This window comes from Onychostoma macrolepis, chromosome 14 (assembly GCF_012432095.1).
Source record: "Onychostoma macrolepis isolate SWU-2019 chromosome 14, ASM1243209v1, whole genome shotgun sequence".
Taxonomy (NCBI): Eukaryota; Metazoa; Chordata; class Actinopteri; order Cypriniformes; family Cyprinidae; genus Onychostoma; species Onychostoma macrolepis.
The window spans coordinates 25194097-25482454 of NC_081168.1; the positions used below are offsets into that span (position 1 = coordinate 25194097).

Here is a 288358-nt window from a genome sequence, read left to right on the forward strand (position 1 = left end):
AGCATAGGGAGTTTGCAGTGCATGTGCATGTATAGATTTTGGCGTTTGCATATGTGTTTGCCCGCATGTGTGGGTTTGTGTGTGAACAGGGAAGGTTGTCTACTTTCAATATAGGCAGCTACTTTCCAAGAAGGCATCCAAACTGTCAAGTGACTGATCTGGAATGCTGTATAAAAGCAGCAACTCTATGCATAACACAAACAGCATAATGCTTAGAAGACTCACAAGTGATAATGTTGCTAAATACAAAAATTCAGACAGTTGGTGCAGGATCACATTAATTATTTTTATAATAGTAGTTTTATTTTCTAGCAGTAGGATATACTACAATCATTCCTGAAGGTCGATGAATACAGGAATTTGAATGCAGCCTTAAACCTTAAACCTTTATTCCAGTACCATTCTCCATGTGGCCTTGTCCTCCATCACAAGTTCAAGAATCTAAGCAGCTAAACAGACACCTTTCAAAAGCGTGCACATCAGCGCTTTAAATGTGCACTCTATCTATAAATTCATCCCCTGCCAATTAGCTTCACAATATAATTTTAATTACAAATTTGAATAAGCACAAACAGTGAGAGCCAGCGAGTAAGAACTAGCATCGCTTGCAAGATCTTAATTAAGAGCATGTTTTGATGAATCTATTTTGACGAAAGCATTGATCAGATACCCAGAACGAAAGGACAAGCTCGATACTGAGATATGAATGATGATTATTTGTCATTATTTATGCTTCAAAGGTTTTAAATGCAGTTGTTTTAGGGTTTTTTCTTCTTTCTGAGGGTATGACTGACAAGTTACTAAGGAAAGCATCAATATTATTATTGCTCATTCTTAAAGTAATGGTTCACTGCTAAATTTAAAATTGCTGAAAATGTACTCACCCTTAGGCCATCCAAGATGTAAATGAGTTTGTTTCTTCATCGTAACAGATTAGGAGAAATTTAGGTCACACTTTATATTAGGTGGCCTTAACTACTATGTACTTACATCAAAAAATAAGTACAATGTACTTATTGTATTCATACTGTATTGCAAAACACTTTTGCTGCTGTTGAGGTGGGATACGGGTAGGTTAGGGACAGGTTTGGTTTAAGGGTGGGTTAAGGTGTAAGGGATGGGTCAACAGTGTAATTATAAATGTAATTACAGAAATTAATTACAGATGTAATTACATTAAGGTATTATTAACAATATAAGTACAATGTAAGAACATGTATGTACACAATAAGTGCATTGTACCAAATGATTAATTTAAATGTAAGTACATAGTAGTTAAGGCCGCCTAATATAAAGTGGGACCGAAATTTAGCATTACGTCACTTGCTCACCAATGAATCCTCTGCAGTGAATGGGTGCTGTCAGAATGAGAGTCCAAACAGCTGATAAAAACATTATAATAATCCACAAAACTCCAGTCCATCAATTATAATCTTGCGAAGTGAAAAGCTGCATGTTTGTAAGAAACAAATCTAAACAGCATCCATTTTAACATCACTTCTGGTCAAAATACTAGTCCATAGTCGATCTGTACATATTTCTCTCCTGATGTAGATGAGACAATGTTTTTTATCAGCTGTTTGAACTCTCATTCTGACGGCACCCATTCACTGCAGAGGATCCATTGTTGATGTAATGTTACATTCCTCCAAATCTGTTCCCATGAAGAAACTAACTCATCTACATTTTGGATGACCTGGGGGTGAATATATTTTTTTTTAGCAAATTTTCACTTATGGGTGAAATATTCCTAGATACTATAAGGTAGTATTAAGTATTAACCCTAATTGTATCAATATATCTTGCTACACCTTTTATGCCATTATGTCAGCTGTAACTGAGGCATTTATTTTTTTTTTTGAACATTGGGAATAAAACTACTGGTAAAGTCATTCATAATAATGTAATTTTCAGGTTCATAAAGAATAATGGCAATAGGAATATGAAATCATTGCAAAATGGTATCACATTGTGATAATAACATTATCATAGTAATATTACTGCTATTATATTATCAGTAAATTATTATCAGAGTCATGCCTGTATACAATCAAATTTATATAAACTAGAACACGTATAATATCACAACAATGGAGAGACTCGCAATCAGCCACAGGATTTAATCAGGCGAGATAATTGAGCGATCTATTTTTGATTGCTATAGTTATCCCTTCACAGTAAGAGGTTAGCATTACGAGAAAATTCCCCTACGTCACAGTATTCCCTAGTCATCCACAGAGACCCAGAAATAGAGCGGGGGTTAAGTGTACCATCTGGGAGTAATTAATACTTAATTAGTGTGTGAGGTGTTGAATACTCGTTAGGGGGGACATTTGGGAGCACCTTCCATCTCCTAAAAATATCCTGTGTTCTGCCAAAACTGACTATGCGCAAACAGCCTCGAAGCCTCTCGCTGACATTTAAAAACGTGAAGTGTCCACAAGAAAACTGAATCATTCTTTTCAGCACCTCAGATGGTATTCAGTTTCATCAAACAAACATTATTACAGAGCGTTTTTTTTTTTTTTTTCAATTTCATAAATTAAAGTATCTCTAGATTTAGTATTCATTACCTACACTCCTCGGTGCCCATTTTTACACGTGCAAAGCATCCGATGAGACAAATTAAATGTTCAAAACAGAAATCACAAATGAGTCATGGCATATTTGGAAAATGTTAGAGAACTGGAATAATACATTAATTAGTAGGGTTTTTGTAATGATATAAACTCAATAGTTCTGCTTCTAGAGAACATTCCATATTAAAATGTCTATTTTGTAGATTTTATTCACCAATTAAAAAAGTATGAGTAATTTCACTTGTTGCTGGTGTCAACATAAAAACAAAAGTGTGTTGGAGCAGTGGCACAGAGCAGAGCATTTTACTCATATCATGTAAGGAGCTGTTGTTCTCAGAAGGAAACCAGTTTCAAGTCTGATCAGGTGTGTGTGTGTGTGTGTCAACATTTTCTTGTCAGCTGTCCATAATAAAGTCAAAAAGCCATTAAAAAATAGACAATGTGTTAAAACCGATTTTATTTTCTAATATAATAGGCTTATGAAATCATTGATAATCAGTTCATTATAAATGATATAATCAGCATAACAATTTGAGTGAAAAGCTCCATTTAAAAAATGTACAGAATTCGAGAATGTTTTTGTCACAACACACAGGAAGCACGGGAACCAGGAACGAGGAGACGAGGTATACACGTAATGAGTCTTTTAATGATCCAACGGGAAACACAGAGAACAGGCAGGGTAGACACTCAAAGACCGACAAATACTAACTGAAAGGACTGGGGCTTATAAAGACAGGACAATCACGGAACTAAGGAGACACACCTAGATCTAGGTCACAGGGCACACATGGGGAGCAAAACACACAAGACAGTCCAGGGGCGTGACATTACTCCCTCCTCCCGGAAGGTGCGTCCTCGCACCGTGGAACAACGGGGGACCATGGCGGAGGCTCAGGAGGGGACAGACAACCGGGAGGGGGCCGGCAGACAGAGACCAGGGAGGCGACGAAGGAGGGAGGAGCCAGGGAGGAGACAGGAGGGACCCGGAGCAGGAGGAGTCTGGCAGGACCCAGGCCACAGCCATGATGATGGCCCACGGTGGAGCCGACGGAGGGAGGAGCCATGGAGGAGGGATGGCCGCCGACTCCAGGGGGCCGACCAACGACGGCGGAGCAGGTGGTGGAGGAGCCCGAGGTGGAGACGGAGAGGAGACGAGCCAGGGGGATGCCGAGGATCCGGGGGGCCAAGGTGGAGCCGAGTGCTCTGGCGACCGAGGCGAAGGCGGAGATCCGGAGATCCGCGGCGAAGCCGGAGCGACTGAGGACCAAGGTGGAGCTGGCTCAGCATATTAGAGTGATTCTTTAATGTTCTTTCTTTTACATATTAGACATTCTTTTAAATTGTAATAATATTTCATAATATTACTGTTTATACAACCTTGTGGTAATTATTTCAAACTCTTGACCAGTAGTGTGTATATATATATATATATATATATGAATAGATGAATGGAGTATATTACTATATATACATATATGACAGGCATATGTATGACATGTAAAGTTACAAAACATACATGAACAAAAATTTAATTACAGGAAGCTGAGAAGTCTGTGCAGTGGATGGGAATGAATATTTTGTGCAATCAAATCCCTTTGATTACATTTTCCAGTTACATTTAAAGTTCCTGCTTTTGAAACCACAATAACTCAGCACACTGAAAGACAGGTCACATGAGAGGCTGCAAACACCATCAACCTCACCACATGCGAACGGAGCTCAAATCGCTTCATCGCGAAAGCAAAGGCGTTCTACGCTCCCATCAGTTTCCCGGGCCTTTGCATAAGCCCCTCAGATCATCTCTCAGTTCAAAGAGGAAAAAAGCACACGGCTCAAGACAGCTTTTAGCCTCTCTGTTTCAACAGCTGTGTGCCTCTGCATCTGTTAGGATGCACGTTTCGGGTTTTCTTGCCGCTCTTTTGGTTTTCCTTTCTTTCCCTGCCAAGAGTCAAAATCCCTTTCATAAGAGCCGCAGGCGAGCAACTACCTCCGCTGGTGAGAGACACTTAGTAAAACAATACAAGACAACCTTTTATTATCGCGGTACCTCATTACTTTTTAACGAGTATAATCCTAACATGCTACTACTCATGAATAATTTAAGGAGGAGAGCTCACCCTGGAGTGACAGGAGAACAGGAGGGAAAGTTACAAAGAGGGAGTTTATGACTTCAGCTGCGGCACTTATAATTAAGATCGCTTCATGAAAAGTACCTTTTAATTGCACCATCATTGATCCACGGGAAAGGTGAAGCAAAAGCCTTTGATAACTAGTTAATAACACAGTGACATGAACACGGGTATTGTCAGCCACGGCTCGTGCCCTTTATAGTGCTCTTTGAATCGGCGGTGAAATGGAAACCGCACTGATAACTCTCTCTTTTAGTCGTCTGTCATAAGAGATGGTTACAGCGTACAGAGGTGTCTGGGTTCACCTCACACTCATTAAAATCCAATACAAAACAATTACTGTTTCACTGACTAGATTTAGCTGTAAATTACATTGTAAATGGATGAGATTATGAAGGTAAAGGTCTAGAGGGGAAAATGTTTGTTTATCGACTGCGTTGCCATCATCTCAGAAGGAATGTGATTTTGTGATGATTTTGGAGAGCCGCATGACACCTTTGCAACCCCGAATACAAAAGATGTTGTTTTCATAAATGACTTAAAGGCCCGATGGCTCTGAAACCAATGAGTCATCAGGTGAGCTGAGATATTGGGGTGAATGTGTTATGTGAGGACACAAGGATGAAAGGAAATGTGGAAAGCCTCGGGCTGGATGCTGTGTTTCGAAGAACTGCTTCACGCTGCTGGTTTGGACACATTAACTAGCATCCCAGCCACATAATGAGAACGCTTGCTTTCTTTCCAAAGCTGTTTTCATACTGCAAAGGTGGCACAGAAGCTGCATCTGAATGGGCAAATACTATAAAAAGTGTTTAATGTTTAATGTTACATGAACGCCTGATAGTGGACTAGGAATATCTTTGGTCGGGGCAGCCCTAAATGGGTCACAGAACTGTTGTAAACTCACAACTGCAGGAAACAAACTTCATGTGGTTGAAAAGACGCTCTGATTCATTGGCAAAGTTAGCAAAACAGCAGTCACATTTGATTTTGAAACTCTTAGCGCACAAGTCTTATAGAAGTCAAACGTCTATGAGAAGGTAAAGACAACCACTTCTCCAAAAAGCTGGAGAAGAAGAAAGGTGAAATCATGTCTACTTTCAAACAGAACCAATTTGCAAAAGTGAAGCATGTTAGTTATTTGGAACAAATCCATCCTCTCACACCCTCATTAACCTCTCTCTGAGGAACACAGACCAAACACAAGGCAATTTCCTTCTGGATTCATCAGCATTCCTAATTTAGTTTAGCTTTTTATTATGCAATTATTTAATCATTTAATAAAGGGTCAGGATCGCTGGACAAATTATTCTTTTAATTTAAGCATTATTACAATTTGTAACTTCACACCATAAAGTCTAATAATGACAAATGAATTACTGAAACCCAAAGTACACTACATTGAAAAATTTGACATCTATAACTTTCAATGAGAGTAACTATGAAATAAAACAAATGAAAGGTGGGAATCATCCTGGGATGATTTTTAAACAGTGTTTAAGGTGATCAGTGTTATTTTATTATAATTAAAAGCAATTATAGTTTTTATTAGTCATTTGAATTTGTTTTTATTTGAATATTTTCTGATTTCATTTGAATTAATATTGAAGTAATTTTATGTGGTTTTGTCATTTTGATAAATTTTATTTGAGTTTTTTTTTAACTAAATGAAAATGAGAATGCATTAACAGTTTATTTTTCACTTTCAGTTACCATTTATTTTATCTGAAGTAACAAAAATGTTTTTATGGTTTAGTTTAGTTAACTATAACCACCGATGTATGATGGAAACTTGAAAGAATTTCCATCATCACTATCTGCTCCATTTCACTTATTTAAAAATTATATGTATATATATATATATATATATACAGTATATAAATAAAAAAGGTTTTGTAGGACATTCATATAGGCATAATTTATGTTTGTCTACAAAGCAAATTATAAGTGAAAGCCTTTCTGCGATCATGAAAAACATAAATTCATACAACATAAGAAGTTTCCACCCCTTTGGCACTTGACTTATAAGACGCCACAATGCAGCTTTACAAGATGACAAAGTGTTTTCATGCCAATATATTAAATTAACTTAAATGTGTTATTATAAGACACTTTGGGAAGGGGTACAATAAGGCAACGTCCACAGAGAGCCACTCATCACCATCTAGCACACGACTATCTTTGGCCTGATAAAACATTTGAGCGACTCATTGGAGCATGACTTTCCCTCAAGGCACCAAGAGTCCCCAGTGTGGAATGAGATCATTAAAATAATCAAATTACGGCCACTACGAAAAAAATCACCAATGCCTAAAGTTGTTTAAGAGTATTATAAATAATGGCACTAATGCTGCAGAGAAGGAGAGTCATTTAGAGAGCTTAAACAGACCTTGAGCGCTCCACACTTCACAATAATAGACACGATTCAATCACTCCCATACTAACGTAAGCGTATCATCATGAAAGATTTCGGCACACTGCAAAGACAAATGTACGGAATCACATTACGAAGGTCAGTTCGATGCTGATTGCAAGGTTCAAAACAATTAAAGCATGTCTTTCTGGCCGTCTAAATAAATATCAAGCAAATTACAAAGGCAAAGTTTTGTTTATGCAAAATAAACATCTTAACTTTAATTACGAATCGTTTAATTTCCCTTTCCTTCGGCACCTATAAAAATATCTCCTTTGAGGCAGTCTGTTATGAAAATGCCGTTTAATTTAAAGGAGAATTAAAACAGCAGTAATTACTTTATCCCCTCATCTGATGATCTTTATTGTTGGCTAAAAAACAATATTTCATTTCCCAAGGGAGTCTGAAAATAAGACTGCATTTCCCCTGCCTCCTCATCAACTTTGCGCCAGCTTCGTGAAGACGAGCAGAAATTGTTCTCATTTGAAGCAATAATCTCCTTGTCAATGCCACTTATCAAAAAGCTTCCAAATTAATTACGGCAAATGTAAGTTTTTTTTTTTTTTTTTGCATTGGATCTGTGAAACTGCAAGCGTGCCATCAGTTAGGAACGGCTCTGCAGCGATTACAGTTGATTTTATTTTCTTTAATGAATCTAATGTTGCCTTTTTTCTTCCCTACTTTTGGTTAATTGGATTATAATGTCTGTCTGCTTTAATGTTTGGGAAGAATGAAAAGCGAAAGAAGTCTTTGCGCTCATATCTATAATGAAAGTTTTCTCTTGGTCCCCGAAGATTAAACCAACTTCTTTATTTGTTCAAAATCTCTCTCTTGACACAGAATGATAGGAAATGAAAGGGTGACAAGTGATTACTGAAGCATACATTCTTTTGTTCTGCTTTGATAGTGCAAAGTCTGCAGAAATAATGAGGACAGGGGTGGGGGAACAAAAAATAAAGACAGAAAAAAATAAATAAAGACTCAGTTTGCAATGACTCATTTTGAGATGTTGTCCAAAATGATCGGTCTGCCCTAAATATAGAGGAATGTGAGAACAAGGCAACAGTATGGAAGACACTGGCAGAAATGGCGAGAACATGCTACATTCTCCACACATCTGCACCAGCCAGTCAGTGTCATCGCTGTACAGTATGCTGTTTTGGTGGACAGCTGAACATCTGTGCATTGAACATTTGTTAACGTTGTTTTTATTAACTTAAGACTAAACATTGTTGAAGACATTCAAGTACTGGCTGTAGGACAGTATGAGTTTGACTCCCAGCTCATGGTCCTTTCCCAATCCTGATTCCTTCTCTCTTCATCTTTTGCTCTTGGCTAAGCTGTCAAATAAAGGTAAAAATAAATAAATAAATAAAGCATCCTTCTCAATACAGGACATGCCAGTTACAACCATTTTTACCAGTCCACTCAAAAACATAATTCTCAGGCTGTTTGTGAAAAGAAAACGATCGCTGAATCTGGCTAATTTGGCATGGCAAACATTTGTTTGTGCCATAGACATTCCTATATGTCAAAAGAGCTTTTTACGTTTGTATGACATTAAACGTATGTAAATATATGGGTAATATAATATCAGGGTACTGCACATGTGCTCAAGGTATTTATGAATCAGATTGAGAAAATAGATTCAAGTGTTTACAGTACATGCAAATTTTTTCCTGTTGGTCTGATTATTTCAGGTCTATACCAACATTTCTAATCAGATCAAAAATTATTTCAGATAGAGCTCAAGCGGATTGATTGTAGTGTTTACATGAAGCCTTTTCAGTCTGATTGAGCCAACAATCTGATTCTAAACAAATGATTTGGGCGCATATCTACTGTGTTTCAGTTAAAATAGAAAATGTTTGAATATAGTTATATTCTCATCAAATAAAATGTCAAATTAATGTCATTTTAGAGTATGGCTGTCAAAACATCAGATTTTCACTACATAATTATAATGGCTGATAGATAGATAGATAGATAAAACACTGTTTATTTATCCATTTATTTATTTCATTTTATTTTAGATACTGCTAGAATAGTGAAAATTATTTTCGCCATTATAATCAAATTCATCTTTAACTTACTTTATAATTTGGTCATTTGGATAAACACATTATTGGATAATCCACTTTAGACATTCAACTAACTACAGTGCATGCCAATTACCAGTCATTTATTTGCAACTACTTGTCAACAAACTCTATTAGTAAACTGTTAGGTTAGGGTTAGTAGACATGCACTTGCAAAGTTACTTATATAGTCAGTAGTTTGCTTTTGGGGGTCCATCAAATAAAGTGTAAGCAGATATTAAGCAGATATTCTACTAACACTCTACTTACTGCTAGTTGAAATGTAGTTACAAAGTTAGTAGAATGTCTAAAGTGGACTTTTATAATGAAGTGTTATTATACCGTTTATTTATTTATTTGTTTGTTTGTTTTCTCTCTTTTTAATAATGAATCACACTCAAAATACAAGTGTAGGGATGTTGAGGAAAAGCTTACAAAAAAACATATTTTTAGATGTCATGATTATAGAGCGCAACAATCAAATTACAGATGCAAAAACTCGATTAATTTTCTCCACAGGGAAATAGATTTTTAACAATAACTGACAAACCTTTAAATATAAACCTGTTGTGAGCCCAGAGATTATTAATCGATTATGCTTTTGTTGAAGTCATCTGTTAGCTCCAATTTAACTTATTTTTTAAAATAACTTTAATAGCCAAATTCTTGGTCAAAAATATACTACCCATGATGCTGTCCAGAAAAGTCCAGAGCAAAGCGTGCCAAACAAGCTCTTTAGCTCCGCCCATTATTCCCAAGAAACACCTTAAATGCTGTAAACAAGTTGGTCTCCCTACGCTCTCAAAATACTTAAAAATTTGTGTGCATAATACGCCATACAATTAAAATGTACTGTTTCTGTAGATACAATTAACAACTTTAAATGAATAGTTTTATATTTCTCCATCATTTTTATTTTGATTGTCATTCGCAGTGCTTCATATGGGACTGTAGTTCTTCCTTTGTTTTGTTTTTTGTATAATTTTTTTGTATACATTTTTGCTTTAAATGAAACGGTGTAATGTTGTGATTCTCTTCATAGCTGGTTGGTTTGGTTCTGGGCCTAAGGTGTTTTAAAAATGTGAGATATAAATGGGGGTGAAAGAACACACAGAACCAGAGCTGAAAAAGTAGGCACTTATGCATTCGATAGTCAATATTCTAGCATATTACCTTATTTTAAAGTAAAACTGACACAAATTGATGACTATGATGAACAATTGGAAGCATTTTCATATCATTTAATCAGAAAACTACACTAAATGAGCCCTGCTAATCACTGTGTCACAGAGTCCACTGCATCTTCTACGACCTAGCAAAACAGGCACTATACAAACAAAACTTGTCTCAACCTGACCTGAACGTGGACCAGACTTCGTGCCGATAGTGAAGTCCGACTGTTTGGCACTACTTAGCGGTTATCATCATTGAAGTGATTCCTCTTTGTCAACATCCTTAAGTGAGGAAGTGAGTTCTTCTAGTTATTCAAAAGTACTTCACGTCAGATGTGCTGGAAGTGTCTACCTGATGAAAGCAAAGAAAAGAAAGGAGATGCACGCAGTCTAAAACATGTTTCCTGTCTGAGACAACCCAAAGACAAGAAAGAGAGGAAGTTTGCATTTAGTCTAACTTGACAACGGCAGTGAGAGACAAACCTCTTCCATTTTTCACTGTCAAAAAGACCTGATTCAGGCCGTATAGACAAAAGCGAAAACAGCGCTGTAAGGATCTAACAGTGTATTGTGTTAAACCGAGGGAATCAGAGAAGTGACACTGTGTGTGCGAGAATGTATGAAGCTGGTTTGAAGCACCAGGAGGTATTTCATAATGAGCAGGGCGGCTGAGCGAACCGCTGCGTCCTGTGAAGGAATTAGGTGCGCGAGGCATCGGAGCGGCGCAGTACTGTCATTAACGCACTTCCAAAATCACCATTTTCGCTGTATTAGTACCCTTTAGTTACACACACATATTTTCGCTTTCTTCCGACAATACGAATACAAGAGCAAGAAGCGAACGACTTGTCAGTGCCGCGGCAATTTCAGAACCATTTCAAGAGAAATTATGCTAATAGGGTGTAGCCGCTAGCAAACGTATAACTATTCCATCCGAACCCGGTATGAAATAAATGACATCCTTACAAAGGGCCTACTGAGGAACGAAACACCAGGGTCTGAAAATCAAGGCGGAATCGGCCTGGTTTGAAATAACGAAGGCCATTTGTGTTTCATCTTGCAGTCCCCTGCTGCTTCCCACCAGGCAAATTTGATAATTTGGTTGGAAATAACATTAGTATTTATTTCTTATTTCCTTGCTGACCACTTGTTAACATAGACGTGTACTGCTGCTGCTGACTGCATGCTCACACACATAAAACACCTGTTTATAAATTGTGCTTTTAGCTCCTGCGTCTTTAAAGGTGCACAGAGGTACGTCCGTGTGCACACACACACATACACCGCTGAGATGACTGTGGGAAAAGGGTGGGAGTCCTTGTGCTCCACTAAGTGGAAAACTCGATCTTCTTACCTCAGCAGCTTCATACAGGGGAGAGCAGAGGACATATGTGCCAGAGAGAGGTCTTATGTTGTTGATTAGCAGTTTGCATGGGAAAAACTATAGCAGACTTCTCTTAATAAAACATCAAGCTCTCACCGAAACTGGTGCACGGCCAGCATTCACTGGGAATGTTTAGATGGTCAGTGAATCCACTATGAATCACACTTTTGTCCAGCTGTATGTCATTACAAAGACTTTGGTTTTTATTTATTCTGCAGCTTCAGCTTTGAGGATGTTAAAATGATTCTACTTGATAGTGCATTCAAAAGTAATGGATTTAAAAGCAGCTTATTAAATAAAAAATGAAAATGAAAGATTAAATTAATAATTTATTTGCCCTGATGCTGTTTCGAATCCACAATACAAACTTTAGACGTTTGGCAGATGATTTGATCCAAAGCAACTTCAAGGTACATATACATCAGCTCATACATTGGGAATCAAACCTACGGCCTTGGAGTTGCTTGCACTATGCGCTACTGTCTGTGTGACAGGAATTTTGGTAACACATTAGAATATTGAACATATATATTTACAATTAAAACTAGTTAATAGTGAGAATTGGTTCCATAAAATAAAGTGTTACTGGAATTTCCTCTATGGAATTACTCAAAAGGAGGAGTTTTTCTTTTCCATTCAATGAAAGTGAATGGGAGCTAGGGTTATTAATCTCCAGTGATGGCAAAAAAGCACCATACATATAGTCAACTGGTGACTATATTCCAAGTCTTCCAATTTCTTGTGAGGACAAGGACAAAATTTAAACTGTTATTCGCTAAAAACCATCCCCTCTATTATAGCTCTCAGTTCTAATTTGCATTCAGGATCTAAAATGTTTCGTCCGGTTAGATGTAAAGAATGCCACTGCAATAATGCCACCAGAGCTAAAGTAAAGACTTTAGACATACAAAGGCTAGACAGTCATATTACTTATGAATGGGAGAAAGTGCAAGGTGCAATATAGTGGAATTCTCAATAAAAGAGCCAATCGCCAATAAGTAAAGTCATCATGTCACTGCAGCCATTTATATGACATACAATGTCATATAAATGGCTGCACATGTGCAAAAGGAATGTTTAAATCTTAAAGAAAATATTCAGCTTCAAGTTTTTACAAGTTTTTGTTTATTTTATCAGATTATTTTCAGGTCTACACTGACCCTTTGCATTCAAATTTCATTCAGATCGAGCTCAACCAGAATGATTGAAGTGTTTATTTATGGCTTTTGAGCCATAAATCTGGTTATAAACAGATTACCTGGGCACTATAAACGTATCTACTAACATCAAACCTGATTTGATATTTTTGGAGCTCAGCTTTACCAGTCCCCATTCCACCACTGTGTGGAAAAGAACAGCCAGAAAGTTCAGCAAAATATCTCCTTTTGTGTTTCAGAAAGAAAACCATACGGGTTCGGGATGGCATGCATGTGAGTAAATAATGACAGAGTAACAGTCATGGTGATTTTTGTCTTGGCTGTGTTCCATCAACACCATTACCACCTTCTCTAAAAGTCAAGACCAGTCATCATAGACAACACTCTCTTCTGTCCTCTCAATCTGACCTTTCTGCACCTCTCTAAGTCCATTTTTTCCCTCTTTGTTCCTTTCCACCCTGTCTTTGTCTGACCAATTTAAGTTTAGTAGTCTAGGAATCCCTCATAATGATGTCAACTGGCAGTCTTCCTCATGCACATCCACTTTTCTCTCCGTCTCAGCGTTTGTGTGTGTGACTCATTCAGGGAGTCCGGACGCAGGTATGAAAATGTTTATGCAGCACAATAACTTTCCTCTTAATTGCATTGAGTGTTCTCCAACACCTGAGATCCATAAACCTCCATCGTCATCACTCATTACCCATCACTCTCACACATTCTTAAAGCTGAAGTGTGGATTTTTTTATGATGTTAAAATACCTTCTCCCATCCCAGTTTAATATGCAGAGAGGACTATAAATGAACCATTCATAAGGCCTATTCGGATGGGACAAGTTTTCTAAACTACAGTAATGCGATTTATTACCGTACATTTGTGGTTTTGTGTACCAATTCAGATGGGACTAACATCTTTGTGTTTATTACACAGATGGGAGTGTGTTTCTAGATGTGGCCATTACAGAAAGTCATGTGCTGTGGTTGGATGTATCACATATGATGAATTATTTTTATTTAATTTCAATTTTAATTAAACTTCACATAAATTCATAAAAGTGGCAGCTTATTATTAACCTTTGTAAATGTATCATACTTGATGCTGATATTAAAATATAGTCAGTCAGAAGTTTTTGTGATTTGGCTTTCGTCAGAAGAAGTAATATGACTTTCAATATTTCAATATGGACTTTTAAAAAACATGATGAGAACCGATGGAATAATAAAATATCAGCAAGCACAGACAACATTCACATTCGGAGGCGATCAGATTTTTCAGAGGACCAATGAGTTTGCCGAAAAACAGTAATTTGCTCTGGAATTTTTGTATGAGAAGAACACAGAGTTGGCAGATTTGGACGAGATTCAAATCACAAAGTATGTCTGTGAAACACAAGTCCCTTCTGAATAAGGCAAGGCAAGGCAAGGCAAGTTTATTTACAGTATATAGCACATTTCATACACAGTGCTAATTCAAAGTGCTTTACATAAAAGGAAGTGAAAAAGTCATTAAAAAAAGTCACAACAATAAAAACAAGGAATTAAAAAATAATAATAAAAACAAGATATAAAAATTGATTTAAAAAGAATTTAAAACAGTTAAGAATAGAAAATGATTATACATAGTGCAATCAGTTCGGACGTAACACAGTGCTCATTTAACAAATGCACAGCTAAACAGATGAGTTTTGAGTCTGGATTTAAATGTGGCTAATGTTTTAGCAAATCTGATCTCATCTGGAAGCTGGTTCCAACTGTGGGCGGCATAATAGCTAAAAGCGGACTCCCCTTGTTTTGTGTGAACCCTTGGTATTTCTAACTGACTCGATCCTAATGATCTGAGTGGTCTGTTAGGTTTATATTCAGTGAGCATATCTGCAATGTATTTTAGGTCCTAGGCCATTGAGTGATTTGTAAATGAGTAAAAGTACTTTAAAATCAATCCTAAATGTAACTGGAAGCCAGTGTAAGGACCTGAGGACTGGTGTGATATGCTCAAATTTTCTGGTTCTAGTCAGAATCCTGGCAGCAGCGTTCTGGATGAGCTGCAGCTGTCTAATGGTCTTCTTTGGAGACCATTACAATAGTCCACCCTGCTGGTGATAAAGGCATGAACAAGTTTCTCCAAGTCTTGACTGGAAACAAAACATCTAATTCTTGCAATGTTTTTGAGATGATAGTATGCTGATTTAGTTACTGCTTTGACGTGACTACTAAAACTAAGGTCTGTCTCCAGAATCACCAAGATTTTTGACTTGGTTTTTAGTTGATTGACCCCTAGAGTCAAGGTATGCATTCACCTTGAGAACTTCATCTTTGTTTCCAAATGCAATGACTTCAGTTTTCTCCTTGTTTGATGTTAATTTCATCAATGCATTGGCAGAGGGAGTCAATGGGGCTATAGTCATTTGGAGATAAGGCTAGGTAAATCTGGGTATCATCAGCATAGCTGTGATAGGCAATTTGGTACTTTCTCATTATTTGACTAAGTGGAAGCATATACAGGCTAAACAAGAGTGGTGCAAGAATTGAGCCTTGTGGGACTCTGCATGTCATGGACGTCCACTTAGACTTATGCTCTAGTATACTCACATAATAACCTCTCCTTTCTAAGTATGACCTGAACCATTTGAGTACCATCCCAGAAAGAACGACCCAGTTTTCCAGTCTCTCCAGAATAAGACTATAGACTAATTTCCAGAAAACTGTAAATGCTGTGGTGCTTTCAAAAAATTCTCTGTTAGTTTAAGTGGCCTTAAAAGCCAACTTCTATAAAACAGGTGAAAGTATCTCATTGACATCATGCAGGATTCCTGTAGCTCAAACTGTGAAACTGGTGCTGGCAATGCAAAGGTTATGGGTTCAATTCCCAGGGATTGAGTGAACTGAGGATTTTTTGGTAACACTTTACTTAAAGCCTTTATGTATAATGCATTATAAAAGTAGTTTTAATGCATTAATTATGCCTTGTAATGCACCTTATAATGCATTGTACAGTCTCATGAATATTTGTAACCACAGTTAATACATTATAACACTTATCAATTCTTTGTTATACCATGCATTTTAAATTTATATGAATAATTACAATGCATTTTACCATTTAATAACCCTTTATAATGCATTATACATAAAGTTTTTAAATAAAGTATTACCATTTTTTTTTTTTTTTTAGCCTGAATGCAATGTAAGATGATTTGGATAAAACACAAATATAAATGTAAATTAGTATCTATCTAGATATCTAGGTACCAGGTAACAGAATCTATCTGGATACCAGATACCAGATATCTAGATACCAAGACTTTGCCTTTACTGATAACTTTTGTGGCACTTGAAGCTAATGAAGGAATTACCAAAAACTCACTGCGCCTACAAATAAGTCCAAAAGTCTATGTCCATAAGCCATGATTCAAGTCTTTTAATGATGATCCAAAAAGGTGAAAGGCCCACACACTACGAGGGTGCAAAAAAGCTAATGTGAGGTAAAGCAAATGCAAGATAAAAACCACAGCTTTACTGAGGTGTTTGCTTTTTGTTGTCAGTTTTTAAACACTTAATGTGCAGCAGTATTGGGGAAAGTTACTTTTAAATGTAATGCATTACAATATTGCATTACTCCCTAAAAAGTAACTAATTAGTAATGTGTTTCGTTACTTTTGGGTTATTTTCTAAATCTGGACTGGGCTTGCTATATTGTTTTTAATATAAAAAGTTCTGTTTTTGGCGAAATGTAAAAGACCTCTCATACCAAATGTGAAATGAATATGCCTCAGACAGAAGGAAATGCAAATTCACATATTTACAGTAGAGGGAACAGGTCAAACAACTTTTAAGCTGTGCTGCCATTCTGGATTGTATGAAGATTAGGATGCAGGAGAAGAAAGTTCACCACTCTTCAGCAATAATAACAAATGTAACACGAACATTATGTTTATTTAAAGTCATTTTTTGCTTATTCTTATGGTTGAATTGGATTATCAAAGGTCAGCAGCAAAGACATTGGTTAATAAAATGGAATTAAATACATAAAGGATATTTGTATTATTTAACATACTTAATTATTGCAGGCTTGCATCATATTCCGAGTTTGCATTTGCAAGTGAGACTCCTGATTTCTCTCAACATGGTGACAGGAGAGCTGTCAGTCAATAAATGGGAAAATAAAGTAACTTATGGTATTTGAAAAAGTAACTAAACATTTTCTTGTAAATTAAAAAGTAATCTGTTTCTTTATTAGTTACTTGAAAAAAGTAATCGGAATCTGATTTACTTACTTGTAATGTGTTACCATAGATGGGTCAGGTAAGGGAGACACATCCAAAATGTGTATTTTTGGTGTGCCTCAAGGAACAGGATTGGGAAACACTTGTGCATCCTATTAGTTAAAGATCTGGGCTGGTTACTGAAAGGTTGCAGGTTCAAGTCTTTTAATAATGATCAATCAACAATGTGAAAGTGGCAAGGCAATTAACCCCAGGATGCCCTTGTAATAAGTCTACTGTAACACATTTGGGATACAAGTGTCAAGTAAATGTAGACTATCTACCACACAAGAGGATTGATGCTGTGCTTCACAACAATGTTAAGTCAGTCATCAGCCTTCAACTTCTTATGTCAAGTTCATGACCATGACTAATTAACATTTTCTAGGACTTATTAAGGCTCTTCAAATAAAGTGTTGCCTTGGAAACAATGACATCACAGGCCTGTCATGCCTTTATACTAGCTGAGACTATGTGATTATGAGTGTCAGGCTCCTCTATACAATGGGTGGATCAGTGCCACACTCCGACAATCAGAATTATTACAGCAGAATGACAAGCCACAGTACTGCCATTCAGCACTGTCGAAAGTAGTTATTTCGCCTTGAACCCCTTGTGAGCAAGTTTATATATAGTACAGCACATATGCGACATGTTACAGAAGGGGAACGGTAATTAGTGAACAATGAAGTGAGTGACTGTCTTGTTCACTGGTCAGATGACAAGCGTTGCTTAGCGAGACAGACCGAGGTTTGTACGGACGCTTGAGGAGTGATGGGGATGGGACTTAAGTGTCACGTAGAGAAGATGAAATTCATGGGAGCTGACACAATCTCAGAAAAAATGTGCAAAAATTGTACCTTTAGGGGTACAACAGCTTGTCACTGGGGAAGTACCCTCGAAAGGACACCTTTGTACCTTATTTACCCCTAAAGTGTTCGGAATAGCACCATAAGAATACATATTGCTACTCCAAGGGTAAGGAAGGTACAAAAGTGTCCCTTTGAAAGTTCTGCCCCAGTGACAAGCTGTTGTACCCCCAAAGGTACATTTTTTGCACATTTTTTGTTAGCACAAACACATCTTCTTTCCTGTAAATTACGCTTTGAATAGCCTTTTTTTTTTTTTTTTTTGCAAAACTTTTGCAATTAAAGGGACAGTTCACGCAAAAAAGAAAGAGAGAACTCTATCATAATTTGCTCACCCTCAAGTTGTTCCAGCCCTGTATGAATTTCTTTCTTTTGTCGAATACAAACAAAGGTATTCTAAAGAATCTTGGTAACCAAACAGATTCTCGTCTCCATCGACTTTCATAGTATTTTTTCTTTATTATTATTTTTTTTCATACTGTGGAAGTCATTAGTAAGTGCTTGGTTACCCACATTCATCAAAATATTTTATTTTTATCTACTCAAAATATATTTTCTTTTTCTTCTCAAGGAAAATCAAAGAACGGACTGGCCAAAACGAAGTTTCTGGACTTGCTATAGTGAACTATCCTGAAAAATTAGCTCCGGATGATAAACATCTTCAAACTACTATTGGTCCATGGTGAATATGTAATAGGTAGGTTTAATTTGGGGCTCTGTCTTTTTTGACAATGAAATCTTCTTCAGACTGATAAATGGCCGATATGAAAATTTTAATTTTGTCAAAATTAATGAAAATACTAAAACTAAAAACTAATATCGGCCTGATATGGCTCATATATAGTATTGATATATATTGTGCACTTCTAAATTAAAAATAATTTTGTAAATGTTGTATTCACCATAAAAAATGTTTTTAAATGTAACACTGTAAAAATACTGTAAACATTATGTATTATCTAAATATGTATTATCTGTTTTATAGTCATATACAGTGAACTCATTCATCATGTGACTTTCTTTTGTGCAAACTGTATTATCATTGTGGTTATCAATGCTTTTTTTTTTTTTTTTTTTGGTATAAAGCAGTTTTTGGCACTTCCAATAGATTGGTATTAAGATTATACATACAACTTTTGGTTGTTGATTGTAAAATATATAGGCACCAACATGCCACCCTGTAATACTTGAAAATGTATGTGGCAACCACAGCTACAGCCTATATGTATATATATATATATATATATATATATATATATTTAATAGGATAGACCTATTTTACAGTGCTGACAATGGTAGGGTCAAATGATGATCAAATAAAAGAAAGTAGAAAGTACCTACAAAAAACATAACTATCAGACACAGTTCATTCGTTACAGTGATTTTTTTAATGTGTGTGTTTCCGGACACATGCAAGGAATCCATGGCTCATTATCACTTGCTCATTGTAGTGTGAGTGTGTGTGCCGGGAAGATAATTTGAGAGTGCATGGAGTGTTTGAGGACTGCGTCTGTGATTTGTTTCTCTAAACTGAGTTTACTACTTTCTAATCGATACCACTGTGCCGGAGCTCTCTGCATAACAATACAGCCCCCTTCCCTAATCACGAAACACTTATACATCTCCTCCCTCTAGTGTAAAAATATGAGCATTCATCACGCTCAAGATGTTTGCCATTTCGCCGTGCGCTCGCAGTTCCTGCAAATTCCGCGTTCAACCTCCCCAACAGCGCGCGAGCCCCCAATCACCAGCCCCGCACTTCTATTCAAACCACACCTGCATAATTGCCACATCTGACCTTTTCCAACCTGTCTCAGGCAAGCGCGAACGCACAATTGAGCCACGGTATAAATAGCAGCTCATTTCATGCTGCTGAGGCATAAAACAAAGCTTGATTTTCATACGCACTTCATCTCACCAACTCCGAACTGAGCCACCAGGGCCTGTTTCCTGTAATGATACCGACCCAAACCAACGGCGCAGCCAGTGAAGAGTCACGGGATGTTAAAAGACGGTGTAAATACGACCTTGTTGTCGTTATGTTGTCAAACTGCTTGGATTGCGGAATCAATTCAACGGCATAATTCGATTCTCGCCAACCCTTGTGAATTGGTAATGGCTCTCTGGATGACTAACTTCGATTACTGACAGCCGTTCTCTAAGTAGGGCAGGAAAAAAAAAAGTTTTGATATTGAAAGCGGCTCATAGGCTTAATCCATAATTATCCTTAAAGCTCTCCTCTGTCTAGGAGCTGCTGTGCCCCTGTATTGATTCGCCGGAGATTTCTTTAGCGTGTGAGCGAGCATTAGAACACAGATTTGCAAACAATGCACACATGCATAACAACATGCAAAGCACGCGAGTCACATCTTCTTAACCAGCTCGTCGCATACATTGCGGCTAAACGGCATCTCAGCGCATTCAAAAAATCATGACCCCAATGTGTTGCGGATTATGCTTTTGTGTTCTTGAGGCACGATTACAGAAGCTTGCGCTTTTGATCTCATTACAACAGATTTACAGGATGTTTTATAAGCTTAATAATTCATCGGATCAGATTTGATCATTCTGAGGAAGATCATTCCTTTGAGAAAGGCTTTCCACATGTGTGACTTCTTGATATAAATCTGCTTGGCGTCTGCTGTGACGGGAAACCTAGAAACAAAGGACAGAGATGGTGCTGGCCTAACACAAGAGGATCGCTTTTAACGCTCCACAGACAACTGCGATAAAATGACATGGAAAGAGGGTCTTTTCATGTGAAGTAGAATACGCGACAAAACGAATCTTACACAATCACTGAACACAGAAAACCAGAGTAAGAGTATTCTTGAAACTCGGTAGTGAAGTAGAAGAGTGTGGGTGTGGGTGGACGGGGGTGGGTGTTAATAGGGAATTAATGAGAGAAGAGCACACTGGATGAAGGGATGAACATGGAGCTACGAAGGAAAGATGCAGGATTAGCTGAGAGTGGGGGTGTTTTATGTGGGAGGGATTCTCCTGTTAGAAAAGTAATGGAATAGGGATCCCCCTGGAAACTAGAGCCCACACACAGATAGCCACACACAATGTGCAGTTCTGCTGTGGACAAGCAGGAGCGCTAGAGCTGTTGTGTACGGTGGCCGAGAGAGCTCAACGCGCTGCAACTTCAGAAAACACATGCAAGTAGAAAAAGCACCACCAAATCAAGAAAATATCTTCATCGGTTTAAAAGCAGGTGGTGCAATTGCTCACAACGCAAATAAATAAAGAAACGCGGGTTTTTTTTGCAGCGCACCAAAACAATATATCGCCAAAACTTGCAGCGCGGTTTTTTTTTGTTTGGTTGTGCTGTGAGTATTTGCAGTGTGTTTCTTTATTTGGTTGTGTTGTGAGCATTTGTAGCGCATGTGTTGTCAAATTGATGAAGTTGTTTTCTTAATTTGCAGGTGTTTTCTTCTATTTGCAGTGCGTTTCTTTATTTGGTTGTGTTGTCAGCATTTGCAGCGCGTGTGCTGTCAAATTGATGAAGTTTTTTTCTTAATTTGCAGGTGTTTTTTTGTTTTTTTCTATTTGCAGCGCGTTGAGCTCTCTCGGCCACCGTAGTTGTGCTTATGTTTAGGGTGAAAACTTTGTTGAAGAAATGTTAAACTAAACCGTCTTACACTACAGACATGAATGGTAGTCTAATTTGACATGAATGAGGAGAGGTTTGCTATTACTTTTCTAAAGGAACTAGATTTGCTGAAACATAAAATAATTGAGTTAAAGGATCAGAGCCAAAATATTTTAGAGACTTACAGGTGGGCTCATTAACCAACTTCCAAGAAGAACACCTTAAAAACTGTCCAGAATACCCAGCAACAGTAATTGTAACTTTTAGCATGTAACAGCTGCATAGAACACCTTAGCATCTGACCAGACCACCTGAGCAACTGCTCAGAACACACTAACTTACTGCACAGAACACCCTAACAACTGCCCAGAACACACTAACTACTGCACAGAACACCCTAACAACTGCACAGAACACCACAACAAGTGCACAAAAAACCCTTACAACTGCTCAGAACACACTAACAACTGCTCAGAACACCCTAGCAACTGCACAGAGCACCCTAACAACTGCAAAACCCACCCTAACAACTGCTCAGAACACACTAACTACTGCTCAGAACACCCTAACAACTGCCCAGAACACCCTAACAACTGCTCAGAACACACTAACTACTGCTCAGAACACCCTAACAACTACTCAGAACACCCTAACAACTGCTTAGAACACACTAACTACTGCTCAGAATACCCTAGCAACTGCACAGAACACCACAAGTGCAGAGAAAACCCTAACAACTGCTCAGAACATACTAACTACTGCTCAGAACACCCTAACAACTGCTCAGAGCACACTAACTACTGCTCAACAGACTAACAACTGCTCAACACACCCTAACAACTGCTCAGAACACCCTAACAACTGCTCAGAACACAGTAACTACTGCTCAGAACACCCTAACAACTGCTCAGAACACCCTAGCAACTGCACAGAGCACCCTAACAACTGCAAAACCCACCCTAACAACTGCTCAGAACACACTAACTACTGCACAGAACACCCTAGCAACTGCACAGAGCACCCTAACAACTGCAAAACCCACCCTAACAACTGCTCAGAACACACTAACTACTGCTCAGAAAACCCTAGCAACTGCTCAGAATACCCTAACAACTGCTCAGAAAACGCTAACTTCTGCTCAGAACACCCTAACAACTGTTCAGAACACCCTAACAACTGCTCAGAATACACTAACTAATGCACAGAACACCCTAGCAACTGCACAGAGCACCCTAACAACTGCAAAACCCACCCTAACAACTGCTCAGAACACACTAACTACTGCTCAGAACACCCTAGCAACTGCTCAGAAAACACTAACTTACTGCACAGAACACCCTAACAACTGCTCAGAACACACCAACAACTGCTCAGAACACACTAACTACTGCTCAACACACTAACAACTGCACAGAGCACACTAACAACTGCACAGTACACCCTAGCAACTGCACAGAACACCACAACAAGTGCAGAGAAAACCCTAAAAACTGCTCAGAACACCCTAACAACTACTCAGAACATACTAACTACTGCTCAGAACACCCTAACAACTGCTCAGAACACACTAACAACTGCTCAGAACACACTAACAACTGCTCAGAACACACTAACTACTGCTCAACACACTAACAACTGCACAGAGCACACTAACAACTGCACAGTACACCCTAGAAACTGTCCACTCCAGAACACCCAGCAACTACTATATATAGCAACTGCACAGAACATCCTAACAACTCCCCGGACACCTAGTAACCATCCAGAACACCCTAACACCTGCACAGCAACACTGTAGTAGCAGGTTGTGCATGGTCAAGCACCACTCACAGTTTTTTTTTTAAATTAAAAAATCTAATTTTATTTTTAATTGAATATTTAAGTGATATTAGGAGTATGCATAAGCCTTAGAGCAATATACATACATTTATCAACCTACAGTATATTACCCTGTATGAGCAGCAGGAACTGAATAAATGTAAATGCATTTTTAAACATTTTTATTTTTTCATTTTAAACCCTGGGAAGTACACTGAGAATTTATATCAGCCACTAAAGTGTTGCATAATGCAGATGCTGATGAAATGCCCATGGAACAGAGCTTTATATCAAATAAGAAAGGCAATGTGTTTATTCGCCTTATGCTTCCATCTTTCATTTGTTTCAAACGTCAAAACATCTGATTAACATTCATGTGAATGGGTGCATGTGGATAGGTTAAATCATGGGAAAGATCTACACTACCAGTCAAAAGTCTGGAATAATTATGATTTTATGATGTTTTTGAAATAAGTCTTTTATGCTCAACAAAGGCTACATTTATTTGATCAAAAGTACAGTAAAACGTTATTATTTTGAAATAATTACAATTAAAAATATTCTTTTGTATTTGAATATATTTTAAAATGATGCGTGATGCATTGAGCGTTGCCAGTGTCGCCAGACATTTGAACTCTATCACCTCTGTGAGGTGAAGTGTGTAATAATGGCTGTTTTCATATAGGTTTCCCTCCAAACTGATAGTCCCGGCTCAAACTTGTACCATTAGCTGAGTCATACAGAGATGTGTTTACATATTTTCATATTATTTTATGGCCTTTAGACAGTACAGTGGAGAGTAATTCTTTTCTATTTATTTTATTTAAATAATATGTACCAAATTAAGGTTATTAGTTAGTTTGAATGTTAAAACTGTGTAATCCACATGGATGGAAATTTGAGTTGCAATTCAAATAGACAAGTCTTCAATTTAGGCCTAATGGCTCTAGCAGCATTTACAGTTTTTATGTGAATCAACCTGTAAAAGGTGTACTTATTTTTTAATTAATCTGGGATAGAAGCATTTAAACACTGACAATGTTGCATTCTTCTCATATGAATAATACAACAGCATGTGTACTTGAGTATACAGCAAGTTTCTGGTGTTTGTAAAATAAAGTTGCACAGCCGACAATCTGAGGAAGCGACTCAGCGCTCATCACAGCAACAAGTCCTCAAGTCTCCCACTCAGGAGCTAAGCGTGCCGCACTTCTCCAGGTGTCTCCTCTGGGCAGATGGGCTGCGCGACTGCCATTTATAGAACGGCAATTACTCAACATCTGCCACAGTGATGGAACCTCAAATTATACCGTGGAACCCAGCAGGGGGCTGTAGGTAGGAGCTGTGGGTTTTCAGCATGGGAGGGCGGACAGGGACCAACCTACCAGGTGTTCCCCACACTGAATGTCTCAAGGGGGCGATGGAGAAAAAGTTGGGGAGGTATTCAGTTTAGCTCATTTAGCCTCAACAAAACATTAACTGCACGGCACCCAGCCTGGGCAGCACAGTTTGAAACGCTAAGTTATGCGTTTGCATCATAAATGAATACATAAATGATAAATAGGACCACATATTGGCGAGATTCAGCTTTTAAATTCCTAAATATAGACTAGTCATATAGCTCCTGTGGTCTGCCTCTCATCCATATTCATGCTTTTCCATATTGGAAAGGTCTATGCATCTCAAGCTAAGCTGTGAAAAGCACTCCTGCTGCAATTACTGATTAATTACAGGGAATTAAAGCAATTAAGGCTTTTGAAATATACAATTAACCATCACATTTCCTGTTACAGGCCTGAGATTATAATGCATTCATATCTCGTACCACTGTAGCGTTAGTTTCAGATGCTGCCGCCTTGAGCCGGTCAAAAAACTTTCAACAACTATATGGATTTGTGCAGTGCGTGAGATGACACATGCATTCACATGCTCATTATTTAAATATAAAGTGCTTTGGCACGCAGAATAATGCTTGTCAAATGTTCTTCGACATCGGATCCACCCAAAACTAGGCGGGTTACCAAAAAAAGAAAATGAAATAAACAAAAAAACCTGAAAAGACAACAGAAATGCGAATATGCAAACGCTCGCTCCTTTCACAAGTAAACAAATAAACATAACAATAGTTTGTGTTGTCAAATCACGATTCAGCTTTCCTCAAACCTCAAGGAAAGAGCGATACTTTTTGACAGATGAGGCACAAAGGTACAATAGAAGGTAGGAACGTGGCTCCTCTCCCAGGTACGGCGATGATGGTGTGACTGATTGAAAAACAAAGAAAGGAATTTGAAGATTTGAGAAAGTGAGAGAAGGTCTTGCGGGGCGCCGTCTCGGCACCACTCTCCTGCATTACGCCAAACGGGGCATGTTGCCTGCAGTCTTGCCTACGGACATCAGCATGGGCACGCACACACTTTCTCCTGTTTTTTGCTTTTTTTCAGTCTGTTTTATTTACTAGCAGCATGGCGCGCATTTGCATGACAACAACAACAAGATGTCTCAAAAGATTTCTATTAAACTTTTCAATGTGTCATCCGTCTCCACACGTTTCTCTGCACTTAACTTTAGGTGCCAAGTCATTTCGAACTGAATTCTTAATATCAGGAGCGGAGGAACAATTTGAAAAGTGCGTTTGGGGACGGGAAGGCACACAAAGCATGAATATTAGTAATCCTTGAACGAGATAAAGGTGGCTTGGCTTGCAGTCTGAGATTCAACTGTTTGAATTCTACCTTGAGTCGCTTAATTAATAAACTGACACACACTTTTGTGTGGCAGCAGGGATTGCAGTGTCCTGCAGTATGACATATTACCTAAAACATATCTAAAATTATTTAACAACTATTTAATTACAATTTTCAATATAACATTGTTGTAATTTTTTTATAATTATTATACCTGCAGTGACCTCAAATTAATTGACTATTTAAGTGACATACTAAATGAAAGGATGAAAGGTTATGAAAGGTTATTAAAAATGTAAAGAGAAACTCTGATCATTCTAAAAGCATATATGAAGAGTTCAGATGCAAAAGCCTCTAAATACGTCTGACGTTCTTCTTTAAAATTAGCATTTCTTTCTGGATACTATGAATAGGTTTCTATGTAAGTACTGGTACTTCTGAATGGGTTGAGGCTGTGATTTAGCGCATTTGAAGTAAACGTACTTGATGAACATATACAATGTATGGAGAGCATCTCATTTTTGACCAAGATGGCTTTTAGAGGCTTTTGCATTGGAACTCTTCATATATATATACATACTGTATGTACAGTATATATATATATATATATATATATACAGTGGGTACGGAAAGTATTCAGACCCCCTTAAATGTTTCACTCTTTGTTATATTGCAGCCATTTGCTAAAATCATTTAAGTTTATTTTTTTCCTCATTAATGTACACACAGCACCCCATATTGACAGAAAAACACAGAATTGTTGACATTTTTGCAGATTTATTAAAAAAGAAAAACTGAAATATCACATGGTCCTAAGTATTCAGACCCTTTGCTGTGACACTCATATATTTAACTCAGGTGCTGTCCATTTCTTCTGATCATCCTTGAGATGGTTCTACACCTTCATTTGAGTCCAGCTGTGTTTGATTATACTGATTGGACTTGATTAGGAAAGCCACACACCTGTCTATATAAGACCTTACAGTTCACAGTGCATGTCAGAGCAAATGAGAATCATGAGGTCAAAGGAACTGCCTGAAGAGCTCAGAGACAGAATTGTGGCAAGGCACAGATCTGGCCAAGGTTACAAAAAAATTTCTGCTGCACTTAAGGTTCCTAAGAGCACAGTCCATAATCCTTAAATGGAAGACGTTTGGGATGACCAGAACCCTTCCTAGAGCTGGCCGTCCGGCCAAACTGAGCTATCAGGGGAGAAGAGCCTTGGTGAGAGAGGTAAAGAAGAACCCAAAGATCACTGTGGCTGAGCTCCAGAGATGCAGTCGGGAGATGGGAGAAAATTGTAGAAAGTCAACCATCACTGCAGCCCTCCACCAGTCGGGGCTTTATGGCAGAGTGGCCCGACGGAAGCCTCTCCTCAGTGCAAGACACATGAAAGCCCGCATGGAGTTTGCTAAAAAAAACACCTTAATTCTAAGCGGTATGTGTGGAGAAAACCAGGGACTACTCATCACCTGTCCAATACAGTCCCAACAGTGAAGCATGGTGGTGGCAGTATCATGCTGTGGGGGTGTTTTTCAGCTGCAGGGACAGGACGACTGGTTGCAATCGAGGGAAAGATGAATGCGGCCAAGTACAGGGATATCCTGGACGAAAACCTTCTCCAGAGTGCTCAGGACCTCAGACTGGGCCGAAGGTTTACCTTCCAACAAGACAATGACCCTAAGCACACAGCTAAAATAACGAAGCAGTGGCTTCACAACAACTCCGTGACTGTTCTTGAATGGCCCAGCCAGAGCCCTGACTTAAACCCAATTGAGCATCTCTGGAGAGACCTAAAAATGGCTGTCCACTAACGTTTACCATCCAACCTGACAGAACTGGAGAGGATCTGCAAGGAGGAATGGCAGAGGATCCCCAAATCCAGGTGTGAAAAACTTGTTGCATCTTTTCCAAAAAGACTCATGGCTGTATTAGATCAAAAGGGTGCTTCTACTAAATACTGAGCAAAGGGTCTGAATACTTAGGACCATGTGATATTTCAGTTTTTCTGCAAAAATGTCAACAATTCTGTGTTTTTCTGTCAATATGGGGTGCTGTGTGTACATTAATGAGGAAAAAAAATGAACTTAAATGATTTTAGCAAATGGCTGCAATATAACAAAGAGTGAAAAATTTAAGGGGGTCTGAATACTTTCCGTACCCACTGTATATACAGTATATATATATATATATATATATATATATATATATAGTAATAAAGGATTTTTATTTCAAATCGATTTCTCTATTCCTATCTCTCTATATATTCTATATTCTCTTAATATATTACCATATCATTTTAAATATGAAGAGTTCATTTGCAAAAACAGATAACTCCTTTTTAAAAATGTTCAAAAATCCTGTATTACAATTAATATCAAACTACAGTTGTTTTGATTAAATAATAATAACTAAAAAAAAATACAGCTAACTAACACAATAAAATACAATAAAAATATGATAACACAATAAAATCATGATTTATGAAAATTTATAAAATGGAGTTTTTGCAAATCAACTTAAAATTTCTGAATTTTCAACATCATTACTCCAGTCTTTAGTGTGACATGAACTTTCAGAAGTCATTCTAATGTGCTGACTTATTGCTGAATTTTTAATAATGGTTATTATTATATATTATATGTTGAAAACAGTTTTGTCGAAACATTTTTTATTTCAAGATTCTTTAATCAATAGAAAATGCAAGAAATATTTTGTTACAATATAACTGTAACAATATAATCTTTACTATCACATTTGAAAAAACTAATGCATCATTTAATGCATAATTAATACTTAATATAGTAACATGAATATTAAGAAATATAAAATGTGTGTTTGTGTATAGTATCTCACAGAAGTGAGTACACCCCTCACATTTTTGTAAATATTTTATTATATCTTTTCATGCGACAACACTGAAGAAATTACACTTTGCTACAATGTAAAGTAGTGAGTGTACAGCTTGTATAACAGTGTAAATTTGCTGTCACCTCAAAATAACTCAACACAGCCATTAATGTCTAAACCGCTGGCCACAAAAGTGAGTACACCCCTAACTGAAAATGTCCAAATTGGGCCCAAAGTGCCAATATTTTGTGTGGCCACCATTATTTTCCAGAACTGCCTTAACCCTCTTGGGCATGGAGTTCACCAGAGCTTCACAGGTTGCCACTGGAGTCCTCTTCCACTCCTCCATGACGACATCACGGAGCTGGTGGATGTTAGAGACCTTGCGGTCCTCCACCTTCCGTTTGAGGATGCCCCACAGATGCTCAATAGGGTTTAGGTCTGGAGACATGCTTGGCCAGTCCATCACCTTTACCCTCAGCTTCTTTAGCAAGGCAGTGGTTGTCTTGGAGGTGTGTTTGGGGTCATTATCATGTTGGAATACTGCCCAGCGGCCCAGTCTCCGAAGGGAGGGGATCATGCTCTGCTTCAGTATGTCACAGTACATGTTGGCTTTCATGGTTCCCTCAGTGAACTGTAGCTCCCCAGTACCGGCAGCACTCATGCAGCCCCAGACCACGACACTCCCACCACCGTGCTTGACTGTAGGCAAGACACACTTGTCTTTGTACTCCTCACCTGGTTGCCGCCACACACGCTTGACACCATCTTGAACCAAATAAGTTTATCTTGGTCTCATCAGACCGCAGGACATGGTTCCAATAATCCATGTCCTTAGTCTGCTTGTCTTCAGCAAACTGTTTGCGGGCTTTCTTGTGCATCATCTTTAGAAGAGGCTTCCTTCTGGGACGACAGCCATGCAGACCAATTTGATGCAGTGTGCGGCGTATGGTCTGAGCACTGACAGGCTGACCCCCCACCCCTTCAACCTCTGCAGAAATGCTGGCAGCACTCATACGTCTATTTCCCAAACACAACCTCTGGATATGACGCTGAGCATGTGCACTCAACTTCTTTGGTCAACCATGGCGAGGCCTGTTCTGAGTGGAACCTGTCCTGTTAAACCACTGTATGGTCTTGGCCACTGTGCTGCAGCTCAGTTTCAGGGTCTTGGCAATCTTCTTATAGCCTACGCCATCTTTATGTAGAGCAACAATTCTTTTTTTCAGATCCTCAGAGAGTTCTTTGCCATGAGGTGCCATGTTGAACTTCCAGTGACCAGTATGAGAGAGTGAGAGCGATAACACCAAATTTAACACACCTGTTCCCCATTCACACCTGAGACCATGTAACACTAACGAGTCACATGACACCGGGGAGAGAAAATGGCTAATTGGGCCCAATTTGGACATTTTCACTTAGGGGTGTACTCGCTTTTGTGGCCAGCGGTTTAGACATTAATGGCTGTGTTGAGTTATTTTGAGGGGACAGCAAATTTACACTGTTATACAAGCTATACACTCACTACTTTACATTGTAGCAAAGTATCATTTCTTCAGTGTTGTCACATGAAAAGATATAATAAAATATTTACAAAAATGTGAGGGGTGTACTCATTTCTGTGAGATACTGTATATATAATTTTAGATTCAAGATTGCAGTACAGTTGTGTACAAATGTATAGAAATGTCTAAACAGACAAAGTACAAGTAAAAATAGCTGAAATAATTCCATTATTGTAAATATAAGGCACATATTGGAACTTGTGCAATGTGTTACTTTTTTCCAGCAGTGCAGTTCTGCTTGTGCTGGTGTTGTAGAACAAATTCTGCCTATTCCTGCTGCTGGAGCCTCGGGACTAAAGGCCTGAAAGAGGAGCTTACGCTGTGTTACCCGGTGTCATGAATCTTTCATAAAACTGTCACAGGAAAGATGGAGCGCTCGATGTAGCCATAATTCCCAGTGCCGACACAGTCCCAGTAGAAAGTGTGTTATTGAGGCAGGTGGATGCTTCGAGTCTGTTGTGTTAATTGAGATTGGCTGTAATAACATTTTACATCAAGTCACTATAAGAGCGTTATGACAATTTCAGTGTCAAGTTAATATTGAAAAACGACTTTCTATATCCCTTCTTTGCTCTTAGTTCTTCGCTCTGCTCCCATTCTAAGTCTTTCTCTGTATTTTCTTAAATGTGATGAATTATCCATTCCTCTCTTCAGGAAACTCTGTCTGCCTCACTAAAATAAGAGAGATTGCCTTCTTTTCCATGCTTAGATAAATGATCAAATATTCATATCCATACATAGTTAGCTTGTGCTTTTTTGTTCTATTTTCTTACTCTGGAACATTTCTCTGCACTTCATTGTTTTTCTTATTCATGAAGAGCACAGCAAGTGTCCTTATATCAGCATTATGAGTCATTTAAAGGCTCTGCTTGGGAATTAACTCCACAAACCTTAACATTTTCACTCCCATACATGCATACACGCACATCCTCACACGACTATGCTCTAAAACCATTGCTACGACAACCCAAAGACCTTTGCAAACATAGCACATATCAAAACTACTCAGTGATGGATGTTAAATGAATCCATTTAAGGCCCACGATCACATTTGTGGCCAAAATTTAGTTCTGAAAATGTCTGAATGTGAACATTTTCACATGGCTGATTCAAAAAGTCACATGACAGTTTAATTACAGCTGAATATTTGAGACATAGGGAAATTTAAATCTTCTGTTAATAATGCATCAATGACATTTCTCTGTCTTTCCTCATATAAATCAAGATCATAATGTAAGGAAATATGTCAGTGGTCACATTTTTATCCACCATACTGAATATGTTTGCTATGCAATATAAAACTGTACATTTCAGAGTAGTGAAATGACCTTTCATTTGCTTCTTTTTCTCACAGTTAGGTTTTACTGACCATTTGGCCATTTCACTTGTTTATGACCAAGCAATTATAGATTCCACAAAGATAAAGTGACTAAGATTAAAGATTACATTTATATATCTTAAAAATAAATGTTCATGTGAATTATTGGCTTTATGGAGAACATGTAGATCCATGTTACATTTCCATTTTATGAAAGGTTTTTTTTTTTTTTATAATGGAAAAAGGTTCTTCAGATTATATAAAAAAAAAAAAAACAAAGGAAAAAAAAAAAAACATTCTTTACACAAAGTTTCCTTTACAAACTGTTCAGTGAAAGGTTCTCTGGGGAACCAGAAAATGAATATTAGTATTAAGCTCTCAATATCAGAGCTTAAAAGCAATATAGTTTTATCTTTATCATTAATTAATAATCATCTTGTTTACAAAGACTCATTAACATACTTTGATTGAAAAAAAATCAGCCGATTCCAGAATTATTTGTGCGTTTCCTTCACTTTCCACTTCCCTGTGGAACACTTCAGCAGATAATGACGAAATGCTGTCTGCTCCAGCTCTAGTAATGACATCTAATGTGTTGAGCTGGGATAATGTGCATTACAAGTTGCATTTGCGTTGAGTTTGGAATATGCCTCCACGCTTTAATACCGCGCTGCAGTGAGAATCCATTATGGTAATGCAGCACCTGAGGGAAGCAATGGGAGAGATCAGTCTTCAAGTGCTTATTACCAAAGATGACTGTGTTTAATGAAAGCCTCCCTGTGTGAGAAGGTAAGCCTTTCCCTTTCTCTTTCTTTCTATCTCTCCCCCTCTCTTATTTTTCCATTTGTCCTTTCAAACTCAGCTTCCAAAGTGGATTCTCTCTGCCACCCATCCAGCGTTGTGAAAGCTGCTTTAAAGCTGTAGCTTGTCAAGCTACAAGCTACTCATAATTTGAAGTAGTTGAACTGCAGTCAAGCTACTCTTTTTAAAAATTAGCTACACTACAAGCTTCTACAAACTAGACTGAAATAAACAATATTTTGTTAAACACATTGGTAAAGTGTTTGGTCAACATATAATTTAATCAGATCCATATTCTTGTACAAAAATAATGATGTTTTTTTCGATTAAATAAATCTTAATTGGTGTCAGGGAAAACTTGAACATACAGTAATTGTACATTAAAGGGGTGGTTGATTGTGATTTAATTTTTTTTAACTTTAGTCAGTGTGTAATGTTGCTGTTTGAGCATAAACAATATCTGCAAATTTAAGATGCTAAAATTTCAATGCAAATGGAGATATTGTCTTTTAAAATTATTGCAATTTAATGCCTACACTGTAAAAAATAAAAATAAAAAGTTGAGCCAACTTAAAATTTTAAGGCAACCAGCTTCAGCAGATTTTTGAGTTTGAGAGTTTGAAGTTGAGAAAACTCAAAAATCTGCTGAAGCTGGTTGCCTTAAAATTTCAAGTTGGCTCAACTTTTTTTTTTTTTTACAGAGTACAGTTATGGCTCGTAAGGACTACAACGAGCTACTTCCCATGTTGGTGACATCACAAACCCATAGATTTACAAAAACCCCGCCCCCGGGAAAATGCAACAAAGGGGGCGAGGCCGTGTTGTGTTGCTTTAGAGAAGAGGAAGAGTTGTTGCCATGCCATCAAAACTAGGGGTGCACGAAAAAATCTATTCATATATGAATCGCGATTCCATCTTCTAACGATTCAAATGGATTCACAAGTTTCAAAATCAATGTTCTGATCCTGTTCGTCGCCTTTAATACCTAATGAAAAAGGCCTAAAATGTCATGCAGGGATAAGGTAAGTGTGTTTGATTCATTTCACTTATCTTTACCTTTCTTCTAGACAATAGAGCATATAGCACTAGCAACACCAAGGCCATGGGTTCAATTCCCAAGGAAGCCATGAACTGAGGTGAAGTGTAGATTGAATGCAAGTTACTGATGTACTTGGCACTAAAGCTGCATACATAATACAAAGCGAAATTAATAATGGCAAAGTAGTAATTGTTTGAAGTATACTGCTATTAACAGGAAACACTATTCGAAAAACAGTTGAATGTACAGCAAAGTCGTTTTAATGCAAATCTATTTGATACTGATAATACTTCCAGGCATCTATTTTCAGGAAACACACAGAATCACCAAAACTGCTGGCAAAAATTACATTCAAATAACATCACACAAAAATATGCAAAAAACAGGCTCATTGGAAAAATGTGCCTCTGCCTACATTATTGCAAAAATGTAGCTAAACATACAATTCACTAGCGTTTAGAAATGAAATGAATACTAGCGGCAGTAAAACAACTTTTATTCCTTTTCACATAAATTATAAAAACTAGGGCAGATTATTGATTAATAAAGACATATTTTCATGTGATTCCTTGCACAACACATTGTTATGACCTCAACACATTTTTACCACAGTGCATGATTTGTCAGCCAATAAATTTTGACATTTGCTTCACATAACCAGCTCCATATGTATGGCTTTTCTGGTGTAGTAAACTTGCTCAGTAGCGCACCTGATACAGCATTGCGGTTGCAATGTGGAGCATCTGGGTATGAGCCCTGTGAAATGTGAGTCATGATAAAAGACCTCAGAAACTAACATGGCATGATTGCCATGTTTTTATCTCACGTTCGCTTTTGTTAACGGGGTCATGAACTGAGAAACCAAAATCCAAAAGAGGTCACTGTACTATAAAAACATCCTGTAGGTTTCAGAACTCAAAACTTTCTCAGTCTAAAAAAAGCTTATATTGAAGCCAGTTTGCCAAAACGACATGTGGAATGTACCACTTTATGACTTTATTATCTACAGAAGGAGATCAACAATTTGATATGAGTATTTATGTGGTTTTACCCTAAATCACAGAAGCGTCCATCTGTGAAGGATTCAAAGTGTCATGAAATGTGCAAGAAGTAACATAATATAATTTTGTAGAACTGCTGCCCCACAGGTAGATTTTTTAAAGGAGCAGTTGCAAAAAACAAACAAACAAAAAAAACGTATTTTTCAGGATGGTTCAGTTAATGAGTATTCATTTTCTAGAGTAAACAAACAGGCAGTCGGCTCTTTTAATTCTAAAGCATAACCAATTTGTAGAGTCAACCATATTAAGTGTTATTATTTCTCCCATTCATATGTGTACAATTGGTCTCCTACAAGTGGCTTTTAGCATTATTCCCCTTATAATATCTCAGACCACACCATTGAAGTATGTAGTTGGTATACTTTGAGAGTTTATGCACTGCAGCCATCACCATTCAGCAGCTTCCTTTGCTCTTCCTTGTCCTCCTCTCATGTCTCACCATCTTTCTCTTTACCTCCCCTCTCTCATTTGTCTACACCAAGCAGTGACAGCTTATGTAACAGCTCCAAACTTAGCTTCCTATTTGAACGGCACGTTACGCTTCTGTTTTTTTCTTCCATTACATGACTCATTTTAGTTATTACCCTTTGACAAAGAGAACAAGATGAGGGGAGGGCTGATATGGTAGAAGCAAGAAAGAACGATCGAGAATAAGATGAGAAATAGAGAAGTGGAAGAGAAAATAAGGATTTAATTATTTAGTCTCTACAGAGTGAGTCTGACCCAGATGAGGGTTTTGGCGCTATTCATAGGCCAGAGGTGCATGTTGCTTCATGGGGGCTGCCCTGGGACAGGGAAATGACAGCACACAAAACCAACATTTTGAGCGGGTAACATGAAGGAGGAAATCGTGAGCGAGAGAATGAGGGATGTGAAAAACAAGTCACTTGTCTGCCTTGTAAATATCCTGATATTCCATGAGACTGATTCCATGATCAGTCACACGCATTTCATTACTTATACTTTAAATTCCCAGTTTTGACTGAGTAAACACTGACAAATACTGGTTTAACGGAAAGAACTTTCAGCTTACACATTACAGTGCCTATAGACAGTCTTCATACCCCTTCATTTTTGTCACATTTTGTTATTTTGTGTTATGTTAAACTGCTTTAAATTACTTTTTTTCCCACATAAATCTACACCCCACTCACCATAATGACAAAGCAAAAAACGGATTTATCACAACTTTGCAAATTTATTAAAAAGGAAACACTGAAAAAATTACATTGTACAAGTCTTCATACCCTTAACTCAAAACTTAGTTAAAGCACTTTGGCAACAATTACTGCCTCAGGTCTTTTTGGGTAAGATGCAACAAGTTTTGCACATCTGCATTTGGGTTTTTTGAAATTATTCTCTTTAGATCATCTCAAGCTCTGTCAGGTTGGCTGGGGGACCATCAGTGGACAGCCATTTATAGGTTTCTCCAAAGATGTCTGATTGCTTCCAAGTCCCAGCTCTGGCTAGGCCTCTCGAGGACATTCATAGAGTCGTCCCTAAGTCACTCCTGCATTGTCTTGGCTGTGTGTGTAGGGTGATAGTCATGTTGGAAGGTGAACTTTCAGCCCAGTCTGAGGTTCTGAGCGCTCTGAACTAGGTTTTCATTAAGGATATCTCTGTATTTAGCTGCATTCAGCTTTCCGTCTTCTCTGATCACTTCCCCAGTCCCTGCCCGCTGAAAAACACCCCCACTGCATGATGCTGCCGCCACCGTGCTTCACCGTTGGGATGGCATTATGCAGGTGATAAGCGGTGCTTGGTTTCCCTCAGACATGAATAAGGAATTGAGGTTCATCAGACCAGAGAATCTTTTTTTTTCATAGTCTGAGAGTTATTTGGGTGTATTTTTGTAAATTCCAATCATGGTTTCATGTATCTTTACTGAGGAGAAGCTTGAGTTTGGTCACTTTGCCATCATTGGTGGAGTGTCGCAGTGATGTTTGTCCTTCTGTAAGTTTCTCCCATCTCCATATAAGATCATGGAGCTCAACCAGAGTGACCATCAGTGTCTTGATCACCTCTCTAACCAAGAGCCTTCTCCTTCGATAGCTCAGTTTGGCCAGGAGGCTAGATCTAGGAAGAGTCCTGATTGTTTCAAACTTCATCCATTAAGGATCATGGAGGCCAAATGCTCCTGTGAACCTTCAACACAGCAGAATTTTTTTTGTAGTCTTCCCCAGATCTGTCTCAACACAATCCTGTCTTTCAGGTCTGCAGGACATTTCTTGGACCTTATGGCTTAGTTTTTGCTCTGACATCCATTTCAGCTGTTAAACTTCCAAATCATGTCCAATCAACTGAATTTGCCACAGGTTAACTCCAGTCAGAGTATAGAAACATCTCGAAGACGGTCCAGTGAAACTGGAATGCTCCTGATCTAAATTCCAGGTGTCAAAGCAAAGGATATGAAGACTTGTGCAATGCCATTTTATCAGTGTTTCCTTTTTAATACCTTTGCAAAGTTGTGATAAATCCGGTTTTTGCTTTGTCATTATGGTGAGTGGGGTGTAGATTTATGTGGGGAAAAAAAGTAATTTATGACAGTTTAACATAATAATGCAACATAGCAAAATGTGAAAAAAAATTAAGGGGTATGAAGACTTTCTATAGGCACTGTATAAGTTCTCACCAACCAATCATTTATTTATTTATTTACTTACTTAGTTATTTAGTTAATGATGAATTTGGGTGGGTGGGGGGTTAGTAGTGCTGTCAAATTGATTAATCACATCCAAAATAAAAGTTTGTGTTTACATAATATATGTGTGTGTACTGTGTATATTTATATGTATATATAAATACACACGCATATACATGTACATATTTAAGAAATATATATTTCTTAAATATATACATGTATTTGTGTGTTCTTACATATACATATAAATATACACAGTACGCACACATATGTAATGTAAACCCAAACATTTATTTTGGATGTGATTAATCACAATTAATTGATTTGTTAGCACAAGAAAAAATACATTATGTTCTGCTAAGAAATCAATGTTTATTATTAAAAACATATTGTTGCATTTATTTAATCAAAAATACAGTAAAATAAAATAAAAAAACTGTGAAAATATAAATACAATTTGAAATAAAAGTTTTGTATTTCAATATAATTTAAAATAAATTTATTCTTGTGATGCAAAGCTGATTTTTAAGCATCATTTCTCCAGTCTTCACGTGATCCTTCAGAAATCATTCTAATATGCTGATTTGCTGCTGAAGAAACATTTCTGATTATTATTAATGTTGAAAACAGTTGTGCTGCTTTTTGTGAAAACCATGATACATTTATCTTAGGATTTTTTGATGAGCAGAAAGTTAAAGTAACAGCATTTATTTGAAATAGAAATTTAAACAATTTAAGTGTCTTTACTCTCATGCTTTTTTTTCTTTTTTTTTTAGCAATTTAATGCATCCTTGCTGAATAAAAGTATGAATTTTGTTCCAATCAATCAATCAATCAATCAATCAATCAAACTGACCCCAAACTTTTAAATGGTATGTCTTTGAAATATTATAAATTTAAAATAAAATATTTTGAAAAGAAATGCAGATGCATTATGCACACTCATATAAACAAATGCATAGCACTTATTGGTATATATCTTACGTCCATATATGTAGATTTTTTTTCTGCTCAAATCTTCTCAACCCAACAAATTCAGTTAAGTGAACTTCTACACACTGTTTAGTGTGTGAGGAGCAGTGTACACTGCGTAGGGACCATGTGAATTGGACAGTGTTACATTAAGGGAAATTGGAGGGCATTTCCATATACAGTGAAATTCCCCATAGAGTTCCATTACTTTCATCTTTCATTTCCTTGGGGCAGACAACAAACTTGAGAGAACAAGAGAAAAAATGAAGTAGGACAAAAGAGAATGTGCAAGAAAGCTTTTATCCCCTTGACTTTATTCTTTCATTGTTATATTACATATAAATAAATCTAGGAATTTCTCAAAGTGATTAAGTAGGTCAGACTTCCACGCTATTCTCTGCATCCTTTACATATGAGTGTAAACAGTGTTGATATTGGCTTTCTAATAAATGCTTAGAGACAGGAATTTCTCAATCCAACTCAACTAAAAATACAACTACAGTTTTTCCGGAATATCAGAGGAAATGCTTTTGTTGCTGTCTGACTGAACCGCCAGGAACAAACATTAGAGGAAAAATACTACAACTTTGTCCTCTTCCTCTCCTAATTGCCCTTTTTTTAATACCGTGCACTGCGCTTCGCTCATCTCCTCATTCCAGTTATTCCTCCAACAGATTCCGTCTGCTCCAGCGCACGGGTGAATCAGCGCTCCGCACGGCCACAGCCACTAAACTTCCGATAAAATCAATGTTTAATTCACATCGCTCGAGGCCATTGACAGAAAGTGGAAGCCTTTCATCTACAAAGGGATACATGGAGGCTCCTAGCACGAAAGGAATCTTGCAGAATTAGTGCAATCGTCACGAGTTGTCCCATTTATTTCACTGAGCGTGTGCTCTCGCTGACACTGAGAAGATCTGAGATGTGTCCCGCTCACCCAATGAACTGCTGGAGTGAATGTGGACAGGGTGCAAAATGCACCTTTTAGTACTTCAAACGACAGACCTTTATGCATAATATTGATTTGTAGTGGACATTATTTAATCCTGGTCTTGGGGACCCTCCGCTCTGCACGTTTGGCATGTTTCTCTTATTTAACACACTTGATTCAGATCATCTCCATGAACTGAACTGAGTGTCCCCAGGACCAGGATTGAGAACCACTGTGCAAGGCCACTGTCAGGCAGGATAAACTGGGAATGTTGTCCCAGGCCCTGTGATGAGGGGGCCCTGTTGTACGTTTTTACGCTGATGACAGTATGAGGGCTGGGGCCCCTAAGTGTCATTTTGTCACAAACCCCATGAATTCAAGTAATGACTTTGCATGAGTATTTATGAGTAGCCTATTCATAAGTATGAGACATGCTGTCAAAATCTGGTGATTACACTTGATATTTTAATATTATATATACTTTATAACCAAAATGTTTATTAATTAACATAAAATGGTTTGACGCAGATACTGTATTTATTTATTTGTTCATTTTGTTTAGTACAAGTTCTAACAAGAGTGAATTTTAAAAAGTTAGTCATTAAAAATAGCTTTATTATTTATTTATCTATTTATTTAAATTACAAAAAGTGGTACTTCCAAGTTCAAATGTTGAAAATTTATTACAAGTTATTTACATTCAAATTTTTCTTATTGTTGTGGTTTTAATAAAGGTAAAACAAATAAAACTGTACTAAAATATATATAGGTATTCTTTGAAGTACCATCTTTAATATCAAGAACCAAACTAACAGGTTACATTCTTGGAACATTATGAAAGATTCTATTAACATCCATTCAGTAACATTCATCAAAGTTATCTAGTCTTGTTCTCAAAATACTATAGCACAAAAACATTATTTATGCATTGTTTATTGAACATTTTTGTGATGAAATGGTTTAGTTTTTAATGTCACTACTGATTTCAGAATGTTTAGGGAACATCCAAAAACAACATTCTCATAATGTTTGAAAAATGATCAAATGAAACATTCCATTGACATTCCCATAACCAAGAACAAATATATTTAAAACTTAAAAAAAAAAAAAAAAAAAAAAAAACCTGGACATTTTGAACGTTCAGAACATTTTTTGAAATATAATTTTTATAACTTTAGCATATAACATATTTCTATTTGCTGGTAATATGGTAAGCATTCATTATTGTTTATTCAGGCTAAGCTGCACAAATTATTCTGAGTGTTCACCTCTTGACCTGAAACAAATACCATTTGATAAGCATTCATGAACATCAGAAGCATAATTGAATATTTTCTGCTATGCTATGTTATATCTCTCACGGTCAGCTAGCTGGAGGCCAAAGGCATTATCACAAACCTCCATCCACCGTAATGCCACCCGAAAGCTCCTCGCCTGAAATTCATTACTTCAAATGGGCCACCTACAAAGCCCTGTCCACGCTGCAAGCTGCAACGCCTCACTCGCTCTGCCAAACACTAATTCTAATTCGTCAACCTTTTGGAAATAGCTCATTTATGTAATCCCCCCACCCCCTTCCACCATCCAAAAAAAAAAAAAAGATAAAAAATATGCTTGCTTTCGAAAAAGCATAAATAATTAGCATTTTGTTAGTGCAGAGATAGCTTATTAAACAAAGCGGGAGCTTAGCGATGGAACGGCGTTTGAAGTGCTCGTGAATAATCCAGCTGAATATGTACTTGCCCTGCAGCACTGAAGACATGGCCAGAACCGTTACACCGTACAGAGACACTGACACGTGACTCACTGCTAAAGCTTATTGAGACATGATCTTCTGCAGCAACACATGTAAAATCTGCCATGTGCTAAACCCATTCCTCAATAGTTTCTAAAGATGTTTGTACCAACAGTCAGATGCCCATAGGCGATGACCTATCAGTTCCTGCGCTGGATGGCACTTTCCATGAATAAACTACACTTTGATCTTCCACAAGTCTTTTTTAAGCATTAGAGGCACAAATATTATGTTTACTTTTTGTTGTTGTTGTTGCTGAGAGAACTATTTTAGTTAGCTATGATGCAACATGAAATTAATCAAAAATCCAACAATAAAAAATATATATATATATATATATATATATATATATATATATATATATATATATATTTAATAAAATGTATTTTAGAAAAAAAAAAAACTATATTATTATCTGATATAAATTTAATTGTGTTATATATATATATATATATATATATATATATATATATATCAAAATCAAAATCAAATTATATAAAAACATAGAATTGTATGGTCAACATATATATTTGGTTCCAGCTATCTAGACCCCACTTAGCAACCCAGTTATCCATTCTGATGTAGTTTTAATTTAATTTAATTTAATAAAAAAAAAATATTTTAATTTTTTTATTTTATTTTATTTTTTTTTTATGTATAATGCTGGAAAATGGTGAAAGTACACAAATCAGGGTTTTAAACTGAATTTAATTTTGGACAGCTAAGTTGCAAACTAAAACAGCTCATAAAATATTCAATTTGACCTCCAGAGATTGACAATAATTATTTTCTGAAAGTTAAGAACCTTTTTTTTTTTTTATCATTTCTTGAAAAAGAAAAAAAGAAAACTTACTCTTATTATTATATAAAAAGTACTCCATTATTCATGGAGAATGCAGGTCTTTCATTTAAAACAATATAATGCAGTATCGACTACAAGTAACTTAAATGTAGAGTTTGAAATGAAAACTGGGATTATGGAGAGTCAAGCTGAACAATACAATCAAAAATAACCTCCACCTGATTTTAAGAGGTGTGCTACAAACTGACAAGCGTCTTTAAAGGATCTCTTGAACTTTTCTGGGCTGATGGCATGTGACTCATTTGAGTCACAACATAGTGAAACTCATTTGCTGATAGTGATGGACAGAGAGAAATGTCAGACCTCTGACCTTTCGATGTGATCCTCAGGCAATGGTTGTGCCTTTCACTGACCCCTGCAATCTTTCTGGAGAAAGCATACAATCATGAGTGGTAAATATCTATCTAACTCTCACTTATTTCTCCTCAAGCTGTTTCACTACTCTGGGGGAAAAAAAGCCAGAGAGACACTAAAGCATACAGTATAAACATGAACAAAATCGTATTCCATGACTTGATGCAAAATGCCATACCTTAAGAGGTTACCATAACTTTAAAAGGAATAACGAAGGATTTAGTATTTAAAAAGCCACTTAAGTTGTGTATACAACAGTTGTTTGTCTTTGACACCAACAGTCAGTGTATAAAGTCCTCAAACTGCTGTTTGTGTGTTAAACAGAAGCAATCAACCCACACTCTTCAAAAGAGGCTAAAATCATTTTTCTGTATGCATTCACTTCATACGTTTACACAAGAGTTTGCAGTTATGACCTGGTAGGTTCCAAGAGCTCTTAGAAATAGTTTCCAAACAAGTGATTCTGACTCACTGACACCTTTAGCTTAGTTTTGTGGTCATGTTTGTGCATCAAACATCACCTTGATAGCTCCTCAAAGGTGACTGTCATGCTCCAGAGCGAACAGCAGAGATGTGGGTGTTGACCTTTGCACTGCTGACCTTAACTGACCACTGCTGCTCTGAACACAGTATGCTGGATTGAGAGAGAAAGTTCAGGGATGGATGCTCACCAAACATTTCCTTTTAGCCGCAGAGATGGAAGAGTTTTGCTTATAAATAAAGCAACTAATTCTGACTGTTTAGAGACAACTATTACAAGGCTTATTTTTGGGAAATGTTGCCATTAATGTCTAAATGAATTACTGCTGATATAATTAACAGTAAAAAAATCAGATAATGAAAATTACTTGAGAAATATAACGCTATATATAGTGCAATAAAAAGTAAAACATTTTAATTATAAATAAATAAATTACAATAAAAAATATTTTAAAAGCAAAAGCTATAATAATTTTATTTTATTATTTGAGAAATAAGGCCCATTGTTGGGAACTGGTGCTATTTGTGTCTTGATGATTTAATGCTGATACAATTAACAGGAAAAATCACAGATACTTAACAATCTTTAAGAGATATAACCCTGTATATAGTGCAATAAAAAATAAAACATGTTTTAATATTATTACAAACAAATTAATTATAATAAAAAAGTCTAACATAATAAAAATGATTATTGCACATTCTTACCTCACAGAACACATACTGTATACAAATTGCACTAGAGGTAAAATAATAATTTGCACTGTGCATTCATTATATTTTATTTTTATTATGTGTGTGTGTGTCTGAATTTGTTGTTGGTTCTGTTTGTTGTTTCACTGTTAGATGAGGAACTGAAAAAAATCACTAACTTACATCAAATGTATATAATATGCACACTCCATGCAAAAAACCTGTAACATCCATAGAAACGTTTTATTGCATTAAAGGTTCTTTCCTGTGGAAAAAGAAAATAATAGTTATTTTAAGAACTGTTTACTGAAAGCTTCTTCGGGGAACCAAAAAATTTGGCAAAAAAAAGTATTTGTTTATATCAGAACATCAGCTAATGTGTATGTCTTTTAACTCTTTGATGTCCGTGAAGCTTCATCTACACACCTGTCCTGAAGCCACCTCCACCCCCTGCAGTCGTGTCAGGATCTTGTTTCAATGATAGGCTCAACGGAGCGCATAATCCAAGAGACAGACTCATCCACCTGCCTGAAGGACTCATTAACCCACAACACTTCTGAAACACAATGACATTCTCGACCAGGGGTCAGACTTGATGCTAAGCAGGGTTCACATCTCCAGCCGTGACTCTCACGCTGCATGCGTGAATAGACGCAGCCTTCCATGCAGGACAACATACTGATTTGGACAGGAGCGACTTAACCTGAGCTCACCTACCAGTCTGGGTTACAAAACATTGCACTGGGGAGAAGGGATAGGATGGCAGAGAAATAGACCTGCTATGAAAGTGTTCCTGGGAAAAAAACACAGTACACTGCCCCCGCCTTGTTTAGTCATCGACATTCATGTAGACCAATATGTTTCAAGACCAGAAAAGATCATCACACCATTGTAGATCAAGACAACAACTTTCACAAAAAGTATTTTTTACTGTAATTTTCTTCTTCTTCTATATTCTACCTCTCTTGATGGTCATTTGCACATTTCCCTACTTGAGTTGTAGCAGCAAGAAAACTCCAAAAAGCCTGTCCCATATTATTATGGTATCTTCAGATGTCCTAAGGACGATGGATTCTTCTGATAGAAAATGGTGGTTGTTTATGTTCCATTAGTAGGTTTCGCTATAATTTCCAAGAAACCAGCAGTTTATTATTTTTAAAATCTATTTTTGGAGCACTTGACTTTTCTAATGTCATTGGAAAATTAGAGTCCTGCATTGACAATGATAAGACCATCTGTTGTTTCTTCAGTTTTATGGAAAAAAATAATGGAGAAAAAAATATTCCAAGTAATATAATAAAATATAATATAATTGAATTGTAAAACTGAATTGTAAGAAATATCTATGAAATTTTTTGGTTAGTAAAGGAAAACATATTTAAAAATAATTTGAGTGGCACTAAAATATTAACACTCTGTTGTGTTATAAATAACATACTGTACATAACATAACACCGACCTAAACCTCAAGTGGATGTGAGATAAAAATGCATTTGCTGAAGCTACATCAGAAGAGCCATACATACAGAGCTAATTATGTGATGCAAATGTCAAAATATATTAGTTTACAAATCATGCACTATGGTAAAAGCATTCTGAGGTCATAACAAATAAGCACACAAAAGGTCTTTATTAATTGGATAATATGCCCCCATAAATATAATTTCTTACATCAACTGATACAGTAGTTCAACTATCTGTAACATATTCTGGCAAGGTACTGTATGCCAGTTGAACCTCAAAGTTTAGATATTTGCTGGCACCCCAGGAACTTCTCAAAGTCTGTGCCCACTAGACAGGTCAGGTCACTCTCAGACTTCGACAAATCTGCCCCATCTCCTTGTTTACCTCCTCTGACCTGATTTTAGTCTGGCCCTTCCCTGAAATAGCAGAAGCAACTCTAATCCTTCCTCAAGACCTTTTCCAAATCTCACCGAGCAGGAACAACCCCAGCCATCTGTGTGTCTCTCTATTGATCTGGCTTCCCTAAGAAGATTCTGGAAGGCTGGAAAATCCTCCCCACCGCCACCAGACTGCACCGCTCAGCGGCCACCATTCATCAGATTGGCACGTGCTGTTCTGTGGCCTTACTGAACATAAAGGCACGTCTGGACGTCCATCTCCCATTAGACTCATGGACGTTATGTCTCTTTGGAGATCCGTGACAGGAAGTTGTTGGCTCAGTAGGGTCTCTCGTTTCATGTGACCATGTCTGTGTTTATGGAAGACCTTTCACAAATGCACTTTTTCTTTAAGGTGACCGCACTATTTTTTTCTATATTGCACTGAGCAATATGAAATCCATCTCAGACTTATACTGACACCAAGGGCCAGATTTACTAAACTGGGCAAATTAGCACGAGAGCACAATCCCATAAAAATGCCGTTGGGAGTGAGAAGTTCTGTGGGTAATCTACTGACAATACGCAAATTAATGAACACAGATGCATTGCAGCCAGATCATTTCCATAATGACCAACGCAATCTAATTAGAGGAGGGTCACAAACAAACAGAGTCTAAGGCCTAACATGGGTTAAAAGACATTTTTGGGCGTTAAATAATGGAAAAAATACTAGTACACTGACTCCCGAAAACTTTAGTGAATCATGTTGCGTGACTCATTTAAATACTCTCCTCTTATAAATTTTGCATCTGAAAGGGAAATTCCTACAAACACATATGCAATAAGGTGAGCCGCATATTTAACTGTGTCCATGTCTTTATTGCTACAGTTTCACACATGTCTTTAGTTAATCCCGGCAGGAGTTTTTTAAATGCCAAAAAGAGGGTTTGTGCTGGTGCAAATAGTTAGTAAATCTGACCCCTAGTGGTATGGATATAGCATCATTCAAAATAAATAGTATTTGGTAACCAGTTCCAACCCGATCTCACAGGAATGTAACTATACTGTACTTTGCGAGATGCCAGGTTTGCACGAATTCATACAATCTGTACGGAAACATGATTTTTAGAAAAAAAGGAAGAGTAAATAAAAAGCAGGTATAAATGAGATCATATAAATTCATACAAATTATCCACCAATTTGCAAAACTGTCACTTACTGGAGGTTACAGAGATAAAACTGATAAGTATTCAACTCAGGGTTGCCAGGTCTGCATATTAAAACCAGCCAACCAATTGCTACTCAATTATAGCCCAATCACATCTAAATCCAGCCCAGTTGCATTCCAGAACAAATTGGCTATTAATATCGCTCCAAAATCACATTTGGTGGGGAAGGGTCAAAAACGCCTTCCGGGGACAAGGGGTTTTGCTTCAACCCGCAGACTAAAAAAACAACCCGTGGGAAAACCGCGGACTTGGCAACACTGCTTCAAGTGGTCATGTGATTCCAGAATGGCGGTTCCAATGAAATGTTAAAATAAAATGGCTTTTCTTAAGCTACATCTAATAGGATACATATAAGACTGCAGTCTTGTATATTAGTGTATGACCTTAATCATATATTTTTACCAACTATTCACTTCTGTATGAATTTAAAAACATACATTTTATATCAGCTTATGGCAGTGAAATTAATTTTTTTAGTCTGTTTATGGGCATGTTTACACATTTGCAGAGACAAGTGAGGCACGGGACTGGCTGAGGCATCCCTGACTGCTCGGACAGTTCGACCTTCTGTGGCGGAGGGGGGCCGAGGGGGGAGTCCCCGTTCCCTGCCCTGCCCTACAGAGAGGGCCATCTGTGCTAGGGAACCTCACGCCGAGGACCTGGCCATGTATGCCATGCCTTGTGACTCTAACACACACACACACACACACACACACACACACATAACATACACTTCGGCTATCAGCCTTTTCACTGAGAGCTTCTGTCAGCCCTCATGCCACTCTCCATCTAACCGTGCCGAAATGATCACAGGAAAATGATACGCAACTCTTTTTTGATGTACGGGTCACCACCGCTCTCACCTACCAAATTAACATCACATATATTTCTGATGTACAAAAGCAGTTCTGTCATGGCTAGGATGTCAAACATCACCTGAGGGGAATCATTAGGAACTCATATATGTGTTGCGTGCTGCAAAATGTGATAACAGAATAAGTGGCAGCACTTTGTTCTGGTCTCATCCGGGGAGCCGGTGAGCTTGTGGCAGTACTTAAACCTCCAAAACATTTGTGTGAGGGGCACAGGACGGGACGAGCCAGGAATATTCAGAGAATATGTGATGTGGAAAAGCATTTTCAGGTCAGTAAAATCAGAAAAGACAAATAGAACGAGAGAGAGGATGCAGTGCTGAATGTAAAGTCATGCACATCGAATTCAGCCTAATATGATTTTGTGTTCTGTGTCTATTCAAGTCAGCCTTGATTTGGTTTCCAACACTAATCGCATCATCCAAGAGATTTGCATGGGCTTTTTTTCATCTCTGCTTTTTTTCCCTCTCCTCTCCTGCCTTATTGAAACTCTCATCAGCCATTGTCACATAAATCCCCCCGATAAATTAAAAATGATTGATTCAGAGGAGGAAACAGCACCATAGGGGTTGGGGGGAGGAATCTATTGGCAACGGAGGACAAAAAGGGAAACATAATTGAGTCCACATTCATTTGAGCGTGAGAGTCAGGCCCTGTAATCACCTCAGGAGTGAGTATACCGCAATCAGTCCGCCCCTCGCTTTAACCTGCCCTGCTTTTTTGAGCGCTTTGTCAATTAGAATCAGCTTGATGCAAAAACCTTATTTTGTATTGAATTTCAGCATGTGATAAAATAGGCCTGGTCACTCTTTGTGCTAATGGGCCAATCTCTGTACACGCTGGTTTTTCCGTCTCAAAGGAAAGGGATCCTGTAATACATTTAAAACATGAGTCTGAATTGCTCTCAGGAGGATTATGTTCATACTCGAGATGTACATTTCTGCAAAATAATACGTGCATTTGAACATAATTTAACATAGTTTTAATTTAATCACTTTCCTGCCAGAATTGTCTGTGTGTGTCCTGGTGCTATTTGTCACCTAAATGAGATTCTGTCATAATCTAATAAAATATTACCTTAAAATTTGACAATGTTTTCTGCCTGTTCTCTGTTAGTACATACTAATGACAGTTTTTACTAATTATTTCAACCATCTATAAAATCCTTAATTTGAAATATTAAGAAATATTATTTCTGAGAAATTAAACTAAGACAAATTAAGTCTCAATACTGATATTTTTGATGTTTTATCATCATATGGTCCCACTAGTACACAACGTATTTGACAAAATTTAATTTTGAACGTTGAAAGTTGAATTTGCATAGGGCCTAAACATTTTTGCACACTAAAAACAAACATATTAATTGAATCCAATACAATAATCCACTTAATAGCAGGAATTTCAGTGCCTGAATCAGATATAAGTGGTATTTATTTAATATATATGCAGTATATAAATAACTACAATAATACCTGTTGTTACTTTGCTGGACACCTGTGTGAACTTCATATAGCCATTAAAATTAACATTTGAGATTAGTCTAATAGCTAAATAAAATTAATTTTGAAAAAGCTCCAGCATCATTTACAGTATTTGCAGATGCCACATGGTTTTAAAGTTGTTACATAATAAAATTAAATTCATACATGCAACTTAAATGTCTAAACAGATTCTGTCATTACATTAATAATCAGTCTGTGTTTTACTGTTTTTATGTCGGCCATTATTTAGTAAAATATTCGACTACTAAAATAGCTTCAAGTATGTGTTTTTAAAGAAATATACTATAAATTTATGCTGCTTACCATTCAACCATTGTTGTTTTCTGTACAATAAACATCCAATGACATAAAATCAGACACGTCCTGAGGTCAAAAAGGCGCCGCGCACAAAAAATGATCCGGATGGTGTTGTTGTTGCTTTACACTGACTTCTAGCATAATAAAACTCTTTCTTTTTTTAATTAAAGTAATTTGCTGCTCTGTCCAGTTATGAAATATAAAAGTGTTTTCTGCACACACACAGGATGAATATACAATTAGCTTATATTTAAAGTCCTGTTTTGATCATTAATGCATTAAGTTGATGACAGTTGCACTTGCACAGTAATTTAAAATCAACAGCCCTACCACAACAATTTCCTCAAATGCATGCAAATAAAGCAGGGAAAGTGTGAATGAAAGAGAGAGAGAGAGAGAGAGAAAGAAAGAGTTTGGGTGTAGTGAACAATGTCAACCTTAGACGCAGCGACGTGCGTCTACAAATAAGCCTTGGTCCCAGTCACACTCAAGAGTGTATTATCATTGTTATTAACATGTTTCACACAAAGCGGATCTTATTTCTGCCCAGGTTTCCCTGCACACACCGCGCACACATACACACTGCTCCAATTAGGAGGGAGTGTTGTGTAGCGTCAGTGTCGAGGGATTCAGCTTTCTTCTGCGCTGTCAGGTCCCATCAGAAAGGCGGCTCATTAGTGTCAGGTTCAGCACTGCCACCGACTTTCCCTTCTCTCTTGCTCTCTGTCACTCTCACTCTCTCTCTCTCTCCTCCTTTTTCCTTTTCGCACAAACATTTCAAATGAGCCTGCCGTACGCTTTCATATCTACATCATCAGAGCACAGTCTTGTATTTCAGACCCCCTAAATGATCGCTTGCCCACCGGTCCAACAGGAAGAAGTGAAACTCATCCAGAGTGTGAAGAACGGTTACAAACGATCACGTGATGGCTTTACTTTTATTGGTGAATCTCACAAAACCTGTCAGAAACATGTCCCAGTTATATTGCACCCCAAAATCAAACACGTCTGTCTGGAATTCTCAATTCTGATTGGTCAATCACAGCATTCCACAGTCAAATAGTTCTTAAGAATGATGCGGCAACATATAATGGACCGTTGTCCCTGGCAACCAATCTCTAACACTGTTTCGCTCTGTGTTACACTTGCATCACTCTATGGTTTCCTTATTCTCGCAATATAAAATAATTTTTCTAAAAATCAAATTAATGCCCATTTATTTAATTTGCCAAATAGCTACACAATAAGCAGGATAACATCCCAATCACCCTCTAATAGCATATTTTTTTCAATAATAATAAATTATTATTATTTGTTGTTGTTTTATTCATATTTTAACGTTCATTTTAGTAAGTTTGTCATTTTTATTAGTTTATTTTTTAAGATATTTTTAAATATGTCTGTATAGTGTTTATTTATTATTATTATTATTATTATTATTATTAGTAGTAGTAGTAGTAGTACAAGTTATACTAAATGATAATGAGAAATGTTACCTTGACAACTAGCTGTCATAAAATTAGTTTTTTATATTTATTTTATTTTATTTAACATTTATTTTATTTCAAATATGATTTTAGTTTTAGTTAAGTTTAATAACCACGATAATAATAATAATAACCAACTGCATTCTCCTCTACATATTTTTCTTAAGGAAAATCAGGCCTGTTTTTAGGACCATTTGGAATCGTGACATTAATTCTCTTTAAAGTAAATCTAATATTTGTCATAAAATATATTAATTATTCAATTATAAAGAGTAAGGGTGGAATTTGTTGAATTGCCTTTTATTTATGGTCTAAATAATTAAAAATAATTTTATTACAGTAGTGTTTCAATTGAATTATTGTATTATTTTGTTATTATTAAAGGTAGATTCATTGTTGTAATGAGAAAATGCAAAAATAAAAATCTTAATGTCCTTCAAAATGGACTTTTAAAATAGACATTTTCTTTATGCAGAATATATTCTTTAGTGAGATTCATGCTCATATTTTCATAACTAACGTTACACAGCCTTACAGATGGGCGAACCGTGGGTTTTAAAACAGAAAGCGCTGGCATTAGGCATTACGGAGTATTTTTACTCTCGTCAGCAGGAGAGGTGGCAGAGGCAGACTGGCAGTGAGAGTAGAAGGAAAACAGCACTAATGGTCTCAATGTGTCAACAGGTTTTCGCCAAGGACTCCATCTGCAGCCACACACACACACACACACACACACACACACACACACACACACGTAACTCCACACACATAGCTCTACCCAAAGAAATCTTCAGGATGAATTTACACTCCACACACTAGATAATTAATCCTAATCTGTTTATTTTTGAATCTGTGTTATGCCTACAGTGGTTTAAATGAGTCTGTTATTGCTGTATACACATCACTGCACGCTTGTCAATCTTGTGTATAGTATAAACCAGGTAAGAGTCGTACTCAGAACTTGTATTCCTAATTTCAAAAGTAATGCTGTTTAGGTATGTTTTTGTTTTTTTCCCTCCAGAGAGCCGTTAAAAGGTGGCGATATGAGAGAGATTATTGTGGTGTTACACTTAAAGCAAAGCTACTTATCTTAATACCGCTGCCATCTGAAGCAGCACCAAAATATCATTTCAATCACATGCCAAAAATACGTGGCGGACTTGAAAATGTAGCACAAATGAACACAGCAAATATTCCAAAACTTATCTGAGCAAGGCATAGATAAAAAAAAAAAGAACTTTTGTTTATCTCAAGTCTCATCTTCCCCATCGTCTATCCCCCATAATCCTCTCTCTCTCTCTCGTTTTCTCTTCAGGCAGCCCAACCCCATTCCTATTAAACCCTTTAATTAAGAAAACAAGCTTTGAATTCGACTGTGCAACCCCTTCTCCGGATGCCATGTTGGGGAACATTCAAAACTCCATCTCTTTCCCATTCCATACGTTTTTTTTAACCGCTTTCTTTCTCTCATGCCCTGAGCCCCCTTCACTCTCTTTCATTCTCTCGCTCCGTCTGCACACTTCCACTATCAAAGACATGATAATTAGTCACAGAGGTTCATCTGGAATCTATTATACTCCTTTTCTTTAATTAATCGTGCATTATAATTATAGAGGCGCTCGGCGTCGCGCTCGGTAGCATGTACGCATGCACACTCCCAACTTTGAACCGTACTCTGGAAATGCCACACAGATAAAAGCCGGCAAGTGTCAAAAAGCAAGCAAACTTTTTCTTCCCTCCTCTCTCCTCCACTTTCCCTCTCCTCTTCCCTTCTCTGCGGCGTGCGCCTTTTCATGCCATTTGTAGCGACCTAATGAGGACATTTCTGTCAAAAAAATCAATCAAAGGCTCGGCTGGGAGCGTGTTATAAGTCACAGGTATCTGAGGTGCCTCTTTTCTGGCGGATGAATAATAATAAAAATAAAATAAAATAAATAAATAAGGAGTGTGTTTAATTCTGTGACACGGGGGGCTGCTGGCGAGGAGGGGGGAGTTGAAAGAGGACATGCTGGGGAACAGACGCTGGTTGGATTCCCTAATCTCTGAGATGGCATAAAGTGAACATGCCAAACACCTTCGAATTGTAAAGAGAAAAGTGTGACTCATTTTTTCCCTTCCTGTTTTTTTTTTCCCAATGCCGTTTCTGTTTTAGCTCCATTAAAAGGCTTTAAGACGAAGCGTGTGCATGAGCATGTAAATAAATATAAGGAAGAGATGCACAGCAATGGGCAGACCTCCAGCGCACCCAGAATGCCACACATTTTAACTTATCTCCAGCAAACAAAGATGGATGTTTCTCAGCGCTTATTAAACCATGCTTTTTAAGCTCCCGCATGCCTTGTTTTGAAAAGCAAATCTCTTTATGCTACAGATTGACAGAGCAAACGCAGGGAAAAAAATACATGTAAGGGAGAAGAAAAATTCTCATTTGACTTAAGCATCGTGCGCATGATTACTTGTTTTAATGTGGACGCTTTGAGCTCGAACGGGATCCTGGGTTGCCTCTCATGTAGGGCTTAGCACTGTATTCTCTCAAAGGGGTGCTGATCTCTTAATTATTTAGCAGACTCGTTCCTCTCTGATCAAACAATGGCATGATCGAATGTTTCCACGCGAGCTGAAAGTGGTTTATAATCTCGCTTGTTCCGAACCGGAGCGAAAAAGGGATGAAATCCGGCCCTGACAGGTGGCCGATTGTTAGCGCTCAGAATGTGGAAAACAGTTTGGCTCCAGCACATCCGCATTATGAAAATGATGCAGAGGAAATTGAAAAGACACTTCACGATGAGAAGTCCCTGAGGACACTGCTAACATAATATCAACATAATGTTGATATTTAATTTATTAAATTAAGGCAATGGAATAGCGGATATTGTATGAAGTACAAGATTGCACAGTGCAATCTCAGTTTCCAAATTAAGAATGCTTAATTATTTATCATAAAGGGCAATTGAGAATATTGAGGTCTAAATGTGCTGCACTGAATAGTTTGAGCAAATTATTCTATAATTACACTAAATTATAGTTTAGTACATAAGGGTTTATGAAAAAATATGTTGAATTATCCGTATCACTGTTAAACATACTGTGAAGTAGCATTCTGGAAAAAAAAGGCATATTTGTAGCATATGCTGTGAAAAATAAGTGCTGTATTATTTTTGCAAGACTAATTAAATTACTCTTTTGCAGCTAATTAGTTTGAAACTTTTAGGTAAAATTTTCTGATATATTCTGGAAAGAGTTATTCATTTTAAATTAAAATAATTACAATAATTATAAGAAGTTTTAGATTTTTTTTTTTTTTTTTCATATTTCACAATGTTCTTTGCTACAGTATGTGGTTGTTAGGGTGTTGTGTGTGCTGTTCTTCTTAAAGTTTTTTTTTTTTTCATGTTGCTATAGGCAAGTTTGTTTTATCATCAGTTATGTGAAAATCTTAAGTCTAACTGCTTCCACAAGACATTGAATCAGTAACACAAACGAAGCAGGGCAAATTATGCTGCTAAATGTAATATTTCATCTGTAAACATATACAGTACACTGTAAAATTATTTTTTCAAGTTGTAAATAAAACAAAGATTATATCTTTTTACTTTAAAACGTCCCATAAAGTTACAGGCTCTTTTTTTAATATATATATATATATAATTTATGAAATTTACTATTGATTTCTGAGTGAAAATAGTTTCCTAGCTTTTTTCAGGTAAATATTTTTCAGTGTAGGAAACAGTAACAGTGAAATGATGTAAAGCTGTCACATTTACTTAAGTTCTCACACAATTATGTCAAAATGATGATTGTGTGGAGGAATTCATATAAACACAGTCTGTTATGTCTTTAATGAATGCAATTGGGTAAAAACCGGCCATGTGTCAGTATATTATATCCATGCATTAGGTCTTAAAGTGACAGCAGCCTAATAAACGTGGAGCGATATGTGGAGGAGCTCCTGAGTGTTTTACATCTGGTGAGCTGGAGCAATCACACTGTTAATGCTTGCTTCCGAATGGGACTTACAATGATAATTTGCTTCGATTCCTGTCTCCTATCGATTGTTATAGACCTGCAGCAGACTTTATTAATTACATCCTCGATTTAAATGGCTCTGAGTTCTTTGTTGATGTGGAGGATAGTTGTCCTGTTCCCATCCGGAAGCATGTGGGTGCTTCAGCTCCCTCCACATACTGTTCCAATAAGCCCGCTCCCTCCATTCCACCTGCGCTTCCCTGAGTTCTCCCAAGTTCCTCTCCAGTCCTTAGCCCAGAAACAGCGGCTGCTCCACTCTCAGGCCCGCCGGCCGCGCCACTCTCAAGCCCGCCAGCTGTTTCACTCTCAAATCCTACGATAACAGCAGCATCCTCTCTAACCTCAGCCCAAAAGAGGAGGATGAGGAAGAAGAGACAATTCACAGAGGCTCTAGACCCTGACCAGAGTCGAGAGGTGGTTCTAGCCCCTAACCAGAGTCGCGAGATGGCTGTAGCCCCTGACCAGAGTCGAGAGGTGGTTCTAGCCCCTGACCAGAGTCGCGAGATGGCTCTAGCCCCTGACCAGAGTTGAGAGGTGGTTCTAGCCCCTGACCAGAGTCGAGAGGTGGTTCTAGCCCCTGACCAGAGTCGAGAGGTGGTTCTAGCCCCTGACCAGAGTCGCGAGGTGGTTCTAGCCCCTGACCAGAGTCGAGAGGTGGCTCTAGCCCCTGACCAGAGTCGAGAGGTGGTTCTAGCCCCTGACCAGAGTCGAGAGATGGCTCTAGCCCCTGACCAGAGTCGCGAGATGGAACTACCTGCTCCGTCAGGGCTCCCTGGACTGCCTGCTCCGCCATGGCCCCCTGAACTGGTACCCGACCCTCCCACTAGGGCTGTGCGATATGATGATAAATATCGGATGGACGAAATAAAAAGTCTATCGTTTCATATTATGTTCTATCGTTTATTTCGTGGTGTCCCAAAACACATTGTTTACGGTAATACTTTTTAATCATTTGGATGAGTGCGATCTTTACACACCACCACGGGGCGTGAAGGGGAGACAGAACCAGAACAAAACGAGGAGCTCGTTCCTAAACGAGGGACTACATCTGTAGCATGGGCACGTGTTTTTAAGCACTGCAGTTTTAACACAACCGATTTTAAGCCGTTGAAACACAAACAACAGAGCTATATGTGTGCGCCGTCTCTGTTTCTGTGTGAGAGGGCCGCGCTTTTTAATTTTTTTTGCCGCTTTATTGGCTTTGAACGATTACATAAACACACTTATATGCGTCAGAATCCCCGTCTTGGCAAGTATCCTCATAAAGACAGTGATTTAGGTCTTAAGAGAGAGAAAACAGCTGAAAGAGAAAACGCATATGTAACAGTATTGGATCCGGACTTCGGTCTTAAAGGGGAAGCTGTCCAATATTTGTTCTGTCTGCCATTCATATTAATCATAGCACATTGCTCTCACTGCTCTTGACTAAATCACTTTTGTAACTTTAATAAGAAATAATAATAAAAAAATAATATTTATATATACATGTATAGAATCTATACATGATATATGTGTTAATTATATCTATCATAGATAGATAGATAGATAGATAGATAGATAGATAAATATAATTAACACAGTGAAGACTAATTAATTTACACACTGTATGTAGCGTTTCTTATTTATTGTAGTTTTTTGTCCTATTGCTTGCAATTAGTTTCTTATACTTATTTCATCACTGACTGTTTATTTATTTTCAGTGAGCTTGAGTTTTTTGGGAGTTTTTTTGTCTATTTTTAGGCTTGTATTAGTTTGATATTGGTGACAAGGATTATGAAAATTCTATGGTATCAAAGATTTTAATATCATAATTTTTTTAAAAGAAAAAAATTACTATATCGTGATATAAATCGTTATCGTTATATAAATCGTCATATTGTGATATAAGATTTTGGTCATTTCGCCCACCCCTACCTCCCACCCCCTTTTTTTGACTGTATGTGGCACGAGGACGCGCCTTCCGGGAGGGGGGGGAGGGCAATTGTCATGCCACTGGACATTCTGTGTGTGTGTTTTTCTTCCCATGTGCTCCCCGTGACATAGTTTTCCCTCTTGTTTGATTGTCATTCTGTTCACCTGTGTTCCCTTAATTATCCTCATTATTTCTCCTTGTTACTTAAGCCCAGTGTTTCCTTTGTCCAGTGTTCGGTGTCGTCTAAGGCTGGCTGCACACTAGACAATTTTAAGGCTGATTTTAAGCCCAATTTGTGCCCGATTCGCAGCTTGTTGCAAGCAAATGATTTTTTTTGTCCAAAAAATACTCTATTGTGTGGTGTCATTACGACTATTTAACTACTCCCAATCCAGACGGAGCATCCCTGAACTCAAATCGTAAATATCAAACATGTTTGATATTTACGACTCTTGATCGGGCTGCCTCTGACGTGATACTCGCGATAGCCAATGAGAGCGTGCAAGCGTCACCTACAAGAAGTTGCGTGCTTCTATAGCTGAAACTTGGCAGCCACAAACATGAACATTACCCATATTCTTTTCTATACTTTGTTTTTCACTGTGAAACAGAACGCGCGCGAGATTACGTGTCACTGTGAAATTGATCCTACAATCGACAAATGTGTGGTCTCGCAGTCTGGTTGAATCGTCTAGTGTGTGCGTTCAGAGGATTATAAGGCTAAAAATCAGTTGAACTGTCTTCATGTCTGTGGTGTCCCATGGTTTTAAAATCGTTTAAGATTTGAAAATCATCTAGTGTGCGTCCAGCCTAAGTATTGTGGATCTACTATGTATTCCTTGGATTTGGGATTAAAGACTATTCTGACTGTCTTCGTCTCCGTGCGCTTGTCTGTAGTAGCCACACGTGACATATGCAGTGCTTTAATATATTTGATTGCATTTCTTTCTTTGTATCTTTGTTTAGTTGTTTGTCCTATTGTTAGCAATTGCTCCATTTAATTTTTTTTATAAACAAAAATAAATAAACATCTATGAGATATACTGTTATCTTAAAACTTAACATAAAATTTCTCAGATCATGTTAAGATTTTGGTCATATTTTGGTCATGTAAACTGTTAGGCTGGCAAAATATTTTTTGGGAAAAAAATCAGTAGCCAAAAATCTATAAAACAGTTTTAAAAGTTGTAGAAAGTATGTGATCTAGGTCCTTTATACAGTGCGTGCTATTGTAAAAACTATAAGTCTATCCCCCATAGCCTCATTTTCATCCACATTAAATTGAATATGGCATCTAATCTGACTATAAGGCCTATAGATAAAGGACCTCATGTTCTCGCAAAATTTCACCAAATGTAGCTAAATGACCCTGGACCACAAAACCAGTCGCTGGGGTATATTTGTAGCAAAAATACACTGTATGGGTCAAAATTATAGATTTTTCTTTTATGCCAAAAATCATTAGTATATTAAGTAAAGATCATATTCCATGAAGATATTTTGTAAATTTACTATTGTAAATATATTAAAACATCGTTTTTGATTAGTAATATGCATTGCTAAGAATTCATTTGGACAACTTTAAAGGCGATTTTCTCAATATTTAGATTTTTTTGCACCCTCAGATTCCAGATTTTCAAATAGTTGTATCTCGGCCAAATATTGTCCGATCCTAAAAAAACCATACATCAATGGAAAGCTTATTTATTCAGCTTTCAGATGATGTATAAATCTCAATTTCAAAAAATTTACACTTAAGACTGGTTTTGTTGTCCAGGGTCACAAATAATAACGCAAGCTATATATTCACAAAATCGGTTAGGTAAATATCAGAAAACTTTTAAACATTGTAATAAAAACCTTTGTTTTTCTCCGTCTGTATTCGCTCATTATGGTGAGAGGCTGATGTTTGCTTAAACATATCTCCACAGCAGCACTCTCGAACCCTCTGAGTCAATTACCTAATCTTAATATCCGTAATTGCTGAGCTTGGAAAGTAGCTGAGCTATTAATTCTAGTGTGGACCACTGGAGAATCGAGGGCCGCTGCCAGAAACGACATATTCAAGCACACACACATAACACACTCATGTCAAAACCGAGGGTTAACAAACACATCAGACCGCGAGTTTAACTACCAGACAGACCGTATTGTCATATATGTATGTATATGCCGGTTATTCATCAGCCTCTGCCAGCGACAGGGGCTTCTGGGATAATTAGCGAGACACTGCACCCCCCTTGGCCCTCTTTACTCTGTTAACAGGTCGAGCGCAAAGGAATCCCCAGCACACAGGGGAGGATCAATCGATCCCCGTGCGAGAAGATTGATCCAGGAACCATCCCACTGCCTTTAATGAAGCTGTCTGCCAGGGAATACTGCTCTCACACCATTACCCAGCAGCCCTTTCACCACAGGAGGCCCATATCAGACTACAGCTACTATGCGAATTACAATGTGAGCGAGGAAGGGGGCACACTGCCACATCACATATTAACACACTCGCACAATCATCTCAACGCGACGAGGAGGGGTCGGATCTGAGCGCAGACATCGGAGGTGACCCAAAATCAATAGTGTTCAACTAAAAATAGGCAGGAGGGAAATGTCAGCTGTCATTCTGATACTTAAGACCAATTCCTGGTGTAGTGCAGAAAAACGATCCGCGCAGAGACTATTCGTCAAACCTGCGTGAAAACTAGACTTGCGATCCATCACCGGAAAGATAAAAGACTTGTGTGATTATGTACTGTAAAATAAAATGATGAATTACAAGGTCTTGCCAAGTAGCTGTCATAACTGTCTTTTCATTCTCTGGCTGAATAACACACCTGTTTTTTTTTTATTTTTTATTCGAGTTTAGCTAGAGTATTATCACTAGATTCAGAACATGGATAAATGGACAGATTTCTAGTAGTGGCCAAAGAATTATATTCTCAGTACATGTTAACAAACAGCAGTGTTTAGTATTTGTACACTTTTTATGTCTCTCATACATACACACACACACACACACAATAAAAAAATTATAGCAAGCCGGATTCATTGCAAACACTGACAGGGCTGCACAATATTGGAAAAAAAAAAAATTATATAGCATTTTTTTATTTACATTTATTTATTTATATATAATTATTATATATTTTTTTTCATAGGGGAGTGCATCCATCTGCATAAAAAAAGAAGAAGAAGAATAATACTTTTAAGGCTGAATGAGTTAGATTTTTATTTATTTTTTTACAAATTTGGGAGTTAATACTTGGCCATAACTGTCACAAGAACCAACTTAAACTACCACTCCCATTATTTTTGACCCATTCAATATGACTATAAAATAATAATTATGAATTTTATTGTTATTATCATTAAATAAAAATATTAAACAAAAAATAAATATAAATTGTAAAACAAAAAATGTGTGTGTGTGTGTGTGTGTATGTATATACATATATATTAATTTTATCTGTAAATAATCCTTTAAATAAAATGACAGTAAAATCATTAACATCTTAATTCTTCATTTTCAAACCAACAAGTTATTATTTTGATGGTTTTTCCAGCAGATATATAAATGCGGTGTGGGCTTTTGTGAAGCACATAATTGTCCATTTAGACGTGTGCGAATGAGTTGAGGTGTTCTGAGCTCCTGAACACCTGAGCTGGACACATGTAAATGAACACAGTGCTGTGCTTCACTCTGAAACCCACAGCGCATTCATTTATTTTTTATGAAATCACAACCTTTGATAACACATGTAAATGAAGACAGCGCTGCACTTCACTCTGAAACCCACAGCACATTCATTTATTTTTTATGAAATCACAACCTTTCATAATCACACTAAGCCATACTGCATAAATATTTTACTGAGTGATTGATTACTATTTTAGACAATATTTGTGCATGCTCTGTTTTTTATCCTTACTGAAGTATCACATCATTATCTTAGCAACATGCACGTCAAACTGTATTGGAATCAAATTGAGTATTTTGAGTCTCCTGTAGCAACCAGTTCTCACTCCCAACTTGTCACATATTGACGCTTGATCAGGACCCCTTGGCGTAGATTTTTGATACTCAAAGTACCCCTTTTAGCGTCACTTTTCAGTGTGCAGGGTCCTTTTTTCAGTTTTTTGTCTTAATTTAATGGTTTGCATGCATTTGTAAAAAATAGAAATAATTTTATATAAATGTATACTTTCACTGGAGCACCTAACCCCACCCCTACCCTAAACCTACCCCACTCTGAACCATATAAAACATGTAGCAGGCAAATAAAAGTACAGTGGGAAAAAATTATTTGATCCCGTGCTGATTTTGTATGTTTTCCCACTGACAGAAATAGAGAAGACCGTAACGCCAAACACTCGTCCGAAAATCCAGTAGATCAAAAATATACAGGTGCGTAGATCCAAAAAATAGAGATAAATAGACCAAAAAAGATCCGCACTCATGCAAACAGCCCAAAAAGGCTTAACATTTATTACTCTGAGGTCATAAACAGTGCAAAGGTGCAACAGAGCAAAACGTTTTCGGGTATTACCCCTTCCTCAGTGCCATGTGCTACCAGGCACACACCTGCGCTCATTAAACTATATAGCCTATTACTATAATACACTTAATATACAAATACATACAAAAACTATTTTTTTCAATGCATACAAAAACTATTTTTTTCTTTTCTTTGCATCAGTTTTTACATACAATAAGTAAACACACTCTTTAGAGTCCCACCCCATACTCTTTAAATTATTATAAAAAAACAATTCAAAGACAATTCTTCATTCATACCAAGAGGATGCAAACTTTTAAGATCAAAGATCCACCTACATTCCTTCTGCAGGAGTCTACGTTCCAAATTCCCCCCTCTACGAGTCTGTGTCAACCTTTCAATAACGATAAAGTTTAGATCCAAAACTGAATGAGACATCTCAACAAAATTCCAGGCCACGGGAGATTTTAAATCATTCCTTCTAATAGCATTCATATGCTTGATGATCCGAGTCCTAATTTGTCTATTTGTCTTACCTACATATTGTTTTTTACATGGACAAGACAACAGATAAATCACATTAGTAGAAGCGCATGTAACCAGTTGTTTAATTTTATATGTACGCTCAGTAGTACAACCACGAAACTCAAAACATCTCTTGCGTACATTTTTACATGCCGCACATTTAAGACAAGGATAAAAATCAACATCCTTACTCATGTGTCCATCGATACCATCCCTGACATAAGTATCCGATTTTAACTAAAAAGTCCTTAATATTCCTCGCTCTGTAATGAGAAAAAAGGGGGAGATCCACAAAAATGCCCACTGACAAAGAAATGATCAGTCTATAATTTTAATGGCAGGTTTATTTGAACAGTGAGAGACAGAATGACAACAACAAAAATCCAGAAAAACGCATTTAAAAAAAGTGATAAATTGATTTGCATTTTAATGAGTGAAATAAGTATTTGACCCCTTCGCAAAACATGACTTAGTACTTGTTGGCAATCACAGAGGTCAGACGTTTCTTGTAGTTGGCCACCAGGTTTGCACACATCTCAGGAGGGATTTTGTCCCACTCTTCTTTGCAGATCCTCCAAGTCATTAAGGTTTCGAGGCTGACGTTTGGCAACTCGAACCTTCAGCTCTCTCCACAGATTTTCTATTGGATGAAGGTCTGGAGACTGGCTACGCCACTCCAGGACCTTAATGTGCTTCATCTTGAGCCATTCTTTTGTTGGCTGGCTTCAATGCCCTGGCCCTGACGGTACATGGCCCCGTCTATCGTCCCTTTGATGTGGTGCAGTTGTCCTGTCCCTTAGCAGAAAAACACCCCCAAAGCATAATGTTTCCACCTCCATGTTTGACGGTGGGGATGGTGTTCTTGGGGTCATAGGCAGCATTCCTCCTTCTCCAAACACGGCGAGTTGATGCCAAAGAGCTGGATTTTGGTCTCATCTGACCACGACACTTTCACCCAGTTCTCCTCTGAATAATTGGCAAACTTCAGACGGGCTGTACATGTGCTTTCTTGAGCAGGTGGACCTTGCGGGCGCTGCAGGATTTCAGTCCTTCACGACGTAGTGTGTTACCAATTGTTTTCTAGGTGACTATGGTCCCAGCTGCCTTGATATCATTGACAAGATCCTCCCGTGTAGTTCTGGGCTGATACCTCACCGTTCTCATGATCATTGAAACTCCACGAGGTGAGATCTTGCATGGAGCCCCAGACCGAGGGAGATTGACAGTTATTTTGTGTTTCTTCCATTTGCGAATAATCGCACCAACTGTTGTCACCTTCTCACTAAGCTGCTTGGCGATGGTCTTGTAGCCCATTCCAGCCTTGTGTCGGTCTACAATCTTGCCCCTGACATCCTTGGACAGCTCTTTGGTCTTGGCCATGGTGGAGAGTTTGGAATCTGATTGATTGATTGATTGCTTCTGTGGACAGGTGTCTTTTATACAAGTAAAAAACTCCCTTTAAGAGAGTGCTCCTAATCTCAGCTCCTTACCTGTATAAAAGACACCTGGGAGCCAGAAATCTTGCTGACTGATAGGGGATCAAACACTTATTTTCACTCAATGCAATCAATTTATAACTTTTTTGAAATGCGTTCATCTGGATTTTTTGTTGTTGTTGTTATTCTGTCTCTCACTGTTCAAATAAATCTACCATTAAAATTATAGACTGATCATTTCTTTGTCAGTGGGCAAACGTACAATATCAACAGGGGATCAAATTTTTTTCAAACAGGTATTTATTGCAAAAACTGAACATAAACAAGCAGTATAAAAGCATTACAAACATGTCCTGTTGTATTCCAAGCCTTCTGAAGCCATACCATATCTTTATGTGAAGAAGAGAGTAAAACATAAGGTTTTAATCCCTGAAAATGATCCCGCTCCGTTAATGCGCTCAAATCTCATTCAAAAAGATATTCCCGTAGCATGATGCAATCGCCATGAGACACACCAGAGCCAATAGCATTTCACAACAAAGCTGACATAAGCCTTCTTCTGGCAGCATTTTTTTGAATTTGCGCACAGACTGCACAAAGGATCTGAGCTTTATGGCGGACGGAGACAGCGATCGCGTCTATTCCTCTCACAAATCAATCGTTTTGCCTCGGAAGACTTGGAATATTAATATTTTTTGAATAAATTATGACTGTAGTTGTATCTGCCTGTTATATCTTGTGTTTTATTGACAAATGGTATGTTTAGGGGCAGGGGTTGTAATTTAAATAAAACTGTTGTGACTGTTTACATTGAAAAATCACACCCCAACATGTATGCAATAATGACAATATTATTACCCAATATATAATTAATCATGATGATAAAATTCCAATGCCTTTCATGTCGCATATTGACGCCAAGGGTTTATTATTTAAAGCAATGGAGGGCCCTGCACGTCGAAAAATGCATCAAAAAGTGACACCAAAGGGTCCTGACCAAGCGTCAATATGTGACGAGTTAGGAGTGAGAATGTGTTGCCTGTACACTTCACTAGGAAGTGCCTTTTATGATGTGTCGACTTGCTGACAATCATAAGCGCTCCAAATTAGTCACATAAAATGACATTTCAATTAAGATACTGCCTTAGAATGCAGCTGCCTATGTAGACAGTAGGTAGCAATGCAAATTTTGGAGCCGAGCTAAAATGTTTCAAAGATGTTTGTGTTTGTAGATCATGTTCATAGTTAATGTGATTCTCTGCACCTGTGGTTACTCTGCTTGACTCCTGTGTGAACTTGAGGAGAACTGACTTCATACATCTATTAAAATCACCTTGATGCCAGCTGGTTAAAAGTCACTGGCTCAGAAAAGTGAAGTTCTGAGAAAATGCCTAATTTCTTTTGCTTGCAGATGTCACTTGATATTGTTATCTACTATAACACTGAAACTTTATTTAATTTTTTTAGAAAAGTTTTGTTTCCATTTTTAATGTTTCTTTATGAAGTTTGACATGCTGAATATGAAAACCACATTACTTTTTGTGTATCATTAACAGTGCTCATGAAAATTAAAACATGTTGACAACTTCTACAAGCTAATCTGTTATTACTCATGCATGAAAAATACATAGTGCATGCATAATACTGAGCTAACAACTGTTTGACATAAACAGTTACTAAACCAATGTCTCATAATTGTGTCAGTCCTCTGTCATGTGTGTCATGTGTTCCTGCCTCTTGTTTCCTTATTTGGTCATGTTCCTGTCCTTGTTAAGTGTGATTATTAGTTAAGTCTTGTCTAGCCGTGTTTTAGTCATTATCTGTGATTGTCATGTGTATTTAGTTCCTGCCTGTTTAGTTAGTTTTTGTCTGGTCAACTCGTTATTTCTCGGTGTTCCTGTCTGTGTCAACCTTGCCTTGTCTTGCCCTGCCCTGATGTCCTCATTAAAGACTATTATTTTGAAGTTTATCCTCGTCTGAGTGTTCCTCGTTCCTCCCTGCTGTGTGCACCGTGAGAAATTGATAGTAATAATAGAAGTTCTAAAATTTACCTGACTTAAATATTTATAATTAGCACCACAGAATTACAGAAGAACCATAAAAAATGTAAGTGAAACAAATTGCTGATACATTGTGTAATATTCAGTGTTGGGGAAATTACTTTGCATTAAATATTGCATTACTCAGTAAATTTTTATGGAAAGTAATGCATTACATTACTTTTGTGTTGCTTTTTGTCACCTGGTCTGGGCTTGCTTATTTGTCTTTTAATAACAAAAAATGGTACATTTATTTTTTGGCAACTATAAAGGCCCTTTCACACCAAATGTGAATTGAATAAGCCTCAGGCTAACTCCCGATTTCTCTCAACACGGGGACAAGAAAGGTGTCAGTGAATAAATGGGAAAACAAAGTAATGTGTTAGTTTACTAGTTACTTGAATTTTTTTTATTTATCTGATTACATAACTAGCATTACTTGTAATGTGTTACCCCCAACACTGGTAATATATAATTTGGCCTAAGCGCCTAAGTAAGATTTGGGGTCACTATATAAAATACTGTATCTTTTAGATTTCGAAAACTGCTCTTGATATCCTTAGGTATACTCAAATAATACACAATCTAGATAAGTATATCTGTGAATCATGTAACCCCCCAGTATCTCTGTGTGCCCATTTATTAGACATGTCAGGTTATAATGGTGCTCTTTAGTTCTTAAGTATATAGAGTGTGTTCAGAGGCTCAGGCATTTGTCATCTTAATGACAGTAATTTCCTCTTCTGCTATCCTGCCTGCTCTAGCCTCAAGTGATCCCGACACCCGATACTGACTTTGGGCCCACTCCTCTAGTGGACATCTGTCACTCTGACCCACGTCACAACACATCTCGTCCCATTGTCAACCCATGTCTGGCATGCAGTGACACAGGCACATCGGCGTTAATGCCGGCATGCCGTTCTTGGCAAGATTTACAAATTTACAGACACATTGACCTATTCCTTTAGCTTTAGCATCAATGTCAGCGTATGCCCGCATTGCACAATGATGGCACGTTGCTGTCAAGAGTCGTATTGGGCTGACATTGAAACAACGGCCCTCTGTCCGCTTCCAGCTGTGGCCTCCGGATATGACGTTTTAACCCTGGGAGCGGGAAGACTCCCAACACGACTGGAGGCAGGAAGCACGAGCACATGAGAGAGAGAGAGAGAGAGAGAGAGAGAGAGAGGAGCGCGGGCGGCTCAAGCTCGGGCTGCAGTGGTTGCCATAGAGACAGATGAGGAGTGAAAGCGAAGCAAAGGAACTAAAATAAGAAATGGCCACAGGTAATCAGCGGCGAGCTGTCGCAATAATGTTGACATCTTGCTCATAACTAGTGACTGAGGCAAGAGCTGAAAAGCCAGTGTCTTATTTTGTAATGACAGGGATAGGTATAGAATCACAAAATGAGATAAAATTAAAGTTTGTTGGAGTTCAGGCCTGAGAAGTTTGTTGCAATGAGCTGGTTTCAAACTATTACAAACTATTGTTGTACTTTAACTCATTAAAGGGTTAGTTCACCCATACATTAAACTCCCTCATGTTGTTTTAAACCCTTATGAATTACTTTCTTCTGTGAAAAATAAAATAAGATTGTTTGAGATTTTTTTTTCTATACTTCTACTTCTGTATATAGTGCATTATTTAATTTTCTGTTTTTCTTATATTAGTGTTATTTTCCATCTCTACTGTGTTATTACTATGTATTTCTGCACTATCATGTATTTTTGCACTGTCTTCTGCTCTGGAGGCTCCTGTCATCAAATCAAATACCTTGTGTGTGTAAACATACTTGGTAATAAAACTCTTTCTGATTCTGACTGACTTCTGAAATTGAAAAATTTAGTGCAGAAAGAATTTTCACTTAGAAATTGCTAGGAAATTTCTCAAACAATTACAAAATATGGCAAGTAACACTCAAATAAATGTAAAATTAGAAAAAGTTAAATTCTTGTAAATTGTACTTACATAGTCTTTGTGTTATACTGTATAATTTTTACAGTGTGCAATGGATGGTAAAGGCAGGGTAGGTGATTTTTTGCTATGCTGGTTGAAAGTCTACACATCCCGATAAATGTATTAATATGTATTTATATCATCTGTGGAAGGCGTAGGATCATCAAATTTGTCTGAGGGCTACGTCAGGCCTGTCAACATATGTATTTGCATACCTTATCTCATGGTTTCAAAGCTAGCTTGCTAATGCTAAAATGTAATCTTTCATGTTCCAGTGAAAGAAAAAAAGTCATGAAGGTTTGAAAGTATATGTAGGTAACTATGACAGAAAATTCATTTTTGGGTGAACTATCCCTTTAACTACAAATTTCAAACTACTATTTTTGAAAACTTTTCCCTTGCCATGTTTCTTATCTGCAAATTAATGAGAATGCAGAAATGTTTTGTGAGGTTTTGTCTTTAAAAGCAAAGTTTAAAAAATATGCCATCATTCAAAAGTTTGGGGTTGGTAAGAGTTTTTTTTATTTTATTTTGCTAATAGGCCTATATAGGTTATAATAGTATATAGTAGATGAAGAAAAAGTCACCGTCTGGATTTAAATGAGCAAATACATAAAGTTTTAGGATTTAATCATTATTAATATGTTTCTGGCATATTGTATGTTTGGCAACAAATCTTTTAACCCTAACTAACGCAGTGTGTAGCTCAAACAACCATGTTGGAAGATATATTCAAGGATGACAATATCAAGATTCATCAGGCTTCAGCACAGAGTCCTGACCTAAACTCCAGTGCTGGAGTCAATTTTACACTGCCTACTGCAGTACTATTTGTACTGGCTACTGTATACAGGCCACCAGGGCACCATACAGACTTTATTAAAGAATTTGCTGATTTTCTATCGGAGTTAGTGCTGACTGCAGATAAAGTCCTAATTGTTGGTGATTTTAATATCCATGTTGATAATGAAAAAGATTTGTTGGGATCAGCATTTATAGACATTCTAAACTCTATTGGTGTTAAACAACACGTGTCAGGACCTACTCATTGTCGAAATCATACTCTAGATTTAATACTGTCACATGGAATTGATGTCAGTGGCATTGAAATTTTGCAGAAGAGCGATGATATCTCAGATCATTATCTAGTCTCCTGTATATTCCATATAGCTAAAGCTGTAAAGCCAACTCTATGTTACAAATATGGTAGAACCATCACTTCTACCACAAAAAACTGCTTTATAAATAATCTTCCTGACTTATCTCAGTTCCTCAACATACCCAATAGCTCAGAACAACTTGATGATGTAACAGAAACTATGGACTCTCTCTTTTCTAGCACTTTAGATACGGTTGCTCCTTTACACTTAAGGAAGATTAAGGATAAGACTCCAACACTGTGGTATCATGAGCACACTCGCCACCTAAAGAGAGCAGCCCGGAAAATGGAGTGCAGCTGGAGGAAAGCTAAACTAGAGGTATTTCGTATAGCTTGGCGGGAAAGTACCCTATCATACAGAAAAGCATTAAAAACTGCTAGATCTGATTACTTTTCGTCTCTTCTAGAAGAAAACAAACATAACCCCCGGTATTTATTCAATACAGTGACTAACAGGTGTTGGCATTTCCCAACAGCACAGCAGTAATGACTTTATGAACTACTTTACTTCCGAGATCGATACTATCAGAGATAAAATTGTATCCTTGCAGCCGTCAGCTACAGTATCGCATCAGATAGTGCACTATAGATCCCCTGAGGAACAATTCCACTCATTCTCTACTGTAGGAGAGGAAGAAATGTATAAACTTGTTAAATCCTCTAAAACCAACAACATGTATGTTAGACCCTATTCCATCTAAACTACTAAAAGAGCTGCTTCCAGAAGTCATAGATCCTCTTTTGGCTATTATTAATTCATCATTGTCATTAGGATATGTCCCCAAAACCTTCAAGTTGGCTGTTATTAAGCCTCTAATTAAAAAACCACAACTTGACCCCAAAGATCTAGTTAATTACAGACCGATCTCAAATCTCCCTTTTCTGTCAAAGATACTAGAAAAGGTAGTATCCTCACAATTATATTCCGTCTTAGAGAAAAATGGTATCTGTGAGGAATTCCAGTCAGGATTTAGACCGTATTATTGTACTGACACTGCTCTCATTAGAGTTACAAATGACCTGCTCTTATCATCTCATCGTGGTTGTATCTCTTTATTAGTTCTGGATCTAACTGGATCTTAGCGCTGCATTCGACACTATCGACCACAACATTCTTTTGAATAGACTAGGAAACTTAGTTGGCATTAGTGGAAGTGCCTTAGCATGGTTCAAATCGTACTTATCTGACCGCCATCAGTTCGTAGCAGTGAATGAAGAGGTATCATATCGATCACAAGTGCAGTATGGAGTACCTCAAGGCTCAGTACTAGGGCCATTACTTTTCACGCTTTCCATGTTACCCTTGGGAGATATTATCGGGAGACATGGTGTTAGCTTTCACTGTTATGCTGATGATACTCAGCTCTATATTTCTTCGCGGCCCGGTGAAACACACCAAATTGAGAAACTATCGGAATGCATAGTCGATATAAAAAACTGGATGACGAGTAATTTCTTACTGCTAAACTCTGAAAAAACAGGTGTTAATTATCGGACCTAAAAACCCCACATGTAATAACCTAGAACACTGTCTAACACTTGATGGCTGCTCTGTCAATTCTTCTTCATCAGTCAGAAACCTAGGTTTGATAGCAATCTTTAATTTGAAAGCCATGTTTCTAGCATCTGTAAAACTGCATTTTTCCATCTCAAAAACATATCTAAATTGCGACCTATGCTTTCAACGTCAAATGCAGAAATGCTAATTCATGCGTTTATGACCTCAAGGTTAGATTATATAGGTGGTTGTTCTGCATGCTTGATCAACAAACAACAGTTGGTCCAAAATGCAGCAGCTAGAGTCCTTACTAGAACCAGGAAGTATGACCATATTAGCCCGGTTCTGTCAACACTGCACTGGCTCCCTATTAAACATTGGATAGATTTTAAAATCTTGTTAATTACTTATAAAGCCCTGAATGGCTTAGCTCCTCAGTACTTGAGTGAGCTCTTATCACAATATAGTCCTCCACGTCCGCTGCGTTCTCAAAACTCTGGCCGTTTGATAATACCTAGAATATCAAAATCGACTGCTGGCGGCAGATCCTTTTCCTATTTAGCACCCAAACTCTGGAACAATCTACCTAACACTGTTCGGGAGGCACTCTGTCAGTTTAAATCTAGATTAAAGACACATCTCTTTAACCTGGTTTACACGTAACACACTAACACGCTTCTATTATTCAAATCTGTTAAAGGATTATTAGGCTGCATTAATTGGATCAACCGGAACCGGGAACACTCCCCATAACACACAATGTACTCGTTACATGCACATGTACATGTACATGCACAATGTACAATGTAAGAAGAATGGCAATATACGCAAATTTTTGTCTGTTTCTTTCTTATTCTGTTTCTCAGTCCGTATCTGTTCAGATGGTGGATCAGCACCAAGAGATGATGTCTACAGCCCTGATCGTCAGCAGAGACCAGGACACCCAGATGACCCCCAGAGACATATCCCCAGTGAAGACCTCGACTAAAATACAATAAAAAAAACAAAAATAACTAAAAATATAATAAAATACCTAACTACATAATACTATTATTGTTAGAAATTGCAACAATATAAAGATAGAAATATAATACATTTATACATTTAAAATTTTAATTAAAACATCATAATATACAAATATGAAAAATGAATAAATACATTCTAAAATAAAATAGTATAAATATATATATATATATATATATATATATATATATATGTATATATATATATGTATATATGTATATATATATGTATATATATATGTATATATATATATATATATATATATATATATATATATATATATATATATATATATATATATATATATATATATACACAACAGAAATATATTAAATTAATTAAACTATAAATTTCAATTATAATAAACAAACAAATATATATTAGAAAAATAGACCGAGAAACAATAAATGCATTAAACTATACATTACAATTATAGCAAATGAATAAATCTTATAAATGGAAAAACTTCAAATAATGAATAAAACACAAATATAACAAATACATTAAATTATAAATTAAAATGCTCCATCGGGACAAGACCACGGGAATCAGATAAGCCCTTTACATAATCTGACATGGCTGCGGTTGGAATTGAACTGCGGGTTTCGTCTGGCCAGAGGAGAATTGGCCCCGACTGAGCCTGGTTTCTCCCAAGGTTTTTTTCTCCATTCTGTCACAGAGGGAGTTTTGGTTCCTTGCCGCTGTCGCCTCTGGCTTGCTCAGTTGGGGACACTTAATTTCTAGCGATTATCGTCGATTTGATTGCATATATACTATTTAAACTAAACTGAGCTAGACAGTATGACATCTCTGAATTCAATAATGAAATGCCTTTAACTGAAAATTTAGTGTTTAATCTTATCATTATATATTACTGACACTCTATCCTCCAATTTGATACTGTTAAGTGCTTTGACACAATCTGTATTGTTAAAAGCACTATATAAATAAAGGTGACTTGACTGCCTGTCCAAATAAAAAAATTTAAAAAAAGATCACACACTCTAATATTTCACTGGACCGCCTTTAGCTTTGATGATATTGTGGTCTTATAAGATAATATTGATATCACATGCATGTTTAACATACAGTATGTATGGTATGAATACTAATAAAATAAACCATTGCAAAAATCCTGCAGTGCCATCTACAAACCATGGTATATGAAGATGGTAATTAAACAGCGGTATTACCATTCCTGCACCATGGCACCACCGCAGTGCTTGTTGTTGGGGGAGAGAAAAATGAGAACACAAGTGGTTGCTATGGCAAATAAAACTTTTTCATCATGAACAGCAAAGCTGAAAAGAGAGGGATGAAATTAAGGTAAAGAGAAAGAAGAGAGCGAGAGAGATGGACATGAGGGAGATGTATAATATTGAGCGATGCAGTCAGGGGCACAATAAAAACAGCTCTCAGGAGAGAGTGTTGCAGTCAATAGCTCTTATGAGCCACTCAAGACATCTCTGTTGTACAGGTATTGTGTGGGCAAAACTTATTCACTGGAGTGATGACGTTCAGCCTGCTTTAATCCAAACCGTTTCTGACCTAAACTGCACTCTTAAATAGAGCACAATATCAGTTTACAATGCGAGGCAAAGGTTTGAAGATGACGCGTTATCCAGGAAGAGCCGTGTCGGAGTCTCGGATTAATCCTCAAGCCTCATTTACATGGACAAAACCTAAACTTACAAAAGAGAGAGCGATTTTGGATCACTTATTTATAGCTTCCACCTTTGAGCTGTGTGTGCTTCACTGGTGCGAGTGTGTTTGTGGGTGTTTGTGTAGATATTTGATCATGTCTGAATGGTAAGAAGTAGGCGGACGCCTGAGGGTTTTGCTCTCTCTCTCTCTTTATTTTCTTCCACTGCTCCTTCATCCCAGAGCAGTGGTTAAGCCTGTATTATCCCGCCTTACCGGGCTTACATTATCATTATCATCCCTGTGTACCAACACTATTGTTACCACAGGGCAGCACTCCAATGTGTTAAGAGGCAAGCTTAAAATCTCTTAAAGAGCCAGTAGATTACCACCATTCAATATTTCTCACCATTTCCATATTCTGCACTTATGTTTCCGGGTCCAAGCTCTGCTGGTGAAAAGCACTTGGGCCATTTTGAGCTTGTTTGTTCCTGAATGTTTTTATACTTGTGTTGAAAAAAACACCTGTGTGTTATCCATAAATATTAAACCTTATTCTGTAACTCATGTTTGTGCTGTGGACATGGATGATACCTCAAATCGTGCGGCTTGTTGAGTTGTGTCTTTCCTTTTCTGAGCAATAAGACAAAGCCAATAGGATACTATGGACAAAAAAAAAAAAAAAACATGGTCTAAAAAAATCCCATGGTCTTACACTGAAAGTGGGTCTTGAGTAGGGTTGAAATGATTAGTTGACATTATCGACAAAAAACAAAACAAAAAAAATTGTGGACAAATATTTACAATAGATCATAGATCTCATGTGACCTAATGTAAAGGCCTGCAATAACATGCTTTGACCAGTGGAGCACTGTAGCGCAAGACCTAATTCAGAAATCCAATATAAGAAGACGCGCTTATGAGAAGTGCAAACAAAGTTGAGACAAGTGTGCTTCACACATCCTGAAAAGTGGAGCAAAAACATTTTGATCGCCATCTGGTGGCTGGCTGCAGTATAGGTCTTAAACCCCTTGTAAACAAATGGGATGTGAAAACAAAAAAACAAACAAAAAATTACACTTACAAATAAATTTTTCACAAAGATGGTTTCCATAATTTTAGTGGAAGGAAGTGGAGATGCGTCATCTTTTTACAGTCTATGAGCCTAACCAGTATAGTAAAGGAACGTTTTACAACACTACAAACAAAAAATGCTGTCTTATGTGAAGGCATAAAAGTTATTTTTCATTCTTCATTTAAGGGTAAAAAGAAGTTCAATATAAGCAAACAGTGGTTACTTTTGAACATCCCGACGCTGCTGAGAGTGGCATTTAGATGAATATGTAAATATATACAGTGCGCTTTCCTCTCAATAACAAAATGAACACAAAACAAACATGACAGCGTGGGAAAACAGCAGATAAGAAAGCATCTGATCATACTGATGTGGATGTTTGCACATGCACTGCAATCAGCATCCAGACACGTCACGTTTATTTATATATGCAATAGACTGCTTTAAAGCAAGCAGCTTTACAGTATTAAACATAAAAAACTGTGTCAGTGTTGCGTTAAATTAGAATTACAACTTGATTTTCTGCTATAAAGCAGCTATGTATAGAATATGTATAACACAATATTTGAACTAAGTGCAAAAGCTGAATAATCCATCAAAGCCTACTGATTAATCAGTGAAATAATCAATGATTTAATTAATTAATTATCAAAATAATCATTGGTTGCAGCCCTATATTTGAGAGATGCCATTACTAGCAACCAGTGTTGGGGATAACGCATTACATATAACACGTGATACATAATCAGATTACTTTTTATCAAGTAACTAGTAAAGTAATGCATTACTTTTAAATTTATAACAAGAGTTACTTTTTCAAATAAATAACGCAAGTTACTTTGTTTTCCTATTTATTGACTGACAGCTCTCCTATGTTGAGAGAAATTGGGAGTGCGGTGCAGAGGCACTTCCTTAAGCGCGAGCCTTATTAATTTCACTTTTGGTGTGAAAGGGCCCTTACAGTTGCCAAAACTATAACATTTGGGATTTTTTGTTATTAAAAAGCAAATAAGCAAGCCCAGCCCAGGTGATAAAAATTTACGCAAAAGTAACGTAATGCATTACTTAAAAAGTAACAAAATAACGCAATTCGTTACTTTTTCATGTAGAAACACAATATTATAATACATTACTTTTTAAATGTTCTAGCATTAACCACCTAACAACAACTAACAGCCATCAACATCTTGGCAATCACATAGCAATGCATTAAAAATCACCTTTGCCTAGAAACCACTCTGAACATCTTGGCATCCACAAAGGAATGCAAAATAAACCACTCAAGACACCTTAGCAATAGCAACCATTTAGAACACCCTAGCAACCACATGGACATGTGTTAAAACCCGTTCAAATCAGCCTAGCCACCATTGATCAACGCCAAAGCAAACAACTTGGCAATATGCTAAAACCCACTCAGCAACAAGCAGCCATAACAACCTATCATTACAGCAGTGAGTTTCACATGCACAAACACCACTCACATCTCCTTCAAATATAGAAATGTTTTTTTTTTCTTCTATTTACTAGTTCTATACTGAAGCTTTATGCAACAGACCTTATGACTCCAAACAGACACAGATCACACGGAAACCAAACGCCCAGTAAATTTAGCTCTTTGTACTTTTGCCTTCCCTGAACTGCGTGTTCCATTTCTTGCTAAGGAAAGGTTTGCAGCTTTGTTCTGAGTGCCCAACTATGCTCATATTAATATAGCCGGCGTGCAGGTGGAGGGGGAGAGAGACCAACTCTCATGCCATTTACAGCTAATATGATTTTCAACACAGAGCAGCAGGCACAAAGCACAGAGGTTAAAGAGCGCATTTATATATAAAAAAGCACATACGCACTTAACTTTGAGGTTTTTACAAGCTTTCCGGCAAAACCCCCAAAACACATTTTTCATTGCAGCTACTGTATTTTTCTGTGAATCTACAGCCTGTAACACTATTCTATGTCAGGTCATCAAGGGCAATGGAGAAAAATACAAGTTACGTATGAAGCTGAAAGCAAAAAAGGGAGGAAATGCAAGAACAACATAACCTTAAAAATTGTCAATGGACGAACCTTCAACATCTATGTAACCTTTCCATTGCACACAATATTCTTTATAGTAGAAATAGGTTCTTCAGATTATTAAAATTAAAAACATGGTTCTTTTAAGAATTGTTCACTGAGAGTTTCTTTACACTCTTAGAATTAAAGTTTTTTTATTGGCATCAATGGTTCCATGTGGAATCTATAAAGGTGAAGCGGTTTAAATCGTTTCTGCAGTCCAAATTCAAAATATTGGAGAGAGTTGTTTTTCCCACCGCCTTCTCCTCAGACCGGATGCTCACGTGGGTTGCCAGGTTGAGAGCACGCGACAAGAATGATTGGCAATTGGCAATGAAGCGCGACAGGCCTTAAACTGTAAGTTGATGACTTGACTTGTCTACATTTTAATATGCCTCAGGTTATAGAGCTTTTTAGATCCATGCTGAGACTTTTTAGGTTGGGTAGAATCTGCGACCTCTGACCCAGTTTGTTTGCTTGCTTCCATGGCTGCAACTGGCAACCAGGGGACTCAGAACGCTATTGGCTAAACTGGTAGGGGGCGGACTCACAAAAACTAAAACAAAAACAGTCATTCTGACATGGAACACACATTTCAAAGTGGAATAACTAGCTGTAGCATTGACTGTAAATGCTACAGCTGAATACCCCCCTCCCCCTCAAGCCTTTTTTTTATGACAGGAAGTATTACTTAGCCTTTTTATAGGACAGCGACAGGAACCATGTGCATGTGTCCATCTCTGAAATAATGAAAGCGTTTTAAGATATACATTTGTCCCACTCATGAAAGATCACATCACATATGGCATGAATGGTCCTGGGAACACAGAGGAACATGCAGCACTTTCATGCATTTATTCCACAAGGTTTCAACTTGTAGAACAGAGGCTTTATTGGCAGGTGGAGAGGTTGTCCCTGGACTGGGATCGGGGGCGGAGGTGGAGCTGGAGGGGACTTTCTCCTGATAACAGGCTGGGGAGACGGAAAACTCCATCACCAGCAGCGGCCATCCCAAATCGCCCCCTCAGCAGCGCTCCGGAGCTGTAACGGGAGAGCCAGCAGCCTCCTACGCCAGTGACACACACACACAAACCAGCGCTACTCCTTTCAAAGCGAATGCTTTTGGCTCAGCTTTGAAGATCGATACTTTCTAACCTTCTTTTCATTTATTTTAAAAACAGTACGTGCCCTTTTCTTCCTCTGTGTAGGCATATGTAGCAAAAGAACTCCATTAAAAGTGTTTCCAATAGAATTGTTCCACTCAAGAGGATATAACTTGGATACAAAGCGATGGATATTATTATCAGGTTAGGTCAGCTTTGACTCAAACTTTCTTTGCTTCTAGATTAACGCGGTTTATGGTACATTTCTCCCTCGCAGCGTGAATTATGGTCTTTTTTCCACCTGCGTGCTTCAATCTCTGCTGCTGCTGCTGCTGCTTTCACTTAGCAGACATTTCACAAGTCATTTCAAAGCCAGGTGTTGATGACACACTCCGCAAGCGGCTTCTCAAGGACGTCGAGGTGTGCTCGGACAACATCTCCACATATTGAATCCGCCACAATAGTGACAGAGCGTGTGTCTGAGAATAACTTTCGGGCGCCATCGCAACTCTGAATCTTCCATGTTTAAAAGTCTCTGGAACGCTGTGCGAGCGCGCAGCTCGTGGATGATTCATTCTGTAATCTCTCTGTGCATATCAGAGATATTGACTGCCGGAGAAAAGCTTTCAGACGTAATGGAGATTCATTTTTCCGATGGCGTTAAGAGGAACATATAGTTTATATTTGCACTGGCCTTCTCCGCTGTGAGCTATGAGATTTCAAAGAGCCAAAGAACGAGTCGAAAGGAGACGGAAATATGACACAGGCATTGATCTGAAAAACTCGAACGAGAGAAATGTTTGGAGAATGCAGGCTTGGAACCTTAATGCAGTTTGTATGTATTAGATGCAACAGTTACACGGTGAATCTGGAAAAGCTGGAGTCTAAATCATGTTCCACTGAACCTGTTGTAAGTAGTGGAAGACTACAGGCGTATAAACAATTCCATGAGTGCTGTAGCTCTGTCGTCCATGACAACGCTGAGTGGAACGAGTTATAGCCTTCATGCTCTCCACGGCAACCGGCGGCACAATTAAAAAAAGCAAACAAACACAAAACGAAACACCCACCCTCCATCTCACCTCCACCCGCTAGTCGACTGTGCATGCTATTCTTCACAAAACAAAATACACAATGGAGGAAACACACACCAGAGGAGGAACATCTATTATTTATACTGAAATACAACATAATACATGAAGGTAGTCCTTAAAGTTACAGTAGATGCGTGCTGGTGACCTACGAACCTGAATTTCACACTGCTTCACACGAAACAGTTCTTTTTAAAGGAACAATTGACAGTCATGCATTTACAATGAACATGGGGCAAGTGTACAACTTCTGCAGTGAGAATATTTCTGAATACACATTTTTATGGCTGTTAATGCCCAAAGACATTAATTTGCATAAATAAAATAATGCATTGACTTTTAAAGACACCTTTTGTCTAGTCGATGCATTTATCTACAATTGTAATGAATTAAATAACAATAAGAATCTTAATTTTACACACACACACACACACACACATTATTGTACATATAACCACAATAACATTGCACTGATTAATTGCTTGAACATAAATGTGAGTTTACATGCACATGTTCAAACACACATGCACAGAACATTGTTTAAAACTTGTTTCAGAGGGTACATTGAGTTGTGCAGAGAATGCACATGCCGTTTAGGAAACTATAACTTGGGAAAAACATTAGCGTCAGATTATTGATGTAATATTTATGAAGTAATATCAGGAGGCTGTTGTTCCATTATTCAGAGCGATGGAGGGAGCAAGGAGTGGAGGAGGAAACAAACGGCTGGTGTTAAAAGACTCATGCGCAAGCTGTAGGTGGGTGGAAAAGGGCTTCCCCGGTATTACTGACGCACAGCTTACATAAACACACACACATGTTCTCACTTTCAAAATGTGACCAATCCATCACGTCCACACTTACCGAGTTACAAAACAGTTTAAACTGCAACAAAAGCCCTCTTTCTAATAAACATAACACATTCAAACATGAGATTTGAGAAGGTGGATGTAGCCTCAGAGATGTTTGGGGGATGTGAGTGTGGCAACCGCATTTTTGGTAATGGAAATATATTCTTACAATCCACACTTCTTTCCATTTCATATGCAATTTTTTACTGTTCATTCTAGTATTGTCAAAACAAGATGCCTAAACACAATTTCGCATGGGGTGTTTCACTTAAGAAGAATCAGAAGAGTCATAATCTCACGGGAAGTCTGATTTTGATACCACGGCGGCAATCATTTTCATCCAGAAAACGGCAAGTTTTGGCAGTGCGCAAGCGGAGTAAATCCAAAATCCTGTCATTTGTGTGCTCAGCTTTTTTGCCATTCAAAATGCTATAACACCTTGGCTTTGGGGTGTGTCTGTAGCAAGTGTTACGTCTAGGTTTTTATCAGCACAGGGCTAATATAATAAACATATATAGGCCTATCCACCAAGTGCGGCCATTTGTACAGGAAATTGTATGAGCAAGAAGCTACCGTGCTATTCGTTCCAGTTATTTTTTTAGCTATACTTTGCCATTGCTTCTAGTTATTTACCTATAGTGGCTAATGAATCGCACATTCAAAGTAAAATATTACTTTTTTACGTTGCAGAATAAGGTGGATACACATGTTTCCGAATGCCAAAAGTATATAGTTCTACTTTAATAAACCCAGCGTTTTGTACTTTTGTAAACCCAGTGAGTCACTGAGAATGGCTCATTTTAGAAAACCACTATAAAATTGAACGTAAACCCCATGAGGCAAAATTACTTTAATTTCACAATTAACAATTATTATTATTATTATTTTACATTATTATTACTTTTTTTTTTTAAATGGCAGCCTCAGTGACGTATGCCACCAACAAAGGTGCAGCCTTCAAAATGAAATGCAGGCCATTTCCCAAATGGCACACTTAATGTGCATCTGCAGACTTACTAGAGTGTAGGGTATGCCATTTGTCATTTCAGGTTTAAAAAGGGTGCTTGCAAGTGACAATCAAAGCTTCATTCCGTCACAAAATTGTGGATTCTTGAGGAAGGCCGTGAGGACTTAGGGTTCCATTTGGGACAAAGCTGATCCGCTGTCAGTCCCACAAGCCACACATTTTTATACAGAAAAAGAGAACTTGTGAGTGGACAAGTTGGTTTGTTCTCATGAACTATGCTAGTCATAAATCATATATACGCAATAAAGTAGGCCTACTTAACCACAAAATTATAAATACATAAATACCACTTTAGAATACTCTTCCATCATTAATGAATGACTACACAAGAACACATGAGTAACGCAATAGTAGCACTCTAGTAAGTACTAGTATTTAACAAGAAACTCTGATTAATGAATTAGTAAGTAATATTGCCTAGTCAAATATGGTAGTTCACTATTAGCTAATCAGTACTATTTTTTCATACCTTCCCAAGAAATACTAAGAACTACATGTTCATAATTAATATGAATAATGCATAACGTATAATTAATTCTAAAGTGAAGGTCATGGTAACCCACTAATGTCTCAAGTATTACCAAATTCTTCAGAAGGAATTATTAATTATTTGGATCAGTATTCTAAAGGGAATAACATGATAATTCTCTAGTAATACTGAAATCATTGTAAGCTTTTGAGGGTTTTGTAAAGTATTGGATAGTAATTATTCAGGTGTTGCTCCAACCTTCTAAAGGAATTACACATTTTTTGGATCAGTATTCTGAAGTAAAGATCATGATAGCTCCCTAGTAATTACTGAAGTCATTTTTTTGAGGTTTTTGTAAGGTTCTGGTTAGTAATTTATTTTGTTGGATTTGGTAACACTTAGAGCATTACTAGTGGGTTGCCGTGCTCTTCACTTTAGAATACTGTTCCAAATAATTAGTAATTCCTAGAAGGATGTAGGCTAGTAACACTAACCTCAAAAGCTTACAATGACGTCAGCCAATTAGTTAGGGAGTTATTAAGCTTTTCACTTTAGAATACTGATCCAAGTAATTAGGAGTTCCTTTAGAAGGATTTGGTCAAACTTGAGACACTACTAGTGGGTTACCATGATCTTCCCTTTAGAATTAATTATACATTATGCATAATTCATATTAATTATGGAACTGTATACAGTAGTTCTTAGTAGTTCTGCAGGATATATGAAAAAAATGCAGTTATTGATCAGCTAATAGTGAACTACCAGTTTCAACTGAGTTCTATTATTTACTAAATCGTTAATCAGAGTTTCTTGTTAGTTAGCTAATAGTAGTTACTAGAATGCTAATAGTGCATTAGTCATTAAGTTATTAATTTTTTTATTTTTTTTTAGTGAAGTTATTCATTAATGATGGAACAGTATTCTAAAGTGTTACCAACAATATTTATAACGATAACTATAATGATTAGTAGGCTATATTAGCGTCAACACACCTGTTTATTCCAAACCCACAATTGTTGTTGTGGTGTATTCTATTAGGCAGCACAAAAACTCGCATCTTACATGAACAGGTTGTGCGATCAGGATAAATGCTGAAGAAGGTTTTGATCATGTTTTCTACAATCAGCCTTTTAAATACATGTCTTCATGCACATAAAGTGTCAGATGAATCGCCTCTTTTCCCTCAGTAAGCTGTTCTGTTACTCGCTTGCTTTTTCTTTTGAATATCCTAATTTAGTCATGTCACTCACACGAGAACTGCTTATATTATATAAGTCAAAAACCACATTCGACAACATATTAATATTAAAATAACTTTTAGAATAACTTCATGGACCTGTTGAGGTTGTTTTTGCAACGCAATTAATCCAGGGGTTTCAGCGGCCTTAGGTCAGACAGACATAAATCATTTTAAATAAGTAATAAGTTTTGTTTAATCATCTTTTATCTTCTTTAACAACTGATTTTAAGAAAGCTGCTTGTGTTCCCTAGTGAAAAATAAATATACTTAAATGTATTTGAAATACATTTATTTCATGCTAAGCATACTACAAATGTGACCCTGGATGACAAAACCAGTCTTAAGTGTCAATTTTTCGAAATTGAGATTTATACATCGTCTGAAAGCTGAATAAATAAGCTTTCCATTGATGTGTGGTTTGTTAGGATCGGACACTATTTGGATGAGATACAACTATTTGAAAATCTGGAATCTGAGGGTGCAAAAAAATCTAAAAATTGAGAAAAACGCCTTTAAAGTTGTCCAAATGTAGTTCTTGGCAATGCATATTACTAATCAGAAATGAAGTTTTGATACATTTACGGTAACAAATTTACAAAATATCTTCATGGAACATGATCTTTACTTAATATCCTAATGATTTTTGGCATAAAAGAAAAATCGATAATTTTGACCCATACAATGTATTTTTGGCTATTGCTACAAATACACCCCAGCGACTTAAGACTGGTTTTGTGGTCCAGGGTCACATACATTTTTATATTTATATACTTAATAAAATACCCTGCAATTGTACATTTAGTATACTAAACTGGTATACTTAAAGTCTGCTAACAAAACTAATTTTGTACTTAATGAATTTTAATTGTGCAGAAGAAGTGCTGAAGTCCAATTATCTTTCAGCAAATATGTTAATAGATTTGAACTATACTTAGTATGAAATAAATGTATTTGAATAATGACAACTCTCGGAAGATTTTAGCATGGTGATGGATATGCCTATACTATCCCTATACTAAATGTAGATCTGCTACATTGCTGCTGCTGTTGGTTATTGCTGTTGTTGTAGATTATTGCTGCTGCTGCAAGAAAGTATAGTAACTTGCTACTATCAATGCATATGGCAATACGGTGCCATGAGCATTTAAGACACACTGCTGCTGCACAAATAGCATATAAAATAACCCGTAGCAGATCTATACAGGTGGAGCTGGGGAAGGTGGAGGGTTTCAGAGAAACTCTGAAAGCGGGCTACAAGAATCTCAAGTGAATGCTAGCCAGCCATAGAAATGCAAGGCAGTAAGCTCATTGGCTGCATATGCAGCATGAACCAATCAGCTTGTGCCAAGTCGTTTAACTCTCTGAATATCATCAGTTACGTTAACAACCCGTCAGCCTGCCCCATCTAGTGTTTCATGACTGAAGTATACATTTTAAATATGTAACTTTTTTACTAGGGTTGCCATGCAGAATGTTCTCCAATCACTTGGAACTGACCCCTGACATGTAATGAGATTCAAAATGAACACAAAGAACACCTGCACAGCAGCTTCCTAACCTCTCCAGATCTTTCTGTTACTCGAGCAGGATGTCGGTGAGGACCTCTGCATCAATATCAAGCCTGCTTATACAGATGCGGATTTGTATATTTATGAAGTTTGGATCCATCCAGCTCTAGTTCCATCATGACATCGCTGGAGGGGAGACGAGAAGTGCCGCTGTATTGTAGTGACACCACAACACGCTATACAACAATGTGCCACAGGGACTTCTCTCTCTCTCTCCTGCGTTTACTTCTCTCCTCTCCTCCTTATTGTTTCCTGTTTTCCCTCCATCCCCGCTTTCTTTCTCTCTTTCATTTTTCTAGCATACCCCTCTCCTCCGTCTTTCCTGTGCTTGCCCACAGACCTGCTGCTGTCAGTTTGGTAAAGCGTGGCCTCAATGAGCCATGGTGACTCACTGTGTGTGTGTGTGTGTGTGTGCGCTCATCAATCTAGAATGGAGAAACAAATAGGTTTTTTTTCACTGATCTCCCTCCTGCCCTGTGAGATCTTCCAGGCGACTGTCAGAACACTCCTGTGTCATTCATGCCCCCTTAAGCAAACACACGGCCGCATGTGTGTGTGTGTGTGTATATGTTGACATGTTTCCAAGTGCATGTTCTCATGTGTGAATTGTTCATCGGGGAGAGACAATGAATTTTGTCATGTCTCTGTATGGATGAATGTGTGTTTGGTAAGTGAGATTAGAGGCGTAACGAGCAGCGCTGTGAAGTGGAGTTACTGACAAATGTTGTATCGCTGTACAACCACAGAACACAAACTGCTCTGACATTCGTTTATTTCTCTGAAAAATTTACTTCTCGCTCATCACCTATTTATTTAGTTCTCACTCTCGCCGTGGCTCTAGTATCGCACCCACTATGGCCGTGTACACACGAGTCTCTGTTTGCGGGGTGAATCCTGTAAGTCAGGGGTTCCCAGCATCTGCTGAATCTCTGCTGAACCCATATGACCTAAATTATTTACTGAGGTAACTACAGATATATATATATATATATATATATATATATATATATATATATTACAAGCTATTAAGTCTATTAATTAATTAATTTTACAAAAGATTAAAATATTATATTTTGATGATTTATATATATATATATATATATATATATATATATATATAAACTGTATAAATGTTTCTATAATTATATATATATATATATATATATATATATATACTGGAAAATGTTCTCAAGTTGTAAATAAAACAAAAATAACTGGAGTACGTTTTACAAGAAAATACTGTTTCATTCTTCAATTTCATGTTTAATTCGTTTATTTGCCATTTATTTGTATTTTTTTTGTGATTTTGTTTTTTCAAAGTAAACCCTTCACCAATTTTCTTCAATTATATATTATATAAATATTATTATTTGATAATTGTTAGCATGCATTCTTTGAAATAAAATAGCAGAAAATATATAGTATGCTGTAGCTTCTAATTATGTCATTGCATTAATAACTCTTTGTTCAGTTCGGATGAATAAACACTACACAGATTTAATGAAACTTAAAAGATGAATTCATTTCATAGAAAGCACTTTGCAATTAACCAACCATTTAGACTTCAATTATGAAACACGATAGAATTTGTAAATCATTCACAAAAACATTCTTACAAAAATGATCAAAAAAAGTCATCTGTGCATAAATTCTTGCAGTCAACTTTTGCAACATTTATTTTCTTTTTCATCAGAATTGTTTTGCAGTTCTTTTTACCAGATTTTACATTCCACACATTCACAGCCTATTATCAAAGTTCACATGGATACTGTGAGGCAACATAAATTACTGAACTTCACGTGTAGTTTGAATATTCAAATCTCAGATTGTCGCTATGCAAATTCCACAGGTGTGTCCAAGTTACTTTTATAATGCATATGCATGATTCAAAGCTTAAAGCAGAGCACCAAAAATGCATTAAATTGTATATATTTAGAAGAAAAAAGTAGAAATGCCAAACTTGTCAACATACACCGAATAGCACTCCAGATCTGTCTAAACAAGCACTCATTAATAAAGAATGAAGCCTGTTTTAAATATAGCACTTCATTCCTGTCTCTCTCTCTCTCTCTCTCTCTCTCTCTAAAAGTGCTTTCAGCACCATGGAGAGCTCCAACAGCCACAATCCAATGAGATAGGCGTCTGATTATGAGAGGACGTCTCTAGCCATGCCTTTTATCACCTGCTTTTGTATGTGTGTGTGCGCATTAGTGCCAATATTGTGTGGCCCTGTATAACGAAGTGTACATCCTTTAGTTTGTGCTTGTATCTCAGTGTGTATGCATGTATGAGTGTGTGTGGTGGACGATGACAGCACACCAGGTGTTCCCTCGGCAGGGGCTCCACGGTAAACATCAGCAAACAGCGAACCTGCTGACGAGCTCTGACCTTATCCACTCCTCTAAACTCCATCCCTCCATCCCTCCGTCCCCCTGTACGCATGTATGCTCCGCATCTGTCTCTCCGCAGCAGGGCAACTTCAATATTCATCTGCCCTCATTTGTCAAAGGTAGGATGAATCCTTAATGCAGAGTAGAGGAAACGTGTGTGTGTGTGTGTGTGTGCCCTATGGCAGAATGATAATCACAAATGATGAAGAAAAATTAATGAATGAAAAGGTAAAAAATGAAATAGCGTGAGAAGAATAAAAAGAAAGAAAGAAAGAAAGACATTGGATTTTTAGTTAATATATTTAATACAATAGTTATGTAGTATAATATAATTACTTCTGGAAATTCAAATCAAATGTTTTAAATATTGCATAACCAAGTAATGTCTATTTTTATTCAAATTAAAATTCTTAAACTTTTAACTTAAATGTTTTTAAAAGTTCTCGAAAATTCTGGATTATTCATAAATTAATTATATTATTCATAACAAATGTCTGTAATCAGTAAAAAGACGGCATATACATCTCTCTCTCCATGTATATACACTATATTTTATAGTAAATTATATTTAAACTGCTATATATATATATATCTATATATATATCTATATATATATATATATATATAGAAAATACTCAGATGTAGTTTATAAAACTAAAAATAAAGTAAATATGAATAAATATGGGGTATTATGTTATGGTTTACATTATCTAATTATTTGGGCATGGTAGCAATGTATGCTGTAATCTGTACTATAGTACATGTAACGTTAATATATTTTTTATTAATTAATTAATTAATTTTAAAATTTATTTTGACAATAATATATGTCATAACATGTTTTCTGGAAATATTGTTTCCTAATTTCATGGTAATACTATGGCCTTCTGGACTTATAAATACATTTATTTATATATTTATATAAATAAATAAATATAATTTTTAGTCAATATATTTAAAATAATATAGTTATTTAGTCATTTTTACTGGAGATTAAAACCCAAAATGTTTTAAATATCACTTAACAATGAAATAACATCTACCTTTAACAACATACTTATAAAAAAAGTAAAGATTTTCTATAGTGTAAATACACAGAAAAAATTATACTAAATTTATTTAAGGTAAGCGGTTGCAATCAATTTATTTTAGCTACATTTAAATAAATTTAGTTGACTAACTTTCAGCAAAATTTGTTTATTTAAATGTAGCTAAAATAAATTGATTGCAACCACTTACCTTAAAAACTTAAAAATGTAGTAAATTCAATGAACCATTTTTTTCCAGTGTAGTAATATACTGTATATGGCGTATGTTATGTACTATAATTATACCATGTTGGTGTTTTTTGGGACCTGTACGTGTACATGTAGCATGATAATATTGTGCCATACTCATAACATGTTTCGGTAACACTTTAGTATAGGGACCAATTCTCACTATTAACTACAGTAGTTGCTTATTAGCATGTCTATTATAAACATATTTGCTGTTTATTAGTACTTATAAAGCACATATTCTGCATGACCATATTCTACATCCCTAATCCTACCCAATACCTGAACTTAACAACTTCAGCAAAAAGTGTGACCCGTGTTTCAGATATTATGGTTATACCACAGCCTTCTGGACGCGTTACCGTCAGATACCATCACTGTACCATGGTACACACACAATACTTTCTGATAAGGGAACATTAGAGAAAGCAATGTAAGCAGAGGTGCTGCAGAGCAGAATAAAGGTGTGAGGCTGGAAACCACAGAACATGAGACCAAAAACACGTGAGAAATGTCACGGCCGGAGAAACGAAACAAGAGAGAGAGAGAGAGAGAAGTGTTCCTCCCAGTAGAGACAAGGTAATCTTGGCTGACCAACCTCGACCAAATTAGATAAATTGACCCTCACCTTTGTAGAGATTCATTTGTCTGTTTACTCGGATGCTGAGAGAGCCTGGAGAGCAGGAAGGTCAAACCCTCAACCCCTGTGTGGATGCCAGCTGTCTGATAGAGCGAGGCAGACAGACACAGAGAGAGAGAGACAGCTTCACTCGGAGGGGCTGCATGGAGAAGTTTAGGCTAAAGGTAAAGGTAAGGATGGATGGAGCAACGGATGGATGGATGGATCAGCAGGTCCACTTGACCCCCCGATTAGCTGAGCTCGCTTTAATTAGCACTGAGCTAAGTGCCAGTAATTAGCCGCATTGTGTCACCTGCCAGAGGCCCTGCACCATCGCAGCACACGTTGCTATGGCTACCGGAGGACAAGAATGGAGGGGCGGAGGAAAGAAAGCTAGAGGAGAGGAAGAGAGAGAGAAAGCGCCAACGTTAGGCATGATCCAAACAAAAACAGCATGCGGCGAGGCCACGGATGAAGATTTGTCCATTGCGATACTAAAGATTAATAAATGACATAAAAATTACTCATGCATGAAAGGCTGGTAAACCAGTGAACAAAATAAAGGTGAACACCATAAACTCAACCTTTTAGCGATGATGCTTGATGTGCTTAAAAATGTCAAAAATGACACATTTTGATACATGGCAACAAACTTCCTTGAAGAGCGTGGAATTTAAAGACTAGATTCCTGAAGGAAGTATCGGTTTGCAAAAGAGATGTAAATTTAGGTTTTGTTTCTTTGAAACTGAAAGATTGTTTCCAGTCACCATTGCTCAGTCTCTTGTTAGAGATGTTGAAATACAAAGAATCGCGTAGAAATCAAGTGTGCAAAAACTGTATACATCATTATTGTGAGATTTTGAACGGTGGACATATGATCTCACTATGGTTATATTTTTGAGGGTTTTATGCCTTTATTGTTAATAGAGCAGAGGGGATGTGATATGAAAGCATAGGGCAAAAAGAAGGATCAACACTAGTGTGTGTAACAGAGCAGAAACTAATGGTCTTGTACTTTGTTCATATAATAAATTACACGTTGTTCCGTAACTGTGCCTCAACAATTGCACCAGTGAAATATCATTTGTTTTGCTAAAAAAAAAAATATGAAGACCAAAATATCAAAACTAGTAAGAAGGGAAAATATTTGAATGTATAATGCAGGTTGTTCTCCTTCGTGACCCTCAATCTTCAAGATTTTGAAGGATGAAAATGACAGGAGCTGCTAAATAAATGAGCTGCGAACTTCTCAAACAGGAATGGTGTTAAAGGAGTCTTTCTTGATCAAACAAGGCCCTCTGCTGGTCATGCAGAAGCCACGTGCTTCCGGAGACCAGTGAACGGGTTCATTTTTAGGTCCTGCCAAAATATGGACACTTAAGTCACGGTTAAAAATGTATCCATTTCAAACTATCTAATCAAGTGACAACTGCAAAAACACGCCGAACTAACTTTTGCCTTTAACCTTTAGCCAACTGGTTCCAAAGTCATAGTGGATATAAATATCAATATGATCCACTAACGTTTGACAAACAGAAAAAGTCTTCATTTTGAACAGTATTGTTAATATCATCTAAAACCACACAAACTTAGTGCATCTCTTATACTATATTTCTTAAAAAATAAAAAAAATACACATCTGGGGTTGGCAAGATTGTGTTTAAGAATTATTTTATGCTCACCAAGATTGCTATTTATTTGATTGAGAAAAAAAAAAAAAAACGGTAAAATTGTTGAATTCTATGTGAATATATTGTAAAATGCAATTTATACATGAATTTTCAGCATCATTACTCCAGTCTTCAGTGTCACATTATCCTTCAGAAATCATTCCATTATGCTGATTTGCTGCTCAAAAACATGATTATTACTATCAATGTTAGCTGTGATGCTTAATATCATTATGGAAACAGTCATACTGTTTTTAGGATTAGTTTGTAATGTTATGAATGTCATTTCTCTAACTTTTGAATTACACTTAGATTTTTGTTTATAATGCATAAATACATTGATTTTAAATGTTGTTCAAGCAACAAATACTTTCTAGATTCACTGTATACATCTACAATTCCTTTTAAATTACAGCTTTGAGATGGAAGACAATCAAACAGTATTCTGAAAGTTCTTCAACAAGGGTAAAACTCTCTTTTGAGCCAGATCTTAAGCAGTCAAAAGAGACATTACACTTCTTGTGCACACACACACACACCTCCTCGAAAACAAATTCATGGCAATGAATGTGCAGGGTAGATAGAAAAAAGAGACAGCAACTATGAGCTGTCCAAAACACAGTGAGAAATGTGCTTTTTCACTGCAGTGGGAGAGAGGCGTTATGTGGGCCTCTTCGGAGCCCAGCTGAGGCAGAGTAACAGGGTTTCTCCTGCTGACGTCAGAACAGTCCGTGTAAACTCCGCAGTCTCTAGGGAAGGAAACAGAGAGAGAGAGAGTGGAGGGAGAGCGGGCCACCTAGCAACCCCTCGTCCTGCTGCCATGGAGAGCAGAGGAGACAAACCTACAGGAGAGAGGAGATGATGCAAGCACTGGGCAAACTCAGGGATTCCCTCATCTGGGGTTCACACCAGCCCACGTCCCAGGAATCACCCCACACACCGCGGGACTGCAGCAGTAATGAGATTCAATTACTGCAGAGCCTTATGTAACCAGGACATGTTTTCAACAGTGCGCACACACACACAGTAACGCAAACACATAACGAATGCAGTGGAATAGAGTTAACCTTAAAAGCACTTCGTGTAAAGTATAACTATAAAAACAAAGGCATTCTGTAAAAGAAGCTGTTATCTTTGCACACAGAAAAGTGCTATAATTAACGTAACATGTTACGTGTCATGTGAAGCTAATGCGTGCACTTGTGAGACAAACACGACTTGAAATGTGTTATTCATTATATCACTTTCATTCTGCTTCTTTGTTTATTTGCACAGTTAAACTGGTTTTAATTGGTAACGATAATTAGCTTTCTCATTACAGAGACGTGAGATACACACCATCAATAACATAAGCTCTTGCTGCATGTTATTATCTATTAACTCTCTCAGTTTACAAAATGATATTATTGGATGACTTGCTCCACCTAGTGAGATTGCTTAGTATTGGTCCGTGATAATATTTCTATTAAAACTCGCACATAACCACTACAGCCTTAATCTCTGACAAAAACATGACTTCCTTTAACAATTACTCTCTCAGGAGTCTACGACAACGTCTAATGCCATGAGGTGTCTTCATGGAAAATCAGGTGTCAGTGTGTGATCTATGAAAGTCTGATCATGTTTGTGGAAGTGAATCATGGCATGAACAAAGGAGATCTCTGAGGACCTCAGAAAAAGAGTTGTTGTTGCTCATCAGGCTGGTGAAGGCTACTAAACCATCTCTAAAGAGTTGACTCCACGAATCCACAGTCAGATAGAATGGAGGAAATTCATGACCACTGTTACCCTCCCCAGGAGTGGTTGACCAACAAAGATCTCTCTAAAAGCAAGATGTGCAATAGTTTCCAAGGTTGCAAAGGAACCCAGGGTAACTTCTAAGCAACTAAAGGCCTTTCTCACATTGGCTAATGTTCATGAGTCCATCATCAGGAGAACACTGAACCATGCATGGGATGAGTTGCAAGGAGAAAGAACAGAAAGAACATTGCTGCCCATCTGCAGTTTGCTAAAGATCATGTGGACAAGCCAGAGGCTATTGGAGAAAGGTTTAATGGAAGGATGAGACCAAAATAGTACTTTTTGTTTTAAATGTGAAGCATTATATTTGGAGAAAGGAAAACACTGCATTCCAGCATAAGAATCTTATCCCCTCTGTAAAACATAGTGGTGAGAGTCTCATGGTTTGGGCATGTTTTGCTGCATCTGGGCCAGGACGGCTTGCCATCATTGATAGAACAATGAATTCTGAATTGTACCCAAGTAGGGCTCACTGCAGAACACAAGATCCAGGGGGCGTGGATGAATCCACATCTAGGGGGTGGAGATGGGTGGGTTTAGGGATCAGGGGGTGGAGACGGGTAGGTTTAAGTATATGTAAGGTGGGAGGAGTTGGATCTGGATCCAACCACGCCCCCTGGATCTTGTGTTCTGCAGCGAGACGCTCCTCATTACACCAGCAAATTCTAAAGGAAAATGTCAGAACATCTGTCAAAGAACTGAGTCTCAAGAGAAAGTGGATCATGCAGCAAGACAATGACCCAAGCACACAAGTCGTCCTACCAAAGAATGGTTAAAGAAGAACAAAGCTGATGTTTTAGAATGGCCAAGTCAAAGTTCAGACCTTAATCCAATTGAAATGTTGTGAAAGGAGCTGAAGTAAGCAGTTCATAGGAGGAAACCCACCAACATCACAGAGTTGAAGTGGTTCTGTACTGAGGAATGGGCTACAATTCAATCAGCAGTTACAAGAAACTTTACCTGCAGTTATTGTTGCAAAATGGGGTCACACCAGATACTGAAAGCAAAGTTTCACATACTTTTGCTACTCACAGATATGTTACACTGGATCATTTCTCTCAATAAGTAAATGACAAAGTATATATTTTTGTCTCATTTGTTTAATTGTATTTAATAATTGTAATTAATTTCTGTAATTACATTTATAATTACACTGTTGACCCATCCCTTACAGCTTAACCCACCCTTAAACCTACCCATACCACCAAACCTGTCCCTAACCTACCCGTATCCCACCTCAATAGCAGCAAAAGTGTTTTGCAATACAGTATGAACACAATAAGTACATAGTAGTTATGGCCACCTAATATAAAGTGTGACCAAAAATTCTAAAGAGTTCACAAACTTTCAAACACCACTGTGTGTGTGTGTGTGTGTGTGTGTGTGTATACACACATTGACAGGGGACACGTCCTGTGTACAAACTAAGCAACTTAAACACCCCCAATAGGGAGTCAAAACAAAAGGTTTCTTAAAAGTATGCTTTTATTTAAAAAAACAAAGAAAAAGAAAAAAAAGGACGTTTAAACAACACTTTTTCAACAGCATTTCAAGTTAAAGTGAGCTAAATAGACAGTCATGTTCGCCTGAGGAGGTAGCCATAGCAACAATGCTCAAGCGTATTTAAAGGTAATTGTCAAAGCATAAACAGCCAACTGTCATCAGCTAATTACAGATTTACACATTACCAATATCACAAAAACCTTCAGTGTTTTTAACTTAATTAATACTTTGATACCTGATCTTTCAAAGCGTTTCAAAGAAATCTGGGAACAAGACCTCTCTATTCCGATTTCAGATGAACAGTGGTCATGCATCCTATATCGGGTGCACTCGTCATCAATCTGCACCAGGCATGGATTGATACAATGCAAGGTACTTTACAGAGCCCACCTGACAAATGCACAATTATCTACATTTTTTCCAGACAAGAATGATGCTTGCAACCGTTGTCAACAAGCTCCAGCAGATCATGTACACATGTTCTGGTCATGCCCTCGATTAATAACCTTAATCAATAACCCAATCCATTGACAGCTGTCTTTGGTGTTCTACCATACACCACTTATTCTAATCCTACTGCTCAAGTGGTTGCTTTTACTACTCTATTAGCTAGAAGGAACATTCTCCTTAAATGGAGGTGCGTCACTTCCCCTACTCACAATAGATGGATACAAGACATATTTTCTTTACATTAAATTGGAGAAATTAAGGTTTATGCTTCAAGGTTCCCTTAAAACCTTCAGTAGCATGGGATCCCTTCTTGAATTTCATTACAGGCTTGCTTTGTCTCTCTGATACAGATATAGATTCGGATAATACTTAAGAAATGCCTTTCTTAGTACACCTCATATGAATGCTAATTATGAGAAAATATTATAGGTATATATGGTTTTTTTTTTGGTTTTGTTTTGTTTTTCTTTCCTGTTAGGTTTTTTGTTTTGTTTCTGCTCCCTGGGTAGGGATGGTTAAGGTTTGGGGTTTGATACAATAAGGACATTTTGTTGTATCTTGATCCATTTGATGTAAGTGTATTTCATGCTGTCATGATAAAATGCCAATAAAAAAGATTGGAAATATATAAAAAAAAAAACCTTCAGTGTTTAAAACCTTTAGTCTTTAAGAACTTGGCACGTCGCTAAAATTGCAGAGGCGCCGTAAGACGTTCTCACTGCACGAGACTTAAGGTCAACCGATTATCTTCTCAAATACTGTAAAACAGCAAAAGTGTGTGTGTGCTAGACTGCCAAAATATGATTTTGTCAACTTTTAAGAGTACACTGGCATACAGGTGACCTCAAAGCTAACAGGCTTGGAGTTTTGTGGGCTTTAGGTTACATTAGGGAGTAGGGTAATATAGATGCATCAAAGCATGGTCTCACAAGAACGTGTTCTGTGGCTTCATGGCACCAAGACATTAAAAGTAGATCCTTTAAGTCCTGCAAGTTGCGAGGTCAGGCCTCCATGGATTATTACGCCTAAGTATGATATCAAGTCATATATACATTCTTCAAAGACTTACTGCCCTACACTGTAAAAAAAAAACAAAAAAAACGTAAAATTTACGGTAAAGAAAAAAAAAACCCTGCAGCTGTGGTTGCCAGAATTTTACCCTAAAAAAAAAAAACTGTAAATTATACGTTCTTTTTCCACGTCCAAAAACGGTATACTACTGTAAAATTACCGTCAAATTCACGGCCATTTTTACAGTGTAGCTAGTGAGGTAGATGACCCGTTGTATTTGTGTATTGGTTACATTTATCAACTAAATTAGAAAATGTAAGTATTCCTCTTAATAATAATAATAATAATAATAATAATAATAATGATAATGATGCATCATTCTGCACATGCTAAACTTAAATCTACGTTATATCTTATACAAATATCTTATACATCTTATATCGAAACATAACTGTTTAAATTCTGAAGCAGTTTAAGATTGAGAATTTATAACTCCTAAACTAAAACAAAAGAGAGAGGAGTTCTTTATCCTCCAGTGAAAAACTGAAGGCAGATATTGAATTATTGCTGTTGCTGTTCATGCAGCTAAAGGTTGCAGTTATTACTCTTGTACAGAGGGGATAAGGGTATTCTATAACTTTATAAGAAGACATAAGAAGCAAAATGAAACATCTTTATGATGTCCCTCAAAACCACTGGAGTAATAAATAAAGAATGGAGCTCTGCTGGAGGTTTGCCAGATACAATTGCCTAGTACATTTCACCTGGTATCCTCTTTCTGATGAACAGAGTTAAAAAAAAAGAAAAAAAAAGAAGAAAAAGAATCAGAATTGGTTAAAACTAGGTACTAAATGACAATTAAATGAATAATCCATTAGGTATGTAATTGCATTTTATTGAATAATAATTCAAGGTCAGTTAGTACACATTTAGCAGCAATTTCTCTTTTTCATTCTTTTAATATATTAAGAGCATTGAGAATTGGCACAAACAATATATTGATGTTGACTACTCTCTCACAGTTCAAATCTTTATATGCAATAATACCAATTTGCAACACATTACAGAAAATATAAAAGAAAAAAAAAATGTTCAATTTGTCATGTCTCACTCTGTGTGCCTTGGTGAATGTTACTGTCATTTTTATTTATGCAAAAAAGAAATACTGAACAAAGGGGGTAAAGAAGCGAAAAACAGTATGGAACAAAGAAAGAATGAGAAGTGAGTCTGACTTGTCATTTTTTGTGTGGGTTGGTGAACATCAACCACACTAGCATTTAATTAAAAGAAAAAAAGATCTCAAATAAAGATTCTTTTTAAAAACTGAATTACTCAAGAGACTGAGACACAGAAAATGTCAAGTTGCCAATCAGCAACACTGAATTAAAGATCATGATAGTTAAGACAGCAATGTGTCATGACGACAGACCTGCATGTTCACCGCATGTTATTTCTAAACCGTGTGTTTCTACAGAAACATCTATCTGCTAATAACTACTAAATGTAAGACTGACATATGTTCTGCACTGTTAAAATGAACTGTAAAATGATAATCAGTCCTTCTCACAAGCAACTGTCCACTTTTCTTTCCAAGACCAAATAGCCTATGACTAGTTTATGCAAAAAAAAAAAAAAAAAGGCAGAGAGAAGACAGAAACTCGTGAATTAAAACATCACAAATACGCACAAAACAAACAGCACTTTTACAAAAAAAAAAAAAAAAAGTTTCTGTACATCGTACCCTACTGAAGTGACAAACTCAATGTAAACTTCAAAAATAAATGTTTAACCTAAAAAGCCTATTAAATTAAGGCAGACATTTTGTACAGTCAATAGTATTATACAAATGAACATGTTTCAGGAAAATTTCAGCTAATTAACAGACTGATTTAAATACATTATAATTCAAAACAGCTCCCCATCCATGTGTAATCATTCAATCTGTCAGGAAGAGCACTGTGCTCTTTTCCTGTACAGCAGCGTCCCCTAACAGCTCTCAGTAGTATTGCATGTCGTAATGCAAAACACAGTACTTCAAACTGCAGTTGAAGTTAAGATCAGGAGATTCTTCAACTCCGAACAGCTGTGCTGGAAAACACAACTGCCCACATCTGGATTTAGAACTACATGCAGTTTCAAATGAACTTTGTTCACAGGATCCAATTTAAAAAAAGAAAGAAAAGTGTTTTAAAAAAGGACCAGAGGGTTTTAAGCCAGCATATTTTCCAAAAGCACCTTTTAAGATGATTTTCAACAAGGGTTCACCATTTCGCCACAATGAATCATCTGCCAACTCTCAGTGGATGCTTTGCGTTGCGCTAACCGAGTCTGTTCAATACTTTATTACAAACTGATATGGAATATTTGAGTTCACTAAGCAAGCCACAACAACAGAAAGCCAAGAACCGACTATAAACTTCAGTCTTTAGAAACCGATTACTCAAGACAGAGGGATCTTGTCCTTTACTGGCCAACATGTGATTCTGTTTTCATCTTGCGCCCTACCAAAACACCAGATGACACCTGCCAGCTCATCTACCGCTTGTATAAATCTCTTATAATGAGCAAAATGTGTAACATCACGCTACACAAATGTAAAATTAGCACAAGGGACAGCTTATGTGCGCCGAACGCCTCCAGCCCCAGCTGACAAAAGCCCTATTAACGGCGAGAGCGTTTGAGTGCCTGCAGCTTCCAGTAGACATCTGACCTCTTTGATCATGAATATTCACAACAAATCTTGGGCTTGAGATGTTTGGTGACCTTGAATGAGAACGGAATCGCTCTGGGCACCTCCAGAACTCTCCACGGACGCTGTATATCAAGTCTATTCATTTAATAGCCCGACTTTTCTGTTCCCGATTCTTGTTCGTCCCATAGTGTGTGTCCTACATGCTAAAAAAAGGAGAATTGGCCTCTATAATGGAAAACATGAAGCTCTGGTATGGATTCTGTGGTTATAAGAAACAGTGGGCTCAGATGTGTTGATATATGATCATGTGCAGGCACTGCTTTCTGATCTCATGCTTTTGAACATATTAAGGCCTACAGAGAAAAAGACAAGAAACACAAGCACGGAAGTGATAACAGAGAAAATTAATGCATGAAGCCAGACGTCTTAACTTCTTCACCGCAATAAACCTACTAGATAAAAACAGCCTCAGGCGATGCATCTTAGTTTATGTGTATCTGCAGTTGTAAGAACGTATCTGTAAAAGCGAAGAGCACTAATGTTAGTATGGGAAAGCACGTGAATGTGTGCGTGTTGTCCAGGGATGGATAAACGCAGTGTGACTCATGGTAATTCAGCATTGTTGTTGGCCGTGGTGGTGGTGGTGGTGGTGGTGGTTTTCTTCTTTGCCGGTTTCTTCACTGTCTTGGTGGTCTGCTGGGGATGACAGTAGGATATGGTGGTAAAGAAAAACAAAGAAAAGAGGATGAGTATTAAAACCTTTTACAGTTATAACAAGATCTTCTCAAGCAACTGGATGAAAGGCATGGGCTCATGACAGCAAAACACTCGAAGGAAAAATGTGTATACAGAAAATAAACAGGAATCTCTCATTCTGGTTTACATTCATGCGGGCTGATGTAACAGACTGAAGTAAGTGCATTCAGAAAGTGTTCAGATGCCTACATTATACTATGCTGCAGCCTTGAGGTGCACATTAGTGAAACCGCAGTGAAATTTAGCAGTCCATGGTACAAAATGAAAATAAATAAATAAATTGCATGTGGAATTCTCACCTTTACACAAAATTCCAAAATCACATGAATTCCTATTGAAATGACTGAACCTTGGGCATGACATGCAGGAAAAAAAAATATTTATGTTGTTGGCACGAGTGAACAATTCATTCCCACGACTTATTAATACGCCAGCACAATTTACTAATTCGTTGCCACATTTTAGTAGAATCATGAGTATGTTTCACTAATTCTTTGCGAATTGAGAAAAGGCCACTTGTTGCGGTTATGAATAAAGTATAAGAGGACTGTGATGGGGATATAGTCTGTTGCCAAAGAGGGTGCAATAGGCTATTCACAAATCATTCAACAAACAGAATGGATTTTCATGAAACAAAGTAATACATTAGTAGGCCTAAATGGTGCTCACAAATTACTTAAAATGAGGGAATTAATTAATAAATTGTGTACATGATGTGCTTAAAACAAGGTAACAAATTGCTAAATTGTACTCATTATTTACTTAAAACGAGGAGATGAATTAGTAAATCGTGCTGACGTATTACTAAATTGTGGGAATTAATTGGTGGAATTTGTGGCCATGATATAAATATTTTTTCCCTGCATGTCATGTCTGGGGCTCCATATAAAATGTCTTCATGTATTCATAATAAACTTAACTCAGTACGTAGTTGAAGCACCTTTGGCAGAGATTACAGCCTGATGTCTGGTTAGGCATGATGCCACAAGCTCTGTATCTCTCAATTTGGCAAATTTCTGCCAATCTTCTCTGCAGACCATCTCGAGCTCTGTCAGGTTGGATGGAGGCCATTTGAAGACAGCTATTTTCAGGTCTCTCCAGAGATGTTTGATTGGATGTTTGACTGAATGTCCCATGACTAGGACATTAACAGAGTTCTCCTTAAGGCACTCTTGCATTTTCTTTGCTGCGTGTGCTTAAGTTCACTGTCCAGTTGGAAGGTGAACCCTCAGCAGTCTGAGGTCCTGACTCCTCTGGACCAGGGCCCATATGTATAAAACTTCTCAGAAATGCTCTTAAGAATAGTCTTAAGCTTTGACTTAAGTGTCAAAAAATTCTTAGTAAAAAGTAGGACTTTTCTAAGAGTAGGGGACTTTTATAAAGAAGCTAAAAGCAACTTTCAGTAAAGTCCAAGACTGATATTAAAGTGTTGACTGAGGTGACGCTTAAGTGTTGTGAACTAAGGACTACAATGATGTCAACACAAAATGGCTGACCTCAACCTCTGAATCAGCCAATAGTGAGCCTGCTCATGTGAAGTCTCACCAGCTACAAGACCAATCATTTAATGCAACTATAATAAAATCATTTAATTAAGACACTGAAATATTTTAATATTTAAATGTATTTAATATGTATTCTTTGCATTGTGCAAAATTATCACAAATTATTACTGATGCTGTGTTTTCTATTGTTATGTCTCCTCATTTACAGTTGGAGCAATGATGTGAACATGAGTTCAATCAATGGCTCCAACAACTCCAGGAAAGCCCACAATGTGGCTTGTTTTTGCAATATGGTTTGGCGGTCAGTTTTGTATGTGCAGGTCGCACATGCACATTTAACTCTTGCAGTAATTCGTTTATCTGCAAGGTGGCAGGTGAAGGGAATCAATTCACAAGGTAGGCGAAGAAAAACTGCATAAACAGAACAAACCTGAATGCGGGGTTAGCTACAGCGATAATGGAGGCCTACATAGACGAGAGATTGTGCGAAGAGGTTAGAAAATATCTTCATTTGTATAACTGTAGCATGAAAGAATACAAAGATATTCATATGGGTTTTAACTCGTGGCGAAAAATTGCGCAAGCACTGACCCCGTTAGGCCAGGAGAGGTATTGCAATTTGGCAATTTACGCTAACGTACGCATAAAAAAAAAAAAAAGTATACTTTGGTCTTACTCTTATCCTCCAATAGCTCAGCTTGGTTTTTCCAAACTTCTGACCTTTAAGAATTATGGAGGCCACTGTGTTCTTGAGAACCTTCAATGCAGCAGAATTTTTTTTTGTAGTCTTCCCCAGATCTGTGCCTCAACACAGTCCTGTCTCTGAGCTGTCTCACGACAGTTTTGTGCCTTTCCATTTCATTCCAATTAATATAATTATTCCAATTCATTTAATTTGCCACAGATTTACTCCAATATAGAAATCTCTCAAAGATCTGGAGAAATGGGATGCACCTGAGCTTATCACAAATCTTATTTTTGCTTTGCCATTATGGAATGCGGAGTGTAGACTGAAAAAATAATTTAAAGCATTTTAGCACAAGGCTGCAACATAAAATTTGAAAAATAAATTAAGGGGTCTGAATGCTTTCTGGATGCACTTCATTTCAGAGAACTCTTCAGAGTTTTTAATTTGGTAAACACCTATTACAAACTACTAGTGACAAAATTTCTGAATTGTGGGCAAATAAAACATCTATGCAATATTTTACTGTGTCTTATTTCAGCAGTTTCAGAATTCTCCACATTGCTTTAGAAGACTTACAATGGAATACAGCGCACAAGATGTATAGGCCAAATTAAAGCTGCAGTCCGTAAATTTTTTTTTTGGTTAAAAATTATCCGAAATCAATTTTTGAGCAAGTACATAACAAGCCAATGTTCAAAACTACTGCCTTACCTAAGCCCAATTCACAACGGTAAGCTTATAATAATGTTTTCTAATTTGAGTGGTGCTGGTAGGAATTTGTGGGAAATTCAAGCATACTGCTCCGTCATTATATCACGTCTATAAACAAAGGAGTAGTCCCGGCTAGTAGGCTATATCGCATGTGAGGATGCTGCAGGTGGCGGATCATTTATAGCCTTTTCCTCACAGCAGCTGGAATAATAAAACTGATTTTGAAGGAGAATTGTAATCCAGAAAGTATTATATGTTTATTAAACACATGTGACTGAAATTAGAATAGAAGAAAACGGGTAATTGAAACCTATATGTAACGCTAATACACACCACATACACATAGTCATGCAATGCTGATGTTGTTAACATTAACATTTTGAGAACAAAGTATAACAATAATAATAATTTGCACAGTTTGATGTGATATGAGCTAACTGATCGTAAGATTTAAAATCACCATTTGTAACGCAATTTATTGTAATGCTTTTTTCCTCAGTTGGTCAGAACAAAAGTGGCAGACCTGTTACTTACTTGTTCAGATGACAATATCCGGTGAAAATTCTTATTTGGGTCACACTTTCAAGACGTAGAATCTATGATTCCTATGTACAGAGAATATCCACACCGGTGTGGTGGCTGACAGCCACACAAACTCCTCAAAACAGATTCATCCACATTGAGGAGCCGTGCCGATGCACAACCCACATAAAAAAGATAATTCCGCAAATAACTGCAATTGCAGGTTTCAAACAGAGATGGCAACAAAGAGGCAAAATTTACAGACTGCAGCTTTAAATGTTTTTTGTAGAATTTTGTAGAAAGAGCGCAACATTAACATTCTGCTCAACCTGTCTTTTGTGTTCAATGAAAAAACAAAACAAAAAAAACATGCCAGTTGTTTTACTTTACTTTTTATTTTATTTTTTTATTTTTTTTTGAGTAAATCCCTCAGGAAAGAAAGAAATGTATTAGGGAAAGGTACAGGCAAATAATGGACGATGTTCTATTTGTTATAAACATTTCTGCTTTCCTGAATACTGAATCTTCCAGCCACAATCAACAAATGCTAAACAGCCCCAACTGTCACAACAAAACCACGTATTTTAAAGTGCCCCTATTAAGGGTTATGAAAGGTTAATATTTTGGTTTTGGGAGTCCCCAACAACAGGTTGACATGCATGCAAGGTCAAAAAACACTTTCATTGTTTTCAATATGCATTTATTTTTACCTTGTTTGCTGAACGACTCCCAAACGATTCGCTCAACGATTCATTTTTCCAAACCCCTCCTTTGCGTCACTCTAATCTGCGGTGATTGGTCGATTTCATTTCCATTTCATCAGCTTGTAATGCCTGATAAATCAGCGCATAGGCGGAGGGTGAACCAACTCCAGGGTAAGGCTAAAAGCAGCCAAATGTAGGCTATTAAACATCATAAACGCATCTTTTTAGGCAATAACCAGACATGTGTGTCACGTAGGCTAATAAAATATGTTTAATGCGACTGAATTTGTATTTAACGTGATTACAATTTAATAAAAACATTTGAAATTGATAATTATATAACGTTTCCTTTCCACGGTTATTCAAACAGCGAATAAATTATATATAGAAAGTGACATCACTAACTTTGATCTATCGCGAGTTTAAGCACTCTCTCTCTCTCAAAACAAAACTATCGTAATCACTGAAACTGTAAGTAAGAGATTTATTTCACAGTGTAAACATTGTATGTACATCTGCGCTTTGTTGTTTATGATGAGAGAATTCACGGAATACAGTCAGCGAACACACGCGCAGTCAACAAAACTGATGAGTTTCATCGAGGACTCATCTGAACGCCTCTGATTGGCCATTGCATTCTTAAGCTCAACAGAATTGTGTGCGATTAGTTAAAATGCGCAACACTTTAAAAACGCCTAAAATTAAATACGGTGCAACATGAGCAAATCTTAATTTAATGCCACAATCGACATGGTCTATTCATTTTCACTTTGTTAGCAACAGACGTAATAGATTTAATTTGTTTGTGCAGGGGCATTTTTGCCTTCCCCAGCCTTACATACGCTCCGCCTATGAAGCAGCGTTTGTGAGCGAGGTGCTGCTTTGTGTCCGGCGTTACTGGGGAAACAGCTATTTTACCGCTCCAAAAGCGGCACCTAGTGGCAAAGAATGAATTTGCATTTTCATTCAGACCAATGTGAAAATCGACTGATGGTGAAGTTTTCCCAGGTCTGCACGCGCAACAAGTGGGCGGGCAATATTCTAATATTTCATGTTGACATCAACATGAAACGGCTTGGGATTCGTTTTAAAAATGACTCGTTTAAATGATTCAGAGTCGACTCTTTATTTTCAGAGACAATAACATTATTCACAGTGCACTTTCAGATTTAAAACTTTGCAGGATGTTTTCATTCACTTAGAGCTGTATTACACTGCATGAAAGGTAATAATCAAAAATTCAAAATCAGTAATTCAAAAATCCATAATAGGGGCACTTTAAATTATACAGTTTGCTCTGAGGGAAAACGAAGTATAGGACACTGTCAAGATATCTGTCCATTTTCTCATACTTCCACCCTTGCCGGTTTTATAACACACTGTAATACTGTACACTTAAAAAGTCTAAACACATCATTCTTGTCTAATCAGTGAACGCCTATAAGTAAAAAAAAAAAAGTGTGGGGGAAGAAACAGCAAATGAATTGTGTACCTCTGTCTTGGCAGCGGCTGGTTTCTTGGCTGCTCTGACGCTTGGGGTGCGTTTGGGGGCCTTATCTGCTGCATCTTCATCTGAATGCTCCGTCCTACAATCTGACTGGTCATCAGAGCGAGAGCTGTGCTGTGATTCGGTGTCAGCCGGTATGGGTGTGGCACGAACTGAAGAAAATAATAATAAACAGTTTAGACATATTTCTTTCTACTCCGCAACGTGCTATACTGATTTTTTTCCCTTCTAGATTGAAATGTGACATGTTGCTATTAGCTTTGTATTAATTTGAGAAATTATTTGAACAGCCAGATTTTGAGTAGGTCTCTAAGGCTACATTTTCACCACAGCTGAAATGTCGCTCAAGGCATATTTTAGATTTTTCACCCAACCTGCAGACATTTTCAGTTTAGATCGGGCCACTTTGATATATTTTAAAATGTAAAGCTTTATAAAAATAAAAATAAAATTGGAAGACAAAAAAAAAATTGTCAGAAACAACACAATATTAGGGCTGTCAAAAATAACGTGTTCATTAATACAACTAAAGCAGCATCTGTTGTTTTATTTCCCCCTTCCTTAAGTAGCTATGCCAGTATCATTTTCTCTACATCATTTGCCTGGCGTTACAATACATGATCATGCTATCTGTGAGCTGCTTACAATCTCTGTTGATTTTCCTACTTATTGTCAAAATAAATGCACAAAAAAACCTGGGGAAAAAAAATTCAAACAGAGAGAGCTGATATTGACAGAGACAGAAACATCATTATATTTCTATAGATTGCACAATACATTAAAAGCACAGCTAAATATGACATTTATTATAATGGGTTTATTTGAAGATTGTTTTAGGTTCACTTAAATTAAGAGAATATGTTTTGTGTTCTGTAACAGTTTAGGCCTATTAAATTTTATATCAATGAAGTGATATTAGGAAATTTTTGTTACAAGACAATAAAAAGTTTAGATCTTGGCCTGTTTAGACCAGTATCTAATACAAGTCACATTAAGGTCATGTGAATGAAATAAAATTAATCAACCAAATCAAATACAAGCATCAAATTTGTCTTGCGGTGTGATCACTGGCTCTCTGGCATTGCGGTGTGAACAGACTCTCTCTGGCATTTAAAGCTTGCCAGGCCTCATTCAAAGCCTGAAACACAAAGACTTCTTTAGAAGAGCCTTTTGCTTGTCCATTCACAATGTATGTTTGACGCTCTGTAATTCAATGAAGGAGCTCTATAGCCTAATAAAATCACTACACGTCTCATTATTGAAATGATCACCTCTCTGTAGTGATTCTACCACAGACTTTCTTTTGTTTGCTGTAAAGCCTCACACGAGGGTCATGACCTTCAGCGACTTGCAAGTCTCGTGACGTCACGGTATTTGAAAAGGTCAAACTCGGCACTTGTCCTGAACCGCATAAATGAGCGCTGAAACTCATCCAACAAATGGAAAACAGTGTGCAGTTGCACATGAACAAACCCCAGCAGATCGACCCCTCCTGTCTCTCAGTCTCAGCCAGTAGGCAGCTGAATCACATGCTGGTCACATCAGCATCAGCATTATAAACAGGCCGAGACAATGGCCGCCTGCAGAGAGGCTTTCAATGAGTCAGCAAACACACACACACACCTCACTGACCTGCCTGTGTGTGTTTGAACAGGATAGACCATTATAAATATGAGCTGTATTCAAAGTGATATTTACTAGAGTGATCTGTCACTATAGTTACAGGCTTTAAAGAAGCAGATTTACTTTGGTTACTTCCCTGTGGTTAATTTTCAATCCCCACTTGTCTGTATGTAGAGGATTAGATTTAGGGAGTCACACCTGTTAGTAAATATGGTTGTTGAAAGCACTGTGGGAATGCAGCCTATTAGGTTTTATTCTGTTAGGACGGCAGCCGTGTGTGCAAGTTACCTGTGCGTGTGACTGTTTTAGCCCGAGGTAGCGTGGCGGCAGTGTGTGTGTCGTCTGTGGTGTCCAGCAGCAGCTCGTCTTCGTTCTGAATCAAAGTCAGATCCTGCATGCTGAAACTGCGCAGCTTCTCTGATAACACACCCTGACCCTGCAGTTCAATAACACAAAAGATATTACCATTGCATAATCCTATTCAAGGCACATCACAATTATACAGCACATATGACAATAAAGTTCTTTGCACAGTTTGAATAAAAGACAAATGTGTATTGAACAGTGACCCTGCCCTACGCTTTGCAAAATATATATATATATATATATATAGATGTTTCTTTCTCAACGTTACACAATATGCAAAAGAAAAAAATAAATAAAAATCTGCTCTTCACAATGGCACCTTTTTTTTATGCTGGACCAGTAAGTAGGTCAGAACTTTACTTACCCTGAATATATTTCCATTGGCGCCACCACAAAAACAAAGGTTTATTTTCTTTTTTTTCCCCCCCCCATGTAATTATTCACCATTGTTCAAAATTAATACTTTATTAAGGACACTTTAAATTGTTCAAAAGTGTCAGTAAAGACATTTATAATGTCTTATTATTCTATTTGTCAAATAATCCTAAATCTACAAAAATATTAAGCAGCACAACTGCTTTTAACATTGATAATAAAATAAGAAATGTGAATATATATATCAGAATATTAGAATGATTTCTGAAGGATCATGTGCAGGCCCGGCGCCAGAGGGGGACATCCCTTTGCCCCCCCTCCGGACCGAGGGGGACGGCCGGACTTTAGTTTAGCATGTATAATAGTCTAACTCAGTGTAAAATAGTCTAACTGATCACTTTTAGATGGAAAAACTGCCCATAACTCCTGGTCTAGGATCTGTTTTCTTCATAATAATAGCATAACGAAATAGATTTGGCAAACAATCCAGTGTATCTTCTGCTTTGGAAAGCGTCAAATGATTTTACAATGCATTTTCGCAGAGGGGAGCAAAGTAGCCAATCACAGACCTGTTTGTTGATTTCTACAACGCAATGGCCAATCAAAGGTGTTTAGGTTGTATTCCACGCACTCGTCGCTTTTTGTCCAGCGCCGAGTTCTATCATGCTCGTAACTTCATTAAAAAAAATCAATAAATAAAAAAAAACAAAGTTTCATTGTGTGGTCACATTCATTGGTTTAAACGGAACTTTGTAAGATCGTGATGAATGAGTGACAGTTTTTAATAAATTTAAAGGGAGAGCTCTTTGCATGCTGTATATGATAATATATTCAGAATTTAAATAAAACTTTTTTCATGCTTGACAAGCAACCACGTACGACATAGAGATAGCTAACTACTGACTAGATCAAGATAATAATTTCAGAAGCACAAATGTGTTTTGTGATTCTGCAACCGAGCCTGGTCCAAACGCAGGATTTAGGTAAGGAAACGGTTATTAATTATTTGTATTGGCTGCCATGCCAAATCATGCACCTGCTTGCTTTTCTGTTTAATTTAAGTGTTAATGAATTATTGTAAAGTCTGGCGCCAGGCCTGATCATGTGACTCTGAAGACTAGAGTAATGATGCTGAAAATTTAGATTTGTATCACAGGAATAAATTACATTTTGAAATATATTCAAACAGAAAATAATTATTTGAAATTGTAGTAATATTTCACAATCTTACTGTTTTTACAGTTTATTATTATTTTTATTATTTTAGCAAAATTAATTTTGAGCCCTGATCCACAAATACATACTTCATCTAACACACAGTGATTTCACCTTTGTGGCGGCTGTAACTGCTGCAGTGGCAGCAATATTGAGTCCTCTCTTCCCAAACCGCATCATGGTCTCATAACTGCGGTCTTTGGCCTGGGTTATGTACTCATCAATTTCCTGTAACACACATATACATCATGCATGACAAATCCATTACTCTGCCTCAACTCTCTGATTGGTGGAGTGTTAAGGAAACCTGTTTCAGAACAATTTTTGCAAACCAGTTTGAAGATCCCAAAAATGTGATTTAAATTTATGGGGAAAAAAAGAAAAACTAAATGAGTCATCTTTACCAATAGTTTGATTGCATTCAATGGGGCAAGTTATATCGGTACCTTTTCTTTATTGGAGAGCGTGGGGTGCACAAACTTGCGGTACAGCACACTGGAGCCTTTGGTGTACGGGGACAACAACCAGATCACAAAGGCAATCTTTAGCTCAAAATAAAACGGAAACCTGGAAAATGGGAGGTCAACATTTAACAATTAATACAATAAAAGTTACATTAAATAAATAATCATTAATAATAGGGATAAAGATGATAAATGTGTAGCTTATTAAAAAAAAAAAACTTCCTTAGAATTTGTACAAAATCAAATGTATATAGCACAATAACAAATATATTTGAAATAGTCTAAAAACTTTATTAACAATTGACTGACCAAGAGAGAAGCATATCTGTGATCGTCTCTGCTGTTGTAAATAACGCAAACACTATCCAGTACATCATCCATTTCACCTGAGGATGGAAACACACACAGATGTTATAAATCAAGCACGTGTGTGCATGACATCAGCACGCATCAGGTCACATGTTCTTGCTGAATATAGCCTTGTGTGTTATGCATGACTGTTTATAAAAAAACACTACACTGCCAGTTATGTCTCCATCTGTACTGCCAATCAGATTAATACCCAATTGGGTAATTATCATAGGACACATCACTATGGTCATCTAAAACTCCTTTTGCATTTATAAATTCATCTCCATAAGACAATAGAAGAATAAAAGGTTATACAATGTCCAAACTGTCATTACTAAACATCTCTAAATGAATGGAAGGCGGTGCTCTTTATAATACAGATGAGAGATGCTAATAACGGTGTCTGAGGGAGCAAACTGCTGCCCTAGTGGTTTCCATAGCAACCAGTAACCTGAGACTCCAAGATAACACACATACATACATATACAGGTGCTGGTCATATAATTAGAATATCATCAAAAAGTTGATTTATTTTACTAATTCCATTCAAAAAGTGAAACTTGTATATTATATTCATTCATTACGCACAGACTGATATATTTCAAATGTTTATTTCTTTTAATTTTGATGATTAGAGCTTACAGCTCATGAAAGTCAAAAATCAGCATCTCAAAATATTAGAATATTTACATTTGAGTTTGAATAAATGACCATCCCTACAGTATAAATTCTGGGTATCTCTTGTTCTTTGAAACCACAATAATGGGGAAGACTGCTGACTTGGCAATGATCCAGAAGACGAACATTGACACCCTCCACAAAGAGGGTAAGTCACAGAGGATCATTATTGAAAGGTGTGGCTCTTTACAGAGTGCTGTATCAAAGCATATTAAATGCAAAGTTGACTGGAAGGAAAAATTTGGGTAGGAAAAGGTGCACAAGCAACAGGGATGACCGTAAGCTTGAGAATACAGTCAAGCAAAGCCGATTCAAACACTTGTGAGAGCTTCACAAGCAGAGAACTGAAGCTGGAGTCAGTGCATCAAGAGTCACCACGCTCGGACGTCTTCAGGAAAAGGGCTATCAAGCCACTTCTGAACCAGAGACAACGTCAGAAGCATCTTAACTGGGCTGTGGAGAAAAAGAACTGGACTGTTGCTCAGTGGTCCAAAGTCCTCTTTTCAGATGAAAGTAAATTTTACATTTCATTTGGAAATCAAGGTCCCAGAGTCTGAAGGAAGAGTGGAGAGGCACAGAATCCATGTTGCTTGAAGTCCAGTGTGAAGTTTCCACAGTCAGTGATGATTTGGGCTGCCATGTCATCTGCTGGTGTTGGTCCACTGTGTTTTCTGATGTCCACAGTCAACGCAGCCATCTACCAGGACATTTTAGAGCACTTCATGCTTCCTTCTGTTGACAAGCTTTATGGAGATGCTGATTTCATTTTCCAGCAGGACTTGGCACCTGCCCACACTGCCAAAGGTACCAAAAGCTGGTTCAATGACCATGGTGTTACTGTGCTTGATTGGCCAGCAAACTCGCCTGACCTGAACCCCATAGAGAATCTATGGGGTATTGTCAAGAGGAAGATGAGAGACACCAGACCCAACAATGCAGATGAGCTGAAGGCCACTATCAGAGCAACCTGGGCTCTCATAACACCTGAGCAGTGCCACAGACTGATCGACTCCATGCCACGCCGCATTGCTGCAGTAATTCAGGCAAAAGGAGCCCCAACTAAGTATTGAGTGCTGTACGTGCTCATACTTTTCATTTTCATACTTTTCAGTTGGCCAAGATTTCTAAAAATCCTTTCTTTGTATTGGTCTTAAGTAATATTCTAATGTTTTGAGATACTGATTTTTGACTTTCATGAGCTGTAAGCTCTAATCATCAAAATTAAAAGAAATAAACATTTGAAATATATCAGTCTGTGTGTAATGAATGAATATAATATACAAGTTTCACTTTATGAATGGAATTAGTGAAATAAATCAACTTTTTGATGATATTCTAATTATATGACCAGCACCTGTATATATTATGTGTGTGATGCTGGTCTTAAGTGTTAATTTTTCGAAATTGAGATTTATACATCATCTGAAAGCTGAATAAATAAGCTTTCCATTGATGTATGATTTGTTAGGACAAATTTGACAACATTTGGCCGAGATACAACTATCTGAAAATCTGGATGCAAAAAAAAAAAATTTAAATATTGAGAAAATCGCCTTTAAAGTTGTCCAAATGAAGTTCTTAGCAATGCATATTACTAATCAAAAAGTTTTTATATATTTACGGTAAGAAATTTACTAAATATCTTCATGGAACATGATCTTTACTTATTATCCTAATGATTTTTGGCATAAAAGAAAATCGATAATTTTGGCCCATACAATGTATTTTTGGCTATTGCTACAAATATACCCCAGCGACTTAAGACTGGTCCAGGGTCACATATGTGTGTATGTGTGTGTATATACACATATACACAGTGACGTGAAATGGTTTTTGCCCCCTTCCTGTTTTTGTTTTTGCATATTTAATCACACTTAAAAGATTCAGATCATCAAACAAATTGTAATATTACACAAAGATAATGCAAGTAAATACAAAATGCAGTTTTTAAATGATGATTTCATTTATTAAGGGAAAAAAGCTGTCCAAACCTGCCTGGCCCTACGTGAAAAATGAACCTTCCCAGGAGTGGCCAGCCTACCTAAATTACTCCAAGAGCACCACGATGACTCATCCAGGAGGTCATAAAAGAACCCAGAACAACATCTAAAGAACTGCAGGCCTCATTTGCCTCAATTAAGGTCAGTGTTTATGATTCAACAATAAGAAAGAGACTGGGCAAAAACGGCATCCATGGGAGAGTTCCAAGGCAAAAGCCATTGCTGACCAAAAAAGAACACAAAGGCTTGTCTCACATTTGCCAAAAAAACATCTTGATTATGCCCAAGACTTTTGGGCAAATATTCTGTGGACTGATACGACAAAAGCTGAACTTTTTGGAAGGTGTTTTCCTGTTACATCTGGCGTAAAACCAACACAGCATTTCATAAAAAGAACATCATACCAACAGTCAAACATGGTGGTGGTAGTGTGATGGTCTGAGGCTGCTTTAGGACCTGGACGACTTGCCATAATTGATGGAACCATGAATTCTGCACTCTATCAGAAAATCCTGAAGGAGAATGTCCGGCCATCAGTTGTGACCTCAAGCTCAAGCGCACTTGCAGCAGGAAAATGATCCCAAACACACCAGAAAGTTTTGGAGTGGCCAAATCAAAGTCTGGACTTAAATCTGATTGAGATGCTGTGGGATGACCTTAAACAGTCCTTTCATGCTCGAAAACCCTCCAATGTGGCTGAATTAAATAATTCTCCAAAGAAGAGTGGGCCCAAATTCCTCCACAGCGATGTAAAAGACTCATTGCTGCAAAGGGTGCCACAACCAGTTTTTGGATTTAGGGGGCAATTACTTTTTCATGTAGGGCCAGGCAGGTTTTGACAGCTTTTTCCCCTTAATAAATGAAATCATTATTTCAAAACCGCATTTTGTATTTACTCAGGTTATCTTTGTGTAATTAATTTGTTTGATGATCAGAATCATTCAAGTGTGACAAATACAAAAAAAAAAAAAAAAAACAGGAAGGGGGCAAAAACTTTTTCACACCACTAATAATTAAATTATATATATATATATAGTTTTTTTTTAGTGCTGTTTTTTACCCTATTCACGGGAAGTAACTACACTGTATTAGTGTGTGAATTGTGTTGGTCAATCGTAAATTATTTAAAGACACACACATTATGTGTGTGTGTGTGTTAGATTTTGTTTATTAATTGCCATTAACCAGACATTAAGAGGAGTACATTCAATCCTGCTGACTATAACATCACAAAAGTGTCAAATATCAGGCTAATTGAAGCCATACTGAAATACTCACATACTCCTTGACGTTTTTCGTCTTCACAGCCTTATAAGAGGAATAGGCTGGGTAGAGTGTCCCGAAGGCCAGGCTGCAGAGAGAAAAGACTCTGATTAAACACACAACCCAGCAGACACAGACAAGCTCATCTTACCATCACACCAACTCACTTCAGCATCCACAATTTCACTTGCACCATTACCTCAAGTTAAAGCACACAATTATGACACTTAAGAGACTGCCTATTTACAGTAAGTGTTAAAGGTAGGATAGATATCTCCGGTTCATTCAAATCCAACCAGAACAGCAATAAATCAGTTTATGAATCACACATCCAATATACTGGTGGCTGATCAAAATATTCAGAGCTGTACTTTAGTGAAAAGCAAACCCATAAAACTTATCCCAGTCAACACTAGCTTTACTGTACATACACAATCATGCCTGATGACGTTACTGAAAGCAAACACTCTGAATCTGAGGGCCATTAAAAGTGAATCATTTATGAAAGGGAGTCGGAGCGCACAGAGACGGATGTACACACAAGGGACCAGATAAGACGCAGATGCCCCGTATGTGCAGCATGCACTCGGACACATGCTCTCGTTCAGTCGCGCTCCCACACACACAAACATGCTGTTTTGTGCTGATGTGACACTTCTGCAATGGCAGATCCAGAGGATGTCAGGAGGATACGGGACAGACCACACCTACCCACTGAATGCACTGCAGACAGCTGGCATGAGTGCGTCCCAATAACTGTGTTCTGTGGTTATAGACACTACAGGCAAAACCAGTTTTTTTCATGGACTGCTCAATTTAGAGATTTTGGCCTATTTGGCTTTCCACACAATATTGTGTTTGAAACTAGTGGGGAAAAAAAACATCCAAAATTGTTAATTTTTCCCCCAAAAATTTTTCCAAAAATTATTGCACTTTATCCATTTGCACCTGCAGATTTCAATTACAAATATATGTTTAAAGGCCAGTTTCTTAAAAGGAGTGTTTTCTGATACGCTGAGCCAAAAATCTCCATTTCAGCAGCGCTTACATACACCAAATTTACAGTTTTATTCCTATCGATATTTTGAAGGTTTTTACAGATGAGGTTGTTTATATACAATTTGCCTAATTTTTAAAAAATAAAAAAATTCCCCAAAAATCACAACGGATTTTTCTGGCTGATTTATGGAGAGATGAAATTAGATCCAAGATGCCCCCTGTAAAGATTTTTGACTCTAATACAGTATGTCGACAAAATAAAACGAATTTTTGAATGTGTTCAAATTCATCTTCTGGAATGTATGCAAATTAGTGCATATTAAATTAGATAGATGCCTCATTTGCATATATAAACATACCATTTCAGAAAACTCGTAATACAAAAACAGTTTGCAATTCTTAATTAAAGACAATGGGGAAATATAGTGATATCTATTAGTTGCATTAATTTTACCCTATTCATCTGGGGCGTCTTGCCTTTAAAACATGGATGTACCATTATATTCAGTAAATGCACGTTCATATAGACTGTGCACCGTGTGTAATGCATAATGAAGCATGAGGACAGCGAAGCAGTCTGGCGCGTGGCAGACCACATGCCCTCTGTCCCATTTGTTAGCCCGGCTCCCATAATGCATCTGCTCGCCACAGTTAAAGCCACAGCAAAGAGCATTCCATGAGATTCAGCAAAACCACAATAATGATACCTGATGTTTGTTTCTAATGGCCTAGATCCAGGCCAACAAAGTCATAACACCAAATTCAACCTCTCCCATTTGTGTCCAAGCAGTCCTTGGAATAATATGACCTGTGCATGCATTGTGGAGCAAGGCCTGAGCATTTGATGCAATCAATGAATCAGGAAGTTAGTAATCCGAGTTGGCAGACTGGGTATGATCCAATGCGAATCAAAGTCACCTGACTGTAAATCCCACCAGGAACCCAACTGAGACCCAAACACAACAAATGTGTGAGTCATATGGACAAGATTGGCCTCCTTTACATTACGTAACATTACCAGCAAGGAAAAACCAGATAGGCATGCAGGCCTTCTTACAGAAAAACCCTCATCAACTCATCTCAGAAGTCACTGGTTTCAGTTAGTAATTTAAAATATGACATTTGAAAGTATGATGGCATCAGCATATAGAGAAGATGATGTGATGGGTGCAATATACACAACAGCTGTTATGTTTAAAACCTGCCGAGATGTTTTTAAGCCAAAACCATATTGCTTATTCTCTACTGATGTGTTTGGTACATTAAGGCACAATATCATACATAGGGCATATGGCTTGAGGTGAAAATCGCGCACAGAACAAGCAACACAAATGGTGAACCCTCGTCTGGATGAAGTCATCGCTTTGTTTGATTAATTCAACCCTTTGTGTAATTTATAAGAGTAGCCGAATTCATTTAAATCCCTCTAAATATTAATAATAAAGCATTTTAATTCAAAATTAGCAGAAATATTTTCTATTTCCATTGAGAAGAGTCATGTATCCGCAGCAACACAAACACACACGCACGCGCGCGCGCCGCATAAACACTCACACCACCATCCGCGAAATGATCCACGACACCATCTTGATCTCTGCGAGGACTTTTCCTTATTTTAGTCGATTATTCAACATCTCCATTCCGAGCGCAGGAGTGATGCTGATTATCAGAGGAATCCCAGCGGATCTTGTGTGTCTGTGTCTCAGTGTAGCAGTGCGTGAGGATGACGGGGAGCCGCTGCATATGCGCTCAGTCAGCCCGCGTCTCTTAAAGAGACAGCGACATCTATAACATCTTTGCACCTCAGGCACGTGCACACATAGACATCAAAGGGGGCTTGAGCACCTGACCTTTTTCGTCCTCGAGAGAAAATGGCCTTTTTTCTGGGGAGGTTTTTATTTTTTATTTGTATACATGTGTGTCCTGACCTGTTTTTATACACTCTATGGTCCTGACGAGACGCCTGTGGATGTCGGCGAGGAGGAGAGAGAGGAGACAAGACCAAGAAGAAGAGGCAGAAAAAGAGCAGGTTTCGGAGGTTTGCCTCTTTATTCTGTTGTTTCTCTCCCCACAAATCCTCCAAAGCTCAGGGTGAGCAGGACACTGAAGCTGTACTGATGGTAAATCAACATGAACATCAAAAAGTCTCTTAATCATTTACACACACCACCATCACATTATACAAATGCAGATAAATGAGTTTTTCCACCACAAGTGATAAATGTTTTAATAAGGATAAACTATAATTTAAAGTAGTTTAATAGTAACTCCTGAATGAAGAATTAATATGAGTATGCAATATATTATAGATAATAGTTGATTAAAGCAAGCTTTTGGTTGATATTGCTCTCTTTAGATCAGATTTTAGATATTAGATTCATGTAAAACAGAGTACAGATATTTCAATAGACAGACTGAGCTAAATGCTTATTTGAGAAACTACTACCATCTCACCATCATAAACATTGGTCTTTCTTCTAGCCTGACCATCCCAGTCCAGTTCCTCTCGAGGTGGCTTTGACAGTCATGGCCAATCAAGATCCCCGCTGTCACCATATCATAGAGCTGCTGGGCTGGACTTGGTTTGGTTTGATTATCAGCAAATGGGCATTTGCTTTTTAATGTTACTTTTCAATAACCTTATGCTACCTGTTATGAAGTATGTTTGTGTAATTTGTATAATTTCTAATTGTGTTTCAGGTCCTGTAGGTCGTGGTGAAGAGGGTCAGTCTTGTGGGGCTGGAAGGCCTCGGTTGCGTCTGGCATCTTGGCTTAAGACTCTCGTATTACCCGTTTATGTTTATCACCTTCAATGCTAATTTAAATAATAAACACACCAGGAAAGTAACATCTTAGATCGTAACCAACATTCTTTTTGAACTTTTCTAGGACATTCTCTGCTTTCTACTGACCCTCCTTGCAGGCACCTCCCTATTTACAGCTTCACAATGTCCCCTGGGGTCCCGAATGCCAACCCCCCCCAGCTCTAATCTAAAGTATACCGTCACCCTATAAGCCCAGGGTGGCACGTAAAGCCAGATACACATGTAACCAGCACCCATATAGGTTTATATCCGATTTCAGTGACATCACACTGACAAGCGTGTTAGCATTCGGAGTGTCTCTAACTCCAGTATGGTGAAGGTAAGTCAGACAGGACACTCACACTCTTGAGTTTTCTCAACACTGACCATAATGAAGATTAATTGTGAAGCCTTGCTTGACGAGTCTATTCTAAGTTCCTCTCACAAATGATTTACAGCCATGCCACTCCCTTGTATCTTCACTATTAGCTTTTTTTTATTATACTATATAATATATTAAGAGAAAATGATTTTGTCTCATTTCATTTGCACAGCGATATAGTCAGTCATGTCTGGCAACTGACAAATATGTATTCAGTATCACTGGAATATAATATATACTTAAAAATATGTTGAATGCAGAAAAATATCATTTTAAAGAATGTGTATAAGTAAACCGTTGCGGGTTCCCATTGACTTCCATAGAATTGTTTTCACATACATGCTAACATGCAAGTTGGTAAAGTATGCATCAAGAAAATCGGAGTAAACAGACAATATTTCAAAAGCTTTAGTTTATTGCAGTGTCATCCATGAACCACAAAATGTCTTATAAAATAAAATAGTAAGCATTAAACAAATAGATAGCTAAGAAATTCATTGTGTAATTTCCAAACAACAGGGCCAAATCATTTCTTGTAAACCTTTATTTTGGGGAGGAAAAAAAAAAAAATAATAATACACACTGCTAAGATCAATATATATATTGGTACATATTAATGACCAGTAGTTCTGCAGAACTGGAAATGTTGATTCTTGAATGACATTCCACAAAGCCAGTCTAACGCTTGTTGTCAGTGAAATATTACCTAAATGGCATATTACAAAAAAAGCAAAGAACATGTTTTCATCAAAAAGACAAAAAAAAAAAAAAGGAACTTAAAACTAAAAATAAAAAACTTTGGTCTAGTTCCCTTCCATGTTCTTATCCATCTCTCCTGAAAAAGTTGGTGGGAATCTTTTAAATCAATTTAATTACCGTTGACCCCCCATCTTAACTAAAAGCTCTCCTTCATCGAAGAGCACAAAATAAATGTTCTCTAAGAAGGAAACCCAGTGCTCATTTTTTTTTTTTTTTTCACAGAAATCATGAAGAAACCTTGTTGAAGGCCTTTTAAATGATTAATGTCAGCTTATTTCACCAACTCTCTGAACAGTCCAACAAATTCTAAACGCTGAGAAAAAGAACAGACTTTTTAAATACAGAGAAAAGGATTGTAAAACTAAACAACGCTTTTGTAACACTGATGAAGCAGCATCTTCATCCTACCAAAACGCTGAGACGTTTCATTATAAACAGCTTGTTTTGCGAGCACACTGGCCTCATCCAAATCTCACCCACCCCGAGACCCAATCTCTCTGTGACTTCACCATCAGTTCAACAACTAAGAGCGGCCTAGTTTAGGCTCATGGGCTTTTAATGTTCCCACAGCATCCTTCACGGCATGGTAGATGATGTTCTTCACCTGTGAACGATGGAAATACAACATTATACCAGAATAAAGTGCTTGACAAGCATTTATGCTCACAGCTCACCAAAAATGATTGAAATTTAGTTACATCAGGTTTGCAATGACATATAGAAGTACCTGTAGCTTGTCTTCATGGTTAGTGTGAGTGGTGGAAAGGTGGCGGAACTCCTGCGTCAGTCTAAAACAGTGCTTCACATGCTCAGGAGAAACAAAGTCCTCTGCGACCTTGATACAGCTGTACAGGTTGTGCACCTGGGAAAACCAAGATGAGAAAATGAGTATTTGTGTGTCAAGCAGGGGTGTGCATTATGTATTGTCTACTATAATATCTTAATTGTTGTTTTAACAATGTGTCACTTTGCAAAAAACAAATAAAAACATGCTTTGAGTGTTCACACTTTCAATCAAGCCCATTAAAATGCCCCTGTGCGAGTTTTAGTCTTATATTTGTATATGATACAATTAAGCAATATTATGAGCAAATGCTGTCTTTCCAAATTTCTGCACGACTGCAAATGTGATACTGATTTTATACAAGTTTAATAAGATGTTAGTATTGTCAATTACAAGTTTCTGAATTTGAATGAATTGGTAAAATGAATGACTCATTGACTCATTTATTAAGGCAGTGACTTGCTGCTACCAACTGGCAGTTTTAGTCTCATCTTATAAAAATAATTATTCAATTGTAAATGCAGTGTAAATATATCAAAATAATGCTTTAGATGGAGCTTATGCACCTCTTATGCAGTGAAAAATGGATTGTGTTTATATTTATTTTATTTGATTGGTATCAGCCTAATATAGTGTCTTACTATTCTAATTGAATTCATTGATTAAATGTAAGAATTTAACCTAAAAAAAGAGGTGCATAATCTATTAAGATTAGAAAAAAGTCCTTAAAGGTGAAAATGCCCTAGAAATCAAATATATAATGTGTTCCAGCTCAAAAATAAACTGGGCTAAATACCGTCTAATTATTGTTATCCACAAAATCCAAGAGTTATTATTGAGGTATTATTTTTCTGTGTATATTCAACACCCCTAGTGTCAAGTACATCATTTTGAACTGAACTCTGATGGTGGACATCATCTAAATAACCAACCTGATGTGGCGCTCCAGCTGGGATAAACACGGCATCTCCCAAAAACTGCACAATGGACCAGCCCTGAACGCCATACTCCTCGTACAGCCTGCGGCGCAGCGTCTGGTCCAGGTACCAGCTCTGGTCATGGATAGGATCATGGTCTGGTGGGTTCTCCTGACCTTGTTCCTCTCCAACCTGCAATTAATAGGTGAATTGAAATTTAGACGTTCATAGCGTTTTACAACATAGAAAGTAGAGAACGCTGCCCAAATCTGAAACGTTGTCAAATGTTGTTTGGAAACACATGAGTGTCTTTATTTGGGATAAACTATTGCTTAAAGCAATAACAGTCAAAGTCATCCTTTCACCTTTCGCAGGAGCTCGCGGATCTTCTCTGCGTCTTTGGCGGCGTAGATGTGCCAGAGAGCTCCAGGTTTCTCCTTTGCTTCATAGACTCTTCTCTTAGTCATGTCATCCACATCTCCCTCTTCAATGGTCTGCATCACCTCTACAGTAATAACAGGTCGGTCAGTAAACACACACAAATCATAACTTGCGTAAATGTCTTTATCTTTTTCATTAAACCGTGAACTAGAGCTGAACTACAGATATTGATTGTTAGAGCCTCTTTTGTTTCTACACAGGGTTTCCAAGCATTGCGCAACTACACTATGACCATCAAAACAGAGTTGATATTTAATATTTTAAAGTTTAATAACTGATTATAATTACTAAGCAATAGGGCTGTCAAAATGAATGTTCATTCAAAACATTTAACACTGCTGTTAACACTATTAATTTGTCTGAGAGTTTCATTCTGGTATTTTCAACCACATGCTGCCACTGTCTGCTGAAGATGCCAGCAAGCCCAAACACAAAATGATTGACGAGCAGAAAGCATTTCTGAATTTTTTAAACAAGTTCTGCCAGTCTCCTGACACTTTTCCTGCTGTTTAGGACTGTCACAGACACACATGTGATCAATCTCAGTGATATCGGTCAGACATGACATTTTATGAGTGGCATTGCAAGAAATAATAATTTATAGGACATTCAGTTACTCACTCACGTGCAAAACACACTTAAACATCGAGCAACAGAGAAGGTTACACAAGATTAAAGGGATAGTTCACCCAAAAATGAAAATTCTGTCATTAATTACTCACCCTCATGTCGTTCCAAACCTTTAAGACCTTCGTTCATCTTCGGAACTCAAAGATGTTTTGGATGAATTCCGAGATCTCTCTGACCCTCCCATAGACAGCAAGGACCCTTACACGATCAAAGAGATCGTTAAAATAATCTATATGACATCAGGGGTTCAACCGAAATTTTACGAAGCTACGAGAATTGTTTACATATGTGATACTCTCCAAAATGGCGCTATAGGATGACGCAGAGGAGACAAAATGTTGAATAAAGTCGTTATTTTTGTTTTCTTTGCGAACAAAAAGTATTCTTGTAGCTTCGTAAAATTACGGTTGAACCCCTGATGAGCTCTCAGAGTTCATCAAAAATATCTTCATTTGAGTTCCGAAGATGAACGAAGGTCTTACGGGTTTGGAACGACATGAGGGTGAGTAATTAATGACAGCATTTAAATTTGTGTGTGAACTATCCCTTTAAGTCCACATAATGTGGTAAAATTGTTGCATTCATTTTTGCAGATTATACCAATAATTTTGCAACGTGTGGTACTGCCAATCTACTAAGCACAAATAATGTTTTGACTTTTTGTCTTAAGAAAGAACTGAACAACAAGAAATTTGAGATTATTTGCAGTGATATATTTGAATCTATTGACAGCCCTACTAATCAAGCAAGCAACGGAGCAAAGAGGCTGAATAAGGGAGAAGGCAAGGATCAATCCTGCAGGGTTTGCTCAGGAGTTGTAAAGAGAATATACATCAAAAAGGTAATAAATCACAATAAACTGCTCAAATATCCCAACACATTTTTGCATGGGGAAAAAAAAATGACCGCACAGATTCCTGGAACAAAAAAAAAAAGGTGACAAATTCCATTTTATGTTTTTTTTTTACATTTAAAAGGAGGAATGACAGGATATGAAGGCCCATCACCAACCACTGAAGAGCATGGAAATAAAAAATAGCTTCCCTATAGCAAATAAGAACTATTTAAAGGGGTCATGACAAACGTTAACCTAAAGTTGAACTTCAAATGTTCAACAAATTAGTCTGATTGTGAAAGAACCGTTCAGTTTAAATTATGAACTAGATTAACCAGTTAACCAAAACTAACTAGCACAACAGGGTGATCCGTTCGATCCAGTTGCAGTGGTTCTTAAGTTAACAGCTCACTGGAAGGTCTGGGTCTGTTCCTGAGATGAAAGCTATCATACAGCTTCAGAAGACTTGGAATTTAGCGCACAAGGCCGTGACAAACTAAGCCAATGTTGGGCCATCATTGAGTATCAGTCAGCCCAGTTTTGTGGCATCTTCTGCAACTTTAGCATTAGTCGGACGCCCGTCGGCAGCTTTTTGACCAGTTGAGCATGTTTAATCGGTGGCGAAGCCCATCAGTGAGAGAAACACCGTTTCAGCTTAGTGAACCAGTGTACAAGAAGAAAAGCAAAAGAAAAACTGAAGATGCTCTTCATTTTTCATCCTCATCCCATGTGTGATGATTTTCACTGAATGTGTCTGGTGTACAAATGGAATAGTAAACAGGTGAGCTTTGTTTTCCAGTGTGTATATGCGCAGTCCTAACTCTTCCAGTTTGTAGGGCTGTCAAATAAAGTCGAATTTAGAAAATTCATTGAATTTAACCAAAGTCCACATTTCGAATTTTAGGTGTGCATTAAGGCAGCCTTCTCAGTGGCACACGAGATGTGACGACAATGTAAGTGCCGTTGCATTTCAATGTTTTTGTTAGCTTATCCAGTTGAACCCACTAGATGTGGCGCTGCTGAGTTGTTCATTCAAAATATTGCACAAAAAGAGAACATCTTGTTTACATCAAAACTGAAACCAAGCCGTTCACACAAAATGCATATTTTGCACATTTTCTAGAGGGACACCTATCACCGTTGCAGTCACATGTTTAGTAAGCTATGTAAAATTAAATCCAAGCTCAACTTAAAAAAAAAAACGTCTCAAGACTTTATGGCGGGTTTCTTTCCCATCCCACTGAATCTCATGTTTTTAAATGAAAAAAGTACTGTGTGATTGGCTTTCGGCCCTTATATTAAATTATGCATACATATATGATGCCATTTTGTTTATAGTTGTTTAAGCAACTTAAATGTATTTAGTTTATAAACATTATGCACTTTTTCCACAGATAGTCATGTTATTTTATTGCTTTGAATAAACGTGCATTAGCAATATTTTGCTTGATGCACCCTCTTGTGGCCTAAAGAGAAAAGCCAAAAGATTTTTTCACCCTAACTGAAATTATGCCTTTTAAATTTGAATTTAATTCGAACATTGATAATATTTAAGTACAAAATTTGAATTTAGTTTTTCAGCCGTTTTGACAGCCCTACCAGTTTCGTCTTAAAACAAACGCATGAAACTTTTATTTGAAAAGAACCAAAGAACTTGTGATTATATGACCCCTTTAAAATAACTCGATCATAAAATCATCTGAAGGGGCATCAACACAGTGAGATGTAACAAAAAAACACTATGGTCACTATGTTTTGGTGTCCTGGAAAACTCTGAATGGAGTTTACAAACTGGTGCACAAATTGGTATTTTATAATGAACCATCAACATAAATAATATCCCATTTAATGTAAAGAGTAATAAGAAATGGGTTAAAGCAATGGGAGTGAAGAACAAGAGAGCGAGAAAAGTGGGAGGGCATGCCTAAGGTGAGACAAATGAAAAAAAATGCACAGACCTTTGAATCCAGCGAGGTCTGCTTCTGTAAATGAGAAATGGTGCCACAATCAAAAGTAGCAAGACCCCAAGATCACAGGCCGTCCTAAAGGCCTTAACTGCGTCCAACTCACTGGCCTGTGAGAGGTTCGGACACTATAAGGCTGTAGCTAGATTTTTGGTAAAGCTTATGATTTTTTTTTTTTTTACACTATGAGAAACCTCAGTCAGAGCAGACACCATAGTTAATTGACACCAATGAAAATGCAGCTGTAAGGGAAAGACATTCAATGTGTCATACTGATCAACCTTTAACTGTGCATCATCAAATTAAATACGGCTTCTGCACTTACTAAGGTCTATAGGGTGCCATGTTGGCCTGTAAGAAACTACTTCTTGAGGGAGGCTTGCAATCATTATTCAATTATTTATTTGGGGGGTCTGAATACTTTTGCAAGGCACTTTCTATTTTTTTGTTCTATTTTAATGCCAGTTTCCTATCAAAAGATTTCATCTATGGGTGTAATCTCTATCATTCAGACATTAAATAATTAGCTTACACTTACAGGGATAGTTCACCCAAAAATGTAATCATTTACTCAGCCTCATGTTGATCCAAATCTGTATGACTTCTGGATTCAGAAAACCAAGAGGGTGAGTAAATGACAGAATTTCATTTTTGGGTGAACTATCCCTTTAAGGACAGGAAGTGTTTTCAGGGAAATTTGAAAGCTTGTGAAGACACTGTGGATTTTTACATTTCCATTGAAACCAATATAAACAATAATATGTGTCATACAGTATTTACTATTTACCTTAAGTTTTTTGTTTGTTTGTTTTTTTTAAAGAAAAACAGACTGCAAAAAATGTTGTCAAGACCAAAATTTTATATATGTTACAAATGAACAAAAGAAAACTGCAGCCATATCTATGAACAGAAACAATAGCTTAATTATATTTGCTATAAAAATCAACAAGAAATGTTGTAAACAATAGCTAAATGCTTACTTTTTTCATGGTCGCTGTCTCCTTCTGGGATGCCCACATACACCATTACGTTGACTGCATCGGAAACATCCAGATGCAGGTTAGTGGTACCGACCCTCCTGTCTTCTGTAGAGATTAGACCTGGGAGGGACAAGGCAAAGGGAAGAGGTTAAAGAGCTGTCAGTGCATTCCTCATAAGCAGTGGCGAGGATGTTGAATGCAGATCTCTTACCATACGCATTGTACATTTTAGGACCCAGATCTGGCCGAACAAAGAAGTTTGGAAGACGAGAGGCCAAGTTGAGACGGCCATCTCTCTTTGTGTACTCTGGCAGAGGAAGGTTCTCCATGAGATCATCAAACCTGCAAACAGGAGAACATAAGTAAGCTAATTCAAAAAAACTGGCTGCTCCCAAGCGAGGATGCCATAAGTAGTGGTCGACTGATATGTTTCCAAGGCCAATATATAGGCTGATATTTGGCATTTTTTAAATTATCAGCATCGGACAATAATTTTTTTTTCTGTTTGGCCAATATGTGGAAACTTATCTTGTCAGTGCACAGGACTTTTATTTTGACAACGCTGAATGCACAGAGCTCCCACTGTCCATCTTCATTATTTTCCAGTTTGTTTGTTTGTTTGTTTGTGTTTAACGCCATTCCAGCTTCTGTGGCTATTTTCAAGGCGAGAAATATTATGGCTGAATTATATCATTTTTTTTTTATTTTTGCTAAAAACTATATTCGACTTAACTCTGTTAAAAATCTCTTCAAAAGAGTTAACTGAATAAAAAAAGTCCTCAAAGAGTTCAAATCAGCACAATCTAATAAAACATGCTTAATGGATAAAGAGATTACATTATTTTACTGGTCTTTGTAAACCAGTTCTAATAAATTATTACACCGAGCTTTTAAACAAAATTGGTTAAGAATATGAAAAATGTATTATAGCATTGGCTTTACTATTGTCAGTGATAAAGACAAACAGTGTAACGCTTCCTCATCTACTATCAGCATGCAGCAAATATGCATTTCATTTAAACAAGTCTGAGAAAAATATTTACTTCCACTAATCTTGCTGTTCTATATCCAGTTTACTTCTATGCTGTATTCATGTAATATTCATTGTGTAATGCATGTAATATTACAGCTAAGTAGTGTTATATACACACGCGATTCGTCTTCGATTATGAAAGCGATATTGCCTAGCTTGTCAGTGAACTACGGCTGTGTGTATTAACTGCCGCTCCATCTGAAAGCAGGTGAAGGCAATTTACTGCTAATCACGAAACCGGCTTTACTGACGAGATGAGCATGATAATCGAATATGATTAATTGCACAGCCCTAGTGGTATCGTTTCAGTAGTTATATCGCGAGACTAGTCAGGTATTGTATCGAAGTCAAAGTTTTGGTATCGCGACAACACTAGCGCCAACTCATAGAAGCGTTTCTTTATTTGTGAAAAATACTATAATAGAATTTCAGAAAGAAGATGGCATCTAAATAATTGCCTTTTTATCAAGTTCATTTTTTTCATATTTATTCATTTTTAAACGACAATCTAGAAAATATTATGTAAAATAAATATTAATTTAATTTTCAGCAATTGTTATATGTGTTTTTACTATCCTTAAATTAAACCGTGCGCGCTATATATATATATATATATATATATATATATATATGGCTTCTTACTGCCCAACGGCCACCATACACTCCAAGATATCGGCATCAGCAATAAAAAAAATTATTGGTGGACCACCAGGTACAGCACCAAATAACATGTCAGCAAACCTACCGAGTGGGCATCATGTCTCTGAAATCTTCTCCAGGGGGCCAGTCTTTAAGTTTTAGTACCATAGGTTGGCCATCTCCACCCTGCAACCGCTCTAGAGAACAGAGGAGAACATAATAGACCACCAGTGTAAGTGGTTTCATAGTTCATGACGATTAATAATCAAATCAACAATACAAAGATCCAGGCTTGCTCAGATGTTAAAGTGTCTGTACTCACTGGAAATGACCTGGAAGCCATCCCAGAATTCTCGGACTTTGACATCAGAAATGATGGCGCAGTTCCTACAGTTGACCAGGTCCACATCCTGGTCTCCAAACTCTTCACTGAAGGACTCTGGCCTCCATAATTTTTCCTTAAGCTTTTTGTGTATGCCTGAGACCAGCACAGGCTAAACAAGAAAAAGTTATTAGCATCAGCAGAATGAAACTGATCAAATAAATGTGCATCCATTCGATCTTCAGTGCTCACCTGTCCTTGTTTCCAGCACTCTCTGAAGATCTTCCAGTTGTTGCTGTTGCTGGGGTCCTGCAGGCAGAGCAAGCGGCCATCACACAGCCAGGAGTGCGAAGTGTGGGGGTCTAATACACTGAGACCCATCAAGCCCTCTCTGCGAGGAGCAGTTCCCGACTCGCTGCTTTCTGCTGACCCCGACGCACGTCGACCCTCTGCCTTCTTCGTCTCCACCACTGATGCAATGATATGATCCAGGAAGTTAGGAAGACCTCCCTTCATTTTATCACCCTGCTTAGGAGAGAAAGAACAAAAATATATAAATAAAACCATATTAAGTAGGGATGCACCGATACTGAGCTCCTGTACTCGTACTCGTTAAAATGCCCCGATACCAAGCGCCGATACCTCACAGCATGTGATAAGTGTCATATTCAGACAAAGAAACAGGACAACATGCAGCAGAATGGAGTTATTAGAGATTAAGGATGTCTACTAAGCAGATGTATGCAATGAATAATGTTAAACATTCAGTATTAATGCCTTTATAGCTGCTGTGCACGAGCTGAAAAGCAAAAGTGCTGAGTGGATTGAGCGGGCGCCGGTGCAGATGCGCGAGCTTGTCAAGTGAATATACTTTTCTCACAGACATCACTGGAACATTTGTAGTTCGGTCGGATATGTCAAAAACAAGCAAGCAAAACAATGCACAAGTTAATTAACGGTAGGGAGGGAGAGAGAGATCACACTTCTGTGATCTTTGTTGATGTTCGCTCACATAGCATGCATCACTTGGATTAAAACTAAATCGTAAATATAAGACAATTTATAGGGGCATTCACTATAAAATAAATAATTTATTTTCAACCTTAAACATACACGACTTTCTGGCGAAAGTGAAACTAGCAGCCTGTGTGAAATGCGCTAGGCTGTACTGTCCCTCTCATTCTGCACCAGTACAAATACTGCGCGCGTTGTGCATGTTTCTGCATTAGAAAGAAAAGCAATGACAAACGCGACTTCTATTTCTGAAAATATCACAGTTAGGAGATTTATAACGAGTGGTTCCCTGCATTATTACAGCAAAACGCGTGATTTTAGCAGCTCTAATGCAATTGAATTAAAGATGATGTACCATAGAGCAAAAAAAAAAAAAAAAAAGAACAGTGAGAGTAACAAAAACTTGTAAAATACATTTTAATGTGCATAATTAAGTGTGAAAATAACCGAAGGATATACAGTCAAACCAAAAATTATTCAGAGACCAAATATAATTTGATATTTTTTACTAGTGGGTGCAGGACACTATAGTTCATTTATGTAAGTGAGGATAGCAAAATAAAGTAAACTGTGACATATTATATCCAAAGATTCTTCATACAGTGGACTACCAATAAAATGTATACAAATTCGGAACCAAAAATTATTCAGACTAAGTCTGGGAAAAAAAAAAAAAAAACCTGAAGTTCAGGTTTGCATGAACCTGGCTGACAGCATGCCCAGGAGACTACAGGCTGTCATTAAGGCTAAGGGTTGCCTGACAAAGTATTGATAGTTGTGTAAATATTGTCATACTAACAGCTGTCTGAATAATTTTGTTTGATTGTAATCTATCACATACCTTTCTATCAAAGTTATCTGATATTATCGAGCTGAATTTGTTCTGACACAGTTTAACTCTGAGTTCTTGTCATATTTTACTACCATAAACTATAGCGAATAAACTGTGATAATGTGAGAAATGTTGAAGGTGTCTGAATAAATTTTGGTTTGACTGTATCTATTTGATAAATTAAGTTAACCAACTAACATTATACATACTCTTTTGGTTTCTATACCCAATATTTAAAAAATTTACAAATGCAATGAAAATATCGGTATCAGCACTCGGTATCGACAAGTACCAAAAATAAAAGTATCGGTATCGGGTGAGTACTGGAAAAAGTGGTATCGGTGCATCCCTAATATTAAGAACATTTATTTTCTTATTTCTAAAAGTAAATTAATACTTTAATTCTGCAAGGGCGCATTAAATTGATTAAAATTGGTAATAAAGACATTTATAATCTTCCAATTAAAATAAATGTTCTTTTTAACCATCTATTTATAAGAAGAATCCTGAAAGTGTATAATGGAAGCAGCACAACTGTTTTCAACACTGATAATAATAAGAAATGTTTCTCAAAGCATAAAGATAAAGCACAGTCACGTACACCAGCAGTGGAGAACACTGAAGGGAAAGGAACGCCTCCCTCGGTGGGACCCTGCGGGAGCTTCCCAGGTCCAGAGTTCAGCAGATCCCGGAGGCTAGTGCCCTCTGCTTTGGGTTGGGAAGGGCCAGCGCCCAGCAGCAGACTATTGAAGAGCTTGGGACTGGACCCTGAGGGTTTGGAAAGGGTGCCGAAGGAGTCCAGACCAAATGGAACACGCGAGTCACGACCCATCACGGAGCGCAGAGACTCTGAGAAAAAAAACAAGAGGAAGAGCCTGAGCACATTGTGTCTGCCAAGAGCCCTTGTAAAGATTTACCAAATTCAAGGTTTACCAGAAAACGTTATGCATAATGGTTCTAAAGCATTGTTATGGGAACAAAATTTAGTCACAAGTTTGTTCTTACAGGGCTGCAGACAACAAGGGGAAAAACAATGCCAAAGGCAAATGTTTCTAATGCCATTATATAATCATGCGCAGTTATGATGGCAAGATAAATAAAATCAAACTATATGCTGTTTTACTGCAAATTCGTGTTACTTTTTATTAAAATAGATATCTTTAAATTTCTTTTCAAATGCATTGTTTTGTTTTTTTTAACCTGGTTTATGCATTCTTGGTATTATGTTCTTTTATTATTAAAATTGCATATCTTTTGTTATGCATTCCATGTATAATTTTTTTTTAATATTAACTATAAAATGGGTTTCACGTTACATTAATTATATTTCTTCTCATCTGTTTCTCTGAAGAACTTTGTGCTTTGTTCTATATGAATGTTCTACAAATAAAGTTATTTATTATTATTATTATTGCAGTTTATTATAATAATAAACCATAATTATAAATATAATAATAAACATATCAAATAATATATACAATAGGACTGTCAAATAAAAATGTGAATTTCAAGAATATTTGTCGAAATTAAATAAAAATCCACATTTGAAAGCAAACATGTTGAATTCGAATTTTAGGTGTGCGTCAGGCAACCTTATCAGTGGCACACAAGATGCGATGATGAGCTGTGTTGTTCATTCAAAATATTGCGGAAACAGAGAACATCTATGTGGAGAAGATCTTGTTTACGGCAAAACCGAAACCAAGCTGTTTCACACAGAACGCATATTTATCGCATATGTCGCAATATTTTGCACGATTCACCCTCTTGTGGCCTCAAGAGAGAAGCCAAAAACTTTTTCCCCCCTAACTGAAATTATGCCTTTTAAATTTGAATATTGCTAATGTTTGAATACAAAATTCAAATTTAGCTTTTCAGCCATTCTGACAGCCCTAATATACCATATAAAAATAATACATATAACAGTCCATGATCACTTTGGTCAAATGTGGGCTAAATTCAAGGTGCTGAAGCAAAACCAGTTGAGAACAACTGTTATTAAGCACCTCCACATGTGGCATCCTCTAACTGTTCACCGCTCTAAACTTAGTCTCACCTTTGGGCTCCTTTTGTGTGGCCAGGTCAGCCAGCCAGTGAAGGGCTGAGGAACTGCCCTTGCCATCTTTAGCAGCTGGTGTCGGGGCAGGAGCAGGGCTAGAAGTGCTGCTGTTTGTCCCACTGAAGCCTGACGTTGTGTCAGCACTGCCCGCCTCTTCAACAGGCTCTGTTTTGACTACTGCACCTGCTGCTGGTTCCCCGTTCGGACGGGTTGTGGCTGAAGTGGCAGTGGCTCCGTTCCCCACACTGTTAGCCGCACCCGACTGCACCAAACATGAGACACAAGATGAGAAAAGACAAAAAAAAACATCTAAGAGCATTACAGATGTAATTTACTTTCAGTTCAAATGTTTTGGAGATATCTTGCCTGTGAAAGGCCATTTGGAGCACTGGGCCGCACCAAGGGTTTGTTATGTCGACTAGTGCAGGGGCAGTTCGCTTTGATCCCCCATTTACCTCTGGCAGCGTGTACCATGTCACCTATGCTGTACAAGGCTAAAGGGATACAAGGAGATGATAGTTACTGAGCTCCAGTTACTGCGATTTCATATATTTTTAACAGGGATAAATGCACTAACCTGTGCCAGGTATAATTTGAGTGGGCATGAGGTTCTGTGGTTCGTGTGGCTGGCCTTTAGCACACTTCAGCCATGAGAATACCTCTTCTTCTGGACTCTCGTCTACAGTAAGAGCAGAAGTGAGAGTCAGAGACATGCTGTAATGAACGTACATGACACAAGACAGTGCTCTTGTATCAAATAGGATTATAGCTTCACGAATGTGGCTGATCCTTTGTCATATCTACCTTCAGGTGGCCTGTTCTTGCGTAGCCGGTAGCAGTCGAGACAAACGCCGAAGCCACATTTGCGACACACCCAGTGGATGTTGAATAGCGTTGTTTCACACACGTCGCACATTTCTCTCACTCCCCTCACAGCTCGCTTCCATGCCACTTTTTCTGCAAAATCGTAGAGATTTTATTTATATGTCCTTATTAGAGTTTTGAAATAGTCTCTAGCTTTTTAGTATACATTTATAATACAAAACAAGTTTTTTTTTTCAGTTAATAATTTTTTTTTTTTTACTGCACGCTTTTGTTTTTAGTAACAGTTTTAACAATAACCACCTTGCTTTATATTAGTCCTGAAGTGTTCACTCTAAAATAAGTAACACTGAGGTCCTGAAAGGTGCTACATAAATAAAAAAATATTATAATTATTACTGTTTAATATACGATTTTATACATTCCTTACTGATAAGATAACGTATGTAACAGTGTTTTTCTCCTTCACATTGAGCTTCATTCATAAAACATAAGTAGAATGTGAAATTCATTGAAAAAGCATTCATTTTAATGTTACATCTCACCTGAACTTCTATGAATTATTCACTTAAAATTATTCTGCTTACATTTCATGAATGAGGTCTTTAACATTACACTGATTATGGAAGCTACATCCATTCAGATACTAAGCAATTAATTCAGTTTCATTCAGAATGATTAGCATGGTATATATTACAGAAATTGATATAAATTATATAAACTAAATTAAAATGTATACAAAATTAGACAAAAATAAAACAAACCTAATTAAAATATGCTAAAACATCTAGAAATGTTTCATTTTAGTGTATCACCTCTTTTTCTTTGACAAAAAAAAAAAAAAAAAAAAAAAGGGTTCCAGCAGTCTTGGGAAAGTCATGAAAAATTAATAAAAACATAAAACTCCAAGTTCATTTTTATAAAGAATATACATAGTAATGTTAAGTACTAAAACATTTCATGTGGTAGAAATCTTTTTTAAAATGTGAAAAAAAAAAAAAAAAATTATATATATACACATTTTTTATTTTATTAGAAGAGTATAAATATGTAAATTTACCTGACTCTTCTAATATATATATATATATATATATATAAAAAGAGGGAAACTTGAACATTTAGCTCTTAAAATCTTCTAGAATACTTTATTAACTGAAAACTATTTTAGTTGCTATTTTACTTGAAGTTTACAGAAATTAAGAGTGTCCATAAAACTAGATGGACTGGTGCAAATAGTGTGTGCAAAACATTTTGGCATTATGTGATACTTTTTTTGAATTTATTCAGATTATAAAGTTTTTGTGAACAAGCTGCAATCAGTTTTGATAAACAAACAGTTAACTTACGATGGGGCTCTACCATCATCATGGCCTCTTTCTCTGACATGACCAGTTGGCAAAACTGGTCACCCACGTTTGCTAAAATATATTTGGACGTGTCCAGGTCAAGTCCTTCCTGTACTGTGAGGGAGGGGAGCCAAAGCCCCATTGCCATGCTGTCACTCTGCTGTGGGCTCAGAAAGCCTTCCACACGAAGGACTCCCTTCTTAGTGAAAGCCAGCCTGTTACAACACAAGTCAAGGTGTCAGTCTCATACCCTAGCCAAGAGTTAAGCTAGTCATACCTGTAGTTGTCTGAATCATATTTACCTGCGGAAGTGGAAGAATCGACAGGCCACGTTTGGGTCGTCATCATCCTCGTCCTCGCGGGATTTCCTGTAGCGCTCCAGACGGCACTCACGGCATTTGTGCAGGTGGGGCGCCACATTAATGCAGGAGCCGTCTTGCAGAAAGGACTCTCCGGACTGCTTCAAGCGCCGAACCTTATTCTGGTCCTTCAACACGGACTGCCCCGCTACATAAATCACACAAAACAACTAAATCAGATGACTGCGAATGCTGGCTAATCTATCAATATGAACTACAGATTGGTGGTCGACCGATGTGGATTTTTTTTAATGGCATTGCTGACACTTTAGAGAGCAGGTGGACAGAACTTTTAAACAAAGACAGAAAACTAATGAACAGGGCGCTGCAGGAATGACATTTTTGTAGGCCAAACCTTGAAAAATTGTCTGCGACTTCTCTTATAAAACAGCATTTTTCCTGTAATGTTTAATGGTAACGCTGAAGTCATGTGATCGTGGTGTAGCAAGCTAATAGTGTACGTTTAGATTTTTGCTTCTGGTGATTGTATTTAGGCTTAAACATTTGTTGGTTCAGTTTAGGGATTACATAATGAAAGAGTTTTTGGTTCAGATTTGATTTAATTCATTTTAAAGTAGTAACAAAGCTTTCTAAAGATATATTTATCTTGTCTGTGAGGCAAGTATTCACTGAGTTTCGGTTCATTTCTGTAAAGCACTCCTGCTCAAGACAGCAGAAAGCGCATCCGGTTTGTTTTCTTTATTTTACAAAAGCACAATGTTTTGTTGACATTGTGAGTGCACACAAATAAAAGTAGACCCTTCCAAATGATGTATTACTCTTACCTTTATGAGTAAAAATTATGACATATTTTAAGTTTCCACTGTTAAGAAAAAATGCAAGTGAGCGCACTGGCACCTCCATGTCCTGCAAAGCGCGCTTCAGCTTCCACTCTCCGCACAAACGATTGGATATATGCCTGATAGCACACATTTATCTAGGTCAAACGTTTAAACTAACATTGTGATATGCCTGAAGTGTTTTATATCTGTAGATTTTATTTTAGGCAAGTCGTGATTATTTGAGAAGGCTAAACAGATCAAACATAGGCTATGATCAACTCACTGTCTCCCACTGGCCACTTGGTTGTTACTTTACAAAACAAAAACTTTACACTGCGTTCCAAATTATTATACAAGTGATATATCAGTAGGATTTCGGTACAATAAAGAGTCAGATTTTTGTTTGTGTTGTTTTTCACATCTTTTTAGTTAACTGGTATCAATCTCAGACAGGTTTGTTCAATAGTTTGGCAGTTCTTCTTAGGTAAATGGATGTTTGATAGAAATAATGTTGAGACAGAAGTAATATTCCAAAGAAACTTGTAAATTTGCGTCAGGAAAATGCATTCAGTTTGGGTGTCGCCAAGTGGCTATTTTTGGTATAGCGCCTAAAGATCTCAAGGAACCTCAATTTTTTTAAAAACAACTTTACATTTGTAGCATAACTTATTTAGACATATGACTTTAATTTTACAGCAAAATTAGATTAGATTATATTTATTTTATATAAAATACATAATTTTCGTAAACTTTAACTTCTATAACTTACTTATACTTTCATGTTTTGAAATATCTTTTGTTTTTTTTCCTTTTGAAATGGAGAAAAGAAAAATTCTGGATTCAGTATAAAGAAACTCACACAGGTTTAGACTGACATGAGGGTGAGTACTAACTCATGAAGTACACAGCATGCAGTTGTCAAGCACGTTACCTTTGAAGGGTTTGCTCCGCGGCCGGCTCTTAGCTGCAGGCTGGGTCTTGTTCTTATCCTCACCAGCTGCAGGAACCCCAGCTTTCTGGCTCTGGCCAGGGTTGTCCTCCGCCTCGCTCAAATCAGACAGGTCACTGTTGCTACTGGACTCTGAATCCCTTTTAGTGGACTGACTGCGTTCCTCCAAAGAAAACTTGGTTTGGTCGAAAGGCGTAGCGACACCTTGGCCTTCGGTGCTGACGCGGGTTCCCGGGCTGCTGTCTGAACCTTCTTTGTTTGGTTTGGACGTCTGTTCCTGGGCAGCTGGAGTGAACGATGAAGTGGTCGTGAGAGCAGGAGCAGCGAATTGAGGGGCTAATATTCCCTTAGGAGGTTCTGCCATGGTGAACAGGTTTGGTTTGGCATCACCACCAGGAGGATCTTGACTAAGTAGACCAGAGCTGCCTGAAGGTGAAACAGCAGACGCGGACAGCGGAGATGATGACTTTGGAGTTGACAATGCACTAAAAGGGCTGTGCGAAACAGCTCCACCATAAGCGAGAAATGGATTTGTTTCCTTGGTGGCCTGTAGGAAAAGGTTCGTGAGTTTCTGAAACCTTGTTGCCAGCAAGCAGACCAAAACCACTGACTGGGCTCGAGCTGTTAACATTTCTGGCATTGCCAAGCCCACTGGTTCCTAATCCCAAAGAGGGCTTCAGCGCCTCCGCAGAGCTTGCAGCTTGACCTACGGCTGAGGGAAACGCGGCTGGGAGTTTGCTTTGCGCCTCCCCCACCGCTCCAAAAGGCTTGTTCATTAGGATCCCATTGCCTGCAGGCTTGATATCAGGCACTTTTGGCTGCTCTTTCACTGGTGCCAGGCCACTAGCAGGCGCTGAACCAAACAGTCCAGCGGATGCAGAAGCCACAACCGCCTTTTTGAACCCCTCGGAGGGAGCGGCAGGCTTGAACAGGCTGGGCGGCTCCTTGTTCAGGCACTCGGACAAGGACGTGAAGGCCTTTGACTGGCCTTGCGTGATGCTCTGGTTCTGAGACATGATTTGGAAGAACAGGTTCTGTGAGGGATCACAGTCCTGCCTCTGTGACTCCTTCGCAGCTCCAAAAGGAAAGCCAAAAGGCTTGTCCTCCTGGGAAGAACCATTGGCCTGTGTGGGAACATCCCCAAACACTGCCTCACTCGACTGTTTACCAAATCCTGCAGCAGCTAGAGCAGGGGTCTTGAGGGTCTGAAATACAAATAAGCCAAATAAATGACGGTCAAAGAGTAATAAGTGGGCCCACAAAAGAAAAAAAAAAGAAAAATGTTAAAATCAGTGCACTATTAAATCACTATTAAATTCGGTTTTGGTAAATTAAATAAATCTGTAATAAAATAAAAGTATTAGATGAAAACACAAAAACAGGTCATAAATGACAAAAAACACAAAATTACTCAAATTAAAATAAATAAATAAAAGCTAATTTGAAATAATAAGCACTATAAAAGTATATAAGTAATATTAAAATAACACTGGTTAAAAACAAACAAAATTATTTATATTCATATAAATGTCGGGGTTTCATGTAAAGGTTTTCTTGAAGATGTTTTATTTAAATCATGTTATCATAGTACTATACTTTTGAGGAGACAAATTCATATTTCTCAAAATTCATATTTTTCAAAATCAAAATGACAATCTTTTTTTTTTAAACATGACTGATTTTTTTCCTAAATGTTAATGTTATTTAACAAAACTGCTTCACAGTTTCTTTTCTTATGAAACAATAAAACATTAAGCCAAATTAGATTTTTTTTTTTTGACTTTTTTACATGGTCTATTCAATATTAACATAAATATACAATGTGCTTTCCAAAAATACAGTCAGTTAAGAGCAAATCTTTAAGATATTGTGACATGAATTTTACTTCCAATAGACTACAAAAGTAACTATAATAATAATAAACCCCAAATAAATAAGTAAATAAATAATTTTAAAAGGAAAAGAGTAATTAATCTTAAAAAAGAAAAGAAAAGAGATTAAAAATAGGGTAGAAACATAATACCATCTATAAATATTAATATTGTTAAACAGTCACAACCTGTAGAGAGGCACACGGAAAAAAAAAATCCCATATATTCCCCTAGATATCTCCAGTAACATAACCCTGTAATAATAATAAAAAAAACATGTCATTTGGAACAAAAAAGAACATTAGAACTCAAAAGAACCAAGACCATTCTTTATGAATTTTTGAGCCCACCTCCATGAGGAGGAAAACTGATCACCCACAAAATCCTAACAGACACACACATAACCATTTTTCTCACGTCTGGAGGCAAGTGATCTATAAAAGGAGACCATACATTTAGAAAACTCTGCATATTACCCCTCAGCACAGCTGCTAGCCTCTCATAGGGCAAAACCGCAAAAATCACTCTATACCACTGTGTCACAGAGGAGGGAGTGTTTATTACCCATCTATTAAGGATGCATTTCCTTGCCTCAAGTAGCAGTTTATCCAACAATTTATAAGTTTTTGCGCCAAGTGTCAGTGACATTGCCTGTCTTTTGGATGGGAGCCCCAAAAGAAAAAGACCAGGATCCAATTATCAATTTTATCTTAAGAACGGTGCTAATTTCATGAGCAATGAAGTTCCAGAATCTTGAAATGAGCTTGCATCTCCAAAAACAATGATAGTATGTCCCTAACTCTGTATGACACTTGACACAAAGAGCGTAATTAAAGACTTTTTAAAATGATTCTTAACACTTTAGATTAAGAAACACATTCACTATTAACTAGGAGTTTTCCGTCAATAAAGTCCTAATTTGCTGCTTATTAATAGTCATTAAGGTAGTTGTTAAGTTTGGGTATGGAATAGGATTAAGGGATCTACAATACGGTCATGCAGAATAAAGCATTAATATGTGCTTTATAAATACTAATAAATGGCCAATATGCTAGTAGTATGCAGTAATAGAGAGAATTAGCCCTTATAATAGAGTTTTACCAAATTATGTAATAATTCTTCTTCTATGAGGATATATTCAGATTTTTTTTTATTTTTACTTTATTTCCACCAAAAATTTTAAAAACAACAATGCTTTCAATTTCAGAATCAAAACTCATCTCAGAAGTGGTGTTTTTATTTGTATCTATGAATTGCATTTTTAAAATGCATGTAAAATACAAACATCAGTGTCTTACCTGGCTCGCTTCTGGAGTTGATCCCCACATACTGGGCTTTTGGTTTGCTTCTACAGGAGCAGAGAGAGTCACACTTGAAGCGTTGTCTTGGGAAGGTGATGAAATGGTCACAGGACCTGGAGACACCAGGGCAGCTGTTTTAGGATACCCTGAAAGAACACCTCCCTCCTCCCTCTCAGCTGCTGGGAGTGTGGGAGACGATTTAGGGGCAGGGGCCCCGGGCACCAAGCTGGGCATTTGACCCAAAGAAGGAAAAGTGTTAGAAAAGGGTGAAGGGGCAGGCTTCAATGGAGGTGGTGTTGGAGTGGACGCAGGAAGCACAGCTGATACTGAAGATGATATCCTTTCTTGGTTCGGGACAAAACTGCCATTCTCCTTGACAAAACCTGTGCTCCTTACGTGGGAGTGCTCCTGCCGGGAGGAATTGCTGTTGTTAGAGGAGTCTTGACTTGGCAAAGCTACTGGACTACAGGTGCTCGTCACCCTCCCACCTACGCCACCCCCTCCGTCTGTTCCCTCCACTACTCCCTCTCCCGGCATCTCTACGCATGTTACCATAGCCTCAGCATCCTTGTTGGAGCCATTCCCATTCTGGCTGTCAGAGGTGCCCTCCCCGGCTCCTTTGAAACGTTTCAGAGTAATGTCTTCATCTCCTTCAGATGCTGTCCGGCGCCGCCGACTGCCCTCACCTTTCCCTCCGTCGCCCTCCTTCTTGCGTCGATCTGTGCTCTATGAGAGATGTGATATGGCAAAATGAGCCAGGTGCATTATCAATTACCAAACTTACATAACAAAATTTATAAACAAGTTATAAGTTGATTAACATGTCTCTTTTAACTAATGCTGTCAAATGATTAATCTCGATTAATCGCATCCAAAATAAAAGTTTTTGTTTACATAATATATATGTGTGTGTACTTTGAATATGTATTATGTACGTAGAAGTATACACAAAGTATATATTTTGAAAATATTTACATTTACTTACATGTATACATTTAGGTTCATATAATTTATATTCTATATAAATATATTTAATATATAAACATAACATTTTTCTGAAATATATACCATGCACGTGTGTGTTTTTATACATACATAAATATACACAGTACACACACATATGTGACCCTGGACCACAAAACCAGTCTCAAGTCGCTGGGGTATATTTGTATCAATAGCCAAAAATACATTGTATGGGTCAAAATTATAGATTTTTCTTTTATGCCAAAAATCATTAGGATATTAAGTAAAGATCATGTTCCATGAAGATATTTTGTAAATTTCTTACTGTAAATCTCAAAACTTCATTTTTGATTAGTAATATGCATTGCTAAGAACTACATTTGGACAACTTTAAAAGGTGATTTTCTCAATATTTTGATTTTTTAGCACCCTCAGATTCCAGATTTTCAAATAGTTGTATCTCGGCCAAATATTGTCATATCCTAACAAACCATATATCAACGGAAGCTTATTTATTCAGCTTTCCATGTATACATTTAAAAAAAATTACACTTAAGACTGGTTTTGTGGTCCAGGGTCACATATATTATGTACACAAAAACTTTTATTTTGGATGCGATTAATCGCAATTAATTGTTTGACCGCACTACTTTTAACACATTATATAACAAATATAATTGTTTTTAAAAGAAGTCTTATGTTCTCCAAACCTACATTTATTTTTTTTCTCTATTTTAATAGATTTTAAAATGTAACTTATTCATGTAATTTCAAAGCTAAATTCCCAACATGATCCTTCAGAAATAATTCTAATATGCTGATGCTCAAGAAACATTTCTTATTATCATAAAAACAGCGGCTTAACATTTGCATAATATCTTAGTGGAAACAGTTACACATTTTTTCATGGTTCTTTGAAAAAGTACAGCATTTATTTGAAGCAGAATTTTTTGAAACATTTTCAATGTTTTACTGTTACTTTTGTAAAAGTATTCATTTCTTTCAGAGAAAAAAAAAAAATCTTACTGACTCTAAACATGTGAATGCATGTTGTCAGTGTATATATAATATCCAGTATGCATTAAATAGACATTTTAGCTCATCTTGTGATTGTATAAAGACACTGGATGCTAAGATATGTTCTCAAAAAGACTCTAAACAAAGACTATGATGTGTTTTATAATTTCCAAGTATTATTGCTAATATTACAAATTATTTTGTGCAAATAAAATGCATCATTTAATAAAAAAATTAATATTTCCGATACAAGTAAAAATGTAGCTAAACTAACCCTACTATTACTAACAGTAAATAATTTTACTGGAATGGGGTAATCGTGACTGTTGAAAGAAAATCATCTGGTCTTAAATTAGACAATTTATGCTCTAAACAACACTAGGAGAGACAGAAATCCAACACACCTCTTCTAATTGTTCCACAGCATGCATCACATGAATAACCCGAGGATCGACGACTTGTGTCTCCTCACCCTGAAACAAACCATGATTGATCCAAAAATCACACACACTGAAGTCAGATTTTATTATCTCTAACCCATGAATCAGACAACAGTAACACTGACTAGATTCTAAAGAGACAGAGTACTGACTTTCACACGGACCTGGTCCATGGTAATCTCCATAATGTGTGAAACAGGATCATGCTGAGATACGAGTCCCAGGGCCCAGGGCTTCTCAAACTCCGGCTGGTACACCTGCACTCTCCGACCCTGAATAGTGTAAGATCCTGTCCAAGAGAGGAGAGAAGTACAGCTTAGATTATCAGCTTGTCAGTTAAATACTAAAGATCCATATAAACAGGGAGGAAAAACAAAACAGAACACAGAAAATCTCTATTGCAGTTTGTCAGAGACAAAATAGGAGAGAAATTTAATAATTCCATTCTATTTTTATTGTTCATATGTTTGACCCACATATTTTTTTATGTTCAAAATTAGCTGTACAGGCACAATTAAAAAAAAAAAAACATTTCTGTCATGACTACGAGGTGCAATTTGCAAATTAACCACAAGTACATGCAAATAAAGTGTCCCTGTGATGGGAAAATGTGTTTCTCACACTTCTTTTCATTGCTGCAACAGCCTAGTAATTGAGGTTAAAAAAAACAAAACAAAAACTAACCACCAAAAATATAATTTGACTCACTTCTCAACCTTGAAACTTAACTTGAGAAAGAAACACTGAATTTTATTTGGCTGATTTAGAAGATGGGTTTCAATTTCAAGTAAACTTGAAATAAAAAGTAAAAAGAAAACTTAAAGGGTCTTAAACTTAAATTAAAGTTCCCATGTATTTCATATGTCAGTGTTTGACAAGCTACAATAAATGCTTTCTGTTGTTTTTTTAACCCAACTCTTTAGTGTTATTCTAGTGCTGATTTTTGGCAAATTTAATGGAAACCAATGAGGGTCAAATTGACCTCAACACAAAAGGCATAATTTATGTAAAGCCTTTGCAAAATACATCTGTCTCGAAACTTTGAATGCAAATTAATGACCATAAATGGGAAATATTCACAAAAATGTATGAATAAGTTTAAATAATAGTTTAACGAGTATTTCAAGCAGTTTAAAAACCAACTCTGGATCAAATGGAGGACAACAGGAGGATTAAAAGCATAGTACACACAAAAATGAAAACTTGCTGTTAATTTACTCACCTTCAGGCCATCCAAGATGTAAGTGACTTTTTTTCTTCAGTAAGTAGTTCATGTTGTAAACTGGAGTCACAGGTGTAAATTTTGTGTTCCCAGTTTTTGACTCTCAAAGCGATGCATTTTATGAACCACCAACGAGCACGGTTTCAGCTAAAAATCTTCTGTATTGTGTGTATTACTGAAGAGAAAAAAAGTCACCTAGATCTTGGATGGCCTGAGGGTGAACAAATTTTCATTTTTGGGTAAAACAATCCTTTAATATCTTGTATGACTTCCTTTCAGGCTTTGCACAGGTACGTTTACTCAAGCACATTAGAGTTTGTAGAGTTAGAGTTTATTAATAGTTAAATGCGACTGACCTTTCCGCAGGATCTCCTGCAACTCAGAGTCACTGTGCCAGCTCCTGATGGCAGCTTGAAGAGCCGGCTGCTCTTGTAGCAAAGAGTGTCTAAAATCTTTTTCAGTCTGAAGAAAGAAAGAAAGATAATCTATTTCAGCTATTTCTATTTGAACATTTAACAGTGCAAACGTTCTGTATATTAGTATGACAATGCAGATTTTATGACAGTCACCAACCTCAAAAGTGTGCAGTGAACTCCCATCAGGGAGAAATGCCAAAGTTCTTGCACCAAAGAACTCCACAGGAACCAGGGATCCCAAACCCACACGGTCAACCAGCGGTTTGAACATCTGGAGATTGAGCCGAAAGACAAATGGCTTTCAGGAAACCAGCAGTGGGTGCACAAACAAGTGAATATAAACCAAAAGACACCATATCTTTATTCTTACAAGAGATCTAATCTAAAGACAATTTACAAAAGCTTTTTCTAATCACAACTACAAAAAAATCATGAACATGCCAGACATAAGTAGATGTAGTGCAATATATACCGCGGTCAAAATAAGTATTGAACACGTCACCATTTTTCCCAGTAAATGTGTTTCTAAAGGTGCGGTTGACATGAAATTTTCACCAGATGTCGGTAACAACCCAAGTAATCCATACATACAAATAAAACAAAACAAAACAAATAAGTTCAGAAATTAAGTTATGTGCAATAAAATGGAACAAAAGCCTTTGCAGGTAATGACAGCTTCAAGACGCCTCTTGTATGGAGAACCAGTCGCATGCATTGCTCAGGTGTGATTTTGACCAATTCTTTTGGGTTCCGTTGGCCTCTTCTATGAACTCTGATCTTTTGCTCTCATTTTCTGTTGGATTCAAGTCAGGTGATTGGCTGGGCCATTCTAGCAGCTTTATTTTCTTTTTCTAAAACCAGTTGAGAGTTTCCTTGGCTGTGTTTGGGATCATTGTCTTGCTGAAATGTCCACCTTGTTTCATCTTCATCATCCTGGTACTTTAGGTGTTGGGACTGAACCAGCTAATATTAATTTCCACTGACTAGGGGCAGGATTGCTTTCTAGTTACTGATAGATTTTAGCTGGTGTCTTGGCTTTCCGTGCCTTTTTGCACCTCCCTTTTTCCCTGTGTCATTCCATTTTATTACACAACTCATTTGGGTAACACTTTATTTTAAGGTGTCCATAATACAGAGTAATTACCTTAAGTACTTAGTAGTAGCCGTTGTACTTTGTACCTTAGTTTGATTTAACCCACCATTACACAGCTAAAATACATGTAATACCTTTCTAATTACATTAAAATTACAGAATATTACACAGGCATAAGCTACTTAAAATAAAAGTGTATCAAGATTGTACTTAAGTGTACTTCATGTGTATACATACACTATACACCTTATCCAGCAGCACCTTAGGGTGCTTTCACACCTGCCTCATTTAGTTCAGTTGAATCGTACTAGAGTTCGTTTTCCCTCTTGGTGCGGTTCGTTTGGGCAGGTGAGAATGCAGCGGGTGCGCACCAAAAGCGGACCAAACCCAGCTGAAGAGGTGGTCTCGGTCCGCTTCCAAACGAACTCTGGTACGGTTCGTTTAAGGAGTGAATATGAACCGGTCTTGATCCGATCCAACTGCAGAAAGCACGCTCAGAAAACACACAGCTTGTGCATATAGTGCTGTTGTTTGCATTTCAGTCGCTTAAATCACTTGTTTTCAAACCGCAATGCTTAAAAACGAGTGCAAATTATGAGTTTTCGTGACCATAGCACCCACAGCAACGTGACATGAGCGCACTAAATAGGCTAAAGCTTGCCGCAAAGCCCCAGCAAAAGTTACAATGAATGTGTCTGGGGGAAATAGTAAGGAGATATTTGAATTATGTATTAATAAACTAGTGTCACAAAGATGAAGTTAAAAATCCTGACTCGCCATCTCCTCATTGGACGCGCCTTTAGAAAGAAATGCATCTTTACGGATTATAATGAAAGAGTTTGTTTTGGATATGATTTATTTAGTTTTGTAAAAATTCAAAGCTTTCTATGGATATATTGGAAATATATGGAAAACATTCACTGAGTTACGGTTCATTTTTGACGGGAAGCGCATCCTATTAGTTTTCTTTATTTTAGAAAAGCATGTTTACTTGATATTGTGAGTGCACACAAATAAAAATATACCCTTTACAGTTCCAAACGATGTATTATTATTACCTTTATGAGCAACAATTACGGCATATTTGTATGATGTTCTGAAGCGTGCTTCAGCTTCCACTCTCCACACAAGCGATTGGATATGCACCTAATAGCACACATTTATCTAGGTTAAATGTTTAAACTAACATTTTGATATGCTTTGAGTATTTCATATCTATAGATTTTATTTTTGGCAAGTCGTAATTACAACATTGTATGACATTGTCTCATATATGATGCTCATAAGTTTCTTCATATTGCGTTTTTATCTCATGACAGCAAATCAGTAAAAGAATAAAAATTGCACTACGAAAGGCCTCCATGATTAGCCTGTTTTTGCACTTCCTGTTTTTCCCTGCTTGAGAATTTCTGTCCAATGAACGGATGACCTTAGCACACGTGTGGTTGTTTACAATTTCTGGTTCACCTGCAAAACGGGCAGTGTGAAAGCGAACCGCAACAAACAAACAAAAACAAACAAACATTCTATTTGGTCCGGACCAAAGCAAGTGAACTATCGGACTTTCCTGGTGTGAATACACCCTTAGTTTGATTTAACCTATCAGTACACAGCTAAAATACATGTAATACCTTTCTAATTACATTAAAATTACAGAATATTACACAGGCATAAGCTACTTAAAATAAAGTGCATCAAGATTGTACTTAAGTGTACAAGTAGCTGTGTAACAGACTCGGTCAGTTACATATGTGTAACAGTAGCTGCCTATTACATCTACATAGTTACAAACTGTAATTACAGGCTGTTCCATAACTTAGTTACATGGCAAGTACATTTTGTTTCATGTAAGTACAACGGCTACTACTAAGTACTTAATTAGGTAATTACTATGTATTATGACAACTTAAAATAAAGTTGTTTTGTTTTCTTTGTATGTATGGATTACTTGGGTTGTTACCGACATCCGGTGAAAATTTCAAGTCAACAGCACCTTTAGAAATATATTTACTGGGAAAAATGGTGACGTGTTCAATACTTATTTTACCTGTAGTACATACCACTTCTCAAGCCATATTAAGAGTCGATTTACAGAAAATTATGGAAAGAGGTGCAGTGTGCATCCGTACTCACCAAGGCTGGCCACTGAGCAGCAGCGGAGAGTGATGGGTCGCTGCAGTTGGCCCAGACGATCGCACTCTCCATGAGAACAGCTCGCACCTCATCCCCGTACACCTGCACCCATGAGCGCTGCCGCCAAGGGCTGTCGTAAAACTCTACAAACACCTACAATGAAGACGGACGGTTGACACCTTAAGACAAGTGAAATGCTGCTGTCTACAAGCACACTTCAAAGTTTCGTATGGGCCATCTGTTGCCAATAGATATTACGGTAATTAGCATAACACCCAAACCACCCGATAATAAGGCTCAGGTATCCCTGCATCAGCACCAAGCCAGAAAAATACTCCTTTTAACTCATTTCAACACTGTTGTTAATATTTTTAAAATGGCTATTATTAAACAGACTCACCGGGATTTCTCTCAAAAATATAGTAGTATTTAAGAAATCAGTTTTTATTACTGCATTTAGTTTTATATTGGTTTGATTGGCTGAGACATTTAAAGGGACAAAAACATGATAAAGCTACTGCATAACTCTGTATGGAGTTACATACATTACCATTCAAAGGTTTGGGTTCAGCAAGATTTTTTAATGTTTTAAAAGAAGTCTCTCGTGACTGCCAAAGCTACATTTATTTGATCAAAATACAGTATCAACAATAATCTTGTGAAAAATGACTACAATTTAAAAAAAACAACAACCTGTTTTCAATTTGAATATATTTTAAAATGTAATTTATTCCTGTGATGCAAAGCATCATCATTACTCATTCAGTGTCAGGTGATCCTTCAGAAATCATTCTGATATGCTGATTTGCTGCTCAAGAAACATTATCACCAATGTTAATAAAATGTATGTGCTTTTTAATATTTTTTTTTCCAGAATGATTTGATAAATGCTGTTTTTGAACATTCTATTCATCTGAAATGGAAATATTTTGTAACATTATACATGTTATTGTTACTTTTGATCAATGCAATGCATTCTTGCTGAAAAAAAGTAGTAATATATATATTTTTCCCCAAAGTAAAATTGTACTGAATGCAATCTTTTGAACCATAGTGTACATTTCACCAAAAGTGTCAGCCACACAAATAAGTAACAACAGACAGACTACTACATTCCTATCTGATCACTAACCAATGGTTAAAATTTAAATTAGATCAAGCCAATACACAACATTAAGCATGCATGTTCATATATGAATATACATAATACTTAACTAATGCAAGCCATACACTGAACATACTAAATGTCTGCTGTATTACATTGGTTCTAGTACTCTATACACGGACCATTAAATTAACCTAATTTAATTTAACCCATGAATAATAACTGATAATAAAAATCACCATAAAAAAAATTAAAAAAAAAAAAATCAACAAAAAAGACGATTAATGAGGTTTGCATGTGCGAATATGTACACCTGCACAAATTTTCTATGCATTTATCTATATATTAAGAATTGCAATAAACCATTTATAAAAGCTCTCATTCCCCCCATCATATAAAATTAATATTACTTCACAACCAACACGCCATTCCCTTTGTATTCATAATCAGTATGTTTAATTGATTTGATAAATGCATTTACTGTGTGGGACGTTTTTTAATCAAAATGGATCATTTACTAAATCTACTGCAGTCTTAAACTAGTCAGCTGCCGAACTAGACACCATCAATGACCCCAAAAAAACACAGTCTAAGTAGCATATCTGCAGCTAGCCACTTAGCTAACTAGCACTCAAACACACATTAGATGTTTAATACATATCTCTTCCTCATTTCTCACGCAAACTAGAGTCATAATTCAGTTTTGCACACCGAAACGGACGAATGCGTCAGCGTTTGTTCTCACGGGTCGGTTTTTGTTTTGTTTTGACGGTGTTGTTGTTGTGTCGGTCTCACCTCCACCCCTGGGCTGGCCAGCCCGATCACACTGACCGCCCGCACGGTTCCGCGGAGCCAGGCCGCCTGCTCCACCGCTCCTCCCGCCGCCGCCGCCGCGGAGCTCCCGTCATTGAGCAGCAGCAGCAGCCGCTTCCCGATCAGACCGAGCGAGTCCCCCATATTACAACCACCATCAAGAGACCGACTTCCTCCGGAGCTCCGCTGAAATCCGCGATCAATCGTGCCCAAACTCAATCAGTGAATTGCTATAGCCACATATGAATGACTGCACGCTATGCATGCGGGATTCGCATCGGCAAACTGAGACGATTGAGAAACGCTTTGCTGGGAATGTGCGATGTTATTGTTCGCGCTACAGCCCCTTGTCCTCATCCGCCATTTAGCTGTGCAGTAATCAAACGCACCCCTCGTACTGCTGCGGGACTGCGCTCCGCTGGCTACCGGGGAAATGGAGCAGCGCCCTCCGCTGGACACTGTACGCGCCATTCACCGTCAACGCACTTCTTTGGAGGTCCCAAACTCTCGCGAGATTTGCTTGCGCTTATTTGGAGTCGCGCAGCAACGAGACGAAGCGTCCGCGTTGACAAGAACGGGCAGTTACACACCTACACCAGTTTCAAAATAGGTTTTTTTATTTTTTTTATTATTATTAGGGAGCATATAATGCTGTATTCGAATGGTACTAAATACATTCTCTCTAGAGCACTTCCGGAGATATGTTGCAGTATTTTTATAATTAACATTTAAAAATAGATCACGTTTATTATGCTGTTGTGCTGCTGGCTATTACTCATCTTGGTTAATGATCTCATGTGCTTCAAATGAAGAGCAACATAGTATAACTCCTCTGAGATGTTACTTACCTGGTAATACTTACCTGGCAAGTTTATTATTTAATTATTTATTATCCTAGTTAACATTCAAAGTGATAAATATAAACTGTAACCTCTCTAGAACAGAAATTTTTTTTTTCATATTATTTACAGAATATCACATATTTTCCTATTAAAACAACAGTTTTTTTGTGTGTGTGTGTGTGTGTATTTTCACAACCTCAAAATCTTTTTATTGTGGCTCACAGGTGTAATTATTAATAATATGATTGGATGGTGCAGTACTAAACTAACTACAACTAAACTATTTACAACTCACATCCCTAGGTGAGTAGTTCTGCAAGACGCTAAAACTACTGCCTCAAGCCAAGACACCAGATGCAACCGAGGCCTGCCAGCCCGCAAGACGCTAAAGCTGGAGAGATGTTGGGGTCACCTGTGTGTCAGTCCTCCAGACGCAAGACTGACCCTCTTCTCCACGACCTACAGGACCTGAAACACAATTAGAAATTATACAAATTACACAAACATACTTCATAAGGTATAAAAATACTTGTCTTAGACTTACCTTGAACCAGTCATGGGAGAGCGTCTCCTCCAGATGAACCCTCTGCTCCGGGTCGCTCTTTAGGCAACCGGGAATAAAACAGCAGCATTCTGTGCATACCACTGAAGGTGATGTAGGGTGAGCTTTTCAGGAGGTCCCCAACACCGACATCGATCAGTTTGACCTGCACGGTCTCTGTGTTGATCAGGAGCTTGGAAATCTTGATGTCCCGATGGAAGACCCCCGGGAACAGCAAGCGACAGCAGCGTCAATCGCTTGCCGCATGAAATGAAGCACCAATGCCTCACTGAAGAGCTTGCCCTGATGCCCCCAGAAATCGTGCGTGTCCATTCAGGGCAAGGGCCACTCTGAGACCATGATGTACTGGTCGGGATGCTCCTGCAGTCCAGCAGCTCTATGATATGGTGACAGCGGGGGTCTTGATTGGCCATGACTGTCAAAGCCACCTCTAGAGGAACTGGACTGGGATGGTCGGGCTAGAAGGAAGACCAATTTTTATGATGGTCAGATGGAAGTAGTTTCTGAAATAAGGATTTAGCTTATTGAAATATCTGTATTCTATGTTTTACATAAATCTAAGATGTTATAAATTGCAAACAGTAAATGAGAGGAGATGACAGCGAGAGCACAGTCTACTTACAAGGCTGAGCTACGGCTAGTTTTCTGTCTTCGCTGTGAATTTTACAGCCACCGGAAGACCGTCCTCACGGCGGGTCCCTGCAAAGACAGAGCATCCTTCCTCCAACTTCTCGCCGATGGCATACATCCAGCAAATGAGGTCTATTACAAGATAAATAATTATATTTAGCCTATTTTATACAGGACTAAGTTCACACTGCAGGACTAAATGTACTTTTTAAAAAAACAAAAAACAGTTGCATTATTAAAAGTTACAGCTGCATTATTAACAGCATAAACACTTTCCTTTATAGATATACCTAAAATAATAAATTATAAGAAGAGGCCGTGTGTAATATTTTTGGTTATGACAGTAAACTCACCCTCGCTCCTCGTGATCTCGTCAGGTGTCTCAGATGTGAAGGACTCATCTGCTGATGGACTGACTGGACTGTCCTGATCTTGAGGCTGGACGCCTCGACAGCGAGGGGTCTTCAGGAGCACTGGAAGGAGACTCCTGATGATCTTTGTCCTCTACAGTACAGAAGACGTCCTGTAGAGAAGTCTGATCTAAAGACAGCAATATCAACCAAAAGCTTGCTTTAATCAAATAACATCAACAAAACATTGCATACTCATATTATTATTATTATTCATTAAGGGAAAGTCCTTGTTACTTGAAATCTTGAAATATTTATTTTTTTCAAACTATGTTAAAACATTTATCACATGTAGTGGAAAAACTCATTTATCTGCATTTGTATAATGTGATGGTGGTGTGTGTAAATGATTAAGAGACTTTTTGATGTTCATGTTGATTTACCATCAGTACAGCTTCAGTGTCCTGCTCACCCTGCTCACCCTGAGCTTTGCTGGATTTGTGGGGAGAGAAACAACAGAATAAAGAGGCAAACCTGCTCTTTTTCTGCCTCTTCTTCTCGGTGTTGTGTCCTCTCTCTCCTCACCGATATCCACAGGCGTCTGGTCAGGAGAGGATGGAGCTCCGCCGTGTGGTCGGTGGGTGTCAGTGTTGTCCCTCCGCGGGATATTCACTGTCCCATAATGAACACGATAAAACGCTATCAACAACAACAACAACAACTGTAAACACTGCTGATTATAACACACTCCTTACTCGCCACAAACTAAGCAGGCGAGTCTCGAGCTCAAACAGAACTGAGACTCTGTATTAAAATCGTATTATTCGGAATCGCAGCAGAGGATCTTTTGTAACTTCATTTTTTAAAATGCAAACAAATAAAACTTACATCATAACAAAAACAAATCAATAAATAAATCATGAAACAATAGAGCAGGAGATCCTCACAGACATTAAATCTAATGAATGATGTTGTGTGTAAATTGTATCTTATTCTGTCAAAACATACTGCACAACGTGTATTGAAAATAAATGTATTTTACAACATTTTTCTCATATCTTTTCACCTGTTTTATTACTCTTGCTGTTACAAAATGTATAATATTATTGTATACTTATTTTTTATTATTTGTAGCTTATGTGATACACTAAGACTGTATATCTTGACTTTAAAAATTCATTAACTGTTTTTTGCAAGAATCACTGAGAGAATTGGAGTCAGTTCTGAGTAAAGCTCTAGCTTCATCTGTTTGCAGTTGTCACTTGGATTGATTATTCTAATCAGACAGTTGTATGTTTTTAATTCATGCATAGTTTATAGAATGCTATTCTTTGGCTTAGTGTAATGTTCTCAAATGTAAGCCTATACATATTTACAGTATGTAGGCTATTAATAGCCTACAATTGTAACCTCTGAGCACTTGACACATATAGGCTATAATTAAGTGTTAGTAGAAAGATGATAAAATACATCTTTTCACCTGTATTCATTTCTCTTTCAATGATCAGTAATATCAGTGCTCATTATGATATTCTGGACATTATAAAACAAGTCTTTGTGTATATATTTTGTACCACCAGTAAGCCACGCCTTCTTCCTTAAATCTGTCTTTACTTGCTTAGTCACATCGTGTTTCCTACATTCACCTTACCTCCACTCGGTCCGATCTCTCTTCTCAGGTCTGTGTCTGTACACTATTATGGCTTTATTTTAGCTATATCAAAACAGGAGTATGATAAGAAAGGTTTGCTAATGCTTATTAATGTTTAGCACACCAAACATTTCACTATAACACAGACTCAACAGGATAGCATGTGTAAAGGTGAAAATGAAAATGAGAATATAAATCAGAAAAATATCTGATTTACAGCCCTATATCACCTTGTAGGTATTCTAATTTGCCACCTTACTAAAACGTGGAAACAACATAACTTTTGTGATTTAAATACAATGTTTTATTAAATTTATCAAATTTACTCAACCTTAGGCCATTCAAGATGTAGATGAGTTTGTTTCTTACGAACAGTTTTTGTTGTTGTTTCACAAGATGTTAATTGTTGGACTGGAGTGGGGTGGATTATTATAATGTTTTTATCAGCTGTTTGGACTCTCATTATGACGGCACCCATTCACTGCAGAGGATCCATTGCTGAGCAAGTGACGTAATGCAAATCTTTTCTGAACTATTCCTAATAATGTCCAAGCATTTATTCAAATGGTTAAAAATGCCACATTACTGTATTTTCACATGTGTGAATGAACATGAACTAATAATCTGTTAAAATGTTTGTATTTGTATTGTTTCAGCACATGATGGATTTTACAGTCAAAAGTTTTTGAACAGTAAGATTTTTAATGTTTTAAAAAAAAGTCTCATCTGCTCACCAAGCCTGCATTTATTTGATCCAAAGTACAGCAAAAAACAGTAAAATTTTGAAATATTTTGACTATTTTCTATTTGAATATATTTTAAAATGTAATTCATGATTTCAAAGCTGAATTTTTAGCATCATTAGTCACATGATTCTTCAGAAATCATTCTAATATTCTGATTTGCTGCTAAAAAACATTATGTTATGTTTTTCAGGTTTCCTTGATGAATAGAAAGTTCAGAAGAACATCTTTCATATCTAACATTATAAATGTTTTTATCATCACTTTTGATCAATTTAAAGCATCCTTGCTAAATAAAAGTATTAATTTCTAAAATTAGCCCCCCACCGTCACTGCTTTTGCTGTATTTTGGATCAAATAAATGCAGGTGAGCAGAAGAGAATTCTTAAAAAAAACAAAAAAAAAAACATTAAAAATCTTACTGTTCAAAAACTTTTCACTGGTAGTGAAATGGTTTAATGTTATCTTTTGCTCATACTTTCTGCTTTTATAATGACAATTACATGCATTAAATACTACCTGGATTACATAATTGATAATAACCAATACAATCCCGGAGATACAGAAATGAATGAAAAACGAATATAAAAAAACATGAAGAAAGAGGAAGGAAAACTGGCATCTGTGTCCGTGGCTGGATCAAATAAACATGGCTCCATTTTATTATTTTTCTTGATTTTTTTTTTTTTTTTTGGTACTTCACATTTTATGTACAAGTCACAAAGCTGTGCACGTAAATACAAAAATACATAAAACATACAAGAGTGAGATAAATAAATACAAAGACACCTTCCGCTCCATTCATGATAACTGCGTTACTAACTTTAAAGGCTATAATGTAACATAGCAAAGTTACTTAGTAAAGAGCAGTTACGGTATTCACACAGTCCTAAATAAAAACACAGCTTTGATGACGGCTCATTTTGAATTTTTTTTTTTGTATGCAAAACTTGTTAGGATTTTTTTTTTTCCTCAGTTTGAAGCATTCTGAACTCTGACGTGCTACATAACAGTATGTTTGTAAAAATGTAAATGTGTTTTGTTGCAAACCAAGTTATAATACAAATGCAATGTATTACCCATAAGCCCCAGTCTAACGTGCATGGTTTCCTTTATGATGTCAGGAAAAACATAAATGACACCGGGCGGATTAAGCAAAATTAGGCTGTATATGGTTCCTATTACTGCTCAGATGTATTGTTTATGTGTATGTAAATATAGGGAAGAATTATGAAGTCCATATGCCAGTGGGGCCTTTCACTGAACAATCTGGGGCATTTCACTCCATGCTTTGGCTTTCTTCTTAGCGAGAGCCAGCCAGGGAGGCTCATCTTGGGCCAAAGGTGCAGTGGACGGGTTAGCGCTTCTCTTGCTTTCCTTCTCTACCATGGATGTGTTCGACAGTTCAAGGGAGCAGAACACTGTTCATTCAAAAACAATGGATAACAGCTTGTATATTCATCTTCGTTTATTATGCATCATATCAGACATTTATGCAATTGCACAGGTCTGCCATTATATTTATGCAATTACATAGGTCACATACACTGCTGGCCAAAAGTTTGGCATAATTAAATGTTTTTTTAATGTTTTTTAAAGAAGTCTCTCAAAAATCAAAAATACAGTAAAAACGATAATAGCACCATTACGCCAGTCTTCTTCAGAAATCATTTTAATATGATTTGCTGCTCATGAAACATTTCTGATTATCATCAATGTTGAAAAAAGTTGTGCTGCTTCATATTTGTGTGGAAACGGTAATACACTACCGTTAAAAAGTTTTGGGTATACCACAAAAAATAAATAAATAAAATAAAATAGAATTTATATTTTATTTAGAAAGGATGCATTAAATTGAACAAAAGTGACAGTAAAGACATGTATTAAATGTACTAAATTTTCTATAAAAATATTAAGCAGCAGAATCTGTTTTCAACAAGGATAATAAGATCTATTATTAATAATTTAGCACCGATAATAATGGCTAATAATTGTGCAGCAAATCAGCATATTAGAACACTGAAGATGCTGAAAATTCAGCTTTGATAACAGGAATAAATTACATTTTCAAATATATTCAAATAGAAAACAGTTCTTTAAAATTGTAATAATATTTGACAACAGAATCATTTTTATTTTATTTTTGATCGAACAAATGCAGCATTGGTGAGCATAAGAAACTTCTTTAAAAAAACAAACAAAAAAATTGTCTGGCAGTGTAAACACAAGAAAAAGTACAAAAGTGTAATATTTATATTGGAAATTTAAACAGTTACAATACATATCCACTAGAGGGCAGACATTTATTGATATAAATGTCCTTTTCAATCTGAGCTTAAAACATAACCTCATGCTATTTAGAGATTAAAACCATATTTTGTGACTTTGCAGGTCATTGCACTTTTTAGACCAAACAGAACAAAGCTAAATCCATAAAAGCTTTGCTATGCAAGGCCATGACAGCAAATGATACCAATGGAAAGATTATTACCTTGTAAAGGTGAACATGGCTGTGCCAGTTGCTCTTTGGCGATTGGATTTGATAAACTGGCTGGCGAATCCTGTCTTTTGACGTCCCCCTGAGAACAAGAGGACACATTTTAAAAATGAGGGAAAATATCTGAGAGATTAACACTAAATATCATTAAGGAATCAAGCATTTGTAGCATTTGCTAAAACTAATTACCACAAAAAATGACTCCGTATCCTAACTGAAATAAAACCTCACTCGCTTTAGTGTTCGATTCATTTCACATCATTAAATCTTTCCAGCTGCAACATGCAGAGGTGATTAAGTAGGATATATGTGTGAATGATTGTCCTGTTGCTTCAGGATGCTATAAGACAGAGTTTTCAAACACCACCTTGAGAACCAGGCAAGATTTTACATGACATATTTGTTCATTATACGAGGCAACAGCACAAACCTGCGAGGGAAGTTTCTCTGGAGAGTTTTCTGGCGAGATCTCCATGAAGTTCCTCTGTTTCTGTCTGGCCATAGAGATCCAGCTTGGAGACTCGGAGCTACCAACAGATATTCTTCCCACTGTATCTGAAAAAGGACATACAATATGCATCATATTATTTTTATGATACTTTTTGCTTGCATAACACAGAAGAGTAAAAATGACACTAAACAATAATATAAAATAACACCACTTTTTAGGATCCAATTAAAACCTGATCAGCCCTGCCCTGTAATATTTACAGTATTCTTTCTAAACATGCTGCGTCGCTCTGAAATGTCACGTTAAATGCATTGCAAATACCATTTTAAGTTGTCTTAAAATAAAATTGTGATTATTTAAATGTATGCCTACAAATAAATACCAAAAAACACAAAGAAAAAACATTTTCTGAACTGAATGCACTATAAAGCAGTTTTATAGAGGTTGCAACTGTCCTATTTTACATTGCAAAATATATAATTACTCAATAACAATTACTAATTAAATGTAATAATTTTATTTAAACAAAAATTTTAAACTATTAAAGTCATTCGTATTTTGTCCAGTTTCACAATAAAAATATTTGATCATCCCTTCAAAATAAATTTGATCTTATATATATATATATATATATATATATATAATTTTTTTTTTTTAATGCTACAAATTTTAATGATGATAATTTTAATGGAATTTGCAATAAAATAATTGAATATATAGTAAAAAGTAACAAGACTTTTAAATTACTTTAGTAATGAAAATAATTTAGAATTTGTAAGAAAAGGTATTTTATTTATTTATCTTGTTTTGATGATTTTAAATATCTTTTTTAACATGTATACATATAGTCAGCTGTTGAAGAATGGAGGTACCTGGGCTTTTCCTGACAGACATCACAGTGTCAGCTAGCAGATCAGGCTTCTTTGGCAAGATGGGCTTCCTGCCGCTCTGGTCGTGGTCCGGGGGCTCCTGCGCCCCTGAAAACTCTGTTTGAGTGGGGGTCAAAGGTGCATCTCCATCTAAACCATAGCGGTGCAGGACTGGAGTCTTTCTCAAGCGCACTCCAAACGGGTTCTCTGGGGTCGTCTCTTCTTGAAGCTGGGGCGTATCTTTCTGCACAAGAAGTGTTGGGGAACTCTGAGCTCGGGCTGCTTTGGGTCGTTCTTCTTGTACGGGAGTAATGAGTTCAGTTGTTTGGGGAGATTCATTAGAAGCATTAGTTTCTGGTAGCACCAGTGTGATGGTCTGGGTCTGCTCTTGGGCGCCTCCAGAAGCCATTGACCTTTGCCACGCAGGGGCGATGGTGAACTGAGGTCGAACCTCAACCATTCTCATCGGTTCTTTTGTAGATGACTCAAGAACTTGCTGCTCGGAAACACCCTCGAGTTTTTCTGAAGACACTTCCTGAGGCTCATCAGACACATCTAGCTTGTTGGTCTCAGGCTCCTCTTCCTGCTCTACAGGAGACATCGATGCATTGGAGAACTGAGAATGGAGAACTGGACTCTCCAGCACAGGAGACACAGTAGAAAGAAGCATCTCTGCTGAGGCTTCAGGCTCATCAGTGGTTTCTACTGAGCTCCAGACATCATCTCTGGCTGTCAGATCAGATTCAGGAACGTTCTCAACATTGACTGCAGATGATTCTCTTTCATCAGCTGAAGTCTCATCTTTCTCAGGCTCTAGAGGACCTGTCTGATCTCCAAGCTCTTGAGGTTCAACATCATTTGTACAGTTCTTCTGTATCTCAGGTTCTACCACCGTCAATTCATCATCTTCATCTCCGCCGTCTTTGGTTTCTCTCTCCAATTCAGCTTCATCCTCAACATCATCTTCATCGACTTCATCTTCATCTCGTTCTTTCACATTTTCTGCAAAAGTTTTTGGCGATTCTAATAACACTTCGCTCTCTTTGGCACTCTCAGCCTTGTCTGCTTGTTTCTCAACATCATCTTCAGGCACTTGGTGACTTGCATCCACAGACTCTTCCTCAGCAGACTCTGGCACCTCCAGCAGCTCCTCCTCCTCTGTGGTCTCCTCTGAGATCTCCTCTGAATCCACAGATGATTCAGAAAGCGAGTCAGGCAGAGGAGACTGTTCCTTTGTGCTCACCATAGGCTCTGAGGGATTGAGAAGATCTATGTTGTCTCCCTCAAGCTGAGCAACTGCACTCTCAATATTTATGTCTTGCACCTGCAAAAAGGAATCACAAATAGTTGACATGATGGCATCTCTAATGCATAAAAAAATCATTAAAAATGCAATTCATACATCAATGACTTATACATACAATACAATTAATATTCATTCAATTTTCATATTTTGGGGGGCATGAAGTAATATTACAAATATTACATTCTTGTTAAGTAGTGGCATAATCCCTTATTACTAAGAATATTATATAAGAATATTAGAATATTATATACACAGTATATAATACTAAATAGTTAATAATATTAAATCAATGTATAATAAATAAACATTTAATATAAATATATATTTATTGCAGATCATTTTATTGTACTAAGAATTTTTTTTATTTAGAAAAGCAAATTAAAATATTATAAACATTTGGAGATATATTGTATATTTATATACATATATTGTATATACATAATATGTATATTTATATATATTATGACAGGGCAAAGTCTGTTGGGGTTGTAAAATTGGGGTTGTAAAATTACTTAAACTGAATGGAATTTTTGAATAAATAATTTATGATAAATTGAAATAATTTGACCATTTGAAACCATTTGAAATATATTTTTAATCATTTGAAAATAATAATTAAGATATGTACATGTTTTTAAGGTATGTATTTAAGAAAAACACCACACGATGATTACACCACATGATTATTTTACAGTCATTATATTTTAATTATCTGATGAAAATCATATAATTTCCCCCCCCAAAACTAACATGAATGCAAACAATATTATTTAACCATTACACCAACTAATTTGCAGATGGAATATCTCATTGTTTCGTTCTCTGACACTGAATGTGCTGTACCTCACTCTGAAGAAGCATGTTCTCATGCTCCAGTGCTAGTCCTGAAGCAAGAGGGCACTTCAGGGAGCTCAACACTTCCTCCAGCAATGACCCCTGCTCCTCAGGAACGACCTCACATCCTGTGTCCAACAGGAAGTCATCGGTCTGCAGCTCAAGTGTTACTGGAGTCTCCCAGGAGGATTCTGGGACCTCAGACTTGGGCACGTGATCCTCGACAGGAACATGTTCCTCTCCTTCAGAGATGTCTCCAGCTGAGATGGAGGATGTTGCAGAAGTTTTTTGACACTGGCCGGAGTCGCTCACTTCCTCTTCCTCCTGTTCAGAAGCAAACGACTCACGGTCTGAATCATTCACCTGTTCTCCGGGCAAATCTAGACCAAATTGAACAAAAGAAAAACAGTTATTGAATTAGTAACAACAATTACTGAATTACCTTTCAAAATTTTGGGGTCAGTAAGATTTTTGAAATAATGTAATGAAATATTACAATATAAAATAACAGTTTTATACTGTTAATATATTGTAAATTGTAATTTATTCCTGTGATCAAAGCTGAATTTTCAGCATCATTGTTCCAGTCTTCAGTGTCACATGATCCTTCAGAAATCATTCTAATATGCTGATTTGCTGCTCAAGAAACATTTATTATTACTATCAATGTTGAAAACAGTTGTGCTGCTTAATATTTTTGTGGAAACCGTGAAACATTTTTCAGGAGTCTTTGATGAATAGAAAATTCAAAAGCATAGCATTTGTTTGAAGTCACTTTCGATCCTTTTAATGCATCTTTACAGAATAAAGGTATTACTAACATTACTGATTACAAATTGCATGATATAAATTGTAGTTATTAACATAATCTATTGGATTACACACATAAAGTGATGTATTCTGACTACTTTTTGATTACTTTTAGATGACTTTTTTTTACCTAATATATTTCATGCTTTATCAAATTATGAATAATTTACTTTACTGCCATTGTGAAAATGTAAACATGTAATCTATAAAAATTTAACTGTAATCTGATTATATTTTAAAATGTAATAGAATCTAATTGTAAGTACTTAATTGTTCTAGATTACATGTAATCAGTTATTACCCAGGATTTCATATACAAGTCAATTATTATTAATAAATAAATAAATATGACTGGATGCTGGATCAGCCAAAATATATACATTTGTACTAGTGCTAATCACATCCAAAATAAAAGTTTTTGTTTACATAATATATGTATGTGTACTGTGTTTATTTATTATACACATACACATATACAGGTGCATCTAAAAAAATTAGAATATCGTGAAAAAGTTTTTTATTTTTTTGTAACTTGGCTCAAAAAGTGAAACTTTCATATATTCTATATTCATTACATGTAAAGTAAAATTTCAAAAGTTTTTGTTTTAATTTTGATGATTAGAGCTTACAGTTCAGGAAAGTCGAAAATCCAGTATCTCAAAATATTAGAATATTTCCTAAGATCAATCAAAAAAGGATTTGCAAAACAGTTCTTTAAAGTATGTTAATTTATGCACTCAATATTTAGCACAAACTCCAGCATCAGTGAGGTGTGGCATGGAAGCGATCAGCCTGTGGCACTGCTGAGGCACTATTGAGCCTTCAGCTCGTCTGTATTGTTGGATCCACTGTTTCTCATCTTTCTCTTGAAAATATCCCATAGATTCCATATGGGGTTCAGGTCAGGCATGTTGTGCTGGCCAGTCAAGCACAGTAATATCATGGTCAGCAAACCACTTGGAAGTGGTTTTGGCACTGTGGGCAGGTGCTAAAGTCCTGCTGGAAAAGGAAATCAGCATCTCCATAAAGCTTGTCAGCAGATGGAAGCATAAAGTACTCCAAAATCTCCTGGTAGATGGCTGCATTGACTTTGGACTTGATAAAACACAATGGACCAACACCAGCAGACGTCATAGCACCCCAAATCATCACTGACTTCAGAAACTTCACACTGGACTTCAAACAGCTTGGATTCTGTGCCTCTCCAGTCTTCTTCCAGACTCTGGGACCTTGATTTCCAAATGAAATGCAAAATTTACTTTTATCTGAAAAGATGACTTTGGACCACTGAGCAACAGTCCAGTTCTTTTTCTCCACAGCCCAGGTAAGACGCTTCTGACGTTGTTTCTGTTTCAGAAGTGGCTTGGTATCCCTTTTCCTGAAGACATCTGAGCGTGGTGACGCCCGATGCACTGACTCCAGCTTCAGTCCACTCCTCGTGAAGCTCTCACAAGTGTTTGAACCGGCTTTGCTTGACAGTATTCTAAAGCTTGAGGTCATCCCTGTTGCTTGTGCATCTTTTCCTACCCAATTTCTTCCTTCCAGTCAACTTTGCATTTAATATGCTTTGATACAGCACTCTATGAACAGCCACCCCTTTCAATAATGACCTTCTGTGACTTACCCTCCTTGTGGAGGGTGTCAATGATTGTCATCTGGACCATTGCCAAGTCAGCAGTCTTCTCCATTATTATGGTTTCAAAGAACAAGAGATACCCAGAATGTATACTGTAGAGATGGTCATTTAATGAAACTCAAGTATTCTAAATATTCTAATATTTTGAGATACTAGATATTTGACTTTCATGACAATCATCAAAATTAAAACAGAAAAAACTATTGAAATGTTTTACTTTACATGTAATGAATCTAGAATATACGAAAATATCACTTTTTGAAATAAGTTACAAAAATAATATATATATATATATATATATATATATATATATATATATATATATATATGTATATGTATATGTATATGTATATATATATATATATGTATATATATATATATATATATATATATATATATATGTATATATATATATATGTGTGTATATATATATATATATGTGTATATATATGTGTGTATATATATATATATATATATATATATGTGTATATATATATATATATATATATACACACATATACATATATATATATACATACACATATATACATATATATACACACACAGTACACAATCATATATTATGTCAACAAAACTTTTATTTTGGATGTGATTAATCGCGATTAATCGTTTGACAGCAATAATTTATACCAACAAAAACTAATTTTATGGAAATAGAAACAGCTTTAAGGTAACAATTGCTGGTTACCACTTTTTATAGTGTATATATATATAGACAAACCTTTATGTTCTTCTCCAATACTTGTGACCATCATCCGTAGTTTGTCCTCTGTGTCTCTGACCAGCACTCTTTCCCTCAGGTCTCTTCTCTTGTCCAATATTTGCCTCTAAACACGAATAAGCACACATCTCAGTTCAACCACTAACACAAACAGATGAATGTTTTTCCATTTTGGATTCCCATAACGCTCAAAAAGACGACTTAAACAAGAATAAAATATCACTAACAGCTTGTTGGCCTGATATGATGAGGCACCATAGATAATTAAAGCGTATGAATGGATAATGTGAAGAACCTTACGTTGGCAGGCTTTCTCTTGGCACAAGCATTGGCTTTGACAGCGATGCGGTGACGGGCAGCTGAGCTGTCTAAGCAGGAGACGGAGCTGGCGGGCAGACTGAAGTCTGCGGGGACGGACCCCTGAGGGGTGCCGGGTCTCGAAGAAGCTTCACAAGACATCTTCATACGATGGAGGGGGACAAGAAAGACACATGTTAGTAAGTCTAAATAAGTTCAATAACGTGTAATTTGTTTACAACTTTAATTCAAAATAATAGTACTCTTAAAATTCTTTCAAACCACTTCCCGACCAAAACCTCCATATTTGGGTTACAGTTTCAAATAGACGATCATATTCAAAGCATTTCCTTCTATCCCTTAACCACCAGAAAACCAGAGTGGCATCATGATAGCAGAGTAAATTCTTGTTCGAGGTCACTCGTGCATGCAGCATGAACCGTAATAAAAAATAAAAGATATCCAGCCACCTTCACCACCACTGACTCATCATGACTAATTATGATGATTGTCCTCAGCTATTTCCTTTCAGAATGAAATGCAAACAAAAGCCTCTCCGGCAGAAACAACTGAAGGTTAAGTTGGCAATGTTGCGACTGCTGATCCTTACTGCTGTATAAGCACAGTTTTTTTTTCTCAGATCTGCATCTCTAATACCAAGTCTTCATTTTTAAAGGCTGCTTGCTTTTAAAACTTTTATTATTTAAATAATTCTCCAAATGAAAGAACAATTTTGTGGCAACATAAATAAAGCAGCCATGTGTGTCTGGTATTATTGACCACCACTATAACTTAAATATTATTCATGAAGCTTAAAAAGTATGCAAGCTTGTTTCCACAATGTTCCGCTCGTTAAAACAATTAAAAAGGTAGTTGCGACTTTTTAAAAATCACACAATATGGAAATCTTTTTTTGCATTTATGAGTTTGTATCTCGCAAATTCTGACAGATTTTCTTGAAATTCTGAAAAAAAAAAAAAAAAAATAGATAAACGATATAAGATATAAACGCATTTGTATTAATTCACACTTCTTGCAATTGCAAGAAAAAAGTGAGAATTACTTTTTTTTTATTCCGTAGCAGAAACAAATAAACAATAAAAAACAAAAAATTACAAGATGTAAACTCTATATTCTACATTTTGAGTTTGTATCTTGCAATTCTGACTTTTTTTCTTGCAGTTCTATGTTTATGTCTCACAATTCAGATTTTTTTCTCGCAATTCTGAGAATTGCAAGATATAAAAGTCAGAACTGTGATATACAAGAAAAGCCACAATTACCTTTTTTTATTATTTTATTCTGCGGCAGAAACAGGCTTTGATCAATAGGAGAGCATTAACTTCAGATTAACACTTTTGAAAGTGAAAAAACATGCATTAACATGCTTTTAATGGTGCAGTATGTCAGGAACTCGTGTGAATGCGTTAAGCGAGACAGCCGTGTGTTTGTGCTGTGTTCAGGTCCAGCTTGGCAGCCGTTTTGACCCAGATTGCTGGAATATCCCATTTCCAGCAGACAGCCAGGCTGCGAGGGTGAACCGCTGGAATGCTTTTCAGACCACACGCCTACTTCACTCGTAACCCCTGCAGTCAAAGACAGCCAGCATTCAACAACACTGTCAAATTTCACTAGTCGTTAACTAATATGGGGTTTAATTGCTGATGCTGATATTATATCTAGACAACAGTGTGCCAATAAATACATCAACTTTAATATGGAAAATCAGGAAAAATGTATGGAATGTAAACGCTTGTTTTCACAATTGTATCCACTTTTTAAAATCAACTTAATCCTTTACTTGCTTCCTTTCTTGTTTCATTGTCCCTAAGCCGTTCATTCAATAGTATTTGTGCACTGCACTCATTACACTACTGTTTAAAAGTTTGTGCTCAGTATCATTTTTTTTAAAAATTAGAAATTAATGATTTTATTAGAAAGGATGCATTCAATTAATCAAAAGTGATTAAAGACATTTAGAATGTTACAAAAGATCTCTATTTCTCTACAAATTACTCTATTCGTTTTAACTTTATATTAATTTTTTCAACTTTTGTATTACCGCATGGTTTTCACAAACACATTAAGCAGCGCAGCTGTTTTCAATGTTGATAATAATGAATGTTTCTTGAGCAGCTAATCAGCATATTAGAATGATTTCTGAAGGATCATGTGACACTGAAGACTGGAGTGATGATGCTGAAAATTCAGCTTTGCATCACAGGAATGTGTTACATTTTAACATATAGTTATTTTAAAAAAAGGTTATTTTAAATTGCAATAATATTTCACAATATTACTCATTTTACTGTATTTTTGATCAAATAAATGCAGACATGGTGAGCATAAGAGACAGCTTTAAAAACAACAAAAAAAAACATCACAAATCTGAACATTGGTGTATAACAAAAATAAATCCCCATTAAAATATCCAACAGTATTTTTCTCACCGAAACCCAATTTCTCAAAACATCCTCTGGTCCAGCTCAAAGCATTGCATAACACAAACACATGATAGCTATTTTAAACCCTGGCAACAAGACAAATCCAAAAGTGCATGTTTTTCAGTGGTTTTAGATGGTTTTGGAGCGGCAATGGTGTCATGTGCAAGATGCATGTGCACCGAGTCGTAGAAATGCCCTTTCAATGAACACTAGTTTCACTTTTATTTGAAATTCAAATGTAACTTTTTACTGGATACAAGCAGCGTCCTGCTCTCTAATGTCTGTTTTTCCAACTGCCTTTGACTGTGAAAGCACTTGTTCTGAACATGTCAGTATCTGTAAATACCGCTGATGACACAACACTTAACTGAACTTAAGTTGAACTTGATCCAAACTAGCCAAAACAACAGCAGATAAGCACACTCTTAATATGAATCTCTCAGCGCTGGACTTCACGGGAACATTCCAAACATGTTACTAGTCTGCATCCACACCCAGAGGTGCGTGATTCAAATGATCTGCAGTGGTCCAAAACAGAGACATGAACATTAAGTGATACCCACAACCAAATAATTCTACAGCATTTCTCAGAAAATCCAGCTACAGGTTATTCAAAAATATTTAACTACAGTCAAGCTACTGATTTGAAAATGAGTTGGCTACAAGACAAGCTACAAACAAAAGTGTGTTACTAATGCTTGAGGTCTCCCTTATTTGACCCGTCCGTTTCTGAGTCTCTACAAACCAGCTGATGGGTTGATTCAGGGGTTGTTTGATTAGGAAAAGTCTGAAAATGTGTACCGTTGGTGTGCCTCCAGGAACAGGGTTGGGAACACTGCATTAGTGTGTTTAGTTGGATCACGAATGCCTACAAACAATTTGCCTAAATGTAGATGCAGCTGTAATTAATTTGCATTTAAATGCATTACATCACCATTCAAAGCATGCGAATGTGCTCACTCTTAAAGGGATAGTTCACCAAAAAATGAACTCTGTCATCATTCACTCACCCTCGTATCATTCCAAACCAATAATTTTCATTCATCTTTGAAGCACAAATTAAGATTTTTAATGAAACCTGAGAGATTTCTGATCCTCCACTGAAAGTGCATTCGCCCAAAACTTTCTTCATTCAAAAAGGTCATAAAGGCATTGTAAAAGTAATCCATATGAATCAAGCTATTTAATCTAAGTCTTCTGAAGTGAAAGATCACTTTTTTATGATTTATATAGTTTACAGAGTTAATTTAGGTTTTTATTCACATGTAAACATTGATCAACGCACATACATCGAGCACATCAAATAAATTAAACGACAGCTCAAATGTGCTTGTTTGACGTGAGAACCAGTGAGGTTTGTTCTTCCATGTAATGCAAGTATGGTTGAGCTTCTGTTTACTGTTTTACAACAGAAATCTCTCAGGTTTCATTAAAATATCTTCCTTTGTGTTTTGAAGATGAACAAAAGTTTGGAAATACAAGATGGTGAGTAAATGATGACAGAATTATCATTTTTGGGTGAACTGTCACAACTAACACAAGCCTTCCGCAGACCATTCAGGCATTTGTGATACGTGGCGTGTGATTTATGTGTGCTTGTGTCACCTGATCATCTTCACTGTCTGAAGCCTCCATGCTCAAGGAACTCTGGGTCAAATCCACCGACTGCAACGATAAAGAGACATGTTACAATCATCTCCTGTTTGAATGTTTGACATAAAACATGTTTTCCTTAATAAATGACTCCCAAATTACCTTACCAATTACAAGAAAATATGATATATACACTATATTGCCAAAAGTATTGGGTCACCCCCTTCTAATGAACAAGTTTGACTACTTTAGTAATTTCCATGAGAACAAATCTTAATGTTTAAGCATATAATGATATTCTAGGGAATTGTGTGCTTCTAATTTTATAGCAACAGTTTGGACAGGACCCTTTTCTATTCTAACATGACGATGCCTCTGTGTATAAGGCAAGGTTCAAAAAGAAATGATTGATTTAGTCAGTGTGGAAGAACTTGACTGGTGTGACTTTAAATGCAGACCTTGAGCCAAAAACTCACCAATGACTTGTACATATGGGTAGAGTCATTTTAGACACTTCCAAAACTGTTGCAACAAGGAAGGAAATACAATTTTTAAATACATGAATTATGTTTCCATCTTTGCTGCCACAGTTTTGGAAGTGCCTTTTTCTGTTCTAAAGAAGGGGGTGTCCCAATACGTTTGTCCATATAGTGTATGTACAAGTCATTGGTGTTCGGTAAAGAGTTTTTGGCTCAAGATCTGTATTTAAAGTCACACCAGAGGTGTTCAGCTTGGATTAGGGCTTGGCTTTCTGCAGACCAGTCAAGTTCTTCCACACTGACTAAATCAATCATTTCTTTTTGAACCTTGTCTTATACACAGAGGCATCGTCATGTTAGAATAGAAAATTCCCTAGAATATCATTATATGCTTAAACATTAAGATTTTTGTACTAATGGAAATTACTAAAGTAGTCAAACCTGTTCATTAGAAGGGGTGACCCAATACTTTTGGCAATATAGTGTATCACAATCACATTCTCACCTGAAATACATTTTCACTTGTTTGATAGTCTGGACTACAATCTCAAAACTCACTCTCACTATATGAGATTTTCTAAATTAAAGAGCAGCTTTGGTCTCGCTGTGCTCAAGTTCAGGGAAGGTGAGGACAGGGACTGTGTACATCTCTGAAGAGATTTGAGGGGAGGCAGGTACAGTGAGGGGAACGGCATGGCGACTAATCTTGTTAGAGAACTCAGCAGGGAGCTTCCTGTCTTTTCAATCATGCCCTGTGATGTCTGAGTCTCTTACACGCTTTTCACAGAGCCAAAAATACCCAGGCATGCAGAGCACATTCATCACAGTGTGTCTGATTACTTGACTTTGTATATGGTTATATTTAGTGATGACAGCACAACGTGATAATAAGATAACGGCTTCAAAATGTATATGTGAAAAATGATATTTTAGTGTATATGGGCATATATAACGTTTCGGTTCCCATTGAGTTCCATTGTATGATCAAAAATATAATGGAAGTCAAGATATTTTTCAAAATATCGTCTTTTGTGTTTCACAGAGGATAGAAAGTCATTCAGGTTTGGAATGACACGAGGGTGAGTAAATGATGATAGGATTTTTATTGTTGGGTGTCGTCACTTAAAGGGATGTTTCACCCAAACATAAAAATTCTGGAAGCAAGTAAAGGCCTTAAGAAATAATCATCAGGAATCAAAATGTCCTTCATCTTTTCATAGAAAAAAGCTATACACTATATTGCCAAAAGTATTGGGTCACCCCTTCTAATGAACAAGTTTGACTACTTTAGTAATTTCCATGAGAACAAATCTTAATGTTTAAGCATATAATGATATTCTAGGAATTGTGTGCTTCTAATTTTATAGCAACAGTTTGGACAGGACCCTTTTCTATTCTAACATGACGATGCCTCTGTGTATAAGGCAAGGTTCAAAAAGAAATGATTGATTTAGTCAGTGTGGAAGAACTTGACTGGTGTGACTTTAAATGCAGACCTTGAGCCAAAAACTCACCAATGACTTGTACATATGGGTAGAGTCATTTAGACACTTCAAAACTGTTGCAACAAGGAAGGAAATACAATTTTTAAATACATGAATTATGTTTCCATCTTTGCTGCCACAGTTTTGGAAGTGCCTTTTTCTGTTCTAAAGAAGGGGGTGTCCCAATACGTTTGTCCATATAGTGTATGTACAAGTCATTGGTGTTTGGTAAAGAGTTTTTGGCTCAAGATCTGTATTTAAAGTCACACCAGAGGTGTTCAGCTTGGATTAGGGCTTGGCTTTCTGCAGACCAGTCAAGTTCTTCCACACTGACTAAATCAATCATTTCTTTTTGAACCTTGTCTTATACACAGAGGCATCGTCATGTTAGAATAGAAAATTCCCTAGAATATCATTATATGCTTAAACATTAAGATTTTTGTACTAATGGAAATTACTAAAGTAGTCAAACCTGTTCATTAGAAGGGGTGACCCAATACTTTTGGCAATATAGTGTATCACAATCACATTCTCACCTGAAATACATTTTCACTTGTTTGATAGTCTGGACTACAATCTCAAAACTCACTCTCACTATATGAGATTTTCTAAATTAAAGAGCAGCTTTGGTCTCGCTGTGCTCAAGTTCAGGGAAGGTGAGGACAGGGACTGTGTACATCTCTGAAGAGATTTGAGGGGAGGCAGGTACAGTGAGGGGAACGGCATGGCGACTAATCTTGTTAGAGAACTCAGCAGGGAGCTTCCTGTCTTTTCAATCATGCCCTGTGATGTCTGAGTCTCTTACACGCTTTTCACAGAGCCAAAAATACCCAGGCATGCAGAGCACATTCATCACAGTGTGTCTGATTACTTGACTTTGTATATGGTTATATTTAGTGATGACAGCACAACGTGATAATAAGATAACGGCTTCAAAATGTATATGTGAAAAATGATATTTTAGTGTATATGGGCATATATAACGTTTCGGTTCCCATTGAGTTCCATTGTATGATCAAAAATATAATGGAAGTCAAGATATTTTTCAAAATATCGTCTTTTGTGTTTCACAGAGGATAGAAAGTCATTCAGGTTTGGAATGACACGAGGGTGAGTAAATGATGATAGGATTTTTATTTTTGGGTGTCGTCACTTAAAGGGATGTTTCACCCAAACATAAAAATTCTGGAAGCAAGTAAAGGCCTTAAGAAATAATCATCAGGAATCAAAATGTCCTTCATCTTTTCATAGAAAAAAAGCTCTACACTATGAAAACATACTTTCAAAACTCTCAACTTCCTTCCCAGGGAATATTTATCGAAACCAGTCAGTCACAGTAAGCTAATAAGAAGCAAGTAGGATAGATATTTTTATTTCAAAACGGCCTTACAACTAATGGTAAGAGTAAAACGTGTCAAAGGCTGTCAAACCTAGTGCTGATTCTGTTTGTGTGTAGCACCTACAGCTCTGCAGATATTTCTGAAGCATCTCAACATTAGACACAAATGACTGAAGTTTATTTTTAAAAAGGTTTCTGATCATTTCAGTCTGATTTTAAAAGTTTGTGTGACACATTTCAGTGGTTTGTGAATTTTACAGATCAAAGCTATATCAGTGCCATAGAAATCCATGAGACTAAACTGATGTGAATGATAAGTGAGGTGAGGTGTACCGTGTGAGGAGCTGTGGCCAGCACAGTGTGGAGGCTGGAATACTCCGGGGGGCTGCAGGGAAGACCATCATCTTCAGAAAGAGCCCCTGCGTCCTCTCCTTTCCTCCCGCAAAGGAGTGATGGCGGAGAGCCCAGACGAATCGCCTGCTTCAGCTGCAGCTACAGAAACGTGAACTATCAATAACTGTTCAAACAGATTAATCACACTCTACTACTACCTACTATATTGTACATTAATGTATTGACATGAGACACTGCCGTTTACAAGTTTGAGCTCAGTATGATTTTTTTCTTTTTTTGAAAAGAACATAATACTTTTATTTTGCAAGGATGCATTAAATTGTAAAAAAAATACAGTAAAGTTAAATTTACAAAAGATTTATATTTCAAATAAATGTTCTTTTGAAAAAAAGAACAAAAGTTAATGATTTCCATAAAACTATTCATATTTAGAAATCAAAATAAAGAAAATGGATGACAATCAGAAATAATAAGAAATGTCTGTTTTCAGTAGTAAATCTTGAGGATCAAATTAGCATATTAGAATGACTTCTGAAGGATCAAGTGACACTGAAGACTGGAGTAATGATGCAGAAAATTCAGCTTAATCACAGGAATAAATTGCATTTTCAAATATACTACGATACAAAACAGTTATTTTTAAATTGTAATAATATTGCACAGTATTGATATTTTTTTAACTGTATTTTTGATCAAATAAATGCAGCCTTGGTGAGCATAAGAGACTTTTTTTCAAAAACAGAAATTTTATGGTAGTGTAAGATGATAGAATTGTCATTTTTTAGTTAAATATCCTTTATAAAAAAGGAAAATATCCAGTCCATGCTTTTTAGACACCTCTAAAAAATTCATTCTGCTTTCTGTCAGCTATTTTTAGATGATCTGCTTCTTTCAGTGGCTGAAAGTGGGTGATTCCTCTCTTAATGGACTGGTAACTTTCATTGCTGAGCTGCTCTCATGTCTGGCTTTGTGACAAAGTGCCTATCCGGTATGTCTACGGCTAACACGCTAACCGCATCAAGATAGCTACGCTAAGTAGCATTTAATCAATGCCAAGACACAAGTGAGACAAACGTATTTGTGAAAGTAGGCCATTGTGGGCATCCGCTGGCGACTTTAAATACTGATACTCACATAAATTAATTTAAGGTTTATAAACTTACTGAACATCACATACACATTTGTTTAAGGTAATTGATTTAGTTCACCCTTGTTTTGTGTTTATTCTGTCTATCAGTGACATTGACAATGATCCCTGCTGTCTAGATTGTGCTGATGGCAAAATGTCAAGACTGAAAATCTCAGGCTCTGTGTCCTGAGGCTTAGACCTGCTAATTTTATACCAAAGTCCAGTGCCTTCACTAATACTCATTAAAGAAAGAGGACAGGAAAGAAAACATACTTATACACTCCATCTGAGCACATGGATGTCACTTTCCATAAAAATGGCACAAAACTGAGCCAGAAAGACTTTTTTTTTTTTTTACATAGCCAAGTTAACTTTGCTGCTAAATTGTTTACAGTTTATGTATGTATGTATTTATTTTTAACAGTGTGGGGTTTTGGAATTTGGGGCATTTAGAATAACTGAATAAAAAGTTATTATTATTTGATATTAAGTAACACTAACTTGAACATGTCTGACAATTGAATGATAATAAAAAAACTTGGGCATAAAGTACAATTAATATACTGTATGAATTAGTGCTGTCAAATGATTAATCGTGATTAATCGCATCCAAAATAAAAAATTTTGTTTACATAGTATGTGTGTGTCTACTGTGTATGTTTATTATGTAAATATTTAAATACACACATGCATGTATATTTAAGAAAATTATGTTACGTTTAAAAAAAAACAACAAAAAACTCTAACATTGAAGATAAACCTCTCTCATGCTATTTGTAACTAAGAATGAAGATACATTTTTCTCATGTTATTTGTATGTGAAGTTTTTTTTTTTCTAAATTTTTGCTATGTCACACCATAGGACACAGTCCAATTTTTATTTGTCAACTACCCATATACAACCAGAATTCTGGACATTTTTTAAATTTGAATAAAATGAAAACTAAAAGAATTTAAAATCACATGAGCCAATATTTTATTCACAATAGAACATAGATAACATAAATGTTTAAACTGAGAAATTTTACAATGTTATACACAAAATGAGCTCATATCAAATTTGATGCCTGCTACAGGTCTCAAAATAGTTGGGGCGGGGGCATGTTTACCATGGTGTAGCATCTCCTCTTCTTTTCAAAACAGTTTGAAGACGTCTGGGCATCGAGGTTATGAGTTTGGTGTTGGAATTTGGTCCCATTCTTGCCTGATATAGGTTTCCAGCTGCTGAGTTCGTGGATGTCTTTGACGTATTTTTCGTTTAATGATGCACAAAATGTTCTCTATAGGTGAAAGATCTGGACTGCAGGCAGGTTTGATTTCCAACAAGATTGTCAAATTTGTCTGACCATAGAACACTTTTCCACTTTGAAACAGTCCATTTTAAATGAGCCTTGGCCCACAGGGCCATGTTCACATATGGCTTCCTTTCTGCATGATAGAGCTTTAGTTGGCATCTGCAGATGGCACGGCGGATTGTGTTTACCGACAGTGGTTTCTGGAAGTATTCCTGGGCCCATTTAGTAATGTCAATGATAGAATCATGCCGATGAGTGATGCAGTGTCATCTGAGGGCCTGAAGACCACGGCCATCCAACAAAGGTCTTCGGCCTTGTCCCTTACGCACAGAGATTTCTCCAGTTTCTCTGAAACTTTTGATGATGTTATGCACTGTAGATGATGAGATTTGCAAAGCCTTTGCAATTTGACGTTGAGGGACGTTTTTTTTAAAAAAGTATTCCAGAATTTTTTCTTTCACAGATTGGAGAGCCTCTGCCCATCTTTACTTCTGAGAGACTCTGCCTCTCTAAGACATCCCTTTTATGTTACAGACCTGCTGTCAATTAACTTAATTAGTTGCTAGATGTTCTCCCAGCTGAATCTTTTAAAAATTTCTTGCTTTTCCAGCCCTTTGTTGCCCCTGTGCCAACTTTTTTGAGACCTGTGGCAGGCATCAAATTTGAAATGAGCTCATTTAGTGGATAAAAGTGTAAAGTTTCTCAGTTTAAATGTGTTATCCATGTTCTATTCTAAATAAAATATTGGCTCATGTGATTTGAAAGTGTTTTAGTTTTCATTTTATTCAAATTTAAAAAACGTCCCATGATTTCCGGAATTCGGGTTGTACATAATAAATAAACGATTAAACATTTGACAGCACTAATATGAATAAATCATAACAGACTGGAATACCTGTAGAGATTTCACTTTCCCATGAATGCTGTCTTGGGATTCCCCCAGACCCTCATTAGTCTCTGATGAGGGTGAATCAGACACGAAGACACTATCATGTGACATGGCTTTGTTTCCCATGTTGATCTTAGATCTTTGAATGAAGGACAGAAAAGTTTGTGTGTCATAAATAATTGGTAAAGTGCAATACTGGCATATGAGAAAATGGGGAAAAAAGATGAAAATAGATATACAAGTAAAAATGCAGTATAGTAATAAAAATCGAAGTGATTTTAACTGTATTCCCTCACCCGCAGTCATTGCCGCTGTTGGCGTGGCTGATGGTTGGCTCTGAGGTGTTGACGTCGTCACTCGATTGACTGGCCTTTAAACCACTTTCACTTGATGGTGCAGGACTTTCCTTCCTCTTTTTCTTCACAAAAAAATTCTTGAATGTCTGGAATTTGGACTTCTTTTTCCCTGGATTAAGAACACAACATAAACATATTTAAATGAGTACCACTTGTGAAGGCATCTCATAGGAGAATCTTGAATTCTGAAAGGCTTGCATAAATCAAACATTGAACATTTGCTTACAATTAGTCAGTGTTCACTTATCTAAACAAAATAAGTTCAACTGGCAGACAATCATGTTTGCAGGCCCTCAAGTCTTAGAAATTATATATACAGCATGTTTAAACAATCACGTTGTAGATTATGACGCAAATACCACTTGCATTGGGGTCAAGATGGTAAATTGAGGAGTCCTACTGACCGTGGTAAAGTACATCTGACAGCGAATTGCTTTGGACTGTATAATACTATAATAAATGTGTTTATATAATAACTATTTAACAAAATGTCATTGTAGAGCCATAAATATTCCCTCCTGGGTGCTTATGTAAGACTAATTTATCTTTAGTTGCCAATAAAGTACTAATTGCATTAGTGAAATGACTGTAGAATTGATCCACTGTTACTTTCGTTTTAAAAACTCATTTGTTAACCCAATTGTCACAGTTCACAAGGAAGCACGGAGACGAGGAATTCACAAAACGAGAGTCTTTAATATCCAACAGGGTGACATAGAGCACAGGCAAGGAAGACATTCAAGAACCGACAAACACTAACTGAAAGGACTGGGGCTTATGAACACAGGACAAGTGAACAGGTCCATAATCCTGACACCAATGAGGTTTAATACTGAATAATTTCACACAACAATATTGTTGAACACACAACTGAGCCCCAATACCGCATTTAGTGTTAAATCAAGTGGTTTCTTAGTTAATCAATGATGCAGTTCACTGGAATACAATGAAATGTTTGTTTTCATCATATAGATGTCTCTATGTATAGCGGCCAACAGAAACAGTGTGTATTTTTCATGCATCATGACATGTGACTATGACATCACCTGCTGTGCATAGCTTAAGCCGACGGTCGGCCGTCGGGCAGTTTTTGTTCGTCGGCCGACTAAGTTTTCTCAGTGTGTTCCACGCCATCGGCTGAAGTTGGTCCTCGTCGACTTTTTTTCGGCCGATTTGACATGTTGAATCGGCGTCGGAGCTCGTCGGTCAGTCAGGCCATCTGATCATTCTGATTGGCTGTTCAGCTGGCGAACCAGTGCGCGAGAAAAGGCACAGAACGGACGTGCTACTTGACCATCGGTGTCGAGCGTCGGCTTGGTGTATCAGGGCAACTTTGGACCCAGACGCTGCCAACGTGAGCCGACCCCGCAGTCTGCTTTCGTCGGCACTAGTTTGTCGGCATCGGCTTGGTGTGTACCGGGCTTTAAGATGCAGTGTTGGGGATTTCAGCCGATTTTAACAATTAGATTACAAACTGATTTTATTCATCCCAAAGGTTAAGAGCCAGAAAGGCTTACAAAGCCAAAACAAACATTAAAAGGTCAATCTCCTTCTACTGAAAAAGCCAGTGGTCTTTAAACAAGTACAGCTGTGTGAACAATACTGGGATGATGACCTTTAATAGTACAGTCATTCTTTCTACTGAGAACAAACACAATGCAACTCAGTGATGGCTTGCACTTGCTGTGGGGAGATTTTTAAAAACAACACTAGCCAATTAGACTCTTTTAAACATCCTAGATCTGTTTATCCTGACAACCACTGACTCCAATCACAACTCCAATCCAACAGAATTTGAAAAACAATAGGATACTCTGAAGGCATCTTTACACAGCTGAGTTAAGGCTGCTCTGTGCCTGCTCAAAAAGCTGTGTAAAGAGAAAGATGTAATGCAGCATAAAAACCAGAATAAATTATTCCTGCTCTGACCCACCTCTGCCCCTAGTATAATAATGCAGTTAAAATTGGTGTGCCTCCTCTGAGCAGCATTAAACAGTCTGTTTAAAGAGACCTAAATGGCACTTCAGAAGCACTTCAAGACCTTTGCAGTTTCAATTTGTCATAAATGCAAAGTTCTCTCATGAAACTCTAGATGGCGCAGGCTGATGGGTCATTAATGGAAATTGATGATATTCACAGCGTTAAACTACTTGGCACAAGCTGATTGGTTCATATTGCATAAACAGCCAATGATCTTACTGCTGAGTTCCTCTGGAACCCTCCACCTTCCCCAGCTCCACCTGTATAGATCTGCTATGGGTTATTATACGCCATGTCTTAAATTCTCACAGCAGTGTATCGCCATATGCATTGACAGTAGCAAGTTCCTGTACTTGCTTTGCAGCAGCAGCAATAATCTACAACAACAGCAATAACCAACAGCAGCAGCAGCACAGTAGATCTATTTCGGCAAGACCATGGTAATCATATCCATTACCATGCAAACATTTTCCAAGAGTTGTCATGATAGAAATTACTTTTTATGTTTGCCACATTTTACTTTTTCACAGTGCATTCTCGAATTGACTTCTCAATGAAGGATACATGCGATTTGTCCAAAATAAGGTATTTTAGCTGTTACTGCCTACCTTTTGGAACAGTCTTTATGTTAGGTGATTTCTTAAAAATGCTGTCTAGATAGGCAGCTTGCTAGGTTTTGGAACAGAGCTAGTCTCACTCAACTCAACTCAATAAAAACTTTCTTTAGAATAAAATCATAGCTTTGGTGAGTGAATTTACTGCTCTCCATACAGTCTTTGAGGACTCGATTATGACTTTAGGCTTTGTGTATTGGTTTTCCCTTGCTGTCTGACATCCTGTCTCTCTCACTCTTGTCTTGAGGAGAGTCACATGATGTAGCTCTACTGGCAAAGCCAACAGTCTCCAGCTGGGGCCCGTCTAAAGGCAGTAAACAACACACAGAGAAAGAGGTCTCACTGTCTCTTATAAACCACTCAATGCTCGGTTATTTGATTACACAGTAAGGGATGCTAAATATTGCCTTCTAAGAACAGAGCCTCAGTATGTTTAAATGCGGCCACATTAAACACTAAGTGCCCCAGGAAAAAGGTTTGCATTGTTTACGCCGAGGTTTTATTTCAGGGATGTACAATAATAGTTTATGCTAGTATAATCACAACAAAAGTTACAATAAATCAACTTATCATTGTCAAAATAATTTAAAGGGGTCATTTGATGCTAATTTAATGACCATTATTTTGTGTATTTGGTGTAACAGAATATGTTGACATGATTTAATGTTAAAAAAACACGTTATTTTTCAAATACTGTACATTATTGTAGTTCCTCGATGTCCCGCCTCTCTCAAACGCGTCGTTTTCTACAAAGCCCCTCCTTCCAACAAGTGCAGTCTGCTCTGATTGGCCAACTGACCCAGTGCATTGTGATTGGCCGAACACCACAAGCACGCGTCGGGAATGTAACGTCCCTTACCATAATCGTGAGCTTCAGCTTTCAAGTTAGTTTTATCAGTTCAAGCCCAAGAGGGGAACAGAGTCACGTGACATACACAGTGAGGATGCTCGTATGTATTTGCAGAACACAAGCCGCGTTAAGATGATTTCTGACGGGCTGTACACTCCGCTGTGATGTGACCCTGTTCCCCTCTCACACACACACACAACGCGTTATGCGCAAAACTCCGCATTTAAACAGTCAATAGCAAATACTTGAACTAAGAACAAAACATACATAAGTGATTCAGAAGCGCCAGATTGTCATAGCAAATTCGGAATTGACCCTTTTTTTTTTTTTTTAAATTGCCTTCCTGCACACCCAGTCTTGTACTCTACTAGGTTCACGAAACTGTCGTCCATAAAATGCATTGCACAAATTCGAACATTTGGGTTGTGCTGTTCTGTTGTAAACAAATCTTAACCAATGATTCCTAATTGCATCTACTTTCGGAAGGCCAAATAAAAAGCTTTTGCTTTCGCATAGAAACACACAGCGTCTCCCTGACATGGCTGTATCAACACTACTGCGGTTACTGAAACCACGCCGCCTTTCTTTGCGTGCACATTTGGGCGGCATTATGCAGATATTTCCACATTTTGACGTAGACATGTGGGGGCGTGTTTGAATGAGCAGTTTTAGGGGGGCATGGACGAGTCTTAACTTTTATAAAGAATATCTCTTTGGGTTTGAGACTTTAGTCTTTGCAACTTTAGGGATCTCATCTATGCACGAACAGCTTGTAACACTCCAAAGAGAAAGGAAAACTTGAAATCGCATTATATGACCCCTTTAATAATATTCAAACTAGTATCAAATTAAAAATGAGCTTTTAATATATTATAATCAGGTCTTTTTCCCAGGGTCTGCACTGCATCTTTTCAACCCAGTATTTTGGAATCAATCTTTTAAGTGAACAATACAGTCCTGTTCACTTACCATGACTCATATTTTCCATTCAGGCCTCTCCCTTGTAGCAGAGAGACGTGATTGCTTTTTCTACCTTCAACCACAAACTGCAGCATGAGCAAACAGCCTTACAACACAAGCTTTAAAGGAGGATATTAATGGTTAGATGAACTTACTGAAGATATATGGACCTATTGAACGTGCTAACGCTTGAGTCTATGACTCAAAAGTTTATCAGCAATTATGAAAATACTTTTAAGGTGTGCTATAATGTAGAGTACAGAAAGGGTTACTGAATGGATCAGTCAATGAATCTGAATGAGCTTTTTTGTTAAATGATTCAGATGACTTAACTCACTTGCAAGAATCAATGTTCCAGCAATTAGCTTGTCACTGTGGATAAACAATTAAAAACATTCAAAGTGTAATATTAAATCTGCAATAATGTAGCCTACAGGAAGGGTTACTAAATGAAATTTACTGATTCAGAATATTTGAGTCAGTACTAAAAACTAGTCTATATTTTTGAATCAGCAATTCTGAAAATACTTTTAAAGTGTGTAATAATGCACCGTACAGCTAGGGTTACTGAATGAATCATTAAATGAATCTAAATGAGCTTTTTGGTAAAATGATTCAGATGATCTGAATCCGCACTAAAATCTAATTATATTTTTGAATCAGCAATAAAAAATACTTCTAAAGTATGTAATAATGTAGGCTAACAGAAGGGGTATTGAATTAATCATTGGATGAATCAGATTGAATGAAGTATCGGTTCAGGCACTGTTTAGGCAACAGTACCATTTTAAAAGTATCGATTTGGCACCGGTATCGAAAAAAACCCAAACGATACCCAACCCTAAATGTAACCATGGATCAATTATCATCATCCTGTGGTAAATCTGTACAAGATTAACACCTCCCAAACACACCCTAGCCACTTAGACTTAGATAGACCCGCAATCCGATAGAGGAGATTATCGGGGCTCTGCAAGCACCCTATTTTGTGAGGAAATGGCTAATCCACATCACCACGCAGGCCCGTCGTCTGCGCTGCAGGATCTGACTCGAGCAGTCTGGGCTTCCTTCTTCCCACACTAAACTGGAGAGAAAGGTCAAATGTCGGACAGCGGAAAGCATGCTCGTATGGGAGAGACAAATGTTGGCTTTGTCTGTGTGCTACATAACTTCCTGTCAGTGAGACCTAGCATCGTGTGTCTCTTCATTGAGTTCAGAGTGTCCTAATACTTCACGTCTGATCTCTATGTGAGGAAAAATGCATGACAGAGTGAGATGGATGTTCTCGTTGTTCACATGGATGCTAAAACACTGAATGGGACTTGAACGTTACCTGAACACTCTTCTGCTGCTTCTGATGGTTCAGTAGCGACTGTGACGTCTGGAGATTCTGAGGCCATGATGTCACAATCACTGTTGAGAAAAAAAAAAAAAAAAAAAAAAAGTTTGTCAGATAGAGAATTCCAGAGCAGTTATTCAGAAAAACAAGAAAAAAAAAAAATAATTCACAAAACCTCATATTTAAGACAAATTTAAAACTGAGGTACATCTTTAAATGATGAATTAGCAATTATTTGTAGTTGTGAGCTAATTTTTTTCATTTTCATGCAGTTCCAAACCAATGTGGCCTTCTTTCTTTTGTGTAAAGGTGCAGTCACAGTTTACCATTACTCTGTGAAACTTCGCAACCAAACTCCAGTAATTCTAATAGGAACCTAGAAAGCTGCTTGGTTCAAAAGTTCGACTTCGGTGTGAGCAGTGCTTTACACATCGCTATTGACAATAAACAATGGACTTTTTTCTACCAGTGAAATTTAGGCAAAATTAATGTGACCATACCTTAAAGGGATACTCCACCCCAAAATGAAAATTTTGTCATTAATCACTTACCCCCATGTCGTTCCAAACCCGTAAAAGCTTTGTTCGTCTTCGGAACACAATTTAAGATATTTTGGATGGCCCATTGACATTCATTGACTGCCAAGTAAATTACACTGTCAAGTAGGGGTGTGCAGCGGAGCCATTATTTGTATCTGTATCTGTGACAGTCTCAAAATTATTTGTATCTGTATCTGTATTCAGATAGAACCGGAAGTGGGCGTGGCTTAAACCGGAAGTTCGTCAAATTACATGAAAATACCATTTTAAATACAAATCTGTTCGATTCGTAGTTTTCATTTAACAAATATGCCTTGTATAACTAAAGAAAGTATTATTTTTTTATTAAAATTATAACTGAAAATATCTTCCATTTAAAACTTTATCAAAAAAGAAAAATAACTTTATTCTTCTTATTTTCCAGTGAAACTTTGTGTACAAATTTGACAAGAGACAAGCATCCATAATCTTAAATAAGAGCACTAGTAGAAAAAAAAGAAATAGAAATGGAAAGAAAGTGTTCAGTACTCATAGCAGAATGACGATAAAGCTCGCTTGAACTTTAAGTAACTTAGATCATGTGTTGCGGGAGTCTGTGAGTTTACGAGTTTTTTTTTATCAACCGAGTGCAACAAATAATTTGGACCCTCCAAAAGCCTTGATCAAACATCGCTTTTCTTCGTCTTGTATAATTAAATGTAATGCCATTCACGAAAAGGGCAAATGTAATTCGTTTTTACACTCATTCACTTTACACATCCAGGCCCATAGTCAGCTATGAGGTCCAGACCTCGTAAATGTTTCATGTTCAAAAATAAAATTTGAAAACCTTATGAAATTTGAAATTGAAATATGAAATTATTTAAAATCATGTCACTGAATAAATTCATGTGGCTGACTCGCAGCAGCTGCGAAACGCAGGAGTGAAGGAGCTTGGCGCAAGTGCAGGGATAGTTTATTGCTGAGGAGACCACATTCGTTAGACAAACGCAATGATCACCATGATATTATCTGTACGAAACTGTGTCAAACGCTATCAAAGCAATTATTATTGCACAAATCTTAACAACCGTAGACCTCACTAATGTAGTGTTGTTCCAACAAACATGTGATTGTGTCTGCCGAATATTATTTCTGTTATTCGGATAAATCCGTTATTCGTTTTGAAGCCATTATCCGTGCCTTTCCGAATAAGGTGTTCGGCTTCGGGCACATCCCTACTGTCAAGGCCCAAAAAAGTATGAAAGACATCGTCAAAATAGTCCATCTGCCATCACTGGTTCAACTGTAATTTCATGAAGCTACGAGAATACTTTTTGTATTTTTTGTAGAACAGCATACGCTGTTTGCGTCCAGCGTATACTCTCCAAAATGGCGCTACGGTGACGCGGAGGAGACGAATTGTTGAATCAAGTCATTATTTTTGTTTTCTTTGCGTACAAAAAGTATTCTCGTAGCTTCGTAAAATTACGGTTGAACCACTGATGGCAGATGGACTATTTTGACGATGTCTTTCATACTTTTCTGGGCCTTGACAGTGGAATTTACTTGTCAGTCAATGGAACAGTCACAAGCCTCCTGGTTTTCATCCAAAATTTCTTAAATTGTGTTCCGTAGATGAACAAAGCTTTTACGGGTTTGGAACGACATGGGGGTAAGTGATTAATGACAAATTTTGGTAACACTTTATTTTGATAGTCCACTTTAGACATTCTACTAACAGTAAGTAACTTTGTAACTACATGTCAACTAGCAGTCATTAGAGCATTAGTAGACTGTCTGCTTAATATCTTCTAACACTTTATTTTGATGGGTCCACAACATACAACATACTGACTATGAGAAACTTTGCAAGTATGTCAACTTATTCTACTAACCCTAAACCTACCCTAACAGTCTACTCAGAGTTAGTAGACATGTAGTTGCAAATTAGTGACAATTAGTTGACATGTAGTTGCAAAGTTACTTATAGTTAGTAGAATGTCTAAAGTGGACTATCAAAGTAAAGTGTAACTGATTATGAAATTACCTACTTTATTTTCTCTTTTGATTTATTCAGTTTTTTCTTTATTTGTATTCTTATATGCACCTCTGCTATTTCTGTTGTAATGAAAATAAATAAACATAAAAATATAATGTCAGTTTAATGTTGTACGCCTTTATTTTTAGTGTTTTTTTAAGGCATTTAAATTAGAATTTTAATCATTATTGGGCCGCCCCGGGAACTTTCAGATCCACTGCTATCCAATGTTTTCACCATAACATCACATCAATACACTAAGCATGTTCTCAGCTATTATTAAAAAACTTGGTAACACTTTAGAATAGGGAACACTTATTCATTATTAACTACGACTTTTCCCTCAATAAATTCCTTATTTGCTGCTTATTAATAGTTAGTAAGGTAGTTGTTAAGTTTAGGTATTGGGTAGGATTAGGGATGTAGAATAAGGTCATGTAGAATAAGGCATTAATATGTGCTTAATTACTACTAATAAATGGCTAATATTCTAGTAATATGCATGCTAATAAGCAACTAATTAAGAGACCCTAAAATAAAGTGTTACCAAAAACTTCAAGTAAATGAAATAATTAAAATAACAAATCTTTAATGAAAACAAAGACTGACCAGGTCTGTCTTCTACAGTATGCTTGTCAATATTGTCCTTCATGAGAGTGTGCCCACACCCTTGTCAGAGGGTTTGTAACACCCAAGGACGCACAGGAGGCGTTGGTGATAAGCCAATGCTGACTCACTTAAGATTACAGCACTGGAGCCGAGTCACTCCAGTGGATCCACCGTATCTGAAGTAGCAGACTTGCTGATACTAACAGCCCAAAACAGATTCCAGACCAGCTGAGGCCTCAGTATTTGTCCTGATGAGTGTCTACAGCCTAATCCTGGATCAGACTCTCCTCTGGAACAACTCCAGCTCTCAAGGAGGAAACTCTCAAACAGTATCTATGACAGACAACTGAAGCTCCAGGCCAGAGGAACGACCAAACAGGATGTGAAGGCAATTTGCAGTCTAGTCTGACATGCGTCAGATTGACAAGGATTATTCCAGTTTAAAAAGGGCAAGATATATGATTGTTTGACCGGTTCACTTCTCCGTTGATGGCAAGCAATTATTCCAATGATCTATGTAAAGTAATTTCCAAAGCCTGTCGTTTTAATTTTCTCCATAGAAGGGATTTGTTTTATATATTGCATGCAGCATAGTTTCAGTTTAATTAAAATCGACATGCAATGTCCTAAGCGAACTGTGACAAGTTATTGCACATGGGTTGTATAAGTATTACTTCTACATCCATTCATCCATGCAGCCAAAACATCTGGCATTCTGTCGTCACTCCCACCCTCATTTGCACCACTTCCTGTACTCTACTCATTCCACCATCCACTTCCTGTGAGAGTAACATTACTCAGGCAGGTTTCTTCTACATTCTTTCAACAACTTAACAATGGAGCAAAATGCCAAATATTTTCTACTCAAAACTCCACAGTGTTTGTGCCAGGTATTCGTGCCTCTATTTTGTGTTGTGATACTCTTCATATCAGAACATGAAATGTGTTTATCTTTTAAATGTAAGCAACAGGCCCTGTGACCATCGCAGCTAAATATAATTCTGATTCATATTCCCTGTTATGCTTCACAATTTTGCCAAACAAAGACAGTGGGACAGCTTGAGACGAGTTACAAGCCAAATGAACATTCAGTAGTGATAGACTGAGCTAATCAGCTAATCAGCTAATCCAAATAAACATTTAGAGATTTATCAGCATCAGGTAACTCTTTAGCTTAGGGACCAATTCTCACTATTACCTAGTTGCTTAGCATGCATATTGCTAGTATATTGTCTGTTTATTAGTATTTATAAAGCACATATTAATGCCTTAACAACTACCTTACTAACTAGTTATAAGCAGTAATTAGTAGTTTATTGAGGCAAGAGTCATGGTTAATAGGACCTTAAAAAACATTTTTTCATGTTTTGAACATTATATAAACATAACATTGCACTGACATTTTGTTTATTCAGAAGACAATCCAAAATAATACTCCTCCTCCTGTTTTGACAAACTATTCAAAGAGAATAATGTACTGAAGTACATCTAGAAGAGCAAAATTAGTAAAACTCAAGTCATCAGTGATTTCTATCTGGCTCACACCTTCAACATATCTGCCAAACATTGCTTAACAAAGCTTAACACAGAGCATCTGAGCCAAATATCATTCATATCCACATTCAACAGCAATACAAAAACAGGCTATTTCACAATTCAAGCACAAACAACATTTTCTTAGTCACTTTTCCTCTATTTAGTGACCAAACCCAAAGCCATGAGATGAGACGTGTACTGTTACTTTTCAAAGTGATTATTCTAAATGAATATAAGATGGACTAGCGGATGATAAAAACATATATAGCAAAGTAAAAACATGAGACACACACTACTGTTCAAAAGACTGTGTTTTTAAAGAAAGTAATAGTTTTATATGGTAAGAACGCATTAAACTGATTGGCAAATTATTTTAAAATGTTACAAAAAATTACTGAGCATCAAATCAGTATATTTAAATGATTTCTGAAGGATCATGTGCCACTCAAGACTGGAGTAATGATGCTGAAAATTCAGCTTTGCATCACAGGAATAAATTACAATTTAAAATATATTCAAATATAAGATTGTTATTTGAAATGCCAAAGCTTCCCAGAAACCATCCAAAGCACCCTAGAAACCACAGAGCGACACACTAAAACTAGTCAAAACACCTTAGCAATCCGCATAGCAACACCTCGTTCTGCAGAGGCAAGCACTCCTCACATTTCCTTCCTTGCAGTTTATACAAGAAGCCCATTCAACAGACTGAGACCGTTCTTGTTTGAGCTTAACTGCGTTACATCACATGAGACCAGATAACAACAGTCAACTAATGAGAAACAATCCTCCTTACCATTCCATGCAAGTACTATCTGTCCTCCACTGCTTAACAGAGACCAGACTTGCAGTTTCTTACACTGTAAAAAGTGATAAGTTGACTTAACTTAAAAAATTAAAGGAAACCCGTTGCCTTAAAATTATTAAGTAAATAATTTTTAAAAAATAAGTTAAGTGAATTTAAGTTCACTTAATTTTTTTTATTTTTTATTTTTTATTATTATTTACTTAATTTTAAAGGCAACAGGTTTCCTAATTTTTTTTTTTTATTTTTTTTTTTAAGTAAATATTTTTTTTAAAATAAGTTAAGTGAATTGTCAAGTTCACTTAACTTTTTTTATTTTTTATTATTATTTACTTAATTTTAAGGCAACGGGTTTCCTAAATTTTTTTAAGTTAAGTCAACTTATCACTTTTTACAGTGTACACACTGCCGCTAAACGTGTTGTGTAGATTTGTTCCAGTGGTTAGAGGGGCTGGTGTGACAGAGCACATGGATGACCCATACTCGATGTCATCAGATAGCGCTCATTCATTTCCTCTGTCTATCTCAGGGGAAGTGCATATAAAGTCTGCTTCAGAGATTCACAGACGAGTGATTCACAGATAGCTTATGTCGGCATATGAAAGAACGAGACAAGAAAAACCACAGATACAAAGAACAGTCACGGCTAAAGCATAAACACATACCACAAAGCACTAATCATGATTCAAGAGGATATTCAAAGGAATAATAAATACATGCACTCATACATAGGGTCATTTTGTCCAGTTATTGCCTAAGGGTGCGATTATGAAAGTGATGTGACACTATTATGATCACTTGTGCAATATCTCTGCAATGTCTTTGATCCATTTGGGTGTTTAGATGATTGTTTCAGGCAGTTCTTTCACTTATTTTTGCCACAAAGGACTGTAATTTTGTTTGAGAAAGTACAATAGCACTTTATTGTTATTTTTTCAAGTTCCAGAAACTCTTTGACCCTTTCAGGTCAGCATTGTGTGGCCTGTGTCAAACACTAGATGAAGGACCACCTGGGATTGTTCACACAGCTGGTCTTGTGTCCACACCTCTCCTTCACAGACAGTTTCAGGTCACAAAGAAAACAACTTCCCTTACAACAAAGTACTGTGGCAGTACCATGGTAGTCATACTTTGGTAGAGAATTATTACTATACTGTGTTTAAATTGATATTTACATAAGGGTCTGCAAAAATTTTAATTTTATTCTCTGAAGACGTAAACATACTGCATTATCAAAAGAGTTTAGCCACTCTTTCGATATTTTACAACTAAATGAACAGGCAAGTCCATCTGCTAAAGGTGAAAGTATGTAATTCTTTGATTTTTAAACACTTTCTCCATTCTAGTACAGAGTCAACTGTAAGTGAGCCGTCTGTAGGTTCATTCCCCTGAAAAGTGTAAACACATTTGCTATCAAAACATTGCTTTGTTTGTTTGAGCATCTCGACCAGCAGCAACACTGACTCAACCAATAGCGTGAGTCTGGGGCGGGATTATCTGTTTGTCTGACCAATGGTTGAATCGTCATGTGTTGAGAAAACCTGCATACGGTCATCATAATCGCATACTGTCTCAGTAGCTACTACATTTGAATTTGAATTTACTTTGTGACCATTAAAAAAAAAAGTATGTTCTATATAGTATGAATGAAATTCGGACGTACTATGTCCGCCATGTTGTTTCTATTACGAGACCAACCAGTGTCAGTTGCGTCGCTTCACTGCCCTTCACAACTCCTCTCCTGTGGCCTCATGGGATAGTAAAGTGTCCATCAAATCCACACTTCAGAATCCCAGTGGAAGTATAAGGTTTTCGCCTACTGTTTATCAAATACTATGAATCTGGACATAACATTTTTTTGGCATGCTGTTTTTTAGGGATGCACCCCAAGCCAGCTGAAAATCGATACAAATGTGTGACGATTCAAATCAGCTGAGATGTTAAACAAATCGCGATACAGTTGGGGGTGGGGGTTCATATGAATATCTCTCTGAGGTGAACACTGTCCTCAGAAAAGTTTAGATGGTATTTTCTTTTAATCTTGCCTCTGTGTAATGCATATTAAGAGAATTGGTCCCTAAACTAATATGCATATAAAGTAGTGTTAATAAAAAGTGCTGCTTTGTTTACAGCGGTAACCAAGGAAACGCTGTATCACTGCTGTTCCACAAGCGCCACCTGCTTCCAGAGAGCAAGTTTGCGTCAAAGTCCCTTAAAGACAAGTCATGTCACTCGGCGGCCATCTTTGAAACGCCTCTTGGGCATGCAAGTGCAGCTCCTATCTCTTTGAATGGGGAATCATCAAATTCTCCCAAACTGTTCACTAAGCTTACGATTAAATTTCGTATTTGAAAATCACCAATGAAATCTGACAACAACTGTGTCATAAATGTTGTTTCTTTTGCTCAAATAGCGTTAGAAAGTAAGCGTATTTCTCAAGCGAGATCAGCCAGTGTGCATGCGCAGTCCTAAGCGCACGTCTCAGAACGCTGACTGTTTCTATAGCAACCGGGACTTCTAACAGCAGCTGCAGTGACGCGCTGACTTTCCCGATTAGTGATTGGCTCTTTTGCTCAGAAGGCGGGGCTTCCAGCAATTGAGCGGCCATGTTAAGCGTTGCATTTTTCCCCATTGAAAACTAAATATTTATTTATTTGATTTTGTTTCCGAATTTCAGTTTAGTTTTGCTATTTAACATATTTCAATTTCACAAAGAAATGTGCAGCATTTTGTCCAAGCAATATAAAAGGGCACCTTTTCATTCATAAATCCTCTTAAATCTCTTTTTAAGAAAAAAAAAAAAAGTGTGTCATGAAATCAATATCATGAATCGTATTGCACCGTGAGATCAGTGAATCATTACATCCTTACTGTTTTTTGCATACAATATAGAAAGGAAGCATTCGATTTCAGACACAGTGAATCATTTTGCATTTATGTTTGGTGGCGCTAGTGACAGAAATTACACGCTTCATCTTTAATAATCTAAGCGTGCAAATTTTTACTTGAAAATTCTGTCATCATATAAGGTGGGGTCAGATTTACTGTTGTTCCCAGGCAAATCCAGTCATTTCAATAGGAGTCTACAAGATTAGGAAAATCATGCAAGATGATAATTTCCCTAAGCAGATTTTGCAAAAGGTTCAATATGGTCAGATCATTGCATTAAACAACAGAAAGCTGCTTGGTTTGAAAGTGATTTTGAAAGTTGATTTTTAGGATATAATGACTTTCATTTCAAGTTGCTCCTTATATTACACTAGTTTTACTTCTGAAAACTTGTAGTATATTTATTACATTTACTGCTCCTATAATACTTTCATGACTCCATTTTTGGAGCTCAACAGCATGGATCACCAGAAAAGCAAGTGGAAAGCATCTTATTTTGCCTTACAAGGATTAAAGAAAGTCATACTTGTTTGGAATGACATGAGGATGAGTAAATGATGACAGAATTTACATTTTATGTGAGCTCTTGCTTAACAGCGTATCAAGCAAACCAAACTGAGCGCTTTCCCAAGAGCCTCTTCTGACTAAAGAGCGTCATCTTATCATTACCCAGTGCGTGACTATGATAGCAGAGAGGTCGTTCAGAGCTCTACAGGGACTAACGGACTGACCTTGGACTGCCTCCAACGCCAGAGTTCTGTGATGACGTCCGACGTTTCATGTCTTAACTTTTGGACGTGAAGAGGAAGGGAGAAAGAAGAGAGAGAGAGAAAGAAAGAGCAAGAGTTAGTGAAGCGTTGAAGCAGAAGATATTAGCAAGCATGCTAGCAGTGTTAGCTTCAAACATTGTGTTTTTAGAAAAACAACCAAAAATTTAAAAAAAAGAAACAAAAGACTAATACATTTTTATGCATATGCAAAACTTGCTTTAAACAAAAGACTGCACAGTGTGATTTACATCAGCAGGTAAGGGTGGAGAATAATCACATTTTCTGAACTTTAATGAAATTAGTATAAAATAAGTGGAAAATTGTGAAATTTCGTGATGGGATACATCAATATTATCCCTGGCCTATAATGATAATCCAATTCCGCACTATTTTGAATAAATATAATAAAAAAAAAAATCTCCATTTGAATTTAGGCATCACAACATTTTAATGTTCAATATAATTTTTTTTTAATTTTGAGACTTGCTAAAGATTACATTAAATTAAATTATTAGTGTTAAGTGTTAGTTTGGAAAGTGAATTAATGGGAAATTAGTCTTCTTAAAGATTAGATTAAATTTAAGTTACACGACAGCAAAGGTAATATAAATCTAAATGCATGGAAAATGCACAATTAAATATATAATATCAACTTGTCAACTAATATAGCCCTAATTTTGTGCGCATATTATTTGCTATTACACTGTTCTATTAAACAATATAATTAAATGTTATCCTTTATTTATGTTGTCTACAAAAAAAAATAAATAAATCTATGCAAATATTGAGGAATAGAGTATATAGATCAGATGACTAAGATGAACTGTAAATTACAAACAAAATGATGATTAGTTATTAGAGTGTCAACCCTCGTCATGCAACATCCTGACAATCAGAGTCATCTTATGCAATGCTGCTTTAGACCTGAGCTTCTCCACAGGCCTCGATGGTGAACCACACAGCAACAATGACTTTAATGTAGTGATGGACTCCCTCAAGTCACACCATCTGTCGAGTACCTCAAAAAATGTCAAAATGATGTTCTCCTCTGAGGCTGAAAGGACAGCGCTGCTTTCTCCAGACATTAGTTGAAGTGGATGACATATCTGACAAGAATGTGAATCAGGCAGAGAATCTGTTCATTATGTCACAGGCCCAGTGGTCCTCTGTGAACCAGTGCAGCTCACCAAAAGGGCACATCAAGTGGCAAACAAATGTCTAATTATGTTGTCCTTTCTTACTAATTCTATTGTTTGGGGTCCGGAGGTCTCTTCTGCTCACCGAGGCTGCATTTATTTAGTTATGAATACATTAAAACAGTAATATTTTGAAATATTTTTACAAGTTAAACTGTTTTCTATTTGAATATATTTTAAAAAGTAATTTATTCCCGTGATGCAAAGCTGAATTTTCAGCACCATTACTCAAGTCTTGAGTGTCACATGATCCTTCAAAAATCACTCTAATGTGCTGATTTGCTGCTCAAGAAACTTAATGCATCCTGTCTAAATAAAAATATTAATTTCTTTCAATTAAATCGAACAGACCCTGAACTTTTGAAAGGTAGTATATTCAATTATTAGAAGTTTTACTATGCACACTCTTCAGGCTGAGGGACCTGGAGTAAACTACAATATAAAGAGTTTATTAAACCTGCAGCTGCAGTCACCATTCGGCTCAATCAGTTGACAACATTAGCTAAAGTGGTGACCATCCCCATCTCATTTCCTAAATTATATCCGAAGAGAAAGAACATCCTAAAACATTTATTGGACATAATATGGCTCACTTATAAATGAGGTCTAATTCTATTACTTGCTGGTTTTGTTATGAGACAGTAGCAAAATGAAAGCAATCTTCTGTGACTTTATGGAAGTTCATAAAGTTTACCATGCAATTTAGCTTTTAAACAGCCACCAAACCATAACAGCACTGATGAGCATGTTGTTTTGGTTAGATTCTAACATCTAGCAAAATTTGTGGTTTTAGGCCTAATATATATATATAGAGAGAGAGAGAGAGAGAGAGAGAGTGCCTCATGAATAGGAAATGAACCTTGCACATGCAAAATAGGAAGTTATACATATATAATATACAACACTGAAGTCACTTAGACTTTAAAGGGATAGTTCACCCAAAAATTTAAATTCTGTCAATAATTACTCACTCTCATGTCGTTCCAAACCTTTAAGACCTTTGTTCATCTTCGGAACACAAATTAAGATATTTTTGATGAAATCCGAGAGCTTTCAGACCCTGCATAGACATCAATGTAACTGAAATGTTCCCAGACCAAGAAAAGTAGTGAAGACATCGTTAAAATAGTCCATGTGACATCAGTGGTTCAACCGTGAGAATACTTTTTGTATGCAAAGAAAACAAGAAAAATGACTTTATTTAACAATTCTTCTCCTCCAAATCATGATTTCAGGCATTATCGAGAGTACCTCTGTACATAAACAATGTATGCACGTGGTGCTGCTGATGTAGAACACGCTTCATGGTACTCTTGATAATACGTGATTTGGAGGAGAATAATTGTTGAATAAAGTCGTTATTTTTGTTTTCTTTGTGCACAAAAGTATTCTCGTAGCTTCGTAAAATTACAGTTAAACCACTGATGTCACTATTTTATAATGTCCTTACTACATTTCTAAGTCTGGGAACATTTCAGTTGCATCAGAGCACTCTCGCATTTCATCAAAAATATCTTAATTTGTCTTCCGAAGATGAACGAAGTTCTTACAGGTTTGGAAAGACATGAGGGTGAGTAATTATTATAGATATAATTTTAAATTTTGGGTGAACTCTCTCTTTAAGCATGACACTGACATCTTACACAAAATGTGGGAGCTTTTTGTGAATAAAACTGCACAGCTGTGTATTTAAAGAAGCCTACAATTACAGATACAGAACATTTATCAAGCCCTGAATTTTCCATAAATTAAATTTTTTTTCTTTCCATTCAGGCAGATATTTGAGGCAATATCACCACATGCGCTCAATGAGCCGTGTTTGGAAGCCCTTTGCTGTTGGTATTGATTGATGGATTTAAAAAAAAAAAAAAAAATCAAAGTAGTTAGCAGGGGCAGCATAAATCCAGACGTACTACAAAACCATCTGTACTTCTGTGGTTCTTCTGAACTTTAACCACAAAGTACAAAACTCTTTTAGCCGTGGCTAAACCAGCACAGAAAGAAACGGGCATTCTGGCTATCTGATACCAGATGATCCATTATTAGACAACCCATAAGTAAACCCCAGCAGAAACATTTTTACAAATTAAAAGTGAGTGGGGTAAGATAGGCCACCTTTTACTTAAAATGAGACGTAAGGATTAGAAAAGACTTTCAAATAAAGTTGACACACTGACGTTTCTTACCCCACTCTCCACAATATGCAAATTTAACTGGCTCACACTTTAATAAAACAGTCTCACACTGACTTGAGACTCCTTTGAGAATACATGTCTCAAAAGATAGCAGAAGCCTGCTAAAAACAACAACCTCATCAACTGTGCAAGATGATGAGAAACTACTGAGCTCAACATCAACAAGCTCAGAGGTCAAAACCTATAAGGGTCAGCACATTAACATTCGGAATCTTTTTTTCATGGGAAGCCTCAAGTTTCTTGCCAAATAGATACACTGTGTAGATACAAACAAAGCAGCACTCTCACGGGAGTGCAAGGACCATAAATGGTGTGAGAAATGGAGGTAGGTCAGAATGTAAGGATGAAGCTGGTCATGGTCCAAACATTTAGCACGTTTTCAGTCTCTTTGCAAAGTCAAATTTCACATTTAGACATGAATAAGGAACATGTTATGTTTCAATAAGTGGTCCAAACTCTCTTATTGTACATTCATTTCGTCTCTGGAGGGCTGGACTAGGAGAACAAACAATAATAAATGGCAAATTCTGTGAAAAGAAATGATAAACAAAACAGTCTCTTTTCTAAACTTGCAAAGAATCTGGACGAAACCCAATGGTAAACAACATGTTCTCTCAGCGGTCTTGGAATACCAACCAGTGGTGATGAGTAGAGTTTTGTTGGACATGTCATGAGACCATTAGATAGAAGAGCTTTTAAAGAGACTCTAATTGAAAGAGTCCATCTAAGAAGCTATTATAGTGCATTCACAACAGAAACCTTATAGTACAAAAGACCTCAAGTGAAGCATGTACTCGCACTCTCAGAAAAAAGGTACAAAAGCTGTCACTGGGACGTACCCTTTCAAAAGGTACACATTTGTACCTTATTTACCCCTAAAGGTGCATTTTAGTACCTTAAAGGTTCATATTTGTACCTTTTGAAAAAGCACTACCCCAGTGACAGCTTTTGAACCTTTATTTTCTGAGAGTACATACCAAAACGATCATTTTCATCAGTGCTCCAGTGGTGCTCCTCTTATAAACAATCGCAGTTTTATATGCAACCATGCCACTAAAATTCAACCTCAAGCACAAGACAAGTGTGAAGTGTTTTATAACTATACTAGAAGTCATTTTAAATTAAGTTTTCACACAAATAAAAGGCTCCAACTTACTTTTTGTCCCCAAAGCAGCTGTAAAATCCAGCCATGGTGTCAAAAGTTCACCCCAAAAACAGAGTTTCCTTAGTGCATCCTTTGTACAAGGTCCAAAAGTGAATCTTCACATCGGTTTTATCAAAACACCAACATCTCCTTGTTCATATCTTCACATGGGGTGTTTGTAAAAGAGCAGAAGCTCATGAGACTGTGTATCCTTCACAGGGAAGGTACATGTGTGCTCCAGTAGCCTGTCTCTCAGGACTGAGCATGCTCTCTGTCTCTTCCTCTTGGATTCCCCCCTCCCTTTTCTTCTCCAACCCCCGTCACCTAATCCAGAGAATCAGCTGCTATTGTCTCACCCCAGCGGCTTACCGCCGACAGGCCAGGCGTCATTTGATAATTAGATGGGGCAGCTCCCTGAGGAGATACCACCTTCGTGTCTGAAGGGGGGCGCATTCTGGCCCACGAAAGGGGGTTGGAAAGCCAGTCAGACAGCCAACACAGTTTGAATAAATCATTAGCAACTTTTAACCCAATATTTAGTCAGCTACTAGACACCATTAGTGAAAACGGTTTTTTATTGGCATCAATGGAGAACCATTAACATCCATGGAACCTTTCTGTTTCACAAAAGGTTCTTTAGATAATTCAAATGTTCTTCTAAACCCAAATGTCATCACTGTGAAAGTTCCCTTTTAGAACCTTTATTTTTAAGTGAATATAGACCAAAGTGTTGCTGGTTCATGCATGTAAATAAAAATATTTGTTTACTTTAGGAGAAGGGTGACTGTTGAAGAGCCAGATTCATGGTTCTAGGCGGCAAATGATATTTTACTCTAACGGAAGAGACTGGACATTTTAGTGACAGGACATTCATCATATACATTATTTTCTTTAGAAAGTGTGTTGTGCACACAACCTCAAACCATAAGACTCCACTACACACAAATGTTTCGCCTTCCTGCCAGTTTTGAATATTTTCCTTCCCCCTCAGGCAAATCGTGTAGGAGTATCCGGCAAAAGCGTAAACAAAGCTTTGCGCCGGCCGGTGCTTTTTCTTAAATACAAACAATAGCAAACACTGGATTTCGAAAAAGTATTTTCTTCCTGTTGGGGACTTTCATGCTTCATATTAAATGGCACAGACTGATATAGGCAGACATAGACATCAAGTTCACACTCAGTGATAGCTGTCAAACCCCTTTATTTTTACCTCACACATATGGTGAACAGAGTCTCTATGGAGTTGCTCTGCAGGCGTACGTCTTACAGTCCTCTTTCTCAAAGCTGGGTGGAATGTCAGTCAGTTTTCCTTATGAAAAAAGCCAGGTTGGTATTTCCTGAGACCTTTTTGCACTGCCGCTGAAGAAACCCATATGCATTTCATTTCAGACATACGGTTTCTTAAGAGGGCCATAAGGCTGGGCATTATCAGTAGATTCCTTCATGCAGTCATTGTATGTGGTTGCTTGATAATCAGCAAATTCTCCTTTAAACATCCTTGACTTCCTTCTTGATGGCTTTCTTCATCTTTTTTTCTCAGAATTGCGAGTTATAAAGTCAGAATTGTGAGATATAAACTCAAAACATATCAGTCTTTTCCCCCCTTAAAACTGGACTTTAACTCGCAATTGCGAATTTATCACTCACAATTCTCAGAAAATTCACAATTCTCAGAATTGTGAGAAAAACTCATAATCACAAGATGCAAAAAAAAAAAATCTCGCAATTGTGACTTTATAACTCACAATTGTAAGTTTATATCACGCAATTCTGAGAAAAAAAGTCAGAATTGTGAGTTTATATCTCGCAATTCTGACTTCATAACTCGCAATAGCGAGTTTATATCTCACAATTCTGTGAAAAAAAGTTGCAATAAAAGTTGATGGGAAACGGGCTTCCATAGAAAACAGTTATTTTAAATTGTAATAATATTTCAGAATAGTACTGTTTTTACTGTATTTTTGATTAAATAAATGCAGTGTTGGTGAGCATAAGAGACTTCTTTCAAAAACTTTTTTTTTTTTTTTTTAAATCTTACCGACCACAAACGTAAACAGTATATATTTTTTCAATATGCATTTATGTGAGTTTTAACCCCAAATCAATAGTTAAACATTTACAGTATGCATTTGGCAGACACTTGCATTCAAGGTATACAAGTTTTGCATTCCCTTGGAATTCCCTTGGTGTTGCTGGTATCATGCTCTACCTGTTTGAGCAACAGAAACCCTGTTTTTTGTTGCTGTTGTTCCTGATGCTGATTTTATTTGATATGATACACATGCTCAAACTCATAAGTACATTATCACGTGATAGAGCTGTAACATTAACCATCAATCAGATCAATCACCTTCGAATCAGCCAGAACAAATCAGACAACATTCTTTTAAAGACCTAGACACAGTCATGAATATTTAACCCTGAAAAGAGCCAGAAACCCCCCATTCAACTCTGTCAATCCCTTCAACAGTCTTCATTGACTTAGACATCTCCTGCAGAGCACTGTTTCTTTTCTTTACAAAGTTCTCTGAATTCCAGCCCACATCTGGAACACATCTTCTGAGGCAGCGCTCTACCCCACACTCTAATTAAGGCCATGTATGCCAAACTGTAAATAACCCAAGAAATGATACCCCTCGGCTCAGAGGCCTGAAAAGCGGGACGGTTCGAAATAACTTATAAGATGAATATACAAGTGCAAGTGAATATGCAAAGTCTATCCTCTCCTGAGAAAAACAAAGCCATGAACCCTCCATGTGTCCGTTAAGTCCTTTACTCTTACAATAAAAAGCATCCAGCTGGGTCCAAACAGCTTGACCATAGAGCACAACCCATTCAGCTGCTCTTTTCCTCTATCTGTGACCAGTTAACTTTGTATCCCTGTTTTCTAGGCTCTTTAAATCTTGGTGTGTGGTGTTTCAGGAGGGAGGTTTCTAAATGGAGTATTTTAATAGTTTAATGAGATAATAATAATGAAATAATTTGGACCCTGGGTTTTACGATGCATTTCTTTACAAAGTTACTTTACAGACACAACAGGACAATTAACATGGCTCATCATCAAAAGATACAACAGTCTCTGTTAGCACATGCTCAGAGGGGTTTAATTAACTAATAACAATACAATTCAGCTATTTGCCTGTTTAAACGACTCATGAGAAATACACAAAGTTAATGAGTGTTGTAATTTAAATACAGATGTTGTGTGATGTGCCATCTCTTGTGTTCTACAAGGTAGAATATCTTTACTTTTTTTTTTTTTTTTTTTTAATTAAACAAAGTCACCTGACATTTATTATATACATATATGTATACAGTCATGGCCAAAAATATCGGCACCCTTGGTAAATATGATCAAAGAAGGCTGTGAAAATGAATCCTTAATCCTTTTGATCTTTTATTAAAAAAATTCACAAAAATCTAACCTTTCATTGGATAATAAGAATTTAAAATGGGGGGAAATATCATTATGAAATACACGATGGACACAATTATTGGCACCCCTAGAAATTCTTATGAGTAAAATATCTCTGAAGTATATTCCCATTCATATTCACAATTTTGAGCACTCCAGGGTGATTATGAACATGAAATTATCCAGCCATGGCGTCCTGTTTCACACAAATATAAATAGGAGGGAAAACAAAGCCCAAATTCCCTTAATCATCCATCACAATGAGAAAAACCAAAGAATATATTTCTGATGTGCAGCAAAAGACAAATTAGTGAAGTGGCTTTAAGAAAAGAGCTAGAGCGGTGAAAATCCCCATTTCCACCATCAGGGCAATAATTAAGCATTTCCAATCAACATAAAATGTTACAAAACTGCCTGGAAGAGGACGTGTGTCTGTATCGTCCTAATGCACGGTGAGAAGGAGAGTTTGAGTTGCTAAAGACTCTCCAAGGACCACAGCTGGAGAATTGCAGAAAATAGTTGAGTCTCGGGGTCAGAAAACCTTAAAAAATAAATTGTCAAACAGCACCTACATCACCACATGTTGTTTGGGAGGGTTTCAAGACAAATTCTCCTCGCTCACCCAAAAACAAACTCCAGCATATTCAGTTATCAGACACGACTGAGACTTCAGATGGGACCGGCTTCTATGGTCAGATGAAACTAAAAAATGAGCTTTTTAGCAGCAAACACTCAAGATGGGTTTGGTGAACACAGGGATAAAAAGTACCCCATGTGTACAATGAAATATACTGCTGTATTTTTGATGTTGTGGGCCTATATTTCTGCTGGAGGTCCTGGACATCTTGTTTAGACACATGGCATCATGGATTCTATCAAATACCAACAGATAAAAATCAATAAGTGACTGACTCTGTTAGAAATCTTATAATGGGCCATGTTTGGATCTTCCAACCGCATAATAATCCAAACACAAACCTCAAAAACAACACAAAAATGGGTCACTGAGTTGAAAATGAGTGGGTGAATTGAAGAGAAGAAGCACCAACATGGAGCTGTGAATCTAAAGGGTCTGGAGTGATTCTGGATGAAGGAATGGTCTCTGATCTCTTGTCAGGTGTTCTCTAACCTCATCAGGCATTATAGGAGAAAATTTTGAGCTGTTAAACTGGCAAATGGAGGTTTCAAAAAGTATTGAATAAAAGGGTGCTGTTAATTGTGGCCAATGTGTATTAGAGAAAAACATTTATTTCATAATGATATTTCCCCCCATTTTAAATTCTTATTATCCAATGATTTTTGTGAATTTTTTAAATAAACGATCAAAAGGATTAACAATGCAGATTAATTTTCACAGCCTTCTTTGATCATATTTACCAAGGGTGCTGATATTTTTGGCCATGACTGTATATATATTTAGTTATTTTTTCTCCAGCTTATTTTAGTTAAAGAATTGTTTACATTTTGGGTCCAGTAACTAGTGACCTTTTATTAAAAAATGAAAAAAAATTAAAATTTCCACTTTTAATTATTATCAGTATTATTTTATTATTTTATATCAGTATTATTTTAGTATCGTTATTACTAGATACTATTACAGTTTTTTAAAATATTTTATTTAATTTCAGTTAATGTTTATTTTATTTCAACTAAGGATTTAAAAAAAAAAAGTTTTTGTTTTGGTTAACTATAATAACCCTGCTCTTATGTCTTCACTAGATAATTTTGTATAGCTTTGCCATTTTTAAAAGAACCAATATATAAATGCAGACTCAATTATTACGAGGTCATAAAACGGCATGAAAATATAGAACTGTCATCAAGTCAAAACGAACAGCCTTACTGTTGCAAGTCAATATAGAAAAACAGTTGATTTAAATATTTTAAGATGAATTATAGCGTTTCACACCACAGCAGCCTTCTCTAAAAGTGCTTGAAACTTCATGTCAACTTCTCCAAATGCTAACTGCACACAGCCTAACATCAAAAGAGAGGCATGATTCTGAGGCCAAACTCAAAATGATTCCTTTGATCTGAACATAAGAAGGACATTGATCATGAGGCTGTTCTGTCTGTACAGTAATCAACATACACATTGCTGAGAGCAAGAAAAGGGTCATTTGATCTCTGAGCAGCAAGCGCCACAGAAACTGTTAACACAGATAGGCATTTTCCCTAAAGAACAGAACAACCTGCAATTCAGTATCTAGAATACACTTCTTTTGTTTCTTGTAACAGTTTATTATACAGGCCTTGAAATTTTTCAAACGAATTTTCTAGATAAGCTGGTGGTTAGATCATACTGTTAAAAAAAAATACATAGATTTACATGCAGCATTGATTATATATGGGTCATTCCACGAAATCTGTGCCTTTTGCGTCCCTAAGAAATAATCAAACATAGATTTAATATAACAACAAATAAATGTGCAATTTAAAAACACAACAATATTATGCATGCTTTCATCAATATTGCATCAAAAAAAGTCAATTAAATATTATTTAAAATAATTTAAATGGCATTTATGCTGGTGAGGGAAAGTTTTTGGCCTGTCCCTCACTATGATTTTTCTTTTTTCAGCAGGACTTTTAATTTGCAAAGTGAAGGCAAAATTATATAAAATTACATTGGCATATTGTTCTAAATATAGTCTCAATGTTAAGCAATGTTTTTGGCATAAGTATGCATTTTATTTCCTATAAAATAAAAATATAAATCATTTTATCGGTGTCCCTTGATTTCATGTCAGCCCTGTTACCCTCAAAATAAATAACTTAGAAAATAAAACCCTTCAAAATAATGTACATTCAAGTGACATCACTTCTAGGAGGTTACTTCATCTCTCAACCAGGATTTCTACACTTAAACCACAAGCATGTTTCTCTCTCACTTCCAGAATACTCTATTTTTGATTATTTATGAGGCTTGACTGAGAAGGGGGCATCATGCAATGTCAATCCTGTTGCCATTTTTTATTTCTTACATTTAATATTATCAATATCTACAAGTAAAATCCTTTCAAAGTGTACAATATGTGCTTTTGTGAACTTGACTATTAGCTAGCAATTAGCAAATTTGTTTGAAATCATCAAACCTGTTACTGTCAGCCCTGTTACTTTTTAGAGTAACAGGTTTTGACATGTGGGTAACAGGGGTGACATAGATTAGGTGTCTACCTGTTTTTAAAGATTGTCTGTATAAAATTCAAACATTTTAAAGGTCACCCTCGGTATATTATTGAGCTAATGCCTATATCATTCATTGGCATATGAACTCTAATTAAACTATAGTATCTAGTAAGGCTTGTGTTGGTAACAGGATTGACAAAAATACCAAAACACGAGGTAGAAAAATAGTCATAAAATAACAAATTACATAGCCTGAGATGGCACAATACAATTTCTTGTTATTTTAAGGTGTCTTCATTTCATGGATATATATATATATATATATATATATATATATATATATATAGATATATAGATAGATAGATAGATAGATAGATAGATAGATAGACAGATAAAAATGATTGTATTTTTCACTTTTTCCAAGTGGAAAAGGCACCAATTTCGTGGAATGACCCATATGGCTACCTGTCTATTTATTCCAAAACGTATGTAATTATGTTTTTTTTTTCTTCTCTCTCTCCTTATATCTCCCAAAAGATATCCAATAATTCAATAACTCTGAATCGTAGTTTTGTGGTTCTCAAAATGTTTACAACAATACAAGAAAACAAAGATATTACGTAAACGTGACTTAGAAACAACAACATTAACAACTAAAACGTTTCAAAACTTTAAACTAAAAAAGGTACTACAGTTGTTCGTGTTTTTGAAAGAAAGAAAAAAACGTAAAACGTCGCAGAATTTCAGGCATTATGTCAGCTCCATGCTCTGAATATTTACATTATTAGAGCACTATTAGCTAAATGTTCTGAAGTTATCCTCTTTTACAGCAGTCATTACAAAACATTATTTAAAAAGCCATACCAAACTACCGAATAACAAATCGTTAGTTACTTACAGTTAAAACTCAGCAAATGAGTCCGCGGAACATTACTCACTGGACTTAGCGGAAAGTGATGGAGATGTTCGCTTCCCAAACTTCCCAAACAACCGCTTTGTCCAGCGCAGTCAGCTAAAAACCGACAAAAAGCCTCAACAGAACCAAATTCGCTCATGAATGCGTTAACGCAGACATGTACTTACAAAGTGAAGAAAATCCTTGAGATATCTGGTCATCCTTAAGCGAGAGAAACATCAGAGATTTTCACTAATGGCATTCTCCAGCGGCATGTGTTGAGAGCAGGATGAGGCTCAACATCGCCCTCTTTCTTCGACAACAACACACTCTTTCAAAAAGTGTTTGCAGCTACTTCCATGAGCAATGAAGAATAGCCTACATATGAGGCTAACTTAATGTAGATTTGGAAAGACTTCATTAGGCCGTTGTGATAAATAGTAAACACATGGTCATTGTAAATGAGTAAATGAGCTTTATTTAATCAGATCTTCATTAACGAGAAATGCACTGTGTAGTTTCATTTTGAAAACACCACAAACTCATAAAAGTGAAAGATTACATCAGCATCTAATAACTATTTTTAACTAACCATAGCAGTACAGTAGGCCTAATATTAAGGATCAGGACTGCACTGATGTAAGGGTTTTACTGCTGCTTTTCTTCAGTAACCCTTGCTTTTGAACCACTGGGCTCTGGCAATAACATCATTGGCGTAATCATCTCCTGTGGTGCCGATGTCCATGCGCTCATACGTTTGGACATTCTTCAAACCTGCGTTGTAGGCTGATATTCCCCCTGAAACAGACATTATACTACAATTGAGACTTGTGATGAACTTCTATTTGCATTTAATTGTCGTTTTTATGCTGTTTATGTTTATTTATCCCTCAGTGTAAACACAACCTACCTTTAAAGCATTGCTCTTGTGTCCACTTGGGGAATTTTACTTTAATTTCTTTAATGAAGTTAATCAGTATGTCAGTAGCTTGTACGATATGCAGCTCACTGTCCCATGTACCTGTTGGAGCGTGGTAGCGTTTGTCAACCTATAAGAAACATAATTAAAAGAGAATGATTTAAAATGTTCAATAATACTGAATGTACTCTGCTTATTTCTTGCTGGTATAAAAATGTTGTGCGTGGGATATCTACAACTTACATTTGCGAGTCAGCTTTAGTTTAGTAGTAGGCTACTCACCACCTTAAATCTTATCTGATGACTCATGATATTTTGAAATAGAGAAATCACTTCTTCCGACCTACCTGCATGAGGCCAAAGGCATTGCCATGTTCACCCCACCCTTCCTTCAGGACGGCTCCGGCTCTGGACTCTCTGGATACGATGGCAGCAATCACAGCTGGGTCCATCTGCTTTGCTCTGGCAACTTTGATAATTGTATTCTTGTATCTCTCTATCCGGGCCAGATCAGTCTCAGCCAGTATTTTGGAGGCTTCGATCCCTATGACAAGTTGGAAATGTTAATACATGCTGTAACATGGTGCACTTTGCATATATTGGCAAATGAAACAAAAGAGTCATATGTGACCCTGGACCACAAAACCAGTCATAAGCGTCAATTTTTCAAAATTGAGATTTATACATCATCTGAAAGCTGAATAAATAAGCTTTCCATTGATGTATGGTTTGTTAGGATATGACAGTTGTCCAAATGAAGTTCTTAGCAATGCATATTACTAATCAAAAATTAAGTTTTGATATATTTACAGTCGGAAATTCACAAAATAACTTCATGAAACATGATCTTTACTTAATGTCCTAATGATTTTCGGCATAAAAGAAAAAACAATAATTTTGACCCATACACTGTATTTTTGGCTATTGCTACAAATATACCCCAGTGACTTAAGACTGGTTTTGTGGTCCAGGGTCACATATGTGATTTGTATGCAGTCATGCATTCTCACCCTTAATGGTTAATTTATCTTGTTTTGCTGTCACCTCGGATGCACCGGTGGTGTCTATTTTCAGGACGTCTCCAAAAAGGCATGCTAGAAACAACATGGAAAATATCACCTGAAACCCTTGAATAATTATTTAAGCAGAAAATGTATGCAGTGCTAAACTATCACAAAATGAGAATACTGTATCATATAAAAAAACAGTCAGCGGCAGATAATATTTGACTTACCCATGATGTTGATGTAGAACTGCTGTGAAAGAGCAAGTCACTGAGTTTGATGAGTCTTGTCACTAAATCGGACCTCAGCAGGGCCTTATTATATATGATCGCAGAGGGAGTGGTTTCTCTTTTTTCTCAGATGTGTAAGGTTACAAAATGTGTAATTGTTTTTTTTTAATTTGATCATATTATTAGATTACACCCAATCAAGTGAATCATACGTGGGAAGCTTTATCAGGTGGAGGCTTCAAAAGTTCATAAACTTCAAAAAGGTATAACCACTTTTGATGAATGTAGTTAATGACAGATGGAAATAAAAGTGTGGGAAAGTTTTTTTTTTTTTTTTTTTTTTTTTTTGGAAATGTTAGTACTTGTACCAGTGAAGAACGCATGCCAAATCTGCCATTCCACTTTTGTAGTAAAGCATCAGTGAAGGTAGGTGTTTAAACCTCAGTAAACATTGTCAACCTCAGGAGGTCAAACTAAATATTATTTAAACTCTTTTCACTTTTAATATAGCTATTCATTTATTTATATGAGGCAACTCCATTACAAACATATACAGTCCACAATTTTATTATATGGTCGTGGAAATTCCCAATACTAATCTGACTTCACCACAATGGTTGTTAATATGGTTGTTAACAATTCAAACAAGTTGTTAATATAATAACTACAGTATCTCGAGCTAATTCCCTGAATTCCCAGAATACTTAAAATACAATCCAATACTTCCCTGAAGTATGGTGACGGCGTCCTGTGAAGAAGCTACCATCACTACCTCAATCACACATGAGCACACAGGTCTTTAGCATCTATACACTCTCATCGCCCTTCTCAGCTGATATTAACTCTGAGTATCACAGCCTCAGCCCGAGGACGGCTCTATAGTCTTCCAACACTATCACTTTGCGGTGGTCTTTTGAGTGTAGAATCTTTAGTACTTCTATTCCTCAGCTGCGCAGCATATACCAGACAGCACTTCCAAGTTGCTCTTTGCAGGAGTGAAAGTTTATTCACGGCCGGGAGCCCACTGGTCACAACAACCAAGAGAGACTCCCTGAACAGAGGGATACATGAACCTTGTAGTTGAGTAAAAATCAATGTCACTCAATTCTTCTTCACTGTAATTGGTTATACTGATTTGGTCATTGGTTTGCCACATGACTGTTAGTTTTACTATTTTAAATACTTTTTGGGTAAATATAGATTATTTAATCATAGAGACACAGTTTTTGATCTGACTATTCTTAGTCTGCACTTTTCTGAACATTCTATGTTGAACATACCCTTTTGACTCCTTCTGAGGCCATTACATAAAATATTTCCATCACAATATAATATTGCAATTGTAAAGTATATCCTATCAAAATAATAAACAAACATAAAATTAAACAGCAGTTATAAAATGTAAAATAATATATGACTTGATGATTACATTATATTAGTTTGCATAGTTTGTGAGTTATAAGCAAATAAGCATAAAAGTATACTGCCAACTAGTGTCAGGCAGTTTTCATTGCACTTGGCTGAGTAATAGTTGAGATATGGGTCCATCCAGTTCTGATTAGTTTGTGCTTTATAGTTACTGCTGCACATGTACATTTTGGATAGAAAAATAATATGGCAACTAAGAAGTGCATGAAAGCAAAGAAGGCTAAAACTATATTCTGGCTGGACCCCTAACACGAACATTTTAATATGGATATGGGAAGACACATGATTTGAGTGAATAAAAGTGTTTTAGTGCATCCCAACAAATAGAAAGCAAAATAAAGAACAGTGAACATCTATTAGAATGAACAAAAAACAGTGTTCTTCAAGTAAACCTTGCTTTTGAACCACTGGGCTCTGGCAACAACATTATTAGCATAGTCACCACCATCTAGGCCCATGTTCATGCACTCATTATATTACCCCTGAAATAGACCTAGACGAAGGACCTAGACCCCCCAACCAAACCCGCTTGCAAGGAGCGTAGCCATATGTGGAAACTGACCAATAGAACGTCAGTTGTCACCTTACTGCAGACAAAACATTTGGTGAAAAGAAGGGATTTCGAGATTGTAAAATCTAGCAAAGGTTTTCTGAGAAGCACATACTTGCTGCCAGATAGACTGAGTTGACTTTCCTTTAGCCCAAGCCCATGAAGAAACCATGCCACTAGTAAAGTGAGGGTGAAATCCAAAAGTACAGGTCTCCCATTTAGAAGCATATGCCAACTCTATTGGTTCCACAATCCAATGAGACAACCATTGTTTGAAAACCAGCATTGCAACCTCCGAAACGGACAATAGGCTGCTTAGACAGTCTAAAATGACTAGACTGCTCTAGATAAGCACGCAAAGCGCAAATGGGACATAAAGGATGTGGATAAAGGATGTGTATTCTGAAGAGCAAATGCTTGCAGAGTACCTGCACATGTGCTCTGAACGATGCAGAAAGCGCTATAGGCACATAGCTTGTATGAGCTTGTATTGCTCGCGAGTCTAGGGTCATACACAAGAATGTGATGCTGTGTGTGGGATAAAGCATGCTGTTCTGCCCTTGACACTTCAAAAGGTCTAGAACAGGGGTCTTAAAACTCGGACCTGGAGGGTAGGTGTCCTCCAGAGTTTTGCTCCAGCTTGCCTCAACACACCTGTCTAGAAGTTTCTAGTATGCCTAGAGTGGAGGAGTGGATCTCTGCTTGTAATATGGGTGTGTCCCAATCTGGAAAGTGAGGCAGTCTGAGTGCAAACTGAAGTGTATAAGTGCTTGTAGCACTTTGTGATGTGTCAGAGGCAGGTCACCGTCTGATGAAATACGGCAGACCACCGTCTACGTTGAAATCTGCAATAGCTGGAACACCAGCATGTGTTGAGAATGAGAGAATCCACAGGGCTTACACCCTGCAGAACACCGCTCTGCACATAATGTCTGAATGAGAGTAAGAGAGAGGTGGAAAAAAGCCCTGATGCTGAGACAAGTTTGTTATTGTTCGACTTTTTTATTGGTAACAAAAAACCCAAACATTTCCCTCTGTTGCCTGCAGCAGGTACAACACAGCAAGGTGAACTCTACAAACATATTCGTTTGCAAGTAGTTACAATGTTTCAGCTCATCTTTTTGTGAATCTTTGGTGTAAACTCACCTTAAACACGGGCTCCTTTCCAAAATATTGCTTCCAGCGCCCCCCGATGTTCCCTAAATGCAATGTTCTCTGAGAAACGTTGTTCTACTTCAGCAGGGATCCTCAAATCTGGCTCGTGAGATCCACTTTCCTGCAGAGTTTAGCCCCAACCCTGATCAAACTCACCTACCTGTGATTTTCTGTTGATCCTGAAGACATTGATTAGCATGCTTGTGTGTGTTTGATTGGGGTTAGAGCTAAACTCTGCAGGAAAGTGGATCCCGTGAGCCAGATTTGAGGATCCCTGTACTACAGTGTCATGTGTGGGTGCAGGATTAGACTCAACATTGCCCTCTGTCGTGGAGAACAAGTTGTTTCAAGATGTGTTTGCATCCACTTGGCTACTTTCAGGAGTAATAAATTAATTTATTTTATTATGAATTTGGAAGGACTGTTCCTAAGATCATTGTGATAAATAATACACACATGACTTGAGTAAATATGTTATTTTATTTAATAAGATTACTATCATTACAGGAGATTAACTGCAGCTCAATATCATTAAAATGGTCATATTTTGAAAATGCAAACTCTTAAATGGTTTGGAAAGATTATATTAGCAATCTAATATCTATATTTAACTAAGCATATTACAATAGGCCTAATTTTAAAAATGAAGACTTATAATCTTGACTCATTATACTGATTTAAGGGTTTTACAGGTTCATAACTGCTGTTCTTCAGTAACCCTTGCTTTTGAACCACTTGGCTCTGGCAACAACATCATTGGAGTAGTCTTGTCCTGTGGTTCTGGCATCGATAGTCTCATATGATCTGACTGTACTCACACCTGCGTTGTAGGCTGATATTCCTCCTGAAACAGACATTATAATACAACTGAGATATGAAAATTAAGCGATAAGCTCATGTTTTCCTTTATTTATCTCTTTTTTTATGTTTTATGCTATTTATGTTTATTTATTTATCGTAAGTGTTATTGTAAACTTACCTTTAAAGCATTGCTCTTGGGACCACATGGGAAATTTTGCTTTCATTTCTTTAATGAAGCTAATGAGTATCTCAGTAGCTTGTGTGACATGCTGCTCACTGTCCCATGCACCAACTGGAGTGTGGTGGCGTTTGTCAACCTGGGAAAAAAATGAAGCTTTGAAACAGCAGAAATATTTAGTAACACTTTGCATGGATGATTATTATGACAATTTAAACACCTTGAACCTCATTTTATGTGCACACTCATACATGTATAAGCCTCATTTTAGGTCTAATTAAATTTCAAATAGAGTAGATCTATAGTTGTAATGGACCTGCATAAGGCCAAAGCCATTGCCTACGGGTTCCCATCCATTCTTCAGGAGGGCTCCAGCTCTGGACTCTCTGGATATTATGGCAGCAATCACAGCCGGATCAATCTTCTTTGCTTTGCCAACTTTAGTGATCATACTCTTGTATTTCTCCATCCGGGCCAGATCATGCTCAGCCAGTTTTTTAGAGGCTTCAACCCCTATGACATATTTAAATCATTTTTAAACATATTGTAACATGGTGCTCATTGCATATATTGGCAGATGAAACAAAAGTGCCATAAGTGATTTGTATGCAGTCACTCACCCTTAATGGTTAATTTGTCTTGTTTTGCTGTCGCCTCTGATGCACCGGTGGTGTCTATTTTCATGATGTCTCCATAAATGTATGCTAAAAACAGCATGGAAAATATCAAGCCCTTTCAAGTCAATAAATAATTATTTATACAGAATATTCAAGCAGTGTTACACTATCACAAATTGCTCCTCATTATTGAGGCAATATCCTATAATAACAGTCAGCAGCTGATATTATATGACTTACCCATGATGTTGATGTAGAATTGCTGTGAAAGAGCAAGTCACTGAATCTGATGAGACTTTTCACTAAATCACACCTCAGCAGGGCTGGATTATATATGATCGCAGAGGGAGTTGTTTCTCTGTTTATCTCAGATGTTCTTCCTCTAAGGTGTGGAGAAATGTAAGGTTACAAAATTTAGAATTTCCTTGTTTGTTTATGTCTTATTATTAAAGCAAACCCTAGCCATTAATGATGAATGAGCAGGTTTATAAGGTGCTTCGTATACTTTAAAAACGTTTATCATCACTTTTGGTGAATCAGCTTCTAGGGAAAGCCCTAACATTGCAGGTGCTGGCAAAATTTGTGGGAAATCCTAGCACTTGTACCAGGGTAAAAGCATGCCAAATATTTACTTCTTTTGTCAAATGGTTGTAGGTTTAATTATGGCCACCAGAATTTAATAGTTTTGGCAGTTATCCTCTGAAAAGCACTTTCAATGAAAGGGTCTAAAACAAAAAAATAAACATAAACAGACACATTTACAGTGTAAAAATATAAAAGAATAAACAATATATGATTTGACTGAATTCAATGACTTAATTCTAGTCTGTGTGGTTTGTGAGTTATAAGCAAATAGGCATAAATTTACACATTATAGTGCCTGCTAGTAACAGGAAGTTGTCCTTGCGCTCGGCTGAGTATTAGGTAAGATATGATACCATCCAAATTTGATTTGTCTGTGCTTTAAACAATTGTAATATATAAGTATGGAAAGATTATTCAGCAAATACAGTGCTGCTTGAAAGTTTGTGAACCCTTCAGAATTATCTATATTTCTGTATAAATATGACCCAAAACATCATCTGATTTTCACACAAGTCCTGAAAGTAAACAAAGAGAACCCAATTAACCACTTCAACTCTGTGATGTTGGTGGGTTTCCTCCTATGAACTGCTTATGTCACGGGGTGACCAAGGCCGGAACCTTCTTGGCACGGGAGTTGTTGCTATGGGGGGACACTTCGGTGCAACACCAGGTCGGTTCCGGTCTCACGAACAGGGCGGAAGTACAGCGAGACTGATCGAGCGAAATCATCGGCACCTGTGAGGGGAAAATTCCAAACGGTGAATAGGGCTCGAGTAGCATAAAAGAGGCTGTCATTGGAGAGAGGGAAAAAAAAAAGGAGGAAGAAACAGCGGGTGACACAGTAAAGACGCAAGAGAAGGACGGAGGGAACAAGGTTCTTTCAGCTACGTAGCTAACTTTCTTTGGCATGAACATTATATGAAGAACGATTATATCTCCATACTCCCAGCGCATGAAGAGTCCCTTTATCAAGGTGTCCATCTGAGCCTGAACACTGCCTTATTCGTTGCAAGGTTTGGAGTGTTTTGCAGTGTTAAATTGATATTTTCACGTGTGGAGTTGAGTGTTTTGCAGTGTATGCACGAGTGTGGGCTCCCGCAGATCGTTCAGGCGACCGAGTGGATAAACATCCTTGATGTAGTTGAGCTGGCTCATGAAACTCAATCTTGGAGTACGAAATACAGAGTGAATGTTGACATCCTCGTCTGTCCCCCGTCTGTGCTGAAGCACATTAGAGCTGCTGAATTGAGTTCACCTCCCGCTGTCATCCAGTTCTAGTGAATGCTGACATCTTCGTCCGTCCTCCGTTTGTGCTGAAGCACATCAGAGCTGCTGAATTGAGTTCATCTCCCGCTGTCATCCAGTCCTGTGAGTACGAAGTACAGAGTGAATGCTGACATCCTCGTCTGTCCCCCGTCTGTGCTGAAACGCATCAGAGCTGCTGAATTGAGTTCATCTCTTGTTGTTGTGCCATCCTGTGAGTACGAAATACAGAGTGAATGCTGACATCCTCGTCTGTCCCCCGTCTGTGCTGAAGCACATCAGAGCTGCTGAATTGAGTTCACCTCCGCTGTCATCCAGTCCTGTGAGTACGAAGTACAGAGTTAATGTGGATACTCTTGTTTGCCCTCCGTCTGTGCTGAAGCGCATCAGAGCTGTTGAATTGAGTTCATCTCTTGCTGTTATTCCATCCTGTGAGTACGAAGTACCGAGTTTACGTCGACACCCTTGTCTGTGCTGAAGCCCATCAGAGCTGTGGAATTGAGTTCGCCTCCTGCTGTAATCCAGTCCTGTGGATGAATTCAGAGCCAATGTGGGTTGGAGAGATACAGGAAGAGACTGCTTGATTTTAAAAAGAGATCCTTTTAATAAATAAAAGTTCAAATCGTACCTCTTGTTGTCTGGCCTCTTCTGTCCCGTGGGGTGGCTCCTCAGTGGTGGTGCGGTAGTTCGGGGTGTTGGGTGTTTGGCATTTGGCAAACACCCCCCGGCCTGTGACACTTACTTCAGCTCCTTTCACAACATTTCAACTGGATTAAGGTCTGAACTTTGACTTGGCCATTCTAAAACATCAGCTTTGTTCTTCTTTAACCATTCCTTGGTAGGACGACTTGTGTGCTTGGGTCATTGTCTTGCTGCATGATCCACTTTCTCTTGAGACTCAGTTCTTTGACAGATGTTCTGACATTTTCCTTTAGAATTTGCTGGTATAATTCAGAATTCATTGTTCTATCAATGATGGCAAGCCGTCCTGGCCCAGATGCAGCAAAACATGCCCAAACCATAATACTCTCACCACTATGTTTTACAGATGGGATAAGATTCTTATGCTGGAATGCAGTGTTTTCCTTTCTCCAAATATAATGCTTCACATTTAAAACAAAAAGTACTATTTTGGTCTCATCCTTCCATTAAACCTTTCTCCAATAGCCTCTGGCTTGTCCACATGATCTTTAGCAAACTGCAGATGGGCAGCAATGTTCTTTCTGTTCTTTCTCCTTGCAACTCATCCCATGCATGGTTCAGTGTTCTCCTGATGATGGACTCATGAACATTAGCCAATGTGAGAAAGGCCTTTAGTTGCTTAGAAGTTACCCTGGGTTCCTTTGCAACCTTGGAAACTATTGCACATCTTGCTTTTAGAGAGATCTTTGTTGGTCAACCACTCCTGGGGAGGGTAACGGTGGTCTTGAATTTCCTCAATTTGTACACAGTCTATCTGACTGTGGATTTGTGAAGTCCAAACTCTTTAGAGATGGCTTTGTTGTCATCACAGATAGCCTCGTGGGCAGTGCGTTGACATGTAGCTCCATTGTGCTTTGGGTGTCCCGTGTTCGAGTCCTGGCTCGAGGATGTTTCCCGATCCCGTCCCTCCTCTCTCACTCCAACTTTGAAAACACATCTTAACAGATGGACTCTAATTTCACCTTCAAATTAACAGCTATTCTGTAACGTTAAAAGATGTAGACTGTGACAACGCAATTGTGGCTCCAAATGCAGGATTTATTGGTAAACGTGGTCAGACAGGTAGGGTCCAGTATCAGCAAACGGTAATATCCAGGCAAAGCCAAAAGAGTAATCCGTAAACAGGCAAGTGTCTGGACAGGCAGCAAAACAATCGTAAAAACCAAGTAAACACGGTGGAGCAGGTGACCACCAAAGCGGATCAGGCATAACTGGAACAAAAAGCACAGAGATGTTAACAGCGGCCTCAGTGGCTGTAACAGGACAGGCAGACCGTTCTGAGACGGCATCATTGGCCGTAACAGGGCAAGCAGAGTGTTCACAGGCGGCCTCCAAGGCTGTGACCGGACAGTCAGAGAGTTCACAGATGGCTTTCATGGCTGTAGCTGGGCAGTCAGAAAGTTCACAGACAGCCTCCAAGGCCATGACAGGACAGTCAGAGTTCACAGACAGCCTCCATGGCTGTGGCTGGAATGTCAGAGGGTTCATAGGCGGCCTCTAAGGCCGTGACAGGACAGGCTGGGAGTTTATTGATGGCCTCCTTGGCCGTGACAGGACAAGAGTTCAGAATTGGCCTCCTTAGTGGTGATAGGACAAACTGAGAGTTCAGAAACAGCCTCCTTAGCCATGAAAGGACAAACTGTCAAACTTCTGCAGTGGGTACTGTTGCCTCTGAAGTTTCTGCAGTGGGTACTCAGGGATAGTAGCGAGTTCTGGATAAGGCTCGGGGACTGGAGCGGTCTCTGGAGCGGGCTCAGGTACTGGAGCGGTCTCTGGAGTGGACTCAGGGTCTGGAGCGAGCTCTGGAGTGGACTCAGGGACTAGAACGGGTTCTGGATAGGGCACAGGGACTGGAGCAGACTCGGGAGTAGACTCATGGACTATAGCAGGCTCTGGAGCAGATTCAAGGACTGGAGTGGACTCTGGAGCAGACTCGGGACTGGAGCAGGCTCAGGAGTGGTTTTGTGAACAGTAGGAGGCTCAGGAATGGATTAGGGGACTGAAGCGGATGCCACCGCCTCGGCAGGTTCTGCAGCGGAACCTGTCACCTCTGAGGGAACTGCGGTGGTGTGTGTGGCCCAAACACATAGAATGGCCGTAGCCATCACAGGCAGAACAGAGAACACAACGTCTACCTCAGAAACAGACAGTGCTGCAGCCGGTGAACAAGAGAGCATCGATTACTGACGTTTTACTGATGTTAACACACAGGGAAAATGTGTAACGGACACCTCACAGATACAAAAATAAATGTATGTTTTGATTAAAAGATAGTTAACATTAAACGTCAGCGAAACCCTATGAATTCACAACATTTTTTACAACAGCGCTCTCATTATAGGTTATGTAGCCTATAAGACAGTTAGTTATTAATGTTCTGCATTTGAGCTGCGCGCGCTGTAGATGACCAGTAGAGTGAAGCATTTGATAGCCGGTTTTTAATCAATGGGATTTAACTCATCATTTATATCATATAGAATACGGTTTGTTATTTATACAATATAACGTCAATATTAGGACTTATAGGCTATCTGCACAAAATAGCCCGAATGCATGAACGTGTCTGTGCGGCTCTGAATGAACTCATTTTGTGGACGCGTTCTTCACGCAACAACGCGCAGAAACACTGCAACTAAACTCTAAAAATGTACAGCGTTTTATTATAATAGTGTTCTCATTATAATGTTATATATATGACAGTCATAGTTATTAATATTCTGCATTGTTGTTTGCACTGTTCACGCTGCGCACTGAAGAGATAATCACCGTAGTAAGCTACTACAAAGCGCTTTACTGCAGCGTAACTCGAATGCATCTTATAGGAGATAAATAATATATACAGGATCTATAAACCGGCTGAAATATTTTGAAATAACTTACCCTACCTGATCGAAAAAAATCCATTCTTTCACTCTATCTTGTTAAAGATTTAAATCCTTGCCACCAAAATGTTGGATTAAGTGAAATTTATAATCTATAGGGGTGGTTGGATTTATTCACGCACGTTAAAAATATTTATTAAAAGCTTCTTTCTTTTCAGATTCTTATTTACAACATTATCTTAATAGGCTGTATATTAACTTATTGGGAGAAAACTGGTAGTTATATGTGAAATCAGACATTGAGCACCCCCATATAGCTAAAATGGCATGATCATAACACCCCGCGAATATTCCACTGTGAGATTGGGAGTCGAATCGGGTTCCTCCTATCGAAGCATCGAATCTTCGACTATTCGGGGTCACCCCTATTCAGAACAGAGCAACATAAAAATCAGAAAATATAAACAGCTATGCAATTATAGGACACAGTTTTACATATTATATGGCATTATGTGTTATTTTTAAAATTATATACAATTAATAAAACGCAAATTATAATCGTACCTGTTTTAGGCTTTTCCTTATTTTTATATTTTAGATGGTGATGAAAAAATGACTTGCCATCTCTTCATTGGAGGCGCCTTTAGAGAGAAATGCATCTTTACAGATTACATAAAGTAAGAGTTTTTGTTTTCGATTTGAATTATTTCGTTTTACAGTAGTAATATAAAACTTTCTATAGATATATATTTTTATCATGTCTGTGAGGCAATTAGGTTCGGTTCATCATTGTGAAGCGCTCTTGCTCAAAACTGAGACAGCAGCAAGCACATCCTCTGTTTTCCTATTTATTTTATAAAAGTACATTTTGGTGAAATGTGAATGCATACAAATAAAAGTAGACCCTTTACAGTTCCAAATGATGTATTACTCTTACATTTATGAGCAAAAATTACAGCGTATTTAAAATTTAAGTGATCGCGCTGGCGCCTCCATGTCCTGTAAAGTGCGCTTAAGCTTCCACTCTCCACACAAACTGCTGTGCTGGATATGTGTCAGCGCACATTTATCTAGGTTAAACCTTAAACTAACATTGTGATTAACTGTTTTATATCTATATATTTTATTTTAGGCAAGTCCTGATGATCACTGCTGCCACTGCCATTACTTAAAAAAATCTTACATTTAACGAACAAAAAAATGCTCCAAACATTTTTCTAATTTTATTTAAAAAAAAAAAAAAATTTAAAAACGGAATATAATCACCTTTCCATTACATTCAAAACGGAACTAGTTTCTAGTTTAGCTGAAACGAGCTGTTTTGGGAGAAGGGGGAAACAAGCTGGTAATTCTGATAAGCTGCCACCACTTTGGCCACACAAACGCTCCTCCTCATAGTGCATTAGGACCATATAGACACACTGTCACTCACGATACGCTGTTGGAAGAAGCTCGAGGGAAACTCAATAGTCTTTAATACACAGGAGTACCATATAATTGTAGCCATTGTGTTATAGAGAAAAATATTTATTTCTTAATGTGATTTTCCCCCACTTTTGTATTTTATTTATTTTATTTATTTATTTTTATTGTTTTACTTCAATAAAAGGTTAGATTTTTTTTGGAAATTTTTGAATGAAAGATCAAATGAATAAACAATGCAGACTTATTTTCACAGCCTTCTTTGATCATACATACCAAGGGTATGAATAATTTTGAGTACAACTGTATATTTTATGATATTGTATATTCTATTCATTTGAAAAAACAAACAAACAAAAAAAAAACTAACTAACTAAAACAATAATTATGCAAGCTATTGAGCAGGGGCGGATCTAGAAAATAATTTTTAGGGTGGCAAAGGGGTGGCACGGGGTCTATGAGGGGTGGCAACACCAAAGCAAGCCCCCATCCATAGTTTTTGGGGATTGATTGTCTGTCATGCACAGTTGTTCACAAATATTGCATTACCATTAAGTAATCATCTATACTGTTTAAAATGAAACTTTTTCAATATCCATCATGGCACAAAGTCAATACACAATATAAAAAACTTCAACAGGCTCTAAATGTTTCTGAGCTTGTATCACTAAAGAAGACATGCGGTTCTATTAATATTACATAGGCTACTTAGATGGTATAAATCATGTTTTAGTGCAAGTTTAAGAGTAACACTTTTGAATTTTCTAACATTAGAAAGAAATACAATAATATCAAAGCATTGCAACTGGATCAGTTTTGAAAACAATGTTTGATTTTCTGTTATTACCAAAGGTGGGAATGTCTGTAATCACCCAGAACACACTATAAATAGTCTAGCAACACCCCAACAAATGCAAGAGCCTAGCAACCACCCAGAACATCCTAGCAACACTTTAGCAAACACCTAGAACATCTAACTGACCAAACTATTTATGTTTCTTAAACAAAAATTTAAGACAAGCCAGCATAAATGTGTCTATCAAACTTTTCAATCTAGTTATTACAGGTATTCTTCAATACTTACACACAATTCAAATACACAGATGACTTTCCTGCCCAGTGAAAACTCATGAGATCAATAACACTTAAAAAACTCTTAGGATTAAGGAATTATTATTGCAGCTCAATGTCTATTACGCTAAGCGGTTTTCTATTATCTATCATATAACTGTGTGGGGATTTGCAAATTGGCGCCCCTGCTTGCTGAGAAGGTGCCGTGCACAGAAGCTGTGTGACTGTGCGTTCACACGCGCGTAGTTGGACGCTTGAACATTTTGAGTTTACTCTCTTCATTCGCGCCTGAAATTCACTTCACAACAGACGCGAATTCGCGTGAAGGAGGGGCTTCTACCAGGCGGCTCGTCTCATTACACTACACTGGTCCAATCACAAATAACTATTTTTTACTATACTATTGTGAGTGTATTTGCAATAGGATATAATTAGAATGAATGTACAAATGTTTGCCATAAGTAGCCTTAACATAGAAATATTATTATGTAACAAATAGGCTATAAATTATGATTTACTCTATGTTGTGCACAAAGTAACACACCAAGCAAGATCCTTTTTATTCCTGTTTCTATAAAAGTACGAAGATGTATCATACAGCTCTGGGTATCCACATACAGCGACGATGATTTGGGCTAAAGTCAGTCACACCTTGACTTTCTTCCAAATAACGCACATTTCATTCATAATATTAAAACACAGGCCTATAATTTGCACGTTTTTGTTTTTTCTGAATTGTGTGAAATGGCTAATAAAAATAGGTAATACAAAACGATTATGTGGAGGTGAATTGGTTTAGTCTTGACTTCTGGTCGTGAGTGACAGTGTTGGGGGAAATCTGTTGATTGTCGAGTGCCAAATAAACACAGCGATGGAGAGAGAAAGGTCAAAGCCTGATTGTAAAACATTCTGATTGTACATATTTTTGCCACTTTTATAGAGTCTATTTATTTAAGTTCTGATAACTTATACTGTTTTGTGCAGAATTGTGTTTTTCAAATGTTCTGTTGAATGATTTGTACAATTGAGAAATATAAGCTTGTCTTACACTTATATTGTTATAGTAAAACATGGCTGTTTGTGCAAAATTTTTTTTTTTTCTCGGATGGGTGGAGGGCGCTCAGAGGGGGTCTCGCCCGGAGAGTAATTCAATGTAGAACCGCCACTGAGGGACAGGCAGAGAGTGGAAAACCAAGACCATAAAAGTAGCCTAAATAATTTAATAAGCAAATCATTTATTATCAAAGAACATTATGCCAGTCCAGCCCGAGTTCAAACACTCTCAAAAAACTCCCCTTATAATTAATGAAAGTAGGAAATCAATCTCTTACTTACATCGTAGGCTCCGTAGATCTGCACTCAGTCACCGATGTTACTGCGTCCAGGAGCAGCGGGACTTTCACGGTGGACAGGGGTGGGCTGAAACGAGATAGACCACCCATATTACCATATTAGGAGCAGGAGCGTAGCCAGGAAAGAGACTCTGAGTGTGCATCAGAAAAACTGGGTGTGCCACATTTACTGTCAGATTAATGTGCAAAAAAAAAAAAACACCAAGACTATGTATTACTAACGTTACAGAACAGAACAGACTGGGCTGATATCCTGTAAAAATATATAACATCTCTAATTACGCAGTCGGAATGAAAAGGTGCATTTCTTTATTAAAGTTCATGTGGAGATGGCCAGTGCTGCTGCGTCGCGTTCGGCAACTTTATCTTTTCAGCCGACACTGACTGAGAAGAAATCACTAGTTTATTAACAAATAATTGAAATGTTTTCTTTTCCCTTTCCCCCAACATATTCATAATCATTAGCCTACTTTTGCCATTGCAAGTTCTATACGTGTGCTTGAGCGCGGAATAGGCTATACGCCTACAGTATATTAAAGGACGGTAGCCTAGGCAGGGGCGTGTCTAGAGGGGGGGGCACGGGGTGGCACCGGCCCCCCTTCAAAATATGCTGTGCCCCCCCAACAGCGCAGACTGATCAGAGTATGGTGCGGGAGCAGTTCAGGTGCATTTAAAATCTCACGCGCTGCCGCTGATGTAGTATGGTCATCATACACTAATCGACATCGTAGTGCCGCTTGAAGTAGAACACACCTACTCACTCTGGTTCGCTGCCATTTATTTCCCGTATACGACGCCATTGGATTAGAGTGCTGTCAATTTCACAATGCTCAACACCATTGGATGCTGTCAAGTGCACAGCTCAAACAGGAGCGCGATTTCACAGGCTGCAGACCACGTCTCTGTTCACTGTAAGTATTAAATTATAATTATAGGCCTATATATAAGCTCCTTAGAGTTTGTAATTATCCGTGTTGCCGCGATGCACCTGCACCACTTAAAATAGAAATCGTTATGTTACGTTTCTTCCTGTTGTTTCAAAGATTAACGGCAAAATCACTTTCCCAAATAGTCTGCAGTAACGTGGTAAACTCTAAAATGTTGGGTTTAATAATGTTAGCGTTCTGACACTTGTAATTTTAAGATGTAGAATAGTGAACACCTGTTTGTATTGATTAAACAAACGTTTGCGTGGTAGTCTTGCATTTTTTTATTTTCGTTTGCAATGTCCAAGAACAGCTTCACATTTAAAATGATTTTATGTTTAATCAGATGAGAATATGGCTATTAAATATACTATTTATGTAATATTGATGATTAAGTTGGAGTTTTTGTTTGTTTGTTTGTTTTTAGACAGAATTTTGTGTAAAAAATGAAAAGGGGACAACAGCAGCAATACATTCAAGGTTTCTTCAAGAAGAAACCATGTCAAAGACAGGTAGATATAGTGCAGTGCAGGTCAGAGCCAATCCACCCGACAGTGCCTAGTTGGCCAGCAAATTAGCAGGTCAGAGCCAGCCACACTGCTGAAAAAAACAACAGAACCCTGCCCAAAACACAATACGGATTTAACGGTTATAATGGGAATTGTATTGTATTGTATTGTAACTGTAATGGTGTCTACTGGTATGTGATGGATTCTATTGGGATGTTAAATCCTATTGGAAAAATGCCCAAAACACACTACAAATATAATTTTGTAATGGTTTTACTGGAAAAAGCTAATGGTTTATAATGGTATTTTAATGGAAACCACTAGAATTTCTGTGATGTTTTCTATTGGGCTTCTATCGTTTTGTTTTTTTCAGCAGAGAGGGCCAGTGAGGACTACACCAGCAGCCATCTATCTGCAGCAACGGGTGAAAGTCAGAACATGAAAATTTTTTACAAAAAGTTCACTAGACACAAACACACACACACCGTCTGTTTGGACAATAAAAATCGATAAAAATTGTCTGATCAGTGGTTTTTATTTATAAAAAGAGAGATGAGTTGTCCAGGCACGTCTGTAGTGCCATTTTTACGTCATCCCACTTGTGTTGGGGCACATGACTTGTCCTATGGGCCCCCCCTGGCTGGCTCTTGGTCCCCCCTGAAGTTTCTAGTATGACTAGAGTGGAGGAGTGGATCTCTGCTTGTAATATGAGTCCCGATCTGGAAAGTGAGGCAGTCTGAGTGCAAACTGAAGTGTATAAGCACTCCTGATCGTGTTCACCACCCATTCTGACACTGGTGGAAGACCTTACATTGCAAAAGAGAGGTTGTAGCACTTTGTGATGTGTCAGAGGCAGGTCACCGTCTACATTGAAATCTGCAATAGCTGGAACACCAGCATGTGTTGAGAATGAGAAAATCCACAGGGCTTACACCCTGCAGAACACCGCTCTGCACATAATGTCTGAATGAGAGTAAGAGCGAGGTGGAAAAAAGCCCTGATGCTGAGACAAGTTTGTTATTGTTCGACTTTTTTATTGGTACCAAAGAACCCAAACATTTCCCTCTGTTGCCTGCAGCAGGTACAACACAGCAAGGTGAACTCTACAAACATATTCGTTTGCAAGTAGTTACAATGTTTCAGCTCATCTTTTTGTGAATCTTTGGTGTAAACTCACCTTAAACACGGGCTCCTTTCCAAAATATTGCTTCCAGCGCCCCCCGATGTTCCCTAAATGCAATGTTCTCTGAGAAACGTTGTTCTACTTCAGCAGGGATCCTCAAATCTGGCTCGTGAGATCCACTTTCCTGCAGAGTTTAGCCCCAACCCTGATCAAACTCACCTACCTGTGATTTTCTGTTGATCCTGAAGACATTGATTAGCATGCTTGTGTGTGTTTGATTGGGGTTAGAGCTAAACTCTGCAGGAAAGTGGATCCCGTGAGCCAGATTTGAGGATCCCTGTACTACAGTGTCATGTGTGGGTGCAGGATTAGACTCAACATTGCCCTCTGTCGTGGAGAACAAGTTGTTTCAAGATGTGTTTGCATCCACTTGGCTACTTTCAGGAGTAATAAATTAATTTATTTTATTGTGAATTTGGAAGGACTGTTCCTAAGAACACACTTGTGATAAATAATACACACATAATTTGAGTAAATATGTTATTTTATTTAATAAGATTACTATCATTACAGGAGATTAACTGCAGCTCAATATCATTAAAATGGTCATATTTTGAAAATGCAAATTCTTAATGGTTTGGAAAGATTATATTAGCAATCTAATATCTATATTTAACTAAGCATATTACAATAGGCCTAATTTTAAAAATGAAGACTTATAATCTTGACTCATTATACTGATTTAAGGGTTTTACAGGTTCATAACTGCTGTTCTTCAGTAACCCTTGCTTTTGAACCACTTGGCTCTGGCAACAACATCATTGGAGTAGTCTTGTCCTGTGGTTCTGGCATCGATAGTCTCATATGATCTGACTGTACTCACACCTGCGTTGTAGGCTGATATTCCTCCTGAAACAGACATTATAATACAACTGAGATATGAAAATTAAGTGATAAACTCATGTTTTCCTTTATTTATCTCTTTTTTTATGTTTTATGCTATTTATGTTTATTTATTTATCGTAAGTGTTATTGTAAACTTACCTTTAAAGCATTGCTCTTGGGACCACATGGGAAATTTTGCTTTCATTTCTTTAATGAAGCTAATGAGTATCTCAGTAGCTTGTGCGATATGCTGCTCACTGTCCCATGCACCAACTGGAGTGTGGTAGCGTCTGTCGACCTAAAAGAAACACCATCAAAGAAGGGAATAATTAGAAATGTTTAATGGACCATACTTATTTTTGCATACTTTGCAACTTCTCCTTGTTTTGCACGATACATCTGTGACAATTTCCAATTAGGAGTCAGCTTGAATTTATTCTCAATACCTGAAATTTTATTTATTTTTTCAATTATTTAGAAATAGAGTAGATCTGTTCCTCTAACCAACCTGCATGAGGCCAAAGCCATTGCCATGGTCACCCCATCCATCCTCCAGAGCGGCTCCGGCTCTGGACTCTCTGGATATGATGGCAGCAATCACAGCCAGGTCCATCTGCTTTGCTCTGCCAACTTTGGTGATCATACTTTTGTAGTTCTCCATCCGGGCCAGATCAGTCTCAGCCAGTTTGTTGGAGGCTACAACACCTTTTTAAGATTAAATTGTTGTTATAATTATATTACATATTGCTATATATTGCTATAATTTGTATGCAGTCATGCATTCTCACCATTTACTTTTAATCTGTCTTGATTAGCTGTTGCCTGTGATGCACCGGTGGTGTCTATTTTCATAATGTTTCCATAAATGCATGCTAGAAAAAAACATGGAAAATATCAAGTTGGTAAATTATTTTATACAGAATATTTATACAGCACAAATTCCTCCTCGTTACTCAGACAATATCATATAAAAACAGTCAGCACCTAATGTATTACATTATATAACTTACCCATGATGTTGTCTTAGAACTGCTGTGAAAGAGCAAATCTGAGCTTGATGAGCCTTGTCACTAAATCAGGACGTGATTATACAGTATATGATTGCAGAAGGAGTGGTTTCTCTTTTTTTCCAGATGTTCTTCCAACTATAGTGTGGAGAAATGAATAACCACTTTTGCTTAATGTTAAAAAAAGGAAATCTTAGCACTTGTACCAGTGTAAATGCATGCCAAATTTAAACTTTTCTGATCAAATGGAATTTGTATTAATTTGTATTAATACTGAAATTATGCATAGCCTACAGTCTTTTCAAACAAACAAATAAAAAATTATATGAATTATTTAATTGTAGTCTATATGCATAGGCGGAGGGCGAACCAACTAAAAAGACTAAAAGTAGCCTAATGTTAGTGTAATCTGTTATAATCAATGAAGCTGTCTACACTGTTAAATGAATCTTACTTACAGTAGTACATCGTAAGTATAGGCCTACATCTGCACTTGTCTTTGAGATAATTCAGAATTTAGTCAGCGATGACTCATCTGAACGCCTCTGATTGGCTACTGCAGGCCACATAAACTCAACAGAATCGCATGTGATTAATTATAGCTAATGAGCAACACAGCCGTAATAGGTTTAGTTGAATCGACAGTTTTCATTTCATTTTCACTTTCACTTTATTCGACACAGCCGTAGCTAAATAAAATTAGTCACTTTTCATTTAAATTTCACTTTCACTTTATTCGAGACAGTGTAATAGATTTGGTTTAATCTACACTTTTCATTTCATTTTCACTTTCACTTTATACGTGACATGATCCGTAATAGATTGATTTAGTTTAATTATTCAGGGACAGGCAGAGAGTGGAAAACCAAGGCCGTAAAAGTAGCCTGTTGTTAAATACAACGCACATCGCAAACCCGTTATTTTAGGCAAGTAGCCTATACCAGAAATAGGTGTCATGTCATAAAACAATTTTAATACGACTAAATTTTTATTTAACATGACCACAATTGAATTAAACATTGTAATTTATTAGATGATTATAACCTTCCTTTGCTTTCCGGTTATTCAAACAGTGAATAAATTAAACAGAGCAAATAATTTATTATGAAAGAACATTATGCCAGTCCAGCCCGAGTTCAAACACTCTCAAAAAACTCCCCTTATAATTAATGAAAGTAGGAAACCAATCTCTTACTTACATCGTAGGCTCCGTAGATCTGCACTCAGTCACCGATGTTACTGCGTCCAGGAGCAGCGGGACTTTCACGGTGGACAGGGGTGGGCCGAAACGAGATGGACCACCCATATTAGGAGCAGGAGCGTAGCCAGGAAAGAGACTCTGGGTGTGCATCAGAAAAACTGGGTGTGCCACATTTACTGTCAGATTAATGTGCAAAAAACCCCGACCAAGACTGTGTAGCCTATTACTAACGTTACAGAACAGAACAGACTGGGCTGATATATCCTGTAAAATATATAACATCTCTAATTACGCAGTCGGAATGAAAAGGTGCATTTCTTTATTAAAGTTCATGGAGATGGCCAGTGCTGCTGCGTCGCGTTCGGCAACTTTATCTCTTCAGCCGACACTGACTGAGAAGAAATCACTAGTTTATTAACAAATAAAATGTTTTCTTATCCCTTTCCCCCAACATATTCATAATCATTAGCCTACTCTTGCCATTGCAAGTTTTATACCTGTGCTTGAGCGCGGAATAGGCTATACGCCTATATATTAAAGGACGGTTGCAGGGGCGTGTCTAGAGTGGGGGTACGGGGTGGCACCCTGGGCCCGGGTAACTTTTGAGGTCTGGTACAAATTATGACATACAAAAATAAATAGGCTACAGGCCCATATGGATTACTCATTAAAAGATCGCGATCTCGATTCAAACTCACTCAATCTTATTGCAATGTCGATCCCCCTGTCATTGATCTAGCATCCTCTGAGCACCTGCGTATTATAAATGTTACCTTATGCCAGAAGGTAGCGAACAGTTACTGTTAAAATGTAATGTAAAATGTCTAATTCATTCAATCAAGAGATTCGTTCAAAAACGAAACAAGTTCATATATTTCAAATAATATTTTACATATTTTTATTTTAATTAGCTCATTTATAACATTTTACACTCATTTAAATAAATCATTTTGTAAGAAACCTAAGTGAATTAGCCTATGTATTATTTTGTATTTGTCTAATGTTTTGCTTCAGAATCTTGGGAGAACCGTGATCTCTATTATAAAAATCAGTTATCCAGAGTCTTAATAAATAGGCTATCTGGCATCTAATACTAACTGTTTCTAATATTAAAATGTAGACTAGGATGTAAAAGGTACAATCTTACACTCTTTACTTAGTACAATAACAAGGATTTGGTACATTTATAATGCATTATAATGCTACTTCTAATCCATCCTGCCAGTGTGCGAAGTCTCCAACCCCCGGCCCCACTTTCTTTTGGTACGTTCCGCGATCCATGGTTTATCGCATATTTAAACCTTCTCCTGGGCATAATAAACGAATTTCAGGTGTTTTTCCTCACACTTCTAATTTTGTTTTCGTCACACTCCGTTCAAATGCATCAAATGAAAATACAATAAAACCAAAACGAAAAATTAAGCTTTTTGATTCACAAATCCGTTTTGGTGTACCGGAAGTTCCCCGTTGCTTTGGGTCCGGGTCGTTTCAGCTATCTTTTTGTCATCTTATAATATTTACTATATATTTAGGTATTGATCACAGGATCGATTTAAAGGTTTGAAAGGATTTGCCGACTGTGCTGGATATGTATGAAATATGAATTAAAAATAAATGTACAATTATACCTCTAACAAGTATATTTTTCTTGTGTGTGCTCCTTCATCTATATATAGAGCGATTGTATAATACAAAACATATTTTATGATGCTTTTGAGGATATGTGGTACTTTACCTATTTACTGCAAAATTACTCAACTAGCTTGCATAATTATTGTTTTTATAAAATATTAACTTACCATTAACTTTCCTTTATTAATGTATCTAGAAATAATTAGATTTCTTTTAATTCAGTTTTATTTAGTTAGTTTTCTTTTCTTTTCAAATGAATAGAATATACAATATCATAAAATATACAGTTGTACTCAAAATTATTCATACCCTTGGTATGTATGATCAAAGAAGGCTGTGAAAATAAGTCTGCATTGTTTATTCATTTGATCTTTCATTCAAAAATTTCCAAAAAAATCTAACCTTTTATTGAAGTAAAACAATAAAAATAAATAAATAAATAAAATAAAATACAAAAGTGGGGGAAAATCACATTAAGAAATAAATATTTTTCTCTATAACACAATGGCTACAATTATATGGTACTCCTGTGTATTAAAGACTATTGAGTTTCCCTCGAGCTTCTTCCAACAGCGTATCGTGAGTGACAGTGTGTCTATATGGTCCTAATGCACTATGAGGAGGAGCGTTTGTGTGGCCAAAGTGGTGGCAGCTTATCAGAATTACCAGCTTGTTTCCCCCTTCTCCCAAAACAGCTCGTTTCAGCTAAACTAGAAACTAGTTCCGTTTTGAATGTAATGGAAAGGTGATAATATTCAGTTTTTTAATTTTTTTTTTTAATAAAATTAGAAAAATGTTTGGAGCATTTTTTTGTTCGTTAAATGTACGTTTTTTTTTAAGTAATGGCAGTGGCAGCAGCCTGAGTTCATCACGACTTGCCTAAAATAAAATATATAGATATAAAACAGTTCATCACAATGTTAGTTTATGGTTTAACCTAGATAAATGTGCAGTTTGTGTGGAGAGTGGAAGCTTAAGCGCACTTTACAGGACATGGAGGTACCAGCGCGATCACTTGCATTTTTTCTTACAGTAGAAACAACTTAAAATACGCCGTAAGTTTTTCTCATAAATGTAAGAGTAATACATCATTTGGAACTGTAAAGGGTCTACTTTTATTTATGTGCATTCACAATATCACCAAAATGTACTTTTATAAAATAAATAGGAAAACAGGATGCGCTTGCTGCTGTCTCAGTTTTGAGCAGGAGCACTTCACAATGATGAATCCGAAACTCAACTAATTGCCTCAGAGACATGATAAAAATATATATCTATAGACAGTTTTAAATTACTACTGTAAAACGAAATAATTCAAATCGAAAACAAAAACTCTTTATGTAATCTGTAAAGATGCATTTCTCTCTAAAGGTGCCTCCAATGAAGAGATGGCGAGTCATTTTTTCATCACCATCTAAAATATAAAAATAAGGAAAAGCCTAAAACAAGCACGATAATTTGCGTTTTATTAATTGTATATAATTTAAAAAATAACACATAATGCCATATAATATGTAAAACTGTGTCCTATAATTGCATAGCTGTTTATATTTTCTGATTTTTATGTTGCTCTGTTCTGAATAGGGGTGACCCCGAATAGTCGAAGATTCGATGCTTCGATAGGAGGAACCCGATTCGACTCCCAATCTCACAGTGGAATATTCGCGGGGTGTTATGATCATGCCATTTTAGCTATATGGGGGTGCTCAATGTCCGATTTCACATATAACTACCAGTTTTCTCCCAATAAGTAATAATACAGCCTATTAAGATAATGTTGTAAATAAGAATCTGAAAAGAAAGAAGCTTTTAATAAATATTTTTAACGTGCGTGAATAAATCCAACCACCCCTATAGATTATAAATTTCACTTAATCCAACATTTTGGTGGCAAGGATTTAAATCTTTAACAAGACAGAGTGAAAGAATGGATTTTTTTTTGATCAGGTAGGGTATAAGTGATTTCAAAATATTTCAGCCGGTTTATATATCCTGTATATATTATTTATCTCCTATAAGATGCATTCGAGTTACGCTGCAGTAAAGCGCTTTGTAGTAGCTTACTACGGTGATTATCTCTTCAGTGCGCAGCGTGAACAGTGCAAACAACAATGCAGAATATTAATAACTATGACTGGGACTGTCATATATATAACATTATAATGAGAACAGTATTATAATAAAACGCTGTACATTTTTAGAGTTTAATTGCCGTGTTTCTGCGCGTTGTTGCGTGAAGAACGCATCCACAAAATGAGTTCATTCAGAGCCGCACAGACACGTTCATGCATTCGGGGTATTTTGTGCAGATAGCCTATAAGTCCTAATATTGACGTTATATTGTATAAATAACAAACCGTATTCTATATGATATAAATGATGAGTTAAATCCCATTGATTAAAAACCGGCTATCAAATGCTTCACTCTACTGGTCATCTACAGCGCGCGCAGCTCAAATGCAGAACATTAATAACTAACTGTCTTATAGGCTACATAACCTATAATGAGAGCGCTGTTGTAAAAAATGTTGTGAATTCTTAGGGTTTCGCTGACGTTTAATGTTAACTATCTTTTAATCAAAACATAAAACATTTATTTTTGTATCTGTGAGGTGTCCGTTACACATTTTCCCTGTGTGTTAACGTCAGTAATTATGACTGTCCAATGTATGACTTGACTATTTTGACCCCGCCCCCAAACATATGATTCGACTATCAGTCGACTATCAGAAAGATTCGAAAATTCAGATTCGACTATAAAAATCCTTAGTCGGGGACGCATGTCCTGATATTGCCAAGTGCGAAGTGTTCCTGGGTCAACATCTTTGTTGACCCTGGAACAACATTGTGATTAACCAATCAGATTTCAAGAACCAGTTTATAATTTTTGTGAAGTTTAGGATTACAATCAGTGTTTGGTGCCTGTACATCAGTGTAATTCATCTATCAGTTCCTCTGATTTTAGGGATTACTCATGGGTAAGGTTAGGTTTAGGTGTAGGAATATGGTTAAGATTATATTTTTGGATTAAAATGTTGTTCCAGGGTCAACAAAATATGTTGACCCAGGAACACGTTGCACTTCGTAATATCAGGACGTGCGTCGGGGACACCCCTAGTTCTGACTATCTTAAAATGTAAAGGATTTGCTGCAAGGCAATTTTGTCTGATATGTGAATTATTTATTGGCCTTTTTAAAAAAAAAAAAATCCATGCATCACATGCTTTAAAAACAGCTTTAAAATTCCCATTTGTAAAATAGGCTACAAATTAATTGTTTTAGTCTAACCCGATCTCATGAAAATGCATATAGGCCTAGTAGGCCTACGATTTCCTGTTTCTATTTGGCATAATATTTATACACAGAAATTGACTTTTATATTCAATATTTACATGCAGAAATTCACTTTGGTGTGCAAAAGACTGATAAATTCATAATTAATGGCAAGGCTGGTTCAGTCGACAGAAATGCGGGACAAACAACGGGCCTATAATTTACTGCTGAAATGTTTGCGGGGCAAATCTCAGGTCAGTCTGAGTGCTCATGTTACGCCCAGTCCCAGACAGCAACATTCTGGCCCAGATCCAGCCCACATCTGGCCCCTGTGAAATCCATGCGGGCCAGTTGTGGGCCGGATCTGGGCCGACACTGCTTGCTGTCTGGGGTGCGTACAGCCACACCTGCAGGCACCACTGATTGTATATATTATACAATCGCTCTATGTATAGCCTATATATAGATTGAGAAACTGCACGACAAGAAAAATATACAGGTACTTGTTAGAGGCATATTTACTTTGTACATTTATTTGAATTCATATTTCATACATATACAGCAGAGTCGGCAAAGCCTTCCAAACCTTCAAATCGATCCTGTGATCAATACCTAAATATATAGTAAATATTATAAGATGACAAAAAGACCCAGACCCAAAGCGACGGGGAACTTCCGGTACACCAAAACGGATTTGTGAATCAAAAAGCTTAATTTTTCGTTTTGGTTTTATTGTATTTTAATTTGATGCATTTGAACGGAGTGTGACGAAGACTAAGTTAAAAGTGTGAGAAAAACACCTGAAATTCGTTTATTATGCCCAGGAGAAGGTCTAAATATGCGATAAACCACTGATTTATTCGATTTCCCGTTTTAAAGAAAAAAACGAAAAAAATAATTATCCGAAGGTACACGTGTACGCTCACTGCTAAATAAAACTGGCTGGGTGCTGATTAAAATTTCTGAAATAAATATTTCTGCGAAACGCATTAGGTTGCACAGAAGAAAGCCCGATCTTAGTACCTGTCTGGTACAGCAGCAGAGGACTATTATTTTACTGAACGAACTGAGCATGACGTCACGGGCTCAGATTTGGTTGGCCAATCGGCGGAAAGGGGCGTGTCATGACCGCCCACAAGGGGAAAACGAACTTTGAAGTTGTTTATCTGTTTTCTACCCGTGAACCAAAAAAACGAAAATCGAGCCAAAATCTCCTTTTTTCGTTTTTTTGAACAAATAAAAAAACGAAAAAACGACCGTTTTCTGGTTTCTGCTTATTTAATATCAAATTGAAAAACAAATTATCAAAATGTACACGGACCACCGACCTGCACCACTTAAAATAGAAATCGTTATGTTACGTTTCTTCCTGTTGTTTCAAAGATTAACGGCAAAATCACTTTCCCAAATAGTCTGCAGTAACGTGGTAAACTCTAAAATGTTGGATTTAATAATGTTAGCGTTCTGACACTTGTAATTTTAAGATGTAGAATAGTGAACACCTGTTTGTATTGATTAAACAAACGTTTGCGTGGTAGTCTTGCATTTTTTTTATTTTCGTTTGCAATGTCCAAGAACAGCTTCACATTTAAATGATTTTGTCTTTAATCAGATGAGAATATGGCTATTAAATATATTATTTGTGTAATATTGATGATTAAGTTAGAGTTTAAGTTAGAGCCAATCCACCCGACAGTGCCAAGTTGGCCAGCAAATTAGCAGGTCAGAGCCAGTCACACTGCTGAAAAAAACAACAGAACCCTGCCCAAAACACAATAGAAAATGTAACGGATTTAACGGTTATAATGGGAATTGTATTGTATTGTATTGTAACTGTAATGGTGTCTACTGGTATGTGATGGATTCTATTCGGATGTTAAATCCTATTGGAAAAATGCCCAAAACACACTACAAATAGAATTTTGTAATGGTTTTACTGGAAAAAGCTAATGGTTTATAATGGTATTTTAATGGAAACCACTAGAGTTTCTGTGATGTTTTCTATTGGGCTTCTATGGTTTTTTTTGTTTTTCAGCAGAGAGGGCCAGTGAGGACTACACCAGCAGCCATCTATCTGCAGCAACGGGTGAAAGTCAGAACATGAAAATTTTTTACAAAAAGTTCACTAGACACAAACACACACACACCGTCTGTTTGGACAATAAAAATCGATAAAAATTGTCTGATCAGTGGTTTTTATTTATAAAAAGAGAGATGAGTTGTCCAGGCACTTCTGTAGTGCCATTTTTACGTCATCCCACTTGTGTTGGGGCACATGACTTGTCCTATGGGCCCCCCCTGGCTGGCTCTTGGTCCCCCCTGAAGTTTCTAGTATGACTAGAGTGGAGGAGTGGATCTCTGCTTGTAATATGAGTCCCGATCTGGAAAGTGAGGCAGTCTGAGTGCAAACTGAAGTGTATAAGCACTCCTGATCGTGTTCACCACCCATTCTGACACTGGTGGAAGACCTTACATTGCAAAAGAGAGGTTGTAGCACTTTGTGATGTGTCAGAGGCAGGTCACCGTCTGATGAAATACGGCAGACCACCGTCTACGTTGAAATCTGCAATAGCTGGAACACCAGCATGTGTTGAGAATGAGAGAATCCACAGGGCTTACACCCTGCAGAACACCGCTCTGCACATAATGTCTGAATGAGAGTAAGAGCGAGGTGGAAAAAAGCCCTGATGCTGAGACAAGTTTGTTATTGTTCGACTTTTTTATTGGTACCAAAGAACCCTAACATTTCCCTCTGTTGCCTGCAGCAGGTACAACACAGCAAGGTGAACTCTACAAACATATTCGTTTGCAAGTAGTTACAATGTTTCAGCTCATCTTTTGTGAATCTTTGGTGTAAACTCACCTTAAACACGGGCTCCTTTCCAAAATATTGCTTCCAGCGCCCCCCGATGTTCCCTAAATGCAATGTTCTCTGAGAAACGTTGTTCTACTTCAGCAGGGATCCTCAAATCTGGCTCGTGAGATCCACTTTCCTGCAGAGTTTAGCCCCAACCCTGATCAAACTCACCTACCTGTGATTTTCTGTTGATCCTGAAGACATTGATTCGCATGCTTGTGTGTGTTTGATTGGGGTTAGAGCTAAACTCTGCAGGAAAGTGGATCCCGTGAGCCAGATTTGAGGATCCTGTACTACAGTGTCATGTGTGGGTGCAGGATTAGACTCAACATTGCCCTCTGTCGTGGAGAACAAGTTGTTTCAAGATGTGTTTGCATCCACTTGGCTACTTTCAGGAGTAATAAATTAATTTATTTTATTGTGAATTTGGAAGGACTGTTCCTAAGAACACACTTGTGATAAATAATACACACATAATTTGAGTAAATATGTTATTTTATTTAATAAGATTACTATCATTACAGGAGATTAACTGCAGCTCAATATCATTAAAATGGTCATATTTTGAAAATGCAAATTCTTAATGGTTTGGAAAGATTATATTAGCAATCTAATATCTATATTTAACTAAGCATATTACAATAGGCCTAATTTTAAAAATGAAGACTTATAATCTTGACTCATTATACTGATTTAAGGGTTTTACAGGTTCATAACTGCTGTTCTTCAGTAACCCTTGCTTTTGAACCACTTGGCTCTGGCAACAACATCATTGGAGTAGTCTTGTCCTGTGGTTCTGGCATCGATAGTCTCATATGATCTGACTGTACTCACACCTGCGTTGTAGGCTGATATTCCTCCTGAAACAGACATTATAATACAACTGAGATATGAAAATTAAGTGATAAACTCATGTTTTCCTTTATTTATCTCTTTTTATGTTTTATGCTATTTATGTTTATTTATTTATCGTAAGTGTTATTGTAAACTTACCTTTAAAGCATTGCTCTTGGGACCACATGGGAAATTTTGCTTTCATTTCTTTAATGAAGCTAATGAGTATCTCAGTAGCTTGTGCGATATGCTGCTCACTGTCCCATGCACCAACTGGAGTGTGGTAGCGTCTGTCGACCTAAAAGAAACACCATCAAAGAAGGGAATAATTAGAAATGTTTAATGGACCATACTTATTTTTGCATACTTTGCAACTTCTCCTTGTTTTGCACGATACATCTGTGACAATTTCCAATTAGAGTCAGCTTGAATTTATTCTCAATACCTGAAATTTTATTTATTTTTCAATTATTTAGAAATAGAGTAGATCTGTTCCTCTAACCAACCTGCATGAGGCCAAAGCCATTGCCATGGTCACCCCATCCATCCTCCAGAGCGGCTCCGGCTCTGGACTCTCTGGATATGATGGCAGCAATCACAGCCAGGTCCATCTGCTTTGCTCTGCCAACTTTGGTGATCATACTTTTGTAGTTCTCCATCCGGGCCAGATCAGTCTCAGCCAGTTTGTTGGAGGCTACAACACCTTTTTAAGATTAAATTGTTGTTATAATTATATTACATATTGCTATATATTGCTATAATTTGTATGCAGTCATGCATTCTCACCATTTACTTTTAATCTGTCTTGATTAGCTGTTGCCTGTGATGCACCGGTGGTGTCTATTTTCATAATGTTTCCATAAATGCATGCTAGAAAAAAACATGGAAAATATCAAGTTGGTAAATTATTTTATACAGAATATTTATACAGCACAAATTCCTCCTCGTTACTCAGACAATATCATATAAAAACAGTCAGCACCTAATGTATTACATTATATAACTTACCCATGATGTTGTCTTAGAACTGCTGTGAAAGAGCAAATCTGAGCTTGATGAGCCTTGTCACTAAATCAGGACGTGATTATACAGTATATGATTGCAGAAGGAGTGGTTTCTCTTTTTTTCCAGATGTTCTTCCAACTATAGTGTGGAGAAATGAATAACCACTTTTGCTTAATGTTAAAAAAAGGAAATCTTAGCACTTGTACCAGTGTAAATGCATGCCAAATTTAAACTTTTCTGATCAAATGGAATTTGTATTAATTTGTATTAATACTGAAATTATGCATAGCCTACAGTCTTTTCAAACAAACAAATAAAAAATTATATGAATTATTTAATTGTAGTCTATATGCATAGGCGGAGGGCGAACCAACTAAAAAGACTAAAAGTAGCCTAATGTTAGTGTAATCTGTTATAATCAATGAAGCTGTCTACACTGTTAAATGAATCTTACTTACAGTAGTACATCGTAAGTATAGGCCTACATCTGCACTTGTCTTTGAGATAATTCAGAATTTAGTCAGCGATGACTCATCTGAACGCCTCTGATTGGCTACTGCAGGCCACATAAACTCAACAGAATCGCATGTGATTAATTATAGCTAATGAGCAACACAGCCGTAATAGGTTTAGTTGAATCGACAGTTTTCATTTCATTTTCACTTTCACTTTATTCGACACAGCCGTAGCTAAATAAAATTAGTCACTTTTCATTTAAATTTCACTTTCACTTTATTCGAGACAGTGTAATAGATTTGGTTTAATCTACACTTTTCATTTCATTTTCACTTTCACTTTATACGTGACATGATCCGTAATAGATTGATTTAGTTTAATTATTCAGGGACAGGCAGAGAGTGGAAAACCAAGGCCGTAAAAGTAGCCTGTTGTTAAATACAACGCACATCGCAAACCCGTTATTTTAGGCAAGTAGCCTATACCAGAAATAGGTGTCATGTCATAAAACAATTTTAATACGACTAAATTTTTATTTAACATGACCACAATTGAATTAAACATTGTAATTTATTAGCTGATTATAACCTTCCTTTGCTTTCCGGTTATTCAAACAGTGAATAAATTAAACAGAGCAAATAATTTATTATGAAAGAACATTATGCCAGTCCAGCCCGAGTTCAAACACTCTCAAAAAACTCCCCTTATAATTAATGAAAGTAGGAAATCAATCTCTTACTTACATCGTAGGCTCCGTAGATCTGCACTCAGTCACCGATGTTACTGCGTCCAGGAGCAGCGGGACTTTCACGGTGGACAGGGGTGGGCCGAAACGAGATGGACCACCCATATTATAGGAGGCTGTTTATTGGAGCGTATGCGGAACTCCAAAAAGACCATTAGATTTATGAGTTACATGAAAGACACATGAATAAATGAAAAATAAATAAAATAAAAATAAAATAAAATAAAAAATGAATAGAGACACATTGAGCACTCATCAGCACTCCCATAAATACCCACTCTCTCTGACACTCATCGTCCGGTCTACGGTTCACCACCTGAACAGTTACCTGACTCTATGATTGCGTACCTGTGTATTAACTTACATGTTGTCTTGCAGATTTTCACCCCATTTCCTACGATTCTCCGTGACGGATTCCCAAGTCTCCTGGTTCCCGATCTTCAGTCACCCTGTAAACAGAGAATTCTGTCAACTCTCCGCTAAGGCTCTTTGGACATTCTCCATCACCAAGATACTCACCCAAGACACTCTCACCAAGATCCATTTCCCCTTCCTGTCAATAAACCTTCTTGCCATTTACTCACCTGTGGTTTCCGTCTCTGTTTGTGACAGTCATAGCCTACATTAACAAGTGAAATTTTTCACAGAGAACCACAAGCTGTATCAAAAAAGAAGTCTTATTGAAGTACGGCGCACACTGGGCAAAAAATTTAAGATAAGTGGTCGCAAACAATTTATTTTAGCTACATTTAATTAAAAAAATATGTTGAAAGTTAGTCAACTAAATTTGTTTATTTAAGTGTAGCTAAAATAAATTGATTGCAACCACTTACCTTAAAATAATTGAGTAAATTCAACTAATATTTTTTTTTCAGTGTAAGGACGCTTTTCTAGGACCCTACAGTTTTTTATTATTTTATTTATTTAAGCTATTTTCTGTATGTAGCTTATGTAATAGCCACTCTTTTATGCTATATCTACTATTTTATAGCACTTGCTATTCAATTCTGTATATTAATATTTTTAAGAAATTATGTATTTTTAATTGCATACACTTAATTATTGTCCTAACCATCTCCTTACCCTAAACATACTGTACCCATTGATAATAACCCTCTTGAAATATTTAACCTAATTTATTTCAATAGGCTATGGGTGAACTCCGATAAGCAGGGACACTTTTTGTAAAATGCGTAATTTAGATATGTGTAATCTAGATGGGTTTTCTTTCCTTTTCTTTATTACTTTTGTAAACTTTAATGTCCAGCTTTCAATTTGAATACAGTTTAGTTTCAAATCAGAATATTGATAAAAAATGAACTCTACAATATATTAAAGATGTGACTATAACACAAGCAACAACAATATAAAAAGAACATTTAAAATGGTAACCATATGTAAAAATGCTTCTCTGTCTATGCTCTTTAAACTCTTGAAACTATTTTTAATTGTGTCCATATTATAAAGCTTTAGGCTATATTCTGCATCTTTAATTTTCTCCTCTCATCCTTTCTTCATTCCACTCCAGTCCACTGCCTCGACTTCCTTCTATTCTCTCTTTCCTTTCCTCCATCTCTGACTTAAATTTCCTGACTGCAGTCTCATTTCTGTTTTCTAAAAATGTTAATTATGGCAACTACTGTATAAAATAACCAGTGAATGTCGATTTATTGAATGAAATTGGGTATAATTACTGAAGCTTAAAGGTCAGCCCACTTTACCTGAATCCCACCTTACACCTTACAAGAAAGCTAACAAATTTTAATGTCAATGATAGTACCAAATAAAACAGAAACTATCACAATAATGTTCGTTTACATTTAGTGAGCAAACTTATAAGTTACCAATAAAAATCATATGTCAAAGAGTTGTCTACCTTTCACCATGACACAGTCCTCCTTTGAAGTGTGGCCACACCCACCAGTGTTATATTGCATCAACAAAAACTATTTTATCATTTAGAGAAGTAGTGTCCTTTTAATTAAGGATTAAGTACTATTGTTATGCTCTGAAAGTATTAACCCTTTGAGCACTTTACAATCAATGTTAAATGGCCCACTTTACATGACGGCCCACTTTACCTGCATTCACCCTCTTAAATTCAGGTTTCTTGGAAAGAAAGACTTTTGTCTGTGCAAGACTTCAGTTCATTAGCTGCACACAGGATAATAAGTACTGTAAGTATATCAAAACTTCAGTCTTCACTTTTAAAAGTAATAATTTTTGTTATCAGCAATGGCCTTCTTAAAAAATGCTATTTTTTAATATCAGTAATTACAATTAAGAACTGCAACTGACTCCTGTTCAACAACAATAACAGATATCACCAAGACATTGCATAAGAAGAAGCATCTAAACGTTTCGCCATTGACACCGTATAAACATTTGGAAACAAAGCTTGCATCTCTCCAGCTGTAATTGTGTAGTAATCAGTGCTGCTGAAAACACTAGAGCTGTTCTGCTTTTTTTGCCTGTGTAATTTACAGGCAAACAAATGAGCCCAAATATGAGTCCAATGCATGAGGTTTCACATTAAGCATTTTCCCATACTATTATAAACAGCGCATTGTGTTCATATTATGGCCTCATCTGTTTGCCTGTATATGGTATGCATCATCAACTAGGTGTGTACCGAATTTGATCTTTTAATATCACTGTCTTAATATGTTTGGGCATTATGTGTTTTCTCATGTCAAGTGTTTTAGAATGTCTCACTGTTTTTAGTGATTGAGATACAGTGGTGGGTGCTTTATATGGATCGCCAGCGCCTAAAACTTGAATTTTATTTACACATCTTTGTTTTTCTTCATTTAAGAGGAGATCTAAATGTTTATGACATGAAAAAGATGGAAAATTGGCAGGCCATCAGTACTCTGCAGATCTCTGTGCAAGTCATGTGACTGAAAGCCAGGAACAATGTAGAATATGAAGTCATTTTAATGTGAATATGGCAAGACTGTTGATAAGACTGACAATTTGAGTGAAAAAAAAAAGTTTATTTCGTCATATCATATTATGCAGTGACATGTAGTTTAGCTCTTAGTTATTGGATTACTTACTGAATCAAAAGATACAGAAAACAAAGATATTAAAACAGAAGCTATGTTTATGTGACACAAATACAGTAACTTCAATAATGAGGAGTAATCCAGTGAAGTTAATACATTGCATATATTTCACAAGAGTTTAACTGCTCAGAAACTGCTGTTCTTCAGTAACCCTTGCTTCTGAACCATTGGGCTCTGGCAACAACATCATTGGAGTAGTCGTGATGTGGGGTTATGGCATCGATAGTCTCATACGAAGTGACTCTACTCACACCTTTGTTATAGGCTGCTATTCCCCCTGAAACAGACATGAAAACCTCAATCAGATCACCATTCTTGCACTTCTCTGTTCTCTGATGAATCTAATGTGCGTAGTTTCTGAAACAAGACACATTTGTGGTTTCTGAGAGTGGAAGTTTACTACCTTTAAAGCATTGCTCTTGTGTCCACTTGGGAAAATTTACTTTAATTTTTTGAATGAAGCCAATGAGTATCTCAGTAGCTTGTGTGACATGCTGCTCACTGTCCCATGCACCAACTGGAGTGTGGTGGCGTTTGTCAACCTGGGAAAAAAATGAAGCTTTGAAACAGCAGAAATATTTAGTAACACTTTGCATGGATGATTATTGTGACAATTTAAACACCTTGAACCTCATTTTATGTGCACACTCATACATGTATAAGCCTCATTTTAGGTCTAATTAAATTTCAAATAGAGTAGATCTATAGTTGTAATGGACCTGCATAAGGCCAAAGCCATTGCCTACGGGTTCCCATCCATTCTTCAGGAGGGCTCCAGCTCTGGACTCTCTGGATATTATGGCAGCAATCACAGCCGGATCAATCTTCTTTGCTTTGCCAACTTTAGTGATCATACTCTTGTATTTCTCCATCCGGGCCAGATCATGCTCAGCCAGTTTTTTAGAGGCTTCAACCCCTATGACATATTTAAATCATTTTTAAACATATTGTAACATGGTGCTCATTGCATATATTGGCAGATGAAACAAAAGTGCCATAAGTGATTTGTATGCAGTCACTCACCCTTAATGGTTAATTTGTCTTGTTTTGCTGTCGCCTCTGATGCACCGGTGGTGTCTATTTTCATGATGTCTCCATAAATGTATGCTAAAACCGCATGGAAAATATCAAGCTCTTTCAAGTCAATAAATAATTATTTATACAGAATATTCAAGCAGTGTTACACTATCACAAATTGCTCCTCATTATTGAGGCAATATCCTATAATAACAGTCAGCAGCTGATATTATATGACTTACCCATGATGTTGATGTAGAATTGCTGTGAAAGAGCAAGTCACTGAATCTGATGAGACTTTTCACTAAATCACACCTCAGCAGGGCTGGATTATATATGATCGCAGAGGGAGTTGTTTCTCTGTTTATCTCAGATGTTCTTCCTCTAAGGTGTGGAGAAATGTAAGGTTACAACATTTAGAATTTCCTTGTTCGTTTATGTCTTATTATTAAAGCAAACCCTAGCCATTAATGATGAATGAGCAGGTTTATAAGGTGCTTCGTATACTTTAAAAACGTTTATCATCACTTTTGGTGAATCAGCTTCTAGGGAAAGCCCTAACATTGCAGGTGCTGGCAAAATTTGTGGGAAATCCTAGCACTTGTACCAGGGTAAAAGCATGCCAAATATTTACTTCTTTTGTCAAATGGTTGTAGGTTTAATTATGGCCACCAGAATTTAATAGTTTTGGCAGTTATCCTCTGAAAAGCACTTTCAATGAAAGGGTCTAAAACAAAAAAATAAACAGACACATTTACAGTGTAAAAATATAAAAAATAAACAATATATGATTTGACTGAATTCAATGACTTAATTCTAGTCTGTGTGGTTTGTGAGTTATAAGCAAATAGGCATAAATTTACACATTATAGTGCCTGCTAGTAACAGGAAGTTGTCCTTGCGCTCGGCTGAGTATTAGGTAAGATATGATACCATCCAAATTTGATTTGTCTGTGCTTTAAACAATTGTAATATATAAGTATGGAAAGATTATTCAGCAAATACAGTGCTGCTTGAAAGTTTGTGAACCCTTCAGAATTATCTATATTTCTGTATAAATATGACCCAAAACATCATCTGATTTTCACACAAGTCCTGAAAGTAAACAAAGAGAACCCAATTAACCACTTCAACTCTGTGATGTTGGTGGGTTTCCTCCTATGAACTGCTTACTTCAGCTCCTTCCACAACATTTCAATTGGATTAAGGTCTGAACTTTGACTTGGCCATTCTAAAACATCAGCTTTGTTCTTATTTAACCATTCTTTGGTAGGACGACTTGTGTGCTTGGGTAGTTGTCTTGCTGCATGATCCACTTTCTCTTGAGACCCAGTTCTTTGACAGATGTTCTGACATTTTCCTTTAGAATTTGCTGGTACAATTCAGAATTCATTGTTCTATCAATGATGGCAAGCCGTCCTGGCCCAGATGCAGCAAAACATGCCCAAACCATGAGACTCTCACCACTATGTTTCACAGATGGGATAAGATTCTTATGCTGGAATGCAGTGTTTTCCTTTCTCTAAATATAATGCTTCACATTTTTAAAAAAAGTACTATTTTGGTCTCAAGATCCTTGTTGGTCAACCACTCCTGGGGAGGGTAACAGTGGTCTTGAATTTCCTCGATTTGTACACAGTCTATCTGACTGTGGATTTGTGAAGTCTAAACTCTTTAGAAATGGCTTTGTTGTCATCACAGATAGCCTCGTGGGCAGTGCGTTGACATGTAGCGCCATTGTGCTTTGGGTGTCCCGTGTTCGAGTCCTGGCTCGAGGATGTTTCCCGATCCTGTCCCTCCTCTCTCACTCCAACTTTGAAAACACATCTTAACAGATGGACTCTAATTTCACCTTCAAATTAACAGCTATTTTGTAATGTTAAAAGATGTAGACTGTGACAACGCAATTGTGGATCCAAATGCAGGCTTTATTGGTAAACGTGGTCAGACAGGTAGGGTCCAGTATCAGCAAACAGTAATATCCAGGCAAAGCCAAAAGAGTAATCCGTAAACAGGCAAGTGTCTGGACAGGCAGCAAAACAATCGTAAAAACCAAGTAAACACGGTGGAGCAGGTGACCACCAAAGCGGATCAGGCATAACTGGAACAAAAAGCACAGAGATGTTAACAGCGGCCTCAGTGGCTGTAACAGGACAGGCAGACAGTTCTGAGATGGCATCATTGGCCGTAACAGGGCAAGCAGAGTGTTCACAGGCGGCCTCCAAGGCTGTGACCGGACAGTCAGAGAGTTCACAGATGGCTTTCATGTCTGTAGCTGGGCAGTCAGAAAGTTCACAGGCAGCCTCCAAGGCCATGACAGGACAGTCAGAGTTCACAGACAGCCTCCATGGCTGTGGCTGAAATGTCAGAGGGTTCATAGGCGGCATCAAAGGCCGTGACAGGACAGGCTGGGAGTTTACTGATGGCCTCCTTGGCCGTGACAGGACAAGAGTTCAGGATTGGCTTACTGGTGACAGGACAAACTGAGAGTTCAGAAACAGCCTCCTTAGCCATGAAAGGACAAACTGAGAGTTTTCAAGTGGGTGTCAATGCCCTGAGAGAAACTGAAGTGTACACCGCCACCTTGGGAGGTTTTGCAGCAGAGGTTGCCACCTCTGCAGGTTCTGCAGTGGGTACTGCGGCCTCTGAGGTTTCTGCAGTAAATGCTGCCACCTCTGGAGGTTCTGCAGTGGGTACCGCTGCCTCTGAGGTTTCTGCAGTGAACGCCGCCATCTCTGGAAGTTCTACAGTGGGAGCCAACCCCTCGGGAGGAGCAGTAATAACAGGAGCTTTAATAGACACAGAATGTTCAGAAACAGCACTCGCAGCCATAACAGAGGCATCAGGAAACAGGGAGCGTTCAAAAATAGTGTCCTTGGTCGGAGCAGAGCTGCTTTCTCAGGAGGAGCTAAAGTGGATGTCACTGCCATGGATGGTTCTGGAAGTTGCCACCTCTGGGGGAGCTGGAGCGGACTTGGGGACTGAAGCAGGCTCTATAGCAGACTCAGGGATAGGAGCTAGTTCTGGATAAGGCTCAGGAGCGAGCTCTGGAGTGGACTCAGGGAATGGAACGGGTTCTGGATAGGGCACAGGGACTGGAGCAGACTTGGGAGTAGACTCATGGACTATAGCAGGCTCTAGAGCAGATTCAAGGACTGGAGTGGACTCTGGAGCAGACTCAGAGACTAGAGTGAGCTCTGAAGCAGACTCGGGACTGGAGCAGGCTCAGGAGTGATTTTGTGAACAGTAGGAGGCTCAGGAATGGATTAGGGGACTGAAGCGGATGCCACTGCCTCGGCAGGTTCTGCAGCGGAACCTGTCACCTCTGAGGGAACTGCGGTGGTGTGTGTGGCCCAAACACATAGAATGGCTGTAGCCATCACAGGCAGAACAGAGAACACAACGTCTACCTCAGAGACAGACAGTGCTGCAGCCCAACCTGATCTCACAGAATTCCGTGTAATGTTCACGGACTTAATTAACCCCGAATCTGTGGTGGCATCACGGAATCGCCGAAAATTCCGTGATGGGCTCACAGAAGGCATCAGCCGTGGTCCATGCACGGATTCTCTGGTTCAACACCAGCGCTGCATCGGACCACGTAAAAAGAGTGACTCCGATGCAGTTATTTCATTTCACTGGAGTACCTGACCCCACCCCTACCCTAAACCTACCCAGTTCTGAACAATAATGATGACGATAAATTTCCCAGTATCGCGTCGGCATATTGATGCTAAGGGTTTCCGTGCGTGGAGCACGGCTGATGCCTGTCACTGACTTACATTGGTATCACTTCTGTGAGCCCATCACGGAATTTTTTCTGTGAGCCCATCACGGAATTTTCGGCTATTCCGTGATGCCACCACAGATTCGGAGGTTAATTAAGTCCGTGAACATTACACGGAATTCTGTGAGATCATGTTGTGCAGCTGGTGAACAAGAGAGCATCGAGGCTTGGAGCCTGTGAGTGTTGAGACCAGCGAGCTTGAGAGCGTAGTGGCTGGCAGGCTTGAGTAGGTTGTGGCCACGATGCTTGAAAGTGCTGAGGTCACCGGGATGCCAGCAGCTCGCACTGACACTAGTGATGGGTCCTCCACGCTTGATGCCAGTCTCGAATGTCTTTGTGGTTCTAGGCGTGGTTGACATGATGGGACAAGACTCTGGAATGGCATCCATTTTGTGGAAAGTCTCTGGGCTAGCAGGCATCTTGAGAAGAGATTGAGGTGCGGGGACCACAGGACAGGACGGTGCAGAAAATACAGGAGTTGCTATGCTAATAGCAGGACATGATGGTAGCCCTAATGGGCCAAGCTCCATGGCTACTGGAGTTTGCCGATGCTGGTCCCTCCAAAAACTATTAGGGGTTTTACAGTCCTATGCTTCTCCCATGGTGAAGGGAGAAGACACAACAGCAGGCCATAATCCAAAAACGGACATAACGAGCCTCGAAAGACCATGACAGATTCATTCAGTTCTTAACGGTTCATTTAGTCCATGACAAAAAAATCTATGAGTGCAAGTCTGGGAATTCAGAGTGATAAGCAACGTTTAGAAAGTCCTGGATGTGATCCTCAAGGGACTGATTACCTTGACAAAGATGGGTGAATCTTATTGCTGGTGGTAACGGTAAGGGATGGAGTGCCCTCTAGCAGAGCTCATGGGAACTCCAGCTGGTGATCGTAAAGTAATCCTAGAGATTCATATACTTATGTCACTCACAGATATGTAATATTGTATAATATTGTGAGATATGTACTCACGTAATATATGACAGAAAATATTTTTGTCTCATTTGTTTGACTGGGTTCTCTTTGTCTACTTTCAGCACTTGTGCAAAAGTATGTTTTGGGTCATATCTACTGTATGCAGAAATATAGAAAATTCTAAAGAGTTCATAAACTTTTAAGCAGCATTGCTTAAATTTTTTAGTTTTTTCCTAATACTTTTTTACTAGTGACATTCTGTCTACACTGTGTCATATGTGAATGCAGGAAGAGGCATCGCCCTCTATCATCGAGAACCACAAGCTTTATCAAGAAGTTTTGCAGCTGCATTCAGGGCCTGCAGACAATAGAGCCATATGGATATGGCAAGCTATGTCACATTTAATCACACAGAATAGGAATTACTGTAAAGATATCAACACTTGTAAAAGTAATAATACTTGTTATAAGCAATCCCAGTCAACAATTTGATCTCACAGCGATGTCACCCTGATCTCACAGGATACTCGTGATGAGGTCACAATGTGAGGTAACAGTGAGCTAAAAGTGTAACCTCACAGCGCCCTCACTGTGAGCTCATACTAATGTGAGGTCAATGTGCACTCACTGCACAGAGACTAGGTACCCAACATGCATTGCAGCATGAAGCTTTTGATTGTCACCATTGTTGAGATTCATACACTGATTCTTGATGTCTCTCTTTGTGTTTAAATAGCAGAGAAGTTAATAATGTTTGTGCCTTATGCTTTTATAATCCTTCTTAACTGATTATGAGACCGCTGGATCCTATGCTCTACAATCACAGAGCTATTACATTTAGAAACTTTAAATTAATAAAACCTCACCAAGACTGCATATTGAGTCTAGGTGATGGTTGCGCTGTTACCTTCAACAACAAACCAATATCACCTGGTTTCAGTCTCTTTTTGAGTTTCCTTGCTGTAATAAATGTGCTTTATAAACACAGTTACAGCAGCCCCCAAAAAACATAATGTTATAAAGTCAAGGGTCAAGAGCCCAACTAAAGAAAACACTACTCGCCACTATGGTAACGTCAAACAAAACAATAAAACATCATCATCTAAATCTCTGTTAATTCTCAATAAGCGCTTTTGTAGATGTCTGACAGAAATAAAGTCAGTCTGGTTAATAATGAGTGAAGCTGGTAATTCGTTTATTTCAGTTGATTTCATCGAAGGCTGTGTCTGGAAGTCAGTTGTATGTTTGGAGAAGGTTCTTATAACAGAAATCTGTTAGCTGGGCGTGCACTCATGAGCTCATCATGTGAGAGCACGGTGATATCTCTGTGATAGTGTTGAGAAACAGGAAGTAGAATGTCCCCCAGCGACTGATATTTGAGCTGCCTCCTCTCAATCTGCTCAACATTTTGAATTCACAATGAGCTCATATATTACTGTGAGGATCACCGTATGAGAATGGTGTGATGTCACTGTGATCATCGCGTGATCTCACATGTTGACTGGGATGGTATCATTTAAAAAAATGCTCATTTCGATATCAGTAATAATTACATTTCCACTACAAAAACTGCAGTTTGACTCCTGTTCAAAGACAATTACAGATATAATTTCTGGATACCTGAAATAAAGGAAACAAGACATTGCATTAGAACAAGCGTCTAACAGTTTCGGCATTGACACCGTATCTTACTATGGACATTTGGAAACAAAGCTTGCATCTCTCCAGCTGTAATCGTGTTGTAATAAGTGCTGCTGAAAACACTAGAGCTGTTCTGCTCTTGGTTGTGTTTGTAGAAACAAGTGTAATTTACAGGCAAACAAAACCAAAATATGAATGCAATGCACAAAGTTTCATGTAAAGCGTTTTACCATAGAATACCATATTGCGTTCATATTCTGGCCTCATCTGATTGCCTGTATGCATCTTAACTGGGTGTATACAGAATTTGATATTTTAATATGTCTTTGTATGTTAGGGCATTATGTGTTTTCTCATGGCCCAGCTCAGGCTGCAAGGGTGCACTATTATTAGAGCATACCCTAACTGGTAAATGATAAGTGAACAGGTTTATCAGGTTTATCAGGCGCGTCATAGTTCGTACACCTCAAAAATGTTAAGCATATATTTTGATGAATCTACTAGATGGAAGTGAAAGACCTATCTTTGCAGGTGCAGGCATAGAAGGAAGTGAAGAGAAATAAAATGAAAGTTTGTGGGAAATGTTAGCACTTGTTGTAAAAGCATGCCAAATTTCAACTTTTCTTCTAAAACAACAAACAAACAAAACCAGACAAATTTAAAGTATAAAAATATAAAAGAATACACAATATATAATTAGACTGAATTTGATGACTCAATTCTAGTCTGTATGGTTTGTGAATTATAAGCAATTAAGGCATAAAATGATAGTGCCGGCTAGTAACAGGAAGTTGTCCTTGCGCTTATATTAGGTAAGATATGAGACCATCCAAATCTGATTTGTTTGTGCTTTAAATAATTGTAATATGAATATCGAAAGACTATTCATTAAATATACTGTATGTGTTACATGAAAGCCACATGGTGTGATTGAATAAATTAGTTTTATTTCATCCAGACAAATACAAAACAAAATACAGAAATGTGAACAATGGTCAGAATGAAAAAAAAAAAGGGAGAATTATGACTGTTTTTCTTTAGTAACCCTTGCTTTTGAACCACTGGGCTCTGGCAACAACATCATTGGAGTAATCACCGCCGGTGGTGCCGATGTCCATGCGCTCGTACGTACGGACGTTCTTCACTCCTGCGTTGTAGGCTGATATTCCCCCTGAAACAGATATTATACTACACCTGAGATATGTACTCACGTAATATTTACAGTACTGCATTTACTTTTATGCTTTGAAAAGATATATTATTATTTCTAAAAGTTTTGTGAAATCTTCTAATCTTTAATCATTTACAACCAAATTCAGTAAATCAGTCAAAATCATAAAAACTGAAAAACAAGGCCTCATGCACTTCTCCGTTAATTCTGTGAGTTAATCCAGGTCTTAATCAGAGTTAATTTGTGGTCTCTGAGAGTATCCCAACTTTACCTTTAAAGCATTGCTCTTTTGTCCACTGGGGAAACTTTGCTCTGATGTCCTTAATAAAGCCAGTGAGTATCTCAGTCCCTTGTGTGAGATGTTCCTCACTGTCCCATGTACCTACCAGCTTGTGGTAGCGTTTGTCAACCTGAAAAGAAACATAAGCAATGAAGAGAACAATTTAATATTAAACAGCTTATTAAGTTGGATTAACCTACAGCTAGTTAAAGGAAGTGCTGCAGGGGAACTTGTGCTTTGAAAAGGGAAGCGAAAAGGGAAAAATCCAGTTTGCACAATGAAATGAAAAAAGAACGGCATCTTCTTTTAATGTGACACAAACAAGTCTTCAGATTTGCACATTATATGGAGTCATGGCTTGCAGAGAACATGCTTTGACATGTTGCATTCATGTGGTTTATCGGTTTGAAACTGGCTTGTGTAATTTCTTGATCCCTCCCAACTATCTCATGTGTAACATTCTGTGCCATTGACTGTCCCTGTTTGCAAAAAGACCAAAGAATGCTCATTATAATGTTTAGGTTAGCTATGCAAAACAATGTATACATTTAATGTTTTCTCAGTGACAAAAATGCTTTGCATGGATCATCTATGATTAGTGTGTCTATTTAAAGTCCAGATTTAGACTAAACAGCCTATCATTTTGTATGTGTCTTATGCACCTCATATTAATTGTTGCATTGTCTTTTCAAATAGAGTAAATCAGTTCTTCTGACTAACCTGCATGAGGCCAAAGCCATTGCCATGGTCGCCCCATCCATCCTTTAGAGCGGCTCCGGCTCTGGACTCTCTGGATATGATGGCAGCAATCACAGCCGGGTCCATCTGCTTTGCTGTACCAACTTTCATGATCTTACTCTTATACTGCGCCATTCGGGCCAGATCATGCTCAGCCAGTTTTTTGGAAGCCTCGACACCTTTGAATGCAAATTATTGATATAAATCGCAATGCATGTAACTTAAATTACTGGACACACCAGTTAAACAGTCATATAGGCCTACCCTTTTCGGTTAATTTGTCCTGTTTTGCTGTCGCCTCTGATGCACCGGTGGTGTCTATTTTCATGATGTCTCCATAAATGCATGCTAGAAAATACAAGGTAAGTATCGTCTGAAAGCCTTTAAAAAAGTCTGTAAATCATTTATTTAAAAACATGATTGTAATTCTATACTATCACAGTATCCTATTAAATAAGGTATTATTTAGCTCAGGATAATCTTACCCATGATGACTCAAACCAAAACAGAACACTGTACTCAAGTTGTGACTTCAGCCCGCTGAATGTGTGAAGTTGTGATTGCAGTGGAACTGGTTTCTCTTTCTCTTTTCTTCCTTAAGGAGGGACAAAATCGTCATGTTCAATGTTGTCATAACTAGATGTTGAGAAATTAGGGAAATTCTGTGCTTTAGTCATATTAGCACATCACACCCAAGCCAGACTGAAGCTTGCATCTAGGCTGCATTGAAATTGCATGTAGGCTACTGCAATTTTACTACATTTAAATGTCTTGAAATGTCATATAATAGACAACGGTCAAGCATTTGAGTTACAGTAGCTCAGTGAGTGAGTCACATTAATTCAGTAACCGCTGCACATGACTGATAAGTGCTTATGATCATGGAAAGTAGGCTACTGCTCATAAAAATTGTCGTTTGTTCGGTACTCGGTTCAGTGAAAAGAATCGATTCATAAGAGTGATTCGTTCGGGAATCGAACTATACACCGTGTGAGTTGATTCACTAATAAGAACCGGCTGGTTTTTCACTGGGTCCAAGTCAAAAGAGTTTTTTTCTTTTTATTTATTTATTTATTTTCTTTTCCTTCGGTTCGCACTGTCAGCAGCGCTACGCACAGTAGACAGACAAGATAAAAAGTGTACTGTGTCTTTAAGGTCAAACCCACCTAATCACAGCCAGTCTATGAAAACCAGGAAGCAAAACACTGGAAGTAGCTTTACACGTTACAACATAAAGTAAAGATGCTGATGGGATAGTACTGAATTTAAACTATATTCCGCATGAACATAATGTTTGTAAATACTCGGATGTGGTTGTTTCTTTTGATTTTACACGTTTTGGAAGCAGGTGTTTTTGCAGTAGGCATAGATAGCAAACAGGTCAACGTTTTGTACTTAATTGCAGATGATTTGAGACCAACTTTAGGCTGCTACTCTGATCCGGTGGTCAAGTCACCAAACATCGACCAACTTGCATCAGTGAGCACAGTGTTTCATAACGCCTATGCACAGGTATGTAGCTCGTTAAAAACATAAACATGCACAGTGTTGGGCAGTAACTAGTTACTAGTAATTTAGTTACTGTAATATTATTACTTTTTGCAGTAACTAGTAGTGTAACTAATTACTAATAAGATTTCAGTAATAATATTACAGTTACTTTCCATAAAACAGCTTAGTTACTTTTGATGCCTCAACCCCACTGATTTAAAATCTAACAATCAAATAATTCCTAGATTTATTTTCATAATTTTCATGACTCGCACATGCATGTGATGTCCCCAGTGTAGCAGGCAAGCTTGGAATATGGAAAAGCTTACATTCAGCAGATAGAAATATTGCATTATATTGATTTTGTCAGGAAAAAAGATCTGTTGTGTAAGTTGTGGCTTTACTTTACTCTGGCATTACATCCCTCTGATCAGCATGTGGTAGATTATATTAGTATAATTAAAAATATTTTTGGAAAATTAAACAGTTTCTTACAAATTCATGTGATTTGATAAAATACATAACAAAATTTAATCGCATATGGGTAACGTAAAAATTATTTCAAGCTACACTTGACAATTAATGAGATGAATACAACACTTCTACTTGAATGTCACTATCAATCACTATTGAGTGTTTGTAATAACTTCTGACTGCGATCCGATGTGGATTTTGGTCAAATGATGAGGCAGAAATATGTTGTTAGTAACATTCTAGAAGAATTTTATCTGGAAGATACACAGTTACAACAGTTCTGTGGGGCATGAAGAAAAAGTAATGTAACTAGTAGTGTAACTAATTACTGTTGCCAGAAAGTAATAAGTAAAGTAACTATTACTTTTGAAAGGAGTAACTAGTAATGAGTAATATATTACATTCTTTGAGTAACTAGCCCAACACTCAACATGCATGATACATACTGTATAAAGCGTTATTGGTAGTGTACATTTAAGTAACAAGTGCACACTGCTGTGTTCTTTTAAAGCAAGCTGTTTGTGGACCTAGTCGGGTGTCTTTCCTAACAAGTCGAAGACCAGACACCACAAAGCTGTATGATTTTAACTCCTACTGGAGAGTTCATGCAGGGAACTACACTACACTTCCTCAGTACTTCAAGTCTAATGGATACACCACTTTATCAGTTGGCAAGGTCTTCCATCCTGGTAACTAGTCTACCTGATGTATGCATAATCATGTCACAATGCAAAAAAAAAAAAAATCCTAAAAACTTTGCTATGCCTTCATTTTTTCCCTTTTAGTTTTATGTGAAAGATGGCCTGGGTATTTACTTTTGATTGCCCTATAATCCTTTCCTGTGTTAACTGTCTTGTTTGATGTTTGAACTAATAATGTTTCTCTTTCACGTGCTCGTCTTCAAGGCATTGCCTCCAACCACTCGGATGATTACCCGTACAGCTGGTCTGTACCGCCGTATCATCCACCCTCTTTTAAATATGAAAAGAGGAAGGTCAGTTTGTGTGGATGTGTGTGTACACGTCCTTCTCAGTGTCTGTGCTTTCAAACCTGCGCTGTGTTTAAATGTCCCTTGGTAAAGCCACACCAGTCCTAGCAATCAGATGAACGAATTTGGTTTTATATACATGGGATTTATTTGGAGGTTGGGATTTTGACTTCAATTTAGGTTCAGATCATCATAGACAATTCTAAACCAGTAAACCAATGTCCAACACAATATTCAATGGCCATTTATATAATATAATATAATATTACCAGAAGTATAACTACAATATATATGCACTACCGTTTAAAAGTTTTAGATCGTATGTTTTTTTTTTTTTTATGTCGTCAAGTTAAGTCACCTTTATTTATATAGTGCTTTTAACAATACAGATTGTGTCAAAGCACTTAACAGTATCAAATTGGAGGATAGAGTGTCAGTAATGTATAATGATAAGATTAAACACTCAATTTTCAATTTTCAGTTAAAGGCATTTCATTATTGAATTCAGAGATGTCATTGTCTAGCTCAGTTTAGTTTAAATATTATCTGTTCAATCAAATCGGCGATAATCGCTAGAAATTAAGTGTCCCCAACTGAGCAAGCCAGAGGCGACAGCGGCAAGGAACCAAAACTCCCTCTGTGACAGAAAGGAGAAAAAAACCTTGGGAGAAACCAGGTTCAGTCGGGGGGCCAGTTCTCCTCTGACCAGACGAAACCCGCAGTTCAAAAGTTTATATTTCTATTTTAATTTTGTTACAATTTCTAACAATAGTAGTATTATGTAGTTAGGTATTTTATTATATTTTAGTTATTTTTTTAGTTTTATTGTATTCAATCGAGGTTTTCGCTGGGGATATGTCTCTGGGGCTCATCTGGGTGTCCTGGTCTCTGCTGACGATCAGGGCTGTAGACATCATCTCTTGGTGCTGATCCACCATCTGATCGGATACAGACTGAGAAACAGAATAGGAAAGAAACAGACAAATATTAGCGTAGATGCCATTCTACTTACGATGTAACATCGTGTGTTATGGGGAGTGTTCCCGGTTCCGGTTGATCTAATTAATGCAGCCTAACAATCCTTTAACGGATTTGAATAATGGAAGCGTATTAGTGTGTTATGTGTACGCCAGGTTAAAGAGATGGGTCTTTAATCTAGATTTAAACTGACAGAGTGTGTCTGCCTCCCGAACAGTGTTAGGTAGACTGTTCCAGAGTTTGGGTGCTAAATAGGAAAAGGATCTGCCGCCCGCAGTCGATTTTGATATTCTAGGTATTTTCAAACGGAGTTTTCAGAACGCATTGGACGTGGAGGACTATATTGTGATAAGAGCTCGCTCAAGTACTGAGGAGCTAAGCCATTCAGGGCTTTATAAGTAATTAACAAGATTTTAAAATCTATCCGATGTTTGATAGGGAGCCAGTGCAGTGTTGACAGAACCGGGCTAATATGGTCATACTTCCTGGTTCTAGTAAGGACTCTAGCTGCTGCATTTTGGACCAACTGTAGTTTGTTGATCAAGCGTGCAGAACAACCACCCAATAAAGCATTACAATAATCTAACCTTGAGGTCATAAACGCATGAATTAACATTTCTGCATTTGACGTTGAGAGCATTGGTCGCAATTTAGATATGCTTTTGAGATGAAAAAATGCAGTTTTACAGATGCTAGAAACATGGCTTTCAAATGAAAGATTGCTATCGAACAGCACACCTAGGTTCCTGACTGATGAAGAAGAATTGACAGAGCAGCCGTCAAGTGTTAGATAATGTTCTAAGTTATTACATGTGGTGTTTTTAGGTCCGATAATTAACACCTCTGTTTTTTCAGAATATGGCAGTAAAAAATTACTCGTCATCCAGTTTTTTATATCGACTATGCATTTCCGACTAATGCTGACCGAGGCTGAATTTATTTGATCAAAAATACAGAAAAAACAGTAATATTGTGAAATATTTGTACAATTTAAAATAACTGTTTTCTATTTGAATATATTTAAAAATGCAGTTTATTCCTGTTTTGGCAAAGCTGAATTTTGAGCATCATATTGTAATTTTGTTAATATTTGCAATACTTGAAGTAAAATATTGAGTTACGTATGTATGTATGCATGTGTATATGTATAATTTTTTTTTTTTATATGTATTTATATATTGCTGATTTAGATTGTGGTCATGATTTATGAGTTTGGTCCATTATCATCTGAACCTAAATTGAAACATTAAATAACAAATATTTACGTTTATATATAAATACATTTCATTTATATATTTTATATTTAAATATTTGCATTAATTTATTTTTACAGGTTTTATATTAATATATAATTCATTTCAAATTTCAAGAACTGTATGTTCTTAAAAACAATATTTTTGTGGTGGAAAATTTCAATTTCCATTTTGATTGCATGCTTTTTTTAAATTAAGCTAGATTGTTTTAATATATTAATAATAATTTAATTATTGTTATATAAATAATATAAAATTAAGTCATCCTGCGGCCCCCATGAGAACCACATCTGTAAACCATTATGTACTGTCTGATCTCTCACACTTTATACAACTCTAACACCTGCTGGTTAATCTGTCTCATAATTATTTGAGAGCTTTTTGTGTTTCCAAAATCTGATTTGCAAAATAAGGTAGTAAAAATTTAATGGTAAAAAAAAAAAAAAAAAAAAAAAAAAATATATATATATATATATATATATATATATAAATATACTGTAAGATGGTATACTAATTTATAGCATGGATAATTTTCCAAGTAAAATATTTAATATAGAAATACAGTATTACCCACATTTTAAATTAAATATAAATAAACAAATAACATTTAATGTGTTTAAAAAGGGGGGAAAAAGTAAGTTACGTTGCGTAAATAACATGAGTAAAGTACAAGTAGATTTCTAAATGAGTGTAATATTTATTTCCAGTATCTCATGTTCATCTGTTAGGTTTGCAAAGGTAAAGATGGCACACTGCACAGTAATTTACTGTGTGCCGTGGATGTGTCTGAGATGCCTTTAGGAACCCTTCCTGACATAGAGAACACAGCAGAGGCTATCCGACTCCTGAAGTCTGTGAAGGACTCTCACCATCCATTCTTCCTGGCTGTTGGCTTCTATAAGCCACATATTCCTTTCAGAATCCCACGGGTAAGTGCTTCTCAATGGAGCGTGAGACACACCTGTTAAATCAGTAAATCTGGGAAATGCTGTGTTTTTATAGGACTACCTAAAGCTGTATCCTATCGAGAATATGACGCTGGCTCCAGACCCAGATGTTCCTAAGAAACTTCCCAATGTGGCCTACAACCCTTGGACTGACATCCGCAAGAGGGAAGATGTTCAGGCGTTAAATCTGAGCTTTCCTTACGGCCCCATTCCTAAAGACTTTCAAGTACCTGAAAAAATACAATGTTCATGCTTAGAGATTTTGTTGTAGTATACCATTTCCATTTGGTTTGTTCTGGATAATGTGAAGCCTTTGAATGAAGTTATAATTTGGTTTTTGTAGTTGAGTTTGGTCCAATACCTAAAAGGACCTTAAATCCCATTTCTTGTAAAATCAAATATGTTTTCCTCTCATCTTTCAGCTGCAGATCCGACAGCACTACTTGGCCTCTGTATCATATGTGGATGCTCAAGTCGGAAAAATCCTGCAAGCCCTTGATGATTTCGGCCTTGCCAAGGACACTATAGTGGTTTTCAGCTCAGATCACGGTTTGTTCAATAGTTCTGTCCATTCAGCCTGTTATTAAATATAACATCCATTAGGTGGCAGTATTGAAGCATTGGTTTGTATGGTAGCTCAGGTTTTCAGTGTTCTGTGGGTTTTCATATTATTCTGAATTCACATCATGTAAAGTTCTCAGAAATGATGCTGTCACTTTTTTTTGTTTCATTTAGCATAATTGCATTTTGAATTGTCAGTTAGGATTGTGCTATAGCTCACGTGTTTTTTTTTTTCTCGTTACAATGCAAACATTCATGCAGTGCATTAAGGGGCTCATACACTTAAAAAAAAAAAATATATATATATAATATATATAATTAATATGCTCTCTTTTATTGCATAAGGAATTTTGGCCCCATCACAGAGAATGCTGAACTGGAATTGAAATGACAGGAAGAGAAGTTTATTGAATTTATTAAATTGCAATTCAAAGAAATGTAACACTGGCAACATGAACAAAAACCGATAACCTCTCCAAAATATATGTATAATGTATTATTTAAGATTTCATACTATATATAAAAATGTTAATATGCTCCCTTTTAATGCATGAAGAATTTGTATTGAAATGGTCCCAATTTTGTGTGTGTATATATGTGTGTACGTGCATGCATGCATACATGCATATAGACACACATACATACACACACACACACACACACACACACACACACTATATATATATATATACACATTCATATATTACATTAATTTATTGAATTACAGTATCATATTACTAAAATGAGCAGCTGCTCATTATTTGCTCAATAGGGAAAAAAAATGATTATAAAATTACATAATAATTAGTATAAACTAAATAATAATAAAAAAAAAACAATTTTGTAATTAAATCAATAACACAATTATTACACAATTAAATGGTAATAAAATTTATATTTTAAATATTTCAATTTGTACTTTGTACTTGCTACCTCAAATCAGAGTTTCTTCATTAGGTCACATTTACATTATGCCTTAAATCAAAGAAACTGCCAGCAAAGACTTTCTGAAATGATTATTCGGTGTGATTCTGGGTAGTTTTCTCACGGTTTACTCTCTCTTAGGTTGGTCATTAGGAGAACACGGTGAGTGGGCCAAATACAGCAACTTTGATGTGGCCACCCGAGTGCCGTTGATCGTGTACAAGCCAGGTGTGACCTCACCTTTCCCTCGGCCTGGGGAGAAGACGTTCCCCTTCATCAATGTGTTTCAGGGCACACGGGAGCAGTTTGGCAAAGGTAATGTTACTCAGAGCAGCCGTCAACACGCAGAGACCGCAGGATCCTTCACGAGATCCTGAGACTCCGACCGAAGTCACTCAAGCGTGTGATATCAACTTTCTGGAAAAGATGTAATGGCTAAAGCATCGGCCCATTTAGAGCTTTGATTGTTATTTTGCTTCAGTGTTTTTTTGTGCAATGTGAAGGTTTGACTGAGAGTGTACCGTGAGCACATGCAAATGGTTTTCTTTCTTTCAGCTCTCAAGTGCACATTTGTGGCAATCTTTAGAAAACACCCAGCATAAGCAGCCAGAGTAATGACTGTAATGATAATGCCACAGCATAGAGAAGCTAATAAGTCCTGAGAGTTACTGCTCTCACAGTGGGCTCTGTATTGTTCCTTGTTGTTGCTCTAATGAACTGCGCTATATTCAGTAACCGTATCAGTAAATTTCATGGAAATTTCAGAACTGGGGCCTTTTACCTAAGAGAATAGTGGCTAAGTTCAGGGTGAGGATTTCATGATCATTTGTTTGTATTTTATGGTGTATGTTAGAGCAACACTTGGATTCCATTTAAAATAAAAACATTAGTTTACTCCATACACTAGACTTGTTTTAGCACTAATAATGTATAAAGTTTCAAAACAGAATTGCTATGAGCTCCTTGGCTATCTAATGTGGCTTCTGTGAAAGTATATACCATCTGACCACCGTGATTTCAGCTTTATTTTTATAATTGTGCTTTAATAGCACAAGTTACAGTGATTCACCAATCAGAAGAGTCACTCTCACCATAGACCATGGAAAAATAACTGCTCTTCTTTTGAACATTGTTTATCAAAGAATCATGGGGAAAAAAAGAGCAGCACAACCATTTTCAGCATAGTTAGTAAGAAATGTTTCTTGAGCAGCAAATCAACATATTAGAATGATTTCTGAAGGATCATGTGACACTGAAGACTGGAACAATGATGCTGAAAATTCAGCTTTGCGTCACAGGAATAAATTACATTTTAAAGTATATTATAATAGAAAACATAGAAATTGTAATATTTAAATATTAGTTTTATTGCATGTTTTATCAAATAAATGAGCATAAGAGACTTCTTAAAAAAACAAATCTGAAAGCTCTACAAATATCAATGATAAGCATAAAATTATACAATTAAGTCATTGATTTCATATGCATGGTTTTATATTGTATTGTAGTTTCAGATTTAACTGCATCAGTGCTTTATGGTTCATTCCCTCGTAAAAGTTTGGTACATAGTCTTGTATACTCTCTTTTCCAAGTTTTAAAGGCTATGATTCATTTTGAAACTGGTCGATTTAATTTCTGACTTTAAAATATTTATTGAAGGTTGTATTCAAATGCCTATGGTGATACATACAGTGGGGCAAAAAAGTATTTAGTCAGCCACCAATTGTGCAAGTTCTCCCACTTAAAAAGATGAGAGAGGCCTGTAATTTTCATCATAGGTATACCTCAACTATGAGAGACAAAATGAGGAAAAAAAAATCCAGAAAATCACATTGTAGGATTTTTAAAGAATTAATTGGTAAATTCCTGGGTAAAATAAGTATTTGGTCACCTACAAACAAGCAAGATTTCTGGCTCTCACAGACCTGTAACTTCTTCTTTAAGAGGCTCCTCTGTCCTCCACTCGTTACCTGTATTAATGGCATCTGTTTGAACTCGTTATCAGTATAAAAGACACCTGTCCACAACCTCAAACAGTCCAACTCCAAACTCCACCATGGCCAAGACCAAAGAGCTATCAAAGGACACCAGAAACAAAATTGTAGACCTGCACCAGGCTGGGAAGACTGAATCTGCAATAGGTAAGCAGCTTGGTGTGAAGAAATCAACTGTGGGAGCAATTATTAGAAAATGGAAGACATACAAGACCACTGATAATCTCCCTCGATCTGGGGCTCCACGCAAGATCTCACCCCGTGGGGTCAAAATGATCACAAGAACTGTGAGCTAAAATCCCAGAACCACACGGGGGGACCTAGTGAATGACCTGCAGAGAGCTGGGACCAAAGTAACAAAGGCTACCATCAGTAACACATTGCACCGCCAGGGACTCAAATCCTGCAGTGCCAGACGTGTCCCCTGCTTAAGCCAGTACATGTCCGCCCGCCTGAAGTTTGCTAGAGAGCATTTGGATGATCCAGAAGAGGATTGGGAGAATGTCATATGGTCAGATGAAACCAAAATAGAACTTTTTGGTTAAAAACTCAAAGAATGCAGAGTTGCATCCAAAGAACACCATACCTACTGTGAAGCATGGGGGTGGAAACATCATGCTTTGGGGCTGTTTTTCTGCAAAGGGATCAGGACGACTGATCCGTGTAAACGAAAGAATGAATGGGGCCATGTATCGTGAGATTTTGAGTGAAAACCTCCTTCCATCAGCAAGGGCATTGAAGATGAAACGTGGCTGGGTCTTTCAGCATGACAATGATCCCAAACTCACCGCCCGGGAAACGAGTGGCTTCATAAGAAGCATTTCAAGGTCCTGGAGTGGCCTAGCCAGTCTCCAGATCTCAACCCCATCGAAAATCTTTGGAGTCCGTGTTGCCCAGTGACAGCCCCAAAACATTACTGCTCTAGTGGAGATCTGCATGGAGGAATGGGCCAAAATACCAGCAACAGTGTGTGAAGACTTACAGAAAACGTTTGACCTCTGTCATTGCCAACAAAGGGTATATAACAAAGTATCGAGATGAAATTTTGTTATTGACCAAATACATATTTTCCACCATAATTTGCAAATAAATTCTTTAAAAATCCTACAATGTGATTTTCTGGATTTTTTTTCTCATTTTGTCTCTCATAGTTGAGCTATACCTATGATGAAAATTACAGGCCTCTCTCATCTTTTTAAGTGGGAGAACTTGCACAATTGGTGGCTGACTAAATACTTTTTGCCCCACTGTATATGTATGTGTATATATATATATATATATATATATATATATATATGTATAAATTTAAAAAAAAAGGCTGCAATGTGGGTGGTCACTGCTATGCACAATAGAATAGCACGTTTTTGAAGAAAAAAAGAAAGGAAAAAAATATAGCCAGCCAAGCAAAAGTTCTGGTTACACCAAGTGCAATGCAGTGTGTGTGTATATATATATATATATATATACACACACACACACAATGCTAAACATTGCAGCTTTAGATGCATTATTGGTTCTCGAATGCTTCTATATCTCAGTTTTCCATCATTCAGGTCGAGGAGTTGAGAGAGTGGTGGAGCTGGTGGACATCTTCCCCACGCTGTCGAACCTGGCTGGGTTGCTTCCTCTGCACCACTGCCCGTCCTCATCCTTCAAGATCGAGCTCTGCACCGAAGGCTCAAGCCGGGCAAATCTTATCCGTGAGCCAAAGAAAAAGCTCAACAGAGAAGCCTACTCATACAGCCAGTACCCTCGACCCTCCGACTCCATCCAGGAGAACTCAGACCTGCCCGACCTCGCCGACATCCGCATCATGGGCTACTCCATTCGCTCCATTGACTACCGCTACACCTTATGGGTGGGCTTTGACCCCGTCCGCTGTCAGCCTAACATGACGGACATCCATGCGGGAGAAATGTACCTCTTGGCTGAAGATCCGGGAGAGGACAATAACATGTTTGATGAATTGTTCCACGCTACAGTATTGCGTAAGCTCGGCATGCTGCCGTCGTGGACAGAGAGTTTAAAGCATCATATGATGTATCTCAGCAGCGGGTTGAAATCAAAAGGGATTCTGTGATTCATGAACATGTTACAAATTCAAAATTACATGTCTTGTCATACTTCATCAAAAACTGACAGGAAGACTTAAAAAGTTTTGCTTAAAGCCTATTTTAGGACTTTTTTTGGCATTCTGACATATTGTTATTATAACTACCTCACAATTGTCATAATCAAAATCCTAATAATCTTGCATTCTCTAATAATGAATCATGTACCTCATAATGCTCTAAAGCACTTTTCTTTAAAAGAATAAAAAGGGATGTTTTCACATACTGTAGCACTCTTATTGAGTATATTTGAAGTAGTATTATAAAAAAAAATATGAGTCAATTGACTTAATTTCCTTATTCCCATCAGAACGTGATGCATGGAAATGACGTAACGTCAACTTAAGTGAGAAACGAGTTTAATTTGAGTCTCCAAGAAACAGAAAGCTCTGCTCAGACAACATTCTGCTTTAGCAATTTATCAGGTCACTAAGTCGTAATTGTATTTTGTCTTGGAGGCCGACGGAGACTCTGCCAGCGCTAAGCTCTTGTTTTCCCAGGCATCGTGATGAAAATCAACTTAAATATAGAATTTCAAGTCATGCGCTCCCACTGCACCGTTGCCAAGGTAATTAGATGCTTAAATGTGAAAACTTGCAAATGATGTTGCCCGGATACACCTCAGAGAATAGTTTAACACTGATGAATGTTTTAGCCAACGTTAAAAAAGGGGAAGCGGCTGCTGTGGCATCTTCTGCTGCTCGCGCGCTGTGACGTCAGGCCGCGTTTGCTCCCCAGACTCATTTCATGCCACGAGTCTGCATTTTAAACACTCCTACCTGCTTTCTCTTTTCAGGTTTATTTTGGATTCGCCGCACTCTTTCGCGTTGGATGCCACATTGTTTACTCCTGCAGAGTATGAATTATTTTTGAAGGAATATATTCAATATTTATGTGGCAACATAAATATATTTTCTCGCTTTCTCTCAAAAGGAAAAACAACAAAACAAAGCAAGCGCATCATTTGTGTGTCTGTGTGTGTGTGTCCCTTTTCAAGTGTGTTCTTATAAGAGTGCAGCAGGAGTGTTATAGTGAGGGGATCCTTTGGGACCGCCAATATATTCAGCTTCAGCAGACAGGCTTCATTGCCAGCTGGTCCGGAAAATTCCACTGCTGTCTCTTTTTTTTTCTCTTGTCGACTAAAAGCAAGGTCAGGGCAGTCCGAGAAGGATCTACAGGCTGATTGAAGCTGATATTTTAATTGCTTACACTAAAGTAGCTTTGCTTTTGTCTACCAGCTGATTGTGTTGCTTGCAAAGTCTTTACCTAATTAAAAAAATCAAGAAATGTGACTCTTAAAGGGGCTATGTGTAAGAATTTCCATGTATTAATCACTTTTTATTGTGAACATACAGTTTGCAATAAAATGTAAAAAAACAAGACTTTTACTGACTGACTTGTCTGTGAAATCCTGTAGACAGATTTTTCTGTGAAGGACTCGGAATGTTTCATGAAATAAATGTGTATACAATGTTCAAATTAATGCCGAAAGAGCCATTCTGTAATGTTATATCAAAGAAAAGGGATTCATTGAAACTGTAGTCTTGTACGGCCAGATCCATATTGTCTATATGAGCACCCGAGTAGCCGTGAGATATGGCTGTATATTGGAACGGCTGTGATTCGGCCGTAGGTAATCACAGTGTGCCGATATACAGCCATATTGCATGGCTACAAGTGTGATATTGCATTTATACAACAGTTCGACGGCACATAAATACATAAGAAACAACAATGGAGTGTCTTTAAAAGCCCTCTTTTGTGCAGAAATACTTCCTTCTGCCACGGATTCATTCTCAGTTTAACAGCTGAGCCCATGTCTCCGTTACTAATTTGAAGACGTCACTTTAGAACTAGTAACGAAGGAACGTTGAGTTGCTTCATTGAAAGCTACTGTATTAAAAGCTCACAGTATTATGGCAGAACAATCAATGTAACTAATTACCACTCAGCTTATTACACAGAGGGACGTGCAGCATCACAAAACATGCCAAATATTAAAAATGAAAGGATCACAATGCAAAAGATTATTATTGTGAGCAGATCCATTTGCTCTCTGGAGACACGTTTAGTATTTGCTCTTGCAAATACCGTCATGTAAATAGCTCCCATTAAATCTCTTAATGGGAGATGACACTCTGGTTGGTTTATTGCACGTTACGCCCAAAACACACTCATGACTCATTAAGAGAATAGGTACAACCATTTTGGGCTATGCACCGTTTTTTCATTGTTAAACTACCAAAAGTGGATTCGGACACGCCCAAAGTGCATCTGCTCCATGCGCTTAGATCATTAAAATAGGGCCCATAATCTTTAACAAACTGCATATTTGAAGTCTAAACAAGTCAAATTCTTGCCTAAAAAAACCTCTTAAAACTTGGAGTTCTCTTAACACGAAAATATATCGCACTCCTCTCAGCCAATCAGATTTGAGGACCGCAAAGAACACTATAAAGTGTCATATATACTTTATAATCAAACTGTCATAACAGTGTGATTTTCATTACCTGTTACATCTGTCGACATGATACCGGTGAATTGCAGAATACATGGACAGCGTGGACAGCGTCTGGATTTTCGTGCTATATGTAAATATGTTTTTTTTGTCTGAACTAAAGCATGTAAATACAATAATATGCTTGCAGCTAGTTCTCATACTTGTTTCTCCACAAAACAATGCTACAGACAGTTATTTCACTTTGAAATGTGCGTTCTGTGTCGGAATGTCTGTTTTTGTTTTGATCTGTTTGATTCCACCCACTGCCAATTTAACCAATGGTATTTTGACACCCTGGGTTGCCAGTTGGTGAAAAACACAACGTTTTGCAGCCATAGAAGTCTGCAAACGAACTGGGTCAGAGATTGTAGATTCTACCCGACCCTAAAAGCCTCAACATCCATCTAAAAAGCTGATCAGCGGCATATTACAACATGGATAAATCAACTCAGTGTAATGCTTGTCACCTTCCATTGTTAAATGCGCTCTTTCTTTTTGCGTGTCTGCAATTTACCTGCGTGAGCATTGAGTCTGAAGCAGAGGGGGTGGGAGAAACAATTCTATTTTTATTTATTTTTAGTTAGCCTATTTTTATGGGGTTTTTATTAGGATAGGACAGTAGAGACACGACAGGAAAGCATTGGGCGGAGAGCGGGGAGCTGGATTAGCAAAGGCCCTCAAGATGGGAATCGAACTCGGGTCGCCGTGAGACTATAGGCGCTCACAAAACTCTTTTCAATATTTTGAATTTGGAGCTCAGTAATTATTTCAACAACTAGCTGTCAGTATTACATACTGCACATTTAACAGTGTTGCTGCAAAGGTATTTTTAACTTCTTTGTACTACTAAGCAAAGAACGAAAAATTTGTCGTGAGTACATCGGGACACTGAGTCCCCTTCAATCTCTTTATGTGTACACAAGTGCGAGCACATTAATTGCTGGCTGCAGTTCACAACAGCCACTAATGTCACAAATAATGAAGCATTCTAAACTCTACAAATAGCCCTTTTAGTGTTTTCAAGAGGACTTATGTACTGTCAATGAAAAAACAATAACAGACAATTTAACTGTTATGGATTGTTGTAGCTAACTAACATTAAATGTTGTCCTATTTTAACACTGGTTCCCTAACATAAGACTATCCAAAAACACAAACATTTTGAAACAGAATTAGAGAGGGTGATGATAAATGGTTTGTATTAACTCCATTATGTTGGGTGATTTCAAACACAGAATCAATGCACACATGGTTCGGGATCACTGCTCTGGATAATAAACATTGATTTCCATAAGCAGAGTGTGAATGTGAGTAATTATGCCTGGTGATAATGGTTGAGTGTTTGATGGTGGATTCTCTTGTTTAAATTGTTGCGATTTTTTTTCTTTTTTTTCTTTCTAAACTGACAGTGGCTAAAGTTGTGGGAAAGAGCAACCAAAACAATACCTGGCCAACTGATGGAAAGGAAAAAATAAATAAATAATAATATATATATATATATATATATATATATATATATAAATAACAAATACATTTTAATCTGTTCTTTTGGTTAGTCAATTTTATTATATTATATTATATTATATTATATTATATTATATTATATTATATTATATTATATTATATATATATTATATTATATTATATTATATTATATTATATTATATATTATATTATATTATATTAATTATATTATACATTTATTTTTCTATACAATGATTAATTTTAAGTGAACTCTAGTACACCACAATCACAAGTTCGGCTGTTTTGCTGTTAAAAGATAATAATCAATTGATTAATTAAAAATAAAAATGTAAATTCTATTCTATTCTACACATTTTTGTATTTGAATCAACAGATTGAAATAATTATTACCTTAAGTGGCACTCTTAGTACCTCACAATCACAAGTCCTGTTGAAGTACCTGTTGTTTTACAAGTACCAACATAGCATTCACTTTAACAAGAGTGATGCCAGTTTGATGAAGTTAAAGCTCCCACCGTGACCTCTGGAAACAACCAGACTTCTTGTTGGAAATCCATCCCTAACCGCATGGTCCGGGATGAAAAGTAACAATGCCATGCTTGCTGTAGCTCTGACATGGGAGCAATAAAAGACAGCTGGACTGTATTATGAAACAGTCTGTGACCTATTACGTTTGCAATTAGATTTGTGCATATGAGCACTTTTGTAATGAACTTGGAGATTCTTTAGAGGACTGTCTCCAGAGATCTGATGGTCTGACAAGACTCACAAACAGCCAGCAAAACAAACTGATTTACAAGAACCTCAGAATCAGAGCACCTCATTTGCTTACTTGGAACTGTTTAATGATGTTTATCAGCTCAGGGTCAGAGGGGACAGACTGAACTGAATTAATCCCACCAAAGATAAAAAATGAGAACATAGTCAACAGTTATAATATAACTCATCGTTAGTGGTGTTTTCAGAAATAACAATTACTCTTGCTCACACTGGGGTTAAAGATTTAAACAAACCATTAAGCACATGCTTAAATTCAGTGTATGACACATCATAATGCTTCAGATCACGCGGCTTGTTGAAAAGAGGTGTGCTGTTACATTTCTACACTATAAATTAAATAATATTAATATTAATAATAATCATAATTAAAAAATAATAATAACAACAATTATTATAAATTAGATTAATATATACATTATATTAAAATGTATTATAATTTTATAATTTTTATTGCTATTGAATATTATTCATATTAATTTGTTCATTTTTATTATGACATTTTTCAACATTATGGTTCTTATAATGTGTTGTGTAATCTAAGGTAAAATTATTTTTGAAACTAAAAATAGAATATACAGCTTTTGCAGTTTATAATTCTAAAAATACATTTGTATTAAGTATCTGTGTGAAGTTGTGAAGTTTAATATTTGTACGAAGTTATGGCTTTATATTAACCCTGTAATAATAGTCAGAAAAATCTACTTTTTAAAACAATGGAACATTACACACACACACACGCACGCACGCACACACACACACACATATAGGCACAAACTGAGCAAATATATGCAATTTGGTGGATATGTTGATATTTATATGACAATTTTTTCATTTTTTCAACAATGTTTTTTATCACGTTGATAATTCAGAGGCTTTAGAAATGTACTTATATATGATACAGTAGGCTTTATAATTAAACAGTCTGTTCATGCATGTGCATGTCTGTATCAAACTGCACTAACTGCTACTATAACAGCTACTATATTCTCATCTTGTGCACTTTGGTTGATTGTGCTTTAGGGGTCACACACAGTCTCTGTGTCTCAGATGAGTTTAATGGTGCCAGTCAGATTGGGGCCAGATTTCTTGGCCCTGAGGTCTAAGTGTCTTGGTGGGGAAGCTGTTGCTGGCTGGCTCAGTGATGTCCGCCCTCAGGGCCAGTGCCATCCCCATTATGTGCCCAGATCATATCGCACTGTGTGCTGTGCTCTGGCATGGGTAAACAGATTGGAGCTCGCCAAAAATCTTGCTACCAAACCCTAGCTTTAAAATCAATGTGAAATACCATTCACAACCAATTATACTTTTGTAATCTGATGTATTACATAGTGAAACAGGATATTCAACGAGATAAAAAGTCCCATCTAATGTTCCTTTCTGATCCAGTCCCTCTCTCTTATTTGCTTCCTGTCCAAAAAGGCAAAATGAGAAAAATAAACATAAAACCTCAGATATATCAATAAAATTATAGAAATGGGTATGAAAATATCACAGTAAAAAGAAAAAGAAAGAAAAAGCATCAAAAAGACTTTCTCATTAAGTTAACTTAATATATATTTCAGTCAAGACAACTATTTAAATTATTTTAGCATGTTAACTTGCTTACACTAGCTGCACTTCAATTACAGATCTGGGCAAAACTTTAGCGATATTTTATCAATTTTATCAATTTTCCTCTCACGATAAGTCATGGCGACGAATGTTGGTAAGTGGCCACGTATGAGATGTTTCTTGAAGGTTATAGTACATTAAAGAATGATCATGTGACTTTCACGTACGCCAGGTAAATGCGAAAATTGCAGTTCTGCTAAAAATATTCCTTTTTCAAATTGCCTGAAAAACCACCTCATGCAAGTGTAAAAACATTTTTGTGATATATTCGATTTTTTGCAAAATTGACGTTTCCATTGGGGGTATTTTAAATCTTCAATTCCAATATGAGCAATTTGAAGGGTAGTGGAAATGCAGCTACTGATAATGTATTTGGTTTTGGTGGACTAGATTTGTTATGCATGTACAGTATGCATTTTACTACTGCCAAAAGATACACAGACACACTGCTGTGAGCATGTAAGATACGCTGCTGCGGTGTAAATAGGCATACATTCCGTAGCAGATCTAGACAGGTGGAGCTGGGGAAGGTGGGAGGATTTGGAGGAACTCTGCATGCTGCAGGACCAGCTTACAGTGAACAAATGTTTATGAAGCGTAACTGGCTGTAGAATCAGCCGAGGCCAATCAGATTGTGCATGTAGTACATTATGTGATTGCTGGCAGATTGCATGCACAGGACCTAAAGGAGCAGCCTGTGCCATCTACAGCTTCATGAATGAACTAGATATATACATTACCATCAAAATATTGGGAGTTGGTAATTTTTATTTTGTTTATCCTTCAGGAATGATTCTGTATGCTGATTTGCTGCTAAAAAACAAACAAAAAAACAAACACAAAAAAACTTAGTGTCAATGTTGAAAACAGTTGTGCTGTTTAATATTTTTGTGTAAACTGTGATACTTTAGTTTTTTTCAGGATTCTGTGATTAATAGAAACAACAGCATTAATTTGAAATATAAATCTTTTGTAACATTATAAATGATGTTATTGTCACTTTTGTTGTTTTTGTTATTTAATGAACCCTTGCTGAATAAAAGTATTAATTTCTTTAAAAAATATCTCTCCAGAAAGTATAGTGTATATAGTGTCATGGGCATTCTGCTGATGCTCATGAGTGATTAATCACATGCTATTTAAGATGATTGGTTGAAAACCTTCTGTGGCTTCTATAAATGGCAGAATTTTATAGTTATGGGGGTTATGTGCCAGCCAAGCAACTGCCATTGAGATAAATAGGAATAATAATGTATTCAAGACCACCTTGTTCTTGATCAAAATGAAAGTAATTTCAAATGCATTTTGATAAAATATAATAAACACAACCATTTTATTACCTGGAATAACGTGTCCCAATGAATCATGCACAATAAGTTGAGGACAAAAAAATACATAACACAATATATTTGCGCAATCATCACAATGCAACACAGCATCCCAACACCCCACATACCTACATTAGGATGTTGTCATAGCTAGTGCCATTTCCTGTAGGAACTGCAAATTTGGAGCCGCCACATGCTCAATAGTGTTTGGCAGCTGAGCGCCTGCTAATGACTGTGCAGCTCCGCTGGGAAATGAGCAGACAAGAGAAAGAGAAAAAGCACAAGAAGAAAAAAAAAAAAAAAGCGTGGAGACAGAGTGATGCACATAATAGTCCAGGATCTGATGTCCTCCATCTGGCGCAGCCAGGGAGCGACTCCAGCGGCAAGCTTGCTCCGACCTGCGGGCATGGGTACTCCATCATTATTTCCCCCTGATGCTCCCATGGCACCATGCTGGCATTTAGGAATGTCACTCCACAAGCCAGAGTCTTGGTTGGATCGGGCTAAGCAAGCCCGCAGAGACAGTGCAAGTTGGCTTGCATCAGCAAAATATGTGTTCAGGGAGACGGATGTTCATTATCTTCTTAATACATCCCATTTGTGGGACTTGCATTGTGTGGGGAACGGTGAGAAAGTGTCATTCTAATGGCCGTACAGGGGTTCAGCTGAAATGACAATGATGCCACCTGACATCAGACATAAAGTCACGCTGCTACTGAATTAGCCTGACACACCCTCGGTCTGACAGCGCAAAAGGGTTTTATAAGTGACAGTAATTTCTTGGGAGTTTTGCAGGAACTCTTTCTCCATATTTCCAGCTTCGTTTGCAATCGTTCTGCACATTAGTATAAAATAAGAGAGGGCAAATGACTTCAAACAGCATATTTACTGGTCACTTTTCAGAAATAAGAGCTCTTTTTCCCCTCTCTCTCTCCATCAGTTTTGGAACATCTTGGTCTAATGAGCACTAACTTCAAAGAAGCGTATTTATCTATTTTGACCTCCTTTTCAAGTGACAGCTGGCATATGTCGCATTTCTGTCGCAATTATTTCCATGGAGACACAGTGAAAGGAAACACAAATACAGTCTTGGATTGGAGATAACGTATGCAAACTGAAATAAAGTAATCTAGTGCAGAGATGTGTCTATAAAGAAAGAAATATGATTATCTCATCAGCAACATTTTCTTAACATCAGATGCAAGTATTTGTGTGACACATTTTGAGTGCTGATTTTATATGAATATTATAGGAAAGTTAAAGTGATAGTTCACACAAAGATATACAATTCTGTCATTTACTCACCCTTATGTTGATCAAACCTGATTTTCCTTCTTCTGTGAAACACAAAATAGGATATTTTGAAGAATTTTGGTATTCAAACAGACGTCTATTGTATGAAAAAAACACAAAAACATAGACATTTCTCAAAATATCTTCAAAGTCATACAAGTTTGGAAAGAATGTGACAGAATTGCATATAATTATAAAATAATTGAACAATTTAACCATTTTTGCACCATTAAGGGTGAAATTACATTTTTTTGTAAGTTAGTAAAAGTCTACTTAAGACAATAAGACAAAATATTAATGTTAAATTATAAATAAGCATACAAATTCATAAACAAATACATATGATTGATTGCTTTTTAATAATTTTACTATACTCTCTACACTGTAAAAAAAAAAAAAAAAAATTAAAATGTTAAGGCAACCAGCTTCAGCAGATTTTTAGTTTGCTCAACTTATTTTTGTGGGAGATTATCACATTTTTGTTGTATGAACTTAAAACGACAAGTTGAGAAAACTTAAAATTTTAAGTTGGGTCAAGTGTTTTTTTTTTTACAGTGTACACTGTCCACTCTGAAGTTGATACAGTGCCCTCCACTAATATTGGCACCCTTGGTAAATATGAGCAAAGGCGGCTGTGAAAATAAATCTGCATTGTTTATCTTTTTGATCTTTCATTCAAAAAAAAATCACAAAATTCCTTTCATTGAAGTAAAACAACCGAAAGTGGGGGGAAACTCAGATTATGAAGTAAATGTTTTTTCCCCAATGCATGTTGGCATCCCTAGAAATTCTTACGAGTAGACGTATATTCCCATTCATATTTACAATTTTTAGCACACCTAGGTGACTAGGAGCATGAAATTGTCCAGCCACGACTTTCTGTTCTACAGGATTATAAATATGAGGAACACAAAGGCCAAATTCCCTTAATCATCCATCACAAGGAGTAAAAGAATATAGTTCTGATGTGAAGAACAAGGTTGCGGAGCTTCACAAAATAGAAAGTGGCTGTACGACAAGATACTTCCTAACAGAAACGAACTGGCCGTTTGAGGACTGACGTCTTTTGCTGCTGGGTGTGACTCTGCTCGTGACACATTACGAATGGGCGGCACTCTGTTAACAAAAGCACAATAATTTGCAGTACAGAGATGCTACAGCGTATCATGTGTAAAGTCTCGCTCCGGTGACAGCAGTGCTCTCTCTCACTGTGTGGATCTTGAGGTTGGTGCCCTTTAGATTGCCATCTGTTCTGATGGGCTGTCATCTTGGATGGTGCACAGCCATCTGTTTAGTCTCCAAGTCAGGCCGTATCCTTGGTGTGGAGGAGGAGGAGAGGAAAACAGGACTGGTAATGACCTCTGAGGTTTGGAGTTCGGAATGAACACCGCTAGCATCTAGCACCCGCTAAACGATAAAAGAAAAAGAAAAAAAAGCAATCGTGGTGATAATAATAATAAGAGGCTGAGGAATTAGCGTGACTGTTTCCCCAGGGCATAGTTCAATTCGTTAAGGCACTGGAGCGAGTTAACTGTGATAAAACAGTCATACATCACTTGCTTTTAAGGCACAATGACCCTCTCTGTCTTTAAACAAGGGTTGTAAAAATTACAGCATCGCAGCAACCCAATGATGAAACTGGCTGAAATGCCTCATATATTTTGCTCCAAAATCAAAAAGTGGATGAATAGCTAATGATCTAATCAAAATAAAGCTATTTGATGATCTTCAAGAAACACAATGTTCCCTGAGAGTTGTTTAATATGAATCGGCACTGAAAGTCAGATTATAATAATAATGGAAGACTACAGGTGTAAGATTAAAAGAGAAAATTTGTATTTCATGCAGATGGAGTGATGAAGACGACAAAAGGATTAAATTGTTACATGCTGAAACATCCTGTTAATTTATAGGCCGTCATTAGGCTTTGCAGGCTGATTGAATATGAACTGAATAATTGAAATCAATAATGACCAGTCAAAATGCTTGATGAAGGTGATTTCTTCAAACAACTTTCCATCGTTAATGTTACAATGCCTTTATTCTACATTGCTGTTCGAATGAACTGGACACTTTTAACCTTGTATTCATATAATATAATTTTTATATTATTTCTCTTGTCTGATTGACAATTTATACTTTTTTTAGCAAGTGCCCCCACAATAAAAAGTACAGTGCCTTGATCATGAAACTAAGCATTTAAATACCATCTTAGACATATTTGTAGGAGATATAAAGTCATATTATATTTATATGCATTTTATGTAAGTATGTTTGTACTACAGTCTGCTATAGTTATAATTATGGCCATATACATAATATCTGTATTCTGCACCAAATTGCATATACATTAAAAAAAAAAAAAAAAAAAATATATATATATATATATATATAGTGCTTGATTGAGTTGTTTTTTCCCTCATTGAGTCTGAGCTTCTTATTCACAGTGTAATGTATCATTTTTGTGAGCCATAAAAGCCTGATGTTCAAAAGCCCATTTTCACTACTGAATATTACGCAATTGCGACTTTTTATCTCACAATTCTGACTTTTTTTCTCCCAGTTGTGTTTACATCTTGCAGTTCTGACTTTATTTCTAATTGCGAGTTTATAACAACTGCACAATTGCAAGTTTATATCATGCAATTCTGAGAAAAAAAGGTCAGATTCTGATTTTATAATTCTGAATATTAAATTATTAAAAAAGGTTTGCGTATTAATAAAATAAATAAAAAAGGTAATTGTGAATTTTATCTCACAATTCTGACTTTATAACAAGCTGTTAATTTAGATATAAACTCACAATTGTGAGATAAAAAGTCACAATTACCTTTTTTAATTTTTTTTTTATTTAGTGGCAGTCTTCCATAATACTCAATATAAAACACAATTTCAGTGTTTAAAAATAACCTTGATTGGTTTTCTGGGGAAGACCTATACTGGTTTTAATAAAGTTTGCAAGGTTCATTATATCAGATGTGTAAATGATATCCACAAACAAAACTGTATATTTTGAGTTTGTCTGTGGATTGATGCATAATAATCATGAATTATTAACAGTGTTGCAAGTTCCTAACCTAACTTTGTTTTTACAGCACAGTCCAAATACATCTGCTAGACAAAAAAAGTTCTTGGCTACTAACTTAGGTTAAACATGCAAAAGCATACTTTTGCATGTTTAACCCAAGTTAGTAGCCAAGAACCTTTTTTTTATATGACATGCAATACAATAATAATTACAAAACCTTCAATATCTTTATGTAGCAAATTAGTCTTCATTGAGTCCCACTCCACTGTAGTGACCTAAGAGCAAAGTGAATTTGGACAAAGTGCCCGCAGGTCAATAGAGCAAAGGGTTGTTTATTACTCAGCTGCACATGAAATGGGCCTGGAGACTTTGGGTGACTGGGTCTCTCTTTGCCCTCTTGAGGGGGTTTAATTGCTGGCTAATTAGCTCTTCCTCTCAGTGGATGTTATTGACCCATAGTGGCTTTTCTGGCAAATATAATTGCCAGTGGTGAGATGGGACCTTTTCTTTTCTGCACTTTGGACCTCTTTTTCTTTCTGTCCTTAATATTTCATGATTCTGTCCAGCATTTCTTAATCTTGTTAAGCATAGAAGCAATAGCCCGTTGAAACTGGACAAACAAAAAGAGCTTTACTGTCAGTAGCTTTCATGGTGTTAGCGCTTTGTGTCAGTTTGTGTTAGCTGTGTGGTTGAAATATTGCACTTTTTATTTTTTTTATTTCACTATTCCTGCAGTGTTTATGTATAATGTGAATAGCTATGAAAAAATGTATGCATGCATGGAAAGCCCCAAATGACTTCTACTTTCCGTGTAATAGTACATGTCTTATCATTAACTAATTATTTGATTGAAGACAGAAGAAATTAAGACATTTATTTGGCATTAAGCATTAAGTTACATTAGTGACAGACTTTTAAATTGTTTAAAAAAAAAATTAATTTAATAATAATAGATGTTTCTTGAGCAACAAATCACTATATTATAATGATTTCTGAGGGACACTGATGACTGGAGTAATGATGCTGAAAATTCTGCTTTGCAACTCCTGAATAAATTACATTTTAAAATATATTACTATAGAAAACGTGTAATTGTAAAATGTTGTAATTTCACAATATTACAGTTTTTACTGTATTTTTGATTAAATAAATGCAGCCTTGGTGGACACAAACAACTGAACTTCTTTCAAAATCACTAAAACACACACATTCTGCAAAGTTTCAAAACCGCAGAGTAATGGCCAAAAGTAACATCTATTATATATATTTTTTTAAAAATGTGAATCATCATCACAGTAGGTGATCGTTCACTAAGTATGCATTTTTACATTCGATAGATCCTGCAGTCTCTCAGTTTCAAGCTATTTGGCATGTCATGTTAAAGCCCTTGCTGAGATCAAAGAAAGCCGTGCTAATTGTAATCATAATATATTTTGGAGGGTTGATGCAGAACTTGTTATTAATAACCAGAAGAAATGAACCTTAAAAAATTCCTCGTGGACTCATATTCACTGGATGAGTGAGCTCTGACCAGGTTTGGACCAGGAAAAGATGTGTGAAATGGAAATATGATATGTTAAAAAAATCATTTAGTCCATGTTTACAGTAATTCATTTCAGTGATATATAACCTCCTGAAACCCTTTAAGTTTCCATTCTCCATATGACTGCGTCGTGCAAGGACTATTTCCCATATTTTTTAAGGGGTAATTGCTTTGACGTTTTGAGGTTGTGGGTTACCAAGCTGTTGGAACAGCTTTGTTTCGCCTGTTTTGGATTCAAATGTTATGTGATTGCTGGATGGGTTTACTGGAAAATGTTTCCTTAAGTGATCACTCCAGCCTTGAGGTCTGGAAGACAGGAGGTTTGCTAGGGTGAAGCTTTGTTATTGCGCACAGTCACTTTCTCTGTAATCTATTAGGCTGATGGTATGAACCAGTGTTGTGCTTCACTATTGACTCAAACAGCACATTGGAACTTTATCGTCCATACAGGATAACACAAAACAACGAATTACAACCACATAATACTCTTTCTTTCTTTCTTTCTTTCTTTTAATAGGGCCAAGTACAGGCCATGTACACTCGTGTTGCTTTCAGTCTGATTACAAGTGGCTTCTTATTATGCTATTGTCTGAACAGTAAAGTCTTGTGAGGATTCAGCTAAATTTAACCATCACACATGGCAGAGGTCAATAAAAAGTTGAATGGTTCGAACAATGGAGTGTGTCTAAGGAGTTACCTGTGAGATGATTATGGTACTAAAGATAAAAACTAATTCAATGTCAAGAAAATATAGCAGGCAACTTTAATCCATGTTTTTCATTTGACCTTTTCTTATAGCGTATTTTTAGTTACGACTTGATTAATTCCAAGCATAATGAAACAAATATAGTTAAATTATAATTAATTATATCATAATTGATAAACATATGCTTTAATTATGATTTATTATTACACAGTTCTCACTTGTTTAAGGTACATTAACACTTTTCTAAAATAAGTTTAGTGTCTGATTGTACTTGATCAAACTACACATTTTTAAATGGAAAAACTGCCAACAGTGAGCCAAAGAAAGTGTTTTTTTTTTTTAAGTATCAAAATGAAATGTTATTATAGTTTTTATTAACATTATCTATCTATCTATCTATCTATCTATCTATCTATCTATCTATCTATCTATCTATCTATCTATCTATCTATCTATCTATCTATCTATCTATCTATCTATCTATCTATCTATCTATGTCTAGTATCACGATTAATCACAGTCCATGACTGTCGATTCGATTGACAGCACTAATATATATATATATATATATATATATATATATATATATATATATATATATATATATAAATAAAAGAAACTGAGTAGCCTGAACATTCCCAGAAGATTATGGATGTTTCTGAATATACATCCAAATGGGAGCACTTCATCTCACATGAAAGGAGCTGAGAGCTGTTTCATGCTGCAGTTGAGAGACTCTTTGAGACCAATAAATTCAGAACAATCTCAGCCCTCGGCGTGAAAAGCGAGATCTTCTCAGTAATGGCTCAAAGGATGACCTCATGACTGAAAATGGGTGTATTGACACCTCTGTTCAGAAAGGTGACATCCCACTGTGCCTGGACTGCACCAGCGCTCTTCAGCCAGATGATCTGGGAGGTCAACATAAATAACAATGACCTTGCAGTGATCAGTCGATCTGGAGAACGGGTCAATCCCACATGACCTAATCTTTGCAGGGACCACAACTGTCATCACATCCAGGGAACGATCGTTACTTAGCTTGTACAGTTTCTCTCAACATGCATGTAGCTCAAACAGTAAAGCATGACACTAACAACACTAACAACAATAAAATATTTATGTGATGCAGTGTAGGCTGCTTTGGATTAAAACGTCTGCCCAATGCATAAAATGTTAAGTTAATGAACTCAGTAGTTTGATTTGGAAAAGGGGATAACAAGCTTCAGAATTTCTCCAAATTGTTTTGACTATGGGAATAAACCTCCTCATTACAGCAGAAAATAAAAACAAAGAAAAGGTTTAGGGAGAGGTCATCCAATAAATTCAAATGCCTTGGGAAGTGCTATAACAGCGCTCAAACTCACAAACACAAAATCTCTTTAGCCATGCAATGCAAATGCTAGAAATGAAAAGTCAGGACTAAGAGTGAACCACCGTACACTGAACAATATGTAAGCTATATATTTTTGTTAAGGTAAGCAGTTAATAATCTTAATTTAATCATACAATTAAAATATATGTACCCATAGCCGAACCATAAGCACTACTCTTTAGCACAGTGGTAACCACAAAACTTCAACATAACAGAAACTCTTTTAAATGTCCAACATAATTGAACGTTTAACATTAACTGGTTTTTCCTTTCACTCCAAAACACATGAAATAACACTTAATTTCAACAAATACTCTCCTGATCCAGGCTTAAGCAAAGCCTGCTAAGAACAAAAAATTCACTGTTTCAGTTAATGCTACAAAAATGATTTGTATTTGTAGTCCAAACACAAACGGAGCCTATATTTAAGTGAATTAAACACAATGAAATTAAATTAGGACAAAATGTATAATAAGTGTGTTGTTTTATTTTTATTAAGTAAAATGAACAAGCAGTCAAAATCATTCATTTCAATGTATGGTATCATCATCATCATCACCTGTTGCCTGTGACAAATGAAAGAAAACAACCTAGAAACAACTCCAAAGGTAGTGAGAACTTAATCCAAGATTTATATAGAGTCTCTCTCTCTCTCTCTCTCTCTCTCAATATATATATTAAATATATTAATTGATGGAAAAGTCTGCAAAGACACAGATGCATTGCTGGCAAAACTAACTGAAGTATGCTAAATTTGCTGTAGACATGGACTGGGTTACAACTGAATGTTTTTTTTTTTTTCATCTAACAGCTGTTAAAATAATCCATGTAAAAAGAAGTGGAAAAACATTTTATGATATTTATAGACAAGAATCGAGAGCCAAGAGGTTGTGTCACACCTAATGCAGACAAGACAGGACATCCCAAGTTATGTAGGTCGATATGTGAAAGCTGGAGCTCTTCTGAAGGTCTTTTCCTGCTGTGTGCAGGGGTGCCACTATGGTTTCTGGGCCCTTCTGAACAGTACAGGTGCATCTCAATAAATTAGAATGTCATGGAAAAGTTCATTTATTTCAGTAATTCAACTGAAATTGTGAAACTCGTGTATTAAATAAATTCAGTGCACACAGACTGAAGTAGTTTAAATCTTTGGTTCTTTTTAATTGTGATGATTTTGGCTCACATTTAACAAAAACCCACCAATTCACTATCTCAACAAATTAGAATACTTCATAAGACCAATAAAAAAACATTTTTAGTGAATTGTTGGCCTTCTGGAAAGTATGTTCATTTACTGTATATGTACTCGGTAGGGTACTTGGTACTTGGTAGGGGCTCCTTTCGCTTTAATTACTGCCTCGATTCGGCGTGGCATGGAGGTGATCAGTTTGTGGCACTACTGAGGTGGTATGGAAGCCCAGCATTTTTTGATCTATTGTTTCTCATTTTCCTCTTGACAATACCCCATAGATTCTCTATGGGGTTCCAGGTCTGGTGAGTTTGCTGGCCAATCAAGCCATGATTTTTGACTTTCATGAGCTGTAAGCTCTAATCATCAAAATTAAAAGAAATAAACATTTAAAATATATCAGTCTGTGTGTAATGAATGAATATAATATACAAGTTTCACTTTTTGAATGGAATTAGTGAAATAAATCAACTTTTTGATGATATTCTAATTATATGACCAGCACCTGTATATTTCAAATACGTGTTTAATGGCATCTTCTTACTAATATTAACGAAGGCCAGTATGATACCAATACTGCTACTGATGTCTCTATTAAATGCATTTTCCCTCTATTGTAAGACTGTGTTTACCAGGTCACTCACCAAAAATGGGCATTGTGACATAATTGTGTGTTTTCTGTCCACTGAGGCGCAAAAGAGAACTGTCCGAAGTGGCTTTCTGTGCGTGTGTCGAATGCCTGAGTTCACAGACAGCGTACTGAATTAAGTTCTCTTTTGCATCTTATCATGCTTGATAGCGTGTTCATATAGCCTACTATAATGCTAGCCAAAGGATACCAAAAAAAAAAAAAATGGATGCTGCAATAATTGCGATATATTTAATGTGTTAAAGTGAAAAAATGAATTGCACAATCGGTCTTTGTCAGGTGATGTCACACTCAATCGAAGAATTTCACACTTGAAAAAAAGACTAGACAACAAGAGTGATGGCATGGGTTGCAGCGGCGATATGCAAAATCATCATATTTGCCAACATATCTTCGTTTATGTTCATTTACCATATTTTCATAAAGGTAAGTAAGATATTTTTTAGATGTGCTTATTTTCTGTTTTCTGAAGTAGCCAACATTATATTCACATGGTATTTAAAGAATGAATGAATGAATGAATGAGGCATTTATATTATATTTTTATATTATATATTATATTATTATATATTCATTTAGGGTCAATGCTATTAAACAGACAACCAGGGAGCGGGTGAGCAGAAACGGGTCATGCACCATGAAATGTCTTGAAATTATTTTATGCATAGGTGGTGTAAAGAGTTATTTTATTTCACTAACGTTACTGAAATTAAATATTGTTTTTGGGGGTTTGTACTTAACTCAAGTGTAATTTCAACTGAACACTTCACTAAAATACATTTCTAATGTTTCTCATTTTTATTTCTTACCATTTTAAAAAGTACTGACTACATTTTTGTACATTTTCATTTCATATAGTTAGGCTAGGTGTGACTAAACAGTAAGTGGGAGCAGTTAAGAAAAAACACATTGCAGCCAGCTGGGCATTGACCACGATGACCCACCAGCTGGAGGAGATAGTCAGCTTCACACTGTGTCACTAACTGAATGTAACTTACTTGTGTGTGCACAGAAGAAAACTGACTGCTGTGGCGTAAACTCAGGATGTCTGATAGTTTTTCAGTCATCTCAAAGTAAAGCATTATACAGGTATGCCGAACTTGGGAACCTTTATTACATGGGTTCTCAACTCTGGCCCTTGAAGTCCACTTTACTGCAGAGTTGAGATCCGACCCTAATAAAATACACCTGAACAGGCTAACCAAGATCTTCACGATTACTAGAAAGTTACAGGCAGGTGAGTTTGATTGGAGGTTGAAGCTAAATTCTATAGGAAGAGGACTCGAAGGGCTAGAGTTGAGAATCCCTGTCATAAAGGTTTTTATTGCCTTATGCTGCTTTTCATGTCAGACATAAGGAAAATTCTCACTTCATTTTAAATACTTATGTTAACCTCATGCACCTCAGATCGGATCTGCCTGCATAAACACTGTTTTAGACAACTGTGACAGGCACAAAATTATGCCTCACTAGTTTGTGGAGTCGTTTGGACACAGAATAGCAATGTTAGACTGTTTTGTGATTTCCGCAGAGAAACCATTGAGTGTGAAAGTGTGTCAAAATGTCTTCTACCTACAAGCACTATTTAGTATTTGACAGATCATCTAGCACTTCTAAGATCCATGCAGAAAGGGTTATCAGAAGTGTTTGGCAGAAGCATCTAAACATCATCATCTTCTTCTTCTTGTTAATTTATTCAGCTTTCTTTGTAGTACTTGCACTGTGTCCACTAAAGAAGTCATCAAGTGTGTTGATGATTCATCATGCTTGTCACATATTCTGCTATGCATTTTGAAACTGATTTTTAACACAGTGTTGCATTAATAATAATAGCATGTACAATGTCATTTTCATAAATGTGTTTTTGATTGTCTCCTTGTTATTAGTACTTATCACTTGTTAAATTAAGTACGGAAAATTATGAACAAACAGGGTAAGGTTTAATCGTAGAGACTCACATGATATAATTACTTACAATTGTGCAAATTATGTGTGTAAAACAATGGTAGACAAAAACAGAACATATAAGTGGATAAGTAAATAATAAGTTTTTATACTGTAAACAAGATAATCATATATCCAACGAGGTTGGAGGCAGCGATGCCGGCGACACTCAACTTTTTGCGTCAGGTAGTATGGATCAGTGTTAATTGTTAATCATCAATGACAAATTATATAAATTACGGTTCCTAAAAAAATTTGCTGAGATTATCTCGATACCGTATCTACTTGGTTTGCATCTGTTTCTCCAGTATGATGATTTAATCGGTTTTTACTGCACAGCTCTGTACACTTTCAGTTCACTGCTCAATGCAACGGTACCTTCAAAATGGCGCCTTGGTGACGTCACACATAATAAACGCATGTGACTGACAAAGACCGATTGTCCTTTCGCAGGGAGATTGATTGACAGGCGATCTGAACAACCATATCACAGAATCCGCCATTTTTTTTCTGACAAACAAACCAGACAGGAGAGTAGATTAACGGTGGACTTAAACTTGAAAAATTGTGTGTTGACATCTTTCCGTGGCTGAAATAAAATACCTTCTAATGTTCATTCATGTTTATTTCGTGCTTTAACTAGTAAATAGGAAAAGATGATTGGTTCAAGTGCCGCTTGATATGAGGCAATACAGCGATCTGTTATGACACATTAAAGAGCCACAAAACGGTATTTATTGTTGGAATTTTTCTAAAAAATGACAAAATGTGAAAGCGGAGACTTTGCTAAGTAACCTGCTGTGTCTTGTCTGTCGGTGCATTGTCAGTTTCCTCAATGCATTTTTAACTGCGTGAGACCATGATGTGTGGTGTGCAACAGACATATTAGCAACAGTAACTAAGGGGGGTGGGTCTTTGCATAGGGTCAATTAATTTATTAATTTCGATAGCCCTAATCCCAACACAAAATGTACAAATGAAGAAAGAGAAAGCATTTATAAAAAGTGCTCACCTCTAGGGACGCTCAGATGGAGACTTGGTATTGTCCTCGTGATATTCACTAACAATGTGAAAAATAAGAGACAGAATAAATGTTGACTGATGTCAGACTAAAATCAATTGGTCATGGGGAGAGAAACCTAAAACCTTAACCTTTATAATGCATTCAGGTAATTTTTGACTCGGACAAGATTTAAAAAATGCATAATTTTTAGTATGGGAACCTAACTTGCATCTGTCAAAAGACTATAAAATCCACGTTATATTATTTTTTATTATTCAATTCTTCTAAAAATACTTTTTAAAAGAGTATGTAACCATTATAACAGACCTAGATAGAAATAATGCAGACTACCCAAGCATGAGGGCAAACGAGGTCTGACCGGAGGTAAATACTGCCGTTTCTATGGATTGCCCACACAAGCCTGAGGCCATGTGTAGTTATCTGGTCTGAAGAGGCAAAGAAGGTCATCCTGGTTGACCTGACAGTCTCATGGGTGGAGGGCTGTGAGTTGACCTTTAAGATGAGAGCCGTCAAATACCAACCCTGACGCAGGACTGTAGGGACTATAGGGATGGCAGACTTGAGTTGTATTGGTTGAGTTTGGCTGCAGGGGGTTTTGGCACAGTCAATGTAGAGGATATTAGTAGGGAAGGAGTTAGTAGAAGCATCTCTAGGACAGCAGCTGGAGTCCAGGGGACAGTTCACAGCTTTATGTAAGTTACAACTCAGCCTAGTTGTTATGTAAAGAGGCACTAAGTTACAACATTGCACCATTAAGCTTGAAACATAACTGGTGTATAAATATTTACAGAAACCTCCAGCTGAGTGACAGTTGAAATAAAACAGCTGATTAATTTTATTGCATCAATAAGCTAATCTTTACCTGACAAACTTCAGTTCATTTGGACATATATGATAATGTTGACATTTACATTTCCTTACATAATAAGAGAGAGAACATTATGTGAATAAATTACTTGCAGCTCTTCAACACGAACCCATCACTCCATGTTGTGCATGCCAGATAAAATCAATAATATAAATAAATGACATTTCCTATGTTTTTTTTTTTTTTGAGTGTGTGTGTATGGTGAGCTGCTTTTGTTCAATTATTATTATTTTTTCTTCTTCTTCAATTTAACGTTTAAAATTGAAAGTTTATCAGCGTTTTAGAGATTAATTATTCATTACACTCTCTCAAACTTGTTCAGTGATTTACTGAACCGTGGGCTATACTGTATAAAGGAAGAGTTCCCCCCAAAATAAAGATTTGCTGAAAATTTACCCTCAGGCCATCCAAAATAACAATGTGTTTTTTTTCTTCATCAGATTTGGACAAATGTAGCATTATATTACTTGCTCACCAATAGATACTCTGCAGTGAATGGGTGCCGTCAGAATGAGAGTCCAAACAGCTGATAAAAACATCACAATAATCCACAAGTTATCCAGTCCAGTCCATCAATTAACATCTTGTGATGTGAAAAGCTGTGTGTTTGTCAGAAACAAATCCTTGATCAAGGCATTATTAAATGTCACTTCTAGCCAAAATACCGATCCATAATCCATAATAATGCTTTGTTCATCAAAAATATTATTTATTTGTTTAAAACTGTTTTCACTTATAAATGATGCCTGACCTGTACATATTTCTCTCCTGATTCAGACAAGACAACTTTTTAACTGGAGAAATCAATATCATGGATAGTAAAAAATATCTTAATTATTATTTGTTTATTACATTTATTTACTCAGCTTTTCATGTTAAATGTGTTTAATTGTTGGACTGGAGTGGTGTGGATTTCTTGTGGAATATTGTGATGCTTTTATTAGCTGTTTGGACTCTCATTCTGACGGCACCCATTCACTGCAGAGGATCCGTTGGTGAGCAAGTGATGAATGCTAAATTTCTACAAATCTGTTCTGTTGAAGAAACAAAATCTACATCTTGGATGGAATAAATTCTTGGCAAATATTATTATTTAGGTGAATAATTCTTTTAAATCCTAGATGTTATACAACTGCAAATAATCAGTTGTATAACAAAGAACAGGAATAAAACGAAGAGCTGAAATCAAGTGTTTTGAAATAAGAACAATTGTAACAAATTTACTTCTTTGCCTTTATGAATTGGATGTGAAAATATGAAGTATTTATAGTTATTATTCTACATGTTTGTAATGACAAGTTTTGGTGTGTTAATGTAAAAAGCAAAAAGTATTCCAACGGTACTCTATATACCCCACTGACTGCAGCCAGCAAGACACACACAGCGCTCCTGCCATGAGTTCTTGTTCTGGAGAACAGAACTGGTGTTGAGTTGACTTTTTCATTAGAGTCGAGTTGAATGAGCATAATAATGACAGGCCCCAGGGCTCTGCCTGCCCGCAAGCCTAATCACTCAACTGCCACCAGCCACACTGTTTCCCCCCGCGTAATTAAAACAGAGTCAGAACAGAACCGTAAAGCAACACTAGCCTTCCACTCCCTAATGAGACACTCATCTGCCTGGTGTGTGCATTAAACATTCACCATGTCTGAGGGAAAAAAACCCCCACACATTTTGAACTGTTTTCTCAAGAAGATGAGAGATGAGAAAATAAGAGAGCGGGAGTGACTATTTCTTTTTATTTTGGTAAGGCTGAATAAACTTATGTATATAGCACATATATATAGCATATAGTGTGTCATATGTATGACACACACACACACACACACACACACACACACACACACACAGGGGCCATATCAAATACATTCTATTCATGTTAATATTTACATTAAACTTTTTTACTCAAATTGCATTAATTGAAAACAATGTTATGTAGAAGCATTTTATAGTGCTTTTAATACATAGACTGAGAATCATATTTTAATTTTTAACTTCAGTGAAAGCAAAAGTAACGTAGGCTTTATTTGTTTGTTTACATATTTAAAAAACAAACAAACAAAAAAAAAACATTGAAATGTAATGGAGATTATGATATTGTGAATGTGAAATATGAATGAAATGTGCTGACATTGATAAAGAGTCTGCTAAATGACTATCTAACTAACTAGCTAAACAAACAAACAAACACATAAATAAATAAAAGAAAAACATACATTTAAAATATTTTTTTGGTTTTCTAAACATATATCAATATATCAAATAATGTGAAAGTATCTATGATTTTTTTTTCCTTTACATGGGACAGGGTTATTACAGTAAAAACATAAATAATTAATAAAATAATAATAATAATAATATAACTATATATAAATTAATAGAACTATAGACAACAAAAATGGAAAAACTACTAAAGCAATAAATTACTAAAATTGTAACAATTAAAATGGAAAATAGTCTCTCTCTCTCTCTCGCTCGCTCGCTCTCTCTCTATGTACAAACAAACTATAATAGTATCTCAATTATACTAAAATAACACCTATAAGATACAAATCAATATACAAAACGTATAATGCAAATACACGTAATTTGCGATGGAATTTTGCATGAGAGATTATACAAGGAAGAGAGACCGATCTGTTAAATAATTTTAAGCTATAGTTTTTGTAGCTCCATCACTTCCAGTTATTCTGAAAGTGTCTGAAGGAAGTGCGTAACAGATAATACAGCAGACAGAGAGAGGTATGGCAGCTTTCAGCTGAGGTTGTGAATATTGACTTCAGCCTCAGTCATACTGAACTAGAGAGCGAGAGATTGTCTGTGTTGCCATAGCAACACGAGAGAAAGCTTTCTTCTTTTACTAAAAGTGCACAGCCTCATGTTTTTATTGTTCTGAGGTGGAGGAGGCAAATTAACAGTCTCTAATTTAAAACAGTGTGCTTTCTCTACACTTGATTTGTATTCTAACCTTAATTGACTTGAAGGGTTCCTAAGGTGTCTTTAATCACTGTATTTATCAGTTCACCTTAATTCCTGAGGAAAAAAAAAATGTTATGAGCAATTTTAATTTTAAAAGACTGTGGAGCTCGGTTACTGCACTGCATTTGTCAAGCACGTTAAAGTGCAGATTTAATGACATGCTTGTCTGAAGCTGGTAATAATGTCTAATACTCGGAGTAGAATGTGTGAACTTAAAGGTTTGTGTGTATTTAAAAGGAACAAAAGAGGCTGAATGTATGAACAACTACACGTAATGGATAGAAAGTGTAGAAACACAAAAGAGCTGCTGACCTACATGAGAGCTACTGTTTGCATGCAGCTAATCGTGAATGGCACGGCAATTTTGTCACAGGCTGGATTGGCACTGAAGATGTCGGCAGCTTGCCTAAGATTGATTAGACACATCAAGGGAGCCACTGTTCCAGAGGGAGCAAGACGGAGAGAAATATGGATTTGTCTCCATGCTTATATCTCTTCATTTGTTTCCATTACAGTCCCCTGTCTCTGAGCCTCCTGAAAAACAGTTGCCTGACATCAGCTCTTACTGAAGTTTATGTTGCACATTTAATATTTCTTCCTTCTAAGGCTGTTTAAAGCTGGGTTAAATAGCTGATTAATGAATGTCATATTTAATAGCTGCTCGGATTGTCATAATAGATGCACTAAGGATTGGCAAACTCATGATAATGTTTAGATTTGAAATGGATTCCTTTTCAAATCACATTGACCATTTTAACATATCATTTTCTGAATAAGGTCCATATTTATTTATTTATTTATTTTTCTGAGAAAAGACGTGTTTGCATATTCACTGCTATTTAATACTGGTAGGCCTATACAAATAAAGGAGATGTTCACTCTTGCCATTATGCTGCATTTTTAGTTATTTTGGACAATGTCTTTAAAGGTGCACTATATACAGAACTTTGGCTTTTTATGCCACCTCTGTCTAAAACATAAAAATATTAGTAACATGCATCAAATAAATAAATAAATAAATAAAAATATAAAAAAATAAATAAATGTTTGTAACAGAAAAATGTTAAACAAACAAATAAATAAATAAACTTTTGAAACATAAAATGATACATCAAACAAACAAACATTTGAAATGGAAAAATGATAGTAACATGCATCAAATAAATAAATAAATAAATGCTTGAAACAGAAAAATGATAGTAACATTCATCATATAAATAAATGTCTAAATGTTTGAAACCTAAAAATGTTAGTATCAATCAATCAATCAATCAATCAATCAATCAATCAAGCAATCAAGCAATCAATCAGTCAACCAATCAGTCAATCAATCAATCGTGGAATGATATTAACATATACCTGTTGTTTTGTCAGATCAGAAAAAGTCATACATCAAAAAGTATTATTATTATAGTTAAAAGAACAACCGAATATTAGCTTAATCTGGTTATGGCCATCATATTAATATGTTTATGTATGACACCTACCTAATCAAAATATAACCAAATTCTGATCAATATCAGAATATATTTGTGCTTGTAAAGAAAACCTATTGCTTTTGTAAATATAAATATGCCAGCTGATTTCTCGAAATTGGAAGCTTAATCTGATTATGGAAATCATGTTAGCATGTCCACTGTATATGACATACTGTAGAAAATAAGTTTATGATATTAATCCGAATATGCTTGTGCTGCAGTTAATGTTGTGAAATCAGTCACCATACAACTTTGCACATCCTTTGACTGACACTGGCTGTCAATCTAGACTATAGTTCTGAAGCCAATCACAAAACAGCTCACTATTTTGAAGACAAGCCACTAACAGCACTCGCTATCACTGGCTTGTCTTCAAAGCCCATTCAGAAACTGATGTAATTATACACTGAGAAGATCTGGGGAAGTCACATAAATATCTTTGACATAAACTGTACATCTTAATGTTGTCAGTTTTGTGGCTTTGTGGATCTTGTGGAATTGCTGTTAACCTCTTGTGTTTGTCATGTTTAATATATGTCTTCATAAACATTTATCACATAGTTCTAACAATGCCAAAGTAGTGGGTTTGATTCTCTGAGAACACACATAGTGTGAATACACTGCATACTGCGGATCACTGTAAAGAGCGAGTTTGCCAAATGCATAAATATAAATGTAGGGGCACATGGAAGAGTTAGCATAAGCCTTTTTATACTGTATTTGTCTAAGCTGCTTTAGAACAATATACACATAAACAGAATATATTTACACTTACTAGCTGTCTCAGCATAGCATTATGGATATAATATATAACGTCTTGTAGTACCCTAATGACTTGTAACTCTTGACTAATGAATTGTGATTATGAAACAGTGAACAATATTCTATAAAATATATGCTTCTGAATTTGCCAACCCGATCTCATGAAAGTGCGTATAAATAGTACGCCAAATAAAAACAAAAACTTGTGGTATTGATACGCAAAAATTTACTTGGAGTGTATATGCTACGAAATGGGTAGAATTAGGGTTTTGGGGTAGATGCGTATCATATGTACGCGAAAACTGCGTATCACATGCACGCCAACAAATTTTGTAGCATATGCACACGGAAACTGCATAATATATGCACGCCAAACACATGCGTATCATATGCACGCCAAAGTCTATTTTGTATAGACTACCGTGAGTTTTTGTTTTTATTTGGACACCATTACTGATTCCAAATTACATGACAAAATTGTAGATTTTGACCCATGTATTGTTGGCTATTGCTACAAATATACCTGTACTACTTATGACTGGTTTTGTGGTACAGTGGTACATATAATCAGACTACTTTTAGATTACTTTTAGATTACTTTTGACCTAACTCATTCATAATATTGATTTAAACAGGACAATCGTGTACCATACTGATATAAAAATACAAAGAGTAAGAAAATATATTCCATTCATTGTTGTTAATAACATGAAGTGCATTAAACATTACATTACGTCAAGGTTTCCCAAACTGGGGCTTGTAAAGGAACTGCAGGAGGTTTGTGAGTTTAATGAAAATCTAATAATTAATTAAAGCATAAACATGTAAAATTAAATGAAATCACGGTAAAATAACAATAAAAATAAAACACTTACTAAAAAAAAAAAAAAAAATCATTTTATTTGTTTACTTGTATGTCATGTGACCATTAACCAACGTCAGAGAACCGTGAACATGCAAATGTGATACTCAATTATTCCTGCATTATTAATAATTCCTGCATTACATGTAAATAAGAAATAACCTGTATTTGTGAATTTTAATATGAAGAAGCCTTCCAAAGACAGTAATACACTGTAAATAACACACTGAGTGATAATTCAAATGAAAATGAATGTGTTCATCAGTAGTTGATGCAATGTTGAATCACTTCTTAAACCGGAAATTATTTTTTTGTAAATCTAGACTTAAAACTTGGTTGAATCTATAGCATCCATGTTCCCATGAAGTTTTAGTGATAACATTTTCAGTTCCCCAAAGAACCTTTCATTGAACAGTTCTTATAAGAAACATGTTTTTCAAAGTGTGAAGAACATTTTTAATAATCTAAAGAACACATTTTGTGCAATTTAAAGATTCCATGGATGTTAAAGGTTCTTTATGGAACCACTGGTTTGACATGAGTTCACTAGGCTGCAAGTGAAGAACTGGTAAAAAAGGGTTTTGATTGAGTAATAATGAATGACTGGTATAAGTTGTCTCACACATTTAGTCCATTATGTGCTTCAGAGCGCAGACGTATCGTCACCGTTCATAAATTCCACTGCGCGAGCCATCAAACTGAACGATGTTAAATGCCCTGTCTTTGTGTGGATAACATCCCATTGAGTTGCTTTGATCCTGCTGCATATGAATTACAGTAATCGCAAATCAAAAACACGCTCTCTACCAGCCAAATATTGACTGTGTTGCTCTCAGTTGTGAAGGACGGGATATAATTGTGTCAGTCTTGCTTGTGCGTCTCAACAAGGGATGTGGTGAGTGACAGCTTAATACAGCCAACACATCCATTGTCAGCGACGAGCGTTTGGAACAGTGATACCAACCCGAGGCAGGACACGTGATTCACTGCGGGACACTTAACGGTGAATAACTACGCCACAATGGCATTTACTGTCCCCTGACAAATATTGACACTGATTCAAAGCTGTGCTCGCAGGCCAGAAGAAATGATTTGAAAATGTAATGTGATATTCAGAGACTTTGCCAGTTGGGATTTTGCGTATTAGCCGTGTTGGACATGTCTTAATAAGACATCAATCAGATGCAGTGAATTTATACGCCAATCACATTCTTGAACTAACAATATCCATTATACGATTTTTCCTGTCATGGAAAGTGAAGGGAGCTCCAGTGCTTTGATTCCAGTAGACCTGATGTTATTTCTATCTTCCGTTTAGTCACATGTTTCTGTGCCAAACATGATGAAATCCATTACTTGCATTTTGCGCTCCAACTTGTATGGAAACTGTTCACTGTTTCTGTGAACTCTGGCAGCATGTTTTTCGACAGGCCTCATTTCTAAGTTTTCAATCCAGGAAAAACAGATTTGTTATCTTAAAACTTTTGGAGATAAAGATTTTGTTGCTATGGCTACCTGCCGCACACAGCACCAAGTCTCCAGGGCTTCGCAACATAAGAGATTGTCGGTAAGAACAATGGCTCTAACATTTGGTAGTAATTGCTTCACGCTCTGCTCTCAGGAGGCGTTAAGGTGAAATCCTTCAGTATCATCTCTGAGCTTCTCCGATAGAGTCTCAGGTGATGACCTTCGCTTCATATTTTCCAGTGGTACAAACAAGACCTTGAGCTTCACACTCTTTCAACAAATTAAAGGAAAAACTGCTGCTCGCTTCTGATGTGAGCTACAGTTACTCCAGGGTCACATTTGATCGTAGCACTCGCATTCACCAAAGAAAAATATTGAGTTTGGCTGCAAGCGCAACAGTCGTTTTGTTTGTGTTTTTAGTGCAAAGCCGATATTTCAAGAGTATTCTGAGTCTAGTCGGAATGCCAGAACCTATTTATGTTGGTTGTACATGAAGCCCCCTGCTTTTAACAAACCAACAGAAAAAGCCTCGATGCCATGTAGCTCTATGTTCAGATACTCGTTCAGCTGGACGCAGGCCTTTTGGAGTCATTTGTAATGTTCTTGTTGCCTGTCACTGGCATCAGAGATTATTCTTCAAGAACTGTCAGTTTAGAATTAGAAATTAACTTTATTCCATTGCCAGTCAATAAAATGTTCACTTTCTAAAAAGTGAAAGCATACACAGCAGAAGTTTGCAACATAATTGGCTTTGGTTATTATGATCTACTGTAGAACTGCAAATAAACAGCTGTGAGTAAAGCTGATGTGATTTCTCAATCACGGCCGATTTGAGAGCATAAAGTGAGCAGTGGGGGGCAGTGTTACAGTTACAGATTCTCACACTTCCCTTCCTCACACATTTATCCTACAAGAAACATGTCTGGTCAAATGCTTTTTAGCCGGTTGATACAAGTAAATAAACTCAATGGATGGATATAGAAAAGCCTACTTTTATTAATCATTGCTGATGATTTTAATGATGATAAATTTAAAAGAAACTGCCAAAAATGATAATATTACTACTTGTGTCATTTAGCTTAAAGTCATTAGAAACAAATGTGGATCTATTCATTATTATACTGGTAATAACATAAAAACTATATAAAAAGTCACAGTCCTATGCTTGATGAAGTACCGGAAAAAAAAGAAAAGAAAAAAAAGTACATTCACAGTCAGTGCTGGGTAGAAACTGATTACTTGTAATTTGGATTATGTAATAAGATTCCTAAAAAAATAAGTACTTGTAATTAGCGTATTATATTTTAAATGGCTCATAATCAAATTACAATCACATTTTTATTGCATTACATATTACATTTTATTTATACATATTAATCACAAAAGGGCAGTAAATTATTTAAATATTAATAATTTAATATTGGTAAGATTATTATTTATTGATTATCTTTTCATTTTTTTCTTAAAAGTGTCGTACCATTTAGCTTTGACTATTCACAAATGTCGTGAAAAATGCTTCTGAATTTGAGGAAAAATTTAATATTTATTTATTTATAATATAATTTTTTTTATATTAAAATAAAATATTTACATTTGCATTTTTACAGTTCACTGATGTTGGTTAATGGTCACATTGACATGTAAGTGAAAAAAAAAGAATATGTATATTTTTTGTGTTATTTATAAGTTTTTATTTTTATCTTTATTTATACAGTATGGCCTCAAGTGCCTTATTACATTCATAATAAATTTATTAACAGTGAAAATGATCAGTTAAACCTTATTTTATAAAGCAAGTTCTTTAAGTGGCATCCTACCCAGTAGAATACACAGTCGCCGACATAACATAATTTTGTTATGGAACGAAAATGATGATGTGCTATAGTACGTGCGCTGCGCAGTGATACAGAGAACAGGTGTTTCAAGTCATAGATCTTACCATATCGATGCAGGCAGAATGACTGGAATGCTGCATTGACCAATCAGAAGCCGGGACTGGAACTATTTATAGACTATTATTAGACTATTACCATCTGGCCCATTTGAATATTTATAGATCCATTTTGACTCTTTTAAAAGCATTTTTATCTTTTACGATATTTCATTATTGTTTACGACTAATCATATAATCAAAAATCAATCATTCTGTAGCAGGCACGTACGTCTTCTCCTCTCTCTTTTCCTCTTTCTGTTGTGCTGTCTTGCTGTTTGGCCCATTGAGTTTAAAAGCTGTTTATTATTTTGGGCTTTCACGCTGCACAGTCGTATCGATCATTATTTCACTGCCTGGGTGCTGCTTATCATCACAGTACGGCATTCATCAGAGATTCAAAGCATAACAGAGACATATGATCATTTCATTACTGGCACGCTCTTCTTTTCTTGTTCCTGGAGTCAGTGACAGAAATACGCTTGAAGAATGAAGAATGCAGTCTGCTTACTTAGAATTGCAAAACGATTAGACCAAATCCAGAACAGACTGAGCCGGACAGAATCTGCAGTAGACGCTCAGAGTGTTCTGTGTGGTTCTGCTTCAGAGCGCTCAGACGTCAGTCTCTCACCCCTCAGGGCTGGAGTTTGTTCCTCAGACTAGCCGTCTCTTCCTGCCCCATCAGCACAAAGCAAGGCTGCTGCTGGCACCGGAGGTCACTGGAGACCCCATCAGGGAGGACCCTAATGTTCTGCCGAGATATGCTGACTGGGACAAAGCTGACACCGAGCAGCAGTATAACTACGGTTAGATGAATGCACAAAATCACAGTGGCTCATTGTGCCTGAATGCAGTGTAAAATTAAGGAATATGATGTTCCAAAATGATCTATAAAATTGCTTTCTCTTGTAAGTTGTACAATAAAAGTTTGTGCCTACGAGTGTGTGTTTGGATCTCTTTAGTTCTCTGTTAGTGTTCAATAGAAGATGCTTATTGTAGGTGTGTGTGTGTGTGTTTGTGTATGGGATGTATACGTTGTCACAAGAGCTAAATTTAAGTAATTATAACATTTTGAAGCAATTACACAAATGTTAATTTTGCTTTGCAATGGTTTTATATTTTGGCTTTTAGTTCGAAATTTGACTAAATTAGAATATTTAGTATAATTACAATCATGTGAGAAAAAGAAGCGAGCTTAATGTTATGGAATGTGGACTCGTAGAGTACTTCAAATCTTAAAAGTTTACTTTTTAAAAACTGTAGGGTACTTGCATTTATATTAATAAAATAAAAAATGGTAGCGGACGTTTTCATGACTGCTTCTTAACATAAATAAATAAATAAAATAATAAAAAGTGCACTTTGTAATAATTGTTTATATTCTTTTGTCAAGAAGCACATCTATTTTGATCTGTTGACTAACAATATAGTATAATACACAAAGTACTTGATTATAATTTTAACTGTAATGTGTTATTTGATATTACACTGAAGGTATTTTAAATTATGTTTAATTACAAATATATTTCAAAACATGACACACGTTTCATTAGACTTCACATTCACAAGTATATTTTAGTTTTCATTTAATTCAGTTTAACATGCACTAATTGTCTGAACATTACATTATTACTATTTCCATACATATTAATATCTTACATATATTATTTCCACAATCTTCTAGATTCTCTTTAAAATATGCTTAAATGTACTTATTTTTCACATCATAAAGTTGTATCATCATATTTTCGTAGTAGTTGATGTGGGGACATGTAAAATTGTCACATTTATTGTGACAAGTTGTTTTAATTAAGTCCATTTAGTTGAATTCATGAATTTCCATATTTTCTTTTTGGTCAGAGCATTTTTATATGCGTCATTTTATGTTTGGGGTTTTTTTGTTTCATAATTGTTTTGCTGTGAAAATTTTTGTGGAAAACCTATAATTTTATGTCATTTTGATGTCGTAAAATTTGATAAATTCCATTGTGACAGCTTACTTTATACTGTGTGGCAACATGCCTGATACATGTGTTCAATGAGCTGTGTCTTTTTTCCCGAGCAATATCAGACTATCAAGACTGTCTGTCCAGAAATTAATTTTCATATATTGATACAGTACATATTCACTGGAGTAAAATATGTGACACCTAGCCCCAGTTTTCAATATACTGTATCTTAAGAAGGTTTGAAGCTGTGCATGTTGTTGTTGTGCATGAGCATGAGACGTATGTCTGTGTGTGTGTGTGTGTGTGTGTGTGTGTGTCCTGACCAGCCGGTGACTGTGCTCTGGCTCGGGTCACAGCAGAGGTATCAGTGTGTGTGTGTGTGTGTGTGTGTGTGTGTGTGTACCAGCAGCACTGCTCCGCTCCGGCTGGGGTCACAGCAGAGGTTGTTTGGAAGGTTTGATTTGTCAGTAGATAAATGATAGCCCCACATCTGGGAGAGTTTGGCAAATAAATAACACGCGATGGCTCATACATCATCGGCTTCCCTCCAATCTGCCAACAGAGGGAGGGGGAGAATAAATTCTTATTATAACCTTGGGGAAGCACAACACAGATTGTGGAGCGAGGCGGCCGTGAATTCCAGGGGAGAATGCTGTTCTTTGTCAAGTGCAGTGCGTAATAAAAGCCAGACGATAGTCGCGTCCTTAAGTCAGGCTGCCTGCTTGATGTACGGCAGAGGCCGTTTGTATTGTGACAGACGTGCTGTCACTGAAGCGTGTTGAACCGCTTCCTCTTAACACACGGGGAAGATTCCTCCCACCTCACCCAAATGTGTCCATACAACACGGATTCACTCCTGGGAAGCAATTGGACGGAAATGATCCATCAGAACTGAAAAGATGTGCTTATTTATAACTGTTTGCTTTCAGTTGCCATTCCATTATATTACTGCAGGACAAAGATATTCAATTAGAATGTCACACACCATGCTATTACAATTAATTATTATAGTAATAACAAGCGTGTAATACTGTAATTACACATTAATTATAGGAGACTGGAGACGATAGTAATGTTTTTCTCATTTTCCGTCATAACTCACAGACTGCTTTCAGTCTGTCATCTTTTAGAAAAAAGGTATGTGTGAACAGTAATACAGAA

General features: G+C 36.9%; 10 protein-coding genes and 1 pseudogene across 21 annotated transcripts; 1 reads left to right on the forward strand and 10 right to left on the reverse strand.

The window, feature by feature from the left end:
- Positions 1-94524: 94524 nt before the first annotated feature.
- Positions 94525-113804, reverse strand: reep2 (receptor accessory protein 2). Of its 2 annotated transcripts, none has more exons than XM_058797316.1 (8): positions 113617-113804; positions 111079-111151; positions 107081-107157; positions 106754-106874; positions 106422-106535; positions 104640-104787; positions 102714-102880; positions 94525-97028 (listed from the first exon to the last, which is right to left on the reverse strand). In XM_058797316.1, the coding sequence occupies exons 1-8, from the start codon at positions 113646-113648 to the stop codon at positions 96939-96941; spliced, it is 822 nt and encodes a 273-aa protein (XP_058653299.1). In that variant the 5' UTR covers positions 113649-113804; the 3' UTR covers positions 94525-96938. The 2 variants fall into 2 exon arrangements, with proteins under 2 accessions (XP_058653299.1, XP_058653298.1); XM_058797315.1 differs by having other exon boundaries at positions 94525-97031.
- Positions 113805-115643: 1839 nt separating this feature from the next.
- On the reverse strand, positions 115644-145553 carry kdm3b (lysine (K)-specific demethylase 3B). Its single transcript, XM_058797301.1, is given in 26 exon segments — positions 115644-116611; positions 116735-116869; positions 117724-117900; positions 118074-118213; positions 121573-121596; positions 122559-122678; positions 122770-122900; positions 124337-124427; positions 124553-124724; positions 124805-125080; positions 127000-127247; positions 128455-128719; positions 128824-128951; positions 129035-129136; positions 129262-129414; positions 130626-130840; positions 130928-131132; positions 132698-133278; positions 133280-133920; positions 135885-136613; positions 138272-138340; positions 138460-138596; positions 139886-139991; positions 140103-140216; positions 143172-143324; positions 145072-145553. Coding segments are annotated over 26 exon segments (5355 nt in total). The 5' UTR covers positions 145234-145553; the 3' UTR covers positions 115644-116530.
- An 837-nt stretch (positions 145554-146390) lies between these two features.
- LOC131553146 (serine/threonine-protein kinase pim-3-like) lies at positions 146391-148551 on the reverse strand (annotated as a pseudogene).
- Positions 148552-150487: 1936 nt separating this feature from the next.
- On the reverse strand, positions 150488-197910 carry zgc:66433 (uncharacterized protein LOC321250 homolog). 7 transcript variants are annotated; one of them, XM_058797303.1, is made up of 14 exons: positions 197745-197910; positions 185544-185600; positions 176409-176488; positions 170612-170780; positions 170322-170454; positions 166982-167134; positions 163359-163418; positions 159313-159471; positions 159013-159118; positions 155834-156204; positions 153688-155008; positions 152795-152919; positions 152359-152446; positions 150488-151288 (listed from the first exon to the last, which is right to left on the reverse strand). In XM_058797303.1, exons 2-14 carry the CDS (start codon positions 185591-185593, stop codon positions 151125-151127), a joined length of 2979 nt encoding a protein of 992 aa, XP_058653286.1. In that variant the 5' UTR covers positions 185594-185600; positions 197745-197910; the 3' UTR covers positions 150488-151124. The 7 variants fall into 7 exon arrangements, with proteins under 7 accessions (XP_058653286.1, XP_058653285.1, XP_058653291.1 ...); XM_058797302.1 differs by having other exon boundaries at positions 166982-167140; positions 197745-197909; XM_058797308.1 differs by lacking the exon at positions 185544-185600 and adding an exon at positions 197600-197673 and having other exon boundaries at positions 166982-167140; positions 197745-197909.
- A 164-nt stretch (positions 197911-198074) lies between these two features.
- LOC131553016 (lysozyme g-like) lies at positions 198075-201874 on the reverse strand. 2 transcript variants are annotated; one of them, XM_058797319.1, is made up of 5 exons: positions 199710-201874; positions 199486-199569; positions 198823-199019; positions 198467-198605; positions 198075-198354 (listed from the first exon to the last, which is right to left on the reverse strand). In XM_058797319.1, the coding sequence occupies exons 1-5, from the start codon at positions 199711-199713 to the stop codon at positions 198221-198223; spliced, it is 558 nt and encodes a 185-aa protein (XP_058653302.1). In that variant the 5' UTR covers positions 199714-201874; the 3' UTR covers positions 198075-198220. The 2 variants fall into 2 exon arrangements, with proteins under 2 accessions (XP_058653302.1, XP_058653301.1); XM_058797318.1 differs by having other exon boundaries at positions 199486-201874.
- A 1430-nt stretch (positions 201875-203304) lies between these two features.
- Positions 203305-213739, reverse strand: LOC131553019 (lysozyme g-like). 2 transcript variants are annotated; one of them, XM_058797325.1, is made up of 6 exons: positions 213639-213739; positions 204679-204820; positions 204442-204525; positions 204138-204334; positions 203822-203960; positions 203305-203686 (listed from the first exon to the last, which is right to left on the reverse strand). In XM_058797325.1, exons 2-6 carry the CDS (start codon positions 204680-204682, stop codon positions 203553-203555), a joined length of 558 nt encoding a protein of 185 aa, XP_058653308.1. In that variant the 5' UTR covers positions 204683-204820; positions 213639-213739; the 3' UTR covers positions 203305-203552. The 2 variants fall into 2 exon arrangements, with proteins under 2 accessions (XP_058653308.1, XP_058653309.1); XM_058797326.1 differs by having other exon boundaries at positions 213635-213682.
- Positions 213740-216739: 3000 nt separating this feature from the next.
- Positions 216740-219448, reverse strand: LOC131553018 (lysozyme g-like). Of its 2 annotated transcripts, none has more exons than XM_058797323.1 (6): positions 219305-219448; positions 218109-218243; positions 217887-217970; positions 217607-217803; positions 217258-217396; positions 216740-217122 (listed from the first exon to the last, which is right to left on the reverse strand). In XM_058797323.1, the coding sequence occupies exons 2-6, from the start codon at positions 218110-218112 to the stop codon at positions 216989-216991; spliced, it is 558 nt and encodes a 185-aa protein (XP_058653306.1). In that variant the 5' UTR covers positions 218113-218243; positions 219305-219448; the 3' UTR covers positions 216740-216988. The 2 variants fall into 2 exon arrangements, with proteins under 2 accessions (XP_058653306.1, XP_058653307.1); XM_058797324.1 differs by having other exon boundaries at positions 219301-219374.
- An 8097-nt stretch (positions 219449-227545) lies between these two features.
- LOC131553017 (lysozyme g-like) lies at positions 227546-230264 on the reverse strand. Of its 2 annotated transcripts, none has more exons than XM_058797320.1 (6): positions 230107-230264; positions 228911-229045; positions 228689-228772; positions 228409-228605; positions 228062-228200; positions 227546-227928 (listed from the first exon to the last, which is right to left on the reverse strand). In XM_058797320.1, exons 2-6 carry the CDS (start codon positions 228912-228914, stop codon positions 227795-227797), a joined length of 558 nt encoding a protein of 185 aa, XP_058653303.1. In that variant the 5' UTR covers positions 228915-229045; positions 230107-230264; the 3' UTR covers positions 227546-227794. The 2 variants fall into 2 exon arrangements, with proteins under 2 accessions (XP_058653303.1, XP_058653304.1); XM_058797321.1 differs by having other exon boundaries at positions 230103-230175.
- A 2825-nt stretch (positions 230265-233089) lies between these two features.
- LOC131553414 (lysozyme g) lies at positions 233090-234577 on the reverse strand. The gene is made up of 5 exons (XM_058798071.1): positions 234436-234577; positions 234200-234283; positions 233896-234092; positions 233580-233718; positions 233090-233453 (listed from the first exon to the last, which is right to left on the reverse strand). The coding sequence occupies exons 1-5, from the start codon at positions 234437-234439 to the stop codon at positions 233320-233322; spliced, it is 558 nt and encodes a 185-aa protein (XP_058654054.1). The 5' UTR covers positions 234440-234577; the 3' UTR covers positions 233090-233319.
- Positions 234578-241464: 6887 nt separating this feature from the next.
- On the reverse strand, positions 241465-243311 carry lygl1 (lysozyme g-like 1). The gene is made up of 5 exons (XM_058798050.1): positions 243212-243311; positions 242991-243074; positions 242709-242905; positions 241980-242118; positions 241465-241708 (listed from the first exon to the last, which is right to left on the reverse strand). The coding sequence occupies exons 1-5, from the start codon at positions 243213-243215 to the stop codon at positions 241575-241577; spliced, it is 558 nt and encodes a 185-aa protein (XP_058654033.1). The 5' UTR covers positions 243216-243311; the 3' UTR covers positions 241465-241574.
- Positions 243312-243900: 589 nt separating this feature from the next.
- ids (iduronate 2-sulfatase) lies at positions 243901-255829 on the forward strand. The gene is made up of 8 exons (XM_058798695.1): positions 243901-244238; positions 245203-245380; positions 245597-245685; positions 248639-248839; positions 248913-249083; positions 249280-249406; positions 250484-250657; positions 253890-255829. The coding sequence occupies exons 1-8, from the start codon at positions 244008-244010 to the stop codon at positions 254414-254416; spliced, it is 1698 nt and encodes a 565-aa protein (XP_058654678.1). The 5' UTR covers positions 243901-244007; the 3' UTR covers positions 254417-255829.
- Positions 255830-288358: the final 32529 nt, after the last annotated feature.

Bases quoted from the DNA above. Each gene is read 5' to 3' on its own strand.
- reep2 (XM_058797315.1), bottom strand. From the start codon at position 113,648: ATGGTGTCGTGGATCATTTCGCGGATGGTGGT. The intron at 107,158-111,078 runs GTGAGTATTTCA...TTCCATCCTCAG, and splicing joins CGAAAAACGTCAAGGAGTAT to GTGAAATGGATGATGTACTG. The intron at 106,536-106,753 runs GTACCGATATAA...TGTGTGTTACAG, and splicing joins CGCTCTCCAATAAAGAAAAG to GAAATTGATGAGTACATAAC.
- zgc:66433 (XM_058797302.1), bottom strand. From the start codon at position 185,593: ATGAAACGTCGGACGTCATCACAGAACTCTGGCGTTGGAGGCAGTCCA. The intron at 170,455-170,611 runs GTGAGGGAATAC...CTTCATTCAAAG, and splicing joins AACAGCGGCAATGACTGCGG to ATCTAAGATCAACATGGGAA. The intron at 167,141-170,321 runs GTATTCCAGTCT...ACGTTTCTGTAG, and splicing joins GGAAAGTGAAATCTCTACAG to CTGCAGCTGAAGCAGGCGAT.
- LOC131553016 (XM_058797318.1), bottom strand. From the start codon at position 199,582: ATGTTGTTTCTAGCATGCCTTTTTGGAGACGTCCTGAAAATAGACACC. The intron at 199,020-199,485 runs GTGAGAATGCAT...AACTTGTCATAG, and splicing joins AGATAAATTAACCATTAAGG to GGATCGAAGCCTCCAAAATA. The intron at 198,606-198,822 runs GTAGGTCGGAAG...TGTTTCTTATAG, and splicing joins ATGCCTTTGGCCTCATGCAG to GTTGACAAACGCTACCACGC.
- LOC131553019 (XM_058797325.1), bottom strand. The intron at 204,335-204,441 runs GTGAGTGACTGC...AATATGTCATAG, and splicing joins AGACAAATTAACCATTAAGG to GGGTTGAAGCCTCTAAAAAA. The intron at 203,687-203,821 runs GTAAGTTTACAA...TGTCTGTTTCAG, and splicing joins CCAAGAGCAATGCTTTAAAG to GAGGAATATCAGCCTACAAC.
- LOC131553018 (XM_058797323.1), bottom strand. The intron at 217,804-217,886 runs GTGAGAATGCAT...AATCTTAAAAAG, and splicing joins AGACAGATTAAAAGTAAATG to GTGTTGTAGCCTCCAACAAA. The intron at 217,123-217,257 runs GTAAGTTTACAA...TGTCTGTTTCAG, and splicing joins CCAAGAGCAATGCTTTAAAG to GAGGAATATCAGCCTACAAC.
- LOC131553017 (XM_058797320.1), bottom strand. The intron at 228,201-228,408 runs GTTGGTTAGAGG...TGTTTCTTTTAG, and splicing joins ATGGCTTTGGCCTCATGCAG to GTCGACAGACGCTACCACAC. The intron at 227,929-228,061 runs GTAAGTTTACAA...TGTCTGTTTCAG, and splicing joins CCAAGAGCAATGCTTTAAAG to GAGGAATATCAGCCTACAAC.
- LOC131553414 (XM_058798071.1), bottom strand. The intron at 233,719-233,895 runs GTCCATTACAAC...TTTTTTTCCCAG, and splicing joins ATGGCTTTGGCCTTATGCAG to GTTGACAAACGCCACCACAC. The intron at 233,454-233,579 runs GTAGTAAACTTC...TGTCTGTTTCAG, and splicing joins ACAAGAGCAATGCTTTAAAG to GGGGAATAGCAGCCTATAAC.
- lygl1 (XM_058798050.1), bottom strand. The intron at 242,906-242,990 runs GTAGGCCTATAT...TTGCATTCAAAG, and splicing joins GGACAAATTAACCGAAAAGG to GTGTCGAGGCTTCCAAAAAA. The intron at 242,119-242,708 runs GTTAGTCAGAAG...GTTTCTTTTCAG, and splicing joins ATGGCTTTGGCCTCATGCAG to GTTGACAAACGCTACCACAA.
- ids (XM_058798695.1), top strand. From the start codon at position 244,008: ATGAACATAATGTTTGTAAATACTCGGATGTGGTTGTTTCTTTTGATT. The intron at 244,239-245,202 runs GTATGTAGCTCG...GTTCTTTTAAAG, and splicing joins TTCATAACGCCTATGCACAG to CAAGCTGTTTGTGGACCTAG. The intron at 245,686-248,638 runs GTCAGTTTGTGT...TTCATCTGTTAG, and splicing joins TTAAATATGAAAAGAGGAAG to GTTTGCAAAGGTAAAGATGG.